We start from the raw sequence: 288,358 nt of genomic DNA, 5'->3' as shown, positions 1-288,358 counted from the left end.
AAAAATTAACATCACATTTAGGGGTCGAAATGAAGTCCAAACTGGTTTTCAAAGCATGGTTCATGATTTAAAGGGGTATGATGATGATTTCATGATTTTTATTTTAGCATGTCTTTTCTGCCAACCTGGGCATTTCCTTTTATTAGTGGTCTGTTTTCTCATCACAGTATGTCATTCACTCAATAGATGTTTTATGAATGTCTGTTCTGTGCAAGGGGCTCATCTAGGGCTTATTACAGTTTGCAGTTTAATCTGAGGCAAGACCAAAATGAGAGGGCAACAGAATGGGCACCAAATCTCAGCTTTACACTTGGTTCTGCCGGTCACTTAACTCACTTCCTACCCATGTGGTCAATGAGCAGAGTGGAGCTAAGTGGTATCTGAGGTCCTCCTGGCCATGAGTATTTTACAGGTCCTGACTTATTCCTATTGCTTCACTTTACATTTTTCAGAGGTTTATAAATAAAAGCTAAATGCACATAAAAGAATAGTGGCAGTAATTTTAAAACCTTTTTCCAAAAATTGCTGGGCATCTGCATGTATAGGACACATGCTGAACACTGGAATGCACAGATGAATAGAACAAGGACCCTTCCCTCAAGGAGCTCAAAGTTTGGGAAAAGTGGTCTTCCAGTGTACAAAAGGAAATAAATAAAGCAGCTAGAAACTCGGGAAAAAATGGAAATGAATTAAAGTCAATTTTGGACTTGAATCAAAGGAGACGTGTTTGTGTTTGGGGCCAAAAAAAAAAAAAAAAACAGGTTCAGGTTTCTATTTAGAAAGAATACCCTATCTGCATGACCCTGAGCAAGAAAATAGAAGATTATCCAAACATGAGTCCCTGACTTCAAGTCATGGATTCAAGACACTGTAAAAAGCAAAAGTCCAACATACAATGTTTGTCAAACCAGTTGATGTGATCATCTAAAAACCTGGTAAATTATGGAAGTCTATGAGGATTTCACATCCTTCAGCACTGTTGCTACGTAACATTAAAAATCTACAACGTAGATTGGGGTTCAACTTCTAAAGGAATCAAAATGTGTATAAGATAATGATAGGCATACCCTGAAATTCATCATAGGATGGTCCCTGGGAATCTAGTCTCAGAAATGGGGTACTGAAATTCATCTTCTTATGCCTGCTATATTCATGCTCCAGAGCCTAATTCCTTTGTCAGATACAGCAGGACACAAAAATCATTAATTGTGCATCTATTTTTCACAAGGTATTGGGGATACAAAGGTGAAGTAAGTCTCCTTTCCAGAAGCTCAGAATCTATAAGGATGACATGTAAGCATTACAATTCCATGGTTAAGTGCAGGCCCATAATCTATCTGAAACCTTCACATCAGATTTGTTTTGGAATCCAGAACTTTTCAATTTTAAGAAAAGGTCATACAGTGTTTATATGACATAATGTATCATACTCTTTGTCTAGAGCGGCACTCAATAAGCAAACATGCTGACAATTCTTCAGGGAATCTATGAATATTCACACAAAATATGCTAAAGACTAAAAATAGACTCACATCTGTTCAGATCATATTGGCTCCCAAATGAGTTCAGGTCAGCTTGAGTTTCACCACCCAGTCAAGAGCTTCGGGAGACTTTAGACATGAAGATAAAAGAATGAAGATTTGAACTGGAAAGTCCAGTGGGAGGGACTGACTAACCCTGCTTGGGAATGTTAAAGGTTTTTCCTTCTGGAAGCTCTCCTGGAATTTGGACGCTCATCTGTTCATCTGTATTGTATATTCAGGACTCTAAATTTCTTGACTTCCATTTTTCTTATATCTTTCTCAGCATATAGATTGACTTGGAACATACTGGGTGCTTAATAATTTCTTAATTAACAAATCTAAGCACATACATGACACAGGCCCAAACGTAAATGTTTGTGAGAAACGGTTATTATATTAAGTGAATAAAGCAGAAATAATTCTACCTTTTATAGTATATTTAAGACAACTTTAAAATGCAGAGAAAGAAGTGTAGAGCCATGAAAATATTTCTACTTTTTTGGATGGTTTTCCCTAATTTCTTTAATAAACATGCATTTTTAAATACACTTGGAAAACTTCTGGAGTCCTACTGAACTTGAAATGACTTTATTTTTGTATATCTCCACCGTGATTTTCTTTAGATTTATTTGGTGCCAGAAATTTGTTTTTAGGAATCTCATATTTTCAAAAAGGTGATTAACAGCCTCCAGAGCCTTATGCAAAATTCTGAGCTTCAAAATTCACAAGGTTTCTCATGCTGTACTCTGGCAAAGGGGAACACGTTTCCCATGTATTTTGTACAAGACAGAGTGATGAATGCTGTTTCTGGTAAGACTGAAATGTGTGGCAACATCCAAATCTTCTCACTCTACATATTTTTTACAGTGAAATGGGAGTGAAGTCCATACTGCAGAGAAGACCATACTGCTTCCTTATTGTGGTTACTACTAGCCTTGAATTTGGTGTAAAGCAAACGTCTATCGTAACATGATTGTTGGAGTTATGCCAGACACATGTTTTAAACCCTGGTCTTATCACATAAAAGTTTTTTTATGACGACTTTTTCTGCTTTCTTATTGTGGTAAAATACACACAAATTTACTATCCTAACCATTTTAAAGTGTACAGTTCTCTGCTATTAAGTACGTTCCCACTGTTGTGAAACCATCACCACCATCCATCACCAGAACTATTTTTCATCTTGCAAAACTGAAACACTGTACCCATGAAACCATAACTCATCATATTTATATTAATTTTTAAAATTTTATATGTGGTAACATACACATAACACAAAATTTGGCATCTCAACCATTTTTAAGTGTACAATTCTTTGTTACTAAGTACATCCATGTTACTGTGTTCTGTATATGTCTTTTACATCTAGTCGGTTTATTGTGTTGTTCAAGTCCTTATTTCCTTACTTATCTTATGTCTGGTTGTTCTGTCCATTATTGAAAGTGGGATGTTGAAATCTCCAACTATTATTGAAGAAATGTCTATTTTTCCCTTCAGTTCAGTCAGTTTTTGCTTCATATATATTTTTTTAATTAATTAATTAATTAAATTTAATTTTTTTTGGCTGTGTTGGGTCTTCATTTCTGTGTGAGTGCTTTCTCTAGTTGCAGCAAGCGGGGGCCACTCTTCATTGTGGTGCGCGGGCCTCTCACTGTCGCGGCCTCTCTTGTTGCGGAGCACAGGCTCCAGACATGCAGGCTCAGTAGTTGTGGCTCACGGGCCCAGTTGCTCCGTGGCATGTGGGATCTTCCCAGACCAGGGCTCGAACCCGTGTCCCCTGCATTGGCAGGCAGATCCTCAACCACTGTACCACCAGGGAAGTTCTGCTTCATATATTTTGATGATCTGTTACAAGGTGAGTAAATGTTTGCAATTGTTGTATCTTCTTGCTATATTGAATCTTTTATTAAGATATATTGTCCTATTTTGTCTCTTATGAATTTTTTATTTAAAGTCTATTTTGTCTGATATCAGTATAGCTACCTCTGCTGTCTTTTGGTTACTATTTTCATGGAATATCTTTTCCAGCATTTCACTTTCAACCTATTTTTATGTGCCAATCTAAATTGAGTCCCTTATAGACAGTATGTAGCTGGATCATGTGTATTTTTTATCCATTCTGAAAATCTCTGTCTTTGATTGGAGAGTTTACACTCAAAATAATTACTGTTAAGGGAGGACCTACTTCTGCTTGATATAATATTCTAAGTGTGTGTACACATATGTGAATGAGAAAAAAAGAAGGAAAAATCACAAAAACTTTGATAAAATGTTTGCATTTAAAAAAGTACTGAAAGTCTTTGTACTATTAATTTCACTAATGCTACTTGCATCTTCAACGTAATGTAGAACTTAAACACACAGACCTTGATTTGCTAAAACAAAGTCATTGAATTCATTTCTAAATCACATTTATTTTAATATTTTACTTGAAGAACTGACTTTAAATATCAGCAATGAAGAGAATAAATTTTTCAAAGCAAACCAACAATGAGAATAGAAAATAGCAACACATTTTATGATTAGTATAACATTTTCTGGTATCATATGACTAACATATTAACTCTTTTCACTGTAAATTTCAGTTCACCCTTATGACAAAAGCTTTTTGATGATCTCTGCTCTTGTCAGATGTTCTTCAAGGTTTATAAGAATATGTATCTTACTAATTTTATTTATTTATTTTTTACATGTCCAGTATAGAGAACAAGGGCAATTCTTACCTTGTATGTTATTATATGTTATAGAAAGATGATCTTACAAGTAAGTGAGTTAGGAATTCTTCTCTATTGTGAGACTTAAGAGCCACATTTACCCCATAATAAAAAAAAAAACATATATCTGACTTGTTTTTGTACCTGAAATTCCCCACCATTATATAAATATTTTTTTCTTCTCTCTGAGTGAAAAGTCTCTTTAAAAGTACCACCTCCCATGGAGTGATAAGGAATCAAACTCTTGTCATCCATCTTGTCAATTAGAGGAAAATGTGTAAATGATAGGAGAGATTCCATTTTATCACAGAGGAATAAAGAAAGGCTTCCAGCTTAGATCTAGATGATAAATTATGCTCCAGCTTTCTGCATAGTCCCTCACACCAAGCCTGGAGGCACTGGAGAAAACACAGGGTGTCAGAATAGATGCCTGTAGGAACAAAACTTAAAGGAAAACTTGGAAGACTAAAGATGGTTGGATCTCACTGTAAGGAAGAATGGTGGCTGCAAGAGGGACAGAGATAGGGGCCTGAGCCCAGCTGAGTAGGGCACCTGTTAAAATTTGGAGCAACAAATTTTGTCTATAACAGAGCACTCTGGGCAAGAGCTGATTAGAACCCCTTTGGTGGCATGTAAGGACACAGGCTGGTATTGCTGACCAGGGAAACACTCAGAATAGGGGGACCTACAAACAGGTACATAAGTGTGCCAACACTTGAAGGTCCACCTTGCCCTGGTCCCTGGTGAGAGAGAAGTAGCAGGAAGACAATGGCAAGAAGGAGGAAGGAAGACAAGGCCAAAATCATGCTGAAAACAGGTGCACATAGACCAGCTAGTGTGCATCTACACCCCTTCCCCTTGGACCAGGCTCTTGAAACTAAGGTTGAGTTCATCAGACAAGAGTGGTACCTCCAGACATGGGAGGAAGCTGACCTGGGTGCAAAAAAGGTCGTGAAAAAAGGAGATGTTTGAGTCCACATGACAGTACTGAGTTCAGATATCTGTTTTGCTTTCTAGCTGTAAATTTTACCAAAAGGAAGACAAGCCTAGACAGCTGACAGTCTAGAGAGAACAAACCTGAGCTTGGGGCAAAACAGTTAAAGTATTGATGAAGGTCAAACATTGGGAAAAAAGGCAAAAAGAGACCTATCTGTAACAGAAGCGACAAGTGCAATATGGCAGTTTGAGGAGGGATTTTAAACAACTATTATTATTATTTCAGAAAATTTTAAAAAGGCATTTGCAAGCATGAAATAAGAACAAGATGTGTGCATGAGAAATGATTGGTGATATTGCCTTAAAAATAACATTTTCAAAAGAATTATAGCACTAATTGGTGGCTTCCCTAGATCACCACTCCCATTTCCCAATGGCCCATAATTTCCACTGGGACATGTGTGGTTCTCAAAGAGCCTGTGGCCTTGAAAAACTGAACAATGTGTGTTGCTTCCCTGTCCACAGTGACTGATCTGTGTGTTGGCGTGTAACCTAAGGTGGTCAAATTCAAGTGACTGTCAGGATTCAGTGGGGAAGTTGTGGGACACAGATGCTTCTAGATTGCTCTGGATGATGTCGCTTGAAGCCTAAAACTGTCTTCCTATCATAATGGAAGTGAGTCTGAGCATCAAGTCTACATATAAAGATCAGAGCTAGGAGCCCTGTTCATACTATAGCTGAAGACATATTTGTTTGCATATGCCATTAAATTCCTTTCCATCTTTAAGATGAAACTGGATTTTTTTCTACCTGCAAATAAAGTTCTCAAAATGATAACAATGAGTTAAATGATAGAATAAATGGATTCAGAGAGCAAATTAAAAAACCAAACATTAAGATGGAGGAGGTCTTTTCAAAAGTAATATCAAGAGATAGAGAATGAAAATTTTAAGTGATAAGCTAAGAAAAATGTGAAAGCAAAAGAGCCAATCTGTCTAAACAGGAGAGGAAATAGGGACAAAGGAAAAACAAAACATTTTAAAATTAATATATGTGCTTTTAAATGACACTAGATTTCTGTTGAAAGAGTTTATAGAGTGCCAAGCTTTTCCCCTACAAAGTCATCAAACTCACCAAGAATATCTGCAACTATCTGAAAATCAACATGACAGTTTGGGAAGGTTAAAGATAGGTGAGTGACAAAGCATGATAAAAACAATTGCTGGTTCCCATAAAAGAGTATACAGGTATTGATAATATTAAATAATTAGGGAAAATGTGGGTACATAAAGGCCTTAAAAATTGTGTTACTATTTAAAAAACTACATAGAGCTTACAAATCAGCAGTAGAAAAAGAAAAAAATCATCTGTGCAATAATAATTAGAAAAAGAAATCAAAACCAAAAAAAGCATGATAATTACAAAATATGAAGGGAGATGGCAAAATAAGTTCATTTTTATCTATTATTATGTTATACACAAATGTATTTATTTATTAAAAGGATGCAGTCATAGGTTTTAATAAAATAGAACTAATGATATGTATTTAAAAGATGAAGAAAAAATATCACAAGAAATTTGATTTAAAAGGATTAGAAAACAAAGGAATAGCTAACAAATGTTAAAATAATGCAAGCTGGTCATTTTAATATGAAAAAATAGCATTCAAATAAAAATGAAAGTGTGACAGAAAGGAACGCTGCATACTGAATAAAGGAAAAATCTATACTAAATGGAGACAATAATTAAAATCATACATCACATAAATATATAGCCTTGAACTATGTAATATATCATATGATGAAGTATTAGGAAAAATATGTAATTTACAAGTGTAATTGGAAGTTACACACACACCCCTCAAAACACAGTATCCTCAAAATTATCCTAGGTTATGGAGGACTTGACTAGCATGCTTAACAAGTACAATTTAATTGATGTGTTTCCATTTTTTTGTACTATTCATTAGGACTCTAGATTCCTCTCAAAAGCATGGGGAACAGTAAAATAAGCCACATGGGACATCTCAATACATTTCAACATCCAAATATTTTCTCTGACCACATCCAATAAATTTGAAAATTAGTAGCAAATGGATAATTAAAACAGTTTATAAAACTTGAAAGCATACTCCCTTTAAACAATGGATTAAAGATGAAATGACAAAAAACCCTAAGGTACTTAGTGCTAAATAGCAGTTAAATTTCAAAATATCAAAATATTTACTTAGAGGGAAAAATAATAATTTTAAATGTGTCAGAAAAAAATGTCAAAAATGAATGAGCTTATGTATTGGCCTCGAGAAATTAAATAAATTAAAAACATAAACTAAAAGAAATAAGGAAAGAAATCAAGAAAGATATCACAAATCCACAAAACAGAGAACAACAAAACAATAAGAATGATTACAAACGTACAATATGATAAACTTCTGAAAAGACAGATCAGTAAAACTCACGTAAACATTCACAACAGAGAAAGGGAGAAGTTACAAAAACAAGAGAGAGGGGATGGAGAACTAACCACAAATATAGAAGAGATTCAAAAATATTAGAAAAATAATAGATAAAATATATATATATATTAGAAGAACATTTTGGAAAAGAATAAGCCACAAACCAAAGCTCTATTTAACATAGATAAATATATAAGATCAAAGACACAGTAACTGCCAAAATTGGCACAATGATAGAAAAATTAAACAGAAAAGTAACTATTAAAACAGAAATTGTCAACAATTTCCCAACTCCCCACATTCCCAAGCCTAAATGGCTTACTAGTGGATTTTCCCACACATCAGAGGACAAAGGCACACTCACAAACAATTCATTATCAAAATTAGAGAAAGGGGAAAACTTCCCAGATTTTTAAATAAAAATAGTATATCATTTTTTTTTATTGGAATAAAATTGCTTTACAATGCTGTATTCGTTTCTGCTGTAAAATGAAGTGAACCAGCTATATGTATACTTATATCCCCTCCCTCTTGGACTTCCATCCCAGCCCTCCCCCCAATCCCACCCATCTAGGTTATCACAAAGCATGGAGCTGAGCTCCCTGTGCTATACAGCAAGTTCCCACTAGCTACCTATTTTACACATGGTAGTGTATTTATGTCAAGCCTAATCTCCAAATTGGTTCCACCTTCCCCTTCCCCCAAAGGCGAAGGTGTCCACATGTCCATTCTCTATGTCTACATCTCTGTTCCTGCCCTACAAAGAGGTTCACCTGTACCATTTTTATAGATTCCACATATGCATTAATATACGATATTTGATTTTCCCTTTCTGGCTTATGTCACTCTATATGACAGACTCTCATCTACATCTCTACAAATGACCCAGATTCATTCCTTTTTATGGCTGAGTAATATTCCACTGTATATATGTACCGCATTGTCTTTATCCATTCATCTATCATTGGACAGTTAAGTGTTTCCATGACCTGGCTACTGTAAATAGTGCTGCAATGAAAAATGGGGTACACGTGTCCTTTTGAATTATGGTTTTCTCAGGGTATATGACAAGTAGTGGGATTTCTGGGTCATATGGTAGTTCTATTTTTAGTTTTTTAAGGAACCTCCATACTGTTCTCCATAGTGACTATATCAATTTACCTTCCCACCAACAGTGCAAGAGGGTTCCCTTTTCTCCACACCCTCTCCAGCATTTATTGTTTGTAGATTTTTTGATGATGGCCATTCTGACCAGTGTAAAGTGATACCTCATTGTAGTTTTGATTTGTATTTCTCTGATAATTAGTGATGTTGAGAATCTTTTTATGTGCCTCTTGGCCATCTGTATGTCTTCTTTGGTGAAATGTTTATTTAGTTCTTCTACCCATTTTTTAATTGGGATTTTTGTTTTTTTGATATTGAGCTCCATGAGCTGTTTGTATATTTTGGAGATTAACCCTTGTCCCTTGCTTCATTTGCAAATATTTTCTCCCATTCTGAGGGCTGTCTTTTTGTCTTATTTATGGTTTCCTTTGCTGTGCAAAGGCTTTTAAGTTTAATTAAGTCTCATTTGTATTTTTGGAAGAGTTTGAGAAGGATTGGTATTAGCTCTTCTCTAAATGTTTGATAGAATTCACCTGTGAAGCCATCTGGTCCTGGACTTTTGTTTGTTGGAAATTTTTAATTACGGTTTCAATTTCATTACTTGTGATAGCTCTGTTTATATTTTCTAATTCTTCCTGGTTCAGTCTTGGAAAATTGTACCTTTCCAAGAATTTGTCCATTTCTTCGTGGTTGTCCATTTTATTGGCATAAAGTTACTTGTAGTAGTCTCTTATGATGATTTGTATTTCTGTGGTGTCTGTTGTAACTTCTCTGTTTTCATTTCTAATTTTATTGATTTGCGTCCTCTCCCTTTTTTTCTTGATGAACCTGGCTAAAAGTTTATCCATTTTGTTTATCTTCTCAAAGAACCAACTTCTGGTTTTATTGATCTTTGCTATTGTTCTCTTTGTTTCTCTTTCACTTATTTCTGCTCTGATCTTTATGATTTCTTTCCTTCTACTGACCTTGGATTTTCTTTGTTCTTCTTTCTCTAGTGGCTTTAGGTGTAAGGTTAGATTGTTTATTTGAGATTTTTCTTGTTTCTTGAGATGAGATTAAATTGCTATTAATTTCCATCTTAAAACTGCTTTTGCTGTGTCCCATAGGTTTTGGGTCATCATGTTTTCATTGTCATTTGTTTCTATGTATTTTTTTATTTCTTCTTTGATTTCTTCAGTGATCTCTTGGTTATTTAGTAGTGCACTGTTTTGCCTCTATGTATTTGTGTTTTTTACAGGTTTTTTTTTTTTTTTCCTGTAATTGATTTCCAATCTCATAGCATTGTGGTCAGAAAGGATGCTTGATATGATTTCAATTTTCTTAAGTTTTCTGAGGCTTATTTTGTGACACAAGATGTGATCTATTCTGCAGAATGTTCCATGTGCACTTGAGAAGAAAGTGTATTCTGCCAGTTTTGGGTGGAATGTCCTATAAATATCAATTAAATCTATCTGATGTATTGTGTCATTTAAAGCTTGTGTTTCCTTATTTACTTTCTGTTTGGATGATATGTCCATTGGTGTAACTGGGGTGTTAAAGTCCCCTACTATTATTGTGTTACTGTCAATTTCCTCTTTTATGGTTGTTAGCAATTGCCTTATGTATTGAGGTGCTCCTATGTTGGGTGTATAAATATTTACAATAGCTATATCTTCTTCTTGGATTGATCCCTTGATCATTATGTAGTGTCCTTCCTTGTCTCTTGTAACATTCTTCATTTTAAAGTCTATTTTATCTGATATGAGTATTGCCACTCCAGCTTTCTTTTGATTTCCATTTGTATGGAATATCTTTTTTCATCCCTTCACTTTCAGTCTGTATGTGTCCCTAGGTCTGAAGTGAGTCTCTTGTAGACAGCATATATATATATGGGTCTTGTTTTTTGTATCCATTCAGCCAATCTGTGCCTTTTGGTTGGAGCATTTAATCCATCTACATTCAAGGTTATTATCAATATGTATGTTCCTATTACCGTTCCCTTATTTGATTTGGCTTTCTTATTGTGGGTCTTTTTCTCCTCTTGTGTTTCCCGCCTAGAGAAGTTTCTTTAGCATTTGTTGTAAAGCTGGTTTGGTGCTGCTGAATTCTCTTAACTTTTGCTTTTCTGTAAAGTTTTGATTTCTCTGTCGAATCTGAATGAGATCCTGGCTGGGTAGAGTCATCTTGGTTGTAGGTTTTTCTCTTTCATCACTTTAAGTATATCATGCCACTCCCTTCTGGCCTGCAGAGTTTCTGCTGAAAAATCAACTGATATCCTTACAGGGATTCCCTTGTATGTTAATTTTTGCTTTTCTCTTGCTGCTTTTAATATTTTTCTTTGAATTTAATTTTTGTTAGTGTGATTAATATGTGTCTTGGTGTGTTTCTCCTAGGGTTTATCCTGTATGGGACTCTGTGCTTCCTGGACTTGATTAACTATTTTCTTTCCCATATTAGGGAAGTTTCCAACTATAATCTCTTCAAATATTTTCTCAGATTCTTTCTTTTTCTCTTCTTCTTCTGGGACCCCTATAATTTGAATGTTGGTGCATTTGATGCTGTCCCAGAGGTCTCTGAGATTGTCTTAAGTTCCTTTCATTCTTTTTTCTTTATTCTGCTCCTTGGCATTTATTTCCACCAATCTTCTTCCAGCTCACTTATTCGTTCTTCTGCCTCAGTTATTCTGTTATTGCTTCCTTCTAGTGTATTTTTCATTTCAGTTATTGTGTTGTTCATCTCTGTATTTTTTTTTTGTAGTTGTTCATTAGTTCTTCTAAATCTTTTTAAAACATGTCTTGTATTTTAACTGTCTGTGCCTCCATTCTATTTCTGAGATTCTGGATCATCTTTACTATCATTACTCTGCATTCTTTTTCAGGTAGGTTGGTTATTTCCTCTTCATTTATTTGAGCTTGTAGGTTTTTACCTTGCTCCTTCATCTGTGACATAATTTTTTGTCATCTCATTTTTTTTTTTTTTTTTGATGGGTGAGATTGTGTTCCTGTCTTATTCGTTGTTTGGACTGAGGCTTTCAGCACTGGAGTTTGTAGGCTGTTAGATAGAGCTGGGCCTTAGTGCCAAGAAGAGGACCTCCAGGAGAACCCACTCCAGTGAATATTCCCTGGGGTCTGAGGTTCTCTGTTAGTCCAGTGGTTCAGACTTGGAGCCCCCACCACAGGAGTTCTGGCCCAACCCCCAGCTTGTGAACCAAGATCCCACAAGCTGCATTGGGCAGCAAATAAATAAATAAATAAATAAAGGAAAAAATGAGCAGAACAATAACAAGAGTAAAAAATAAAATAAGATTAGAAAACTAACAGAAATGTTAGGAAGAATAAAAACATAAACATATAGATGAAACATCAAAAGTTAAAACAGAACCACAATAGTAAAAAAGAGGAGGAAAAAAAAATCCAGAAAAGGCCTTGGCTGAAGGAGGCGGGGCTTAGGCACAGGTGGGATTTAGGTGGTGGGTGTGGCCTATGCCTGGGACCCACAGGGCCGGAAAAGGCCCTGGGGTGTCTGGGGCATGGGGCTTAGGCTCAACGTAGCAGGAGGGGCCCAGGAATGCCTCTGGCCTTGGAGGGTGGAGGACCAGGTCCAGGACCCCAGCAGGCTCACTGGGCCCGAGTGGGCGGGGGAAATGCTAGGCCCATTCCCCCCAATCCTCCGATCCCAGAGGACCCCTCTCTGTTGGCCCCTCTTTTTCTTCCCCTCCTCCCTTCTTCTTATGCCCCTAAGACCCACGTGGCCAGAGGGGACCCCAGAATGCAGAGGACCAGACACAGAAGCCCAACAGTCTTCTCAGGGCCATGAGTGGGGGAAAAGCCCACATCACTTCCCCTAATCCCCGTCCCCAGAGGGTCCCCTCCATCTGCCTCTCCTCCTCTTCCCCCTCCTCCCTTCATCCTATGTCCCTAGGACCCCTGCAGCCAGAGGGGGCCTCAGAGGACAAAGGATCAGGCCTGGGAGCCCAGCAGGCTTCTTGGGCTGAGTGGGTGGGGGAAACGCTAGGAGCACTCTGCCTTGATCCTCTGAGCCCCCAGGGCCCCTCCAGGCATGGGAACCCCTCCCCCCTCCCAGCCACCCCTCAGGGCACTGTCCAGCCTCCACTTCTCCCCCCTCCTCTCTCCCCCCTTGCTCCCCCCACATCCAATCCGGTCACTCAGGGGTTCCTCCCATCTCCATGGGAGTCAAGGTTACCCACCAGCCTCTGGCAGGCATCCTAGTTGTGGGGAGACATGAACTCTGTGTCCTTCCCCACCGCCATCTTGACTCCACCCGAGAAATTATTATATCATTGACACAGGTCAGATAATGAAATTCAAAGAGATCAAAAAATGTGGACTCATTTTCCTTTTGAGCATAGATGCAAAAATCTTAAGTAATATATTATAGTTGATGCAATGCAAGAGTATTTTAAGCAAAATGTAATTTCAAATTCATATAGATTTACCTTAGGAATACAAACTAAAGAAATAATTACATGCCTATCATTTATCTCACCAAATTAACAGATTTAAGGAGAAAAACAACATCCCAACATAGAGGGCAAAAAGCATTTGACAAGGTATATATATATATATATATTTGTTAATGTATGTTAACGAATTTAAAATACCTATAGGTAAGTAGGAATATAATAAAATTTCCTTAATCTGACAACTGTATTTACAAAAACTTTACAGCAAACATCAAGCTTAATATAGAAACTGAAGAAGCATTTTATTTAAAGTAAGAAAACAAGAATTCCTGCAGTAAGAGAAAATAATTATTAAGATTGAAACAAAAGAAGTAAATTTCTGTAGGAGCAGATGATATGATCACTTACAGGAAAGCAAAACTGACAACATATTAAAACTAGTAAAATAAGTTCAGCCAAATTGCTATGTAATGGAACAACATATCAAATTCAGCAGTATTTCTCAACACCAATAATTTTTTAAAAAGGAAAAGTGTAATATCATGTACAATATCAGCAACAAAATAAAAAATATGGTATTGAGGAATTAACCTAAAAACAAGAAAAAAAAGTGGATAGAAACTCTATAAAGAAAAAAATTTTAATCTATTAACATAAATGAAAATCTGGATAACTAGAGAGATTACACTGTGTTTGTATATGAGAAGGCTTAATGTTGTAAAGATGTCAACCTTATTCCAAGTTAATCTATAAACTTAACGTTCTTCCAATAAAAATCACAATGTGATACATTGTGGCTTTGAAACACTTAACTTTGAAATAAATATGAAATAATTGAACATAAAAAATAAAAAAGTAATTCTTTCACACTGTCTCTATCAAATAATCAGGCTCGTTTTTAGGCCATGATAATTTAAACAATACATTTTTGGCACAGAAATTTTTTTAAAAAAAGACAAAATATCAGACATGTGTGTAGGCAAACTTGCTTTTTCCCTCCAGTTTTATTGAGATATAATATGCATACAGCACTGTATAAGTTTAAGGTGCACAGCATAATGATTTGACTTATATACATCATGAAATGATCACAATATATTTACTGAACATCCATCCTCTTATATAGTTACAAAATTAAAGAAATAGAACACAAAAATTTTCTTTGTGATGAGAATTCTTAGGATTTACTCTCTCGATAACTTTCATATATAATATACACCAATGTTAATTATGTTTACATCACATCCCTAGGACCTATTCGTCTTATAACTGGAAGTTTGTACCTTTTGACCACCTTCACCCAACTCCCCCTTTTCCCAACCACCATCTCTGGTAACCACAAGTCTGATCTCTTTTTCTGTGAGTTTCTTGGTTAGTTGGTTGGTTGGTGTCTGAATTACAACTGACCTACAACTCTGTGTAGTTTATATTATACAACATAGTGATTTGATATTTCTATACATTTCAAAGTGATATATATACCACATCTTCTTTATCCATTCATCTATTGATGGGCAGTTAGGTGGCTTCCATATCTTGGCTATTATAAATAATGCTGCAATGAACATAGGGGTGCATATATCTTTTCAAATTAGTGTTTTCATTTTATTCAGCTATATACCCAAGAGTGAAATTGCTGAGTCATATGGTAGTTCTATTTTTAATGTTTTGAGGAATTTCCATACTGTTTTCTATAGTCTCTGGCTGCAGGGCCCAGGGGTCCCAGAGCTGGTGTTGGCCTACTGGTGAGTGGGGCTGCAGCCCAGGGTGTCCTGGGGCTAGTGCCAACTCACCAGTGGATGGATCTGGATCCCAGGGTCTCTGGGGCTGCTGGAGCTGCTGCGGCTAGTGCCAGAAAACTGGTGTGTGGGGCCAGATCCTGCGCCCTCTTGTGGATGTGGCCAGGTCCCAGGACAGCTGTGGGCTCAGGGGGGCTTAAGACAGACTGCTTGCTAGTGGGTGGGGCTGTATTCGGTTTTATGTCTATGAATTGGAGAATGTAGATGAAATTGACAAATTCCAAAGAGACGAACTACTGAAACTGATTCAAGAAGAAATAGTCATTCTGAATAGAAAAGTTAAAAAATTTAATTAATAATCAAAATGGTACCCATAAAGAAATGCCTAGGTATAGGTAGCTTTACTGGTGATTTCTACCAAACACTTAAACGATCATTAACATCAATTCTTCACAAACTCTTCCAAAAAAATTGAAGAGAAGATAAAACTTCTCAACTCATTCTATGAGGCCAGCATTTTCCTGATTCCAAAAACTCACAAAGACATAATGAGAAAAGAAAACGACAAACCAATACCTCTTATAAAATATGGATCACAGAAATCTACAACAAGATACCAGAAAATCAATTTGGCATTGTATAAAAAAGAATTACATACTATCACCAAGTAAAATTTATCCCAAGGATGCAAGCACAGTTTATCATCCAGAATCATCTTAACAGAATAAAAATCAAAAAGCATATGATTACCTTAGTAAGCTCTGACACAACACAACAGACTTTCATGATAAAAACACTAAACAAATTATGAATAGAAGGGAACTTTCTCAATCTGATAAAGGTCATCTATGAAAAGCCCACAATTAATATCCTACTTTATAGTGAAATTCTTGATGATTTCCCCAAAAGATCAGAAACAAGATAAGGAAGTCTATTCTTGATGCTTCTGTTCAACATTGTACTGTAGGTTCCAGCCAGAGCAGTTAGGCAAGAAAAATAATTAAAAAGCATCCAGACTGAGAAAGATGTAAAACTATCTCCATTCACAGATCACATGATAATATATGCAGAAAATCCTAAGGAATCCAGTAAAAAAACAAAACTATTAGAACTAATAAATAAGTTCATCAGCGTTGCAAGATACAAGATCAATATACACAAATTGACAGTATTTCTATAACTTGCAGGGAACAACCTAAAAACAATGTTAAGAAATTAATTCCATTTTAAATAGCATCAAAAAGAATAAAATACTTAGGAATAAATTTAACAAAAAAAAAAATGCAAGATCTGTACACCGAAAAGTACAAATGTTTTTGATAGTAATTTTTAAAAGATCTAAATAAATGGGAAAGTATCTTATACTCATGAATTGGAAAACATATTATGGTAATACTCCCCACATTTACCTACATATTTAATGTAATTCCTCTCAGAATCCTAGTTATCTTCTTCGTAGAAATTGACAAGCTGATTCTAAAATTCATATAGAAATGCAAACGACCCATAATTGCCAAAACAACTTTGAAAAATAAGTAAAGCATTTCATAACGATAAATTAGTAATGGAAGAGAAAATACAAATAACTCTCAAATATTCTTTGATTGTTTAGCAAGTGGAAAAGGCACTAACTGAAGAAAGACTTCAGTCAAGGATATGTACTGCAATCTTTACAGTGAATACTAAATATATATATTGATATGTTAGAATTACATTAGCTAAAATTATGGAATTAGCTAGATTTATAAAGCCAATTGGAAGATGATATGAAGTAATAAAACATTATTTGATTCATCTGAAAAAGAAGGTAGGAACAAAGAAATAAAGGCAGAAAATACAGATAGGACAAATAAAAGACAATTAGTAAGATGAAAGATTTAACCTCAAATATATAAGTAATTACACCAATGTAAATGTACTAAACATTGCAAATGAAAGAACAAGATGGCTGGCCTGGAATAACTAAAAGATACCCAACTCTATATTGTTTACAAGAGATCCACTTATATAAAGACAGAAGTATGTTAAAAGCAAAAGGATTGAAAACCATATACTGTGAAAACAGTAAGTTTATACTTCTGGTAAGAATGTAAAATGGTACACCCACTTTGGAAAATAGTTTAGCACTTTCTTGAAAGCTTAAACATTCATCAGCCATATTAACAAGCCATGTCACTTATCTATTTACTAAAAAAAAAAAAAGCTTATATCAATACATATTTTACATATATATTTATAGAAGTTTTTTGGGTGATAAGCAAAAACTGGAAACACCATAAATATACATAATAATCAGATGAATGAATATGTAAGTTGTGGTATATCGCTACAATGGAATACTACTTCTCAATAAACAGGAATGAACTATTGATACACGCAATGACATAAATAAATTGCAAACTAATTCAGCCAAATGAAAAAAGACAAAAAATTCATACATACTGCATACACATACTGTGTGATTTATACATGCTATATGATTTCATTTATATAATATTCTAAAAATGTTTTTAAAATATCTATAAAGACAGAAAGCAGATCAGTGGTTGTGTGGGAATAGGGTGGGTGAAGGGAGGTGAGCAGGGAGACCCTGGAGGGCGGGATTTCAAAGGGGCTTGGGGACTTTTGAGTGTGATGGCTATGTCAATTATCTTGATTGTGGTGTTAGTTTCATGGGTATGCATAGCACCCACTTCAGTAAGTCAACATTTATCAAATCACATAATTTAATTATGTGCAGTTTATTGATGTCAATTACACTTCAGTACTGCTGTTAAAGATTTCTGATTAAGAAACATAAACATAGTTAAAGGAGTAATAACTTATAAAAAGAATATATTTGTCATGCTTCCTGCTGACAAATCATAAAGAATATGTGTCAGGTGGGGCCACGTATGTATATGCGTCTATGTAGATCTTAAATTATTTAGGGAGAAAAGAGAAGGTAACCAATTTTTAAAAATTTGAGCAAAAAAGATGAATAGATATTTCAATAATGGTGAAACCCAACTGGCTACAAGGAATATGAATTAAAAAGTTCCACCTCACTAGCTAAGAGAAAAAATCTACTTAAAAGGAATAACAAGCAACCACTGTACAAGAAATCAGAAAGGTAAACATTTACAAGTAAAATAATTTCAAATGTTGACAATGTGGGAAACCATCACCTATTGCTTATGGGAGTGAAGATTGGTGCAGCCATTTTGCAGATAAATTTGGAAGTATTTGCTCAAAATAAGATAAACTTTATCTTACAGAAATTTCACTCCTGATATATACTCTAGTAAAACCTCTCATTTGGTACAAAGAGAGTTATTTATGTGGATATTTATCAGAGCCTGATTTGTAATGACTGTAAGTGGAAAGCAAGTCAAATGGGAATGAGGGAATAATATTTTTAAACTATCATATGCAAATGGTGGAATATAATGCAACAGTCTAAGGAAAGAACTAGGTCTAAGTAAGTAACAGGGATGAATCGCAAAAAATTATAAGTAAAAAAATCAGAATTACAGTACTCCTTAAACAGATTAGTAAAACATGCCCCCCCAAACAAACCAATACTGTAAATAGCTCATAGATGCCTAAATGCAAATAATTTTATGAAAAGTGGAATGGAAGGAAGAACACACATTAAATACTAACTGCGGATGCCAGTGGAGAGGAGTAAAATGTGGAGGGTTTAGAATTGGAAATAAGAGGTACAGAGAACCAAATTTTTTAAATAAATTAAAAGTAAATAAATAGAAGAGAGTATCAGCTTAGATCAGTGATGATGATGAATCATAATATGAGATGTTTAAACTACTGTGAACCTGATATCCAAAATTAATACGTTAATTTGCTGAAAATATGATGATATATGTTTTCTTTCTTTTTTCTTTAATGTGAAGTATTAGTTTTGTTACAGTATTACTATGTCAAGGGCACAGTGGGCATGAAGATGGTGGGTAAATCAACATGAGATGTAACAAGGCAATCAAAAGACTCCAATTTACTTAAAAGAGAGCACTTTAAGTTTTTTTATTGAAGTATAGTTGATTTACAATGTTGTGCAGGTTTCAGGTGTACAGCAAAGTGATTCAGTTCTATATTTAGAATTCCCGAAAAAAAGAAAAAGGTGATAGAACCCAAAGTAAAGAGAAAGAGGAGATTAGCCTTAGATAGGAGGATTATGCATTGTTTATGTTGCATGGTGACTTTTAACCATTTCTCCCAGGTTAATGAATACACTTTGAGACTATTCCCAATTATCACCATAAATCCACCAAGATATATTATTAGTTTTGCAGATGATGAAACCAAAGCCAAGAAAGTCTAACTAACCAACCCAGGTGACACACAGAGGAAAAGTAGAACAAAAATGTGTTTCTGGCCAAAAGCTCAGTATAAGTTCTCTAGACAAGGATTGGAAATACTTTTCTATAAAAGGTCAGACAGTAAATATTTTAGGCTTTGCAGGTCATGTGACCCTGTCACATCTATGCAATTCTGTTGCTGTAGCTATACACAAATATGGCTGTGTTCTAGTTAGATTTCAGTTATGGACACTGAAATTTGAAAATCACATAGTTATTATCACTGTGAAATATTCTTTTTTTGATTCTTTTCTGTCACCTAAAATTATTTCACTTATGCTTGACTTTTTTAAAATAATAAAAATAGTAACATACAGTTTAAACCTTAAAAAAATTAAAATATTAAAACCATTCATAGCTCCTGGGCCACACAAAAGCAGGCAGTGGGGCAGAGTGATCCATGGTCATAGTTTGCTGACCCCTGCCCTGGACCATATTGTCATCATGGTGACTTCAAATTGTTTGCTTCATCCTTTAGCAAATCCCTTTGGTCTTTCTAGATTCTAATCACCTATGCATTTTTGCAGTCATGTTTGTATTCATCCCTTGCACATATCTGTACTAATATTTTTGGCATTCTAAATCAACTCTTGTTTCTCTCTCCCTTCCGCTCTCTCTTTCCCTGTATTTTCCCTTATTCTCTGTCCCTCCCTTCTCAGGTCTTTCTTACATCTTTGCCTTTCTGAGCACATTCCACGATCCTCGGGGTCCCATTGCACCCCATGCCAAAATGACTTCCGACTGCGCAAGAGTGTTGTGTGCTCATATGCTGTTTGAATGTCTTCCTCCTGCTCATAAGCTTCTTTTTTCACGTATTAAGATAACTTTCCTTTGCGCATACCTAGTTCCAAAGTTCAAAGCAGGGGGAAATACGTAATTATAGCATGGCTCATGTCCCATCTCAGCAATATTTCTGATCTCAGGAGTTCATTTGTCATGTTGCTGGCCAGGAGGGAAGGTGTGCCCCCTGGTACCAAGGCTTTGATAGATCTCAACAGACAATTATATTCCTGGGGCCCGTTTCATCTCAAGTGTATGACTGAATTAGTATCCAAACTCTCCCTTTGACACTTGGGTATAAATATTACAAGATACACATTAAAAAGAACTTTCCTTTAAGCTATGATATTTCTGAAAACTGACTTGATTCTGGATTTTCTTTCATCCAGAAGCATTTTAGGGAAACCTTTTGTTCAGGACTTAAGGGCTGAATGGATGCTCCTGTTTTTTGGGCTCTTACCCTGAACTGGGTCTCTCTCTTAACTCTCTCTTAATTATCTTTCCACTGAGCTGCAGGCTCATTCAAAATTAACTAGTTTATGCAACCACTTAATTCCCTAAGGCTTTGATTCCTTGAAAACATACATTTAATACCATAATGTCTGTAAAAGTAAATCGTGCTGGGATGTGAAAAAGAGCCATGAAATCAACTTTGATCCATCTGCATAAAGAACTTGTATCACATTTCAGATGAACAAGTCCACTGCAGTATTCTAAGAACTCAGATCTTTTTAAAAAATCATTTTATTTCTATCTCATATGCACGTTTTGAGAAACTGCTACTCTCCATACATTGAGACAGATAGAGGAAATACAGAAAGAGAAAGACGGATGTTGAATGGGCACAGGAGACTGAACAGTGAGAACAGTTTTGTTCCCACATGACAGGTTGGAAACCCGTGGACTCCTGACATATTTTTAAGTTGACGTCTGAAAATTTTTATTATAATTCTCATAATTACCAAAGATGTGTTTTCCAACCTATTACATGTTTTGTAATGCTTTAAATATATTTTGATTAAACTCTGCAGATGTAGTCCATTCATTCCCATCCTCACTGTCAAACCAATCAGCCTAAGAGGCTTAAATTCTGAGAGAAAAAGCCTGAGTTCATTTTTAAAATTTAAATAAACTTGTGAATACACATCCCCTCCATGAAATTTTCACTGCTGAGTTTTAATTCTAAGAGGCTAACTAGCTAGCTGTGGGATGTAGCGTTGCCTGGGTGCTTCCTGGCTGAAACAAAGCTCTCTTCCTTGAGAGGGGAACAGTTTTGAGGTGTCCTTTTGTTGAGTGCTCAGGAGGTTTTTACGCTCTGGATCACAGCACTTTAGTAAATTCCAGATAGCTGAGGGAGATGTTTCCTTATTTTCCCCGGAAACTGGAAAAAGCATTTGGTAAAGGGGAATGAAGAAAAGAACGGGCAGATGGGTTCCCAGGCAGAATAATCTTAGAGGAGGGTGCAAATGGAAGTTGAGTATCCAGAAATTGATTTTCTTTCATCTATACATGCTCCTTAGAAAATATTTCTATGTCCGTAGGGATATGTGTGCCCAGTTTAAAGACTAGTGATTATAAATCTCTAAAGAAGACAGCAAGAGATAATAAAAAGGCAAGATAAGAGATAAAATGCCAATCACCAGAGAAGCCACCAAGTTCCTCAGCTCTCCAAGTACCATCAGAGAGCACCTACGTGATATGCAGGTCGCCCTATTCCACAGCAGATGGAATTTATAGTGGGGAGTGAAGCTTCTCCTAAGAACCAAGCAACTGGGGGAATGAGGCTGGAGCCAGCAGAGGGAGGAGTGAGAGAATGCTCCTGAAGGATTCTTGGAGATAACAAGAATAATAATGCATACCTAGTGAAGAATTGGTGCTAAGGTAGCAGTGGCTTCAATTATCCACATGCCCTCCTCAAGTTGCCTGCAAGAACCTCCCATACACCAGTCAGGATGGTAGTTTTACTTTGGTCTGCTTACCAGAGAAAATCTTGGTTTGCTCTCGGTCCTGGCTCTGGATCCCTGCCTTGGGTGCCAGTAGAAGATAATGAGTGGAAGGGATCTTGCAAACACAGAAAAAAGAATAAATAAACCTGTCAGGAGAAAAGAGTACACTCTATTAAAGGTGTTGATCATCCTCTTTGTCACAGAGAAATAACAGATGCATTAGTGCACACAGCACTTATAATTCAGAGATCATCGTTACATCAAGTGACAAATGATGGTACTATAATTTATCATTTGGCTTTTTTCACATAGCTAAAAAACCAAAATTACAAGAAATCATGACAACTTGCCAGTTAAACAGACTCATTCACCCACAAATGAAGCATGTATCTTTGCATTTTACAAATTAAGGTGGGGTGTGGGGAAAGGATGAGGACCAAAGTATGCAGTACAGTGATTTATTAGCCTCAACAGGTGTGTGTTCAAAGTAGAACAACTTCCTCCTCTTTTCTAGAGCATCTAAGCCACTTGGAAAATATTCCCAGTTATAAAAAACAATGATCTTTCAGTTTTCTTCTTAAAGATTTTCAGACTTCACTACAATCCCACTTGTAAGGTTAATTCAATCTCATATTTCTTTCACTTTTATTGTGCTAGTGGACAAGCCAATCTCATATAAGTTAAAGGAATGGATTAGTCTTATACTACGTGAAGAAAACATTGAATTGTAAATATGTATAAAACTGCTAGGCACACCATTTTGGAAACAGGGAATGAGATAGAGCATCTCCTTATGGAAAAAATGGGATAAATAGGGAGAAAACTTTCCAGGATATGGCAACAGACAGCCAGTTTGGAGCATGAAAGGAATGAGGAGAAAGACTAGTCAGGGCCAGTTGACATCTAGTCTTGATAAGAACAAAGGTAATAGCAAGCTTGAAGGTGTCTCTGGTCTGGGAAATTTGGGGACCCAAGAGGATGAGGGAAGCCCTCTTAGCAGGTGGGGCTCAACTTTGTTCACATTTTCACAAGCTCTTATGGAGCCTGGAATATATGTCAATCACCAGAAGTAGGAGCTTCCATGTATCTGTAGACAGACGACTCCTTTATTTGGAAGAAGCCACCCTTTGGGTACGCAATGTAAAATGAGGAGCCATTTCTTTTCCCATCTCTTAAGAAAAAAAATGGTGAAGTAATCCTAATGCAAATATTTTATGTTTGTTTAGTAAGATAAATTCTGGTGTGCGTTAATTCTGGGCCCTAGTAGGGAGTGTGGTTAAGTGCACAAGTTGTGGAAAGAGCAGGTAGAGATCCCATTCCAGTTCCCACATTCTAGCTGCCGTTGTTGGACAACTTAAACTCTCTCTACTTACACGTTCTCATCTTAAACTGAGGCTAATAACAGTACTAATTCATAGGGCTATTGTGAGGTTTCTTGAGTTAAGACATGTAAGTGCATAGCACAGTCTCCACTCCACCCAGGGTTGATGTTTAGTGAGTGTTAGATGTTTTGTTGCTGGGTTGGAAGGGATAGTTCTTCTCTTTGTGTTTAGACAGCAAAATGCTAAAGCTGGTGCCCGGTTCCTTGGAGATGGATCTGATGTGCAAAAATAATTGCAAGATGGGTAGTTAGCGGAAATGCAGCCTTGCTATCTGCTGGAGTGTGAGATATGCCAGCTACAAGTATGAAAAGGCTAATTAATTTTAGAATGGATGAAAACCAAAAAGCAGTCTTCCTTTGCAAACAAAATTGTGTTACAGCTAAAGCACTGACACAGAAAAGTCCAAATACGACAAACCTATATTAGTATTTTGCTAGGACAGGATCATCATTGACAGCAAAATTATCTACTTCTTTGATGGTGATGAAACTGTAAATGATCATTTAAGTGGAGAGCACCAGCATATAAGGCGGTAGAAGTTTCATTTGTACTAGCTATACTTCTCTTTACAGAGTTGTTTGAATTTCCTTTGGGGAGAGATGAAATACAGACCCACTTTGAAATTTGGGCTCCTTGGCCAAAATATGCATGTTTGTTTCTTTTTAGTTTGTCCAAATATATCATCCCTGTGCAGTTGGTACTGGGCTAGTTAATTAGCAAGCATAAATAAATACATGATGGAAAATAAATTTGCTGTTTAGAATGTGTTTTGCCATTTTTGACGACATATATTCCAATATTCCATTTCTAAACAAGGGGAAGTCAATGTATGACATGGATGGACATATGATCCTAATCTACCATATTTCACCAAATCTTACTCAGTGCTGTAAGAGGAAATGCTACCTTGGCAGAACCTTAGTACTCTCCCAAAAGGAGAAGGTTGGGAGGATATTTATAGAGTTTTGGAGTTTCTGCTCAAGTGGTATTAGGCAGATCTTTCTAGGCAAGGAGTCGATCGTTATTGGATTTTGTTCCAGGTAGCACCATGAGGTGGGGTCTTGAAGTGAGTCTGAGGAATAAATTATGTAGGATCGGTGAACTAATGAGCAAACCATTTGTCCAGACATATTGGTTTGTAGAAATTTCCTGAAGCAACAGCAAAGTTATTTATTGGTTTACATCCTTATCGTTCCCAGTGATAATTTCCTGGAAGGTATAGTTAAATTGTGCGGACACAGGAGTCCCCAGTCCTTCCTGATGGTGAAGCCCTATGGACACAGGCTGTCTCCCTTCTCCCTTAATACCAAGTCAAGTATCCGTTCCCTTGACCACCCTCTGCTTTCTTCAATATTATAATTCCCAGGGGAGCTTTTGTTTCCTCCTAGAACCCTCCATTTTAACATACTTTTCTAGGAGACAGGCACAGTCAGGGTTGTGAATCCCTAAACCAAGGAGCAGAACTGAGTAATAATTCAATGTTTCTGAACCTGGTTAAGGTCACAGAAGACCTAAACACCTCTGTGTTCTTTCCATGACACCATGAGAAATGTCAGAATGCAAATATTTGTATTTGAAATTACTCTATATGGAATCTGGGACTACATTTTTACAAGCAATAAGCAGTAGCATGTAAAAGAGATTTAAATGCAATTCATGATGTAATTTTTTTTAATTAAGAAAAATTATTCCCATTAACTTTTTCACATTGAAAGTTGAGAAGGAAAAAAAAAAAAAAAGCTGTTTAAATCTGACTGTAGCTTTGGACCACCAGGCTTATGCAAAAACAGAGGATGAAAGCCACTGGGCTAGAAGGAAACACAGCTGGCAAACTCGATCTGTGTGGCTGCCTAATTAGCCGCTGTAGGGGATCACATTTGCATTCTAACAGGAAGCATTTGGCCATAACTTAAAGGAGACAGAAGAAGCGGGGATTACTGGGTTTTTGTGACCCCATGGTAGGGGAAATCATTTTTTAATTAAGGGGATTCTGAGACTCCCCTCGTCCTTGTGGATAGGTAGATATCCTCTTTGCCCTTCATTAGGCTGGTCCCTATTATAATTGGCATTTGTCTTATGCTTCCAGTTCTGGCAGAATGGTCCAGGTTATGCCTCAGGAACAAACAGCCCCCAAATCTCACACAAAATCTTAATGTATCAAAAATGCCTCTCGGGACTTCCCTGGTGGCGCAGTGGTTGAGAATCCGCCTGCCAATGCAGGGGACACGGGTTCGAGCCCTGGTCTGGGAAGATCCCACATGCCGCCGAGCAACGGGGCCCGCGAGCCACAACTACTGAGCCTGCGCGTCTGGAGCCTGTGCTCTGCAACAAGAGAGGCCCCGACAGTGAGAGTCCTGTGCACCGCAATGAAGAGTGGCCCCCGCTTGCCGCAACTAGAGAGAAACCCTCGCACAGAAACGAAGACCCAACACAGCCAAAAATAAATAAATTAATTTTTAAAAAAATGCATCTCTCCCTCCCACAATGCCCAATACAGATTGGCCAGTAGTTTTGGTCACTAGAGACAGAGATTGAGGGCAGTTCCATTTTGGCACATGCTTGTATGTTTGTGATGGGAGAAGCGTCATGGAGAATCACACTCTGACTCTCAGCTTCCATCTGGAAGTAACACAGTCCACTCGCATTCAAATTTCATTCGCCAGAGTTAGTCATGTGGGCACACACAACACCAAAAGAAGAAAACTCAGTTCTACCATGTGCCCAGAAAGAAGGAAACAAGAGCACAGGATTTACCATTAGCCCTAATGCTTACTGCAACCCCCGAACACTAACTTAGGTTTGGGAAATAGACATTCATACACTCAAGTCTCAGCTCTAACAACTGGTAAGCAGCATGAAAAGTACTGAGACCCAGGGAACAGTTTGCATTACCCCTCTGATGGTTTTTACCCGTGGGCTGGGTTTACGTAAAGGCGCCAAACCAGGAAAGACATCAGCATACCAATCTGTCCCCTCCTTTAGTCAATGCTCAATCTCTCTCTCCTCTGTGAAATGTCCTGTGGCTATTTCAGGCTACATTGTTCGCTCTGCTTTCTTCACTTATAGTCAAGTGCACAGCCATACCATCAATTGTCACTCTTTGATAACTATGTGATACATGAATGGATGTCTGTTAAATCAATATGCCAGAGCTCACTATTTTAATTCCCTGTTTAGTTAATAAATATAGTTCATTTCTTCCCAGTTAGATGGTAAGTTTCTCAGAGGCTTAAAACAGCTCTCTACGGAGCTCCACAAAGTGCCTAGGCTAAGGATGAGCATACAATAGAAGAACCAAAAGTCTCTGGCAGTTTACTGAATGATGAAAAGCAAACAAACTTTGTCTGTCAAAGAAAAGCTGCTATTGCCATCAAAAGCACATAGCTTCACCTTCCCATTCAGCCTTGCCACACAGAGTGAGTTGGAAGACTACTGAATAGAAATAACATTTGGCTGGGCCCGTTTGAGGACAGTCATTAATATTGCTAACAGCCCATGTGTTAGACTTGGCCCAATATGGGCATCAGATGCATCCTCCCAGGCAACCTGTGGGCCCTTCTGATGGCTCCTCCAGGCCAGGCACTCTGCATCTGCTTCCATTCAGGCAGCCTGGCTGCTTGGCACAGGACAGAGCATCCATGGCAAGAATGAACACTCTCTCAGCGTGACTCCACTTCATGATAAATGAACGTAACTGGGGGTTGAGTCCTGCTGTCGGATCTGGACAACAGATGGTACACTGCTGATGACAGGCGACAGCCAATAGAAAGATAACTTAGACCTATCTGCAGTCCCAGCTGAGTTACCTAAATTCAACAAGGATTTATATGTAGTTGTGTGCCTACCTTGTGTCTAGCCCTGGGGTCAGGAAAATGGGAGAAGAAGTAAGGTAACTTTGGCAGACATCATATTAGAGTTGGGCAGTATGTAATCAGATCAGGAAATAAATTCCCCTCCGGGGTCAAGAGTTAAGAATTTTTTTTAAACTTTCTGCTAAGGGATTCACAGACATCATTTATTTTAATACTTGCAACCATCCTATAAGTAGATACTAATAACTACATTTTCCGGATGATGAAACCAAAGCTGAGAGGTTACATGACCCAAGGTCAGACAATTGATAAGATCAAGATTTAAGCCTTTGATTCTGAAGAACATGTTGTATTTGACATTAGATGTTGAGGGTTATTGAGTTCAGAAAATGCAGGCTTATTACTTGCAGGCTTATAGAGCTCACGGGTAATCTGACACCTTTCTAATAATAACTCATCTAACCTTCATAGCAACTCCATAAATTATTAGGTACTAATATATTTTCACTTTACAAATAAGGTAACTAGTGTGCAGAGAGTTTAAGTAATTAGTCCAAAGTCCCACAACTACACTGGAGTGGAGATTTGAACCCAGATGAGGATAGTTCTTCTTGCCCACTATACTGTATTAAATAGTACTGGTAATATTCACTCCTCCTTTCCCCAAAATGTGGTTAGACCTTTGTTTGGGTGGATAATTAATTACTTTTATCTGTCTTGGTTCAAAGCAGAAGTTCCCAAACTTCTGATAATCCTCTCTGGCCTTTGTTTTCAAAATCTAGAAAGCTATATTTACACCTGATCCCCTAGATTTGAGGACAGGAGTGTGCACTGTGCTGTGCTAGGACATACCAGAGTCCCCAGGGAAAGGTGGGGAGACCAACTTTCCCCTGCTGGGAGCCAGGTCTTACTTAGGTATGGTCAAAGTAGAGAGATGATAGATAGGTAGGTAGGTGGGTAGATAGATAGATACATAGATAGATAGATAGATTGTAGATAGATTGTAGATACACAGGTTGAGGACAGATAGGTAGATAGATAGATAGTAAATAGATGGATTGTAGATAGATAGATGATAGATAGATGGATTGTAGATAGATAGATAGATAGATAGATAGTAGATGGCTAGACTGTAGATAGATAGATAGATAGTAGGTGGTTAGACTGTAGATAGATAGATAAATAGTTAGATAGATAGATAGACAGATGATAGATGATAGATAGATAGATGATAATAGATAGATTTTTTTTTTAACTTCTGCACAAACTAGAAAGACTCTGTAGAAGTGGGGGGAAATCTCATAGGTGAAAGAATCAATTACTCTGCTCCTAATTCAGCACGCAGGAAAGATGGTAGGACTTCGGAGAACAAGACTTCACAGTAGAAGGACAGGGCATGAGTAAATGCTCCTAGCCTCATGAATAGCCTCTTTGTGCAAGTATGACACAAAAGTGTGCAGTGCTGTCAACTTCAAGGAATCACATAGATTTGGACACAATACATTCCTGCTGACCATTGTGGACAGACCAGAAAACCTGAACCAAATGTTCTGGAATGTGGCAGGCCCTAAGAGCTCTGAAATGCTTCCCAAGTGGGTAAGAGTTCTTCAAAACAAAAAGACATTACATTTCTTAACTACTTTGACAAATGAAGAGTTGGAGTCAGATTTAAGTTGATTTGGAAGAAATAAAGCAATGAAATATTCTTGGATGTAAGTAAATTAAAACCCTGTCAGTGAATATATATAATCTTGAAAATATGCAACTTAAATATTTGGTACAGTATTAGCTTGAGTATCTGGAAAATATTGTCCTTCTCTTTTCTCTAATTCACACACACACACATAATGAAAATAAAAAATACAGAGGAGGAAAAATAGCAAAGATAAAAGATTTTCGGTGGCAGATGTAAAAATGAATACCAGCTAGTAACAGAATCAGATGTTTAGTTTAGCAGGAGTCTGTTGACCATCTAATTTTTCCATTAAGATTTTCATGAACGGAGACATGATAATCACTTTTGCAGAGAATACTGACCAAGTGTACTTGCTTGGTTGAAGGGGAGGAAAATGAATATGTACATTTAAATTTTTTATGATTAAATTTTTACTGGAAGGATGAGGATGACTGTAGTTTCCTAACAACTTTAATGAAATCGGTTCCACTTAGAGGAGATGACATGTTCAAATGTGATGTGTAAAGATATGTAGAATGCTTCCCCAGTAATTGGATTCCAGCAACAATACTACTGGGCATTGTCAAATCCTTTACGGCTTTTTTCAAAAGGTCTCCTTCCTTCCTCTAGGAAAAAAATACACATATTATAGAGCATCATGAACTTACCCAACAGTTAAAAGGGAAATTAAAAATTATTTCACCTAAGTGCATCTGCATTTGAATCAAGCATATGCTAAAATGTATGCAACTTCTAACTGCACAGTGATTACTCCTCACTTCCTCCTGTTATAAAAGCACAGGATTTTAGAGCTGAATGGTGTATTTTAGGAGTAATTTTAGTGTAACATCCTCATTTTGGAGATGAGGAAATAAAGGCCTAGGAAAAGTAACTTACCTATGGGTGTACCATAAATTAATGGCAAAAACAGGACCAAGCTTCTTCTGTAGTCATAGGGAAGTGTGTATTTTGGTGGTGGGCGGTGTGGGGGGAAGGAATAACAGAGGTCAAGTGAAGAGAGAGTGCTATGGTCTAAATGTTTGCATTCCCCTAAACTTCACATATTGAAATGCTAGCCCCCTGAAGGCAAGGTCTTTGGGAGATGATTAGGTCATGAGGGTGGAGGCCTCCTGATTGAGGTTAGTGCTCTTACAAAAAGAGATCCCACAGAGCTCACAAGCTCTTTCCACCCTGGTAGGATAAATTAAATGTCTGTGACCTGACCGTGTTGTCTCCCTGATCTTGAACTTCCATCCCCCAGGACTGTAAGCGGTACACTTCTATTGTTTACTAGCTACCCAGTCTGTTGAATTTTATTCTAGCAGCCCAACCAGACTAAGACAGAGGGCTTCAGGGAACCAGGGACCAATCATCCTTGGGAAATACCAAGAAGAGCTGAAGGAGAGTGATAGCTGATGAAAGGTCATTGGTTGTTGTAAGCAGATTGTTGATAATCTATTTAGTCAGGACTCTTTTGGTCACAAGGGGCAGAAAACTATCTAAAACGATCTCACGCTAAAGGAAAAATTATATCCTTATGTAACCAAGATGCCTGAAATTAGAGGTGATTTCAAGTACACCTGGACTCCGGTCACCAAATGACAATCTGTGCTTTCTCTCGAGTTCTGGATCTTAGCTCTCTGTGTTGGTCTCATTCTCTTCTATATGTAGTGTCTTCCCCTGTGATGAGGAAATGGCCCACCTGTAATCCTGTATTCATATCCTCTCAGTTTAGCAACCTCAGTTGAAAAAGAAGCCTCTCTTCCAATGTTCAGATGTTAATCAGGGGGCAAAACTTTAATTTGCCCTGCCTGGGTCATACGTGAACCCTAGATTCAAGAAATTGATTAGTAGGATTGGCTGTATTTAGGTCACGTTTCAATCCTATAGTGGATGTGATACAGAGGGATTTTATGATTCATTGACTGATAGGAGCACAGAAAAAGATAATAGTATCTTAAAAGGAAGGGAACATGTAAATGGAAGAAACAGGGAAGAAACATGCTAAAACATAAAAACAATAGCTTGAGTTTTCCTTTACTGACCAGAAAGCACACACACACCCTTCTCAAACATTCATTTCCATTTCCACCTAACATATTACAAGTATCCACAGGAAGTTAAATCCTGCTCAACACTTCCCAAAGAGTTATAGCCTCAAGTCACTTCCAGACGTTACACAGTCTTGTCATGTCATGAGTCCATTGGGTTTACAATCCAAGGAATGTTCATTCTGCTTCTATGCCTGTTGAAATCCGATTTCAATATTCTGTGGTCTATGCATAGAACACATAATCAATTTAATCATTCCAAACATACCAATTTAAAAGTGAAAGGAAAATAAGTTAATAATCAAAAATGTTCTCATTCAGAATTCAGAGAAAAGGGAGTAATATAGAGAGGTTCTTGATCTATAGCACACATGAAATACTAGACAAGAAGAGTAGTATCTCTCTGCGCTAGTGGGGGAATGAGATCCTTGATAGTCAATCTGGCTGCGACAGTTCTATTCTCTGGCATGTTTTCCTCTATGCTCATGCCTGACAGAGACACAGAAATAACTTACACTCTAGAAGTTCTATCACTTTAGAAGCCCACTTTCTATAGGTACAATTGTAGGGATCTAGAAGTTCTATCACTTTAGAAGCCCACTTTCTATAGGTACAATTTTAGGGATCTGGGGGTGCCTTAGAAATTAATAAAATACATTTAACAAGATTGTATTTCTCTGCCAATACAACTACTTTAAAACCCCAGTCAACTGAAAGGCTATTACATTCCTATGAAGTCTTGTTAGTAACCTACACCAGAATATTTAAACAGACATGATCCGTGAATGTTGATTTCAGCTGGTAGATTGTTTCTGATAGCAGTAGACCTTGATGCTAGATTGTAATGGATGCCATGGGGCACCTCCTAGAAGCCCTGTCCAAAACTGAAACCCTCATTTTCCTACTGCTGAGAGATTTAGCAGCTAATGACTTTCCACTGTCTTTGTCTAGAACTTTCCTTCAGGTAAAGAACGTTGCCTTGCTCTCAAGTTTTGCCACTTTTTTAGGTTTAGCCTATATCCAATGACTGGTCAGTGCAGAGATATAAATGCCCAGCTTCCTTTTCTAGCCTCAGACAACTCTGAAGAGGCAACCAGCTCCATAACTACAGATAGGATTGACTAAAGACTTATTGTTACTGTATCACTCTCTCCCATGTTTGCTCTGCCCACTTCTGGTTCCTTTATTCCCCCAGAGGTGTTGATTCAGAAAGCACCCCCCCCAACACACCCCCTGCTTGCAAATCCCCATCTCAGAGTCTGCTTACCAGGAAACCCAAGATATGATAGATGGCACCAGGAGTGGCCCAAGAGAAAAGACTCTAAACTGAAATTCTGTAGCTAAGCTAGATCACCTACAGGCTGTCAGGCAATGAGGACCCCAAAATGGTAGTTGGTGGAGCATGGATAGTCCTTGGCATGTAAGAGCAGTGTAATTGTTAACACATTCTCCAGTGATAAACTAGGATGGCATACCAGGAAAAGGGCACTCAAAGGATGTTGCTGTGGTCAATGAATGCTTTGAAGATAAAAATGAAATGAAAGAATGAGGTGATTAATCTCCAGCCATAGATTAAGGCTAGAGGGTCTCTTTAGCAGTATATAAAGAGAATCTCATCTCCTACAATGGGAGAGAAGAAAAAGCTGAGAGTGGGGCTCAAGGTTTAATTATAATAGCAACAGAGGTAGAGAGAATGTTGAATTTTCAAACTTAACAGGTCTGCTATGACAAGATAAGGACTTTTATTAGAAAGAAATGGACTCTGGGACAACCAAAAGCTGCCAAATTTTAGTAGGACCGTCTATCAGTCAGGGTTCCACCTGCAAAGCAGATCAGTAAGATATACATACATACATACATGATTGTGTGTGTGTGTGTGTGTGTGTGTGTGTGTGTGTATGCATATATAGACACATTCATACATGCAAGTACATTCATATATATGAAATTTATTGCAAGGAATTGGCTTATGAAATTAAGGAAGCTGGCTAATCAAGTCTGACATCCATCTGGTAGGCAAGCCATCAGGAGGGACAGGCTGGAAACTCTCTCACATTTACAAAACACCTTCATAACAATACCTTGATTCATGTTTTATTAAACAATTAGGGACTAATAACCTGGCAGAGTTGATACATATAACTGATCCTCACAGGCCTAGAACAGGAAAGGACTCTACAGCAGCATCAGGTTGTTTTCATTACAATTTATTACCTCATAGTTTCTGTGGAGGAATCAGGACACAGTTTATATGGAACCTCTGCTTAGGGTCACTTGAGGTTACAATCAAGAACTTATCTATGGTGGGAAAATATGCCATGTGGAGTTTATGGTGTTGACCCAATAGAAGAGACACATCATAAATTTTGCCCTTAGGCCATCATACACTTTTCAAGAACAGCTCCTGATGTGCTGTTGGACTCTATCAGAGATGAAGTCCCTAACTATGGGACAAGTGACTATAGTCCCTAACTATGTGGTCAGAACCCATCATAAGGTAGGATCTGTTAGACATCCAAATCAGAAGGCCCGAGAGTTTCAGGTAAGTGGAATCCAAAAACAACCACACCAAGACACATTATAATTAAATTGTCAAAAGTTAAAGACAAGGATAGAATCTTAAAAGAAGCAAGAGAAAAACCACTTGTTACATAAAAGGTAACCTCCATAAGACTATCAGCAGCTTTTTTAGCAGAAATTTTGTAGTCGAGAAGGGAGTGGCATGATACATTCAGAGTGCTGAAAGAAAAACAACAATAACAAAAGCTACCAATCAAGAATACTCTACCTGGCAAAGTTGTCCTTCAGAATTGAAGGAGTGATAAAGAGATTTCCAGACAAGCAAAAGCTGAAGGAGTTCATCCCCACTAATCTGGCCATACAAGAAATGTTAAATGGACTTCTTCAAACTGAAATGAAAAGATACTAATTACAAGAAAACATATGGAAGTACAAATCTCACTGGCAAAGATAAATACATAATTAAGTTCAGAATACCCTAAAAATAACTACTTTAAATATAAATGGATTAAATTCTCTAATCAAAAGACATAGAATGGCTGAATAACTTTAAAAAAATAAGACCCAACTATATGTTGCCTACAAGAGACGCAACTCAGCTTTAAGGAAACACACACAGAAAGTAAAAAAGATAGAAAAAGAGATTCCATGCATATGGAAAACAAAAATAAACAGTGATAGCTACACTTACACTAGACAAAATAGATTTTAAGCCAATGACTATAAATAGAGAAAAAGGAGGGCATTATATAACAATAAAAGAGTCAATCAAACAAGAGGATATAACATTTGTAAAATTTATGCACCCAACATAGAAGCACCTAAATATATAACGCAAAATTTAACAGACCTGAAGGGAGAAATAGAGAGCAATAGAATAATATTATGGGACTTCACTACCCCACTTGCAGCAATGGTAGATCATGCAGACAAAAAATCAATAAGGAAACGCTGGAGTTAAATGGAACATTGGACCAGATGGACTTAACAAACATTTACAGAATATTACATCTAACAAGCAGAATAATATATATCCTTCTCAAATGTACATGGGACATTCCTCAGGATAGATCATATTTTAGACCACAAAATAAGTTTTAAAATTTAAGAAGGTTCTCCACCAGAAGACTACTAGAGCTCATCAATGAATTCAGTAAAATTGTAGGATACAAAATCAGTATACAGAAATATGTTGCATTTCTACATACTAAAAACAAACTATCAGAAAGAGAAATTAAGGAAACAATCCAATTTACCATCACATTAAAAAGAATAAAATACCTAGGAATAAATCTACCTAAGGATGTAAAAGATGTGTACTCAGAAAACTATAAGACACTGATGAAAGAAATTGAAGATGACACAAACAGATGAGGAGATATACCATGTATTTGGATTGAAAGAATTGATTTTGTTAGAATTGATATTCTTAAAATGATCATATTACCCAATCTACAGATTCAATGCAACCCCTATCAAAATACTAATAATGTTTTTCACAGAACTAGAACAAATAATTTTAAAATTTGTATGGAAACCAAAAGACCCTGAATAGCCAAAAGCATCCTGAGAAAGAAGAACAGAGTTGGAGGAATCATGCTCCCTGACTTCAGACTATACTACAAAGCTACAGTAATCAAAACAGTATGATATTGGCACAAAACAGACACATAGATCAATGGAAGAGAATAGAGAGCCCAGAAATAAACCCACACACTTATGGTCTACAACAAAGGAGGCAAGAATATACAATGGAGAAAAGACAGTCTCTTCAATACAAGTGGTGTTGGGAAAACTGGACAGCTACATGTAAAAGAAAGAAATTAGAACATTTTTTAACACCATATACAAAAAAAACCTCAAAATGGATTAAAGAGCTAAATGTAAGACCAGATACCGTAAAACTCCTAGAAGAAAACGTAGGCAGAGCACTCTTTGACATAAAACATAGCAATATTTTTTTTGGATCTGTCTCCTAAAACAAAGGGAAAAAAAGCAACACTAAGCAAAGGGGACCTAATGAAACTTAAAAGCCTTTGCACAGCAAAGGAAACCATTGACAAAATGAAAAGACAACCTACTGAATGGGAGAAAATATTTGCAAATGATATGACCAATAAGGGATTACTATCCAACATATATAAATAGCTCATACAACTCAACATCAAAAAAACAAAACACCTGATTAGAAAATAGGCAGAAGAACTAAATAGAAATTTATCCAAAGAGGATGTGCAGATGGCTAATAGGCACATGAAAAATAAAAATCAGTTACAAGAAGAAAACTAGAAAACTCACAAATATTTGAAGATTAAACAGCATGATCATGGATAAAAAATGAGTCAAGAAGAAATCAAAAGGAAAATCAGAAAATATCTTGAGACAAATGATAATGGAAATACAATATACCAAAACTTATGGGATGCAACAAAAGCAGTTCTAGGAGGGATGTTCATAGTGATAGCTGCAAACATTAAAAAAAGAAAGTCTCAAAAACCAACTTAATTTTACACATCAAGGAACTGGAAAAAGAACAAACTAAGCCCAAAATTAGTAGAAGGAAGGAAATAACAATAATCAGAAGGGAAATAAACAAACTAGAGACTAAACAAAATAGACAAAACGCTGCCTAGAATTACCAAAGAGAGAGAGAGAGAACTTAAATAAATAACATTAGAAATAAAAGAGGAGATACTACAACTGATAATACAGGAATACAGAGGATCATAAGACTACTATGAACAATTAAATGCCAACAAGTTGGGCAACCTACAAGAAATGGATAAATTTGTTGACATATACAACCACCAAGACTGAATCATGAAGAAATAGAAAATCTGAATAGACCAATTATCAGGAAGGAGATTGAATCAGTAATTAAAAACACCCTACCATAGAAAAGTCAAGGACCAGATGGCTTCACAGTTGAATTCTACTAACCATTTAAAGAAGAATTAATTTCTCAAAAATTTGAAGAGGAGGAAACAATTCCAAACTCATTTTACAAGGCCAACAGTAAAAAAGCCAGACAAGGACACTACAAGAAAAGAAAATTACAAGTCAACATCCAAGATGAACATAGATGCAAAAATCCTGAACAAAATGTTAGTAAACTGAATGCAACTATACTGTCAAAGGATTATACACCATGATCAAGTGACATTTATTCCAGGGATGTCAGGATGGTTTTGACATATGTGAATCAATCAATGTAATATACCACATTAACAAAATGAAGGACAAAAATCATATGATCATCTCAATAGATTCAAAAAAAATATTTGACAAAATCCAGCATCCTTTCATAGTAAAAACTTTCAACAAACTGCATATAGAGGGAATGTACCTCAACATAATAAAGACTGACAAGCCCACAACTAACATCAAATTTAACAGTGAAAAGCTGAAATTTTTTCCTCTAAGATCAGGAACAAGACAAGGATACTCACTCACCATATTCAACAGAGTACTGGAAGTCCTAGCCAGATCAATTAGGCAAGAGAAAGAAATGAAAGATATCCAAAATTGAAAGGAAGAAGTAAAGATAGAGTATTATGTAGTATTATAGAGTATTATGTCTCTATTTCTACATGACATAGTATTATATATAGAAAACCTGAAAGACTTCACCAAAAACTATTAGAACTAATAAATGAATTCAGTAAAGTTGTAGGATACAAAATCAATATACCAAAATCGATTTAGTTTCTATACACTAACAATGAACTATCAGAAAGAGAAATTAAGTAAACAATCCCACTTACAATTGCATCAAAAAATTAATGCTTAGAAATAAATTTAACCAAGGGGGTGGAGATTTGTACATTGAAAACTGAGACACTGATGAAAGAAATTGAAGATGACACAAATGAATGGAAAGATATTCCATGTTCATGGATTGGACGAATTAAGATTGTTAAAGTGTCCATGCTACCCAAAGCAATCTACAGAGTCAATTCAATTCCTATCAAAATTCCAACAGTATTTTTCACAGAAATAGAACAAACTATCCTAAAATTGTATGGAACCACAAAAGACCCTGAATAGTCAAATCAATCTTGAGAAAGAAGAATAAATCTGGAGTCATAACACTTCCTGATTTCAAACTACATTACAAGCTATAGTATTCAAAATAGGGCTTCCCTGGTGGCGCAGTGGTTGAGAATCTGCCTGCCAATGCAGGGGACACGGGTTCGAGCCCTGGTCTGGGAAGATCCCACATGCCGCGGAGCAACTGGGCCCGTGAGCCACAATTACTGAGCCTGTGCGTCTGGAGCCTGTGCTCCACAACAAGAGAGGCCGCGATAGTGAGAGGCCCGCGCACCGTGATGAAGAGTGGCCCCTGCTTGCCACAACTAGAGAGAAAGCCCTCGCACAGCAACGAAGACCCAACACAGCCATAAATAAATAAAAATAAATAAATTTTCAAAATAGTGTGGAATTGACATAAAAACAGACACAGAGGTCAATATAACACAATAGAGAGCCCAGAAATAAACCCATGCATATATGGTCAATTAATGTGGGACAAAGCAATCAGGAATATAAGTGGAGAAAAGGCACTCAATAAAGGGTGTTGGGAAATTGGACAGCACATGCAAAATAATGAAATTGGACTGCAATTTTACACCATCACAAGTGTCAAGTCAAAATGGATTAAAGACTTAAATGTAGGGCTTCCCTGGTGCCACAGTGGTTGAGAATCTGCCTGCCAATGCAGGGGACGTGGGTTCGAACCCTGGTCTGGGAAGATCCCACATGCCGCGGAGCAACTAGGCCCGTGAGCCACAACTACTGAGCCTGCGCATCTGCAGCCTGTGCTCCGCAACAAGAGAGGCCGCAATAGTGAGAGGCCTGTGCACCGCGATGAAGAGTGGCCCCCACTTGCCACAACTAGAGAAAAGCCCTCGCACAGAAATGAAGACCCAACACAGCCAAAAATAAATATTAAAAAAAAAAAAAAAGACTTAAATGTAAGACCTGGATTCATAAAACTCCTGGAAGAAAATATACAGGGTAAGCTCCTTCACATCAGTATTGGCAACGACTATTTTGGATTTGACAACAAAAGCAAAAGCAACAAAAACAAAAATCAATCAGTGGAACTACATCAAATTTAAATGCTTCTGCACAGCAAAGGAAACAATCAATAAAATAAAAAGGCAACCCACTGAATGGGAGAAAATATTTGCAAATAATATATCTGATAAGGGGTTAATATCCAAAATATTAAAAAACAAAAACAAAACTCATACAACTCAATAGCAAAAACCCCTAAACAATCCAATTAAAAAATGGGAAGAGGAACTGAATAGACATTTTTTCCAAAGAAGATATCAAATTGCCTGCAGGTACATGAAAAGGTACTCAGCACCACTAACCATTAGGGAAGTCAAACCACAGTGAGCTATCACCTCACACCTTTTAGAATGCCTATCATCCAAAAGACAAGAGATAACAAATGCTGCAAGCATGTGGGGAAAATGGAACCCTTGTGCACTGTTGGTGGGCATGTAAATTGGTGTAGCCACTAAGGAGAACAGTATGGAGGTTCCTTAAAAAATTAAAAAAGAATTACCATATGATCCAGCAATCCCACTTCTGGGTATATACCCAAAGGAAATTAAAACAGGATCTTGAAAGGATATTTGCATTCCATGTTCAATGCAGCATTATTCACAATTCACAATAGCCAAGACATGGAAACAACCTAAGCATTCATCAATGGTTGAATGAATAAAGAAGATGTGGTATATATATATACAATGGAATATTATTCAACCATGAGAATAAAGGAAATCCTGCCATTTGTGACAACACAGATGGGACTTGGGTGCCCGACCCTTAGGAAATGTTATATAAGTGTCTGTTATTCTTAACCTTTATCAAATGCCTATTAGGTCCAGACTCTGTGCTAAGAGCTTTAATACATCACCCCACACAAAGTTTCTAACCCCGCTCACAGAATGTGGGCACTTCTCCTAGCACATCAGAGGGGGAATCTGCAGCTCCGCAGGATTAAACAACAGCCCTAGCTGCTCAAGTGTAAATGGCAGAGCAAGATTTTGAACTCAAGCCCACCTAACTTTCTAATTCATGTTTTCTTCCTATGATATGAGTGTTACACTTCCTATTCCATGTCAAGTACTTTGAAAAATAAAGAGAAATATCATATGCAGCTCCTGCCCTCATGGGTCTGGAAACCCCAGGAGTGAGTCAGGGCTGCCAGCAAATGTTCAGTTTGCTGGACCACTGGAGAGGCGGCCAGAGGAACAACAAGACACCTGGATCAGTCCAAAGTGCTGAATTTCGAACGTTAAGGAAAGCAGCAGCCTTGGATTTCCCTGAAGAGCAGTGAGCTGTCAGGCGCTGAGATTTCATCTGACAAAGGGCCCAGGTTATCTCCCTGCAGGGATCTGATATTTGACCTTGGTTTGCTTTTATTCCAAAGTCGTAATGAAAGGCTGCGAGAAGGATAGCCAAAGAAATGGCTGGGGTGGAAGGTTGGTGCCTCTGAATAAATTGCAGTGATTAAGGAGTGAGTATGTTTGGCAATCTCTAAAATAGCTTCCATTTTAATGATACTTTATTTCAAACAGGCTCTCTCTTCAACCCTGACCTTCTTTATGACATTCAATTCCACATTTTCAACTGTTTCTTTGATGGCCCCACAGGTAAGAACAATACTATCTTCTGAAACTGAAATCCAAGTAAAAAGGAAGTCATTATCCAAGTTTACCTTCCTACATAGACCTTATTGTCCTTGATATTGTCATTCACCTGGTGCAGGCTTAACACTTTGAAATCATCCTTGACCCTCTCCTTCAAGATAATCACTGGGTTCTACTGAATTTTCCTCATTCAAATTTTCCTCTTATTTTTAAACTACAGCTATCTCTCTAGTTCACACCCACATAAGCACACACTCAAGATTATGACTATTTTTTATTTTTATTATTAAAAAAATTTTTTTTTGATGTGGACCATTTTTAAAGTCTTTATTGAATTTGTTACAATATTGCTTCTGTTTTATGTTTTGGATTTTTGGCTGCGAAGCATGTGGGATCTTAGCTCCCCGACCAGGGATCAAATCCGCACCCCCTGCGCTGGAAGGCGAAGGCTTAACCACTGGACCACCAGGGAAGTCCCTCTATTATTTTTTGTTTAACTGTAATTTTTTTATTGGAAAACACATATACAACTTGGAATGGATTTGAGGCAAACTGTGCCATAAGCAGATTTTCTTTAAGTGGCTAAAACAAAGTTTAAAAAGCAAGAAACAATAAAAGAAAGTGTTTCTGGCACAGGACCAGCCATACAAAAAAACAGTGTATGAGTACTGGATAAAACACCCATTTCTCAATAGTGCAACTTTTAAGTGTATATTGCTGACTGTCGATAGTTCACGCAGAGTTACAACTCCACACTTCACCAAGAGCTTGCTGACAGTTCCTAAAGAAAACTACTTAAAAAAAAGAAAAAGCATAGCCCAGATGTTCCCTCATTTGACCTACTCCATCTCAGTGTAGATATGCAGAAGGGCTTAGATATATCCAGAGTATTTTTTAACGAAACTCCCTCCTTTCACTTCAAATTCTTCCTACCCAGTATGCAAAAATGTCATTTAAAATACTCTTTAGTACTTAGTATTTTAGTGTCTCCTTTAGTAAGAAAAGGAAAAAACAGTAGCATCATCAGATACATCATATGGATACCATGACCCCATCATATAATGTGACCAGAGAGACCTTCACCCGAGTCTAATCATGAGAAAAAAATATCAGACACACCCAGGCTGAGAGGAATTCTGCAGGATACTTGGCCAGCATACCTTAATACTGCCAAGGCCATGAAAAGCAAGTAAAAGCTGAGAAACTGCCATAGACCAGAAGAAACTCAGGAGGTATGACAGTTAAACACATTATGGTACCCTGGTCTTCATCCTGAGATAGCAAGAGGACATTAATGGAAAAACAGGTGAATTCCAAATAAAGTCTGGAATTTAGTTAGTAGTAATGTACCAATGTTGATTACTTGGTTTTGACAAATGTACCATGCAATCAAAGATGATCACAGGGAAAAACAGCAATCACACATGAACAATAGCATTTATTCTACACTTATGTGGATGTCTCTGCCATGTCTAGATATCTTATCTGTCAATGTCAGAAATTAAAATATTTTCTTGAGAAATAAATTAGCATAAGATATCTTTTCCTAAATCAGCTAACCCTGAAGATGAGATTACGTCCACAGATGCTAAGGGAAAATGAGTTCTCAGCACAGACATTATCTAATTAACAGCCAAAGCTGGCACCTACTTAGCACTCCTCTGCACTATCTCCATCCTTAAAGGCCAGCCCTCATTTACAGAAATGTTCACATTCAGTTCTGATAATATTTATCTTGTCAAGCCATGAAAAATTGCTGAAACATTATTTTGCATATCTTTGGGCATTTGAGCCTGAGAGAAAATATTCAAGCCCAGTGTAGGGTCCATTTGCCAAACACCACTTTACCAGAGGGAAAGTAAAGTTTGCCAAGTTCTGTGTTTCTCTCAACATTTTTTAAGTAAATAATTTCTCCTGAATCTTCTGAGACTCTGAAGCACCACTTTTCAGGCTGCTCGAAAGCTAAGACACTTAAACAAGAGAAATTTAGTTAGAGAAAAAAAAAAATGTTGTTTTCAAGATCGGAAGCTGGTAAGCTACTTTCACATCAGAAGTTCAATTTAATCTGAAAGGAAAACAAATCCATCAATGTCCATTCAACTAGCTCACAGACCTGTGGGACATTCCGTTTCCTCCTAGTTGAATCTGTGTGTTAGATGTTATTTGGGTCTTTCTATTCCTGAAACACTTACTTTAAGGTGTACTGCATAATTGAATTTTGCATTCTTTTTCTTAGTCTGCATATGTCTACATTTTTTTCAAATTCTCCTTAGATTTTTTTTTACATCTTTATTGGAGTATAATTGCTTTACAACGGTGTGTTAGTTTCTGCTGTATAACAAAGTGAATCAGCTGTACATATACATACATCCCCATATCTCCTCCCTCTTGAGTCTCCCTCCCACCCTCCCTCTCCTTAGATTTTTAACTGCAGATAAAATTTACTTAAAATGGTAGAGTGATTTTTTGTTTAATTCAATGACATTTAGTAATATCGGGGAATCAGGCCATTTTGAGTGGGCTATAACAAGATTATCTGCTTCTGATTCAGTGGCCATTCCCTTTCATTATGGGCTGCTGGCACCTTGGCCATGGTGGCATCCCTCATCAATGCACCGCCATGTTTAGGGGATGATAGTTTGATGGAAACACATTCCAAGGAGAAGTTATTTTAGTGATGCTTCACACAAAGACCAACCTTAATAGCCAAGCTTGAATGTAACTATTTCCATTAAAATTATAAGACTACTTATGAACACAGCTTGGAAACTTCCATTTGATGACGGAATCTAGGCAAACCCTCAGAGGAGCACCAAAATGTTTAAACGTCCCTTACTCCAGAGGAAGAAAGCAACTTCCATGTGTCAAACACCTGCTCTTCCTAGGAACAACACACTGATGGGTGCTTTTAACTCCACTTTACAGATGGAGAAATTGAGGTTCAGAGAGTTTTAGTAACTTCATCAAGGTCACACAGATAGTAGAAAAAGGAGTTAGGCTTTGAACTCAGGTGTACCATGCTCCAGAGCCCTTGATTTACTGAATTTCCCTTGGCATACTGAATGAGCATCATTCAGTGCCAGCCCCAACATTTATAGCAGCAACAGCACTTATACTAGTAACAAGAAAGGTGAAGAAGCACGAGCCTGACTTCTAAGTACAAGCCATCCAAGGGTATGCAGTGTTTTGTTTTTGTTTGCTTGCTTGTTGCTTTTGATACTGTAAGCTCAGCTTCTCTGTACACCGGTGCCAAATCAAATCTTGGAGATAGAGTTTTGGGCGAAGTAGAAAAGGAGAGCTTTATTACTTTGCCAGGCAAAGGGGGAACACAGTAGGCTAGTGCCTCAAGAACTGTGCCCCCCTCCCTGGGGAATAGGGAGAGGTCTTATCCTCAGGGCTCGAGGTCAGGGGTATGCGATAACGATCAAGGCAGGAACAGGCTTGCATTCTTCTGATGGGTTGGTGGGGAGGTCAGCATCACCAACCTTCAGGTCCAACTGGTCTGGGGTCTACATGTTTGTGGGCAGCATACCATTGTAAATGGTTAACTCCCCCCCCCCCCAGGGGGTTTCAGCATCTGCAAAATAGCTCAAAGATATGGTTGTGTGTATTGTTGATGGGGAAACAGGACCTTGCCCCAAGGCTTCTCTTGACTGTTTGTTTCTCCTTGGTCTCACATCTCCTCCCTTCCCTAATTAGCAACTGCTTGGATCTGCCCATTGGAACTCAGGGAAGGTCATGGAGACTGAATGAAGGCTGTTTCCTGTAATCAAAGAAACGGGGGACACAGAAAGACTTTGTGCCCAGGAGCCCCACAGGGCCCTGCTCGGTATCACTTTTGTGATTATGTTCCCCAGTGAAGAATACAGACGTGCCATGGAATAGGGTCTCTGCAGTCAGCCAAGCCTGCACCAAGCCTTGGCTCTTGCCCCGCCTGTGGCCAGAGCAGCCTTGATCAACTGACCTAACCTCCCCAAACCTCACTTTTGACATTTGCCAACTGATGATAATAACTCAGGTTATGCATAGTGTTTGAAGGTGTTAACTGAAATAGTGCCCTGAGCGCTCCTTGAACATTGCCGGGAGTATAGGAGGTGCTCTTAAATGACATCTCAGTTTTGCACTCTAAAGCATGTCCCTCCTTCTACATATAATAGGTTAAGACTGAAAGCTTGGGCAAAATCTTAGGAGTCCAGAAACCCAGAAAAATTGGTTACCGTGGCTGAAAAAGTCTTCTTAACCAGCCCCAGTAAACCCACCTAATTCTCAATAGAGAATCTGATTTGAACTCTGCGTCTCCTTTATCCTTTCAGGAATTAGTAGGAGCTGAAAAACACAAATGCAAAATTAAGACGAACAAATGCACTGTGACCTGAGATTATGTAGAATGTCAGCAAGGGAACCAGAGAGGGAGGAGACGCCCTTCTATGTTGCAGGAGAGCTGTGGCCCCCTTCCCTCTATTAAAAGCCAGGCCCTGGGGCTTTCCTGCAGGGTTAACAGAATGGCAGTGCATCCCTGATGGCGCTGGAACGCTTCATCAGGCACCACGCCTCACACACACTGTGCATGTCTCCCGTGCCTGCTGGCATGTTTATTTCCCACGACAGACAAGTGCTGGAGGGCCTGGCTCAGAGGATCCAGGACCCCACCTCTTCAACTCTCCTCCCATAAATTTTCTCAGAGATCCAGAACATTTGTCAAGACAGCTTCTTAGTTTTGGGCCAGTAAATTGTACCAAGTCTTCTGAATAAAGTAAGAGTCCACACTGTGGTTAAGTAGCCTTTATATGGTCCCCGGAATCCTCACCTCCTGGAATTTATGCCTTCATCTACTCCCCTCACTTTGATTGTGCACTCGACTTATTGACTTGCTTTCAATTAATAAAATAGAGCAGAACCATACTGTCTTGATTACAGTAGCTTTGTAGTATAGTCTGAAGTCAGGGAGCCTGATTCCTCCAGCTCTATTTTTCGTTCTCAAGATTGCTTTGGCTATTCGGGGTCTTTTGTGTTTCCATACAAATTGTGAAATTTTTTGTTCTAGTTCTGTGAAAAATGCCAGTGGTAGTTTGATAGGGATCGCATTGAATCTGTAGATTGCTTTGGGTAGTATAGTCATTTTCACAATGTTGATTCTTCCAATCCAAGAACATGGTATATCTCTCCATCTATTTGTATCATCTTTAATTTCTTTCATCAGTGTCATAATTTTCTGCATACAGGTCTTTTGTCTCCTTAGGTAGGTTTATTCAGGGATATTTTATTCTTTTTGTTACAATGGTAAATGGGAGTGTTTTCTTAATTTCACTTTCAGATTTTTCATCATTAGTATATAGGAATGCAAGAGATTTCTGTGCGTTAATTTTGTATCCTGCTACTTTACCAAATTCATTGATTAGCTCTAGTAGTTTTCTGGTAGCATCTTTAGGATTCTCTATGTATAGTATGTCATCTGCAAACAGTGACAGCTTTACTTCTTCTTTTCCGATTTGGATTCCTTTTATTTCTTTTTCTTTTCTGATTGCTGTGGCTAAAACTTCCAAAACCATGTTGAATAATAGTGGTGAGAGTGGGCAACCTTGTCTTGTTCCTGATCTTAGTGGAAATGGTTTCAGTTTTTCACCATTGAGGATGATGTTGGCTGTGGGTTTGTCATATATGGCTTTTATTATGCTGAGGTAAGTTCCCTCTATGCCTACTTTCTGCAGGGCTTTTATCATAAATGGGTGTTGAACTTTGTTGAAAGCTTTCTCTGCATCTATTGAGATGATCATATGGTTTTTCTCCTTCAATTTGTTAATATGGTGTATCACGTTGATTGATTTGCGCATATTGAAGAATCTTTGCATTCCTGGAATAAACCCCATTTGATCATGGTGTATGATCCTTTTAATGTGCTGTTGGATTCTGTTTGCTAATATTTTGTTGAGGATTTTTGCATCTATGTTCATCAGTGATATTGGCCTGTAGTTTTCTTTTTTTGTGACATCTTTGTCTGGTTTTGGTATCAGGGTGATGGTGGCCTCGTAGAATGAGTTTGGGAGTGTTCCTCCCTCTGCAATATTTTGGAAGAGTTTAAGAAGGATAGGTGTTAGCTCTTCCTAAATGTTTGATAGAAATTGCCTGTGAAGCCATCTGGTCCTGGGCTTTTGTTTGTTGGAAGATTTTTAATCACAGTTTCAATTTCAGTGCTTGGGATTGGTCTGTTCATATTTTCTATTTCTTCCTGGTTCAGTCTCAGAAGGTTGTGCATTGCTAAGAATTTGTCCATTTCTTCCAGGTTGTCCATTTTATTGGCATAGAGTTGCTTGTAGTAATCTCTCATGATCATTTGTATTTCTGCAGTGTCAGTTGTTACTTCTCCTTTTTCATTTCTAATTCTATTGATTTGAGTCTTCTCCCTTTTTTTCTTGATGAGTCTGGCTAATGGTTTATCAATTTTGTTTATCTTCTCGAAGAACCAGCTTTTAGTTTTATTGATCCTTGCTATCGTTTCCTTCATTTCTTTTTCATTTATTTCTGATCTGATCTTTATGATTTCTTTCCTTCTGCTAACTTTGGGGGTTTTTTGTTCTTCTTTCTCTAATTGCTTTAGGTGCAAGGTTAGGTTGTTTATTTGAGATGTTTCCTGTTTCTTAAGGTAGGATCAATGGAACAGGATAGAAAGCCCAGAGATAAACCCACACACATATGGTCACCTTATCTTTGATAAAGGAGGCAAGCATATACAGTGGAGAAAAGACAGCCTCTTCAATAAATGGTGCTGGGAAAACTGGACTGGTACATATAAAAGTATGAAATTAGAACACTCCCTAACACCATACACAGAAATAAACTCAAAATGGATTAAAGACCTAAATGTAAGGCCAGACACTCTCAAACTCTTAGAGGAAAACATAGGCAGAACACTCTATAACATAAATTACAGCAAGATCCTTTTTGACCCAGCTCCTAGAGAAATGGAAATAAAAACAAAAATAAACAAATGGGACCTAATGAAACTTAAAAGCTTTTGCACAGCAAAGGAAACCATATACAAGACCAAAAGACAACCCTCAGAATGGGAGAAAATATTTGCAAATGAAGCAACTGACAAAGGATTAATCTCCAAGATTTACAAGCAGCTCATACAGCTCAATATGAAAAAAACAAACAACCCAATCCAAAAATGGGCAGAAGACCTAAATAGACATTTCTCCAAAGAAGATATACACATTGCCAACAAACACATGAAAGAATGCTCAACATCATTAATCATTAGAGAAATGCAAATCAAAACTACAATGAGATATCATCTCACACCAGTTAGAATAGCCATCACCAAAAAATCTAGAAACAATAAATGCTGGAGAGGGTGTGGAGAAAAGGGAACACTCTTGCACTGTTGGTGGCAATGTAAATTGATACAGCCACTATGGGGAACAGTATAGAGGTTCCTTAAAAAACTAAAAATAGAACTACCATACGACCCAGCAATCCCACTACTGGGCATATACCCTGAGAAAACCATAATTCAAAAAGAGTCATGTACCAAAATGTTCATTGCAGCTGTATTTACAATAGCCAGGACCTGGAAGCAACCTAAGTGTCCATCATCGGATGAATGGATAAAGAAGATGTGGCACATATATACAATGGAATATTACTCAGCCATAAAAAGAAATGAAATTGAGTTATTTGTAGTGAGGTGGATGGAGTTAGAGTCTGTCATACAGAGTGAAGTAAGTCAGAAAGAGAAAAACAAATACAGTATGCTAACACATATATATGGAATCTAAGGGGAAAAAAAAAAAAGGTCATGAAGAACCTAGTGGCAAGACGGGAATAAAGACACAGACCTATTAGAGAATGGACTTGAGGATATGGGGAGGGGGAAGGGTAAGCTGTGACAAAGTGAGAGAGTGGCATGGACATATATACACTACCAAACGTAAAATAGATAGCTAGTGGGAAGCAACCGCATAGCACAGGGAGATCAGCTCGGTGCTTTGTGACCACCTAGAGGGGTGGGATATGGAGGGTGGGAGAGAGGGAGATGCAAGAAGGAAGAGATATGGGAACATATGTATATGTATAACTGATTCACTTTGTTATAAAGCAGAAACTAACACACCATTGTAAAACAATTATACTCCAATAAAGATGTTAAAAAAAAATACAGCAGAAGTTATAGGATGTCAAGCTAAGATTAGGTTATGAAAACACTGTAGCATAAGCTAGGGACAACCTCTCTCTCTCTCGTTGGCACTGATAGACGCCAACTACCACGTGTGAGCTGCCCCTTGGAAAGGCCCACATGGCAAGGAACGGGGCGAGGCCTCTGGCCAGCAGTAATCAGGGAACTGAGGCCCTCAGTCCAGAAGCACACAAGGAACTGAATCCTTCCAACAACCATGTGAGTAAGCTTGGAAGCAGATCCTCCCAGAGTCCAGTCCTCCGATGAGACCATACTCCCCATGGGCACACGCAACCTTGTGAAGGACCTCGGGTCAGAGGCACAGACATAGGCCATGCCCGATTCCCAACCCAAAGAAACTGTGAGATAATAAATATTTGTCATTTCAAGCCAGGAAGTTTTGGGTCAATTTTTTACACAGCCATAGAGGACACTCTCAGCAAATATTCCCAAGAGTCTGATGAGACAAAACAAGAGAACTTCCTTCAAATAAGGAAGCACTTAGGGGAAGCACTTTCCTCATCACCAAAACAACAACTCTGAATATGGATGGGTGTATCTCCACATCCAATTCCTGGATGTATGTTTTCTGAGGTAGGTATAGTATTAATACAATAGCTAATTGCTCATATTTTCTGGTTTTAAATACTGACTCCACTACACACTAACTCTGTGGATTTGAGGAAGTTGATTAGCTCATCTGTGCCTCAGTTTCCTCCTATGTATAATGGGAATGATAACAGTTTCTACTGCATAAAGTTGTTAAGAGGATTAAATGAGTTGATTCCTGTAAAGATTTTAGAATAGTATGTTGTTCATAGTAAGAGATTAATAAATGCTACCTATTATTATTTACCAAGTTCAATGAATTGTTCTCAAGATCCTTGAATAATTGACTACGTCTATAGGTCTCTAGGATGATCCCCTGGCTGGATCCCTCAACTTCCTCCGTTAGTTATTTATACTTTTTAAAAAAACTTTATTGGAATATAGTTGATTTACAATGTTGTGTTTCAGGCATACGGCAAAATGATTCAGTTATACATATGCATATATCCATTCTTTTTCAGATTCTTTTCCCTCATAGGTCATTACAGAATATTGAGCAGAGTTCCCTGAGCTATAATTTCCATCTCCTCACACCCCCCATTAGCTGAGTCGCTCTGCTTACTCCAAAAGGAATGGGCCTCCTCAAACAGCCAGGAAGGCCTTCCTGCCCCTCTGGCTCCAGGGTGGCGCCCACCCAATCTAAGAGTTATTTTTGAGCGTTTCACTTTAATTTGACAGGCATTAATTGGCGTATTTTTTTTCTTCAAACTCTAAGTTAAAGGTCACCCTCCTCCACCACCTGGCAAAACACGCATAAAGTGGCCATCCTTCACGATCAACAAAACCACCTACGACGGGAGGTTTCAGTAATTACAATCCAAATAGAGCATCGTCCGTGTAGAGCATGACTCAGCGTAAAGCCCACATTCTTTAACGCAGCATTTAACAAAACCGTATTATACACGTGAAACTTCCTGAGAGACTAGATTTCAGTGGTTCCCAACATTAGAAAATATATAATTATGTGGCGCAATAGAGGTTTTAGCTAGCACTGCTATGGCAATCATATCACGACACGAACGTATCGAATCAATACATTGTACACCTTGAACTTACACAGTGTTGTATGGCTAATATAACTCAATTTAAAAAATTAAAACATTAAACACACAGCATTCAGGGCCCTTGTTCATCTGTCCCTTGCCTGCTTCTCTAGCCTCAGGCTTCAGTCATACTGAACGACTCATAGCTCCCCACTGCCCCATGCCGTGTCATATCTCTCTGTAGGAGCGAACGGTTCCTTCTGCCCTGAAAGTCTCCCTGCCCACCAAATTCATCCACCTGGTGACCTTCCTTTAGGATCCAATGAAGGCATTATTTCTTCCTCAGATTTTTGCTAATCTTCATCACTGTTACCACTTCATCTTTGCACAATCATTGTACTTCAACTTATATTTATTTTCTCATAAATCACTGCCCCCTTCACTGAAATACAAAATCTTTTAGGGTGGGGATCCTGTGTTGTTTAAGTTTGTGTTCCCAGAATATAACACAGCTTCAGGTTTACAATAGACGCAAAATGAATGCATGAATGAATAGATGTCACCCGATCCTTTTATCTAACTATATACTGCAATCTATTTGAGGCCATGGGCCACCTCTCACGTTGTTATTATTTTCATCATATCACACCATGCTACATACAGAGAGGTAGCTGAAGAAATATTTTTGACTACTTTGAAACTCACAGAACAATATTGATTCATTAAATGTTAACTGGTTGCAAATTCTTATTCAAACTCTTTTCGCTGTAGAGGGATAAATCAGTCATTCTTCCCAATTCTACTATCCACTTGAATTCTAGATAATCTGTAGATTTTATAAAGTGTATTATATTCTATTTTAATTGCCTTCAATCATCGTGAATTAAATGTGTTTCTAGTTTTTTCTTTCACTAAAATAATTCAAAATTCAAATGTACTTAGTTTATAGCATAGACTAAGTTTTGACACTGAACATGAATACTCTTTGGATAAGAGAATTTATGGGGTCGTGGTTTTGATACTTCTATGTAAGGTACATCATGAGGAAGCCTGTAGTTCATCAGTAGGGAATCCCCAGGGGAGTAAAGATGGCTTGGTATAGTGTGATTTTTACTTCCACATCCCAGATGGTGCTGTCTCAATTCTTTCCTGCTCCTTCACGTACTCATCCCACTGATTGGTAATCCCTGATCTGCTTAGCTGTCCCTTTCTCCTAGAGATCTGCAGTTTTCAAAGTGGTCTTCAGACTAGTAGCAGCTCATTACGCAGGAATTTGCTTTAAATGCAACTTACTGAGCCCTACCCCAGACCTAGTGAATCGACAGCTCGGGCCTAAGGCCAGCAAACTCGTGTTTTACCAAGCTCTCCAGGTGATTCTGAGGTGCCTTAAAGTTTGGGAATCATGGCTATAGAGCATAAGTCTTTTGAGGGCAGTGTCCATGGATTATTTAAGCTGCTATTTCTAGTGTACGGTATTTGACCTAAGTAAGCACTCAGTGAATGTTTGTTAAAGAATGACTGGACACATGTGTTACTTTTGAACCTTCTGAATTGTTCTATGTTGCTCTTCTGGGTCATCATGGGAAGATGGAATTATGAGCTGTCAGAATCCATATAACAAAAAAATGTCCAGGAAGGGGTGATTGACAAACTCATGCTACTCACTTTTCAAGTCTCACCTCAAGCCATACCAGTTTTGCAGACCTTTCTAACGGTACCAAGCAAGCTTATCTCTTGCCCTGCTATCTCCCTGTATGTGTCCATTTCTTATTATTTAAGTGACCTATCCTAACTGAACACTGACTATCGTTATTCATATTTGTACCCTCAACCCGTAGCATGGCACACATAGCACACTGCTTAGGACAGAGCTAATGCAGAACAAATATTTATCCATTAACAAGCATTTATGGCATGTCTAGGTTTCCGTTGAATTAAATCCCTGTTGAAAATATTAGCAAAGCTATAACTGTCAGATTTGGTCCCTAGGATGAGCCAGATCTTAGAAATGTGATACCTTCCATTATTCCCAAACAGATCAGAGCAGAATCCAGAAGCCAGGTTTTCTCTGGTACCTGCCTTCTCCCTTAACACTATTTTTTCTTTTCTCTACTAAGTCCTGATCAGGGCATGTCTTTGTTTCCATTTCTTTCAAGATCGTTCTCAAACCTGTCATCAAAGATGACTATCAACTAATGTGATAGCTAGTAAGTTTTAGCTTTTCCTGACACTATAACCTTTAAAAGTCAAAATTTTAAAGATTAAACGATCGTCAACAGAGAAATTAATAAAATCCCCATTTCTTTCTTTCATTAAGGAATATTTCTTTCATTAACAAAAAATGTATTCAGTACCTAGCATCAGGCACCATTTTAGGTGCTGGGAATACATTCCTGAACAGGCATACAGTGACCCCTGCCCTTAAGGAGCTTGGGTCCAGTGGAGGAGGGGGCAGAAAACGGAAAGAGAGAGACTATGAACAACAAACACAGACCAATATGTAAAATAGTAAAGTAGGAGGGGATAGGTGCTATGAAAAAAGAAGGAGCAGCATGAATGAGATAACGCTAGTGAACTGACAGCCAGTTAATTGATTTACAGGTCAGGGCTGAAGATTTTGCCCAGAGGGTCCTCAAAACCTATTATTTTACCTTTTCTATGTTCACCTCCTTTATTATTTCAAGTCACAGGGCTTCAAATATAATTTATATGCAAATGACTCCAAAATTTATACTTCCAGTCTAGAGCTCCTCCGTGGACTCCTGATATATACATCCGTCTGTCTCTCGGCATCTCCGTTCGGATATCTAATAGGCATTTCCAATTCAGTTTTTCCAAAGCCCTGTCTTCTCCCCTGTCCTCTCCCCACACACAAATCTGTCCTCTCACAGTGGCTCCTGTCTCAGTTGACCTCTGTCCTCTACTTGCTCAGGCCAAAACACTTGGGGTCTTCATTAACCCCTCCCTGCCCCTAATGCCCCCTCATCTGATCTCACAGCAAATCCTGTCATCTGTACTTTCAAGAGTTCATCCAGAGTCCAAGCCTTATCACCACCCTGTGATTCAAGCCTCCATCCATTCTTGCTTGGATTATCAGAACTTCTCCTGAGAGTCATTTGCTTTTACTCTTAACTTCATCTGCTCGTTACACAGCAACAACAGTGATGCAGTTATTGGTAAGTCAGGCCACGTCTCTCCTCTGATCCAATCTCTCTACTGTCGGCTCCCCATCTCACTCCTAAAATCCAAGCCCTGTGCCCTGGTCTGCAATGCCCTTCAGACCCTGACTCCACTGTCTCTCTGACTTCATAGCTTCCCCTTTTCCCCTTCTCATCCTTCTCCAAACACTAGATTCTCTTGTAATCCTGAAACACTCCAGGCACGCTCTCACCTCAAGGACTTTGCACCTGCTGCCACCTCTGTCAGGTATATTTTCCCCCAGGTATCCAAGCATCTCTATCCCCCGACTTTCATGTTACACAGTGAGGCCTCTCCTGACTACCCCGTATACACTGTAATTTCCACCTCCCAACACTCTCTGCCCGAATGTTCCCAATGGCATTTATTGTCAGCTGACGCACTACATATTTTACTTATTAACTTACTGCCTATCACACCATCTCCAGAATGTAAGCTACACGAGAGGGGGGCTTTTGTCCGAATGTTTCATTGCTGTACCCTTAGTACCTAGAAGAGTACCTGGAACATAACAGGCACTGCTTTCTCATCCACTGCTCCAGTCATTTGTCCTGGAATCGGTACTGCTTTAGGAAATGTACATCCTTCATATCATTTAATCCTCAAGACAGTCCTAGGTAGTAAGTCTGTTTTGCCCTTGAGAAAACCGAGGTTCAGAGCAACTGCGTAACTTGTCCGTGGTCATGTATCTCCTACCAGTTAGGTCTAGAATTTGGATTTATAGTCTAAATCCCTAGGATATGACCTTGTAATTACCATGTTTTCTAGTTTCTGTCCTTGATGTTTTAACATCTGGAACCTTGCTGACCCTGGAGGGACTGCCCCTCCGAGGGCTAGCTGATGCCTAGAGACAGCAAACAACTCACCTGGAGTTGTACCCTTCATATGCAAACCAACCAGCCCAGAGCCTTCACCCCCACCACTTCCTTTATTGAGTTCGTGTAAGAACTCAATAAAGAACTCAGACAGCTATCCACCTACCCCTAATCATCCCAGGGCCGAGAACCAGACAACCAGGTGTAGCTTCCATGCCCCAGAGCCCACTGAAATTACCCAAACTCACCAGTCTAAGCCTGCTTATCCTGCGTTGCCAGGTCCTTCCTGTGGAAAACATAATGAAGGTCCTTGCCCACACTTTCCTTCCACCCCCTGACCCACGCTGATGTTTGCCTTGTGGCCTTGCATGGGGTGGCATGGTGTGCCCCTCTTCTTGGTGCGCCCCTCTTCTTCCCAATAGTTGACCTCACCATAGCTGAATAATAATAAAATGGTTACAAACACCTCCTGAAAAATGCTTGAATGGCAAAGTGTCTGGGAATGCTGTCCTAGCAGGAAGGTTAAAATAACTGAAAAGAAAGAATATCTCAAGTACACACTTAACCCTATTCTGGAAGTAAATTTTATGTGGGGAAACCTAGGAAGCTCATCATTACAGACATCGGGGAGCCAAAAAGTGGAAAAAGGTGGGATAGTAGTGACATAGGCATAAACAAGAAGTGCATACTTTACAAAGTCATGACATATGGGCGAAGAGGAAAGCAAATCTCACTTACCAAACACCTAGGGCACATTGCTGTATAGTGCACAAGAAGTTTTCCATTATGTTAATTAAGCTCCATAAAAACCCTGATAAGCAAGTGTTATTATTGCCATGTTACGGAAACTGAAACTAGGAATCAAAGAATTTAGGTAACTTGCTCAAGTTCATAAAGATAGGCAGAGGCCACTAGGCATCTATCAGGTTTCAACATGTATGTTCTTCCTTTCACTTCACTGAGGTCTAGGGATATGGCTGAACAGGAGGTTAGCTGGGCCCATCTAAGTTTTGCTATCTACTGATTTTCTTTGTTTCTTCAAATGACTTCTTATCCATTCTTTCCCTCTGCGTTTACTGGGGTTCTTCTATCCTCAAATAATGAAAAACTTGTCTCTCTGCATCTCCGTCATTCTGATTAAATACCTTGTCATTTCCTTTCTTTTCATTTACAGACCTAAGATTGTACACCACACTGTTTAATTGACAGACCCAGTTAGGTTGGGAACTGTCTTAAAAGAAAGTTTCTTTTGACAAATTACATTTGAGTGATTGATTGGCTCCTGCGCTAGAGATGCTGCCACCTCTCCTTCCTGACTTAGATAAAACTAAGTGGTTTAATACAAATCTACTTCCTGTTGTCAACCTCCTTATCAGCAGCCTGCAAAACTACTTTCATTTGTAGGCATCGCCCTGCCCTATTTGATAATGTAAATTTATTTAGCAGGAGAATGGACCTTTGAGAGTCAGGCAGATTGATAGGGACATAAATACAACAAGGCTTGAAGTACAAGAAAACAGGAAGGATTTGGACTTTCAGAGTATAAAAACAATCTAACAATCTCCATATATTAGTCATTTGATCTGGTTTTATTGCCTAGGTATAGCTGCATCTTAGTTGGGTATAACCATAGACAAGATTACCACTATTCAGCCTAACTTTTCTCATCTCATAAGCAAGTATAGTTGTATCATGAGGTTCTTGCTAGGAGTGAATAGGATACCATAAAGTACTCAACACTGTGGCTTTCTAGAGTGGGCTTCCATAATTGTCAATAGAATGGACCATGAAATTGGACCACTGGTCTTCAAGTCCTGACTTCACTATTCATAAACTGTATGACCTTGGGCAAATTTCTTTTTTTTTTTTTAAATAAATTCATTCATTCATTCATTCATTCATTTATTTTTGGCTGCGTTGGGTCTTCATTGCGGTGTGCCATCTTTCTCTAGTTGTGGCAAGTGGGGGTTACTCTTTGTTGTGGTGCGCAGGCTTCTCATTGTCGTGGCTTTTCTTGCTGTGGAGCATGGGCTCTAGGCACGCAGGCTTCAGTAGTTGTGGCGCACGGGCTTAGTTGCTCTGTGGCAAGGGGGAACCTTCCGGACCAGGACTTGAACCCATGTCCCCTGCATTGGCAGGCAGATTCTTAACCACTGCACCACCAGAGAAGTCCCTGGGCAAGTCTCTTAACTTCTCTGTGCTTTTTCTACTTCAATTTCTCCATAAGGAAGATGGGGGGAAATATAGTAATAATCTTTAGGATTATTATGATAAAAAGAGTTAATGCATGTAAAGGGCTTGCACTGGAGATCTATATGAATATATATATATGCATATATTTGCATTTTTTAAGCTGAGATATAATTCACATAAAATTCATTACTATAAAGTGTACAATGCAGAGATTTTTAGTATATTCACAATGTTGTGCAACCATCACAATGATCTATTTCCAAAATACTTCCATTACCCCAAGAAGAAACCCTGTAATGTTACCAGTCACTCAACACACTCTTCATCCCCTGGCAACCAATAACCTACTTCTGTTCCTATGGATTTACCTATGTGGTCATTTCATATAAATGGAATCATACAATATGTGGCCCTTTGTCTGACTTCATTTACTTAGCATAAAGTTTTTAAGGACCACCTATGTTGTAGCATGAATCAATATTTCACTCCTTTTTATGACGATAATATTCTGTCGTATGGATATACCACATTGTTAACCTATTCATCAGTTGATGGACATTTGAGCTGTTTCCACTTTTGGCTATTCTTTCCTGCTTAAATAATCTTGCCACCATTGTTGAAAAATGAAATGACCATAGATATATGGGTTGATTTCTGGACTCTCAATTCTATTACACTGATCTATGCATCTATTCTTCTGCCACTACCACATTTTCTTAATCACTGTATCCTTGTAGTAACTTTTGAAGTCAGAAAGTGTCAGTCCTCAAACTTTGTTCTTCTTTTTCAAAATTATATCAATTCGGAGTCCTTTGTATTTCTCTATTTAGGATTATCTTGTCCACTTCAAGGCAGCAAGAATTATGATAGGAATTATATCTATAGATCAGCTGGGGGAATGTCACCATGTTAACAATATTAAGTCTTCCATGAATACAAGATACCTTTCCATTTACTTAAGTATTTAATTTCTTTCACAGTGCTTTATAGTTTTCAGTGTACAAGTTTTGTACTTTGGTTAAATTTATTCCTAAGTATTGTATGCCTTTTGATGCTATTGCAAATGAAATTATTTTCTTACTTCATTTGCAGGTTATTCATTGCTAGTGTAGAGGGCTGCAACTGATTTTTTTGTATATTGATCTTGCATCCTGAAACTTTGTTAAACTCATTCCTTAGCTCTGGTGGTTGTGTGTGTGTGTGTGTGTGTGTGTGTGTGTGTGTGTATCCTTCAGGGTTTTCTATATATAAGACCATGTCATCTGAAATAGAGTGTTTTATTCTCCCTTTCCAATATGGATGCATTTTTCATGTCAAATTTCCATGGGTATAACCTTCAGCACAATGTTAAATAAACCAGGCGAGAGTGGAAATCCTTATTCCTGATCTCGTGAAGAAAGCTTTCAGTCTTTGACCATCAGGTATGATATAGCTGTGAGTTTTTCATAGATGCCCTTTATCAGATTGAAGAAATACCCCTCTCCTAGTTGACTGAATGTTTAAATTATTAAATGGTATCAGGTTTTGCCATTTTTTTCTCTGCTTAAATTGAGATGATCATGTAGTTTTTGTCCCTTATTAGTACGTTGTATTATGTTGATTGATTTGTATATAATGAACAAACTTTGCATTCCTAGGAAAAATCCAAGTTGAACATAGTGTAGAATCCTTTACATATGCTGTCAGATATAGTTTCTACTGTTTGTTGAGGATTCTTGCATCTGTATTTATAAAGGGTACTAGTCAGCAGTTTACATGTTTTGTAATATCTTGGTCTGACTTTAGTATAAAGATAATGCTGGTCTCTAGAATGAATAAGGAAGTATTTCCTCCTCTTCTATATTTTGGAAGAGTTTGAAAAGTACTGTTGTTAACTCTCCTCTAAACATTTGGTGGAATTTACCAGTAAAGCTGAGGTAGGAGGTAGATGAGCCCCTGGGCTGGACAACTGGTGTTTGTCAAGTGGAGTAAAATTGGAGCTTTGTTTTCCCCCAGACACTCCAAGGACAAAGCAGAAGCTGAGCTCTGCTGGAATAAAGAGATAAGATGACCACTCCTGAGGTCAAGGAAACTTCCCCGACTACACAGACACAGAAAGGCTCCTTGGGGGTCAAAAAGGAGGGGGAACCACACCATGATAGGTGGAATCCATCTTAGCAAAAAGTTGCACGTGCGTGCTGGGAAGGGCCCTAGGGCCGGTTAGCTGTGAAAAAAGAAACAAGATCATTGGCCAAGGACTTCTCTGGTGGCACAGTGGTTAAGAATCTGCCTGCCAATGCAGGGGACACGGGTTGGAGCCCTGGTCCGAGAAGATCCCACGTGCCGCGGAGCAACTAAGCACGTGCACCACAACTACTGAGCCTGCGCTCTAGAGCCGCAAGCCACAACTACTGAGCCCGTGTGCCACAACTACTGAAGCCCGTGCACCTAGAGCCCGTGCTCCACAACAAGAGAAGCCACCACAATGAGAAGCCTTTGCACCGCAACGAAGAGTAGTCCCCATTGCTGCAACTAGAGAAAGTGCACACACAGCAAGGGAGACCAAACACAGCTAAAAAAAAAAAAATTAATTAATTGATTTTTAAAAAAGGTAATTGGCCAAATGTAAACAAAGACCTGGAAGGAATGTCCTGTATAAGTGATTTAAATCACCTCTTTAGTGTGCTGCTCATTCAGGACGCCCACACTCCTCCCCAGCTGTGTATTCTTGCCTTGCTTCTGACTTAAATAAATAAACTGTTTCTCTGTGTGCTCTCCCATACATTGTGCTGTGTCTCTAATAATAAACTCTGTACCTGTTTTTGCAGTTTTTACCTCCATGAAATATTCTTGCCCTCAAATGGGGCAAGAGCCAGGGAACTTTGCTTCTAGCCTCTAGCCTCGGGTGGACTAACATCTAGGTTCAATCCCTGGACAGGAAAATAAGATCCTGCTTCAAGACAGCTGTCCCTCCAAGAACAAAGCCATTTGTGTCATGGCTTTCTTTGTTGGAAGTTTTCTGATTAAAAGCTCAATCTCTTTATTTGTTATAGATGTATTTATATTCTTGATTTTTCTTGTCACTTTTGATCATTTCTGTGGTTCTAGAAGTTTATTTCACCTATGCTGTCCAATTTGTTGTTTGGATACATACATACACTTGTTTATAGCACTTCCCTTGAATCCCTTTCATTTCTGTAAGGTTGTTGTTAATGCCCTCTATTTCATCCCAGATTTTATTAATCTGAGTTTTTTCCTCTTTTTTTCTTGATCAGACTAGCTAAAAGTTTGTCAATTTTGTTGCTCTTCTTAAAGAATCAACTTTTGGTTTTGTTCATTTTCTCTACTGTTTTCTGATCATTTCTTTCCACTGTAATCTTTAATAATTCCTTTCTTCTGCTTCTTTTGGGTTAAACTGGTTCTTCTTTTTTCCTTGAGAGGAAAGGTTAGAATTTTATCTGAGATCTTCCTTTTTTTTTTCATTTTGAGGCATTTGCAGCTGTATATTTCTCTCTGAGCAGAGCTTTCACTGCATTCTATATGTCTTGATATGTTGTGTTTTGCTATATTCATCAAAAAACACTTTCTAATTTCCATTGTAATCTCTTCTTTAACTCATTGCTTATTTAAGAATGTGCTGTTTAATTTCCATATTTTGTGAATTTTTCAAATTTATTTGTTATTGATTTCAAATTTCATTTTGTTGTACTCAGAGAACATACTTTGTATGATTTCAGTCATTTTAAATTTATTAAGATGTAAGCTTAAAATATGGTCTATCCTGTTTAGTGTTCCATATTCACTTGAGAAGATTGTGTATCAGCTGCTGTTGGGTAGAGCATTGCATAGATTTCTGTTCGGTCTACTTGGTTTATAGTGTGGCTCAAATCTTCTTTTTCTTTGCTGACTTTCTTTCTAGTTTCATTATTGGAAGTAGGTTATTGAAATCTTCAACTATTATTATTGAATTGTCTATTCCTCTTTTCAATTCTGTCAGTTTTTCTTCATATATTTTGGAGCTTTATTGTGAGGTGTATATGTGTTATAACTCTTATATCTTGATGTGTTGGTGTATAAAACACAATACACTTCTTTGTCTCTAGTGACAATTTTTGTTTTAAAGTCTATTTTGTTTGATATCATCATAGACACTTCAGTTCCATTTTAGTTTCTATTTGCATAGTATATCTTTTTTCTTCCTTTACTCTCAACTATTTGTGTCTCTTCAAGATAGCATATTGTTGGATCCTGTTTTTTAATCCATTCTTTCATCTTTACCTTTTAATTGGAAAGTTTACTTCATTTACATTGATGTAAGAAAGGATTTATTTCTTCCCTTTTGCTATTTGTTTTCTACATGCCATGTATCTTTTGTTCCTCAAATATACTGCCTTATTTTGTGTTAATTTTCAACTTAAATTTGCTACTATACCATTTTAATTCTCTTGCCATTTCATTTACTATATACTTTTTTTTTTAAATATAAATTTATTTACTTTATTTATTTTTGGCTGCATTGGGTCTTTGTTGCTGCACATGGGCTTTCTCTAGTTGCATTGAGCGGGGCTACTCTTTGTTGCGGTGCATGGGCCTCTCATTGTGGTGGCCTCTCTTGGTGCCGAGCACGGGCTCTAGGCATGCAGGCTTCAGCAGTTGTGGCTTGCGGGCTCTAGAGCGCAGGCTCGGTAGTTGTGGTTCCTGGGCTTAGTTGTGGCTCATGGGCCTAGTTGCTCTGCGGCATGTGGGATCTTCCCGGACCAGGGCTCGAACACGTGTCTCCTGCATTGGCAGGCAGACTCCCAACCACTGCGCCACCAGGGAAGCCCTACTATATACTTTTTAGTTATCTTCTTGGTTGTTGCCCTGGGGGTTACAACTATGATCTTATTCAGATTAATACTAACTTAACTTCAATAGTACACAAATTTTTTTTCTACATAGCTCTATTTCCCTCACATTTTAATGGTGGTGTTAATATTTTAAATTACATCATTTACATTGTGTGCCCATCAACATGGATTTGTAACTATTTTTTGAATCATATAGGGAAAAGGAGCTACAATAAAAAACAATGAGTTCACACTGTTTTTGATATTTATCCATATAGCTACCCTCACTAGGGTTCTTATGTATTCATGTGGATGTGAGTTACTCTCTACTGTCCATTCACCTTACCTTGAAGAACTTTCTATAGAATTTCTTCTATGGACTTTCTACTACCTTAACATTCTCTCAATGTTTGTTTATCTGGTATGTCAGAACTTATCCTTCATTTTTGAAGGATAGCTTAGCCAGATACAGAATTCTTTGTCAATATATATTTTTTTCTTTCAGTTATTTGAATATGTCTTCACAATGCCTTCTAGCCCTATCCTTCCTGATGAGAAATGAGCTGTTAATCTTATTAAGGATCCCCTGTATGTGATTAATCACTTTTCTCTTGCTGAGTTGAAGATTCTGGTTTGGCTTTTAGTAGTTGGATCATGTTGTGTCTGGGTGTGGATCTCTTGGAGTTTACCCCAACTTGGAGTTTATTGAACTTCTTGTATGTATAGATTAATGTTTGGGAAGTTTGGGCCATTATTTCTTCAAACATTCTTTCTACTTCTTTTTCTCCCCCCTCTCCTTCTGGGACTTTCATTACATAGTTGGTACATATGATGATGTTCCATAGGCTTCTGAGGCTTTGTTCATTTTTATTCATTTTTGACTTTTTATTCCTGAGACTTGATAATCTCAACTGATGTATCTTCAAGTTCACCAACTCTTTCTTCTGCTTGCTTGCAAGTGCTGTTGAACCACTAAATTTACTAAAATAAATGTTTCATTTTCATTTCAGTTATTGTATTTTCAACTCTGTAATTTCTATTTTAAAAATAATTTCTATCTTTTTGTTAAGATACTCTATTTGGTTGACATTGTTCTTGTCTATTTCTTTAGTTCTTTAAAGATAGTTTGCTTTTATAATTTGAATATATTTAAAATAGCTGATTTAAAGTCTTGTCTAGAAATTTCCATGTCTAGGCTTTCCTCAGGGGCAGTTTCTATTCACTGCTTTGTTTTGTTTTGTTTTGTTTTTGTGGGTGTGTGTTTATGATTCATACTTTTTTTTTTTGCATTTCTGTAATATTTGTTGAAAACTGTAGGTATTTTGAATATTATAATGTACAACTCTGGAAATCAGAGCACACCCCCCCAGTTTTTTGGCTGGTACTGTTTACTATACTTGTAGTTGTTTGTTTAGTGTCTTTTCTAAATTAATTCTATGAATTCTGTACTCCTTTTCAAGTGAGTCATTGAATTCTCTGTCTATTACATTAGTGGTCAATGAATGATTGAACAGAGAATTCCTCTGAAACCAAAAAACACTCAGTCTTTCTCGGGACGGTTCTGTGTACATTTGGGGCACTCCTTTGACACATAGCCAGGGAGTTACAGCTATGCCTTAGCCTTGACTTTCCATTTGCACAAAGACTCAAGGTCAGCAAGAGGTGAGAGTCTCAGGACTTTCCTGAGCATGTGCACAGCCCTACACATACACATGGCCTTCCAGGTTCCCAGGAATATGTCAGAGCTTTTCAAATTCCTTATGGCCATCTCATTCCCTAGCTTTTCCCCATGAGCTTTTTGATTAGTCTAATGTTTGTCCCAACTCTTTTCTATTACCAGCAGCAGCAGCAGCTAAAACATTTGTCTATAAATATTTTCAGCAAAGGCTCCCTAGGTGGTGGCTTTAGCACTGGGCAAGTTCTGAATCAGACAAGCCTTTCACGCCAGTTTTCCAGGGAACTACCAGACAGTTCAGATTGCTGCAAGCCTTTGGTTGATTTCCAGAGACTAAAAAAAGAAAATGATTCTAAGTGTTTTTGCCAGCTTTTTTATTGCTTATGGAAGTATGGATTTTCAAAGTTCCTTACTCTACCATTTTCACTGACATTACCCCACTATATAAATTTATATAATTGCTGTTATTATCATAGTTATTCATTTTCCCTTTCCCCTATAGTACTGAGTCCCTCAGGTGAGATTTGTGGTGAGATTTATTATCTAATACATAACAATTTCACATTGTAAAACTAAAGACTATGTATACATATTATAGTCTCCAAACTGGCCCATACCTAGCCCTTCAGTTCTTAGGTCCTGTGACATAAGCCTCACATCACACAGTTTCCCAATTAAGTGAAGAAACGGTCTCAATTGGGACTCTGATTTTTTTTCTATGAATTGGTTGATAAGCTTTCTCCTCAACTTGGAGAAATTGTAGCGATCCTGTGGCCCTTGATTCATTCTTCACTCAGAAGAGTTGGACTGGATAGTTTATCCAGATAGAAGCACAGCACAGGGTTCAATAAAGAGCAGTCTCTAACTTGACCCACCTGCTTGGAATACTAGAACTATTTTTAATAAATATATTTTTTTAAATTTTATTTATTTATTTACTTATGGCTGTGTTGGGTCTTCGTTTCTGTGCAAGGGCTTTCTATAGTTGCGGCAAGTGGGGGCCAGTCTTCATCGCGGTGCATGGGCCTCTCACTATTGCGGCCTCTCTTATTGCAGAACACAGGCTCCAAATGCGCAGGCTCAGTAGTTGTGGCTCACAGGCCTAGTTGCTCCGCGGCATGTGGGATCTTCCCAGACCAGGGCTCGAACCCATGTCCCCTGCATTGGCAGGCAGATTCTCAACCACTGTGTCACCAGGGAAGCCCCTAATAAATATTTTTGAAGTACAATATGAATATAGAGAAGTACACAAATCAGGAGTGAACAATCTGAACAATTTATGCAAAGTGAATGCATCTGTGTAACTAGCCCTCAGATCAAGAAAATAACAATAACAAGCATCTCAGAAGAGTATTTGGTGCCCCAGTAGCTACCCCTGCTCTCCATGCAAAGGTAGCCATTTGACTGACTTCTAGCAGTACATATTAGTTTTGCCTGTTTGGGGACTTTTGATATAAGAGGACTAATACAGTACTTGTTCTTTTCTGTCTGGCTTATTTATTTATTTATTTATTTAACCAAAAGTTGGTGTTTGGGGGTTTTTTTTTTTTTAATTAATTAATTAATTTATTTTTGGCTGCATTGGGTCTTCGTTGCTGCATGCAGGCTTTCTCTAGTTTTGGCCAGCAAGGGCTACTCTTCATTGCGGTGCATGGGCCTCTCATTGAGGTTGCTTCTCTTGTTGTGGAGCATGGGCTCTAGGCATGTGGGCTTCAGTAGTTGTAGCAGGTGGGCTCAGTAGTTGTGGCTCACCAGCTCTAGAGTACAGGCTCAGTAGTTGTGGCACACAGGCTTAGCTGCTCCGCAGCTTGTGGGATCTTCCTGGACCAGGGATCAAACCCATGTCCCCTGCATTGGCAGGCAGATTCTCAACCACTGTGCCACCAGGGAAGTCACTGTATGGCTTATTTTGTGCAAAACAATGTTTGGGAGATTTATCCATGCTTTTGCAAGGAGTTGTGGTTTGTTGGTGAATGGCTATACAGTATTCTTTTGTTTAAAGATGCCATAATGTATTTTTCCCACTTTACTGGTGATAAGCATTTGATTTTTTTCCTGGTTTGATCCCATTGTGTCTTAGACTACTATACTCATTCCTGGATATGTCTTTTGGTAAGCATATATATGACTTCGTTTTGGATATATATATCCAGGAGTGGAATTGCTTGGTCCTAGGGAAAGTGTGTATTTCATCAGCCTTTCAAGAGATTTGTTTTACTTTTACTCTCCCACCAGCAGCATTTGAACATTCAGGTTGTCCTAACACAAAGTATCATCAGTCTTTTTCTTTTAGCCATTCTGGTGGACATATAGTTGTGTTCCATTGTTATTTTATTTTGCATTTTCCTGATTCCCAATGAAGTTGAGCATATTTTCATATGTGTATTTTCGATTTGAATATCTTATTTTTAAAAGAAACTTTTCAAGACTCTTGCCCAGTTTTCCATTCGATTTTCTTGTTGATTTGTAAGAGTTTTTTTTTTTTTTCATTTATTTATTTATTTTTGGCTGTACTGGGTCTTCGTTGCTGCTCATGGGCTTTCTCTAGTTGCAGCAAGCAGGGGCTACTCTTTGTTGTGGTCCATGGGCTTCTCATTGTGGTGGCTTCTCTTGTTGTGGAGCACGGGCTCTAGGCACGTGGGCTTCCATAGTTGTGGCACATGGGCTCAGTAGTTGTGGCTTGCAGGCTCCAGAGTACAGGTTCAGCAGCTGTGGCACACAGGCCCAGCTGCTCCGTGGCATGTGGGATCTTCCCGGACCAGGGCTCGAACCCACGTCCCCTGCATTGGCATGCAGATTCTCAACCACTGCGCCACCAGGGAAGCCCTGTAAGAGATTTTTATATATTCTGAATGAAGTTTTGTGTTAGTTATATGTATTGCTAATACTTTTCCCACTGAAAAGTTTGCTTTTCTCACTCTCTGAAAGATAACTTCGATGCAAAGAAGTTGTTAACCTTAAAACAGTGAATTTCTAAATATATGTCTCTATCGTTAGCCTATTAACACCATATTTAAGAAAGCTTTATCTATCTTATCATAAAGATAATGTCTTTTAGAAGTTTTATTATTTTTCTTTTTAAATGTAGATCTATAATCAATCTATTGCTTTTGTGTAGGAAGTGGGGTAGTAGTGAATGTTCACTCTATAAACATATGGGTATCCAATGAATCCAACACTACTTACTGAGAATTCTATTATTTCTCCACTATCCTGTATTGCAAAATTTATCATAAAAACCAGTGTTTTAAGTATATGTGGGTTTGTTTCTGTGTGCTCTACTCCATTCAACTGATCTGCTGTCTAACCTTTCACTAATACCACACAGTTTTAATTATTGTAAATTTATAATAAGATTTTTTAGGTTAACTTTGTTCTTCTTCAAGACTGCTTTGGATATATTTGATTAGGTATACTTTCCTATGAATTTTAGAATTAGCTTGTCAATTTTCACCAATAATAATAGTTGGGATTTTAATTAAGATTACTTTAAATGTATAGATTAATGGAGGGAGAATTGATATCTTTATTTAATCTTGCAATCCATGAACATGGTATATCCCACCATTTATTTAGATATTTTTAATTTCTCTCAATAACATCTTGTAGCTTGGTGGTATATAGATTTTATGCATCTTTGGTTAAATTTATTCCTAGCAAGTAGTCACTGTTTAAGGAAATTGTGAATGTCATTCCTTTATATAAAAAAAAATTTCTGTCTCTGTTTATTGGTAATATAAAACATATAAAGGAATATGGGAAGTGTTTCCAGTTTTCAATTCTATAGTGAAGTTTGTGTTTGACTGCTGTTATTTTTATTTAAAAATTTAGAAAAAAATTCACTGGTGAAATCATCTAGACTGAAAATTATGGATTAAATTACTTAAGGATTTTAGACATTTCAGGTTTTCCATTTTTTCTTGTTTCAGTTTTTGCATGTGATTTCAAGGAATTTGTCAATTTCAACTACATTTTTAAATCTATTGTCATTCATTAATATATTTTTAGTATTAATTATGTATGCAGGATATTAGTAATTTGTGCCTTCTTGATTTTCTTCTTGAATAATCTTTACCAGCATTGTACTAGTTGTATTAATCTTTTTGCAATACCATTGTCAGTTTCTGTGCATTCTCTCTATTGCATGTTTCTTTTTAAAAATCAATTTCTTATCTTTAATATTTTCTTCTTTCTACTTTCTTTGGTTTTAATCTTTTGTTATTTTTAAAAATATCTTGACATGTATATTTAGATCATAAATTTTCAAACTTTTAGTTTCTCTGATGTGACTTAAGGGTATAAATTTCTCTTAAGCACAATTTTTGCTACATTCCACATATTTTAGAAATTATTTTAATTTCTATTGTGATTTCTTTTTCGAATCCATGACTTATTTAAAAGATTTTTTTCTTAATATGCATACTTTGAGAATATTTTAGTTTCTTTTGTTTTATTTTGTTTTGTTTTTAGTTTCTGGTTAGTTCCACTGTTGTCAGAGAACATACTCTAAGATTTCAATCCTTTGAAATTTGTTAAAATTGTTTTGTGATCCAACATATGTTTAACTTTGGATAGTGTTTAGTGGATGTATGAAGACAGTGTATATTCTACAGTTGTTCAAATTGTCTGTATATTCAAATTGTCTACCTGTTCTATCATCTAATGAGAGGGGTTGTGTTAAAATCTTCCACTATGATTGTAGATTTGTCCATTTCTCTTGTTTTACCTCTATTTCTGATTTATATATTCTGAGACTTTGTTAACCAGGTGCATTCAAATTTAAAATTTTTATATATTCCTGGTTAATATATAAATGTCCTTTTTAATCTCTAGTGGTGCTTTATTTCATAAAGTCTATTTTTTCTGACATTGATATAGTTACTCTTTCTTTTGGTAAGTGTTTGCTGGATTTATCTCTTTTTCATTCTTTTACTTTCAACATTTTAATATTCTTATATTTAAGATGGATCTCTTCCTAGTAGAAAAGAGTAAAATTTAAAAAATTCACCCTAACAATCTGTGTCTTTAAGTCAGATGAAGTTATAATTCCTCATAGAGAATATATTTAGGTCTCTAGGAGGCTGTTAGGGAAAGATCTCCTTAATCCAATTAAGGATTGAGATGATTTAAGACTGGATTTCAGAGTTTGTGGAAGTTGGTCTATTTTGTTGTTGTTTTACTTTTACTCTTGATTATATCCCTTCAAAGAAACCAGCCTAAAGCCTGGAGATTTTTGCCTGACCCTCTTCACATTAGAATGTTCTTAATTCCAATTTTCAACATCCCAGACCTATGATTTGCTGAAGGTTCTGCTCATATTCTTACTTTATTAGCCTTTGCTGGCTGTGTCATGGCATTCAAAGTAAAGGGAAGAGTGTGATCAAAATAACAATGGCAATAAAAACATAGAGTATTGTGCATGGCAGGAATACAAGGGAAGAAGCAGAAGATAAAGAAAGAAATTTAGGCAGACCGATTTTCAAAGGGACTTGTATGCCACAATTAGCAGTTGGGTTTTATACCATAGGATGAAAGCCAGGGCTGTTAGTGAAGTGAATCATTCAGTCCACTGTTTACAACTCTTCTGATGGACTGGCCCCTTACCAGTTTGGACCAACTTCTCTTCCCCTTCCTTATGAAGGACTTAGTTCGTTCAATGTGGGGGAACATAGTGCTTTCAGGGCAAGCTCCTTGGGGTTTTTTCAAGATAGGAGGCAAGTCTCCATGTCAGAAGGAGTTTTTCAACACACACTCCCAGAGAGTATGTGACTGATACCTGAGAGGAAAGACAAAGAAGAATTAGAACTTGCTTTTTAAAGGCTGAGATGTGAAATTCATGAGCCCTTTCATAATTCCACACTTGCCTCTGACAGATTGGGTTTTCAAACACATCAACTTATAAAAGGCAATCATTATTAGTAACATTGAAATGAAGAGAAGCTACATCATGTTCTGAATAGCAGGATTTTTTTTTAAATCTTAACAGCTTAATTATTTCACATTCATTATTCCTCCAGAGCTGGAGATTGTCATTTTATCCTGCAGACATTTACAGTTTGTTTTTTATATTGATTGGGCTAATATCCCCAAAAGTTATTTCAGCCTACTGCCAGTTCTTTTAATTAGACAGCTATAAATTAATTTCAATTGTTTTTGGAACCATTCATTTGAGTAAATAAGATATTTTAAAATTCTTCAAATACATATGTGACCTGAGATGTTTCTTTCGTTGACAATAAATTACTTTGTTTCTCACCAAATTACCAACATACTTTTCTACTCATGCTCTGTTTTAAAAGGGTTTTTAAAAAGACTTTTCTGGGTGATACAGAAGGAATTGGGACACTAAAGTGGTAAGTTATTTTTCCTGGACAAAGTTAGTGTAATTGTGTTCTTTATGCTTGGTTGTATACCTTCTGGTAACAAGGATTCCAAAATCTAGCAAAATTTCTCTACCTCAAGATTGAGGCAAAGAGTTTCTAAAAATGATAATCATTTCTATGCCTACCTTTTTTAATCATAGAGTCAGCAAATTATCTCTAAGAATGATTAATACAGGAGCTATAAGCAGAGTGAAATGGACAGGGAGACGAGACAAAGGATGAGTCTATTGTGATAGAGATTTGATATAGACCTGACCCAGATTGGGGGATGTGAATTAGAGCCAATGGAATGAATCAAAAACATTCTGAAGAAAAGGAGACAGTACTCACTACATTTTTCTTTCCCAACAACCGGAGCAGTGTAGTTAGATGTAAATTGTATAGGCTTCTGTATTAGACATAGTATGACCTCTGATTGCTCATGTCTGTTTGCTCAATGAGTCCTACAACCCTAGCGCAGGGTAGGAGTCTCAAAAAATACTTGAAAAATTAATTTATAAGTCATTTAAAGGGAGTTCACATCATCACAGTTCTTTTGTGTGTGTATGTGCTGTTTTAACATTCATTTTAGTTTTTAATAGATTATATTACATTTAAAGTTATTACAAAACAATGGCTATATTTCCCTGTGCTGTACAATATATTCCTGTGGCTTATTTATTTTACACATAGTAATTTGTGTCTCTTAATCCCATACCCCTATTTTGCCCCTCCCCACTTTCCTCTCCTCACTGATAAATAAGTTTGTTGTCTATGTCTGTGAGTCTGTTTCTGTTTTATTATATACGTTCATATGTATTATTCTTTAGATTTCACATATAAGTGATAGCATAGAGTATTTGTCTTTCTCTGTCTGACATTTCACTAAGCATAATACTCACCATGTCCATCCATGTTGTTGCAAACGGCAGAATTTAGTTCTTTTGATGGCTGAGTAATATTACATTGTATATTTATATCACATGTTCTTTATCCATTCATCTGTTGATGGACACTTGGGTTGCTTCCATATTTTGGCAATTGTAAATAAAGCTGCTACGAACATTGGAATGCATGTACTTGCGTTTTCATTTTCTTTGACTATATAATGAGCAGTGGAATTACTGGATAATATCGTAGTTCTATTTTCATTTCTTTGAGGAACCTCCATAACTGTTTTCCAGAGCGGCTTCACCGATTTATAATCCCACCAACAGTGTACTAGGGTTCATTTTTTTTTACATCTTCACCAACATTTGCTATTTGTAAACTTTTTGAGGCTATCTATTCTGACAGGTGTGAAGTGATACCTCATTGTGATTTTGATTTTCATTTCTCTGATTGTTAGCAATTTTGAGCATCTTTTAGTGGGCTTCTTGGCCATCTGTATATCTTCTTTGGAAAAATATCTAGTCGGGTCCATTTTATTTATTTATTTATTTATTTTAAATGTCTCTATTGGAGTATAATTGCTTTATGATGTTGTGTTAGTTTCTGTTGTATAACAAAGTGAATCAGCTATATGTATACATATATCCCCATATCCCCTCCCTTTTGCATCCCCCTCCCACTCTCCTTATCCCGTCTCCCTCCCACTCCCCCAACCCACCCCTCTAGATGGTCACAAAGCACTGAGCTGATCTCCCTGTGCTGTGCAGCTGCTTCCCATTAGCTATCTATTTTACATTTAGTAGTGTATATATGTCAGTGCTACTCTCTCACTTCATCCCAGCTTACCCTTCCCCCTCCCTGAATGGAATGAAAGTCCATTCTCTACATCTGCGTCTTTATTCCTGTCCTGCCCCAAGGTTCTTCATAACTTTTTTTTTTTTTTTTTTAGATTCCATATACATGTGTTAGCATATGGTATTTGTTTTTCTCTTTCTGACTTACTTCAATCTGTATGACAGACTCTAGGTCCATCCACCTCACTACAAATAGCTCAATTTCATTTCTTTTTATGACTGAGTAATATTCCATTGTATATATGTGCCACATCTTCTTTATCCATTCATCTGTCAATGGACACTTAGGTTGCTTCCATGTCCTGACTATTGTAAATAGCACTGCAAATTGGGTTCTCTTTTTATGTTTTGGCTATTGTGTTTCATAAGCTATTTATATATTTTGGATATTAATGCGTTATTGGTCATATCATTTACAAATATTTTCTCCCATTCAGTAGGTTGTCTTTTCATTTTGTCAATGATTTTCTTTGCTTTGCAAAAGCTTTTAAATTTAACTAGGTCTCATTTGTTTATTTTTGCTTTTCTTTCTTTTGCCTTAGGAAACAGATCTGAAATATTGCCATCAGTTATGTCAAAGAGTGTTCTACTTATGTTCTCTTCTAGAAGTTTTATGGTTTCAGGTCTTACATTTAGATATATAATCCATTTTGAGTTTACTTTTGTAATTAGTATGAGGAAATGTTCTAATCTCATTCTTTTATATGTAGCTCTCCAGTTTTTCCAGCACCAGTTATTGAAGCGATTGTCTTTTCTCTGTCATATATTCTTGCCTCCTTTGTTGTAGATTAATTAACCATAAGTGTGTGGGTTTATTTCTGGGCTTACTACTCTGTTCTATCGATTTATGTGTCTGTTTTTGTGCCAGTAACATGCTGTATTGATTATGTAGCTTTGTAGTATAGTCTGAAGTCAGAGAATGTGATAACTCCAGCTCTGTTCTTTTTTCTCAAGATTTCTTTGGCAATTTGAGGTTTTTGTTTGGTTCCATATAAATTTTAGGATTATTTGTTCTAGTTCTGTGAAAAATGTCATGAATATTTTGATAAGGATTTTATTAAATCTGTTGCTTGCTTGGGGTAGAATGGACATTTTAACAATATTAATTCTTCTAAGCCATGAACATGGGATATCCCATTTTTTTGTATCCTTTTCAAAATCCGTCTTCAGTTTTTTTAGTTTTCAGATTATAGGTCTTTCACCTCCTTGGTTAAGTTTAAGGTATTTTATTCTTTTTAATGTGATTATAAATGGGACTGTCTCCTTAATTTCTCTTTCTGATAGTTCATTATTAGCGTATAGAGCAACAGATTTCTATATAATCTTGTATCCTGAAACTTTGCTGATTCATTTATTAGTTCTAATAACTTTAAGTGGAGACATCAGAGTTTTCTATATAAATTATCATGTCATCTGCAATAGTGTTTTACTTCTTCAATTCCAATTTGGATGTCTTTTATTTATTTTTCTTCTCTGATTGCTGTGGTTAGGAGTTCAAAATTTTGTTAAGTAGAAGTGGAAAGAGAGGCCATCTTTGACTTGTCCCTGATTTTAGAGTTTTTCATCATTAAGCCAATTAGTCTCAGGGATGGCATAATACATTTTAAAATTTTAGTTTTCAGTTTTCTCCCATTTGTCCTTTCACAAATGTAAAATATACAACTGATGTCTCTTTCTCCTAAAATTAAAGTGTGTTCTAAAAATATCTACTCTGGGAATGAAAAGAAGGTAATAGAATATGAAAGAAGAGCAATATAACATCCCTTTCATAGTAGTTTTACCTGAGTTTTTTCATACCAGCCTAAGAGTCTTACTTTTCCGCTCACTGTGGGTTTGTCAAAAATGATCTTTATATGTTGAGACATGTTTCCTCTATACCAATTTTGATAAGAGTTTTCATCATGAATGGATGTTGAATTTTGTTAAATGCTTTTTCTGCATCTATTGAAATAATTATGTGAGTTTTATACTTCCTTCTGTTAATGTGGTGATCACATTGATTGACTTGCAAATATTGAACCATTCCTGCATCCCTGGAATAAATCCCACTTGATCATGGTGTATGATCCTATTTATATATTATTAAATTCAAATTGCTCATATTTTGTGAGCAAAGTTTGAGCAACCTCTAATAGCTTTTTTTGCTTGGATTGGCTACGAGGAAGTGTTCCACAGACACCCAATAGTATTTCTCCTCACAGCTCTCCCACTAACCATAGGACTCGAAGGCTCCACTCCACCCAGAATTCCTTCTTCTAGAGCACTCTAGAATATGGAGGCATACGCATCCTCTCTTAGTCTCATAATAATAGTAACTAACATGTTTATTAAATGTTGTGTTAAATGCTTTACATGTGCAGCCTCATTTAGTCTCCATAATCACAAGCACTCAATCTGTAGGTGGGAAAAATTAAGGATTCACCTATCATTATCAATGTTAACATTAAAGGATACAATGGCAACAATATACTTTCTCTTTCCAAGGCTAAGTTATAAAGCATGTACCTTAACGGCTGTCATCCAAGCAGAAATTACTCCTTTTTACATGAGGACTTGAGGTCCAGCAATATTAAATTCTTCATCCAGAATCACAGCCAGTCCACACATCTTCGGACTCCCATATGGAGTTCTTTATCCTACAGTATTCGGCAATCAATCCTCTTCACTATGTAACTTCTAAAACATTTCTTTTAAGTATGGTCTTCTTGCTATTGGCACCCTCCAGTAGTAGCAAAAAGAGTTAATGCTTTAGAATTACAAAAATCAATAAAGGTAGAGCACCCCGTGATTTCTGCCTAGTCTTTGGGAGTATGGTGTAACTTAGTCCACGCATAGCTCTGAATTAAATCAGTGTTTCATCCCATTACCTTCACTGGGGTTCTCACTGCCCTTCCTGGAATAATTTAATTTCTCTCACTTCTCAAATTAAATAATACCTGAAAGGTTTAGCTGACGAACAGCTCCTGTTCTGTGGTAGGAGGTCTTCCTTCAGGAACACGGGACATGTATCTTTTACTCTTAGTGAAGACCATCAGCTCAATAGAATGCCCTCTCTCTGACGTCTGCTACAGTAGTAATACTCTCAGCCCCATAATGCAGCTCATTTCCATGGCTCTGCATAAATAAGAATAGGACATCTGCAATATTTTTTTGACCAGGCTTTTAAAGAAAGTGCGTTGATGAATGAGCATTAGAGATTATAGAATTGGCTCATTTACAGAAATGGTTTTTATTATTGTTGCCTACATTAGTAGTACAATATTATATTAATGGTGACAATGAAACAATCCAAATATTATACATGACAAAAATCAGAAAATTATAGCTAGTTAGAAATTCAAGTTAAAAAAATGACATTAACATTCTCGGTAATATTAGCTAACACTTATTGAGTACTAAGCATTATTCTAAGTACTTTGTCAGTCTTACCTAATTAATCTTAATGAGGTGAGCAACTTGCCCAGTGTCTCATGACTAGTAAGTGGTAAAGCTGGATTCGAGCCTGGAGAACACAGAGCCTGTGCCCTGAATGTGGGACATATTGCCCTGTGGAGCCCAACTCAAGACTGAACCCTGTGCCACACATTCTATCACATTTCCTCAGCTAGGGGAGAGGAGCAAGCCTCACCTGTGCATGCACATTAATACAAACAGTTTAAAATGTATGTAATGCAGTCATGGTTTCTCTCAGACTACAGAAACACACACACGTTACCAAACCAAACTTGGGTCTGCTCACCCATGCACAGTAAAGCCAGTCTACTGATATACTGGGTCATGGTGAAGGAAAGTACAGCGTTTATAGCAGGGCACCCAGCAAGGAATCCAAGCAGCTAGTGCTTAAAAGGCACAAACTCCCCAAAGGCTTTCAGGAAAAGGTTTTTAAAGACAGGGTAAGGGACGGAGGTTTGGGGGGATGTGATCAGCTCATGGACATTCTTCTGATTGGCTGGTGGTAAGGTAATACAGAGTCAACATCATCAACCTTCTGGTCCCAGCCAGTCTGGGGTCTATGTGTTTGTGGGCAGCATACAGTTAATTTCTTCCACCTGGTGGGGGTTTCAGTATCTGCAAAACAGCTCAAAGGACATGGCTCAGAATATTATCTATAGCCCTTGAGGAGGAACTAAGGTCCTTGACTTTGTTTAATAGCTAAGGAAATGACCGCAGCTTTAATGACCTAGGAAACTGTAAACAGGATCAGTGATTTCTTCTTGTTTCAGATAGTCAATCAGTGATCAGTCAAAAAGTATTTGCTGAGTACCTGCGATGTACTATGATAAGTTGCTAGCTGTCTCCAGAGATCATACTTCTTGCCTTTCAACTTGAATTGATAAGTGCATCACATCACTTTTCGGCTATGGGATAAAGATATAAGTATGCAAAAGGTTATAGTTGCCACTGTAGTAGGTTATAGGTGTTAACCACTCACTTGCACTCTCTGCCCGAAAACAGGCAAAAGGACCAAGGGGGATTTAATTTCAGCATAAGTTGTCTTAAAGGGTTGACTGATGCCCCACTTTATAGGGTTCTCTTGTAAAGTCGAGTTGGAAAATGGGATTTGGATCTGAAGGCAAAGTGAGGTTTTTTGTTACCTTGGCCCCAAGTCCACTTTGGGCACTATTTACTGAAAAAGTTTTATTCACCAATCCAAGTAGTGAATGCACTGATTCATGCAAGGGGTCACAGTCACTCAGCACACACCAGGGGCCAGCAGAATGGGGAACCAAGAGGAGGAAGCTGGGCCTCCCAGTCTGCTCTAAGAGATGGAGGCTGGCCCCGGTCCCTGGGCTTTTCTGCCCTTTGAGCTGGATTTCCTCACCAAACCCAGATGCAGGCAGCAAAAGAGAGGACAGTGGGCTTGTTTCCTGCTTTTTAGACAATTTCTGGTGGAATATGGACCATCTTCAGTCTCTCACCACCTTCTTTAGCCAGAAAAGCAAATCCCTAGTCCTCCCTGATGGGGAGACAGATTGGAGAAAGCCCTCTAATCTAGAGAAACAGAGCACTTGGAAGGGAAGTTGGCCCCATGAGCCTGTCACTGCCAAGCACAGCAGACAAGGAGGGGCACTGCAGACAGGCCAGCTCTCGCAGGGTGGAGGCAGCTGCCTAGTGGAGGATCTGGTAAGAAAAGACGACCTTCACTGACCGGGCAGATGAAGCAGGAAAGATTATTCTAGAATGATTGCAGGATGAGAAGAAGCTCATGAGTCAAGGGGTGTCTAGGTTACAGCCAAGGTTCACACAGTTCTTACTCAGGAGGGTGATGGGGAGAAGAACAGAATGACAGGTGGCAGAGGCTGACAGGAACCTGGAGCATCCTCTGGGGCAGCAGGCTTTGTGCTGAACCCCAGAAACCCAGGGTTTCTTGGGAAGTCCCTCCAGGGTTCCAGGACCTGCAAGTAGACAATGATCAGAGCCCTGCCTGCTTTCATCCAGGGCAGCTCCTTTTTATTGGAATTAAAAATAAATTTTCATAGGTACAAAGTGTTCTGAAGCCTGGAAAAAAAAAAAAAAAAGGCAACCAGAAACTACTACTGCATAGACCAAGGATCCCAAGCTCTGTGTATAGCTACTGATTTTACAGGCACGTTTTGTGGTCATGACTAGAACGTCTGCTCCTTGCAGGCAGGTGAACTCTCTGTTCACAGTATAGAAAGCTTGTTAAAGCAGTCACTTTCCAATATCATGGTGCCCTATATAGGATCACTCGGTGACAATTCTCTGTTTCAACAACCCCTCCCAGTTCTTCCTTCTTTTCTCCTCTCATTTAGACTCTGGCTTCCCCTCATTTTCCTCACTCAAAAACTCCGTCTCGGGCTTCTCCCTCTTGGGGAAATAAGCGAGCATTACAATGCCGGCGCACCAGTGCCCGCTCACGCCCTGCCCTCAGCCTCTAAGCCAATGTTTGTGCTGCTCGGAGAAGACTAATGTCAAGGAGCAACAGGCATCTTCTGTACTCTGGAATCAGGAGGAAGAAGAACCAGCCGCGAATGGAGTGAGAAAGCACATAAAATAAAACCAGAATACTGCTGCAAGTGAGGTAAAGGTCAATGGATTTCAAAATGTCAATTGAGAAAAGGATAATTTCCTGTCCAATTTTCAGTTAGTACAGTTTAGTTGCTGCCAAGTTTTAAATGTTTCTGACTTCATGAACATTTTTAGTCTCATGTTAGCAGTTTATTATCAATTTATTCAAGTTTATATTAGTAAACTCATAAATGTCAATCAACACCTTAAGTGATGTGAAAAATTTTGGTAGAGAGATTATGTCTTGGGCATAATGATTGTACTCATTGTACTGTATTGTATTGTATTGTACTTCAGATATACAGATGCTCAAAGCTCTATTGAGGGGGCAGTGTGGAGGTGGGGTTACTGGGAGGTGAAGGTGGCAGATGGAGACTAAATTTTTCAACATCCCTGCTCCCTGATTCTTTCTAGATAATGAAAATGTCCGAATCACAAATGATGGTGATACTCTGGATATTTAACAAACTTTTATTGAGTTTTTGCATATGGCAGGAATATATATGTGTGTGTGTATATATATATATGGGGTGGGAGGGAGGGAGAGACAGAGAGAAAGGCTGGCTCCTTAGAGACTTTGGAAAAACACACTACAAAAGCTAAGTACACTTATGAGTGCTCAATAAATTGTGTATTAACTTTATATTGTTGTAATCACTAATAATAATAAAAAATGGCAGGGTTCATGTGCCAGATACTTGCCATGCATTATTTTAATCTTGGAGCAGTTACCACTATGTTTTTTCTTAGAAATAGAAAACTGAGGGTCAAATTGCTTCTGAAGCTACACAGCGAATTAGGGGAGAAACTAACAGTTTAACCGGATACTATATGACTCCAGAACTCAAGCTCTGTGCACTACATAGTGATACCTGTTGAATACCAATAAAATAATTCTCAATTATCACATTTTCAAAATGAACTAGACCCATAAAGCAGCCTATATAAACAAGTGAGCAAATAAGACCATAACATATATTCTCTCAAATTTTGCCTAATTTTCTCTTCATTGTCCAAGCAATGCATCATTCTTGAGTTCTTTAAGGAATGAAGTCTATGTTATAGACTTGACTGATTTATTAAGTGTCTTCTTTCCCTTTGTTCTCATTTTCTTCTTCTTTATTTAGCCCCTAGTATAGCACCAGTTGCACTAGTGGCTCCAAGGACCTGAGGATTCTTAAAGCATTTCCTGCGTTGAATGTAATCCCGCCTTCTCTCTTTTCTTTCCATGCAAGTCCACATGCTAGGCTTGCAAGGCATGGAGTTGTAGAGTAAATAAGGCACAGTCCTTGCCCTACAGATGCTTAAAACCAGAGAGGGTGAAAGGAGAGAAAATGACATGCAAACAGCCTGTTTCATCATGTCAGTAATGTGGTAAAAGTGCCAGCAATGAGAACAGGAGACTGAGAGATTGGAATATCTATAGGAGAGTTGGAAAACCTTCAGGGAAGGTAGGCACTAGACGGCCCTACAAGGAAAGCAGAGAGCATGGTCACGATTATTGTGAGCTGAAAGTATACTACACACAGACACTAAGTGTGAAACTGTGTAATGTGTTTGGCCAAGTAGGTAGTTCCCTTTCACCAGAATGAAAAGAATGTGAAGAGGCATGGTGGAAACTGGGGTCAGAGGGACTGAATTCTATGCTGCCAAGTTTAAATTTATATTCTGGAAGAAATGGAACACAGGGAAGGTTTTTGATAAGAAATGCAACATGGTCAGATTTGTGTTTTAGGAAAATAACGACTAAGGAAGAAATAAGGGAGGTAAGATAGTAGAAGGGTTGGGACTACATTTTGGCAATAGCACATGGTTAGAGATGATTCCATTGGAAGGAGGAGTTGGGTGCTTTGAGGTTTTCCTGCTCTCTCCTTCTGTCTGCAAAGAATGTAACAGAAACCTGCTTCCTTATGATGGTGGAAGATGAAGGGGTTGATCTATGTCATGCTCTTCTCCAGTACAGAAATTCTCCCTTCGTCCTTTTTCCTGTTTTCCCTTGAGCAGGACTTAGTGTTTTCTGAGAAGGGTCAATGGGCTCGAATGAATACAGCCCTTGGTAATTCCCCCCAAATCTTGAATGAATCCCTCTCTGAGACAAAATGGACGAGGCTTCAGGATGATTTGAGAAACTTCAGTTATGGCCTCGTAAACAATAGGGAGATATTCGGGAACTGAAGATAAACAAAACATCTTCTAATATAGCACTCATGTTATAAGCATATAGCACTATCAGTGGAGACTAAATTCTTCAACATTCCCTACTCATTGATTCTTTCTGGATAATGAAAATGTCCAAATCACAAACGATGGTGATAATCTGGATATTTAACAAGCTTTGACTGGGTTTCTGTTTATGGCAGGCATTGTGCTATGCATAAAATAGATAGATAGATGTTGAGAGAGAGAGTACATAACATTTGCTGGGGTTTTTAAAAATAATAAGGGATATACAGCTTTATTTAATAATCTGTACAAAGTTGTACTCTGGCAAAATTACTCATTCCCTATCTTAGCAGATAGATATAGAGTACATTCATATGTGTGTATATAATAGTTTACAATATTGTTGAAATTTGAACTTACAATAATTTGAATTGTATGCATTAACATTATTTATTATCTGTAATTCCATGTGAGCTCACAAAGCCTCATGTATAAAGGTTTGCACATATTAATGGAAGTATGCGATTATATTAAAACAATTTTGCAGCAAGTCCTTCAGATAGCAATATTTTAAATAATCAAAATCTGTGAATTTCAGTCCTTTTGTTCCCTAGAAATGCAGTTTAGCAATTCAGCTACTCATACAATGCTTCTAACAATTTGAATGTGGAAAACTCTATGGCAGATTGTTAGAATTATAACGGACTTCAACCTAGGCTTCAGAGGAGAAAAAAAATTTCCTTGCTTAGACGGAACTTCCCTCAGGAGAATAAAACCAGAAACTACAAAAAGGTTTCAACTCAGATTAATGGGATTAATAATAACAAAAACATCAACAACAATTATAATATAAACTATTAGCCAATTTGGAACAAAGGAGTATAAAACATGCAGTTTCTAAGTGTCCTGGGCCCTGTAGGATGCAGGAAAGGGATAAAGTATAAACAATTTTTACTGTGGATCAGAGCTGAATTAAGTCTTTTCATCATATATTATCCCATCCAATGTTCACAGAAGCCCTATGAGATATTGTGGCATCTATCTGCAAAGTTCCCTGAGAACTATCTCTGAATTGCCCGGAAATGCATTAGAGGGAACCAGAAACAACTACCCTCGCCCAAGAAGGAGAAGCTGCATTTTCCTACAGGTGTACCCTAGGTCTCCAGGTACTAAGCAGGTGACATTTCCCATCACTCCCCTAAACAGTGGCATCTAAGCTGTTATTACATTATAATTACGTACAATACCAGGTGAACTCACAAAGCATCGTGTCACCCACTGTCAAGGTCTTTCTGGTGCTCATCCCATTAAAGGGAGAGCAACAGACTGCAAGGTCCCATCCCTGGAACACAGCCACGGTAGGTCCAGCAAGCACCATCCCCGGCATACATCTCTGCAGAAAGCCAGGCAATCTGAGTAACTACGTACCTTTTCTTGTTGACCTTCACTTATAAGTTTCCCTAGAATGACCTGATCCTTGTATCTATACTATGTGTCATCATGGGCTTGGTGAAATTAAATAACATTAAAAACCAATGAGAAGTATGAGAGCTAGATTATAAATTTTGGTTAGTAAATTAACATATCCAAAGTCATGCTCTTACTAAGTTGTAGGGCTAGAAATTCAACCAGGTTTGTCAATTCACAAGCCAGTGTTTGTCATCACGGTGCAATCTTCCTCAAAGCGTGAACTCAACACCACTTGCACTGTAATGGCCATTATTACTAGATCAGTTTTAGGGGGCATACCACAGATTTACAGAATCATTATCTCTCCTGGCAATGATCCCAAGCCTGCAATTCTTAATAGGCACCCCAGGTGATCCCAAAACACTCAAAAGTTTAAGATGTGTTGTCTTTATAAAAATTACCCTGAAGTTGCCACAGGAACCTATGTGAATATGAGGCTTCTGGGGCTGTTCAATGCAAAGGCCAGACCACCCATCTTGTCTCTGAGCTGAGGAGGTCATGAAGAAGATAGTTATGTGCCAGGAAGGATAGAACTACCATATGATCCAGCAATCCCACTCCTGGGCATATATCTGGGGAAAACCATAATTCGAAAAGATACATGCACTGCAAAGTTCATTGCTGCACTATTTACAATAGCCAAGACCTAAATGAAACCTAAATGTCCATTAACAGATGAATGGATAAAGAAGATGTGGAACATAGACACAATGGAAAATTACTCAACCATACAAAGATAAATATCATATGATATCACATATATGTGGAATCTAATAAAAATGATACAAATGAACATTTTTACAAAATAGAAACAGACTCACAGATCTCAAAATCAAACTTATGGTTACCAAAGGGGAAATGTGGAGGGAAGTGATAAATTAGGAGATTGGGATTAACAGATACACACTACTATACATAAAATAGATAACTAACAAGGATTTACTGTATAGCACAGGGAACTCTACTCAGTATTCTGTAATACCTTATAAAGGAAAAGAATCTGAAAAAGAATGGATATATATATATATATGTGTGTGTGTGTGTGTGTGTGTATATATATGAAGTGAATCTGTTATATATATATATATATATAACAGCTGAAACTGTACACCTGAAACTAATACAACATTGTAAATCAACTATACTCCAGTAAAAAATTTAAAACAAAAAAGGCTAACCTTCTGGCATCAGTAGTGGAAAATAAGAAAAGGGGAAGTTTTTATATCACAGGGCTTTTTAGACCTCATGCAGGAGGGTCCACCTGCAGCTCTTAAAATAAGTGATTTCTGATGCATGAATTCAAGGAACATCCTTGACTTTGGTCAAGAGAATACAGGAAGTATGTATCCCCTCCGAGAAGATTGACAAAATTACCATGGGCTATTCTGAGCCACAATGAGGCAGGGAGGGAGGAGAACCAGTAAAAGCTTTAAGGGAAAGAGCCATAGTTTTCTTCCTTCCCTGGAAAAGTAAGCAAAGTTGTTAACCTGCTCCAACAATCCAGGGAGAGTCAGGGATTAACTGACAAAAATGTGGACCAGATGTGCATTAAGGCAAAATAAGGTATAGATGCTACAGCCAAGATGTGGGTAGAAGCTTTTCTAGTCTGAGGACGGCGCTATTTAATTCACCTGCTCCTTCCTCTCTAGTCTCCCCAGAGAGAACTTGGGCTTCACTTCAGAAGAAGCTTGGCCAGAAACCTGTGATTGAGAAATATTTCACCTAATTCATCAGTGTTAAGCATGTCAAAAATCAAACCTTCCCATGCACTGTTATAAATCACTCTGCCTAAAACAATAGGAAATATGCTATTCAATTGCAACAACAATTTCTATGAATTCCAAACGACCAAGCAAAAGTCAAATAGAACCCTTGGAGGGAGATATAATTTCACTGTACTTTTTGAGGACCTATAAATTTTGAAAAAGTAAGTGTGGCATATCTAATATGGTGGAAAAACCAAATGAAAGATGATTAGACACCAGAAAAGTGTCAAGAACATATTTCACTCATTCTGTACAGTGCATGGAACATAGAAGATGTTCAGTAGTTTTTCTAATGAATCCATCAATAAATTCCCAGGCTCCGACAGTTATTTCTGCCAATCCTCAATATAATTAGCCCCACATTCAGCATCAGAAGAAAGTACAAAACCAGTGACAGCTCCTGGAGTTATCTGTCCTTATCATCGGGCTGGCCTAAAGCTCCCAACATTGACTGTACATATTCAAGCGTTGGTGATTAGCCAATTTACTTCCATATTAATTAGCGTTTTTTTTTTAATTCCATTGCTTAAAAAGAAGAATATGACATTTTCTCCCTGAGGTGAGTCACTAACTCAGAGTGAGAATGAGAGTGGGAGTGGCTGTGTCTATGACAGTTTGTGGTAATAAAATTTCAGTAAATAGTTTAGTGAGACTTCTCCTAGGATAGCTCTCATAGCCTTGCAGAATTTGGATCAAGAACAAGGTTCATTCTAAATAGGGAGCCTGTAGATGCTTAAATGAGGTCTCAGCATCAATAAGGAAGTTTTGTTCCATTATAATTTTGTTATCAAATTGAAAGATGGCTTAGTGAGAAATGGCGATAACAATGAATTGCTAGAATTATGTATTTATGAAAGAAGATATATATTGATTTATTTGTTTACTGACAGTAGAAAAAACATTGAATTTCTATTTTGCAACCTTTAAAATCCTTCAATTGTAAAGGATCTTTCCCTTAATACCATCTTTGGCAGAGTTTATCAGAAGATCTCATAAATGTTTCCTTGACCAGGTCATTTTGGTCAAGCTTCCAATTTATTAACTCGTCCAAAACAAGATTGCGTGACTACATTCTTTGTGGCTCCTTTTTCCTCCTTTGATCTCTTTTTAGAGATGGCAATTAATATTCATATGCTAGAAGCCGATGGATGTTTGTTAACATGTACTTGCATATATACAGACAATTATTTTCTAAGCAATGCTAATATCGTCATCTCTGGCGATAAAGAAACAAATAAATAGGTCAAATTTTTTTAAATTTTTTTTAAAAAAGTTTTTTTTAACTTTTTATTTTATATTAAAGTATAGTTGATTAACAACGTTGTGTTAGTTTCAGATGTATAGCAAACTGATTCAGTTATACGTATACATGTATCTATTCTTATTCAAATTCTTTTCCCATTTAGTTTGTTACATAATATTGAGCAGAGTTCCATACCGTAGGTCCTTGTTGGTTATCCATTTTCAACATAGTAGGGTATACATGTCAATCCCAAACTCCCTAACTATCCCTCCCCCTTCTCCCTCCCCATAACCTTCAATTCATTCTCTGAGCCTGTGAGTCTGTTTCTGTTTGGTAAATAAGTTCACTTTTATCTTTTTAAATTTAGATTCTGCATGTAAGAGATATCATACGATATTTCACTTTCTGTGTCTGAAAGTAAGCTCAAAATTTTTAAGAGATTTTAATAATATCTCTGAGAGGAAAATTCAATCTTGTTCTTGTATATAACCTGGCTCCTGAAATTCTGGCCTTTCCCATCTTTTCCTAGTAACATTCAGAATGTGCTTCCTTATATTTTTTATAAAAAATTAAGTAGCAAAGTTCTCCCAATTCTCCCCCCAAAACCATAAGCTGTCACTTCTACATAAAATATAGACATGTATGTTTGTAAGTATGTATGCATATATGCATGTATATGTGTACGTGTGTACACATATATGGGTGTATATGTGCATATATACATACACATATATAGACAGAAAGAGAGACTATCTTAAAGTCTGTGTTCCACACAGCAGTCAGGATGATTATCTAAACAAGAAAACCAGATCCTATCACTGCCCTAACATGGTTTTTGCCTCCTTCCAAATACATTATCATGACCCTCAACATCACCATCCTCCCTCATGATCGGTATCATCTGGTCATCGTGGGTTCCTTTCTCATCCTCAAAGATAAGAAACCTTTTCCTTCTCTGAGTCTCTGACTCAAATGTTCCCCCAATCCCTGCTTGGTTAGCTTATTCCCAAACCTGTGGTATCATCTCAAATGTTACCTCCCCAGACCCCTCTCTGAAACTATAGATTTCCACTTCCACCTCATCTAAAGCAGCCTCCCTGGCTTTCTATTATTTGAATATCGTTTCACAGCCATGTAATTGCCTTATTTTTTGTTTTTATTATTGTTTAGTCTCTGGTTTCCCCACAATGTGAAAGTAGGGGTGCTGTTAATGTTGCCTATGATTATATTATCATGTATCCTGACACATAGTAGGTGCTCAATAAATGTTTGGTAAGTGAATAGATGGATAGAAAATGAGTTCATAATTCACATTATCATGGAATAACTTGCTTTTTCCCATGAAAAAAATGAATCATGGAAAAAGTCCTCTGTCAGCACATAAAGAGCTCCCTGTTTTCTAGTTGCTGAATTGTTGTCAGAATATGGAACCCTAGGGACTTCCCTGGTGGTCCAGTGGTTAAGACCTTGCCTTCCAATGCAGGGGGTGTGGGTTTGATCCCTGGTTGGAGAGCTAAGATCCCACATGCCTCGTGGCCAAAAAACCAAAACATAAAAGAGAAGCAATATTGTAACAAATTCAATAAAGACTTATAAATGGTCCATATCAAAAACAAAAAAACCTAAAAAAAAAGAAAAGAAAAGAATATGGATGCCTATCATGAAAGTAAGTATGTTCCTACTGATAAATGTTCAGGTTCTTTTAAATTTCTCACTATCAGACTCTTCCTTGAAATAGACAGCTTTGTATTTGTATTTGAATACACTCACACAACTTTTTCTGCAGGATGGATTTCTAAGGATGAAACTGTAATATCAAAGGATTTTAAATTCATAGATACATTCAAATTACTCTTAACAAATGCTGTCAAGAACTGTGAAGAGTCTGAGATTTTACCCTAATAACAGGTCATCCTGCCACAGTTTCATAGATGCTGGAAGAAGACATGAGACTCTTGAGTCAGAGACAAAGGACCTATTGATCATACCACAACAGGCAGCATGGGCTTCATGTTCAAGTTGGTTCCCCTGACCCCCCTCTCCAACAAAGCTCACAGGGGCAATGTAGAGTGGCCCAGGTAAATTCTATGCATGCAGTGGAACCTTGAGCTTAGGAAACCCCCAAATTTTAAAAGGATCACAACAAACCTGCTCAGTCTTTGAGCTGAAAGGAGATAATATCTTTATTATCTCAGACAGTAAACTAATCTGGCATCTTCCCATTTTCCAAGTTTGCTCTATAAGCATCCTTGAAGAAATTGTCTGAAACAGAAGCCATCAATGCCTCTGCTCATAAAAGTTACAGAAATGCAAGAAGCCCATAAAGAATTGTCCCACGATATTGCATCAGTTTATACTTCTACTAACAGCAGAATCCAGGGTTGGGAGTAAGGATGATTAAAACCAGGTGTAAGAGGAGGTGACCAGCACTTCCAACTGTCTATACAGGCAAATTGAGAGGAAATTGGGATTTTGAGTTGTGGATTTGGTCAAGGTATGCAATCAATTTTATTACGTCACCAGCAAATGGAATACAAAAAATTGCATGCAAGATTTTATAGTATAGAAATAACATACCTAATATCTCCCCATATCCCATTGGTCAGAATTCAGTCACAGGGCTTCCCCTCACTGTAAAGGAAAGTGGGAAATGTAGCTTAAACAGGTTCTGAGGAAGAACAGGAAACAGAATTTGCTGGACATGAGACTTCTCAGAGAGTCCATGTGATTAAAGCCCCATATGATCCCCTTACTTTCTCCTTCCTCTCTAGGTTTTGTCCATCAGGGCAAATCTTTCTTCTCATTTCCAGCACCAGAAGTTCTCCTCTTCAGCAAAAACTAACACAACATTGTAAAGCAATTATACTCCAATAAAGATGTAAAAAATAATAATAATAATAACATAAATGAATAAACAAAATTAAAGGATAAAAAAAAGTTTTCCTCTTCAAGGGTCCATTAGTAAGGGGTTAGGATATGTATGCCACAAACAGAAGAATGATAAAAAGAATAAAGAGATCCCCCAGGTAATAAGGGACACATAGTGACATCACTCAAAACTGTGAATTTTCCAGCCAACCAGTCTTAAGGCTTTCCAGAACTTGAAAATATTGATTGGAAATTATTTTTAATACCAAAGAGAAACTGAAGATATTGCAAGACAGAGTCCTTGTCAAGTTCACTTTTAGCACTTCCTGCTAAAGACTTCTAAAGGAAATACAAATGGGGCCGCATAGCTCAGCCCATTTATTAACAGGTACCTATCTACAGAGATATTTTTAATTGTCAGGTCACATCTGTGTCTTCTTTGTAAAATAAGAGTTTCTCCACCTGCTTATTTAACTCTTAGGGATGTTTTCTTCACTCTAAACTCTCTACTGTCTTCCCTGGGAGATCACAGCAATTTCTTAACTATGTTTAACATTTTAATTATTTTTAAAATGCTTCTGTAAATATACTATCTAAGTCACCTCAAGCTGCTATAACAAAATACCATAGACTGGGTGGTGTAACAACAGACATTTATTTCCTTCAATTCTGGAGGCTGGAAGTCCAAGGTCAGGGTACCAGCATGGTTGGTTTCTAGAGAGGGCCCACTTTCTGGCTTGCAGACGGCTGCCTTCTTGCTGTATCCTCATCTGGTGGAGAGAGAGAGTTCTGGTGTCTCTTCTTCTTCTTATAAGGACACTAATTCCATCCTGGGGGCAGGGGTGTCCACTCTCTTGACCTCATTTAAAACTTATTGCCTCCCGAAATCTCCACCTTCTAACACCATCACATCAGGGGTTTGGTTTCAACCTATGAATTTGAGCAGTGCACAAGCATTCATTCATAACGCATATTATATGTAACAGGCTGGTGGCATGAATATGGTATATGAGTTGGTTTGAAAATAACTGATCATGTCTCAAATTGCTTCCTGTGTGCTGTCTGAGATAATTCTTTCACTTCTTTCTATGTGTATGGATCCAGGGTTGAGTGAGTAGCAGAGGAGGTGCAGGATACTGACCCAAGTGGGCAGCAACTTCTGTGATAACCAAGTTAGAGTTAGGTTCTCCTGTACAACACTCACAACCCACCCCCACCTTGTGGTCATGGGGGTGTATATAGAGTTCTATTATGAGCAAGACCTCAGGTGAAAAAATCCAAGATAACTGATCTGAACTCAGTTCCACAGGACCTCTGGGTAGGAGCTGTGTGACTCTGGATAATTTTTGTAATTTCTCTTGACATCGTTTTCCCTCTTATATTAAAAAAAAAATTGATTCGTTTGCATAAACCCTAAGGTCCCTTCAAACTATGATCCAGTGATGCAATAAATATGACCCATGTTTTTATTGCTAATGAATATTTTTATAGAAACAAAATCACGGCATTAAAAAGAGGAAAAATAAATCTTAAAATATATCAAGTAATCCAAGATAATCCTCCTTCAATTTGTAGTTGCTCCAGATACCCTTTTCAAAAAGATTTGCTTTTCCCTGCTGCTCTGTCCCCAGCCATCACCCAAATCTGCCAGCCAAGTATGATCCTATAAGAAAGAAAAGAGTGGAGAGGCCCACCACAAGCATCCCATAAGCTCTTCCCTTCATAGGTGTCAGAGTTAGGTGGAACTGAGGTTCAGATACACACTCAGTTATCACGCATCAAATTTTTAATCTCTCTAAAACATGTTTTCCTCCTATAAAGGAGGAAATATAATTTTGGGGCTGACAGAATCTAATGGGGGAATTCACATTCATGAAACAATCATGCTAAATGATTGTAGAATGATAGCTCTGATAAACGCTAAGAACCCTTTGAACAACGAGCCCTGATTTAGGTTGGTAAGGTCAGGAAAGCTTTGGAAGTAATTTCAGAGCTGAGATAGGGAGGTGAAGAAGACAGTGTGCAAGGCTAAAGGAACATACACCAAAAGGCCCCAGAAAACATGAAATGATCCAAGGGAACAAGAGAAAGTGCAGCAAGCAAAAAGAAGTTAAGTGAAATATGAGCTTGGAGAGGTGGGTATGGTTCAAATCACGCTGGGTGACTATACAATTATCATCCAAACCAAGACACCTCTGAGCAAAAATGGGGACAATTTTAATAATTATGCCGGGGTAACAGGCATAAATCAGCACTGTCTCTAGCAAACAAGAGAATTGGAAAGAGGAAAGCCTGTTAAGAGATTATTGCGGAAACTAGATGAGATACAACGTTAGAAGAGATTGATGTTTCACAACTAAATGCCAGAAGGCTTTGGTGGAAGGGGGTAGTAGGTAAAAGTAAACTTCTCCTGCCTCTTTGGCAGGAAACATGCTTTGCCTTCTAACAGGGAAGAGGTGAATCATCTCTGCGATCCAGCCTAATTAACACGTGAGCTCTCTCATTAGAGAAGGAAAATAGACATTAAGCATCAACATTGGAAGACTTAAAATTAGTATTTCTATATGTGTCGATTTTACTGTAAGAAATATTTGTCCAGGATATGTAATTAGTGGGGCTCCCTGCAGGTTTCAGATGCTCATAATATCCCTCCAATTTTCAAGAAATTGCAGCTTCCTTTAAAATAGGGATCAACAGTCATTCATACCCAGAGTTGATGCTAATTTCAGAGTCAAAGACACCCTCCAGGTTAATGTCTCCAATCTGTTTTGCTCATCTGCTTCGACCTAAATCTTAGCTCCAACCTGAGAGTTGAAAAGGAAAAGAAGAGAGAATAAGGCAACCTGAGAGAAGGAAGGAGGGAGAAAGGAAAGGAAGGAGGGAGAGAGAAGGGGAGGGATTCATCCAAATTCATCAATGTGTTTGCCCTTGTGTTTCCATAAGAAAAGGCAAGCTAGGAACCAGAACAATGTGACCTCAAAGTGAGCCCTTTGTGCTTGGCTTCTATAAGGAAATCAGAATGCTCCCATGGGATTGAGTTGCATAAAGTTGGATTGACATCTTTTCTGGAGTCAGACTCCAAATTATGGGAAAGAAATTTTAAATAAGCTTGAGAAAAATAAATGAGCATGTTAGTGAGACTGGATATTTTTGGTAACTGGAAATAACAACTGGGAATACACTTATTTCAGAACAATTTTTAGGATGAAATTGAGCTCTGCTACAATCTCTATCTCTTTATCTCTCTGTCCCTTTCTATCTCTCTCCCCACTCACCACCAACATGTGCCCTTCTTTTCCTCTTTCACAAACATCTGCAGACAGGGTTAGCTCCCAACCAAAGTTGAGAAAATAAATATCTGCTTTGACCCCTTCCATCTTCCCTTTCTGGCCACACCTCTTGGGGCTGTTTGGCTGCCCTTGGCAGGGCCCAGTTGTGTCTGAGGCCACTGGGGCAAACTTGAAGTCCAGTAAGACCCCTTCCTTGTATCATCAGAGTGGTCATTTCTTTAATAGCCTATTACCAGGAAAGAAACTTATTGAGAAAATATTTCCTGCTAAGGTATAAGTAACTATGTCATGTATTACCCTACCCATCCACTGTTTATCAGAGGAATGTACTTTTTTAAAAAAGCTGTAAAGAAAAGTAAAGTAATGAAGTAAATCTCAAATTTCAAATGTAAAATATCAGACACTGTGGAATTGAGTGGAAAATTATATATACATGTGTGTATTTATATACATACAAATACATATGAAATACATAGAGAGTACAGACTCTATCAGCTAATGTAATATAGAAAATACTAATTTACTGAGTGTCTACTGCTCCAGGACCAACCTGGACCAGCCCCCAAATAAATGGTAGTAAGTAAAGCAGAAGTGCTCTTCACCCTAAGAAGCACAGTTTTCCAAAAGTGAGACCTATTATATAAGCAAATAAACAGGTACTTCTCTTTTTATAAATGAAAAGAACAGTGTTCTGAAGAGTAAAATTGTTGTCAGAGCTGCTGCACCAGGTCCTTGCTCAAAACCCCCAACCCACACCTTTAGCAGGAATGAACATAAATCTTTAAGTCACAGGGCCCAGAGAAAAGAAAGGAAGCTATAGGGAGAGACAAACAAACAAGCAAACAAAAAACAGGTGGAACCAGCTGGGACCAAGATGGTGATGAATCTGACCTCCAACAGAACCTGAGTCTCATTATATGCTGATTTCACTATATTAGCAAATTAAATGACACACATACGGGCAGCCAGGACTGGAAATTATGACCAAAAAAGGATAAAAAGAGGGTGGCGCACATTCCCTCACAAAGCCCTGCCCTTTCCCCAGTAAACTAATGCATATGCCTCCCCATCATTAGCTTCACTCCTCCTCCATTTGTCTTTATTTTTTTTTCTTTTCCTTTTTTTTTTTTCTGTTGAAGCGTAGTTGATTTACAATGTTGTGTCAATCTCTGCTGTACAGGAAAGTGACTCAGTTTCACACATTTATACATTCTTTTTTTTTTTTTTAAATTTTTATTTATTATTTATTTATTATGTTTATTTTTTTTTGACTGTGTTGGGTCTTCGTTTCTGTGTGAGGGCTTTCTCCAGTTGCGGCGAGTGGGGGCCACTCTTCATCGCGGTGCGCGGGCCTGTCACTATCGCGGCCTCTCTTGTTGCGGAGCAGAGGCTCCAGACGCTCAGGCTCAGTAGTTGTGGCTCACGGGCCCAGTTGCTCCGCGGCATGTGGGATCTTCCCAGACCAGGGCTCGAACCCGTGTCCCCTGCATTGGCAGGCAGATTCTCAACCACTGTGCCACCAGGGAAGCCCTATACATTCTTTTTTTAATATTCTTTTCCATTATGGTATATCTCAGGAGATTGGATATAGCCTTTGTCTTTACTCTTTAAAATCAAATCCCTCTCACCACGTGGTCCAGAAGTTGATCTGTGAACTTAGTTCCCAATTCTCCACTTCTCCATTCTTTGGCCATTGAGCAAAGATTGCAAACTATCTCAAATTTGGTTTCATTATTTGGCTACACAAACCTGAACAGAAAAAGCAGAGTCCATACAACTTAATTCAGTAACAAAATCATGGTAATGCTGGGAACTTACTACAGACAGAGGGGTAAGTGTTGTCTTCTCTGAGGCTATATCAAGGTGAGATTGATGGGTGAGAAAATGTCACCATGTCAAATTTGAAGAAAGTCATCCCTTGGCATTTGTTGGCATATTTCTTCCAATCATTTATCTGTGTGAGTGTGTGTGTGTCCGTGTGTGTATGTGTGTGTGTCCATGTGTGTGTGTGTCTGTGTGTGTATCTGTGTGCATGTCTGTGTGTGTCCATGTGTGTATGTGTCCATGTGTGTCTGTCCGTGTGTGTGTAGTGTGTGTGTCATATGTGTATGTGTGTGTATGTTTGTGTGTCCGTGTATGTATGTGTTTGTGTGTCCGTGTGTGTATGTGTGTGTGTCCGTGTGTGTATGTGTGTGTCTCTGTGTGTATGTGTGTGTCCATGTGTGCATGGGTACATGTGTGTCCATGTGTGCATCTCTGTGTGTCCGTGTGTGCATCTCTGTGTGTCCATGTGTTTATGTGTGTGTGCCCGTGTTTCCGTGTGCATGTCTGTGTATGCATGTGTATGTGTGTGTGTGTGCGTGTGTCTGTGTATGTGTCCGTGTGTGTATGTGTGTGTCTGTGCCCATGTGTTTATGTGTGTTTGTGTGTGTCTGTGTGTGTCTGTGTGTCTGTGTGTGTGTCCGTGTGTGTCCATGTGTGTCTGTGTGTGTGTCCGTGTGTGTCCATGTGTTTATGTGTGTGTGTGTGTGTGTGTGTGTCCGTGTGTGTGTGTGTGTGTGTGTGTGTGTGTTACAGTTTAGAGCGCTTTCTCATCCTCTGCTTTTTTCTTCCTTTGCTCAGCATGTCAAGATCAATTTCTCATATCCTATATTTTAATAAATATTTTTAGTGGTTGTTTGGTATTTTCTCACAGAGCACTCCTCAATTTACCAAACAATTTAGGACATCTGTTTCCATTATTCCAGTGTTATGAATAACATTTTGGAGAATATCTTAGTACATAAATATTTGTATTTCAGATTATTTCCTATGGTAGATTCTAGAGTTGGATTTACTGGATAGAGAATACAAACATTCAGTATCTGGTACATAATGATGTGAGTATATGTGAGTTATCTTATTGCTATGATTTTTAAATGCTTTTAGTTAAAGAAGTTAACATGAAAGTTTGCATTTTGATTTGCATTTGTTTGATGTCTTTGACTATTGACTAACCCTTGCTTCCAACTGAAATATCTTGGTAGCAGATATTTGCAAAGGGACTGGCCTAAGAAAATGGAAAGCAGCTCTACGTAGTGGACACAGCTCACCCCCACAGGCCACACCCTTAGAAATTCAACCCTCCCACACCTGTTCCATTGGCTCTAAGAACCAAACAAAGGCTCTCCTCTAGGGTGAGATACTGGACTCCCCAAATCTCTCCTGCCACATCTGGGGAACTGCAGAAAGCATGATTCTCTACTGGCCTTTGAGAGACACTTCTAGGACTCTGACATGTTTCAGAGGGAGTAGGGCCTGAAGGCAACACAGAGGGGTCATGAGTGGGGACGTGTACATACACCTCTCACAAGTTCATGAGCCCTTACTGTCCCCTCCCTCCAGGAAACTACCTTCCGCATTTAGTCCTTACCTGAGAGGCACACTTATAGTCAATAGCAACTAGAACTCCATAGAAGACTTGCTCGTGGCATCCTCTTAGAAGAGTATCACTTCCCCGACCTCCAGACCTACAGAATCAGAATGTTTTAGGATCTGGATTCCTGAAATCTGTACTTTAAAATGCTCCCCATTTGAGGCTGATGTGTATACCTGCTTCAGAATCATTGATTTAAGAGTGCCCAGTTTACTCCTTAGGGCTTGGGGATGTTCGTGCCAAGACTCAGCTGTGTATCCAGCCTCTAAGCAGCAAGTTAGTTGTTCTTCTTTGCAGCTCTTGAAACCCTATGTAAACAGACCCACCAGCAGACCCAAACACCATCATTCTACACAACCCCACACTGGCAATGGTACTCAGTTTAGGATCTCAGGAAATCCCCTTTTCCAAGTACAAAGGAAAGTGAGGGGTTAGCTATCACCCAGGGGAAGTAGAGTCCAAAAATCTTTTTATCCCAATTATCTGAATAACTAATACAAGGCAAACTAGGATATGATTTTATTGTCCTCAATTGAAAATATGTGTTATCAAAGTTAATCCAACCCTGGTGTTATAAGAACACAATCAAACCAACATAACCCCAAAAGACATGATGGATGCCACTAAAATAACTTTATGTGCTCTGTCAATAATTTTTTCTTTAACTCAATTTCTCCATCCAAAAAGAAGAGGGTTTATTAGACAGCACATAACTTTTATAAAGTGGTTACCGTATTTGTGATTGTGTGCCCAGTTGTAGAAAGTTCACAAAAACATTTAGGCATTACCTTTTATCGGTACTGGGTCCCATCAGAGAATTTCACATTGACACTAGGGGGTGTCTCTGTTGCCTTATTAACATGCCAAAGAACCATTTTTAAATCTTACTGAAAAACACATCAAATGTGGAAGGGCATTACTTGAGACACCAAGTAAGTAGCAACTCAACACTTGAACCCTAAGCTAAAGAGAGGTTGTGTTAACAATTAATACATGTGATCTTAAAGAAAAACTATTTTGTTTCCAACTTTCCGATTAATACCCATTACCAAATCAGACATATCTCTTTGCTCTATTTTGAGCATTGTTAACTCGTTCAAAAGGCTAACCCGTGGGTGATAGGTAACTCAGTGTTCCTGCTGTGACCTCTTGTGGTTGGACATTCAGGACAAAGTCCCGAGGCCTCACAACACACTTCTTAGCCTTCCCTGTCTGGCCCAACATTCCACAAGTATCTTTATTTTACACCTTCTCTATACAAACAGTATCTCTCATATGAAACAATCTGAATTTTATTTAGAACCTGTGTGTTTTCATTTCCTTCCTTTGCGTCTTTTTCTACAAAGGATTTGAAGCAAGTCAGGGTATATACTAAATGTACCAGGTCTTCTCTAACCCCTCAGCTATAAGCTGTCTTGTTCTCCATCAAAACTGTCACTTATTACACATGCCCTGATCTACCTTGTATCAAACGCTATGTCCCATCATTAAAGAAACCTTCAAAATCTAAGCCTTAAATCCCGCATCTTGATTACAGATTCTTTGTTTTTGTACTGCATCTTTTTTTTTTTTTTTTCAGGAGAAGGGAGAATTTATTATTATTATTTTTTTAAACATCTTTATTGAAGTATAATTGCTCTACAATGGTGTGTTAGTTTCTGCTTTATAACAAAGTGAATCAGCTATAGATATACATATGTTCCCATATCTCTTCCCTCTTGCATCTCCCTCACTCCCACCCTCCCTATCCCACCCCTCTAGGTGATCACAAAGCACTGAGCTGATCTCCCTGTGCTATGCGGCTGCTTCCCACTAGCTATCTATTTTACATTTGGTAGTGTATATATGTCCATGACACTCTCTCACCCTGTCACATCTCACCCCTCCCCCTCCCCATATCCTCAAGTCCATTCTCTAGTAGGTCTGTGTCTTTATTCCCGTCTTGCCACTAGGTTCTTCATGACCTTTTTTTTTTCCCTTAGATTCCATATATATGTGTTACCATACTGTATTTGTTTTTCTCTTTCTGACTTACTTCACTCTGTATGACAGACTCTAACTCCATCCACCTCATTACAAATACCTCCATTTCCTTTCTTTTTACGGCTGAGTAATATTCCATTGTATATATGTGCCACATCTTCTTTATCCATTCATCCGATGATGGACACTTAGGTTGCTTCCATGTCCTGGCTATTGTAAATAGAGCTGCAATGAACATTTTGGTACATGACTCTTTTTGAATTATGGTTTTCTCAGGGTATCTTTACAGTGCCTCTTCATCTCCTCCAGAAAATGAGCAAATCGACTTCTGTGTACGTGGTAGGTGTCCATATATGAAAAGATAGTAAGGACAATGTTGATAATAATGAAATAATAGCAATTACCATTTTATCATGCAGCTATTAAGTGCCAGACACTTTCCTAAGTATGTTGCATATGTCATTTTATTTGTAACCAGAAAATGCTCTTTAAATATTATCCACTCCCCCATTGTCTTGGTGAGGAGCTTCCATATTAATAACAGAGAGCTTTTGCATAGCAGACACTCTCAGCTTGATGAGATGTTATGCTGTGGAAGGGTTCTGGAGCCAAAGCAAAGTTAGGAAGAACCAATGTCTACATTCCCACTTCCTTTCCCTGACCCTCCATCCCCCAATGGCCCATCTTCCTTCTCTCTCTCCGTCTTCATAGATGGGAGTATTTATGGCCAATTGAAATTGACTATGTGACAAGTCTGAGATTTAATAGATGAAGAAAACGACAAAGTTCATTAGCTCCATCAAGGAGCCCACACTTAGCTGTATATGCGTCTTCTTAAACATGGAATTATAATGAAATACAGTACAGAAGTATACACATATGAGATGTGCCCCTCCCGATTCACAAGTTGCTTGTAAGAGGCACACAAGAAAATAAGCATGAAGCATAAAGAAAGCACTAGATGAATACACACAGTTGCTGGAATACCCTGACATGCACCTTCTCATGACACCTTGCAAATCAACCAGACCTGGGTAAGAAAAAGGGCTGCCTCTCATGTGAAGGGCCTTCCCTAATGGTCTCTACTCCCAGCACCTGCCCCAGTGAAGACATTCACTTGGTCCTTAAGGAAACCTTAAGACATTAAGGCATGCTTGCTTTTGGATGACTTCTGACTCTGCCGCCTTCTACCCCACCCTGCTTTGCAAAACCTTACTTGTAACATTCAGCTCAGTTCCTCTAGGAAGCTTCACTGCTCTTAACCCCTAGTTCACTTTGGGTGACCCTATTCTGTTCTTTGTCACAGCTCAATCATTCTGTATGGTGGCTATCTCCCCAGCTGTTCTCCTCGCTTGACTATGAACTCCTCAAGGGGAGGGCCTATGACTTACTCAACATTGAGCCCCCAACACAATGGCCTGGTGGTAGCAGTCATTCAGGAAATGCTTGTTGAACAAATGGATGAATGTATTCGGCTGTCTTTTGATTCTGATGTTTTGGCATCTGGAGCCTTACCCTGAGGAGACTGTCCCTACTAGAGACAGCAAATGACTAACCTGTGGGTGTGACTTCCATACACAAACCAACAGGTCCAGAGGCCACACCACTAATACCTCATTTATTGAGCTCTCACTCTGGGTTGCCATCCACCTGCCCACCTTATCACCCTGGGGCCAGATACCAAGGTACCAGCACCCCAGAGGCTGTTGAAATTGTTCAAACCATCTAATACTAAACCTACTTACCCTGCCCCACCCATCCTTTCCTGCAGGAACCATGATAAAGGCTCCTACCCATGTTTCCCCCTCCCTCCCTCTCCCTCCTGGCTGACCCTGGTGCTTCACTGTGTGGCCCTGCTGGTGCAGCACACACTCTCCTCCTGGGAACTGTGAGTAGGAAATTATCTTTTCAATGACTATCATCTCTTCATCTGTAGGCCTTGCCATAACTGAGTAATAATTTTTAAAAACTTACATAGTCATAAAGTCTATATAAGAAAACCATGAATGAGTAAATGAGGAGAACTTACTGGGCCTATCAAACATACCTGAACTCAGGTAGCTGTCTCTGCTGTGTTCAAATCAGTTTTGCAGCATTTTCTTGAAGCAGACACTGTGCAAGTCCAGAGGTGAATTACACCCAATCCCTGCCCTCAAGTGGCTGATAATCCAGGGGAGGAGTTTATACACTAGCGTATGCATGCTGATACAGGTCAGTCATCTGGACTCAAAACTCTCCATTGAATCAAAATGTCTTTGAGCCCCTCAAAGAGGAACAATGTGACAGCCAAGACACATTAGTCTAGGGCTGCAGGGCAAGACAGAGGAACAGAAACAAGAAAGAAGGCAGACTCTTCAGTTGAGAGTTAATATTTGTGCTCATTCTATAAATCTTTCTACCTTTGCCATGCTCCTTGTTTGTGCGCTGGGGAAGTCTTCACCAACTGTTGAGTTCAGTTAAGTTTTCTCTCCCATGTGTACTAGAGTTGCATTTCATTTGTTCCTTCATTTATTTCTTCATTCAGTAAATTTCAACCTAGCACCTACTATGCACAAGGTTTAATGTTAAGCCATAAGGCATGATTCTGCTCTTCCTGGGGAGACAAACATGAAAGAAAGTGAAATTTGATCAAAGTCTTTTGTTCAAGGACTGGAGGAGGGGAAAGGAAAGGGTAAGTCAACACTGATAAAAACAAGGAAGTCTTCCAAGAGGAGGTCATGCCTAAGACAGTACTTGAAGGATAGTAAAAGTTTGCCAGGTAAAATTTGCAGGGAAAGGCTTTCTGGAGAGAAATTTGCAAGCCCAGATGCTGCAGGTATGCTGGCCACCAGTGGGATTCAGTCGAATACTCATATCCAGGCATTTCCATCACTTCTACTCATAAGACAGGGTGCTTTCTCTGGCTTTGTGTGGCTAAGTACTATTAAAAGTATTGTAGGACAAACATTTATATTTATGCTGTATTTAACTTTTCATTAATAATCAATTCAGGTGAAGTAGAATTTTTATTAATATTGATCAACGCTCCAAATGAAAGCACAGATGTCAGGGATTTTTTTTAAAATGAGTTCAGTTATATTTAAAGTGCTGTTGATGAGAGAAAACCTAATGAAAACCAACAGATGGTCTATTTAATATCGCTCTCAGCATTGAAACATGTGCCAAATGTGATACACACAAGGACTTGACAGGGCTGTTACTGGAAGCCTTTAATTACAACTATTTGCACTCCTGGGTCTGCTGAAATTGCTAAAATAACACTGCAACTGTAACACTGGCCAAGCCGGAATTTAAATAATATCCATGTTATGATATTGTTTGTGGCATTGTATTTCCAGATGACCTCTATAGAGAATTTTCCTGACAGGTTTTTTTTTTTTTTGTGGGGGTGGGGCATTGCTTCGTTTGATTTTTGTCAAGGAACTGGAGCCAGCAGCCAGGATAAGGTCAGATGGTTCCCTTTCCACATATGAACACATTTAGTCTGGAATGTTGGACTGCATTTCCAAGGGCAAGAGGAGGTATGGATCCGTTATTATTAGGGTTAGCTCAATTACAGAGACAGCTCAACCGAGGCAGACTGCCAAAGCAATGACTAAGCAATTAATAATAATAATGACAACAGCAACTGCCCGTTATGAACCTTGCTAAGCATGTGGCAAATATCACCACTACTTCTCACAACTGGAAAAGTGGAGATGGGGACACTGAAACCTAGGAGGGTTCAACATCTGACTCAATGTGACACAGCATATAAGTGTAACCCAGGCAGGCTGCTTAGCCAGAAAAAGAGCAAAATTGACCAGTCAATTCAAGCAGGATAGCATGTCAGAAAAAGAAGAAAAAGAGGAAGGAAGAGGAGGAAGGTTAGGAGAAGAAGAAGGAGTAAGAGGAGGAGGAGGAAGAGGAGGGGGAAGAGGAAGGGGAGGAGTTGGAGGAGGAGGGGAAAGAGAGAGAAGGGAGGAGGGGGAGGAGGGGGAAGAGGGAGAAGAGGAGGGGGAGGAAGGGGAAGAGGAGGGGGAGGAGGGGAAGAGGAGGGGGTGGAGGGGAAGAGGAGGAGAGGAAGGAGGGGGAAGAGGAGGAGGAGGAGGAGAAGGGGGAGGAGGGAGAAGAGGGGAAGGAAGAGGAGGAGAAGCTGTTCAACCAGGATGTACACCAAAGGAGAAAATCCCCCATTTAAATTGCTTTAGAATGAAGATAGCAGGAGATGCTCAGGTATCCCTTCATCCACCTCCTTATTGGGCCGTCTCCACCCTATGGCTGCCTGCTGGAGTCTAGGCAAGAGCCTGCTGGTTCATGTCATCTAAGTGGGGAGACATTTGCCTCTCAGGTGAAGATGCCTCAGCTGCCCAGAAGGTCAGATGGGCTCATGGGGAGCCCTCAGAGTAGAGATACCTGCAGGTGACACCAACGGTACTGAGAGGATTACATTATTGGGCTTAGAGCACATGACCAAAGAGGTGTCTCTCTATAAGCCACATGAGAAATAATGCGGGTTGCAAATCTGACCCTCTATGAGCACTCTAGAAAATAGTCCTCCCTCCCTTGCCCTGCTCTGATTGGCTTCTTATCTGAAAAGAGTAACAAAACAAGGATTAAGTCTATAGGGTATTTTAAAAGAAAGAAATTATAAAGCCTGTCTTTTTTGCACATAATAAACCAAGAAATCCTCAACAACAACAAAAAATGATCAAAGCAAATCTACCAGTTGGAAACAAAGAAATATTCTTCTTAAAAAACCCAGTCTCAAAGAGGAAATTTAAGGTGAAATTATAGATTTTTTTCATTCACTTATTCATGTCCCCCAAAAGTATACCAGAATTTGGGTAAGTCAAGAAGGAAAATTTATAAAGAAGAGATTGTTTTATATCCCAACATGTGGGATAAATAGTACTCAGACAATCTGTAGTCCTAAAAGTATTTATTATTTTCATAGGCATGCAATTAATAAAGAGGAGGAGAAGGAAAAGCTGGAAAAAATAATCAAATAAACTAATATAATCTAGGAAAAGGAATTAATAGTGATAAATTTGAAATTAATAAAAGAAACAAAATATTAAAAAGAAAGATTTTATAAAACCTAACCTTTTTTTCATCAAACTAGCAAATATTTTATTTTAATAATTTTTATTGGAGTATGGTTGCTTTACAATGTTGTGTTAACCACCACTGCACAACAAAATGAATCAGCCATACACATACAGATATCCCCTCCCTTTCTGACTTCCCTCCCATTTAGGTTACCACAGTGCACTAGGGGAGTTCCCTGTGCTATACACATGTTCCCATCAGTTGTCCATTTTATACATAGTATCAATAGTGTATATGTGTAAATCCCAGTCTCCCAATTCCTCGAACCCCACCCATTTCCCCCTTGGTATCCATACATTTGTTCTCTATGTCTGTGTCTCTATTTCTGCTTTGCAACTAAGATCAGCTATACCATTTTTCTAGATTCCACATATATGCGTTATTATACAATATTTGCTTTTCTCTTTCTGACTTACTTCACTGTATGACAGACTCTAGGTCCATCCATGTCTCTACAAATGACACAATTTCATTCTTTTTTATGGCTGAGTAATATTCCATTATATATATATGTACCACATCTTCTTTATCCATTCCTCTGTTGATGGACATTTAGCTTGCTTCCATGACCTGGCTATTGTAAATAGTGCTGCTATGAACATTGGGGTACATGTGTTTTTTTGAATTATGGTTTTCTCAGGGTATATGCCCAGTAGTGGGATTGCTGGGTCATATGGTAGTTCTATTTTTAGTTTTTTAAGGAACCTCCATACTGTTCTCCATAGTGACTGCATCAATTTACATTCCCACCAATAGTGTAAGAGGGTTCCCTTTTCTCCACAACCTCTCCACCATTTATTGTTTGTAGACTTTTTGATGATGGCCATTCTGACTGGTGTGATGTGATACCTCATTGTAGTTTTGATTTGTATTTCTCTAATGATTAGTGATGTTGAGCATCTTTTCATGTGTTTTTTGGCCATCTGTATATCTTCTTTAGAGAAATGTCTATTTAGGTGGCCCATTTTTGGATTGGGTTGTTTGTTTTTTTGATATTGAGCTGTATGAGCTGTTTGTATATTTTGGAGATTAATTCTTTGCCAGTTGCTTCGTTTGCAAATATTTTCTCCCATTCTGAGGGCTGTCTTTTTGTCTTGTTTATGGTCTCCTTTCCTGTGCCCAGTTGTGGCACCCCTTGCTCCTGTCCCTTCAGGCTGTCTTTTCCCAGCCAAGAGCTGTCCTCTCCCTGGATCTGCATTCTAAACCCCTCTTTCCAGCACCCAGCTCCCCTTTGCAACAGGTGGCTCACAATTCAGGCTGGAATGCGCAGAGCTGTGTTATAGATCATGCGTGTGGTTCTTACTTTGTCTTACCTTCCACAGACCGTCCATCTGCTGCATTCTCCTTTGATCCCCCGAAGTTCCTTTTCTGTCCCAGCTGATTTCCCCTCCATGAGGGAGTCTTTCTTAATGTGGAGAGCTCTCCTCGCCTTCAGCTTCCCACCAGGGTTTTTGGTCTCTTTTTGATTTCTCTTTTCTTTTTTCTTCTTTCTTTCATTCTTTTGGGAGTCCAAAGTCTACCACTACCGTTCGGCAGGAGCTCTGTGGGAATTATTCCATTTGTAAATGCATTTTTGATGAACTTGTGAGGAGCAACAAATTCTGCATCCTCTTATTCTGCCATCTTGACTCCTCCCAAACCTAGCCCTTTTTAAAAGAGGGGGGAAAAAAAACCCTTTAACCTCCTAGCAATTCTGATCGAAACAAAAAGAAATTTAATATGTTCAACACCAAGAATGAGAAAGTCCCACAAGTGTATCAAAGTCATAGTCATAGAAGGGTATACATTCAACTCTATAAATAGAAAATTGTTATTTTTATGCAAATATAAATTTCTAAAATTAATCCATTTTAAGAAAACATTAACAGATTATAAAGATCTACTACTTAAAAAGGTACAAAATACACAAGGTTTTATAGCTGAATTCCATCCAACTTTCTAAACATCATTATCATTATCATTGCCATCACCAGCATTTTCTTTTAATTATCTTAACTGTTCCAGGATATAGATTAAGATATCAAAACTTGCCATAGCACAGAAAACTGCAGCAAATTTCTCTTATAAATAGTAAAAAATCCTGATACATTATAGTCACACTAAACACAGCACCATATTTTTAAATGTCACATTTTAACTAAGAAAAGTTTATTCCATGACTGCTGATTCAATATTCAGCAAATTTATCAATATAACTTTATATCAACTAATTAAAGAGAAAAGAAGCAGAATACATGATTTTGTTACCATGTGATAAAATAACATTTAACATGATTTAGAAGCCATTTGTCATGAAAACTATTAGCAAAATAGGAATAAAATGAAATTCTCCAAACACCACAAAGTCTAATTAACAATATCCAACAAGAAACATAGCAATAATAGTGAAATAAGTTGTCATGGTTAACAGCAGCTATTCCAGCAGTCACTAAACAAAAATATCTTTATATGATGGTTTGCCAGAAAATACAAAAGGCTACTAAAAACATATTTGAAATAATAAAATAATTTTTTAAGTTGGCTGAATACAAGTTCAATAGATAGATTTTAATGCTAACAATTCCATGCTAGAAAGAGGTATGTAAAGAGGAAAATCCTGTTATCAAAAGTTATAAAAACCACAAAATGTAGATTAAATTTAACTTAAAATTACTGGGCCTATATGAAAAGAGCTATAAAATTTTATAAAAGGATATAAAGTGGAACATAAGTAAAAAGAAAGGCATAGTACTTTCCTGGGTTGGAAGATGTTTAATATCATAAAAAGGACAATTCTACCCAAACCAATAAGTCATCTTACTAGAATGGCAATAAGGATTCCAGTTTTTTTAACTGGAAAGTTTTTTAAGGTTTATGTGGAAAAATAAGTGTATGAGAAATTTCTTCCTAGAAAAATTTGAAAGTTAACAATGACAGATAATTTGCCTTTCATGGTTTTAAATCTACACAGAGGTAGTATAGTAGTGGTATTGATGCAGGAATAGACAGACCAGTGAATGAAAAAAATAGTGCTGGCAAAACAAAATATGTAATTGGAAATTAATATATGGTAAATGTGACATTTTAATTAATAAGACAATTATGACATTGAAATAATCTCCTGTCCATCAGCTAAAACAAGCTATTTTTGGTAAATAGCCAGATAGTAAATACTTTCAGCTTTGCAACCCATCTAGTACCTTTCACAAGAACTCTGCCATTGTAGGAAGAAAAGAACCATAGACAATATGTAAATAAATGGACTTGACTGTACTAACCCCTGACCAGAAAAATTTAAGTGAATTTCCAATCTCACAAAAATAAATTAAAGATGACTTAAAGATCTAATGCCAAAAAATGAAAACAAAGAATATGAATCCCAATGATATTAAAAGAAGAAAAGTTTCTTCATCTCAGAGTGAAGAGGTCTTCTTGAACAAGATGGGAAACCCAGATAATAGAAAGGAAATGACTTACATATTTACTGCATAATTATATAAAAGCAGAGTATAAGAAACTATAAACAAATTCAAAAGACAAGCCACAGACATAATTATATAAAAGACATAATTATATAAAAGACTTATAATTACATAAAAGCAGAGCATAAGAAACTATAAACAAAGTCAAAAGACAAGCCACAGAGAAAATATTTGCAAGAGTATATGGCAGGAAAGGGATAAATATATCTAATATATAAAGAGTTCTTGCAAATTGATAAGTAGAATAAAAATGACCCAATTGATATATCTGTGAAGGACATAAGCAGACAGTTTTCAAAAGAAGAAACTCTAAATACCAATAAACTTAAGAAAGTGCGCTCTTCAAACGTAAGGTCACTTAGATTCCACATATGATTATCGCTTATATGTGGAATCTTAAAAAATGGTACAAATGAACTCATTTACAAAACAAAAGTGGAGCCACAAATGTAGAAAACAAACTCATGGTTACCAGGAGGTAAGAGGGGGGGATAAATTGGGAGATTGGGATTGACATATACACACTGCTATATATAAAATAGATAACTAACAAGGACCTACTGTATAGCACAGGGAACCTCTATGGGAAAAGAATCTAAAAAAGAGTGAATATATGTATATGTATAAATGATTCACTTTGCTGTACAGCAGAAACTAACACAACATTGTAAATCAACTATACTCCAATAAAAATTAATTTTAAAAAAGTAAGGTCAGGTCACTCCTCAGCTCCCCTGGTGAAGGTTCCCACTTCACTTAGAGCGGAACAGAGCTTACACTACCCACCAGGCCCCCTTATCTCTGGGACTTCTCCCCTGTTAACCTCTGTCTTGCTCATTCCACTTCAAGCACAGCACCTGCTTTACTGATCCTTAGAAACCCAGACACACTCCTAAATAGGGCTTTTGCAGGGAGGTATCCTCTACCTTGACTGCTTCCCTTCACACTTGCTGTATCCCCTCATGTCCTCCACCCAAGCTCCAATGTCTTCTTGAACCTCTGACCACTTTATGTAAAGTTGCATGCCTTCCCAACACACACACTCCTGTTCCCCCTTCCCTCATTCTACTGTTTCTTTTTTCTGTAATATTATTATCTTTTAACCTACTCTACAATTTGTTTATTTTCTGAATCATCTGTCTCCTCTCCAAGAATGTAAGCTCTGTAACAGCAGGGATGTTTGTTTGTTTGACCACTGATGTCTTCAAATCACCTGGAACAGCATTTGGAATGTACAATGTTATACTAGTAAACGTTTAAGAAATCGGGGGTTGGGGGGAGTAGAAATCATTTGATGATGGTAAGGTTCAAACTCTCTCAGCTTGGCAGATTTCAAGCAACCAAATTAACAAGGTCACTTCATGGAGTTGGAAAGAGTTATGTCCAATCAGCTGTCAGAAGCCACTAGGAGCCCCCTCCAGCACACCACTGAGCATATAATAGGTGCTCAGTACATATTATTTGAATGAAAAAGTACTAAACCTCACGTGCAAGTGAAGACGTTCAAATTAAAATAAGTATAATTTTCACAAATCAGATTGGCAAAAAGTGTTAGAGACTGATAACTTCAGAATCAATGACTCAGCAATTTCAGTTTAGGAACTAATTCTATAGAAATAAAAATATCAGTACCCAAAGGAGGTATGTATCCAAATATGTTCATTGCAGCACTATTTATAATGGCAAGAAAACTGAAAATAATCTAAACACCCCATAAATAGAAAAATTATGACTAAACTATGAAACATCACTTAAATCATTTGAAGCCATTAACATAACGAATTATATCTTTAAATACTAATCTGGAAAGCTGTTTATGATATATTTTAAGTGAAAAATGTAAATTGCAGAGCAATGAGTATAATAAAATCAGTTTTGTTGAAAAATATTAAGAAAATAATTTTAAATGTTTATTTGCAACATCACAAAAAGTACTTAGAACAGTTAATTTAGAATTAAATTTGAGGCAGATTTGTATGAATCTTTATTTTCTTTTCCTTCTATGCCTTAAAGAAGTTAGAAAACCTTTAATAATAGTTTCCTATGATATGCATAGCAGAACAGTTTCATATCTATTGAGAATTTTATCTGTAAGTTCTCTTCTCTAGCAAAAGATCTTGTTGAATTACCTCCAAATTATGCTTTAAACATCCTATTTCATAGTGGTGTTATCTTAGCTCCCTTTTCACTACATCAACTGCCCAGCCCAAACCTTCCAGGCTTAAGCTTATAATACCAAAGAGCTGAGAACAAAATGGATCTTGACTTGAAACAAACTCTGGCCAATTACCCAACATCACCTAAAAATATGACTCAAAACAATGTTTCCAAATGAAATAAGAAAGTGGATATATACATGTAAATTAATAATAATATAGTGACCATTTTTGAGATCCCAAATATCTATAGCTAAATAAGTTGATGCAAAGGCCAAAACTTAATCAGCTTGGTGAGTTTGAGAATCAGAAGATCAGTATGGCTGTAACTTGGTGGGTGAGGACTGAGTGATATAAAGAAAAGGGAGAACTGAAGTTATCTCAGCCATGTTAGGGAGAATGGGTTCTATTCCAAAGGCAATAGAAAGTCACAGGCAGCATTTGTGTAAAGGAGTAAAATTCTATAACTTATGATTTTTAAAGATCATTTTGGCTGGTGGGTGAAGAATCAGTTTCAGAAGAGCAAAATTGAGACAGAGATCCCCAACAGGAATTGGTTGCAGTAGTGAACCAGGAGATGATGATGGTTTGGATTAGGGTGGAGGTGGACCTGGATAGTAGATAGATGTCTGATATACCACAGAGCACTTAGAATATTTAGTGATAGATTCAACATGGTGGTAAGAAAAGGAGCAGAATCAAGGATGATGCCTATGTTTTACCATGTCATTCTCAACTCCTTTGACAGCTGGCAGAGAAAGAGAATCCAGCAGCAGAGACAAAGAAGGTAGTGCTACCTTCAAGAAACAATGAATGGAGAAAGTCCAAAATGACATAAAGAAAACTAGAAGAGTTTAAGGACACAAAAGACAAGAGAATAGAGTGCTTCCACCATAAGCAGAATGAAAAGACAGCCCACAGCATGAGGCAAAGTATTTGCAAGTGATGCTACAGACAAGGGATTAATTTCCAAAATATATAATCAGCTCATACAGCTTCACATCAAAAAACAAACAAACAACCTCAACAAAAAAAATGGGCAGAAGAGCTAAATAGACATTTCTCCAAGGAAGACATACAGATGGCCCATAGGCACATGAAAAGATGCTCAACATCGCTAATTATTGGAGAAAGGCAAATCAAAACTATAATGAGGTATCACCTCACGCCAATCAGAATGATCATCATCAAAAAGCCTACAAATAACAAATGCTGGAGAGGGTGTGGAGAAAAAGGAACCCTCCTACACTGGTGGTAGGATAACATGAATTGTTGCATCCACCATGGAGAGTGGTGGGGAGGTTCCTTAAAAAACTAAAAATAGAGTTACCATATGATCCAACAATCCCACTTCTGGGCATATATCAGGAGAAAACTATAATTCAAAAAGATACATACACCCTAATGTTCACAGCAGCACTATGTATAATAGCCAAGACATGGAAGCCACCTAAATGTCCACTGACAGTTGGATAAAGAAGATGGATATATAAAATAAAAAAAGAATGAAATAGTGCCATTTGCAGCAACATGGATGGACCTAGAGATTATCATATTAAGTGAAATAAGTCAGAGAAGGACAAATATCATATGATGTCACTTATATGTGGAATCTTAAAAAATGATACAAATGAACTTATTTACAAAACAGAAATAGACTCACAGACATAGAAAACGAACTTATGGTTACCAAGGGATAACAGGGAGCCGGGATGGAGGGATAAATTAAGATTTGGGGTTTAACATATACACACTACTATATATAAACTAGGTAAGCAACAAGGGCCTACTGTATAGCACAGGGAACTTGTAATAACCTAAAATGGAAAATAATCTGAAAAAGAATATATATACAATTGTGTGTGTGTGTGTGTGTGTGTGTATAACTGAATCACTTTGCTGTACAATAGAAACTAACACAACATTGTAAATTAACTATACTTCAATTTAAAAAATTGTAATAAATAAATAAAAAGATGCTGTAATTTTCAAGGAAAAAAAAAAGAGAGAGAGAGAGAATAGAGTGTTTCCAAAGGGGATGGTTAATTATATTAAAAGCTGCTGACAAGTCATGGAAGATAATGGCAAAAAATGTCCATTGGAACTGGCCAGAGGGAAGTTAAGGATACCTTTGACCCAGGAGTTAGAGTAGTCAGGCTATATAAGTCATACAGAATAGAGAAGAGAGAATATAAGAGAAGAAAGAGGGCAGTGAGTGTATCAACTCCTTTGGAAAGATTAGTTGAAAAGGACAACAGAAAAATGAAGCAATATATACAGGGGGACATTGGATCACTGAAGGGTTTATTCACAGTTAGATTATTATTATTATCACAGTTAGTTACTTATTTTTACACCAATGATAATGACACTTGGAGAAGAAATGGAAGATGCAGGAAGGAGAGGGAATCTGAAGGAGCAGAGACCTTGAGTGTGGAGGAAGAACTGAGCCAGGAGGTGGTGCGGGTTTCAGCCCTCTTGGTCCAGGTCACAGCAGGAGAGACCACAGAGGGGGAGGTGTGAATATGGATGCAAGCGTGTTGGGAGACTGAGCAGGGGAGAGGCTGGGGCTTTCCAATCGGAATATTTCTTTTCCCATTGAAGTGTGAGGCAAGGTCCCAGGTTGAAAATAGAGGTGGGACAGCAAAGGGGAGGGTTGAGGAATCATCCTGGAAAGAAGGGCAAATTCTTCTAACAGGAAACTGCCGATCTGAGATAGAAGCAACTGGACAGTTGTGATCATGAATGGAAGTCCGATTAGCCAGCACTCTTGTTTTTCTGCAGGTGCATTTGGCCCTCTAGGCACTGGATGAAGAGGTGTTACTATCTCCATTTTACAGGCGAGGGATACAAGTCACACAGATGCTGAGTAACTTAACAAGTCCATCCGGGTCTTAGGTGATGAAGTCAAGATTAAATACAAGTATGTTGACTTCAAAGCTCTTTTCATAAAAATAACGATAATAACTGCTACCTGTCTTCCACCAAACTACTTAGAAACATATAGGGACGGTAGATGTTTTTAAGGATAATTCCAAGGTCATAACAAACATGCTTTGTCAGAAAGATCTGAAAGCAATCCATTGATACTTTTGGAAAGCAATTATCCTATTACGTATTGATGACTGAAATCTTTGTTCAAAGTTTAATTTTTAATAGACTTTCTTATCTTAATTGCTTAGGAGAAACCAGATAAGATGATAACCTACAAAACGACCTAGAAGAAAGACACATGTTCTAATAAGCCTGGCAGTATTTATTCAAAATAAATTCTTATGCATCAATCAGTTAATAAAATCAGCAATGATCATGGTCTTGGGTAACAAAAACACTCAGAGTCTAGCAGCAAAACTATGTCAAAGAAAACAAATGTCCTGTGGGAAATGTCTTTAAAAGCTCATCACCTTAGAAATCAACCCAAGGAAATCAAATATAGCAATTAACACACAAAAAGTCTAGGTGTGGTTCTTGTGGGAAAAAATGCAAGAAAATAACAGCTTTTTTTCTACTTGAACAATACAGAGGAAAACAGAAATAGTGGATTGTGTTGGTCATTTGATGCCAAACAAATCTAGTTGCTTTCTGGATAAGATGGCAGGATTGGTAGATGGGGCAAAGGCAAAGGATGTGCACATTTGTTTGTGATTGTGGGTATGTGTGTATATATATATTATACACAACTCCATATAATCTTATATGCATACATATTTGAAATGTGATTTAGAGCTATGAAAACTCACAGAAGACTTTATTAAAATCAGTTTGGTAGGCACACAAGTTAAACATGTTTAAAAGACCACTATCTTGGGACACCGTCACTCGGGGAAAACCATAGAGATACTTAATTTGGTCAGTATGATGTGAGGTTTTTACTAATAACCTAGAAACTTGGGATAAACAGTATATTTTTAATTTTCAATATGAAATAGGGATTTTCTTAGGAGTTAGAAACTTTACACTGAAATAATTCAAGTAAATTGAAAAATGCTGACAAGCAATAACCGATAAAGACACACAAAGGAAAATAGTAGATGTATAAATGCATAAATTTATAAATGTTCTCGGTCAGCTGTCTTGATGATTCCAGGCTGCTTGTTAAATAAAAAATCTTAGATATAATGTGTCTATAGCATTTAAACTTATAGCAATAATAATAATAATAACAGCTACCATTTATCAAGATCTTACACTGATAGATGCTATTAGGCTCTTTATAATACCCTAACTCTTGTAATAAAAACAACTGTATTATTCCCATTTAACAGATAAGGAAACAGGCTCAGAGAATTTGAACTTAAGTTGCTGAAGTCAAAGATCTAGAAAGTGGTGAGATGAGATTAAACTTTCCCCAAACTCTTCTTTTTTAAATGAGGTATAGATGTACAATATTATATAAGTTTCAGATTTACAACATAGTGATTCACAATTTTTAAAGGTTATATTCCATTTATACTTATAAAATGTTGACTATATTCCCTGTGTTGTACAATATATCTTTGTAACTTATTTATTTTAAACATAGTAATTTGGACCTCTTAATGCCCTACGCCTATTTTGCCCCTCCTCCCTTCCCTCTCCCTACTGGGTAACCACTAGTTTGTTCTCTATATCTGTGAGTCTGCTTCTTTTTTGTTATATTCACTAGTTTGTCATATTTTTTAGATTACACATATAAGTGATATCATACAATGTATGTTTTTCTCTGTCTGACTTATTTCACATAGCATAATGCCCTCCAAGTCCATCCATGTTTTTCCAAATGGCAACATTTCTTTTTTATGGCTGAGTAATATTTCATTATATATATATAATATATATGTGATATCTATATATCTATATATCTATATAACATCTTTTTTATCCATTCATCTCTTGATGGACACAGGTAACTTCTATACCTTGGCAATTGTAAATAGTACTGCTATGAACATTGGAGTGCAAGTATCTTTTCAAATTAGTGTTTTAGTTTTGTTCAGATATATACCCAGGAGTGGATCATATGATAGTTCTATTTTTAGTTTTTTGAGAAACCTCCATACTGTTATCCATAGTGGCTGTATCAATTTCCATTCCCACCAACAGTGTGCAAAGATTCCCTTTTCTTCACATCCTCACCAACACTTGTTATTTGTGTTCTTTTTTAATGATGGCCATTCTGACAGGTGTAAGGTGGTTTTAATCTGCATTTCTCTGATGATTAGCCATGTTGAGAAGCATCTTTTCATGTGCCTGTTGGCCTTCTGTATGTCTTCTTTGGAAAAATGTCTATTCAGTTCCTCTGCCCATTTTTTAGTTGAGTCGTTGGTTTTTTTGCGTGTTAAGTTGTATGAGCTGATAATGAATTTTGCATGTTAACCCCTTCTAGGTCATATCATTTGCAAATATTTTCCCCCATTCAGTAGGTTGTCTTTTCCTTTGCTGTGCAAAAGCTTTTAAGTTTATTTAGGTCCCATTTGTTTATTTTTGCTTTTGTTTCCCTTGTTTTAGGAGACAGATCCAAAAAAATATTGCTATGATTTATGTCAAAGAGTGTCCCTCCTATGTTTTCTTCTAATAGTTTTATAGTATTCAGTCTTACATTTTGGTCTTTAATCAATTTTGAAACTCTCTCTAAACTCTTGATTATTTCTACCATTCTCTCTGCAAAGGGATCACCTGCCAAAGGGCAGATGTCAAGGAAGCAGATTTGGTCATCCCCAGTCACCCCTGACATTGCCCCAGAGTTCCGGGCTGGGCTACTGCTTCCCCATCACCACAGACACAGAGCTGCCGTCTTCTCCAGGGTTTGGGACTGGTTAAGAAACGAGTGAAAGCTCCAAAACAGAGCCCCAGCTGGCCTTGCACCTCCACCTCCCCTGCCCTGCCCTCGACACACAGCTCACTTACCAAAGGCCTGACCCCCACACTCACTCCCACCCAGCTTCTTAGTGTCCTATAGGTTCCATTTTAATCTAGGTTATATCTATGTGTGTGTGCACATGGGTGTTCTTGCATGCAAGTTTGTACTGGTGTGTGCATATGCACATGTGTGCATTATGCGTGTGTGTGTGTTCATAGGTATGTGTGTTTGTGTGCATTTATGTGTATACATGTGCAAGAGTGCTGGCAGTGAGTGTTGGGGTGGGAGAGACAGTGTTGACCTTTGGAAAGGCCCTGGCCTCTTACATTTAGAAGGGTCCAGGTTTGAATCTTAGCTCCACTATTCACTCCTGACCTCTTGGACTGCTTCTGGATCCATTACTCTGGTGGTTCTCAACTGGGGGCAATTTTGGCCTAAGGGGGCATTTGGCAATGTCTGGAGACCACTTTGGTTGTCACAGCTGGGAAGGGTACTACTCACATTCAGTGGGTAGAGTCCAGCAATGCTGTTAAACATTCTGCAACACACAGAGCAACAATAGAAAAGTATCCCCCAAAGATGTCAGTAGTGCCAAGGTTGGGAAACCCTGCTTTAACTCTGACTCTGAAAAATGAAGGCATTCTGCAAGGGTCTTTACTTATCTCCACTCTCTGGTGGCCACCCCTTCCCATGCTCTTTAGTTCTTCTAGGTCCTTGCTAAACGTTTCTTGTATTTTCTCCATTCTATTTCCAAGATTTTGGATCATCTTTACTATCATTACTCTGAATTCTTTTGCCTACTTCCTTTCACTTTTTGGTCTGGTGAGTTTTTACCTTGATCCTTCATCTGCTCTGTGTTTCTCTGTCTCCTCATTTTGCTTAACTTACTGTATTTGGAGTCTCCTTTTCACAGGCTGTAAGTTCGTAGTTCCTGTTGTTTTTGGTGTCTGCCCCCAGTGGATAAGGTTGGTTCAGTGGGTTGTGTAGGCTTCCTGGTGGAAGGGACTGGTGCTTGTGTTCTGGTGGATGAGGCTGGATCTTGTCTTTCTGGTGGGCAGGACCACACCCCGTGGTATGTTTTGGGCTGTCTGTTACCTTATTATGATTTTAGGCAGCCTCTCTGCTAATGAGTGTGCTTGTGTTCCTATCTTCCTAGTTGTTTGGCATAGGGTGTCCAGCACTGGAGTTTGCTGGTCATTGAGTGGAGCTGGGTCTTAGCGTTGAGATGGAGATCTCTGGGAGAGCTTTTGCTGTTTGATATTATGTGGATCTGGGAGGTCTCTGGTGGACCAATGTCCTGAACTCGGCTCTCTTACCTCAGAGGGACAGGCCTGACACCAATCTATCAGTTAATAAACAAGGGATTTTAAAATGAGTGAAACAGCTAAACTGATATTAGACCCAATTTGACCCAATTTCTAAAATCAGAAACTTAGGGAGAAAAAAAAAAAAGCAAATAACATACCATAGAGCTAAATAAAACAACTAAAGTAAGCCAGAACTATGTATGGTCAACTTCCTGGTTTGTATATAAATAAAACACGTTTCCTATATGCTGTAGTTAATGCCCAGTGATTTTGAAATACCTGGGTTTAAGTCTCAACTCTGAATTTATGTAAGTTGCTTAAGACAACGAAGTACATACTTTACCTATTTTTAAGAATTTTGGACGTGTTACTCAGGGTGAGTTTGGGGTGTAAGATATGTGGGTGGTGGGAGAGAGGAAGGGGTTTAAGGAAGTAGAGACAGAAAAGCAAAGTCCAGAGAAAAACAACTCTACAGAATGAACATGTCAAGATTATATGAAACTCCTGAATGCCCTTGTAAAATCATTAAATTCTAACTGGTATTGGATCAGGCTTGCCATAGTATGGGACATACCAACCTGTTTCTTCTCAGATGAGAAATGCCCAGTGCCCTCCTGCTGGTCTCACAGATGCTTGTCAACGATGCCTTGGTTTATGTTTGAGATATGAAATCACAAAGCTTCCAAGTCATAGATAACAAGCATTAAAAACTCATCACCTGAATGTTGCTTCAGAAATCAACAAAGTGGTTAGATTCTTTGATGGTCTGGCATTCGGGGGTGAGCTAATGCTTCTCCACTCTCTTAAGGAAAAGAAATGCTGAGATGAAGAGTTTTGTTGACAGCTGGATGCAGGCATCCTGCTTGTGAATGCTCTCTAGGAAGCATCTTTAGACGAAATAAGAACTGTTTTGCAAGTTAGTTTACCAAGTACTTTTTTGTTAAATTACCCTATTTGGTCCTTACAACAACTTGGAAACTTAAATACAACAGTAATCATAAAGATGAGGACTTTGAGGTTCAGGAAAGTTGATGCAGAGCCGTGGTTCAAGCCTGGGTATGATTCCAAGATCTAGGTTCTTTCTGTTTCAATACAAGCCAGCCTCTTGGGGAGCCAGGGAGGAGACACAGGACTGGCTCTTCATTTGCCCCAGTCCCCATTTGCCAAAAGCAACCAGAAGGCCAATTGTTTTTCTTTACCTCTCTCTTTTATACAATATCTGCCCACACAGCAATCTCCTTTTCTTATTGCCTTTCCAGCTTGTCCCAGTGCTTCTCTCTTGTAGGGACAAAGCACCCTCTGTAGCCCATTTTCTCATTCTCTATCCCACTTCTGCCACCAAGCCCAGTCAATATTCTCCAGTTCCCTTCTAGACCCTTTAACTGGACTTTATGGGACCCTGGCTCTGTTGTGCATGATCTGTTCATCATTCTCAGGCTTCACCTTACACCATGCAGTCTTTCTTTCATCATCCCTACCCTTCCAGATGGGATCAGGTGCCTTGTGTTCCCACAACTCCTTATCACACCTACTTGTCATTTCTTGTTTTTTAATCTCTAGGCTATGAAGGCCTGAGATTCAAGACTGTTTTCTGGGTTCTGTTGAACACCCAGAACTTGGAAAAATGCCTTACACAAAGTAATATTCAATAATATTTGTTGAATGAATGAATGAGTTGGTGCAAATTCTACACCAACTGAGTAATCCTCGCTACCCATTTCACATGCTTGTTTCCCATGTGACAAAAAAGATCACAAATCGTGTCTACCTGAGTTTTGTTTTAGTTGTACTACCTGGTATTTTGGGTTTTGTTTTGATTGCTGTCACCTATCTCACTGAGACTTCTGAAACCCGCCCCACAGTCCCTGGGCATCCACACTTCACCATCCTATTCAATCTCAGGAAATGACTGAATCTTCTACTTTACTGTTGCTGAGGACACCCATGTAAGTTTTCTCCTCTCTATCTGAATCTGTTTGGAATCTTGACCCTTGTTTTCTTGGAAAGTGCAAACTGCATTGATAAAATTGCTGTCATTGCACCCCTAATCCTCATCCCTGAGCTGCTCACCCAGCCCTCTGTACTGTGGGCATCCCTCCTCTTGACCTCTTGTGGTGTCTGTATTTTCTAGCCTTCCCTGTCCCCACCCATGTTTTAGCCAGAGAGGCACCTCTGTTCTGCCCTGTGGTTAATCCTTCTGCTTCCAACCTTCCCCATTGTCTCTGCCAACTTCCCCATCATTGCTCCACTTTTTTGTGTCCCAGTGGATTCCTTACCATCCATCACAAATAAGCTTCTTTAGCCTTGATTTCCTCTAATTCCACTTTCCCTAGCTCTGTCTCATTACTGATTCCTGTCTCTGAGGATCTAACGTCTTGAGAACGGTGTCGAATTCCCATCACTTCCCACTTCATTAGGTATCCCTCGGTCAGGTTCTTTCCTCTCTGTTCTAAATCCCAAACTTTTCCAAACCACCTTCAAGAGTATCTTATATCACTTTACACCTTCAAACCCCACCTTTTCATATCCTATTCTCCCCATTCACAACTCCACTGAAACTTCTTCCCAAAATGTGTCATAAAAAGGAGATGTGCAAGTCTAGGCTCACTGGGACTTCTCACAGGCTCTATCTGGGCTTACCGTCCCTGGTCAGTCTCACCCGCAACCCATCTTAAACTCTACTGCCAGTCTAATCTTTCTCATCTACATCTTTTGTTGAATTGTTTTCTGCTGAAAACCTACGATCATGCCCCAGAACCCACTTAACCAGATTTAATGTTTCCTAACTTGAATCTCAGGATCCCCCAAACTACACTTCCTGACTTATCACTTTTGTACCAGGAAAAAATGTATTAGTTTTATGAGATGAACAAACCTCATTTTTACATAAGTGTTTATTTTTGTAAAGTATAGTCAACATGGATTTTGAACTTCACATCAAGGGTCTCTCATAATATGCTCAACACAAATTCCTACAAAGACTGCAGCTAAGACGTGCTGCCAGAGCATCTCGGGTGCCTGTGCAGATGTGGGATATATTTAGACCTGCACAAACTGGCTCCCAGCAGAAATGCCCACCTTTATTAGAACATCTTTCCCACCTCTAAGTGGTACAAGTGTTTCTCGGTGGGAGATGCCATCTTACTGCCATTCCTTATTGCAGGCTCCCCCTCCTGTGGAGAAAGAAACTTGGAGAACAAAGGTCAACACCTGCATGCAAAAAAAAAAAAAAAAAAAGAAGCTAATTATTTTAAGCATCTCTTCTGTACTTTGTCTTTCCTTCATTAATACTGGAGGTTCGTCATTACTGGTTTGCTAACCTCTGGCTTCACCGTAAATGAAAATCTAAATGTCTAATTTCATATGAACTAGGTCTACTCAAAATTCCAACTATGTTGACACTTTATTCAATTACAAAAAGAAAGAAAACAATATTTTTGTACAGTATAGTGACATAGTTTGAAAAAAATGCTGCTTTTAAGTAAGAAGATACCTAAAAAATTGTTTTGAAGAATATGTCTGTTATTCGCCAAAGAAACAGTGCATATGCTATATAATGACATTCAACATGGATGAAGAACAACGTGAATGTCAAAAATTATGGTGTGCTTTTCAACCATCACTGTAAAAGTATTGTGCATAATTTCCAGTCATTTTTTTAAAGGGAGGGTTGTCATTCTTTGCCTCATTCTTTGCTGACAGGAATGCAGACGGAATGACTGGAGCTCTAGTACTCAAAGCACTTTAAGGAAGCTTTTAGCACAACAAAGATTATTTCAAATAAACCTCAAAGTATTAAATACCTAAAAACATCAGGTATAATAAAACTATTAAATAATTTAACATCGAGCAAATGCTCAGTATTGTAGTAAACAAACTAAAGACACATGCGGATGAGAGCTTTCAAAAGGAGCCCTTGCTAAAACTGGGATGACCCCAAATTGCTGGCAGGACCAAGCATGTGATCAAAATTCTCCTTCCCCATACAAAACCACTGACCACAATCTGTCTTATGTTGTGCCCATTTTATACAAGTGTATATTTTGTCCACTCAAATAGACAAATACATGACATCTACTTGTCTCATTTTCTTTAGAGAATATTTAAAATGATTTCCAGGTCTCTAAATATCAAAACAATTTTATACAAGAAAATAAAATTCCATGGGGGAGAAAAAATAGTCACTTGAAATTTTAGTAAATAAATAACATACTAAGTGGTGGTTTTGCTCCCACGTTAACCCACTAAAGCAATGAAAATGTTCTGCATTCATATGGAAAAGTACATAATGTGTCTGTTGCTTGCAACTACTCTACATGTTAAAGTCCTGCCAAATTTGTTAGGTTGGGTTGGTCTGTGTGTATCAGAAAACCTAAAGTAACAGTAAGTGAGAAGTTGATTTTTTTCCCCTCTCTCCCCAGAGATAGAGCAGGTAGATGGAGCAGGTTTATAGAAGTATGAAGGGCAGGCACTCCTTCTACTTGGTGACTCTGTCATCCTCAGAATGTGCCTTTTATCTCATAGTCCAAGATAATTGCTTGAGTTCCAAACATTAGTTCTGCATTCCGGCCACTGGAAAGGAGGATAGGGAAAAGAACTGTTTTTTATCTCTTTGCCAGAATATAGTCGCATTTCCACACTTAGCTACAAGAGAGGGTGGGTCCCTGGGTCACAGGGGTAAGGGTGGTAGGCAGGATAGCTTGGCTGTGAAAGGAGCACCATCTGTCAGTGAAGGAGGACAAGGACAGGCAGGGGGTGACCAGCAATTTGCACGTGCGTTCACCTCATCCCAAACCGAATGTCCATGCCTACGTTGAGCCAAAGGTTAAAGAGTCTTGTTAACTAGAGATATGTGTATGAAGGTATATGTCTACTCTTTAGATTATTGTGTTTAATTGTATGAACATACTCCATTCTTATTTCTGTCTTCCTTTTGTCCTTCTATCCTCCTTTTTCATATTTTGAGAAAAGGCTAACAAAACATGTGGAAAAAGGCTAACAAAACATGTAGGCATGTCCAAATCTGATACTTTTATCAAATAAACACACACACACACATACACACACACACTACACCTTGGAAGTCAAGAAAAAGAAAAAAAAAAGAATATCATTAACACACTAGTATTACACACAGAATTTTATATTTGCTAGTATAATTTTGATGATGCTTAAGTTATTTCTCTACAAACATATTCTTGAGGATCTGAGGATGAAAATAAATGCATTGAAGTGTCCTGTTTTGCTTGTGTACTAACTGGATGGAAGTTAGAGAAACGAAAACATGAGAAAGAAAGGCAGAAGATGGTGTGATTGGAGCCGGGGCCACCAGCTCTGCCCCAGCTCTGACCTTGATTTGCTGGGCACTTTCCATTTCCAGACATCAGTTTCTCCATTTATAAAATGTAGGTACTGTTTTAAACCATAAAATCACTGTTATGGACCGAAATGTGTCCCCTTAAAATTCATATTTTGAAGCCTTAACTCCCAATGTGACTATATTTGGACATAGGGTCTTAAAAGAGGTAACTAAGGATAAATGAGGTCATACGGGTGGGGCTCTGATACAGTAGAACCGGTGCTTTTATAACAAAAGGAAAAGACACCAGGGATTAACACACACAGGGAAAAGCCCAAATAAGTACACAGCAAGAGGGTGTTCATCTGCCAGTCAATGAGTGAGGTCTCAGAGGAATCCAGCTCTGCCAGCACCTTGATTTTGGACTTCCAGCCTCCAAACTGTGAGAAAATAATTTCCGTTGTTTAAGCCTCCAGTCTGTGGTGTTTTATTATGGCAGCTCTAGCAAACTACTATAGTTGCTTCCAATTCTAACATTGTTTTGACAGGAACCTAGAATGTCCTTACGTATAAAGAACAAAATATATTCATCTGAATTTAAAAACAATATCGTGCAAATAATAATGGTATTGAAAAGAATTCTACAAAGCAACCATCAGCTCCCAGAATTTTAATCAAATAAAAATGACTGCTTCTAAAGGGCCTTAATGGTTTACAAAGTCTTTACACATAAGTTATTTTATCTCATAAACTAAAGAAGTAGACAGTTTTGTAGGTCACAGGATTAACCCCAGGTCCCATAATTTCTATCTATGCACATGGATCTCTTCCCTTTCCTTCATAAAAGAACAACAAAAACAAAATTGTCTGAATAAGTTATATTGAAAATGGGTGTGTAATGATGACAACCTACAAAAAAAGTCATTTAAAGGTAGCTGTTGATTCTCACCCAATTGACAACCATCCCTATGGCAATGACTGTCTGCAGGGCACTATATCAACATTGGTGGAGAAATGTAAAACTCCAAGTCTTGATTTCTGTTCGAAGGAAGACTATAATCAGGGAAATAAGATATAAACAGGAGAGTCTAAAATAAGAGAGATGTATATAATGACAGAAAATATGTCACAAAGTATGTTCTCTAAATAGATGAACAACTGTGGAGGAAACAAGAGCATTTCAAAGACTTTGTGCTGTGATATCTAGCAGATAAAATGAAATCAGAGTTTAAAACACATTGCCTCTGGTTGGGTGGAGGAAGGCTGGCAGGAATGGTGTTAGGCCAAGTGGGTGGGAAATTATTAACCTGACCGAAGGCTGCTTCAAGTTATTTGAGATCACTTCCTGGACCCACAAGTGATTGTGGCTTGATTTTTGGTATGTTCCTATCACATGTATTATTTAAAATATTTGTCACTCACCTGTCTTTAGGTAGCTTATCAACCTGGGTATCCAGGCCTTATCCAATTACCTAAATTTATCTCATTGGTTGGAGATGGTTCCATATGCCAACAGTGAAACTCCCTTACGATGGCCCCAGAGGGGTGAGAGTCACCCTCTTGGAACAAAAAACGATATCTAAGATAAGAAGAAGACATTTGTCAAAGTTGCATCCATCTCCTGCCAGTTCTGGTTTGTGTTCAGTGGCCCATATTTGGTTCTTGAGCCCACTTTACCCTCAATGTATGAATTTGGATGTCTCCTCCAACAACTGGCCAACAATTGGGTCCCCTACTTGGCTTCACCTATCAACTGTGATTTCTGCCTTCTCAGTTGGGCGTGCATTACTGACAACACTGCCGACACACAAGCCTGCATTTCTGGCTTTGGACAAAGCAATCCACATGACCACTTACTCTGGTTATCAGTCCTACATAGTTCAAATCACACTTCTGATCATTCTTGGCAGGTACAATATAGATCGATTCTTTGTGTTGACTTATTCTGTTGCTGAACCATCACAAGATTCTATATCCAGCTAAAACAAGAAATGCGCACCAGGAAAATATCATCTCTGTAAAGGCAGTCAGATGGCAGAAAGGCTGTTAGAACTTCTCATGGTTCCTCAAGCCCTAACGCCTCCCTGGGTTGGATTCCAGAGTGCATGGCTGAAATAAGGTGCTCCATTTATTGACGAAATGAAGCTGATGACTTGATTATAATAATTAACTGTTTGAAAATAATTATTTAACTCTAGTTCAGATTTACCAGGGGGTCGTTGGCTCCTGATTGCCATCTCAAAAGCTTAGAAGGAATTCCTAAATCTCATGGAATAAAATCAAAATTTTCCCCTAGTTTTATCATAGTTCCATTATTGAATGAGTTTAACAAGATCTCGTTATTAATTAAATTCTCACAAATAGTCTCCACAACTTCACTCTTAAATGACCACTTTTTTATCTAGAGAAAGGGATCCAAAAGTTATAATAACCTAGTTATTTTTATATTTGACTGGTATGGGAATAAGGGAACTTACTGGGATGTTTGAGGTTTGGCTGTAGAGTGGTACAGGTGTCTTGTATGAGTATTGGCAGTGACAGGAGGCTATTTTTTTAAGGCTGCAAAAATGTTTCAAAATAAATTATAATGATTGACACTTCTTAATTCTTAATATCTCTTTCCACCTCATATTTCCTCCTATTTTCAAGCTCTTTTATATCATTTAAATCCTTTTTTCTCTCTCCCCCCAAAAAAGATTTAAAATCTTTCCAAGTGATACAAAGTAATCTATGCAGTATATTCATAGCCACGCAAAGATAGAAGAAACTGGTGAGGGGAAAAAATAACTAGAAAAAAAAAACTGAAATGTTTAGGATGGGTTATGGATGAGGTTTCTTTCTTCGTATTTTTTCAAATTGCCTACACTTAGTAAGTGACAGTTTTGTGATGATAATAATAGTATAATTATGATGATAATAATAGACCCAATAACATAGTGGAAAGAACATGAGCCCAGGAATCAAATAAATATGATTTAAATTAGTGCCATTTGACGGTGGACAAGTCTCATCACCTTTATAAGGCCCTGTTGTTACCTTTTTCATCAAATTCCTTATAGAATACCTTCCTCCCAGAGCTGTTGTAAGAATTAAATAAAACAACCTCTGTAAATTACCTCACATGATACACGTTGCTTTCTTATATAGTAAAATTTTTATCGAAATGGGAGAAGGAGCTTCACTGAAAACTAAGCTGATCACTGAAAACTAAGCTGAGACACCTTTCTGAGTCAAAAACGCCATGTCTTTGTCTACCTAGAGAGTCGGATACCAAACCAGAAATGTCCCCTACACGGGTACATCAGCTCCATGTAAAACAAAGTTTGTGACCGTAAAACCAGTGGCAGACAGGTGTGCTTTGAGTCCAGGTTCTTTACCTGGATACAGGGTAATCAGTTAGACTTTCAATGGCCTGTCTGGTCTCTCGAACACCTGGTAAAATTAAAATGGCTAAAGACTAGCAAAGGATATGTTTATAGTAGATGGCTGCCATAAAGCTAATGAACTGAAAAGTCTAAAATTCTCTTGCTGTCAGAAGTGGTGTGATCTAGCTTAGGAAATCATCTCCCTGATTCTGTAAGGGGAGGATGGGGAGCTTTCTTTGATGCTATGCATGTGTGATAATGGTTCCTCTCAGGAAACCTGGGATAATTAGACCAAATTGTTTTTATTCTCTTGAGAGACGTTAGTAACAATGATTATAAGAGATTTAGCCATTTCAGGAAATATGCAAGCTCTATTATGAACCTCAGGGATATGATTTCTGGTGAATAAAGTAGTTTGTATAAAACTCTGCAAAAAAAAAAAAAACCTTTTGACCAGAAATTAGTGTATTTAACAAATGACTTCTGAGTCCCTGCTACATGCCAAGATCTGGAGATACAATACAAAATGAATGCCATCTTGACAGTCAATCCCTAACAAATCCTGTCTATTTTACATCCACGGTCCATCCTTGTTTACATCCCGCTGCCATATTGTTCTTCATATTGTCTACAATTAGTAAACAATAATAGGATTATAATAATAATAAACCCAATAACATAGTGGAAAGAACATGAGTTCAGGAGTCAAATAAATCAGATTTAAATTCTTGCTTTCGACCTTCAATTCCAACCTTCATCTTCTCTCATTTGGATAGATGACAACAGCCTTCTGTCTGTTTTACTTTTCATGCAATTTTTCCCCATGCCTGATTGATCATCCTCTCTCCAGAATCCATGTCCTCCAGGAGAAAGCCCAGGCTCCTCCTGAATTTTCCTCTGGCTTTTCTCTTTTGTCTCAACTCTTGTCATCCATATTCTACTGCAATTCTAGTGAACTTTAAATACAGGCATTCAGGGGACACATCATGATGTGCTGTCCGCACCCTATCTGCTCAAGCTTTTTGTCTCCTTGGTGTGCCCTTGGCCATCTCTTTGCTTGGATAATTCTTTCCCATTACCCTAAAACTCACTGTATTCATCATGCCTTTTAATTTTCCATATTTCTAAAGCTTTTACATTCAGGACCTTGCCGACCCTGGAGAGACTGCTCTTCTGAGGGCTGGCTGATTCCCAGAGGTGGTAAACAACTCACCTGGGAGAGCATCTTCTGTAGGCAAACCAACCAATGCACACACCCAGGCCACCACTTTATCAAGCTCTCATACTTCAAACCACTATTTCACAGCCCTAAACATCTCTGGACCAGACAACAAACAACTAGGGACAGCCCTTATGCCCCAGAGCCTGTTGAAATTATTCACACTAGACAATCCTAAACCTATTTACCCTGCTTCACTAGCTCCTTCCTGTGGAAACCATGTTTTTTGCCATGTTTTCCTCTTGTTCCCTCTGCCTCCTGACTGACCCTGGTGCTTCCCTTTGTGGCCCCTGTGTGGCACATGTGCCCCCTCCTCTTGGGAACTGTAAGTAACAAAGTATCTTCAATGGTAATTGTCTTCTTGTCTGTTGGCCTCACCTAAGATGAATAACGATGAAACATTGTAAAACACCTCCATTATTACCCCCACTGTGGAAAACCTGCCCAAATCTTTTCTCTCCCCCAGGCTGAAAATGATACAGTGTATCTCATCTATGTTTCCATTGGCCCCAGACATACCATCATCAGAGTTCTTACTGCATTGATAATGTGGCAAGTTTCCCCACTTAACACTCTGGCCAGAACTACATCTTGTACATATACTTATTGCCAAAGCTTCAAGTAACAGCTTGAACAGGAGTGTCTGGCAAACTCTACAGCTGGACTGAACTCAACTAGAAAATGATCTCTGCCCTTAAAACATCAATCTGAAGAACGAAACAGAGCAGCAACCAGATCATTCCAATTCACCATGATAAACACAAAAAGCAATAAACACAGGGCGCTGCGGGAACTCAGAGGATGCACATGACACCCTTGATCTGACATGTAACAGTTTCAAAGGCTTCATTTTGGTTTTCTTTTTGGCTTTAAAAGCCAAGGGTACTCCTGCTTTCAACAGAGCTTGTGCATTATTCCACAGTAAATTTAAAAGCACTAATAGAATGAAAAACCATGGCCTCAAAATCAGTTAATTTGGAGCTCCTGACTACTGGGATGGATGACCCGGTATATTTATAAAGGAGGAAGAAATTATTATATCAATTAAATTAGCTGTCTTGGATTTCACCTTCTAAATGTGCTTTCGCCATGTCCTGTCTCCATTCCCTATGCTAGTATCTTTGTCATGGTTAATGTTGGTCGCATACCTTCCTCAGGAACGAAGGACCAAGCAGTGATTCAGTGCCCTGGTTTGCATTTTCAGGCCCTATTTGCCTTCTTGATTAAATATTCAGCATACATTACGGGGATACAGCTTGTCTATTGCCCCTTTCACCTTACTTCAAGACTTTCCATCACAACTTCTTATCAAAGTTTGACAAACTGACTCACTGACATATCAATTTTAGGCATATATTCAAAGCCTGTGATTTAATAATTCACTCTACTCTCCAAATGCATAGTCATTATGTCTTGAAAGCATGTTATATTGCATTGTAATTTTCCATAAAATTGCAAATGATGGTAAGCCATAAACCATGACACCGATTCTGGTCAGAGCCAACACAAAAGTCCGGATGGAACCATAGAGTCCTTCAAACAAGTAACTCTAAACCAGGGAGGAAATATTTGGCTTAATTGGATTGTCATCAGTTATATTTTAATGCTGAGCTGCTTCTAAAAGCATGTGTACAGTGGAATTTTTCATTCTCATTATGCTATTATTATTATTTATTTTACACAAGGCTGTAACTGATATTGCTGGTACACAAATTTACTTTCTCAATGCCCTTTCAGCCCCTTAGATAATGTCCTTACTGAGATGATCTTTCCAATAAAACCCTTCACGAAAAGTAACTCTTAATGTAATCTCATTAACATCGATTTTTCTGGGGCGGTGGCGGGGGGGGGGGCGGAGAATCTTGAAAGAAATACAAAAAGTCACAAGTCCATTTTCTGAATGAATTATTAAGTTGATTACACAGATTGTCATCCAAATTTCTTATGCAACAACAAGCTAACTCGGAATATTGAAAACAATACAGGAACTTTGATGGAGGCTTATGGAGTTTCATGATTCTGATGGCTTGATTGAGATTAGAGCAATGCTAAGAAACCGATTTGCCTTACTAAACTGTTGATGCTCTTCAGCACTGCTAAATAATTCTAGACATGAGGCTGTTCATCAGTTTGTTTGTTTGTTTGTTTTGGCCCTATAATATAATCCACATGATAATAACGTGACTGAGCAAGCCCTATTCCCCATTGCAATATTTTACCTTCAGTTTTGGCCAGTAAACTCAGGCTCAGACTCTGAGAAGGATTCTGCCCCTTCTTCAGGAAGAATTTAATGTACCTGGATTCCTTAATTCAGGTCACTCAGAAACAAGGTAGCCTGATGATTAGTTGGGCTCTGAGTTTGTATACCATTTTCCCTCCACCTTTATTGAGATATAGCTGACATATAGTGTATGTTTAAAGGTGTACATTGTGTTGATTTGATCACTTATATATTGCAAAATGATTATAACCACAGAACTAGCTAACACCTCTATCCCATCCCATATTTACTGTTTCCTTTTTGTGGTGAGAACATTAAAGATGTACTCTCTCAGCAACTTTCAAGTACAGGCAGTCCCCGACTCTGATGGTCCTGCTTACAATTTTTACTTACGATGGTGCAAAAGGGATACACATGCAGTAGAAACTGTACTTTGAATTTTCAGTTTTTTTCCAGGGCTAGAATTAGGCGGTACATACTCACTCCTGATACCAGGCAGTGGCAGCAAACTGCATGTCCCAGTGAGACACACAATCACAAGGGTAAACAACCAATACACTTACAGCCATTCTGTACCCAAATAATCATTCTGCTTTTCATTTTCAGTATAGTATTCAATAAATTACATGAGATATTCAACACTTTATTATAAAATAGGCTTTCTATTAGATGATTTTGCCCAACTGTAGGCTAATAGAAGTGTTCTGAGCATGTTTAAAGTAGGCAAGGCTAAGCCATGATGTTCGGTAGGTTAGGTGTATTAAATGCATTTTTGACTTGCAATATAAACTCATCGAAAACAGAGGAAGGTCTGTATATAATAGAATATTATACCTAAAAGCGTGTACCCATCGGTCTTGGCCACTTGACTAAACATCTCTCAGCATCTCCCCATTTCCCCCACCCCCAGCCCCTGGTAACCACCACTCTACTCTCTATTTCTGAGTCTGGCTCCTAATTATAGTCTACATATAAGTGACAACATGCAGTATTTGTCTTTCTCTCTCTGACTTATTTCACTAAGCTTAATGCCCTCAAGTCCATCCATATTGCTGCAAGTGGCAGGATATTTTTCCTTTTTCATGGCTGAATATTATTCCATTATACATATACACACATCTTCTTTATTCAGTCACAGTTGATGGACATGTAGGTTGTTTCCATATCTTGACTATTGTAAATAAGGTTGCAATGAACATAGGGTGCAGATATCTCTTTAAAATACTGTTTTCATTTCCTTAAGATATACACCCAGAAAGGGAATTGTTGGATCATATGGTAGTTCTATTTTTACCTTTTTGAGGAACTCCATACTGTTTTCCATAGTGGCTTCACCAATTTACATTCCCCTGAACAGTACATGAGGGTTCCCTCTTCTCTACATTGTCACCAACACTAACAAGAGTTGCCTTTTTAATCTCCTGTCTTTTTGATGATAGCCATTCTAACAGCTTTGAGGTGATATATCATTGTGGTTCTGATCTGCATTTTCCTCATGATCAGTGATGCTGAGCACAGAACTTTTCTCTATGTCTTTTTTGGAAAACTGTCTCTTCAGATCCTTTGCCCATTTTTCAATTAGGTTGTTTGGGTTTTGTTTTGTTTTTTGCTACTGAGTTGTATGAGTTCTTTGCATTTTTTGGATATTACCCCCTCATCAAACATGCAATCTGCAAATATTATCTCCCATTCAGTAGGCTGCCTTTTCATTTTGTTGATTGTTTCTTTTGCTGTTTGGAAGATTTTTAGTTTTATGTAGTCCCACTTATTAATTTTTGCTTTTGTTGCTTGTGCTTTTGGTATCATATCCAAAAAATCATTGCCAAGACCAATGTTAAGGAGATTTTTCGTTAGGTTTTCTTCTAGGGGTTTTACAGTTTCAGTTTTTATATCTAAGTCTTTAATCAATTTTGAGTTAATTTTTGTGGGTGGTATTAGAGTCTAATTTTATTCTTTTGCATGCGGTTACCCAGTTTATCCAATACCATTTATCGAAGAGACTTTTCTTTCCCCATTGAGTATTCTTAGCTCCCTTGTCAAATATTAGTTGACTGTAAATGCAATGGTTTATTTCTGGGCTCTCAATTCTGTTCAATTGGTCTATGTGTCTACTTTTATGCCAGTGCCATAGAGTTTTGATTACTAGAACTTTGGAGTATAGTTTAAAATCAGGATGTGTGATTCCTCCAGTTTTGTTCTTCTTTCTCAGAACTGCTTTGCATATATATGTGTGTGTGTGTGTGTGTGTGTGTGTGTGTGTGTGTATAGTGAGTCCATACAAATTTTTTGATAACTTTTTCTATTTCTGTGGAAAATGCCATTGGAATTTTGATAAGAATTGCACTGACCCTACAGATGGCTTAGCATAGTACGGATTTTTTTAAACAATATTAATTCTTCTGATCCACGAACATGAGATAGCTTTCCAGATATTTTTGTCTTCTTCAATTTCTTTCATTGAAGACTTGCAGTTTTCAGTGTATAGATCTTTCAACTTGATTAAATTTATTCCTAAGTACTTTATTGTTTTTAATGTTAGACAATAAAATACTTATGATACTTTTATTGTTTTCTTTATTTCTTTTTCAGATGTTTCATTTTTAATATATAGAAAAGCAACTGATTTTTGTATGTTGACTTTGTGTCCAGAAAATTTACTGAATTTGTTGATCAGTTCTGAAGGGTTTTTTGGAGGAGTCTTTTGGATTTTCTATATATAAGATCATATCATCTGCAAACAAAGAAAATTTTCCTTCTTCCTTTCTTATTTCTTTTTCTCACCTGATTGAACAGGATAGGACTTCCAGTACTATGTTGAATAAGAGTGTTGATAGTGGACACCTTTGTCTTGTTACTGATCTTAGAGGAAACGTTTTTAACCTTTCACCATTGAGTATAATGTTAGTTATGGGCTTATCATATATGGCCTTTATGTGTTGAGATACATTCCTTTTACACCCAATTTGTTAAGTTTTTTTATCATGAAAAGATGTATTTTGTCAAATGCTTATTCTGCATCTATTGAGATCATTGTATGATTTTAGCCTTTCATTCTATTAATGTGTTTTATCACATTTATTGATTCATGAATGTTGAAACATCCTTGCATCCCAGGAATAATTCCCATGTTATCACGGTATACGATTCCTTTAATATATTGTTGAATTTGGTGTGCTAGTATTTTGTTGAGAACTTCTTCATCTATGTTCATCAGGGATATTGGTCTATAGCTTTCTTTTTCTTGTAGCATCCTTTTCTAGCTTTGGTATTATGAGAATGCTGACCTTGTGAAATGAACTTGGAAATATTCCTTTCTCTTCAATTTTTTGGAAGAGTTTGAGAAGAATTGGCTCTAATTCTTCTTTAAATGTTTGACAGAACCTGTCAGTTAGGCCATATAGTCCCAGGCTGTTCTTTGTTGGGAGGTTTTGATTACTGATTTAATCCCCTTACTCATTATTGAGCTGTTCAGATTTTATATTTCTTCATCATTCAGTCTTGGTAGGTTGTATGTTTCTAGGAATTTATCCATATATTCCAAATTATCCAGATTATTTGCAAATAATTGCTACCAGTAGTCTCATGATGCTTTGTATTTCTGTGTTATCAGTTGTAATGTCTCCTCTTTCATTTCTGACTTTATTTGGTCTCTTCTCTCTTTTTTTTTTTTCTTAATCTAACTACTTTTTCAATTTTATGTCAATCTTTAAAAAAAACAGCTCTGGGCTTCCCTGGTGGCGCAGTGGTTGAGAATCTGCCTGCTAATGCAGGGGACATGGGTTCGAGCCCCGGTCTGGGAAGATCCCACATGCCGCAGAGCAACTAGGCCTGTGAGCCACAACTACTGAGCCTGCGTGTCCGGAGCCTGTGCTCCGCAACAAGAGAGGCCACGATAGTGAGAGGCCTGTGCACCACGATGAAGAGTGGCCCCCACTTGCCGCAACTAGAGAAAGCCCTCGCAAAGAAACGAAGACCCAACACAGCCAAAAATAAATAATAAATAAATAATAAATTAATTTTTAAAAAAACAGCTCTGAGTTTCATTGATCTTTTCTGTTGTTTTTCTGGTCTCTGTTTCATTTATTTCTGTTCTGATGTTTGTTATTTTCTTCTTTCTGCTAACTTTGAGCTTAGTTGTTCTAATTTTCTTGAGGTGTAAATGTAGGTTGTTTGTAATCTTTCTTTTTCCTTAATGTAGGCATTTATCACTCTAAACTTTCCTCTTAGAACTGCTTTTGCAAAATCCCTCTGGTTTTGATATGTTGTTTTTCCATTTTCATTTGTTTCAAGATTTTTATTTCCCTTTTGATTTCTTCATGACTCATTGGTTGTTTGTATATCATTTTTTAAAATCACATTTCTGCCACATGGCAGACAAGAGAATGCACCTCACAAACCTCTAACTAAATGGCACATAATGGACCAAAGACCCCCTTTGCTGTGCTCAGAAATCTATTACCACTTTTGAGCAGAGACTACTTTCCATAAGCTGCTACAAGATTAGCCTGCACATGGGGGTAGATATCATTATTCCCAGTCTATAGAAGAGGTAACTGAGGCTTAGAGAGCTTAAATAACCTACCAAAGGAAATGAAGAAATTGGAAGAGCTGTTGGTATGTTTTCAATATAATTTTTAAAAGCAGTGTTATTCCCATCAATTGTGGTGTTTGTAACTTCAAAGACCCTGTCTAATCAACAATCCTACATGGACAAGTTCTTCAGCACCTCAGTATTTCTAGGAAAGGTAGTTCACTTTATCTTGTCAGGCTCCACTCTAAGACTAGGTCTCTTTTTTTTTTTTTAACATCTTTATTGGAGAATAATTGCTTTACAATGGTGTGTTAGTTTCTGCTTTATAACAAAGTGAATCAGTTATACATCTTCATATATCTCCATATCTCCTCCTTCTTGTGTCTCCCTCCTACCCTCCCTATCCCCCCCCCCAAGGTGGTCTCCAATGGAAAAAAAATTGTTTTACTTAGAATACTGTGTGAAAAGTCAACACTGGAATTTTCCAATGCAGTAGCCCTACTACTATTTGCCATCAGCCCTTCCCTCTCTTACTTGGGTGTGTGTTGTCTGCTCCTTTCAATATGTTTCTCAAGCCTGCTGGGACTCCACCCAACCCAGTTGTTACCCATCATCTGGTTCCATGGTCTCCAAATGTTGGGCTCCCTATCCTTAGTTGTTTCTTAATCCAACAATGTCCCATCCTGCATTCAAGGACCCAACAAGAGACAGGATCCATTCAAGCATAGTAATATTTCACCTACCTAAATGATGAGAACAAAGTTAAAGGAAACCAACAAGGAGTGGTAAAGCACCTCAGGGCCAGCAAGAGCAGGGAGCCACTCTACCTCTTAGGCTGAAAGGGCAAGGAGAGGGGGAAAAAATTCTAGACCCTGTTGAAGGTAATAGTCATATTGTAACAGTAGCTGTAGCTGTAGGACAAGATAATGAGACAGAAGCTCTGACTTTCTGGAGAACACAATCACTGCCACCTGAGCACAGGAGGGAAGGACCAAAGGGAATAAACACCCCAATCTCTCTCTATTCCCATCTTTCCATCTTCTGATTGTGGAAGGTGTGGGGCAAGGGAGGTTGGCTAGTGTAGCCCGTGATAGTCATTTTCCTCCAACATAAAACAGGGTGGAGAGAAGGGTGCAGAATGGATCTGGAGGAAAGAAAGGAAATACCTGTCATGACTCCACATACCTGCTTTTTCCCTCAGGATGTGTCTAGTTTACCCTCAGGTTTCTCCCTTCTGAACTTGTCTGCTCCATGGCTCCCTAGACTTCGTTTCAGAAAGGCTGACCGCAAGTTGTAGGCATCTGCTAATTTTGTCCTTTTGATATCCTTTTCCTCTTCTTTTGGTAACAATCCTACCAAAACTCTTTTGAGGAGTCTTTGCATCCTGATTCTTATTTCATGTGGTAGGTGGCTGGTTTAAACATCCCCAGTGATAGAGGTTGAGTCCATTTTTAGGCAGCAGGATCAGACTAACCCAAAAGACAATATTTCAGTACCAGTCCAGTTGAGGAAGTCAAAAACAGATCAGTTAACACATGAAATTCAGGCCAGTTTTCAACTTGAGCTCTCAAGAGCTGTCATCTGCTGTTTCTTAATCCTAACTCTAAAATAATTATCCCACTGTGCTACAGGATGTTATGAGGCTATTTCCATTCTAAGACTATGAGGGCAGAGAATGCACTGTTCTTCTTTATATCCCTAATATCCAGCACAATCTCTGACAGTTAACACTTGTGGAATAAATGGAGGAATTGACATGAGAGGATAAACATCCTGGCATGGTTCTATCCAGATGATGGGTGATCCTCATAGAGATTTTGTTGCTACACATCAGCCTGTGTGTCTACCTGGTGTCAAGAGTCAGACTAAAAGTCACAGAGAAAAGAATAAAGGATAGATGATGATAAAGAGAGATTAGGAAATAAACTTGTAGCTTCATATGGCTATAGAAATGACTGAAAGCCAGATACCTTGGTAAAAATTGAAATGTTCCTACATTTTATTCACTGCATAGAAACTACAAAATTGGCAGTAGAGAACGCACAAGATTAAGCAACTAAAAACATTAAATAATGAAGAGTCATGTTTCTGATAAGAGAATAAGAAGACCCACCAAAACCTAGAACACTTCTACTGTTTTCCAACATATATCCCCGGGGGTCCACCCAGTTAGCCATTTCCATACCTTTTCCATTCTAATTTTTTTTTTTTTTCAAAGCCTTGAAGGCTTCCCACCCCCTTCCTTGTACCAAGGAAGGCCAAGTTCAAATTACAGTCCCTCCCAGAATCCACCTTACCTACTATGACTCATATTACTTTAGAGCCAGCAGAGAAATAGAGGGGGTCTCCAAGAACAATTGTCCAAGGGATCACCATGGTGGTTAAAGGAGATAAGTTGGTCAAGTTCAATTACTTCAAAGCAGATTCACTTTTATCTATGTGTTTGAGCCTCAATAGAAGATGACTCGACATCACTTAAAATTTTCCTGCTTTGTTACATTAATGTTTCACCTGCACAATATTTTTCATCCTCTCAAAACTGTAAAGGTTATGTAGGAGGAGGGAAAATAGCAGCTATGATTTAAAATTCTCTTGCCACCCTCCCTTCCCCACCATAACCCCTACCAAGCCCAGAGTTAGACGTTAAATAGGTATGTGATAATTTTGCTCAATCAAAATAACATGATATGAAGAGCAGTCACTTTGTATCGTGAAGTCTCCTTCAAATGATAGGAATGTGTTTCAAGCAGCTTCATTTCTCTAAGGAACCCAAATCCATAAATGTATCCACGTATATTCTGAGACTGCATTAAAATTGCTGGCTGAGCAAATATGTCTGCCCCCTTGCCCACCCCAAATTCCTAAAAATGACAAATCATATTTCAAAAATAATCAGTCCACAACATTACAGAATAAAAGATATAGAAAAGACAAGATCAGATTGACAGAGGAAAGTATAGCGGAAAGCACGTGCAAAAAGAAATTGCTGAAAATGTATAAGTGGTGGGTAGGAGTCAGGAGAGCCTTGGTTATGATGCCACAGCGAACAACTCCAAAAGTGTGGTTACTTAATGCACAAGCTTAATTCTCCCTTATGTTACACATCCCCAGGGGATTGGTGAGGTGTCTATTACAAAAATCACTCGAGGATCCAGGCTGAGGGAGGTCCCTCCTCTTTTAGAAAGAACATCATTTATAATATGCATCCCCCTCAGTTGCTGGAACAGGAAGAGGAAAAGGACGGCCAATTGCACATGGACTTCTTACTGCCTCAGCCTGCAATGGAGCCACATCACCTGCCAATCGCTCATCGACCTAAGTACCCACATGGCCCTCTCTAACAAACATGACTGATAAATGTAGAAGAGAAAGTTAAATATTTGCTGAATGTTATTCTCTGCCACTTAATGTAAAAATATTTCAAGTCTTCAGGCAATACTGTATGACTTGATTTTGGGAACATGGTAGATAGACCCTGACCTATAAAGGTTCCTAGAGAAAGAAGAACCAAAGAAACAAGAATTGCTAACAAGGAGTCATGCCTCCATCTTACATCTATTACCTAAGGTACTTCTTTCCCATCAGTCTCCTTTCCTGTTTATCTAGTACATTTCCTCCTTTTTAAAGACAAAGACAGGGCTTCCCTGGTGGCGCAGTGGTTGAGAATCTGCCTGCCAATGCAGGGGACACGGGTTCGAGCCCTGGTCTGGGAAGATCCCACATGCCACAGAGCAACTAGGCCCGTGAACCACAACTACTGAGCCTGCGCGTCTGGAGCCTGTGCTCCGCAACAAGAGAGGCCGCGATAGTGAGAGGCCCACGCACCGCGATGAAGAGTGGTCCCCACTTGCCACAACTAGAGAAAGCCCTCGCACAGAAACGAAGACCCAACACAGCCAAAAATAAATAAATAAATAAATAAAAGAACGTGAATAAAAAAAAATTATATAAAAAAAAAAAAGACAAAGACATTGGGGTTTAACTTTCTCCTTACAATCAAGGAGGAGCCAGTCCCACCTGAGAACAGGACTAAATCCTTGGACAGAGATACTTTAAAGGTCCGGTGGATAGAATATCAACTAAATATATTTCTTCTAAATGTGTTCACCCAGCCATTCAATCAGAAAGTATTTTGGGGTGCCTTCTATGTGCCAGATAATGTGCTAGGTTCTCTGTCTCTGGATGCACAAAATCAAATCAAACCTAGGTTCTGCACAAAGCTGAGGCAACAGAGACACACATGGAGTCAATTGTCCAGGGCATTATTGCAGAATCTTCAAGCTTAGCGATGAAAAAAGAGGATTCGCTCTGCAAGTGAACAGGCCAGGAAGGGTCTAGAAGGGTTTCATGGTGAAAGTGACATTGGAAGACTTAAAAGGTCCAGTTTAGGTATAATAATAAGCATTAGGAAAATGTTCTATTATTTTTTTCAATCTTTCCTCACCACAGTTACTTCTTTCTCCAATTCATCTTCCCATTTACTTGCTTGGCAGAAGTGGCAGGAACCCATAGGGGTGTCACCTTTCCCTCCTTCCAAATCGTTCTGCTTTGCCTTTTCCAGCTGTTGTGCTGAATTTAAGTCTGCAAAACCAACCTGGAGGCACAGGAAGCTGAGGCAACGAAAGCCTATTCACTTGACTGCTGCTTTCCCACTTGATGGTTGAGTCACCTTTTAAAATAATGCTTCCCTTATTTGTCATTCTCCTTCTTTAACACCACTGCCAGCTGTACTTTCCACTTCACATGAATTTTGCTCTATTCCAATTTTCTACTTCTCTGACTGTAATCCCACGGTTACAAATGGAATCCCAGGATACACTAATATCTCTTACTCACTGGCATTGAAGAGATCAATATTTCAAAATGCCATATGTTTTCTAGATCAGCCATGGCATGCATACAAATAAGTGAGATCTGAACCATTACAGTATCTGTAAGTTACGTAAACCACCAGCCAAAAAAGGCAAGTTATCCCTTGCGGCTAAATTTCCAAAGGTCATCTTGATGGCTGACCAGTGAGCCAACTGGTCATGTGTCTTTGCCATATCTGGGAGTTTGAAGAAGAAAAGGATCACCAAAAATGCCAACAGCATGCTGCGTAATTCAATGCTGAGTGTACCCATTGGCAATCAGACATCCCAGGGTCCAGCTGGAGACTCTACCCAGTGATAGCACTCCGTTCCTGACAGTCGTGTTTTGTACCCATTCATTCAACTCATCCATTCAACAAATACTCATGGAGCACCTATGTTTCATGGCCTGAACTATGCTTCAAGGATAAAGGGACAAATAAATCACTTTTCAAGAGGCTCCTGTTCCACCAGAGGAAGGAGATATGTGCATAGGTAATAAAGTGTAATAAGCACAATGACAGACATGCATCGTGCCTGAGGAGTGGAGGGAAACCCCAGCTTAAAAGGTTCCAGGAGTCTTCCAAGAGGAAGTGATGCCTGAGCTGAGTGGTGAAGGATAAAGGAGTCAGGTCAATAATTTCAAAACGCATCTGTTGGAAAGAATGGCACACGTCGGAAACTGCAAGTAGTTCAATATGACCAGAGCAGTTCATGACAATGGGCATGTGAGACATACAAAGAAAAAATAAGAAATCATCTGTGCTTCAAAAATATTAGAGTTCTTTGGGACAATTAGGGACAAGATCTAGCACGTGTAGATGATCCATTGTGTACATACACGCATTGGGGGTTTTCACACATTTTTAAATTTTATCCTTACAATAGTCCTCAAGGTGCATTTAACGAAGGTCCTCCCTCTTTTGCAGATACGGAAATGAGGACAGAGAGAGATTCAATATTTTGCTGTGGCTCTTCACATAGTAAATTATAAAATTAGACTCTAAGCCACGGACTCCAAAGTTTACAAAATAGACCAAAATTCTGGTTGAATGATGTATAGAGCCAGACCAAGGGACATACATTCTTAGATACAGAAATCTGATAGAAGGAAAAATCAGTGTTCATAGAGTGAATATATAAGACTGATGTGGTAGATAAAATACACACCTGAAATATGGGATAGAAATTCACCAGGGAGAGAAGAAGCAGCGCATCTTTACAGGCAGAAAATAAATAGTGCTTAAGAAGTTACAGTCTCCTGGGGTGCATTGCCCTAGTGAAATGGATTTGGAGGGCTGGACAAATAATTATGGAATGCCTATGAGATATGAAACCCTAGGCCTTGTACTTCAGAAAACTTCTCTCATTTAACCCTCATAACAAATCAATAAGCTTCCCTACCTTTTCATCCATGAAATGGGAGTGAATCCAGGTTAAAAATAAAACTGATGTCACACATACATAGCACAGTGTGCAGCATAGAGTAGACCAGTGGCTCACATCACCTTCATTTTACATGTAAAGAAACTTGAGCTTGAGGGAGATTGAATCCCTTGCCTTCAATCACACAGCTAGAGGAGACAGAGAGCATATTTTAACCCAGGTATATCTGCTCTATTTCTTCACAGCCTTTCAAGTCATACAAACTCCTTTGGTTAGGGTTAAACTGAGGCAGAACTGTCTAATAGACAACATAAGTACTAGTACTCAATGAAGCAAGAATACTAAAACTCTATTGCTTACTTCCCTCACCATAATATATCTTTGTTTCAGGAACCTGGGGCTTCCTGAAATCCCCACTAGTTCTAATTGTTTAAAATTATAGATTGATAGATTAGATAGATAGACAGATAGATGATAGATAGATAATTAGACATTTCTACTTTAATATGATTTACTGCCATGCCTGACCTCTTCCAGGTTCTTTGTATCTTAAAGTTTTTCTGTAATTTGTATAATTAACAAGTATACACTTTTAGATAATTTCAGCAACCACTGAGCAGGTAAGGTGTCAGAAGGCCCCTGAAGTCATCACTATCTTACTATATCCTTTGATTTAGTGAAAACCAAACCATATGAAAATATCAAAAGAATGTAAAATCATCAGGCTCCACAGAGGTTCCAAAGTAATAAAATGAGCCAGTTTGCAAGGCAAGAAGAATGACCCCTATTAAAAAGAGTTTTAAAAATTAGGTATGGTAATATGGCTTCAGTCTGTCGGAGCAGTAGTCAAATGAAAATATATTTAAAAGAGTGGTTCTAGCCCCTGTGGTAGGTGTACCCTGGGACAGCCATCATATCTTTAATAACTTTGCTATATTTCTTCACCACATTATTGAGAATTGTTTAATGAGCAGTTTCCCTCAGAGAATATATCAGATTCTCAGAAGCAGTTGCCATGAGAGATATTCTTTAAAGCCTGATGAAATTATGTTTATTCTTTTACATTTCTTCCTGGAACGGCCAAAATGATGGTGCTTTCTTTTTTTTTTTTTCCTTTTAGAAATATATTTTCTGCTTACAAAGATAGTAAATGTTCATGGTAGAAAATGTAAAAATGAAACAGAATAAAGAACAATCGAGATCAATGTGATTCTATTGTCCAAACACAGACGGTAACTAACTATTCGGGTTTTATTTCTTTCTCAACTTGAATTCCTACATTATTTTTGTATGAGCAAGATCAAATAAATGTATGTTAGTCACATTTGGATACTGCCTCAATTTTGTATCCCACTTTGTTCTATAATTGTATCATTCTCTCATGTTAATCATAATCTTCTTGTAAACCAGACAGCAGCTACCTGGAAATTTCAACATTCTCCAGCGTGCAGTGATCTTGTTTTCCACTCACACCTAACACTTGCTCCCATTCATAGCGCTTGGGTCCTTAGGCAGCTACTCTCCTGTTTTAGCCTATTTTGTGCCGTGGTGGTGTCACCTGTCTTCCTTCAGCGTAACCCCATGATTACATGTATTGACACTAACGTCAGAGAACCAAGGGTCAACTCACCCACCCAATTTCTGGCTCTGTGATTTGGGATAAGTCACTTAAGCTCCCTAGGCCTCCATAAAATGGGAGTAAATCCAGATTTAAAAATAAACCACCTGAAGGTCATAGCACAGTGATAGGCATGGAGTAGACCACTGGTTCGCATTGGTTTAAACAGTAGTCACTATCGAAGAGAAGTAGTGGGAAATATTACATTGTTAGAGGTAAACTTCTCCAGACATAACTAACACAAGATTCTTGAGTACGCTGGCCTTTGTTGAGGGTTTGAAGGTAGAAGAGGGTCACTTTAGCATAAGCCAAGAAAAAATTTAAATTCAATGTCAGACATCGCTCGTCCTAGAAATTTTGAAAAATATCTTCCAAAGAGACTTTTTACTGGCTGTCTTTTCAAATAACAGAACAGCTTTGCTTTTAATAATTTCAAAACTTTCTTCTGAAATTTTCCTTCATAAATTGCCTCTATCCCATTTCTACTGATAGCTTTATTTTCTTTTTTGGTAGATTCTTTCTTTATACTTCTTGCTTCTTTCATTTACTGGGTTTTTAATGCATTTCTTATCGATTTGCAGGTGTTATTTTTATGTCAATTACATATGTAATGTTATAGTCCTTTTGGTTAGTCAAATATTTTTAATGTTCTATTTTGATTCCTCTGTTGATGTTTTAGCTATAATCTCTTTGCATTATTTTTTACTGGTTTCACTAGAAATTACAATGGGTATCTTAACCACCTATGTGGGCTTAATTTTTACTACTTCATGTAAAAAAATGTAGAAATCTTCTAATATCATAGTTCAATTTACCACCACCATCCTTTGTGCTATAATTATTATACATATTATACCTATAAACATTACAAACCCCATACTACAGTGTTATAATTATTACTTTAAGTAGTAGTTTTTTTTTTTTTTTTTTTTTCATTCCAACTCCGTTTATTAAGAATTTAAGCTTATAAAGACATTACTGTAGGGGTAAAATTCTTCATGGATCTCTCAAATCCCTGCACACCTTGAGCAGAGAAACTGACTGCCTTTTGTTCTGGACTATATTTTGAAGGATGTTTATGTAATGACCAGCCTTGATGAAGAGAGACAGTGTCTCCCTCCGGAGCAAAATGCAGGTTTGCTTACATCCTTGTAAGATAGCTCCTAGTCCCCAAAGATTTGGGTGGTTTTTATGTGCCGATCAGGGAATTCACACTCTCTGTGGGGCTCCCCCTCTTCCAAGAACTCCCCCATAATTTTATCATCGTTCTGCCAGCCTGAACTTTGTCCTTTGACAACTTGTGCCAATAAGGAGCAGCTTTCTGCAGCTGGAGACTCATGCAAACTAAGTATGGGGCAGCAGAGGGTACCTTCCAGCCTGATGCTGCCAACTTGTTCATCTCACTCCTGTTTCTGCATGTTTGCTCTCTAGGGCTTTTACATAGTTGTATTTTTCACATTATTTGTCTACATTTTATAGTTATCATCTACAGTTATAGGGTGAGTCTAATTAAGCTCTTCTATCACTACCAGAAATCAGATTTCTTATGTGACTTCTGAGTTTTTTCTTCCTCCATCCTCTCTTTGCCTGAGTTCCACCAAGGAGTCACTTTCCCCCATCTGGAAGAACTATTCTTCACTCAAGAGCGTATGAGGCTTTCTTGCCTACAGGAGTCTTCAAACAAATTACTAGAACGTGGCTCTAATAATAATGGCTGCAGTTTACTAAGTCTAATCCACTCTAACTCTCCCGAAATGGAAGAAAGTAACCAGAGCTTATTCTTCACGTGAAAAAGAATGTTTCTCATTTTTCTATCCAAGCTGCCCTCTTCACAGCCATTACTTCAACACTCTCTTCTGTTTTACTTCCCCAAATGGGCACTTCTTCCTTTACTGAGAAGAGCCTATAGTCCAGGACCTGTTCTTTCTATTGAACCTAGAGGCTATTCATAAATATCTAGAGTTTTCATGGTCTTCATTAATGTTCAGTCACCATTTCTTTTTTTAAAAATTATTATTTCTGGATTGGAAAATTCTTGAGAATGTGAACAACTCACCAGTGTACCTGCTCCTAAAGTCATCTCTTTTAAAATTCTGATCCATTCTCATTTCTCCAAATATGACATACAGATGGTCAACAGGCACATGAAAAGGTTCTCAGCATCACTAATTATTAGAGAAATGAAAATCAAAACTACAATGAGGTGCCATTTCACACCAGTCAGAATGTCCATCATTAAAAAGTCTACAACAAATGCTGGAGAGGATGTGGAGAAAAGGGAACCCTCCTACACTGTTGATGGGAATGTAAATTGGTACAGCCACTATGGAGAACAGTATGGAGGTTCCTTAAAAAACTAAAAATAGAGTTACCTTATAATCCTGCAACACAACTCCTGGGCATATATCCAGAGAAAACTCTAATTTGAAAAGATACATGCACCCCAATGTTCATAGCAGCACTATTTACCACAGCCAAGACAGAGGAACAACCTAAATGTCCATTGACAGATGATGGATAAAGAAGATGTGATATATATATATATACACACATACACAATGGACTATTACTCAGCCACAAAAAATGGAATAGTGCCATTTGCAGCAACATTGATGGAGCCAGAGATTATCATACTAAGTGAGGTAAGTCAGACAAAGACAAATATCATATGATATCACTTACATGTGGAATTTTAAAAAATGATAAAAATGAACTTATTTACAAAACAGAAACAGGTTCTTAGACATAGAAAACAAACTTACAGTTACCAAAGGGGAAAGGCAGGGAAGGGATAAATTAGGAGTTTGGGATGAACATATACACACTATTATATATAAACTAGGTAAACAACAAGAACCTACTGTATAGCACAGGGAACTATATTCAATATCTTGTAATAACCTATAATAGAAAAGAAACTGAAAAAGAATATATATATGTATAACGAATCACTTAACTATACACTCGAAACTAACACAATATTTTAAATTAATTATACTTCAATTAAATAAATGAAAAGAAAAGAAAAAGAAAAAAATTCTGGTCAGTTCTACTCCAATCCAAAGTTGAAACTTATCATGCAAGAAATATTTTGGAAGGGAAGAGGCAAATAAGAGTTGAAAACTAGAATTGATCAATGTAAGAGAGTTAGAACATAAGACACTAGAATACATAAACAGACAGTCAATACATTGAATTCAGGTAATTTTGAGTATTTGAGCTCTTTAACTTAAATACTGTATCTAGAGACATCTACTATAAATAGAGGTATCTGGGCCATAATAGGTGTTCAATAATTATTTATTGAATAATGATTGTTTATTTAAGCTGGTAAATGACGGTGTCTTTGTCCAAACTACTTGCTTGTGATTCATTGTAAAGATGTTTTTATTTAACTTGTCTGGCAAGAGAGACTAAAAGTTTGCATCATGACCTCTGAAACAGCCTCCAACTCTAGCAAAACAATGCTATGACTTTCTGTTTCTAGGTTGAAATGGGCTTGACAGGGTCCTTCTAGGCACACCGTAATGAGTCTTTGCACATGTCTATTGCAACACTTCAAACTGATTTGTAAAAATTTATCCAGTTGTCACCTCCATCAGACTGTGAGTCTTGGAGGATGAAAGCAGTGCTGTCCTCATTTCAGAAGACCCCAGCAGTAATTATCGCTTTCCACACACAGTGGAAACTCAGAAAATGATAAATGGGTACACGTGGAACTTTTTGTTCCTAAATGAATGGTTCGTTTAGTATACTAATTATGAGTAAGAGCTTTTTTTAAATGACATATCAATATGCCAAATTAGACTGCTATTGAGTTTATACAGTTTCAGCATTAATTTATTGGCTGCCTCCTACGGATGGGGCATAGAGAAGGGCCAGAAGATGCAAACATGCGAGCACTTACAGAGGAATAATGGGCTTCTGTTGCTTATCTGCACATCAAGCAAAGCATAGCACAGGAAACAAGGCTTTATTCAATAAACTGGAAACTAGTTCTGTGTTTTTTGGCCCCCTGCCAATGTAGGGGACACAGGTTTGAGCCCTGGTCTGGGAAGATCCCACGTGCCGCGGGGCAACTAAGCCTGTGCACCACAACTATTAAGCCTGCACACTAGAGCCTGCCAGCCACAACTACTGAGCCCACATGCCACAACTACTGAAGCCCGCACGCCTAGAGCCCGTGTTCCACAACAGGAGAAGCCCCCTTAATGAAAAGCCTGTGCACCTCAACAAAGACCCAATGCAGCCAAAAATAAATAAATAAATTTATAAAAAAGAAAAAAAAGATTAACATAACAGCTACAAAAATTCAATCCAAAAAAAATTTTCATTTCTACTTAAAACCATTATGGGTAAGATACATCACCATATACTACCCTCCGGCTTAGACTTTCTAAGCAGAACTATTTTCAATATCTACTTTCAAAACACAAACCAACAGTATATCAGGAATCTTTGTCTACCACATTCCACCCTAGTCAACTATGCCAGAGCAGTTTGCTTAATAAAAGTGGTAACATCTCAATTTTACCATAAGATGAGCCACATGGAGCGAGATACATATAATTACCACTTAGGAAGGAATTTGATGTCTCCTCTTATTTCTGGGATTTGGTAAAAGAAAAATGGATTTATACAGTGAGCAAAGATTGTCCAAGATAACTTTCAGATTACCGAATTGGGTAAAGGAATGGCTAGTTGCTACGGTTCATAAGCCCCTCTTCTTTAGAAATGGGAAGAAGCAGCACCAATTTCGTCAGCTCAAAGAAATAGAAAGAGCATTTAATATTGGAGCACCTAACCAAAACAAAGTAAGGAAACAGATGTTAGAATAGGATGTTAGAATAGGAAACCCTAGGAGAATTGGGCTGTACTTATATTTTCTAGACTCAACGACACAGCAAAATGCAAAGTAACGCAGTGAAATCCCCTCAATCGCCATTGCCGTTGTTTCTTTCCTCCTAGGTCTTGTGCATTGTTTGCATCTGGACAATTTCAATAACCTCTTAGTTCCTTGTCAGCAATCTCATCTTCCTCCTGTATGTGCTCCAAAGAACCACCAGAGTGAAGTGATCATGCTGTTTTCATGCTCAAATTCTTTCAACAACTCCCTCGGAGAATGAAGTCCAAAGTCAGCCTGGTATTTAACTCTGCTTAAACAGTCCTCCTTTGCAAGCGCTTTAAAAATAACCTAAATAACAAGAGTAACACCTATACTCTAGGCTTCCCGTTGGGACATTTTAATGGCCACGTTTAAAAGTCTGTATTTCCTGTTTCACTATGCATTCCAGACCTTGCTGCACAGATGTGTTTTTTCTATCAACCGTGTAAACAGTATCACACAAAATGTCTAGCCATGACTGGATTAATCAGGGGCCACCAAGTTCCAAGGCAATTTAAGTGAGGATCTTAGCACCGCCTTGAAATCCAAGGCACTTGTTCACATTTAACAAGCTGTGCAGTGAAGGAAATGTGATGAAATTTGGCACAGAATTTGGGACAGAATGTTTTTTTCACCCAAAGGATCGCTAGATGCAGTAAAACCAGAGAACTCTTTTTTTTTTTTTTTAAGGCAAAGTAATGGGAGATTTGTTGTCTTTCAGCCTAATGCTAGTTTTCTGACCCAAAATGACCAATTCACTTTTCAGGGCTAATGAAATTGGTCAGTGGAATTTCGTTATGCTAGGAAATGAAATTAATGTGCAGTCCAAAAATCAAATTGATTTTCTGTAAACATAGTGGATTGGTCAAATCTAGAAGGATAGTTTTTAAAAGATAAAATGACGGCAACCCAAGACATATTTAAAATGCCACAATATAATTAATCTGAGCATTTTTCTTTTTAAAAATGTTGTCTCGTGAAAATTTGGATTAGATAACCACAATTATATTTAATATGTTTTTCTTTACATTTACTTGTATACCCCAAATGGAAAGAGTCTGTGTTCATTTGTTGCTTAACCCCATAAGCCAGCCTCAAACACTCACATACCACGCATTCGTGTCCTGTAAAGTTCAGCCTAAAACACCAGTTTATGCTCAAAGTAATTTCTCAGAAATTTTTCCTTGTTTGTAAGCTTGTTTGAACTAAGATTCTGTTTCCACCTACTCCAAAATCTGAAGGCAGAGGCTTCAGTCTTGACTTAGACTCTCCAGATCGATGTTGACCCCTTCTCTCCTGATACTTAGGCATCCTCTTTTTCTTAAGCAGCTCTGTCCCACCTTCTTTGGCTTTTAACTTCTCCTGTTGCTTCATGAAGAAAGTATTCCAATCAAGGTCACCACTGAGACCTGTATTGCTCTAATAAATGCAACTGCTGATTCTCCAGCTTCCATTCACATTGACTAGGTGGATTGCTCCCTCCTCTTCAATAGTCTTTGCTTGTTTGACTCCAGGATATTTCCAAAATATTTTCCTCCTATCACACTGGCCATTGCTTCTGCATCTTCTCTGATGGATCCACCTCATTTCCTTGACTCAATCTTGGACATCTTCTCTCTTCTAAATAGACTCACTTCCTTCATGATCCCATCAGTCTTATGACATTGAAATCTATCTATACGCTGCTGTCTCCCCAGATGATGACCCTCCTCCATGGACCTGTCACCTGAACTTCCGTCTCCAGATCTCTGCTTAAACATCCACACTCTAATAAGCTCATTAAGCTGAGTGTGTCCCAGACAGAGCTCCATCTCCGTGTGGGTAACTTCAGTATTCCTATTGCTCCAGCCCAGCTGTCCACGACTTCTCTCTTACTCTCACATGGCACATCAAGTCTATCAGGTACCTGTGCTGCCATGGAAATACATCCACAGTCAAAGACATCTCATCACCTCCACTGCTACCAACCTGTAACAAGCCAGCATCATCCCTGACATGGATTACTGAAATGCCTCCTAATTTGTCGTCTTTTTTTTTTTTTTTGGCTGCGTTGGGGCTTCATTGCTGCACACAGGCTTTCTCTAGTTGCGGCGAGCGGGGGCTACTCTTTGTTGCGGTGCGCGGGCTTCTCACTGTGGTGGCTTCTCTCGTTACGGAGCATGGGCTCTAGGCACGTGGGCTTCAGTAGCTCTGGCATGTGGGCTCAGTAGTTATGGCTTACGGGATCTAGAGTGCAGACTCAGTAGTTGTGGCTCACGGGCTTAGTTGCTCCACGGCATGTGGGATCTTCCCGGACCAGGGATCAAACCCATGTCCCCTGCATTGGCAGTCAGATTCTTAACCACCGTGCCACCAGGGAAGTCTTCTAATTTGTCTCCTTGCTTTGGACTTTGTTGACTCTATCGTGCCTACTACCCAATGTTTTAGTCTATTCTTGACACTGCAATTGGAATATTCCTGTTACAATGTAAGTTATATCATCTCACTCTCCTTCTTACACCCCTTCTGTAGCTTTCTACATCATTTCAAGTGAAAGCCAAAATCACTGCAATGGCCTACAGGGTCTGACACAATCTTTAACCCTGCCCCACTTATCTCATATGCCTCCCTACCTCAAACCCTCCACTGGTCCACACTGGCTGGCTCACAGTTCTTTAAGACTCTGTGTCCCACTCCTTCCTGAAAGCACTTGCACTTGCTGTCTTTTCTTCTGGGCCATTCCTCCTTGCTATTTCCACCCCACGTTGCTCCCTCTCTTACCTCCTTCTTGTTTTTATCAAATATCACCTTCTCTATGATCCTTCATTTATCATGCTTTTAAAAGTAGAATCTTGGGACTTCCCTGGGGGTCCAGTGAGTAAGGCTCTGCGCTCCCAATGTAGGGATCCCAGGTTAAATCCGTGGTCAAGGAACTAGATCCCACTTGCATGCCGCAACTAAGAGTTCGCATGCCACAACTACAAAAAGATCCCACACGCCCCAATGAAGATCCCGTGTGCTTCAACTAAGACCTGGTGTGGCCTAAATAAATATTTTAAAAAATAAATAAATAAAATAAAATTAGAATCTTTCCAGCACTACTTACTTAATTATGCAATAAAATAGTAAAATATTAATTACAACATAAATATTAAACCTAGTAAACATAGAGTTAAACCTTGGAAACTAAAGCCTGGAGAAAAAAAGAGAGAGAGAGAGAGAAAAAGAGAGACAGAGGGAGAGAGAGAAAGGGAGAGAGAGAGAGAAGACAAATATGTGGTCCAGAAGGTCCTCCAGGACTTTACTTCTGAGCATCCTGACAACCAAAATAAAAATGGTAACAGAATCATTTGAGTGGTTTCTCAATGCCCATGAAGATAAATCATGATAGTTCATAAGAGGAAGTAAAATTTTACCTACCACTTCACTCCGAAAGAAATTTCTTGTAGGGAAAAAAAAAATTTTTTTTTTTTTTTTTTTTTGGCCACACCAGGTGGCTTGTAGGTTCTTAGTTCCTCAACCAGGGATCAAACCCGGGCCAAGGCAGTGAAAGCGCCAAGCCCTAGCCACTGGACTGCCGCGGAATTCCCTGTATGAAACTTCTTAAAAGGAATTCAAGCAATGTTGGGGGTGGTGATAGTAACCATATCTCGTTATGAAATGTAAGTGTGAGCCTCAGAAAGCACTTTTTCTTTTCTTTTTTTTTTTTTTTCACACACACACACTGTATTTTATTTTTACAAGAGATAAATAGACTGACACCAAGCATTGTACATGGATGACCACAACAAAAGCAACAATGATTGCAATTACGAAACATGAAACACACTCATACTATGTCATAATATTGACATTCAGTCCAGTAATCCTCCACTGTAACAGCTCCTTTACTTTGCAGTGAAAATTGATTTGTATATTCTTTGCCTCTGAGTCCTTGTGGGATTTGTTTTTTTTTTAAATTCAGACAGAAAGTCACAAAAATTATACTCATCCTCATCAGTTCACTCAGTCCCATGTAATTCATTTTTTTTTTCATCTTGATCTTTTGTTAGCACTTTTATGAGTTCATCAGTTTTTCATTAGAGTTCTGAAAATGCTTATTCATTCAGTTCAGCAGTACAGTCAGTTACCAGAAACCTGTACTTGTCAGAGTCTTTTCCATGAATTTCTTGAAGATGAAACCCTTTTATAGGAACATATTTGCAAAATCATCAGAGTACACCCAGAACTGTCTGTAAATGACAAAAGACTTAAAAATGACCACGGTTAAAGATTTGATGAAAGTTCATAATAATGCAGTTGACAAGAAAATTAGTTATTTCTGAGATATACATTTTAAAGTAATAACTAGGATTATTACTTATAACATTATACCAGAACATATAAGATTTTTAGAAATTTCATGTAATGTCTGAAACATTTATATTAACATATTTCCATACATATTTCCATACAAATACAAATATAAGATTTTTAGAAATTTCATGTAATGTCTGAAACATTTATATTAACATATTTCCATACAAATAACCCAATGAAAGTTTAGTATTAGTTGTTTTGTTTGTTTTTTTATACTGCAGGTTCTTATTAGGCATCAATTTTATACACATCAGTGTATACATGTCAATCCCAATCGCCCAATTCAGCACACCACCATCCCCACCTCACCGCAGTTTTCCCCCCTTGGTGTCCATATGTCCATTCTCTACATCTGTGTCTCAACTTCTGCCCTGCAAACTGGCTCATCTGTACCATTTTTCTAGGTTCCACATACATGCATTAATATACGATATTTGTTTCTCTCTTTCTGACTTACTTCACTCTGTATGACAGTCTCTAGATCCATCCACGTCTCAACAAATGACTGAATTTCGTTCCTTTTTATGGCTGAGTAATATTCCATTGTATATATGTACCACAACTTCTTTATCCATTCGTCTGTTGATGGGCATTTAGGTGGCTTCCATGACCTGGCTATTGTAAATAGTGCTGCAATGAACATTCGGGTGCATGTGTCTTTTTGAATTACGGTTTTCTCTGGGTATATGACCAGTAGTGGGATTGCTGGGTCATATGGTAATTCTATTTTTAGTTTTTTAAGGAACCTCCATATTGTTCTCCATAGTGGCTGTATCAATTTACATTCCCACCAGCAGTGCAAGAGGGTTCCCTTTTCTCCACACCCTCTCCAGCATTTGTTGTTTGTAGATTTTCTGATGATGCCCATTCTAACAGGAGTGAGGTGATACCTCATTGTAGTTTTGATTTGCATTTCTCTAATAATTAGTGATGTTGAGCATCTTTTCATGTGCTTTGTGGCCGTCTGTATGTCTTCTTTGGAGAAATGTCTATTTAGGTCTTCTGCCCATTTTTGGATTGGGGTGTTTGTTTCTTTGATATTGAGCTGAATGAGCTGTTTATATATTTTGGAGATTAATCCTTTGTCCGTTGATTCATTTGCAAATATTTTCTCCCATTCTGAGGGTTGTCTTCTCGTCTTGTTTATGGTTTCCTTTGCTGTGCAAAAGCTTTGAAGTTTCATTAGGTCCCACTTGTTTATTTTTGTTTTTATTTCCATTACTCTAGGAGGTGGATCAAAAAAGATCTTGCTGTGATTTATGTCAAAGAGTGTTCTTCCTATGTTTTCCTCTAAGAGTTTTATAGTGTCCAGTCTTATATTTAGGTCTCTAATCCATTTTGAGTTTATTTTTGTGTATGGTGTTAGGGAGTATTCTAATTTCATTCTTTTACATCTAGCTGTCCAGTTTTCCCAGCACCACTTATTGAAGAGACTGTCTTTTCTCCATTGTATATCTTTGCCTCCTTTGTCATAGATTAGTTGACCATAGGTGCGTGGGTTAATCTCTGGGCTTTCTATCTTGTTCCATTGATCTATGTTTCTGTTTTTGTGCCAGTACCATATTGTCTTGATTACTGTAGCTTTGTAGTAGAGTTTGAAGTCAGGGAGTCTGATTCCTCCAGCTCCATTTTTTTGCCTCAAGATTGCTTTGGCTATTCGGGGTCTTTTGTGTCTCCATACAAATTTTAAGATGATTTGTTCTAGCTCCGTAAAAAATGCCATTGGTAATTTGATAGGGATTGCATTGAATCTGTAGATTGCTTTGGGTAGTATACTCATTTTCACAATGTTGATTCTTCCAATCCAAGAACATGGTATATCTCTCCATCTGTTGGTATCAGCTTTAATTTCTTTCATCAGTGTCTTATAGTTTTCTGCATACAGGTCTTTTGTCTCCCTAGGTAAGTTTATTCCTAGGTATTTTATTCTTTTTGTTGCAATGGTAAATGGGAGTGTTTCCAAAATTTCTCTTTCAGATTTTTCATCATTAGTGTATAGGAATGCAAGAGATTTCTGTGCATTAATTTTGTATCCTGCAACTTTACCATATTCATTAATGAGCTCTAGCAGTTTTCTGGTGGCAGTTTTAGGATTCTCTATGTATAGTATCATGTCATCCGCAAACAGTGACAGTTTTACTTCTTCTTTTCCAATTTGTATTCCTTTTATTTCTTTTTCTTCTCTGATTGCCGTGGCTAGGACTTCCAGAACTATGTTGAATAATAGTGGTGAGAGTGGACATCCTTGTCTCGTTCCTGATCTTAGAGGAAATGCTTTCAGTTTTTCACCATTGAGAATGATGTTTGCTGTGGGTTTGTCATATATGGCCTTTATTATGTTGAGGTAGGTTCCCTCTATGTCCACTTTCTGGAGAGTTTTTATCAGAAATGGGTGTTGAATTTTGTCAAAAGCTTTTTCTGCATCTATTGAGATGACCATATGGTTTTTATTCTTCAATTTGTTAATATGGTGTATCACATTGATTGATTTTCGTATATTGAAGAATCCTTGCATCCCTGGGATAAATCCCACTTGATCGTGGTGTATGATCCTTTTAATGTGTTGTTGGATTCTGTTTGCTAGTATTTTGTTGAGGATTTTTGCATCTATATTCATCAGTGATATTGGTCTGTAATTTTCTTTTTTTGTAGTGTCTTTGTCTGGTTTTGGTATCAGGGTGATGGTGGCCTCATAGAATGAGTTTGGGAGTGTTCCTTCCTCTGCAATTTTTTGGAAGAGTTTGAGAAGGATGGGTGTTAGCTCTTCTCTAAATGTTTGATAGAATTCACCTGTGAAGCCATCTGGTCCTGGACTTTTGTTTGTTGGAAGATTTTTAATCACAGTTTCAATTTCATTACTTGTGATTGGTCTGTTCATATTTTCTGTTTCTTCCTGATTCAGTCTTGGAAGGTTATACCTTTCTAAGAATTTGTCCATTTCTTCCAGGTTGTCCATTTTATTGGCCTAAAGTTGCTTGTAGTAGTCTCTTAGGATGCTTTGTATTTCTGCGGTGTCTGTTGTAACTTCTCTTTTTTCATTTCTGATTTTATTGATTTGAGTCCTCTCCCTCTTTTTCTTGATGAGTCTGGCTAATGGCTTATCAATTTTGTTTATCTTCTCAAAGAACCAACTTTTAGTTTTATTGATCTTTGCTATTGTTTTCTTTGTTTCTATTTCATTTATTTCTGCTCTGATCTTTATGATTTCTTTCCTTCTGCTAACTTTGGGTTTTGTTTGTTCTTCTTTCTCTAGTTTCTTTAGGTGTAAGGTTAGATTGTTTACTTGAGATCTTTCTTATTTCTTTAGGTAGGCTTGTATAGCTATAAACTTCCCTCTTAGAACTGCTTTTGCTGCATCCCATAGGTTTTGGGTCGTCGTGTTTTCATTGTCATTTGTCTCTAGGTATTTTTTGATTTCCTGTTTGATTTCTTCAGTGATCTCTTGGTTATTTAGTAACGTATTGTTTAGCCTCCATGTGTTTGTCTTTTTTACGTTTTTTTTCCCTGTAATTCATTTCTAATCTCATAGTGTTGTGGTCAGAAAAGATGCTTGATATGATTTCAATTTTCTTAAATTTACTGAGGCTTGATTTGTGACCCAAGATGTGATCTATCCTGGAGAATGTTCCGTGCACACTTGAGAAGAACGTGTAATCTGCTGTTTTTGGATGGAAAGTCCTATATATATCAATTAAATCTATCTGGTCTATTGTGTCATTTAAAGCTTCTGTTTCCTTATTTATTTTCATTTTGGATGATCTGTCCATTGGTGTAAGTGAAGTGTTAAAGTCCCCCACTATTATTGTGTTACTGTCGATTTCCTCTTTTATAGCTGTTAGCAGTTGCCTTATGTATTGAGGTGCTCCTATGTTGGGTGCATATATATTTATAATTGTTATATCTTCTTCTTGGATTGATCCCTTGATCATTATGTAGTGTCCTTCCTTGTCTCTTGTAACATTCTTTATTTTAAAGTCTATTTTATCTGATATGAGTACAGCTACTACAGCTTTCTTTTGATTTCCATTTGCATGGAATATCTTTTTCCATCCCCTCACTTTCAGTCTGTATGTGTCCCTAGGTCTAAAGTGGGTCTCTTGTAGACAGCATATATATGGGTCTTGTTGTTGTATCCATTCAGCCAGTCTATGTCTTTTGGTTGGGGCATTTAATCCATTCACGTTTAAGGTAATTATCGATATGTATGTTCCTATGACCATGTTCTTAATTGTTTTGGGTTTGTTTTTGTAGGTCCTTTTCTTCTCTTGTGTTTCCCACTTAGAGAAGTTCCTTTAGCATTTGTTGTAGAGCTGGTTTGGTGGTGCTGAATTCTCTTAGCTTTTGCTTGTCTGTAAAGCTTTTGATTTCTCCATCAAATCTAAATGAGATCCTTGCCGGGTAGAGTAATCTTGGTTGTAGGTTCTTCCCTTTCATCACTTTAAGTATATCATGCCACTCCCTTCTGGCTTGCAGAGTTTCTGCTGAGAAATCAGCTGTTAACCTTATGGGAGTTCCCTTGTATGTTATTTGTTGTTTTTCCCTTGCTGCTTTCAATAATTTTTCTTTGTCTTTAATTTTTGCCACTTTGATTACTATGTGTCTCGGTGTGTTTCTCCTTGGGTTTATTCTGTATGGGACTCTCTGCGCTTCCTGGACTTGGGTGGCTATTTCCTTTCCCATGTTAGGGAAGTTTTCGACTATAATCTCTTCAAATATTTTCTCAGGTCCTTTCTCTCTCTCTTCTCCTTCTGGGACCCCTATAATGCGAATGTTGTTGCGTTTAATGTTGTCCCAGAGGTGTCTTAGGCTGTCTTCATTTCTTTTCATTCTTTTTTCTTTAGTCTGTTCTGCAGCAGTGAATTCCACCATTCTGTCTTCCAGGTCACTTATCCGTTCTTCTGCCTCAGTTATTCTGCTATTGATTCCTTCTAGTGTAGTTTTCATTTCAGTTATTGTATTGGTCATCTCTGTTTGTTTGTTCTTTAATTCTTCTAGGTCTTTGTTAATCATTTCTTGCATCTTCTCAATCTTTGCCTCCATTCTTATTCCGAGGTCCTGGATCATCTTCACTATCATTATTCTGAATTCTTTTTCTGGAATGTTGCCTATCTCCACTTCATTTAGTTGTCTTTCTGGGGTTTTTTCTTGTTCCTTCATCTGGTACATAGCCCTCTGCCTTTTCATCTTCTCTATCTTTCTGTAACTGTGGTTTTTTTTCGAAAGCACTTTTTCTTGATGCCTCAGTGAAAATGTAGGGTATAAGCCAAAGCACAACTAAGTGAAAGTCATCCCGTTGAGGAGAAAATCGTGTTCTTTGCAAGGTTTGTTTCCCATCTCCTTAGACTCCCAGCCCAAAGCTCACCCAGGAGAATAACTAGCCCAGGGTGTCCCCTTAAGCCTTCCCTGCCCAAAGGATCTTTTCAATCCCTGCCCTGTTCCTGCAGGCCCATTCCTTGACCAGCTCATTAGTTTTGTTATTTAACCTCATTAAGCAATGGGCACTTGGAAAATATTATGTCAGTGTTTCTGAACTTATTTGCTATTAGAAAAAAACTTTTGATATTTTCTGTGTTTTGCTTATTAGGTGGAGAAAAAGAGAGACCTAATTTAAGTTACCAGAGGGAGTATGTGATTATCATGAAGATATATGGGCTGAACAAGAGCTGGAGCTCCAGGGCAGGCGGTGAGGCCCTGCCCCTCTCCGCTCATGCTCTCTCGCTTCTTGGCCTCTCTCTCTGGCTTCTCTGCATATCTGCTCCTTTTCCCCCATCTTTACCGATGTCCTCATCCTATATCCAATACCTTGTCTATTTCCTCAACCTGTACGTGGAGTTTGTGGCCAGGGTCCCAGCAGAGCTTCCTGGCAACCTGCTAACGGTCACAGTCTCAGTATTTCTTGACTCAAAGCCACAAGAAACTCTGATGCAACCAGTATGCCTATTTGAGCCAGGCCTCGTAGGTCATTTATTTCTGGTATCCTGCTTTTGCCCCCTTTTTGGTCCAACTGTGACCAATGAGGATCAGAAGTAGAGACTTATACTGCAAAGTCTGTCTGTCTGTCAGTCAACAAGGTGATATTCTTTAAATAAATGTAGCAGGAGTGGCATTGATCCACATCATAAAGCTTTCTCCCAAAAGAGGGGCCAGTGAACCTGTAAACAGACAGATCCTATAACCTGGAGGCTGGGGAAGGGTGACTCTGAGGACAAAAGGACCTTCCAGAGCCATTCAGATGTTACTGTGAATTAAGCGGCTATCAATTTTATCGACGCACAGAGAATATTCCTTAAGGGAAATAATCAAGCTTACCCTATTGATGCCCATTTATTAATGTTTTTAGTAATAAAATATTTTTTAATCCACTCTGTTATGTCTTGGAACTACTGTGCTGACATAGAGAAATAGATCGTATTTGAATAACTGGATCACATTTTCATTGGACTCTTTGTTCAAACTAATCTTCTTTTTGTTTTCAAATCATCATAAATCATAACAGAAACATTTCATTAAAAATGTGATTTGAGAAGAAACCAATTGTAATTTTTTTTTAAAAAAAGAATATATTAAGTATATTTATCTCAATTATATCTATTATCAGAGGGTGGCCGTCACTGCAAATCTTTCTGTGCTCAACTTACTTTGGAAAAATGAAAAAAAAATAAATAAATAAATTAGTGGCTTAGGAAAGCTTCCCAGCCCAAAACTATAAAGGAAAACTAATTTTGGTTTTGGTCACAAAAGAGGTCAAAGAATTCCCACCTCATAAGTTCAGTCCCACTTAGGCAACTAATTCACTCTGTCTCTCAAAGTCATTCTTCCAGAGGTTTAACCAAAAGGTATCCTATTAAATCCACTGTTGAATGCAGCCATAGCAGTGTTTCTGCTCAAGGATAGACATCTGAAGCTGCCATTCTGGAGAATGACAGACTCCATTGCTTCACCACCGAATAAATACAATCAACTGCAAGGGTATTACTGGCTCCACACAACCTCTTCAAACCCCCTGCAAGAGTGCAAGACCCTACTTTGAAACTTAGGAAACTTAGGAAAAAATGGAGCCAGGGGATCATTCAGTAATAACACATCCCTGTTCAAAAATTGCATTCAGGGAATTTCATTTTGATACAAAGTGCTGTTTGATAGGGGAATAAAATCTGAAAATGGATGAGTTGATAAAGAGAAAAGACTAGCATGTTAGCTTGAGCCAAGCTACAGATGGATCTAATTAGCAAGACCAGCGTTTTTGGTAAAGTGTTTGTCTTTTGTTCTCTCAACACGTCCACCACCAACCAGCCTCTTGTTTCTGCAGTTTGTTCATGGCCCCATTTTTCTCTCATCGGAGAGTTACTCTCCTTGGTTTCAGGGTGAGACGTCATGCCAACCATCTACATCTTGATCAGGGTTAATTTTAATCAACGAGCTCTCTTCATGAGAGATTTTCACTCTAAGTTTTATGCTAAATTGCACAAAGAGGTCGGTAGCTTTGAAGAAATTTCTGGCATTAGCATATGAATGGAAAAATGTGATGGACACCTAACAGTTATGAGATATGATAATGCTATTCATTTACTCTGGCAGGTGCTAAATGGGGTACTCTACACAAATGATCTCTTAAATCCTACAACAAACCGCTTTTCTTCCTACATTCCTCCATACAGTGGAGGAATCTGAGGCTTAGAAAAGATTGAAGTGACTTTCCAAGAGTCAAGCCCAGGAGTTGGTAGATCCAGGATTTGAACCTTGGTTTATCTGACTCCATGGCCCATGCTCTTCCATCAGCTAACGATTACAATAGGCTTCCAGCTGCTATCCTCCTGTCTTTAATCCCTTAATCCACCCTTCACACTGTCACGTGAAAATACTGAGTTTCATATCTGACCATTTTAGACTCTATTCCTTAAAATCCACCAATGATTCCCAACATTTGTGTGCTCCTTAACATGGTATGCAAGGCCACGCATAAATGAGCTCTCTTTTGCTCGATTGCATCATTGCTTAACAGCTATAACAAACCAGACCCTTACTCTCTTATAGGTACTAAGATCATTAAATTAAAATAGATGCCACCCCTTAGCAGGATTTTAACAGATGTTATTGACCACATGGCCTCCCATATGCTCTAAGACTAAAGTAATAGTCCCAGCCAAGCTTGATTATAGCTTCAGTATTAACACATCTTCACAAGAACCATCTTAATAATTTCAAAATGCTTCGCAATCCAGCAGGGTAAACACCCCCAGTGATGCACCATAGGAGGAGGTGGTGCTGCAACAGGAGAGACTCCAGGCCTTTGTGCTGATGCCCCTGAACCCGTCTTTCCCAGTGACATTGTCTCATCCTTTAATATTCCAAATAGGAAACAATTGTACCCCAAGAAATTCCATGCCCAACTGTAAAAATCCTAAGTATAAATACCCCAACTAGAAGGAAGTATATATTCTTCACCTTCCCCATATCTAGGCATGTTTAGGTCTAAGGTTAAGTTTGTTAAAAGCTTGATTTAATTAATTCAGGAGAAAAGAAACAAAGAAAAGGTATGATGTAGATGTCTGGTCATCTAAAGCCATCCTCCTGCTTCCAGATATTCGCCTGCAGGAAACAGTGGAGGGAACAAAGCTTTAGACCACTCAAATTCCACTATAATAGTAGACTTCCATACATATTAATGTTATTCTTTAAAAACCTCTTTCAAGTCCTTTATACTTGTTACTCTTGAATTACATGGAACTCCACCTAAGCTGCATAGTTTCTACATGGCTTTCATCTATCCATGCCTTCGCTAGTGCTGTTTTCTCTCTCAGGCGTGCCCTTCTTATCTTCTTCATCCTTTAAGACTATACTCAAGCATCATCTCTTTAAAGAAGCTCTTTCTGAACCTCAGAATAGGCCAATGGTTAATTCTCTGTATTCCTAAGTAACTTATGCTCGTCTAGGACTTAATAATATGTTATTTTGTTGAAACACTCCATTTATGTGTCCATAATCCTCACAAATGACAAGATCTGCAGATAAAGAGATGATAGTTGAGCTGGTTATGGAGTGAGAAAAACTGGGATAGGATCCTAGCTCCACTGCTTATTAACTTGTGACATTAAACCTCTGTGTGCCGTGGACACCTAGTCTGTAAATAAGAATAATACTTTTATTTGCTATTCTCTAAAGAGAATACTGTGGAGCTTTGGTAAAATAATATAAATAAAACCCGAAAACAGCATCTAGAACATAATAATATAAGCTGGAAATGTCTTAGGTATGTTCAAGAAGCAACTAAAATTATTGATGTGATCTTCTCTTCTACCCCAGTTCAGTGGTAGCTCTCTGCAGTCTGTCATAGATTGTGTGCATGATAGTTATTCACAAAGATGTGAAGATGAACAGAGCTATAAAAATTTTAGTGCAACCTTGCATATAAATAAAGGAGCAAGTTCGGAGTGTCTACAAGCAACATCAACTAGCTAGCTGACAAAAGAACTGTCAAATGATCTCTATCAACCTTTGCTAAATTCTGATCCACATATTGATGCCAAAAAAGATGACATTTTCACTGATCTGTATCAAACAGAAAAACCAAGTCAGATTAAGGGAATTTTTCAAAAAGCTAAATGTATTCAAAGAGCCATTATTTATTCCAAGATTATTTCCTTATTACATTTTGATGTTGAAATGTCCTTTCATTTATGAAATGATGGTAACATTTGGGTCTGTTTGTTCTGTTTGTAGCTTGCTTTGTTTGGCATGATTGAATTTCAACAATCTTACTTTTGTCTCCTCTATCAGGAATTGTTCTGTTTCATGAAATCCCAGGGGATTCAGACAGAATAGATTATCCCTGGGACAGTTTCACTGTAGTCCCAGGTCTTCTTTTCCATCATATAGGCTCAGGGACTTGATCTGTCATCTGAGAGAGTCATATTAACCAAGTCCCAGGGATCTGGGTAAAATCATAATAACAACAGCTAAACTATACCGAGTGCTTAATAGGTATAAGTTACTGTGTTATGTAAATGACATGAAATACTACATTTTGCCCTCACTATTATCCTACGAGGCAGTTTGCCTGTAGCTAGTTAGTGATGGAACGATAATTCCAGCTTAGTCTATCCTCCTCTGAAATCTATGCTTTAACCACTACATTCCATTACCTAACTGTACATTTCCCAGATTGTCATTTTAATGACTCCAATGAGAAATATAGGGGCTTCATGCCGTGTGGCACAGCCAAAAAGATAAAGAAAGAAAACAAGCAATATATTTATCCTGTAGACCAGTTCCCCTAGGCATATGTGCTCTCCACATTTTCTGTATGGAGCTAATCTACATGAAGATATTAAAATCATAGAATTGTGTGTGTGTGTGTGTGTGTGTGGCTGCACTGTGCAGCTTGCAAAACCTCAATTCCCAGACCAGGGACTGAACCCAGGCCACAGCAGTGAAAGCTCTGACTCCTAACCACTAGACCACCAGGGAACTCCCTAAAATCATAGATTCTGTGGTGAGCATGGAATTTGATATTTTATATCTAATATATGGATACTCTGAATTACAGAGTATCCATGAACTAAACTAACCTGAAATAGTTAGTATAAGTTTAGCAGGGCCAGAGAGTTTAAATATTCAGAATTCTTACACAAAATTTCTTCCATACTAGAATACTTACAGGAGGAACTGCTGACATCTGCCTTCTAGTCGATTTTTTTTTTTCCTTCTAGTATGTTAATGCCATAAACTATTTTAGGTTCCTGAAAATTATCCCTTTGGTCTGAGATTTAGTACTTTTAAGGTGACTTTCACTATGTCACCTTAATCCATTACAGAATGAGAAGGAAATGCAACATTGTGGTATCCACTCCAGGCTCTGAAAGCAGCCCGTTCCACCCCCACTCTGTGACCATGAGCAAGTTTCTTGGTCTCTCCAAACCATAATTTACATGTTTTAAAATGGGCACAAGACTACCTACTTCCTGGTATTGTTAGAATAATCGAATGAAACACATATAGAATGGTGTCTGGAACAGGAAGGACACTCAGTGAATGACACCTCTTGATGCTGCTGCTGTTGCCATCCTTGTTTTTATACATACTATATTGTAACTCTTAAAAGAAAATCTTAAGCTCTTTACCACCAATGCTTGAGAACTATTTTCTCTCTGGGCTCATGGCTCCACCCTCTGAGACATCGTTCCTTTTTCATGGAGGGTAGCAAATGTTTGCTGCTTAGTTGTTTATTAGCCTGTTTGGGGAGTCTGACAGCCTTCTTTCATTTCATCCTCTCTTTGTGCCTAAATTGACAGTGTTTCTGCCGGTATAACATTCTCAAGAACCCTGTAGGTCTCCTGTGTATGCCTGAGGATTCACTCATAAACTAGAGGCTCCTCCACAAAAATCCCACCTCATCTCTATCCCTGGCTTCTGGGGAGATGGCTGAGTCACACACCTAATCTCTTTAAAGGCTCCTCTGTATGATTTGAATGTTCTGATCTCTTGATTCTCCCCAGGTATTGGGAAAAGTTTGTCTTGTCATACTCTTGGCTAAATCTCCAAATTTTAGTGCCTTTTGCAATCTAGATAAGCTGAGAATTTCCCCAATCACCAAATCCTTGTTCCCTTTTTGCTTAATAGTTCTTTTCTTGATTTATTTCTCTGATTTTTATTTTACTATAAGCAACAAGAAGAAACAGTCCACACCTTCAGCACTTTGCTTGGAAACCTCCTTAGCTAAATATTCAGTTCATCACTTATAAGTTCTGCCTTTCACATAACTGTAAGATAAAATTCTACTGTTTTCTGCCACTATATAACAAGGATCCCCCTTCTTCATTTTTCAATAATGTGTTCCTCATTGCCTTCTGACACCTCACCAGTAGCACTCAGTATTCATATTTCTACCAACAGTCTGTCTATGATGCCTTAGGTATTCTGTAGGATTATACAGGTTTTCTCTACCATGCTCCTCATTTCCTTTTGAGCCCTCACCGGCAGAGCCTTTAATATCTAAATTCCTACTAACAATCTGTTCAAGGCAATCGAGGCTTTTTCTATCATGTTTCTCAAATTTTTCCAACCTCTGCCCACTGCTCACTTCCAAACCACTTCCACATTTTTAGTTATTTATAACAGGAGCCACTCCATTTCCAGGTACCAAAGTCCATATTAGTTTCCTATTGTGCTGTAACAAATTACTAAAAACACAGTGGCCTAAAACAACACTAATTTATTATCTTACAGTTCTGGAGATCAGAAGTTTGAAATGGGTCTTACCAGGCTAAATTCAAGGTGTTGACAGAGCAGCATTCCTTTTGGAGGCTCGAAGAAAGAATCTATTCTTAGCCTTTTTTCTGCTTCTTGAGGCTGCCCATATTCCTTAGCCTATGACTGCATCACTCTGATCTCTGCTTCCATTGTCACAGCATCTCTGGCTCTGACTTTCCTGTTTCCCTCTCATAAGGACCCTAGTGATTACACTGGGCCCACCTAGATAATCCAGGGTAATCTTCCCACTTCAAGGTTCTTAGCTTAGTCACATTGCAAAGTACCATTTGCCACATAAGGTAAAATACTCAAAGGTTCCAGGGGTTAGAACATGGGCATCTTTAGGTGACCATTATTCTGCCTACCACAAGTTGTAGGAGTTTTTCTGTTATTCTGGATACTAGAGTGTATCAAATGTACAATTTGTAAATATTTTCTCCCATTCTGTTAGTTGTATTTTGACTATGTTGCCCTTTGATGCACAAAAGTTTTAAATTTTGATGAAGTCCAATTTAATTTTTTTCCTTTGGTTTCTGAGCTTTTGGTCTCACTGCTTCCATGCTGGCCCCTTCCCAATCCAATTTCCACATAGAAATCATTCCTATCAAAAATCAGACAATGTTACTCCCTTGCTTATAATTTCCCAATAGAGTCTCATTGCTTTGCACTTAGAATAAAATTTAACCTTTTTATCAGGGCTTAAAGGCCCTCTCATGATTTAAGCATCATCTTCTTCAAGTTAATCTCCTACTACTCTCCACTTACCATACTTCTTTTCCCCAAATATGCCAATTTCTTTCTCATCTTAAGTGTGTTGTATTTGCTCTTCCCTCTGTCTTTTCTTATCTACCTCTGTCTCACCATCTAGTCTCAGAGTCAAGATGCCCTACCAGACAAAGGGCAGGCAACACCCACAGACATCCACTATAAACACAAAACAGGATTATAGTCACATCATGAGTAAAGTTTAGAAAGATTAAGTATGGATGTGCAGCTACCAGAATTTATAAAAATAAAAGTATGAGGTTTAGCCATATGGAATAAAGAACAATGAGTGTTATTTTTTTTAACTTAATGCAATTTTAGTAAAGATTTTACAATTTAAAATGACAAAAGAAGAACTAAACACTAATGGAGAAAATTAACAAAGGAAGCTGATAAAAATGGTAGATATTAATACACTGGAAAATTCACAGGGATGTTGTAACCATCTCTGATATGTTTTCAACTTTGAAGATGCTGCAGGTATTAAAAGACCCAGGGTCAGGGCTTCCCTGGTGGCGCAGTGGTTGAGAGTCTGCCTGCCAATGCAGGGGACACGGGTTCGAGCCCTGGTCTGGGAGAATCCCACATGCCACGGAGCAACTGGGCCCGTGAGCCACAATTACTGAGCCTGCGAGTCTGGAGCCTGTGCTCCGCAACAAGAGAGGCCGCGATGGTGAGAGGCCTGCGCACTGCGATGAAGAGTGGTCCCCACTTGCCGCAACTAGAGAAAGCCCTCACACAGAAACGAAGACTCAACACAGTCATAAATAAATAAATAAAAGAACGTGAATTTCTTTAAAAAAAAAAAAAAAAAAAAAGACCCAGGGTCATGACCTATTATTACATTAGTACATGCATTTTATAAGCTCACAGATCCCAAGAAAACAAAGGCAAGGGCTAAAGGAATTTAACGTAAAAATCACAAGAATATTGCCAAATGCAATTAAGCAAAAAGTTCCTTGACTTCCAGCCTTCATGCATGTGGTTCAATTAGCACACGCTTGAGGGTCTGTAACATTAGGCACAAATGAAGGACACAACACCTACATTCAAATGGCTCACAGATAAACCAACAATAAAGATAGTATGATGGGTACTGTGACAAAGATAAAAATCTGGGAGCCGTGAGATTATAGACCAAAAGCCCCTTGCTTACTAAGGTATTGGTGGTATTCAGGGAAGGCTCTCTTGGAAAGGTAATAAATACCTGTGCTGAATCTTGAAGTGTGAGTAGGAATGGTTGAGACAATAAGATGTCTTAGGGTTTAAAGAAAAGCAATATCTCCATGCACTGAGAAGGAAGACTTCCCAAAAGAGACAAAGATTGAATTTGACTTGAAGAATGAGTAAGAGGTGCAGAAGCAAATGTATTCATTTCCTAGAGCTGCCATAAGAAATTACCGTAACTGGGTGACTTCAAACAGAAATGTATTCTCTCACAGTTCCGGAGGCTAAGTCCAAAATCAGATCATCAGCAGGGTCAAGCTCCCTCCAAAAGCTCTAGTGAAGACTCCTTCTTTGCCTCTTCTACCTTCTGATAGCTACCGTCAACCCTTGGCATTCCTTGGTTTGTGATGGCACACCTCCCGTTTCTTCCTCCATCTCCATATGACCTTCTCCCCTCTGTGTGTCTCTGAGTCTGAATGTCTCTTGTAAAGACACCAGTCATTGGATTTAAGGCCCCCTTAATCCAGTATGATATTGTCTTAACTCATTACATCTGCAAAGACCCTACTTCCTCACATTTTGAGGTTCCAAGTGACAAAAATCTTGGGAGGACACCATTTAACCCAGTACATCAGATGATATGGAACTATAACGAGTGGACCACCCAGAAGCACTTTCATAAGATTTGACACCCACAGGTATATAGTCAGAATATTGACTATACCATCAAAATGGTACAGTGATAACATTAATATGGAAATATATATATATATTTATATATAACTATTTTATCTATTTTTATTTCCTAATGTTGGAGGATGTAATCCAAAGGACATGACCACTGATTGACCCGTAAGCTGGACCTGGCCAATCCGATACTCCTCACCCTGCCCCACCCCCCACTGTCCTTGGAATATGCCCACTATTCCTACAGGAGTGGTTTCAAGGATACAGCCTCGAGAGAGTAAGGTGTTACTGAGACCATCTAGACCGTATACGTGGCTGAACCCAATCAAGGTCTCTGTATAAACTTGAAGATTCTGGCAGGTGGGTGTGAGCTCTCCTAGTCTCACAGCCGCCAAAGACAAGCCTCATGTGTAAGTTCCCTTGCTTATGAAACCTGCCAATCTGCAGTGATATGTCTGTTTCCTTGGTCTCCCCCTGCCCTCTGTGTACAGGGACTGGTTTCAGATTGCACACAGAAAGTTCCCACAGTTGCAAACTAACACCTAATTTAGTTAAAGTCAACAACTGATTATCAGTTTTCACAAGTTGTAGCATAAATCATTTATCAAATCATTTTTTAAATGTCCAAAATGATCACTGTTGCAATCCTTCTGACACAACGGATGCTGGCTGTCTGAGTCATATTTTGACATAGGAAACCACATCAAACTATTCCAATGACGTTTCCATTGAATCAATATTTATTAGGTCACTTATAAGAAGTCAAGATTTCCTTCTAAAATCGACCATATTCATTCCTCTGCAGCTGAATCCTCTCAGTTTCTGCTGAACCAATAGTAATTGGGCAACAGCAATAGACCAATTTAGCAAAAGGACTAAAATTTAAAATAAAAATGTCTTAGTTTTTGTATATTTTCAATATCTTTACTATTGACTAAGTCATAAAAATCACTTACTGGAAAGTCATAGATAATTAGTTCAAATCTTGTCTTCCTGACCAGAAAGTGGTGGAGTTGTCTGATAATTCAGATCACCATCTGTAATCTCAAACTCTGGCTCTACGATTAAATCACTTTTCCCTCCCTCAGTTTCTTCACTTGTAAAGGGGCTAATGATGATAATTATAATAGTCTACTGAATTGATTATTCATTTAGATAGGATATGCCTGGCGAAGAGCAAGTGGTGTATAAGTGTTAACTATCATTTTATTAATAAACTTAATGTTTTTAATATTTATGATAAGTCAGCATTTATGCGTTGTAGTGAATTCCTCCACTTAAATGGAGATGAGCTTCAACAGGATTGCTGAAAAGAGGAACCCAAAGCCTTGGCGTCCTCTCATCCCAAACCACCCGCGGGCACGGCCACTCTTTCTGTCCTGTCCCAGGAGTATCCCCCTCCCCATGCTGGTAGATTACATGATTTACAGCTGGGGTCTGCACTGACCTCTATGACTGCCCACTCATTTGCTTCTTTATCCAACCTTGGCTCTCTCAGAGCCAAAATCTTTGTCTTGGTACTAAAGTCTTTGTACCCAAAAAGGCCATGTGGAGGGAAAGTTGAGAAACACTAGGCAGTGGGGAGTATCCATGGAAACAGGTGGCCAGATGGACGGCACGCACTTAGCACTGGGGTGCCAGTGATGTCACGAAGAGTGCCTCTTCTCTCACCAGGGAAAAGGCCACTCTAGTTGGGGGTCCCATTTGATTGCCTGGCAAACAGCAGCCCAGCAGATGCCAGGATTATGCCCTGGTGGTGCCCACTTGTGGCTCCATTAATCCAACAGGAACATGGGCAAGGTTTGGAGCAGCACGTAATGATCCCTGGCCAGCCAACAGTGATGGCCAGGAAGTGGGTGCCTCTGAAAGCTAAATGACATCGTCAGTGAACAATCAGAACAGACACTAGCCTTAGTGCTGGAGCTGGATCCTGATGGCCAACAGCTGTGCTGTCAGTAACCTTTATGTAGCATCACATGGGAATAACTAAGGAGTCCAAAGGAGGAGCTGGGGTGGCTCTGGGCAGGTTTCCAGAGTCCTCACATCCTTTAATATATCAAAGTCCATTTTGAATATCCAAGGGGGGCCTATGGTGTGTGGTGTTTTCAATGTATTTGACCATAGAACTTTTCCTTTTTTAAAACATCACTTGGAAATTCACTTTAATTCCACACTAATGTACTGGGGGAAACATCACAGGTGTTGGAATGCTGGGGCCTTGAGCTCACTCCCAGTTCCATCTTTTTGACCTCAGACACATCACTTAACCTCTCTAACCCTCATTTTCATGCCATTTGTAAAAGGGGAATAAGATCTACCTTATTATAGCATAAGACTTGGAGAGAGAGGAAGTTTTCAGAGACCGTGGCAGAGGAAGGTTTGCCGTTCCCCAATTTGCTCACTTCCCATCCTGGGTCTATACTTCCCGGGATCTTTTGCACTTGTGTGAAACCCCATCACTAGTTCAGGGTAGTGGAAGGTGGTGACCAGTGACAAACTCCACTTCCAAGTCTTGCCCACAAAATCCTCCTATGAACAACACAATGGCCCTCATCTCTCCCTCTCTCTCTCTCTATCTCTCTCTCTCTGTCTCTCTCCCCACTGACTCAGTGAAGTCAATTCTGAGAGGACAGAAGGAAGAAGGAGATTGTTGTGTCCCTCATTCACTTGTTGAAAGGGAACCTCTAAGGAGAGCCTCCCAGCCAGGAGTACCCATTCCAGACAATGCATGAGCAAGATGCAAACATGTATAATGTTGAATCACAGATATTTTTAAAGGCTTTGTGATGTTCCTATGATATGAATCATATTCCTATAGTGTGGACGAAAAGTCCAGAGCACATTGCCTGGTAAATTTGTACTAGCTGAAAGACTCTGGAGTTGCTTTATAAAATTGTGATGCTGCTGCTGCTGCTGATGATGGTGGTGGTGGTGATGGTGGTGATGATTAATATTGCAGAAATATACTCAGAAAGGAACACTTCTTATGATTCAGCTAAAATATCAGGGAAGTAAAGCTCTAGGTGCACTGATGTCTCCCAGTGATTTTTTCAGCCCTGTGCTGTGTGACTATAAAGTGTTGCTTCACTATCTCAGTTTTCTAGGGCTGCCATAGCAAAATAGCACAGACTGGATGGCTTAAACAACAGAAATTTATTTCTCACAGTTCTGAAGGCTGGAAGTGCAAGACCAAAGTGTCGGCAGAGTTGGTTTCTCCAGAGGCCTCACTTCTTGTCTTGTAGATGGCTGTCTTCTCCCTGTGTCTTCACATGGTCATCCCTCTGTGTGTGTCTATGTCCAAATCTTCTCTTCTTATAAGGACACCAGACATACTTGATTAAGGCCCACCCTAATGACTTCATTTTAACTTAATTACCTCTTGAAAGACCCCATCTCCAAATACAGTCATAAACTGAGGCCCTGGGGGTGAGATCTTCAACACAGAAAGGTTGGGGGAGGAGGGGACACAATTCAGCCCATAACAATTACCAACCTATGCTCTCTCCTCCAAAGAGTTCAGGTAAAGAAAACTTGTCCAGATAATAGCCTTATACTCTTACTGGAATGTCGATCACAAATAAGTTAACATCTCTATTTAAACTTACTATATGTATGTCAATGTTACTCTCTCTACATGGAGATAATGCTTTATTATGGGACAATGGGAAAAGATAGCTATAGCAAATATAATTGGCTTTTCTCCCTGTTATTCAACTAAAATGCATGTGAGGTATTCATTTAAACACGAAAGAAAGTGAATTTCAGACAGAATTCCTACTGAGCAGAAAGTAAAGCTAACTCCCAATTATGACTAGGGTATCCTTTAATTATTGGTACATCACACGTGGATGTATGGTAGGCACTTGTTCAAAGGAAGACCAGTATCTCTGGGGTTCATACAGCCTTTTAGAAGCATATCTGGGAAGGAATTTTTTTAATATATTTTTCAGGTCCAAAAACATTGGAAAGTCAGAAAATGAAATTTAAAGAACAATGCCATTTTGCACTGCTTTTAGCAATTGTTGTATTCTAGAAAGATGATCAAGTAGATTTTTCTATTAATAGAATTTATTTCAAAGACATCAGGAGGAATCTTGATGGAACGTAAAGTCACTACACATATTGTTATAGCGAACACATCCTGACCCGGTTCAGGCAGAGATATCTTCACTTATGCAACTAAGAGTGGGGGGAACTCACAGCAAAGTAAAATCTTGGACCCACTGCTATCTGATCCCTTGAAAAATCTCTGTTGGAAGAAAGACACATTTAGGAAGTGTCACCTGAGGACCTTGTGGTCTTTTTGTTCCTCTCCTCTGCTCTTAAATAACACTTGGATTAAACCCAACAAGCAAAGCCCCTTCTCACCTGGCCTAGTCCTTTCTGTCTCACCCTGTAAAGCCAAAAACAAGTTCTGGCCTCACTGAAGCATCCAGGCAGGCCTAGAACACCCTGGGGAGAAGATCTACAATTTGTACAAACAACAATGCCACGTGACATTTATTGAGAGTGTATTGTTTGCTCAGAACAGTTCTGACTTCATAGAATACAGGATTATAAATTTTAGGAGGGCAGTTTCTACGTGTCTTATTCACTGCTTTTCCTCTAGTGCATTTCAGAAGAACTCAATAAATATCTCATTCACTCTTCAAAACAACCCTGTGAGGTTATGATCTTCATCTTAGAGAAGAAGAAAACAAGGCCCAGAGGTCGAGACTTGTCTGGGTTTCAGGTCTAGTAAGAGGCAGACTTGGGACCAATCTCAGGTCCAGCAACACCCTTAGTCTCGAGCAAGAAATCGGGACTCCTGTCCCAGACCTGGCTCCACAGGGGCCCCGCACTTTGTATTGCTACCTTCCTCAAGAGTTTCTAAGTCCCCTCTTGTTCTTGGGGCTGGCTGAGGTGAGCAGTGCCATCTGGGGGTACCCGTAACCTGGATTTGGACCTGCATGAACCCTGATCCCGTCTCTCTTTTGGGGGGATGTGCCTGACATTCTGCCCCCCTCATGGGGTTAACCAGATGTCACAGAGATCTCCAAAACACATGCCTTGTTCAAGTGAATCACAAACATCCAATGTGATAAAGCCATGCTCTCCTACATGAGTCATAAGTCGTGCAGGATGGGAGACAGAGGTTCCTTGCATAAATGGGAATGCTCAACATCATTAATCATTAGAGAAATGCAAATCAAAACTACAATGAGATATCATCTCACACCGGTCAGAATGGCCATCATCAAAAAATCTAGAAACAATAAATGCTGGAGAGGGTGTGGAGAAAAGGGAACCCTCTTGCACTGTTGGTGGGAATGTAAATTGATACAGCCACTATGGAGAACAGTATGGAGGTTCCTTAAAAAACTAAAAATAGAACTACCATACTACCCAGCAATCCCACTACTGGGCATATACCCTGAGAAAACCATAATTCAAAAAGAGTCATGTACCAAAATGTTCATTGCAGCTCTATTTACAATAGCCAGGACATACAATATTTACAATAGCCAGGAAGAAACCTAAGTGTCCATCAACAGATGAATGGGTAAAGAAGATGTGGCACATATATACAATGGAATATTACTCAGCCATAAAAAGAAACGAAATTGAGTTATTTGTAGTGAAGTGGATGGACCTAGAGTCTGTCATACAGAGTGAAGTAAGTCAGAAAGAGAAAAACAAATACTGTATGCTAACACATATATATGGAATCTAAGAAAAAAAAAAAAAAAGGTTGTGAAGAACCTAGGGGTAAGATGGGAATAAAGACACAGACCTACTAGAGAATGGACTTGAGGATATGGGGAGGGGGAAGGGTAAGCTGTGACAAAGTGAGAGAGTGGCATAGACATATATACACTACCAAACGTAAAATAGATAGCTAGTGGGAAGCAGCTGCATAGCACAGGGAGATCAGCTTGGTGGTTTGTGACCACCTAGAGGGGTGGGATAGGGAGGGTGGGAGGGAGACGCAAGAGGGAGGAGACATGGGAACATATGTATATTTATAACTGATTCACTTTGTTATAAAGCAGAAACTAACACACCATTGTAAAGCAATTATACTCCAATAAAGATGTTAAAAAAAAAAAAATGGGACTGCTCTTCTCACTCTTCCCACAGACCCCTCACCTACACTCCCTGCAACAGGCAGGTTTGTGGAAGGCACCAAGAAAGACATTGCATTCTAGCAATGCAGTCATTACAGCCTGAAGTCTTCAAAGATGTCGCTGGAAGATGTGCCGCTGTATATTTATGATAGGAAATTCTGAGCAGTAAATTTCACATAACCAGAAATAAATTGCCAACATTAGAGAGAGTTGCTGAGAGCTGGTATTCCCAGGTGGTCCAGTGGGTGACCAGCGTCAGGAGTGAGGATGTCACCAGCATTCAATGAATGACCTGAGATACCGCAAAGGTGAGACCTACATTAACTCATTATAGAACTGTTTCCCCCAAACCATAGTATTGTGAGTAATGGTGGAAGATATGGAATTATGCAGAAATAGTGTGTTTGGGCCCAAAGACAGTGAGGTGGTGCCTGGACACTCTGCAGAATCTCCATGTGCACCGACTTGGCAATAAACAAACAAGTAAGTACTTCTTTTCCATCTATAATTCAAAATCTTAATCAATAAATCACTATAGCTCACACGAACCCATGAATTTTGTAATGCATTTTTGATAGTCACATTTTTATTGAACTTTTTGATTTTGAAAACTCAAGAGTTCATGCAAAAGTGGGGAGGGGTGAAAACTTCCAGGGTAAGGAGCACACTATATATAACAGTTTTCATACAAATCTAGGATTCTTGTACATGTGGTACTACAATGTGTTTTTTTAAAGAAATATACTTTATTTTTAAATTTAATTTCTATTTTATATTGGAATATAGTTGATTTACAATGTTGTGTTAGTTTTCAGGTGTACAACTAAGTGGTTCAGTTATACATATACATATATCCATTCTCCAAAAAACATCCTTTTTTTAAAGCAGTTTTGGGTTCAGAGCAAAAGTGAACAGAAAATACAGAGTCCCCACATACCCTCTCCCCACACACACCGTCTCTCCCACCATCAACATCCTACACCAGCGTGATATGTTTATTGCAATCAATGAACCAACACTGATACATCATTATCAACCAAGGTCAGCAGGGTGCACTCTTCATGTTGTATATTCTATAGGCTTTGACAAATATATATAATGACATATATCCATCATTATAATATCATACAGAGTAGTTTCACTGCCCTGAGAATGTGTTTTTTAAAAATAAACTTCTACCTTTAAAGAAAAGTTACAAAAGATACTCTTCACCCACTCCCCAGTGTTAACATCTTACATGGCCATGGTACACTTGTCAAAACTTGGAAATTAGCACCAGTACAATATTATTAACTAAGCTACAGGTTTTATTTGGATTTCCCAAGATGTTCCAGGGTCCTACCCAGAGTCCCACATTACATCTTGTTACCATGTCTGCTCAGTTGCCTTCTGTCTTTGACAGTTTCTCAGTCTTTCCTTGTTTTTTATGATCCTGACACTTTTAAAGAGGACCAGTCAGGTATTTTGTAGAATATTCCTCCATTGTGGTTTGCCTGATGTTTTCTAATGATTAGACTGGGGTGCAATACATTTTTACATCAAATTGTATATATATCAAAGTGCACAAAAAACATTTGCCCGGAGCCCTGCACAAACTAGCCATGGCCCCTACGCAGGACTAACGTGTTCCAAAGCCCACGATCTTAACCACACACCTTTCCATTTAGCCTTCCAACCTCATTCCACCTGCCCCAGTTCCAGGGAGACCAGCTGTCCATTGCCTCTAATCATGATGAGATGTCCTCTTCCACCATCGATTTCATATACACTGCAGTGCCCATCTTCCTCCTCTCTACCGGGTCTGTGAACCACCCGTGCGTAAATACAGTTTGATGCTTCACCCTTCAGGAAGCTTCCCCCTGAAGCTTCTTCCAGCCCACCTTCGTTTTGCATCCGGCTTGTAGCAGAGCCCTTCTTGGGATGCTCTTTCAGTCTTAAGAATCCTTGATACCTTCACCTATTTTTACCTCTTGCTTTTTCCCAGCCAGATTCCAAACAACTTGTGGACAGGAAAGCTGTAGTATTTTCATTAGTTTTCCACATTGCTTAGCTCAATGCTGTCTATTTAACAAGTCTTCTGTGAATAGTTGGAAAACGACTACTGAAAGAAGAGATTTCATTTTTATCCTTCAGAAAACCACACAAATCATGTAAGATGTTTTTTTCTAAAAGACTAATGTTGGATCAATTTTGATTACACTACACTGACTTTCTCTAGGGATTTTTTTTTTATTTATTTTGCAGAAGCACAGGGTAAAATGTTATTTAAATGTTCATAAAGAAGAGTGATTTCATTCATTCATTTAATAATTACTTAATTAATAATTAATTCATTCAATTAATTCATGGGATGGAGTACTTCCCATGAATTAGATGCTGCAATGAACATAACTGGGATAAAGATAAAAGACGGGCCTCATTCTCGAAATGCTCATAGACTACTTGGAGGAAGAGGAATCAGAAAACTAAACAGAAGCACAGGGAAACCAAAGTAAGGGTAAGGCAGGGAGGGAGGGAGGAAATGACTGGCATTCATTCGATTCTTATTGTTTAGGGTTAACATTCAGCTATAGAATTTTGTTTTGTTTTCCACCCCCCTGCAGTGGCCATGAGCTCTAAAACCTATGAATGTACAAGACACATTTGCTTATCTTTTTCTTTTAAAATAACGGTTGATCCACACAGAGAATTAGAGAATTGGATGGAACTCAAACATAAGTTAATTGTACCTGGAAATTTTATACATATCTATTTCTCTTTTGTCTGGAACACTTTATAAGGTCATCACTTTCATAATAGAATATTCACAAAATTAACTATAAACAGCTTATCAAAATTAGATAATTAGTTACAATACACTTTGATTATAATTACTTTTAGCCAAGCCTGTGGGCATGAGACTTTGTGTTATCGGGTCCGCAGTGGGGACAGGAGGCTGGGGTCAGTTCCCACTGATGTACTCACTGTAAGTACAGCTTATTAGGCTTTTCTTGTTAAACCAGAGTCACAGGTGTGCTGTGGCTATGGGTAAGTCAGTCATATCCAGTCTAGAGGTAGAAATGAGGTTGTGCTTGAAGAACCAAGGCATTTTCTCCTGTTAAACTAATACAAAAACCCCTGGATGATGAGGCAGATGAAACTTAATCTCCATTAGCATCTTGGGAGACTCTTTTTTTTTTTTGCAAAGGAAAATTAATATTTATTAAATCTCCAGATTGGGAAGGGTCTCCACGTTTAACAGGAAAAGATGGGGGGAAAAGCATGGCATAGGAAAAGACCAATTTGTTTGGTTACTTAAAAAAGCAAAACCCATAACCAAAATTTAAAGGCACATTCACACAACCGGATATACAAGTGCCCAACAATCATACAGAAGGAACAATGATCAACGTCACTAATAAGCAAAGAATTCAAAGCTAAAATAGGATTCCACTTTCACCTATTATTGCGAGGGTTGGGGTTTTTTTTTGTTTGTCTCTATGGCTTGTCTTACTTAGCATCTTAGGAGACACTTTTTAACATATATTTTCTAATGTGGAAAATAAATTGAGTCGTGTCACAAAGAGAAAGGAAGTGTATAAAGGGAAGAAAACTGGGGAAAGTGGGCGAGTTCCAAGGACCAACCTCTTCTGCTTTGTACTTTGCATTGGGAATCTGACTCTAGATCAGAAGATAAGAGAAATTTGGCTCCAAAAATTCACTTTTCAAACACTTGGACTTCTGACCCCCAAATTGAAATTTAAAGTGATGTGATTGATGTATTTTATCTGTGCCTTTGGATAAGACCAAGACAACATAATTGCAGTTTCTTTTTTTTTTTAAGGATTCAACAAAATGCATTTGAGTGAAGTGATTAACTCTTTGCTAAATCTTGATCAAATGTCCTCCAAAGTAAAAAGAAGGTCAAATTAAAAGCTGTCCTTAATTAAAATGAATGAATAGAATTGATTTAATAAAACTGTAATGTTGTTTAATGACTGTGGGAGATTGTGTTCAGGGCAGAAAACTGACATTTTGCTGTAATCAATGCACATTTTATTAAAATCAATGTGGTCTATTATGTAAGGCCTATTGAAAGGAACTTCAATAAAGTTCAATCTATAGAAGGTAACCAACTCTAATTCAATTGAAATTTAACCTGATGGTGGCTGCAAGTGTTCATTCAACACGTATTTACTGAGTGTTTATTATGTACTAGGCACTTAGGAAGTATTTACCAAAAGTCACTTTCCTTCCCTTAAGGTATGTAGCATGGAGTAAGTAGCTTAACATTTTGCATTAAATTCAAGTGCACCTAAATGGATAGTATTTCACTAGCATATTAAAGAGCTATTTCTGTTACATTTTAAATAAACTTCACCTTGAAAAAAAAATTGTTGAATGCTAATGGCCTTCCCAATTCTAATAAGTGACTCTAGTTGTTAAAGGAAAGTGGAATGGTCTCAATTTCAAGTTCAAAGGGAATTTTGGGGACTGGGGGAAAAAAAGGCTACTTATACTTTACAGTGTGCATAGCCTTGTGTCTCCTGGGTTTTCCTCTCCTACAATAAAAATTAGGTTTCTAGCCATGCGTATTTTACACATTAGCTTCCAAGAGGCTAAGCTGCTCGAGTCCAGGAACCAGGTGGGGGATTACAGCCTGTTACTAGTCTCCTGCCTTCACCTTGATCTTGACTGCCCATTAAAACTTCTGTTTCCCTGATCCCGACTCTTGATTCTTATCGATATTGCATTTCATTCTACGACTTTTGCTTTTAATGTAATACCTCAGAACCATTAAGGAACAAAGTGATTGAATAAAGTAAAATATAACTTTTTAAAAGATTTCTTAACCATTTAAGGGATAAAACAATATCTTAGTCATCATTTCCCTGCAGTACTTCACTCAATTCTTGTCATATAGCAGATACTCATTAAATTCTTCTTATAAACAACAAGGTCCTACTGTATAGAACAGAAAACTACATTCAATATCCTGTGATAAACCATAATGAAAAGAATATGAAAAAGAATGTATATGTATACGTATAGCTGAATCACTTTGCTGTACAGCAGAAACTAACACAACCTTGTAAATCAACTATACTTCAATAAGATAAAATTTAAAAGTAAAATAAATAAGCTATAAAGATACATTGTACAGCATAGGGAATGTAGCCGATATTTTATAATAACCATAAAAAATTCTTAAATTTAGTATATAACTTTATCCATTAGTTCAACAAGTATATATACTGAGCATTTACTATGTTCTGGGAACCTTGCTAAATGCTGAGGCTACAGATAGAAGTTAGATAGGAGCTGTCAGAGTTGGCTAACTGCTATAACAAAAAAACTCCACATCTCAGAATCCTACAGCAAACACTGTAGCAAACACCGCACTCATGGTGCAGTCCTGAGCCAGGAAGGAAGGCTCCTTGTTTCATCACAGAAGCTTCACTATTCTCCATATGTAGTCCCCAAGGTGGCCTTGGGTACCAAATCCAGTTGGAAGATGGGGATGGGAGAAACTGTAGAGGCTCCTGTGAGAGGAGGTGGTAGGACTAGCCCCAAATGGCCAGCCACTTCCATTCACATTCCCACGGCCAAAATTCAATCCCAAAGTTCCATCTAACTTTAGAAAGTATGCATTTGTTGAAAGGGCCTGGGACCTGTCTTCCTGGGTGAGCAGGGGGGAAAGGACACCGGCTCGGTGAGCATCAAGCACTATACCCCTCGTGGTCCACCCTTCTGGTTGCCATGGAACCCATTCACCCCAGCCCCCGGAAGACAACATGAAGAGCCACATGACTGCTGGTGGTCCAGTGAGAGTCACCTGCCCACCACAGACACACACACACACACTTGATAAGCAACGGTGGGCCAGGGTCAGGAAATTGACAATAAAAATTCCCCATTGATCATGAAAGAATGGAAGACACACAGAAGTACTAGCCCAGTTATGAGATCCAGCTGATTCAGGGGATGAGGGATGCTCCTTGATTCGGCTTTGATTCTGTTTTCCGGGAGGAATGCCTCTGTCCACTTTCCATTCTCCTCTTTGCCGTATCTGAAGAGGGTTTGGGGAGGTATGTCTTCCTTGGGAATGTCACAACAACCCCACCCTCTTCTTGCCATAGGAAACTTAGTGTCCTAAACGTCAAACAGGCACAGGGTTTTTTAATTGAGGGATGGAGATTTTTTTTGTCTAGTTTTTTGTATTTTCCAGGATTGCAGTTTTGTTGGCAATAAAGCCTGTTCAAAAATGCATTTAGATTCTGATTTGATTCCAGTTGACCCATGTAGCTCTAACTACACCCAAAGTTCTTTCTGAGATAATCTCAACCCTGGTTTTTTTTGCATTTTTAATTCCTTTGATTTTATTTATTTTTTTGAGGTATAATGACATATAATGTTATATTAGTTTCAGGTGTACAACATAACGATTCGATATTTCTCTCTACTGCAAAATGATCACCACAATAAGTCTAATTAACATCCATCACCACACATAGTTACAGAATGTTTTTCTTGTGATACGAACTATTCTATTCTCTTAGCAACTTTCAAATATGCAATAGAGTATTATTAACCTTAGTCGCCATACTGTACATTACATCCCCATGACTTACCTATTTTATAACTGCAAGTTTATACCTTTTGACTCTCTTCCACAATTTCACCCACATCTCACCCCCTAGCAACCACCAATCTGTTCTCTGTGAGATCTCAAACCTGTCTGCCTTAGTCTGCCTTGGATGCTGTAACCAATATCATAGACTGGGTGGAAACATTTTTATTTCTCATAGTTCTGCTGGCTCGGAAATCTAAGATTGAGTTGCCAGGTGATTTGATTCCTGATGAGAGCCTTCTCCCTCGTTTGCAGATAGATGCCTTCCTTCTTGCTGTGGCCTCACATGATAGAGAAAGATCATCTGTCCCATGTCTCTTCTTATAAATGGCGTTAATGAAGACACCACCTTCATGACCTAATCACCTCTCTGTGGAGAGTATAGCTAAGCTACTCCATGGTATTGCTGCCTCGGCATCCGTCTTGCTTGGCATCCAATTTTTTCAGCCGTGTGGCCCGCAGGGACCTTAAACTGACACTGGCCCCTCATTCAAACATGTGCCCTAGATAGCAGTCCTCCGAGTCCCAAGCAAATGTAAGTTCCTGATATGACCTCCCAGGGGCCCTTGTGATCCCCAGTCTCCCCTGTCTCCCAGGGCCTGCCCCTTACACACCCCTCAGATAAAGCCCCCATGGAGTGTACTAGAAGCCAGCACTTTGCTTTCAATTGACCAAACCGGCCTTGCTTAAGAACCCCAAAGCACCCCACCCACAGACCCTCACAAGGTATGTGTACTAGGGCCTGTCTCTCTCTGTCTGTACTCTGCCTTGACCTCACCAGTGGCCTCTTGAGGCATTCCAGATACTTCTTCCAGGACCTGCGAGTAATAAACTTCCTTATTTCAATCTCTCTTGTGACCTGTTGTTGAAACACAGCTCGCCATCCAGCACCCTGAGCTCCATTTAACCGAGTGTTAATCTGACAAATTCATAACACTCCCAGAGGCTCCATCTCCAAACACCATCACACTGGGGGCTGGGGCTTCAACATATGAGTTTTAGGGGGACAAACATTCAGTCTATAGCAGTCCTATTTCTATACTTCCTGACCCCAAAGCTCATACAGTTGAGTGATATGGAAGGAGCTGAGACCAGGCTTGATCGGACTGCCCAGATGAAGTCAAATGTGGGTGCCATGGGAAGTGTCATTTTAAGCGTTTCAGAATCTCCAGTCAGACACGCACACAAAGAAGAAGGTTGGAATGGTGTTTAATGAGCCAATCCACAACATCACCACTGCTGCTAATCAACCACGGGCACCCCAGCAGAGCAGATATTGTTAAAGTATTATTTTATTCCAACTGAATACTCTTTAATGACCTTCTCATCTGTGTTTATTCTTTCGTAATTGAGTCATCCTTTAAAATAAAATACTTGGATGAATTTCACACACACAAAAAATGTGGATGCCAATACTTGGCTCATGGGCTTCACACTGCTTTGTCTTTGCTCAAATGATACCTTTTCCTGAAATGTCTTTCCTATCTTTTCTGACAAACACCTGCTAACTTTCCAAGTCACCTGAGCCTCATCTCGTCTTTGAAACCTTTTCTGATATGGACAACCCTTACCCACAAATGGAAATGACAACTATCTCCTCTTTGCCCCACAAGCTATGACTTCCGGAATGCCCCTGAATTTTGTAACATTTGCTTGTTTGTGAGTGAGTTTACCCAGCCTCCATCCCCTCCACCTGCCCCCAGAGCAAACACAGTATCTCATGCACTTCCCAGCCACCAGCGTTTACTTGGAACACGGTAGGTATTTAAGATATCATGTTGAACAAATTAATGATATTCTCCATACTAGTCTTTGCCTGTATGGAGAAACTAAGCATTCAAAGTGATGTAAAAGTGATTTGTAACCTAAACCTCCGAGTTAGAAGAGGGGTCCCTTGGTGGTATCAGTTTAAAGCAGGACACCTTCTAAAATGTATGTCACTATCAGATGGCTGAAGGCTTTCTCTTGTAAGTTTGCTGGCTGTGTGGTTTATCTGGATTTCCTTATTCACCTGCATTTCCCTCATATACCAGGCTTAAGTCCAATCTCTGCAGAGTTCCTCCCGTTCCTCCTGTATGAATCAAACTGGGGGTGCTCATCTTGTTGTCAAAGTCACCTGACAGATTTGCTACAACAAATGAAAACACTAAATAAGCAGCTCCCATCTATTTTTTATGGCTGATATTCATTCCCAGCAAACAGCTAATGTTATCCCAGGATGAAAGCAACTATAATTCCTGAAGTTTTCATTTTGATGTAAATCATAGTGAATATTTCCATTGTGAGACTTTTTTTAATGTCAAGCAATAGTTAAAATACATGTACCTGTATTTTTTAAGTTCCTTAGAAAGTGTCGCAACCAAGTTTGGATCCGGAAACAATTGCAGTGAAGATGGTCGTAGGAAGCATCATAGAAGAGTTAAAAATATCGCCAGAAACGTTTAACCTAATCACACTTTCTAAATAAATATATAAGCATAGATACATATATAGACAGATGCAATCAAGAGGTCAAAGACAAGGTGCTTAATTACAGATGCCTCAGCTCCTGTCAATAGCAAACTTGCATTTTTTACCAGTCTCCAAGGTTATCACTACAACTGACAGCATTCCTGAACCTAAGACCTTATAGCAGCAGCTATTAGAGGCTCACAAACTCACCAGCCATCCAAACCCTCCACATCTCCCTGGGGAAACTTGACCAGAAGAGCCAGGGTGAATGGAAAATAATTCTGGGAGGCTAACAATGAAAGTAAGAGCTAATGGTTATTAACAAACTCTTATGCATTATCTCCTTTAATCTTCATGACCAAATTTGAAACAGGTGCTCTGAGTAGTACCATTTTACAGATGGAAGAATTAAGGCTTAGAAAGATTAAGTAACTTGCCCCAAATCACACAGCTAGAAAGTGACAGAGGGCTTGAAAACAGTGGACTTTCAATTCGATTTGAAGAGCAATGTAAACGAAGATGCCGAAATGCTCTATATAATTTTCCGTCTTCATTTTTGAACTTGCATTTAAAAGACAGCAGAGTAATAACGGTCATTCATGTAAGCCGACTTTCTCCTCACTAGAGTCATTTTTCAGCTTTTTGGGAAATCCAACAAAATTCTACCTGCTCATAATGTGCCTAAAAATCTGACTGGGAACAGTTTTTACCCTTACACTACAATATCTATGTTCACCTGAGTTGGATGTGACTAGAAATTTGCCATACGTCAAACTTCTTTTGACCTCTCCCAACTCCAAAATTCCTAAAAAGGAAATAACGAGAAGATAGAAATTTCAAAATGTTGTGTTGATAAATATCACATCAATTACACATTACTTTTACTTGAGGACCTATTGGTTCAATTTCTTAAGCACTACCTGCTATATTCCAGTAATCTGTGCAAAGATATCTGTATGGACTATCTCATTTCATCTTTGCAATATCCATAGATGTGAAAAAGTTTTAAAAGCAGAGGTTAAATAAAGTGTCTAAGGTCATAGAGGGATTAAGAGGAAGAACCAAAATTTCAACATAGGTCAAACTGCCTGTACGATACATCTTCAAATCCTGCTCCTCAAATGAGACTAACGCAAAAAACTTAGGCAAAAGACTCAGCATTGGTGTTTTTAGCACTTCCTCTCTATTTGTTTTCTGCTTTCTTTTTTAACTTGAAAACATCTTGCACAAATGCATCCTCTGATTTTTTTCTGAGGTGCTGAATAAACAGTTTTGGTGATGTGTGGCCACAGTTGCATACTTGTCAGAATCCAATTATTAAACTGATGTTTAGGTATTTATTGCTGTCATAAGAACTCTGCACAATGGCTTTGAAAAATTGCCCTGACTCATGGTTCATATCTGAGACTTTATCAAATGCACATTTTTTAATATAATGTAGGTGCCAAGAGGTTACAGGCACATTGCATTCATATTCAATAACACTCTATAGCCTTGAAAATAAAATACTGGATTACTTTTAGGGAAATTTCTTCCTGATTATATTTCTCATTCTAAAACCATAGGTCATCTATGAGAGGAACGTGTCAGTTTCTAAATAAGAGAGACAGTTTAAGAACTTTGAGAAAATGGAAAATGGCCAGTCAAACATGGAGATAAGGATTCATACTGTACTACACATCACACAAATGCAAGGCATTATTTGTGTTCAGCAATTAATAATGGTGTATTTGATTCCAATGAAGCTTCCTCTGAACATACATCTAATTACTAGAACATCTACTAAGAAAAGTTTGGATAATACGTAATGCTCAAGATCATTTCTCTTTTCATTTGTCAACGTAAAAGAGGTGGAGCCTAGAACCCTCCTGCTTTAGGAAATGTTTATAGGGAGCCAAAACGATTGTCATAAAAATTCAGATAAATTATGTATCTCCAAACAATAAATTTACCGGTAGCTACAGAAGCTCTCCCAGGTAAGCCCCAAAGACAGTTTCTAAAATGATCCTCTGCATGTCCATTATTTCCTTCTTCTCATCCGTGACACCAATTACTCCCAATCACTAGGATCTTCATCAAGGAAAGAGGTGAGATAAATGAACACCCCTTTCTATCACTGACCAAGTGTTCTGTTCTTTTTAGAGATTCCACTCAACTCCCCCCCAACCCAGGATCTATTACGGGCAGAAAACATGCCCTGGTCCACTCAGAATTTTAGAAATGGAAACAATGACACTTCAATGACTGTAGATTCTAGCACTCTAAGCTCCAAGCCAGAACTGGCCCTCTATCATCCATCTTCTTCTGGTAGCTCTAAAAACAGCTCTAAAGTGGGAGCTCATTATTCCAATCTTCCCACAAAAGCCCAATATCTGGTGTATTCTTAAAGGAAGGAATAGAAAGATGGAGCATCAAGTAGAGTTGTTGACTGTAAATGTACACCTGTGAAGAAAGAAAGGTGATAGTCAATGGTATATCAATGGTATAGGTGAAGGAAGATGGGAAAAAGAAAGGTACCAATACACACTGCATACCTGTAAGGTACCTAGGGCTGAGCTACACGCATCCTGTAAGTCAGGGTACCCACCTCAGCACTATTGGCATTTGGACTAGATAATTCTTTGCCTTGGGGTCTGCAATGGGCATTGTAGGATGTTTAGCACCTTCCCCGACCTCTGGTGCTATGCCAGTAGCACCACCCCACCCCAGTTTTAAACAATCAAAAATGTTTACAGACATTGCCAAATATCCTCTGGAGAAAAACTGGCCCTGGTTGAAAGTCACAGCTATAAGGTATACAAATTTATCTCAACTCTGCTCATGAGGAAGGAATTAAAATGCTTCTTTTACCAGGGAAGAAATAGCTGAGACAGTGAACACTTGCTTAGAATTTATTATGGACCAGGCATCCTTGAAAGTAGTTTATTTAGAAACCCACCTATCCGTCATATAATCTCCATGGGTTTATATAAAACATAATAGATATTATCATCCCCATTTCACAGATGAGGAGACTGAGGCACAGAACAGGTAAGGAACCTGTCTGAGGTCATATTCCTAGTACAATGCTCCCTCGGTATCTGCAGGGAATTGGTTCCAGGACCCCTCGTGGATACCAAAATCCCTGGATGCTCAGTCCCTTATATAAAATGGCATGGTATTTGCATATAACCTACACACATCCTCCTGTTTACTTTAAGTCATCAATAGATTATTTATAATACTTCATCCAGTATAAATGCTATATAAATAGTTGTAAATACAACATATAAGCTGTTTAAACAGTTGCCAGTATGCAGCAAATTCAAGTTTTGCTTTTGAAACTTTCTGGAATTTTTTATTTTGATTACTTTTGATCTAAGGTTGGTTGCATCTATGGATGCAGAACTCATGGATCCAGAGGGCCAAGTGTAAGAAACAGTCAGTATTCATACCCAAGCGGTGTGTGTCCCTTTGCAGGGCAGCTGGTTTCCTTGGCTTGCCCAGGTTGGTCCCACTGCAAAAGGAGATTGGGAATTCCACTCCAAGGTCATTGTCCTTCCACTGCATAAAGCTGTCTCCTAAAACAGAAGGAGAGATGGTACACACGATGATGAAACAACTGTATTTCCAATGAGAAAGAATAGGATCTTCCACTTTGTCAGCCAAATCTGGCATGTGCTCACCACACCCACACGGAGAGTCCACGGAATTTAAGGAAGCAGTCAGATGTCCCAGGGAAGGATGATAGGCAGTGTCTTCCCCAGGAAACACCTGCTAACCATCTTTCCCATGTTCACATTATCCCTCTTTGGTCACCCATCTCAAAGAACACATTCCACCATAGATCATTTGTCTACAAGAATGATAAATGCTTGCAACTGTGTCTAGGATAGTTAATTTTATATGCCCACTTGTCTGGGCTAAGGGATACTCAGAGAGCTGGTAAACATTATTTCTGGGTGTGACTGTGAAGTTGTCTGTAGAAGAGATCAGCATTTGAATCGGGAGATTTAGTAAAGGAATCACCCTCACCAATGCAAACGGGCATCATACAATCCATTGAGGGCCTGAACAGAACAAAAAGGCAGAAGAAGGTCAAATTTGCTCTCCTTGCTTGAGCTGGGACATGTATCTTCTCCTGCCTTCTGACATCGAAGCTCGGGTTTCTTGGGCCTTTAGACACAGATCAGGACTTACACCACCAGCCCCCCGATTCTCAGGCCATCAGAGGTGCACTGAATTATACCACCAGCATTCCTGTTTCTCCAGCTTGCACATGACAGATGGTGAGACTTCTCAGCCTCCAAATCGCATGAGATAGATAGATAGATAGATAGATAGATAGATGATAGATAGACAGGCAGATAGACAGACAGTAGAGATAGATGGATAGATGATAGATAGATAGGTAAATAGATGATAGATAGATAGATAGATAGGCAGATAGACTGTAGAGATAGATAGATGATAGCTAGATAGGTAGGTAATAAATAGATAGATATAGATAGATAGATATGGAAATTTATTATAGAAATAATATACAATGTATTTTATATGTTAAAATAATAGTAAGATTACTTAATAATATAATTAATTATATAATACCCAATATTATATATTTTCTACTTATTTTATATATTTATTTCTATATTTATTATGTTATTTTATACATAATATATTATATAATGATCAATTTTATTATTAATTAATATTAATATTATATTAACATATATAAAATATGTTGTCTATTATTCCTATAATAAATCTCCAACTATATCTCCTCTTGGTTCCATTTCTCTGGAGGACCCTGACTAATCCAGTGTCCTAACTGGTTCTTTGTACAATAGAGAAGCAGAAATATTGGCTGAATTGTTCAATTATTAATTAATAATTAACAAACAAGCAAGAAAGCCTACTTCCTAAATGTACAGGCTCTTAAGGAAGAAAAGCCCAGGTTCAAGTTCTAGTTTCTCTATTCACGAGCTCTGAAGGTCCAGAGTTCCCCTGTCATCAGGTGAGGCGGGGATAACAGCACCATTTCATAGAGGTCACCTTAGAAAATAGATGAAAGCCCCTGCTGAGCGGCTGGGAGGTCAAGCCCTTTGCGGTTTGGATGAGGATGTGGATGGATGAGGGTTTAGGCAGTGAGAGTGGATGTCAGGCTTCCTTCTCACAACAGCCTTTCTTCACCAGGACAGAACGAGAAATACAGGTGACTCTACTGTGCTTTTGATTAGCAGGTTCCAGACCCATTGCAGCATCTTCTCTCTTCCCAGAAATGAGGCAGCCTATTGATTCTGCTTTGAAAAATCAAGATCTCATTTCAGGGAACATAACTCCCTTCCCTTTGCTCACAAAGAAGCAAGCTAAAAAATAGAAATACCTATGCATCCCTCTAAAGCAATGATGCAAATGGATTGAGGCAGTAAAAGTGACTATTCCAGGATTCCATTTTTACAATAACCCTTCTCCCTGGGGCATCAATATTAATCCAGTCATGCTTTCCAGGAGGGTGAATTGCTAAATCTGCAAAGGCCCCAGGGACAGCTTAACTGCCAGCCATCAACTCCAGGATGACACAGTGATGCATAGCCCTCCTGGGTAGAAATTCTAGCAGATGCAACTCCACACCTCCTGGTAGGCAGAGGACGCTGGGGGGGGGGGGGGGATAATCAGGAAGGAAAGACACTTGGGAATGCATATATAGGACTTCCTACTTTCACCAGCCATTTAGGCAACCGGAGCCACTCCACCAGACTCCCTAAACCATCATTTAAATTCTCATCATGTCCTCCCTACCCTCCACAAACACTTACTCCTTCTGACATTCTGAAAGAGAGAAAAGCCAAGAAGACAAGTGGCCAAGTTTCTGCAATTTATATGGCATCCACTTGCAAGAAGGTGCTTAGCTAATGCCTGCCCTCTTCTCCAAGAGCTCCCAAGTTCTAGTCTCTGCACTTTCTCCCCACTGGTGCCTTCCCCACCCCTCTCCAGACCCAAATGCCAAGTGAGGGCTTCTCCTGAGTCCCGTCCCTTTTCTTTTCTTCCAGAAAATACCACATTGCCACTGTGGAGCACAGGTATCTTAATTATCTAGTTTGAACTGAGAAGCGTATTCTTTTCTAAGAATCAGAATACTATGCTGATATTTCCCGAAATGTAAGTCTAAACAGATACCTCTAAACACTAAACAGAGTAATACTAATAAATAGCACATTCAAAGATAAAACCTATAGGGTCAATGTTTCTAGATTTTGTTATGCTTTTTCCTTTCTTTTACTGATCTCAATCACAGCTGACTATAATCTTGTTAGATTCTCTAGTCTTGGAATAGAATTATCTTTTGTAATTCCTTAAACCATCTCTTCTTAGAGTCAAAACTGTCCTAGGACATCAAGAGAGGATTCTACTTTGCCATCAAAAATCTCTACAGTGATACCTGCCATACGTCTTTCAGGAATTATTCCAGCGACACAGCCTGTGGTTGAAGCCATTTACTAAAGGTTTTACTGCCCTCTATTAAACCTTCCAGAATATACAGAGAAAGACAAGACAAAATCTACCCTTGTGATGAAGTACCTAACAACCCAGGAAGAGCAGAAATGACTTCCAATCAAGAAGACATTTTCTACTTAACTCCCTAAATTGGATTCAACAGTCTACAGCTGAACTTGTATTTTCCGTGGCTGCTGATGCCTGGATGGATGAAACCCCACCCACAATCTCACTTCCTACAGCAAGTGTTTGAGCTCAAAAGCAACCAGCTTCTGTTAACCTCCAGGTACCATTTAAGATTCTAACAAACCAGAACCTCTGAAAAGCAAATTTAAACAAGGGTTTAACTTGCTTCTGTTTGGTTAGGCCAAGATTTAAAATATCTCCATCACTTTTTCCCCAGAGATATTTGCCTTTTAACAAGGACCCCTGATTTGGCAAGCCGAAGCAATACATTTCTCATGTTATAATGTTAAACAGGATCCGTCATTGAGAGAGCTATAACTATTACCAAGGGGAATGCATCCTTTCATTTATAACATATTTATTAAGGGCCTACTACGTGTCAGGCACTGTTCTGGGGGATTGAAAATATAGTGAACAATGCAGACTAAAATCCCCCTCCTCAAAAAAAGAACCCTCCTACACTTTTGGCAGGAATGTAAATTGGTACAACCAGTATGGATGTTCCTTAAAAAACTAAAAATAGAGCTGCCATATGATCCTGCAGTTCCAACCTGAGCATATATCCAGAAAAGATGAAAACTCTAATTCGAAAAGATACATGCACCCCAATGTTCACAGAAGCACTATTCACAATAGCTAAGACATGGAAACAACCTGAATATCCATCAACAGATAAATGGATAAAGAAGATGTGGTACACATATACAATGGAATATTACTCAGCTATAAAAAAGAATGAAATAATGCCATTTGCAGCCACATGGATGGACCTAGAGATGATCATACTAAGTGAAGTAAGTCAGAAAGAGAAAGACAAATACAATATAATATCACTTATATGGGTAATCTTTAAAAAATGATACAAATGAACTTATTTACAAAACAGAAATAGACCCACAGACATAGGAAAGCAAACGTATGGTTACCAAAGGGGAAAGAGGGGGAGGGATAAATTAGGAGTTTAGGATTAACAGATGCATTCTACTATATATAAAATAGATAACAAATAAGGGCCTACTGCATAGCAGAGGGAACTATACTCAATATTTTTAATAACCTATAAGGGAAAAGAATCTGAAAAAGACATATCTATATACCTCTATCTATCTACCTATATAATTGAATCACTTTGCTATATACCTGAAACTAACACAACATAAATCAACTCTACCTTAATTTTGAAAAAATAAAATAAAATAAAATCCCCCTCTTCATGGAACTGGAAAGTTGTGGAGGCTTCTAATTTTGGAAGGTAGGGTTATATTTTTATTTCAACATCTTGTCTGGTATCTGACTTTGTGAATGCTCTTTTTCTAGCCAACATGCATTGAGTGCATATTATGTGACCAACGCTGTAAGAACCAAAATGACGGTCATGCTTCTTACTCATGGGAAACCACAGTCCCTGGCTCTAAGCAGTTATAGCTGCTGCAGTGCACATCCAAACAGAGCAGGGGAGCAACAGAAGATGAGGACAAGGCTAATTAGAGGAGGCAGGAGAGGCTGATTAGAGCAGATGCTGCTAAAGCGGAATCTTGGAACATGAGTAGCTGAGCCCCAGGTAGAGGGAGACAGGTGTAGGGGTAATGGAAGAGATGGAAACTCCAGGCAGAGCAAGCAGTGTGGATGAAGACAGAGAAAGAAAATGCAGCCTGGTGTGTCTGTAACGGCCAGAGGTATTAGTGGTTCTTTATCCCAAACCAGAGATGAGGTCCTGTGGAATAAATGCTCAACCCTTTCTCAGCCTCTTCTTGGGGCGGACAGGTACCAACCCACAGCCCATGCTGCTTCCAAGAAAGAAGTTTGAATTCTCTATAAAATCCAGGAAAACATCAAGCCCACATGCTTCTGTGAATAGAATATTTAACCTTGAGCCAGGGAAGAAGCGTTTTGGGTCTTGAGGGACAGAAGTGATGCAGGGCTCAATGCAGAGCCCAAAGGAAGATGGCAGGTACTTGAGTTTTAGGAAAGGCATATTTTTTAGGGCTTTAGGTAGGTCATTTTGATGGCCAGCCCTTAATCTGCCTTCAAATACATCCTTTGGTGATAGGACTGTTTGTCTCCTCTGTTTAGTTTACTGTAGGGAACTAAATATGCCTTTAATATTTATCTGTGCTGTGAAAACTGCTTCTACATGCAGCCCTTTGAGGGAAATAGCCAAGATCAATGGAAGACTGACGTATACTAAATGAAGAAACAAACAGAAATATTTATTTCTCTGTCCACAGACCACAGGGCCTCCTGAGGGTGAGAACAAATTGCCAGCAACACTATAGAACTCCAAGCAGGCATTGACTGTCTCTGTGAAGGCCAGGGCTGTACTGATTCATTTCTTCCTTTATATGAGAAAGATCTATGCAAAAACATAATCAAAGGAAAATTATTTATATTTTAAATGCAGTTTCTTCATGACTTCTGGGAGTCAATGTCTCAAACTTTATTTTGTTTGGGGTTATAATAACTAGGCCATTGAGTACTAGGTGATTTAAATACTTTATCCTATTAAATTCAGACTCCCATTTCAGTACCATTACTGACATTTCACACATTATGAAACAAGCAAGGTGAGAGCTGGTGGGGTGGGCTACCTTGCCCGACAGCCTCAGTAGCAGTGGTTCAGTTTGCAAGATTCATCTGGCTTCAAACACGATGCCATTTTTCCATAAACACCACTCTCTGTGAGTTTCGAACATGACTGAATATATAAATCTGTAACACACAAACATGAATACTGCATGTCTTAGGTGAGTTTCTCCAGAAGCAAATCCTGAAACAAGGATCAGGAGCAAATTATTGATTAAGGAGAATCTAGTAAAAGAAAGACAGACAGAAAAGGGGAAGAAGACAAGTAAAGGTGTGAGTTCAGACAACACCCTACAGAAGCCGCTACAGCTGATCTTACAGGGGAAATCAGGAATGTAATTTATGTTTAGGGACGTCCCACCCAGGTGAGGGAGCCAGCCCTCCATGACCTTGCAGCTGTAGGTGACCAGGAAGGGCTACCCTGGGATGATGTAGACTCTCTGCAGCAATCATTCCATTGGCCTGAAGACAGTACTTGAAATAAGGCAAGAACCCACGAAATTGAGGGGAGAATTGTATAGAAACATTAAAATGCATCTCAGAGGAGGCATGCAGCTCACCGACAAGGCTGTAATATTTCAAAGGAAATGCTCACCACCAAAAGTAGGAGCAGGGGTTCATTCTCCAACAGGTAGATCCACAAACAGCACCAGTACCAGCCCCTTCCTAACTGTCCTGCAAACAGAGGTTTGGATCTGCAGGCCCTCTTTTCTGCCCCCTCCCCACTGGCTACTGCATCAATTCTGACCAAGACAACATTGGGCCTTAGATTTGGTGTCAACAGGTGCTGGAGTGGGAATTAAGGGGGTCTTTCCTTAAGCTTCAGGTGCCTTTTTAGGATGCCTGGAGTATATCCCTTGGACCCCCAGGACCCTCCAAGCTTCAGCCTATTTCTCACTGTGCTTTCCCAGTCTTTGTAATATTTTGACAGGTCTGGAGTCTCTGCTTGGTTCTTGCCATTTCCCCCCCTCTGAGAAGCAGAGCTTAACTCCTGTATGCCATGATGGAGAGCTGCATAGTGTAAGGTTATCAAGGTTATAGAGACATTGGTTTGCAACTTGCTTCTGCCACTTATAAGCCCCGGATCTTGGGTGAGTGACCTAATTACTCTGAGTTTCCTCATCTGTTAAATGGAGAATAATAAGACTAGCTCAGGGGCTTCCCTGGTGGCGCAGTGGTTGAGAGTCTGCCTGCTAATGCAGGGGACACGGGTTCGAGCCCTGGTCTGGGAAAGATCCCACATGCCGTGGAGCGACTAGGCCCGTGAGCCACAGTTACTGAGCCTGCGCGTCTGGAGCCTGTGCTCTGCAACGGGCGGGGCCGCGATGGTGAAGAGGCCCGCACACCGCGATGAAGAGTGGCCCCCGCTTGCCGCAGCTAGAGAAGGCCCTCGCACAGAAACGAAGATCCAACACAGCCAAAAAATATATATATAAAAATAAATAAATAAAAGATTACTATAAAAAAAAAAGTTAGAGGCTCAATATGGTTTTAATGAAATAGATAGTTTGATTTAATTTAAAAAAAAAAAAAAAAAAAGACTAGCTCAGGACTTCTTTGCTGTTGTGAGACAGTAAATTTCCTTGCTACATAGCAAAGTGTTACAAACCCTAGTGTTATATAAACCCATCTCTGGAAACCAAATTAAAATAAATGCTTTTAACCTCCCCCATTTTTTCTTTTCCTCCTTCTCTTTCTTCCCTTCTCCCTCTCCCTCCCTCCCTATCTCTCTAGCAATAAACTGAGAGAGACAGAAAGATAGAGAGAGTCGGAGAGAATATCCTTGAATGAGACCTGATGGAGACCCATCACACACCAACACAAAAGAGTAGCACTGTTCAGTAAGATACTTGATATTCACTCAACTGCTAAGAACAAAGAAGCTTGGAAGTTATCCACACTGGAGTTCCTCGTTGAATGAGGTCATTGGTCCCGTTGTCGAACCCAAGTTCAAGTTCGTGTGCCTGATGCACACTGAAGCAAACAGAAACAAACAGAAATGTTGGAGTTTGGAGCAGAGGTTTATTGCAGGGCCAAGCAAGGAGAATCCACAGCTCTGCTCAGAAGACCCAAACTCCCTGAATGGTTTTCTGGGAAGACTTTTTAAAGGCAACAATTGTGGTGAAGGCTGCAGGGTGTGTGGCTTTCTTCTGATTGGCTGGTGGTGAGGTAATGGGGCAGTGCTCCAGGAATCTTGTGCTCAGCCTGAAGTTACCATCCTCCACCTGGGTTCCTGTATGCCAGTGGTCCCCAACCTTTTTTGGCATCAGGGACCAGTTTCACAGAAGACAATTTTTCCAAGGACTGGGGGAGGGGGTGTGGTTCAGGCGGTAATGTGAGTGATGGGGAGCAGCAGATGAAGATTCTCTAGCTTCACCTTCCACTCGCTTCCTGCTGTGTGGCCCTGTTCCTAACAGGCCGAGGGCCAGTACTGGTCCACGGCCTGGGGGTTGGGGACTCCTGCTGTAGAGCAACTCAAAGATGTGCATCAGATTGCTACCCCTTGAGGAGAAACTAGGACTCTGTTTTATCACTAAACTCTTGTTTCTTGCCTGCTCCTCCTATGAGTCTGCATCCCCTCACTTCCCTAATTAGTAACTGCTTGGGTCTGCTCTTTGGAGCTAAGGGAAGGTCTAGGAGGCTGAAGCCTTTTTCTATAGACAAGCAGTGGGGGACACAGAGGAGCTTTTGTACCCGGGAGGGCCCCACAGCTTCCTGCTTGCTTTCGGACCCTCTACTCTGTGGTCCCACAGCACATTGTGCTGACTCTCTCCTAGAATTTATCCCACTGGATCTTGATTGTCTGCTTCTGTATTTATCTTCCTAGTGAATCATAATGGTAGGGAAACAAGTTTACTCCTTTCTAATCTCAATCTCCCAGCAGTTCTGACATATAAAAGGCACCGACACAGAGTAAGCGAATGAACATGAATGAATTAACTAATGAAAGCCATTTCAGAGATTGTAGCATGGTGGGTTAAGATGTCTGGTCCAATATGGTGGATATGTATGGCCAAGTGAGTCAACTTATCAGATCTTTACAATACTCTGACATTGGAAAATATAGCAATATATATTTATGGACTTGCTCAGAACCATATGCATCTCGTTTTGACATATCAAAATAATTTTAAGTGAACTTTTACATGATGCAAATGAGCATCCAAAACAATGTAACACACAGAAGAAGTCAATTTTCTCATCTTGAAAATTGTTTATGGGAGAGCCACATGTGTTGTGTTGAAAGAAGACTCAAGTGATAATAAATTATGTGATAACTAAATCCCACAGGTCAATGATTGCAAACTCCATTCTCTCTAAGGCTCACTCAGGTAACTTAAATGGATAAATTAGGCCGAGTGTGGATTTTGGCAAGCTGAAGACTGAATGGCATGCCCTATCTAGAGCGCTAGCTGTGACCCAGCTCAGCGTATTATCGGGCCAGTTTTTCAAAAAAAAAAAAAACACCCAGAAACGTACAATGGGAAATCTTCCAGTTTTTATATGTAAGCCAACATTGTGTTCACCATACAAAACTTGCCTGTTGCCTGGATTTAGCCTGTGGGTTTAGAGTCTAAATGATCATATGGGTGAAAAACTAAAAATCTAAGTAGTATGTAGCATCTGTACATTGACCAAAGTAAGCCAACTAGAAGATTCCTGCCTCTATTTTCTTTTTAATTCTTTGTTACACCCCCAGGCACTTAATCTAAGTTCCTGCAAACAATGGGTGTTTTTAGACACAGATTTTACCTGCTGGAAGATTATAGTTAGGGACAAAGCAGGTTATAAATAAATAAGCCACATAGAAAGCAAAATTGACTATTTCTATTTTTTTGTGCCCAAATTGTACATGTTCTTCTATCACAGCCCCTGCAACTCTTTGTTGTCGGCTCTTGGCATTTATGACTTGAACTTTTGCAATTTCAATTATATGTGATCAGACCCAAAGGTCAATGATATACAGAAAATTGTCTTTTTGTTGAGGTCTAAATGGGAAACACAAATGTTGTGAGACAAACACAGCTAAGGAGACGGCCTCATCCACAGTCCAGCAGTTCATCTCAACACACACTCGTCTCTCTTTATTCTCTAATTATTACATGTAATACATTTTATGAAGAGTTGAAAATATTCTCTTAAAGAAAGCTACTACTGGAGACTTCCCTGGTGGTCCAGTGGTTAGGGCTCTGTGCTTCCACAGCAGGGGGGACATGTTTGATCCCTGGTCAGGGATCTAAGATCCCGCATGCCACGTGGCATGGCCAAAGAAAGAAAGAAAGAAAGAGAGTGAGAGGGAGGAAGGAAAGAAGGAAGGTAGGAAAGAAAGAAGGAAGAAAGCAAGTTGCTACTAGCTCTTAATATATGTAGACATAAAAGCCATTTATGACATTTTTTTAGGACTGGTTAAAAAAAAAATGAGAAAAGAAAGTGAGGTCTTCACCTTGAGTCAAAGTTGAACGTTAGCTCCTTGAACCGTCTTCTTCACTTGGCATTCAGAGTTCACTTTCTCCTGGATCTTGCTATTCACTCCTCTCCATCCCCTTCCCAGGTTCCTCCTCATCTTTCCAACATCTAAATTTTGGGACGATTTAGAGTTCAGTCCTCACCCCCTCCTCTCTCTCTCTATATTTACTCTCCAAGGAATCTCAGCCCCACCAAGGGCTGCAAATAACATCCGTACACCGGGGTCTCTCAAATTCTGATGGTCTCCAGCCCAGATTCCTCCCCTGCCCCACCCTAAACTCCAGACCCACACATCCAACTGCCCACTCATCAGTGCCACTTGTTTTCTATTCTGTTGATAAAATACAGAAAACCCAAACCCACTTTTCATTTATCTCCATTTGGGGTGACCCTCACCCCAAACATGCTCTTCCCTTAGTCTTTCCCATCTTGGGAATCACCCACTCCTGGCTGTCAGTCACCTAGGACAAAAACCTGGAGTTGTCCTTGTTATTTTTTATTTCTCAAACCATATCACAATCCACCATCAAGTCCTGTTGGCTCTACCTTTGACATATATCTGGAATCTGCCCTTCTCCCCATCACCATTCCAGCCCAGTCTCCCAATATCTTCCACCAAAGCCATTTCCATAGCCCATCACCTGCTTTTCCTGCTTCTTCCTTACAACCTTCCATGTTATTCCCAACATAGCAGGTGGAATGATTTGGTAAATGAAAGTGTAGGGGAGGAAAAACTTAACTCTTTTTCCCTCTACCCCCCTAGTTTCTCCGGCTAGGGCTCTGCAAATTAGACTGACAAAAGACAGATGAACAAGAGGAAAACAAACAGAAGTTTATTAATGAGTGCATTCACATGCACATGGGAGTCATCTGTGATGGTGATTCATAGGGGTGATTAGAAATGGGGCTTAAATAGCATCTTAACAAGAGAACAATAACTTTGTAGAGAAGTGACAAGATAAAGAGGAAAGGGAGCTTTTAACTTGAGAAGCAAATTGTGAGAAGGTAAATATAGGGAGGAAACTAATGTAAAGTAAGGGCAGTTTTCGCAAGATTTGCTATGTAGATTCTTCTGGGGTCATCTTTGGTCTGATAAGCACCTGGAGTTTTCTCCTGGGGGATTAAGGACTGTCTTGCTCTTCCTGGTAGAGAGGGGGAGGGTAGAGAGATTTTCTTGTGTCTGCTTTTTCTCAATTGTCTTGAACTTAAAATAATCCTTATGCCAGCATGGTACATTGAGGGGAGCATACTCTGAACCCCTTCAAAAGTCAGACCATGCCTCTCTTCTGCTCCAAACCCACCATGAGCTGCCCACATTTTTCATTATTCAGGGTGGCCATAAAATTTGGAAACAGAGATGGTATTATTTGATTATACTGTCATATTATGTTAAATAACATTTATTGTATATTCATCTGTTTCCTGTAGCCACGCTGTGAAATCCCAAATCCTTACCAGGACCCACACAACCATGCATCCACATATAAGATGCCTTCACCTCCTCTCTTCCTCATCACTTACTTCCTCTTCCTGTTCTGTGGCCCCACTGGCTTCCTGGCTCTCCCTTGAGCAAGTCTAGTTCATTCATGCCTCAGGCCCTCTGCCCTTGCAGATATCTGATACCTGTAAGGCTCACCCCTTCTCTGTTCAATTGTCACCGTATCAAAGAGGCCTTCCCTGACCACGATATCTCTCTCTATCTGCTTAACCGAGTTCATTCATCACTGCCTTTATCACTATCTGACATAAATGTAAGTTCCATGAGAGTTTCTGACAGTACATGCTTAATAAATATTTGTTGAATTAATGATTGGCTTAATTGATGACTCTTCAAGCATGACAAAGGACCTGAATGAGATTAATTTTTCAGTTTTAGTTTTTTGCATGTTGGGGGGGCATAATAGGCTATGGGATTAATCTCAAAGGCTTCAGTTTGGCTTCTCTTGTGAATGTCGGGGATCCTTCTACACTTGGAGCTCCTCGAGGACAGCAACTATTCCTTCATCATCTTTATATCCCAGGCTACCAAATGATTGATAATCACTACCTAATAAGACATTATTGAATGATTAAGTAGATGACCAACTAATATTTTGATCAACTGAAATCAGACAAAAGGAACTTAAGAAATTATGACACATCCCCAATTAACGCTGTTTGCAAAAAGAGAAAGAAAAAAAGTTTACATTAAAAAAAAATAATCTTTCTAAGATACACAGTTGTGTTAGTAGATGTTAAACTTGAAATTCAAAAGCAACATTTTTGTCTCCCTTAATAGGCAATTGGAATGCAGGCCCATTTTTCTCTCTTCGCAGGGTGAGGCAAAGAAAGTCGTAAGAGAGAGAAGCCAAAGGAGTTTCATGTTTGGGAACTGGTGGGATGTTCCCAGATGCTCACGGTCCCTGCAGACGTGTGATGAGGAGATGCTACATGATACAAGAGAGGAATGATTGGGCAGTACCCAGGTGGGCTCATCTTCTGCCAGGCACACATCTTTCTCCTTCAAGAACCAGGTAAACGTTTCATAATTTGACAAATGAAACTCCTAACTGCGCTTTCTCTGGCTTCAGCCTCCCAAATTGTGTGGCCAACACAAACTGAGCAGGGGGAGAGCCAACAGTGCTTAAATATGTGTTGTCACCTGGGTCCATCGCTGGGTTTCCTGCTGCTTCCGTTCAGTGGAATGGAGTAGACAGAAACCACTGCCTTTGGTGCAGCCCTTCACACAGCTGTAATTGTGTGTTTCCTCACCGATTCCGTTCTCCTATCAACTCATTTCCCACCCACACCCCCTTCCTTCCTTCTGTCAGGTGATTAATTGTGGAACTTAAAAAGGACATCCAGCTTGGAATTCAGCACGGCTGAGTAAAATGGAAAAATGTTTGTTTGGTATTAATGGGAAAGAAAATGCAATCAGCAGGCATTTTATTCCTTGAACATAGTGTTCACTTCTCTTTAAACTTAGTCCTTGATATCATGATGAATGCCCCCACTGTGGCGTGCACCTCCTCAGGGTGTAGTAAAGGCTCCTTGCTTCTCCTTCATGTCCTGCAATTTTCTACAGCAAAGAGGATGTGAGGGGGAAAACAATCATATGGAACTGGAGTGGGTTATATGGGGTACCAGGTAACAGGCAGAATCCACACTCTGGCTTTGTAATCTCCTTCTCCCTTGCATCCGGGTGAGAGCTCTGTACTTTTTCTTTCTCCCTGCCTTTCCCTGCCCAGGGCCATGGTGGTATCTGAACCTCCTGACTGTATTTTGGGGTTTATGTAACTCTATGCACTATAATTAGGGATGAGACCATCCACTTTTCCTACATTTTCTCACTGCTGTTTACAGAACTTCAGCATGCACTTTATGATATAAGGATATTGGGACAGACACTTGTGTAGATTTAAGTGGCACCAAGATATCCAAAGTGCAAAGGTCCATCTGGGAAATGTGAGCAGGTTCTCTAGAAGGGTCCACATACCTTAACTTGCCAAGAGTCTTCAAGAAAGAACGAGTGGGCAACAGGGCAGACAGCAGAAACAAGAAGAACTACAATCCTGCAACCTGTGGAACAAAAACCACATTCACAGAAAGATAGAAAAGATGAAAAGGCAGAGGGCTATGTACCAGATAAAGGAACAAGATAAAACCCCAGAAAAACAAATAAAGGAAGTGGAGGTAGGCAACCTTCCAGAAAAAGAATTCAGAATAATGATAGTGAAGATGATCCAGGACCTCAGAAAAACAATGGAGGCAAAGACCGAGAAGATGCAAGAAATGTTTAACAAAGACCTAGAAGAATTAAAGAACAAACAAACAGAGATGAACAATTCAATAACTGAAATGAAAACTACACTATAAGGAATCAATAGCAGAATAACTGAGGCAGAAGAACGGATAAGTGATCTGGAAGACAGAATGGTGGAATTCACTGCCGCGGAAAAGAATAAAGAAAAAAGAATGAAAAGAAATGAAGACAGGGCTTCCCTGTTGGCACAGTGGTTGAGAATCTGCCTGCCAGTGCAGGGGACACGGGTTCGAGCCCTGGTCTGGGAAGATCCCACAGGCCACGGGGCAACTGGGTCCATGAGCCACAACTACTGAGCCTGCGTGTCTGGAGCCTGTGCTCCGCAACAAGAGAGGCTGTGATAGTGAGAGGCCCATGCACCGCGATGAAGAATGGCCCCTGCTTGCCACAACTAGAGAAAGCCCTCGCACAGAAACAAAGAACCAACACAGCCAAAAATAAATATAAAAATAAATTAATTAATTTTTTTAAAAAAAAGAAATGAAGACAGCCTAAGAGACCTCTGGGACAACATTAAATGCAACAACATTCACATCATAGGTGTCCCAGAAGGAGAAGAGAGAGAGAAATGACCCGAGAAAATATTTTAAGACATTATAGTCGAAAATTTCCCTAACATGGGAAAGGAAATAGCAACCCAAGTCCAGGAAGCACAGAGAGTCCCATACAGGATAAACCCAAGAACAAACACAACGAGGCACATACTAATCAAACTGCAAAAAATTAAAGACAAAGAAAAAATATTGCAAGCAGCAAGGGAAAAATGACAAATAACATACAAGGGAACTCCCATAAGGTTAACAGCTGATTTCTCAGCAGAAACTCTACAAGCCAGAAGGGAGTGGCATGATATACTTAAAGTGATGAAAGGGAAGAACCTACAACCAAGATTACTCTACCCAGCAAGGATCTCATTCAGATTCGATGGAGAAATCAAAAGCTTTACAGACAAGCAAAAGCTAAGACAACTCAGCACCACCAAACCAGCTCTACAACAAATGCTAAAGGAACTTCTCTAAGTGGGAAAAAAAGGAGAAGAAAAGGAGCTACAAAAACAAACCCAAAACAATTAAGAAAATGGTCATAGGAACATACATATCGATAATTACCTTAAACGTGAATGGATTAAATGCTCCAACCAAAAGACACAGGCTTGCTGAATGGATACAAAAACAAGACCCATATATATGCTATCTACAAGAGACCCACTTCAGACCTAGGGACACATACGGACTGAAAGTGAGGGGATGGAAAAAGATATTCCATGCAAATGGAAATCAAAAGAAAGCCTGAGTAACAATACTCATATCAGATAAAATGGACTTTAAAATAAAGAATGTTACAAGACACAAAGAAGGACACTACATAATGATCAAGGGATCAATCCAAGAAGAAGATATAACAATTATAAATATATATGCACCCAACATAGGAGCATCTCAATACATAAGGTAACTGCTAACAGCTATAAAAGAGGAAACTGACAGTAACACAATAATAGTGGGGGACTTTAACACCTCACTTACACCAATGGACAGATCATCCATAATGAAAATAAATAAGGAAACAGAAGCTTTAAATGACACAATAGACCAGATAGATTTAATTCATATTTATAGGACATTCCACCCAAAAACAGCAGATTACACTTTCTTCTCAAGTGCACACGGAACATTCTCCAGGATAGATCACATCTTGGGTCACAAATCAAGCCTCAGTAAAATTCAGAAAATTGAAATCATATCAGGCATCTTTTCTGACCACAATGCTATGAGATTAGAAATCAACTGCAGGGAAAAAAATGTTAAAAACACAAATACATGGAGGTTAAACAATACGTTACTAAATAACCAAGAGATCACTGAAGAAATCAAAGAGGAAATCAAAAAATACCTAGAGACAAATGACAATGAAAACACGATGATCCAAAACCTATGGGATGCAGCAAAAGCAGTTCTAAGAGGGAAGGTTATAGCTATACAAGCCTATCTCAAGAAACAAGAAAAATCTCAAATAAACAATCTAACCTTACACCTAAAGGAACTAGAGAGAAGAACAAACAGAATCCAAGGTTAGTAGAAGGAAAGAAATCATAAAGATCAGAGCAGAAATAAATGAAATAGAAACAAAGAAAACAATAGCAAAGATCAATAAAACTAAAAGCTTGTTCTTCGAGAAGATAAACAAAATTGATAAACCATTAGCCATACTCATCAAGAAAAAGAGGGATAGGACTCAAATTAATAAAATTAGAAATGAAAAAGGAGAAATTACAACAGACACTGCAGAAATACAAAGCATCCTAAGAGACTACTACAAGCAACTCTATGCCAATAAAATGGACAACCTGGAAGAAATGGACAAATTCTTAGAAAGGTATAACCTTCCAAGACTGAACCAGGAAGAAATAGAAAATATGAACAGACCAATCACAAGTAATGAAATTGAAACTGTGATTAAAAATCTTCCAACAAACAAAAGTCCAGGACCAGGCTTCACAGGTGAATTCTATCAAACATTTAGAGAAGAGCTAACACCCATCTTTCTCAAACTCTTCCAAAAAATTGCAGAGGAAGGAACACTCCCGAACTTATTCTATGAGGCCACCATCACCCTGATACCAAAACCAGACAAAGATACTACAAAAAAAGAAAATACAGACCAATATCACTGATGAATAGAGATGCAAAAATCCTCAACAAAATACTAGCAAATAGAATCCAGCAACACACTAAAATGATCATGCACCATGATCAAGTGGGATTTATCCCAGGGATGCAAGGATTCTTCAATATATGTAAATCAATCAATGTGATAAAACATATTAACAAATTGAAGAATAAAAACCATATGATCATCTCAATAGATGCAGAAAAAGCTTTTGACAAAATTCAACACCCATTTATGATAAAAACTCTCCAGAAAGAGGGCATAGAGGGAACCTACCTCAACATAATAAAGGCTATATACGACAAACCCACAGCAAACATCATTCTCAATGGTGAAAAACTGAAAACTGCAATTTCATGTTTTACAGCCATCTAAAGATATACATTTTACAGTCATGGGCCCTCATTACAGTTGTTATTCTATTATTAATAATAGAATATATAGTCCACCATCTTTTTCTCTTTTGAGGAATGGTTTCCTCTACTCTGCCCTATAGTTTCCTTCCTCACCAGAAAACATCACTAAATATGTTCTTGCTATGACTTTTGCAAATGTTATCTCAATCAGTTGAATTCCATCCCATCCTGCCTATCTAATAACTTCTCTATCTTTAAGGTTCATGTAAACTACCATCTACTTACAACACCCTTGATTTAGTTCTTTTCTTTTATCTTACAAACACTTTTATAGGTTTTATGAAATGTCAGGACTATTCTAAGTGGCTACAAGGACCAACTCTGTGAAGTTATCTTAGATGACTTGCCTTCTGTTCTGAAGCCCACCATAGTGTAACCCAGTGCTTCTGAGACACTTGGAAAATCTCTTAAAGGCCTTTAAGAGAATGAAAGTTCAGGCCACAGATTCAGAGAAAATATTTGCAAAGAACACATCTCATAAAGAACTTGTATTGAAAACATGCCAAGAAGTCTTAAAACTCGACAATAAGAAAACAACCCAATTTAAATTGGCAAAATATCTGAGCAGGCACATCACCATAGAAACATACACAGATGACAAATAAGCATATGAAGAGATGCTTAATATCAAATATCAGCAGGGAGATGCAAGTTAAAACAACAATGAGATGTCACTACACGTCTATCAGAAAGTCCAAAACCCCAAATACTAACCATGCAAAGTGCTAGGAAGGATGCAGAGCAACATGAACTCTCATTCACTGCTGGTGGGAGTGCAAATGGCACAGTCACCTTAGAAGACAGTTTGATGGTTTCTTACAAAACTAAGCATAGTCCTATCATATGATCCAGTAATCGTGCTCCTAGGAATTTACTCAAGTGAGTTGAGACCTTAGGTCCACAGAAAAACCTGCACGTGAATGTTTATAGCAACTTTATTCATAATTTGCCAAAACTCGAAAGCAACAAGATGTCTTTTACTAAGGGAATGGATTAATAAACTTTGGGACATCCAGACAATCAACTATCATTCAGTGTTAAAAAGAAAGGAGCTGTGGTACATCTATACAGTGGAATATTGCTCAGCCACAAAAAAAGAATGAAATAATGCCATTTGCAGCAACGTGGATGGACCTAGAGATTATCATACTGAGTGAAGTAAGTCAGACAAAGACAAATATCAAATGATATCGCTTATATGTGGAATCTTAAAAAAAAAATGGTATGAATGAACTTATATACAAAACAGAAATAGACTCACAAACCTAGAGAACAAACTTATGGTTACCAGGGGGGAAAGGGGGAAGGGATAAATTGGGAGATTGTTATTGACACATACACACTACTATGTATAAGGTAGATAATCAACAAGGACCTACTGTAGAGCACAGGGAACTCTACTCAATACTCTGTACTGACCTTTATGGGAATATGAGCATGGAGACGAGCTGAGAGTATGCCCTGTTCTCACCCACCACAGCCATCTGCAGCCTCAGGCTCTCCCAAAGACTCAGTACTGGACCACCTGCCAAGAGCCATCCCAATCAGGACACTGGGGGAGAAAGAAGAGGAGGGGCAGAGAACTCGGGAGCAGTAAGGAAGGGAGCCCGGTCTCTCCCCTTGGAATCCACCTGACTCCTGGCCCCACTGCCCCCTCTGCTCTCCTCGGGCTCCCTTGCCCTTCCTGTATCCCCAACCTTCTGCCCTCTTCTCTGTATTCTTGGATACCCCCTACTCTGACCCTCCCTCCTCCCACTCCCCAAGACAGTTGTGTGCAGGAATCTTCTCTACCCTTTTGTGTTCCCAGTAGGGAGGGGGATGGAATTTGTATACATATTACAATTCTAAATATCTCTGTTATCCAACGCCATCCCTTTGATATGACTAAGGTTGGGCTCCATCCTCCCATGTAGGATTAGTAAGAACATTTCAAATTTGGGGGAGGGATGGCTAGAGAAAGTCCCAACCTTTCTCTAAGGCAGTGGTGCCTGGAGATAACCCCTCCCAGGCCACCTGCCCAGGAGAGCAACAGGTGGAAAAAGAGCAGTTTGCTGAACCTTCCACGATTTCCTTGGTGCCTCCAAGGAACACTCCAAGGGTTCTTGAAAAATCCTTCTCATTTTAAAAGCATGGGGATAAACACATTATTTTCAGGTTTTCACATGGGCACACAGAGACGTGTTTGGTTTCAGCTGCTGTGCTGGCCTAGCTCGGGAGCAACAGCGAGTCACTTCCAATCTACAATTTTCCGCTGATGCTGACAAAGGCAACCTCCTTGGGGATGGAGAGGAAATACTGTATTTACTCACATAATTCTCCTCTTCTCCAAAGGTGTCAGACTGCTGCACCTCAGGAAGTGAAATAGAAGGAAATGCCCCAGCAAGCACCCTCTCTGCTGTTCTTCCAGCCCGGAGCCAGGAGCACAGGAGAGGGGATGGGGCATAAATTAAACATAGCTGTTGACCATCGTAGTGTTGAGAGTCCATGGTGATTATGATAGATAATCAGCCTGCAAAGGGCCGTAACTGCTATGAAATGCAACTGGGTGACACTTGGTAACCTCTGACATTTCTCCTGAAACAGCAGAATGAGGGAGGGATCCTGGCTCTTTAACCTATTGCCTGCCAAAAAGCACTAGGACTTTTAGACTTCATTTATATTCTTATGCAACCTTTTAAACTCTCTAGTTAGGTGGAAATTAAAAAGGCTTAGAGTCACATAATCCTGGGTTCCAATACTGTGTTGTATTCTATAGTATTCTACCAACTCATCATTCTGAAACTTGGTAAAAACAGGGTCAGAATCAAGCGAATCAAGCATATATCCTGCCTTTTGGCTATGAACCATATTTTCTAAATAATTGATGTAGGAAAAATTCTTATTCTAGAAAACTGCTAACTAATGAATGTACCAGGAATGATAGAATTATAGTAATCACCATTTTACAACACCTAATGAAATGATCGACATGGAAAATGCACATGGTTTTGGCTTCAAAACCGTGAGTGAGAGGTTCATGAGGGTTTTTGCAAAGTGTGGCTCAGATCGACAACATCTGAACCTAGTTATCAACTGTAATATTGACAGAAAGGGGACACCAGACATCATGTGCTCTGTAATAAGACAGACACTGTACCACTTATGAAGAAAAAGTTTTGTCAATAGAAAATACATTAATTTGAATCTAATGATGCCACTAGATTGTCCTGCCTGTTTACTGAAAATATGTGGGATAAAGGAATGCGTTAAACAAAATCAAGTGAAATAATCAGCCCAATAGAGAATGTGAGAAATTCCGCAGAAGAAACAACCAAGTGTCTTCAACAAGTAATTGGCATGAAGAAAACGGGGAGGAAAAGGAATTGTAAAGGTAAAAAGAGCCTTAATGGGCATATTAACCAAATGCAACGTATGGACCTATTTGAGATATTAATTGTTAAAAAAAAAGCAACTCCAGAAAGACATTTTGAGACAATCAGAAGAAAGCAAGCATGAGTTGAGTATTGGATGATATTAAGCAATTATTAAGGAATATTGTTAATTGTGTTTGTTGTGCTAATAATATTGTTTGTGTATTTACAAGTTCATAACTATTACAGACCGAAAGTAAAATGTAAACAGGTGAAATAATATGACATCTTTGATTTGCTTAAAATACTCCTTTGCCCAAAAAAAATAAAAAATAAAAAAGATATGGGGGATGATGGTGATGGATGAAAGAAGAATGGCAAGATATTGATAAATTAATGATACTGATATTTGATATTGAATATTGATGCTAGGTGCTATTGGTGCGTATTTGAAAGTGTTCATAATAAAGATGTCAAATATCCAGAAAGAACAAAAATAAAACCACCGGATCAGTAAAATTTAATAAGCATTTATTGTGCATATAAGAACAGTTCACAAACTGTTCTGGAGCTTTAAAATCTAAACAGATGTGAAGTTCAGAGGCATGATGTTACAGGATGGCTTATAGAGTGAAAATGAGGAAAATTAAGAAAACAATTCCATTTACAATTGCAAAAAAAGAATAAAATACCTAGGAATAAATTTAACCAGGGAGGTAAAAGACCTGTACACTGAAAACAGTAAGACATTGTTGAAAGAAATTGAAAAGGATATAAATAAATGCAAGGTATTCCATGTTCATGGATTGGAATCATTAACATTGTTAAAATGCCCATATTACCTAAAGCAACCTAAAGTTTCAATGTCATCCCTATCAAAATCCCAAGGATATTTTCACAGAAATAGAACAAAAAATTCTAAAATTTATATAGAACCATAAAAGACCTCAAATAGCCAAAGCAATCTTAAGAAGAAAGAACAAAGCTGAAGGTATCACACTCCCTGATTTCAAACTATATTACAAAGCCATAGTAATCAAAACAGCATGGTATTGGCAGAAAAACTGATACATAGATCAATGGTACAGAAGACAGAGCCCAGAAATAAACCCACACAAGTATGGGCAATTAATTTATGACAAAGGAGTGAACAATATGCAAGGGAGAAAGGATAGTCTTTTCAGTAAATGGTGTTGGGAAAACCAGATAGTCACATGCAAAAAAAAAAAGAAAGAAACTAGATCCCTATCTCACACCATACACAAAAATTAACTCAAAATGGATTAGAGACTTGTAAGACCTAAAACCATAAAACTCCTAGAAGAAAACATAAGCAATACACTCTTTGACACAAATCTTAGCAATATGTTTCTAGATATGTCTTCTCAGGCAAGGGAAACAAAAGCAAAAATAAACAAATGTTACTACATCAAACTAAAAAGCTTCAAGACGAAAGACAACCTACTGAATGGGAGAAGATATTTGCAAATGATACATCCCATCAGGGGTTAATAACCAAAATATATAAAGAACCTATACAACTCAACAACAACAACAACAAAAACAACCCAATTAAAAATCAGGCAGAGGAGCTGAATAGACATTTTTCCAAAGAAGACATACAGATGGTCAACAGGTACATGAAAAGATGTTCAACATCACTAATTATTAGGGAAATGCAGATCAAAATCACAATGAGATATAACCTCATGCCTGTTAACTGGTTATTATCAAAAAGGCAAGAAATAGCAAGTGTTGGTAAAGATGTGGAGAAAAGGGAACCCTCAAACACTGTGGGTGGGAATGTAAATTGGGGCAGCCACTATGGAAGACAGTATGGAGATTCCTCAAAAAAGGAAGAATAGAACTACCATATATCTAGCTGTCCCACCTCTGGGTATTTAGCCAAGAATAAGAAAACACGAATTTAATAAGATATGTGCACCCCTATGTTTATCACTGCACTATTTACAGCAGCCATGATATGGAAACTACCTAAGTGCCCATCAACAGATGAAGGTATAAAGAAAATGTGATATATCAACAAGTCTTCTGAGAGTTTTCCTTTTGAATCCAGGCTTAGGTGTGTCCTTCTCTCATGGATGTTCCCTGAGGACATAGATTCTGTCTCATTCATGTCTACATTCCTAGTAAATAATGCATTTAGTGTGGACACTATGAGTGTTTGTTGGCTAACTGAACCAAGAAATGAATTAAAGAGTGATGCCTGATTACCTAGTACCTTTAAGGCATGGTCAGTGCGCAAGTGTGTAAAGCAATAAAGTACAGACGGTTAGAACTGTGGTGAAAAGAAAGAGAGTTGGTGAGAAGGAGGAATCTAGTTTCTGGATTAAAATGGAAGGTGGAGAAAAGAGGTACAACTTCCTTTTATCAGGAGTCAGAGGAACAGTGCAAGATGCAGGTGAGATGGGGCAGAGAGGCAGGTAGAGTCTTTAGAGAAGTACAGAGAGAGAGACAGAGGGAGACAGAGACAGAGAGAGAACCAGAGCACAAATACATCCTGCTCAAAGTCAAACACCTTTTCAATATTCTCAAGACCAACAGAGCATTCGTTCAAGTTGGAACTTTACAAATTGCACAGAAATGTAGTTAGATCTTTGTTCAGGACTGAAAAAGTCTGCTTAAAAGTTTAGTCTTTTTAAAAGTTTTGCAAAAGCTACTTTTAGGAAATCACATCTCCTCAAACAAGAACCACATCTTTAAGTACAGACAATGATAAACTACATCTAAGTGAGGCATTAAACTGTAAGAGAAGAGCTTAGTAGAAAAGCATAAAGGTTATATTTTTGGAGAGAATATTTAGGATCAGTGAGAAATGTAGAAAAATGGGTGAGATGTGAGAAGAGGACCCATTAAGTATACATCACTAATGGTTTTGAAGAACTAGAAACAACACAACAGGGATCGTTAACACAACAACTCAGCAAAAGAATTTCATTTTGTTCCAAGTGAAAAATTGATACTTTGAGTTCCATTAAAGGAAAATGGCAGTGTAATAGGAAATGTGCTATAGACACCATATCTCATTACAGAGAAGAGAAAATCTTTTTTTAAAAGCAATATCAAAATCATAAATGAAGTGATGAGAAATGAAAGGTGTTGGAACGTGATCTATGGTATGTTGCAATTTTTAAAACACTGTATTTTTAAGGCTTCTATTTATCAATAATGGATTAATCATAGAGTTGAGTTTAAGGCAGTCAGTTCATCTTGAAGAATGGGAAATAATTTGTAACCTAGGAAATGCCCCCCTATGCTGGTGCATAGACAGGAATGAATGAGGCTATTTTTCTTTGCATGTCATGTCAAAAACAGCGTGGATAAATGTGGATGCAATTTTGAACTGTCTGATGCTTTCAGAATTTGGAAGCCTTTTAAGAAATCTGATTAATTTAACATGTCAAACCTAATGGAGAATGAGTTCAATCTCTCCAAAGAACAATTAGTCAACAGAATAAATTAACATGAGATATTGTCAAATGCAAGATCACGCTCGTTTCCAAAGATAAAACACTTTTGCTGCTCCTGTTGAACTTGCTTCTTTGTTCTCTGAAGGGTTTCTGTGACATAATTCCTTCATGGACCCAAATGCTTAGAATAAGCTGCCCTCATTTCTCACCTGGACCACTGCAAAAGCCTCCTAATTTCTCTCTCTCTAGCCACACACACCCACATCATGTCTGCTCTCCATATACTATCCACACAGTATTTCAAAACTCTCTATTTGAAACCCTTTCAATAACGTTCCATTGCACTTGGGATAGACAAACAGGTGTTCTCACTGCCTCCTGGGCTCTGGTACAACACCTGTCCCAATCCCCACATCCTCATGATCATCATTCCAGCCCTTCCATTCTTGCTTCCAAAGCCACCACTCTACAAAAAATTACTCTTTCCAACACCACTCTAATTCTCCTTGTCAGACGCAATCACTCCTTCCTGCCATTTGTCTTTTCATCAGCATCTGACACAATTGAGGGCCTCCTTCTTTAGAAGACACTCATTCCTGCTGGTATTTTAAGAACAACCACCCAGGCTTCCCTCTACCACGTTCACCACCAGCTTCCAGTCTTAGTTTTTATCTTCCCTTCCTCAGCTACATGTTTTAATTATGGAGCCCATTTCATTAAGAACTAGACTCCCTGTTTTTCTCTATCTGCTTTCTCTTCTTGTCTGATGCCATACTATCCCACAGCTTTAAATACCAGCCGCATGCCAAAGGCACTCACATTCATGAATCTAGGTCCAGACATCCTCACTAATTCCTCATTAATTTATTCATCTATCTACTTGACATCTCCTCCTGGAAATCAATAGTCGTCTCAAATTCACCTCAATCAAAACAAAATTCTTTTTTTTTTTAACGTCTTGATTGGAGTATAATTGCTTTACAATGGTATGTTAATTTCTGCTTTATAACAAAGTGAATCAGCTATACATATAGATATATATCCCCATATCGCCTCCCTCTTGCATCTCCCTCCCATCCTCCCTATTCCACCCCTCTAGGTGGTCACAAAGATTCTTGATCACCACCCTTCACCTGCACAATAATACACACAAGCCCACCCCAATCTCAACAAGTGATTCTACCATACATACAGTTGCTCAAGCCAAAGCCTAGTACCCATCATTTTTCTTTAATTGAAGTATAGTTGTATAGTTGATTTACAATGTTATGTTAGTTTCAGGTATACGGCAGAGTGATTCAGTTAAATATATATATATATATATATATATATATATATATATATATATATATATATATATATGCTTTTTCAGATTATTCTCCATTATAGGTTATTGCAGAACATTGAGTAGACTTCCCTGTGCTATACAGTAGGTCCTTGTTGGTTACCTATTTTATATATAGTGGTGTGTATATGTTAATCCCAAACTCCCAATTTACCCCTCTCCCCTTTCTCTTTTGGTCTATTTCTGTTTTGTAAATAAATTCATTTGTATCATTTTTTTAGATTCCACATATAAGTGAAATCATATGATATTTGTTTTTCTCTGTCTGACTTCGCTTAGTATGATAATCTCTAGGTCCATCCATGTTGCTTCAAATGGCATTATTTCATTCTTTCATATGGCTGAGTAGTATTCCATTGTATATATATATATCACATTGTTGTTTTTTTTTTAATAAATCTTTATTGGAGTATAATTGCTTCACAATACTGTGTAGCTTCTATTGTACAACAAAGCGAATCAACCATATGCATACACATGTCCCCATATCACCTCCCTCTTGAGCCTCCCTCCCATCCTCCCTATCCCACTCCTCTAGGTCATCGCAAAGCACTGAGCCGATCTCCCTGTGCTATGCTGCTGCTTCCCACCAGCCAACTATCTTACATTCGGTAGTGTATGTATGTCGATGCTACTCTCACTTTGCCCCAGCTTCACCCTTCCACTCCATGTCCTCAGGTCCATTTTCTATGGGGTCAAGTCCATTTTCTATTCCTTTGGGGTCTTTCTTTATTCCTGCCCTGCAACTAGGTTCATAAGTACCTTTTTTTTTTTTTTTAGATTCCATATATATGCATTAGCATATGGTATTTATTTTTCTCTTTCTGACTTACTTCACTCTGTATGACAGACTCTAGGTCCATCCACCTCACTACAAATAACGCAATTTCATTTCTTTTTATGGCTGAGTAATATTCCATTGTATATATGTGCCACATCTTCTTTATCCATTCATCTATTGATGGACACTTAGGTTGCTTCCATGTCCTGGCTATTGTAAATAGTGCTGCATGAACATTGTACTACATGTCTTTTTTTGAATTATGGTTTTCTCAGGGTATATGCCCAGTAGTGGGATTGCTGGGTCATATGGTAGTTCTAGTTTTCGTTTTTTAAGGAACCTCCATACTGTTCTCCATAGTAGTTGTATCAATTTACATTCCCACCAACAGATACTTTTAGTTCCCCAAATATACAATACTGTTTCATATCTCCCGGCCTGAGCAGATGCATTTCCCTCCAATAGAATGTCTTTTTGCCACTGTGGTCCATATGGGGGTTTCTTCTTAATCACACACAGCCAAAGTTTAGTTACCTGTTCTGGGACTTCAAGCCCCCACCCAAACATCCCCTTTGTTCTCCCTGGACAAAAATAGTACTCTATACCTACTTTGGTCTTATTTAATTTAGAGTCCAGCAATTACATCATATTTTATATGCAATTAATTGAACACTGCTTATAAGCTTACTAATTTCTTGACCTCTTGAAGGCAGAGACTCTTTTTGCCTCTCATCTCTCTTTACCCCAAGGACACGTTCTGCTGCAGGTGTATTTGAGAGATGTGCTGAACCAACACATAAAAGAGAAACTGGAAAATATCAAAGCCATCTTTCCTACTGAAAAACACTTCCTAAGCTTCCATCCAGCTCTCAGAAGTGACATTTGTTTGGTTATCACACAAGATAGGACAAAAAGTACGCACCTAGACAAACATGAAAATCTACATTTACCTGCCACTGATGAAACTCTGGAGTTATTCATGAAAGATCATCTTCAGAATATAGACATCAAATTGATGTGAGAACACCTTCAAATCTCAAATAAATGTATGGATGCTTAAAAGAAAGATAGTCAACCAGGCCAATATCCTTGACTTGAAATCTCAGTGAAGGTTGTCCTTTCAAAGGGTAATAATATGTTTTCTGTGAGACATGGAACACTTCAAATCAATATACATTATATTAACGCCTTGCTTTTCGAGGGTTTTTTTTTTAATAAAACAACAAAAGAGAAAATAAAAGTTTTGTTTCAGTCCTCTGAATCCCTGGGGAGGCACAAGCCTTTACAGTCTGCTGACATGGCCACGGGAAAGAATCACAGACAGAGAAATGAAATCAAGCCACTCTTTCCACATCCGTGAGCATGTGAGCTGGTTTCTCTGGGGACAGTAATGGTTATACAGTCTCAGGCAGCACCAGGCTGGCACACCCATGAAATAAATGCAACAGGAAGCCCATCCCTCATTTCACCACAAGGAAGTTTTATCCAGCTGGCCCATATTTACCCCCAGAAGTCTCCCTACGAATAGCACAAAACTAGAATTAACTTCCTACAATTACTCCATCAGCACTCATCACCTGCTCTAACTCAGCTCTCCTCAAACTTCAGTGGCACTTGAATTTTCAGAGTCTCTTCCTAAAATGCACATTTCTCATTCAATAACTTTTGGGATTCTGCATTTCTCACCAGCTCCCAAGTGGCTGTGATGCTTCTGGTCCCTGGAGTCTGATGCCAAATCTTCATTGATTTATTCTTTCCTACACAGGGAAATAGCAAATAAGCAAGAAGTGAGGAACACGCATAATTTGATCCTTTGCTTATGCAAGGGACTGTCATCAATAGGCTTCTTCTAAAATGAAAATAACCTAAAAGCAGCCCTTTTTTGAAAAGAGGGAACAAAGTAGACCTAAAACTAGCCCTACTGTGTGACAGTGACTGTGTAAGTGCTGTCTCATCTAACAGAACACTTATGATTCTCATTTTATCAAACAACAAGCTAAGATTCAGATACTCATTTTTCCAAAGTCATCTGAGCAATAAATGGCCAAAGTAGCATTTGAGCCCAGTTCTCTCTGATCCCAAAGCTTTTAATCTTCTTTTATTTCTGCCTCTCTGGATATCAGTTAATGATACTTTCATTTCAATTCAGTTCAACAGAAATAGAAAGAGAGAAAGAATAAATATATACGTATATATGTATAACTGAATCACTTTGCTGTACACCTGAACACCTGAAACTAACAACATTGTAAATCAACTATACTTCAATTTTAAAAAAATAAAATAAAAGATTAAAAAAAGGAAGCTGACCTAGACCACCCTAGGAAACACCCAGCCTCCTTTTAAATAAAAAATAAAACACACATGGACACCAAAAAGAAAGAGATTCATTGTGTCCATGCATGTGTGTGTGTATGTGCATGTGTGTACAAAGAACAAAGAAGAGCAGATACAGATACGAAGAGGACAAATCCATGCTCTTCAAGAGCTCACAGTCGAGCAGAAAGGAGGACATATGAAGAGGCCACCCTCACCCATGTGCTGAGCACCATGATGGAGATACTGGCTGAGGGGCACTCTTAGCTTAGCTGGTTTTAAAGGGTGAAAAGGAGTCTATTTTCTAAAAGAAGGTGGACACATTGCCAGGTAGAGGAGACTGCTGGAGAAAAGTCACAGAACCATGATATAGATAAGATGTCATTCAAGGAGAAATTTTGGTGAATAATCAGGGCAGATTCCTTCTCTTACCAGGTCCAAAGATAATGAATAAATTATTATTTTTTTAAGGGTTCAGAGCTTCAAGAGATAGACCCATCAGGTAGATGGGTTTATTGACAAAATCCCTTCATTTCTCTATATGGGGTATAAAAGATAAAAATCATGCTTTACACATAATAATTAGGCTCCAGCTGATAAAGCAGACAAAAAGAAATTAATCCACACTTAAGCTCCATGGGCTCAACCTAGGCACTGCCTCTCCTCCTCTGCCTGAGCTGACTGGCAGTGATGACAGCCAATAACACCTTTATTTTTGCTATTTCAGGCCCTGAGAGGCGGGCTTCCTCTAATCTCCATCAGAGAGCTGTTACAAAGCAGCAGGTTCACAGCATTCTAATGAAAGCCCACATGATTAAAAAGCCTGCAGAATATCAAGTCTGTGGCTTTAACTTAAATAACATAGTACATAAGCTGCTCCCAGGTACAAGTTACTGAGTTAGATGACGAAAGCTTATCAAATGGCAAACAGTCGAAAGACTCACTGCCCACTGTCCTCTGGCACATTTGAATGAAGGACTAATTTCCTATGCTGCTTCCCAGCAGTGATGTCCTGAGTCTTCTAGCCTCATGCTCTGGGCTAAGACCACAAGAGCATCTCACAAGCTCAGATCGTCCCTCTATGACAAGAGTTAATTCTAAAAGGCCCAACTTTCCCAATGTCTGGAAGACGTCAGTCAAGTCTAAATTACTCACGATCATAATGAGTAATTAGCCATTAGCTATTTTCATCTTGCCTTGTTCTTATTTATATAATGTCTCAAATATTTTGGAATATTTGAGTACCTATGGAAATTAACTAGTCTGTGAGTAATAAACAATTGCAGACAGATCAAAGACTTAAATATGAATAAAATGAAAACCTGAAACCTGTATAAAACAGTAAAGAATATTTTATGACTTCACACAGGGAGTGATTTCTTAATAAGACATAAAAAGCGCAAATCGTAAAGAAAGTAATTAATAAATGTAATCACACACTAATTTTAAAACATCTCTTTATCCAAAGAAACCATTTGAGGAGTGCAAAAACAATCTATTAGAAAATGAGATGACCATATTTGGACCCTCAAAATATTACTCCCTAAGATAAGTAAGGTAATCTATAGTTCAGTAAGAAAAAGACGTGGACCAGGATGGTCATAGTAAGCCTGCTTCTAATAGCAAGTGTCTATTTGGAGAAAACCTGAATGCACACCAAGAGGAAAATGGATAAATAAACTGAGGTCTGCTCAGATATTTTAAACAACAATTTGAAGGAATGATCTAGAACTATACCTATAAACATGAGTGAATATTATAAACATAATACTGAGTTTTTTAAAAAAACAAGGCTACAAAAGATGTATACATTATAATATTGTTTGTACAATATTTTAAAAAGGGAAGCAATGCCATGTATATCGTAAATGTAGAGACATGAGTGGGAATGATAAAACACCAGATGCAAAAAATATGATTCCCTGCGGTTAGAGAGAAACGTTCTGACTGAGGAGGGAAACACCACAGACTTCAAATATTTTGGTGCTATTTTATTCCTTAAGCGAGATTTTATGCACATAAATACTTATTATTCTCTGTACCTTTTAATATGTTGAATATTTTTCATGATAAATATAATTTTTAAAGGGAGTAAAAAAGTGAGCTGGAAGTTTGAACTATTCAAGAAAAACACCACAAAAAGATAAGAAAGTAGAAAGTTAAAAGAGAGAGAGGAAAGATACATATATATTTTTTTAAGTATAATTGACCTACAACACTATGTTAGTTCCTGTTACACAGCACAGTGATTTTATATTTCTATACATTTCAAAATGATCACCATGATAAGTCTAGTTACCATCTGTCACCATACAAAGATATTACATAATTATTGACTCTATTCCACACAGTGTACATTTCATACCTGTAACTCATTTATTTTGCAACTGGAAAGTTGTACATATTAATCTCCCTCACTTACACAAATTCTAATAACTGTCTAATAGTAATTCCCAAAGCAGAAACCAGAGAGGAGAAATACACATAAATCAATAATAGGAGAAACTTCTTAGAATTTAAAAAAGACGTGAAACCTCAGATAGTGCCCTAATGATGCCAAATGAAGGCGCAAACATACATATCATGATGAATACCAGAGAAAAAGAGAAAACTCAAAGAACTTCTAGTGAGGAGGATAGATTACTTACATGCTAAGGGAAGCCTTAGCATACCTCTTAATTTAAGAGAAGCTATTGAAAAAACAGACATTTTTCAAATCTATTTTCCGATCTATTCTTCAAAGCCATTAGAAGTAATTTAACAAAAGGCAAGAAAGGGGAAAAAATAAAAACACATTAAATAGAAATTGCCAAAAGACAGAATAAATCCAAAAATAGTTTAAATTCACCATGAATATGAATTGTAATAAAATGAAACTCAGATTTAAAAATCAATTGTGTGGGACTTCCCTGGTGGTGCAGTGGTTAAGAATCTGCCTGCCAATGCAGGGGACATGGGTTCAAGCCCTGATCCAGGAAGATCCCACATGCCACAGAGCAACTAAACCCGTGTGCCACATCTACTGAGCCTGAGCTCTAGAGCCCGCAAGCCACAACTACTGAGCCCCCATGCCACAACTACTGAAGCCTGTGCACCTAGAGTCCATGCTCCGTAACAAGGAGAAGCCACCACAATGAGAAGCCCATGCACCGCAACAAAGAGTAGCCCCCACATGCGCAGCAATGAAGACCCAATGCAGCCAAAGACAAATAAATAAATAAATTTATAAAAATCAATTGTGTTTCTACACACCTGCAATGAACAATCTGAAATGTAAATTAAGAAAGCAATTCCATTTACAATAACATCTAAAAAATAAAAAACTAGAAATAAATTTGACCAAAGAGGTGAAAGACTTGACTCTGAAACCTGTAAAATACTGCTGAAAGAAATTAAAGAAAACCTAAATTAACATAAATGCATCCCATACTCATGGGTAAGAAGACTTAATATTGTTTAGAAGTTGGTTCTACCTAAAGCAATCTACAGATTCAATGCAATCCCTATAAAACTTTCAACATCCTTTTTTCAGAAATGGAAAAAGCAATGTTCAAATTCATATCGAATTGCAAAGGGCCTCAAACAGGCAAAACAATCTTGAAAAAGAACAAAGTTGGAGGATTCACACTTCCCACATTTGACCTTACAACAAAGCTACAAATCAAAATCAAAACAGTTAGACATATAAGCCAATGGAACAGAATTGAGAGCCTGGAAATAAATCTATAAATGTATGGCCAGTTAATTTTTGACAAGTGTACCAAGTCCATGGAATGAAGATAGAATCATCTCTTCTGTATGTCTTCTTTGGAGAAATTCTATTTAGGTCTTTCACCCATTTTTTCATTGGGTTTTTTGTTTTTCTGATATTGAGCTGCATGAGCTGTTTGTATATTTTGGAGATTAATCTTTTGTCCATTGCTTCTTTTACAAATATTTTCTCCCATTCTGAGGGTTGTCTTTTCATCTTGTTTATGGTTTCCTTTGCTGTGCAAAAGCTTTTAGGTCTCATTCGGTCCCATTTGTTTATTTTTATTTTTGTTTTTATTTTTATTACTCTAGGAGGTGGGTCAAAAAAGATCTTGCTGTGATTTACGTCAAAGTGTGTTCTGTCTGTTTTCCTCGAAGAGTGTTATAGCATCTGGCCTTACATTTAAGTCTTTAATCTATTTTGAGCTTATTTTTATGTATGGTGTTAGGAGTATTCTAATTTCATTCTTTTACATGTAGCTATCCAGTTTTCCCATGAAAAGATGTTCAACATCGCTAATTATTAGAGAAATGCAAATCAAAACTACAATGAGGTATCACCTCACACCAGTTAGAGTGACCATCAACAAAAATATCTATAAATAAAAAATGCTGGAGAGGATGTGGAGAAAAGGGGACCCTCATACACTGTTGGTGGGAATGTAAATTGATACAACCATTATGAAGAACAGTATGGAGGTTCCTTAAAAAACTAAAAATAGAACTACTATATGACCCAGCAATCCCACTACTGGGCATATACCCTGAGAAAACCATAATTCGAAAAGAGATATGTACCACAACGTTCATTGCAGCACTATTTACAAATAGACAGGAGATGGAAACACCCTAAATGTCCATCATCAGAGGAATGGAGAAAGAAGATCTGGTACATATATACAATGGAATATTACTCAGTCATAAAAAGGAATGAAATAGTGCCATTTGCAGAAACGTGGATAGACCTATACTGTCATACAGAGTGAAGTAAGTCAGAAAGAAAGAAACAAATATCCTATAATATTGCTTATATGTGGAATCTAGAATAATGGTACAGATAACTTATTTGCAAAGCAGAAATAGAGACACAGATATAGAGAACAAACTTACAGATACCAAGGGGGAGGGAGGGAGCTGGGATGACTTGGGAGATTGGGATTGACATATATACATTATTGCTACTATGTGTAAAATAGATAACTAATGAGAACCTACTGTATAGCACAGGGAACTCTACTCAGTGCTCTGTGGTAACCTAAATGGGAAGGAAATTGAAAAAAGATGGGATATGTGTATACATATAACTGATTCTCTTTGCTGTAAGGCAGAAACTAACACCACATTGTAAAGCAACTATACTCCAATCAAAATTTTTTTAAGTAAAAAAAAGAAAATCATTTCTTCAACAAATTGTGCTGAGACAACTAGATTACCACATTCAAAGGAAAAATATTGGACCATTACATCACAGCATATATAAAAATTAACTTAAAATTGAAAAACAACAAAAAAGCTAAAACCATAAAACTCTTAGAAGAAAATATAGTGCTCAGTTTTCATGACTGTAGGTTCAGGGTCTTAGTTATCACACTAAAAGCATGAACAAAAAGAGAAAATATAGATTAAATTGAACTTTATCAAAATTAAAAACTTTTGTACATCAAAAGGCATTATCAAGAAAGTGAAAAGACAACCTACAGAATGTGATAAAATATTTGCAAATCATATCTCTGATAATGATTTGATATACAAAATATATAAAGAACTCCTACAACTCAATAGAAAGAAAGACAAATGACCCAATTTTAAAACAGACCAAAGGCTTGGATAAACATTTCTCCAAAGAAGATAAACTAATGGTCAATAAGCACATGGAAAGATGCTCGCCCTCACTTATCATCAGGGTAAAATGCAACCTCACACTTGTTAGAATGGCTATTATTAAAAAGACAAGAGATAACAAATGCTGGTGAGGATGTGGAGAAAAGGAAACCCTTGTTGGTGGGAATGAAAACTGGTACAGCTACAATGGAAAACAGTATGGAGGTTCCTCAAAAAGCTAAACATAGAATTACCATATGACCCAGCAAATCTACTTTTAGGTAGAATTGAAAAGAGAATTTCAAAAGAATTGAAAACAGGGACTCAAACAGATATTTGTATGCTAGTGTTCATTGCAGTATTATTCACAGTAGCCAAAAGGTGGAAAACAATCCGAATGTCCATCGACTGATGAATGGATAAATAATGTGGTATATCCACACAATGGACTATTATTTAGCAACAAAAGAAGAGTGACATTCTGACACCTACTACAATATAGATGAACCTTGAAAACATTGTGATAAGTGAAATAAGTTGGACACAAAAGGACACATTGTATGATTCCACTCACATGAAATATCTAGAATAAGCAAATTCATAGAGGCAGAAAGTAGGTTAGAGGTTATCAGAGGCAGGATGAGGGAAAAATAAAGAATTATTGCTTAATGGTTACAGTTTCTATTCAGGATGATGAATAAGTTTTGGAAATTGATAGTAGTGATGATTGTACAACATTATAAATGTACTTAATTTTATAGAACTGTACAGTTAAAATGGTTAAAATTGCTTATTTTATGTTGTATATATTTTACCACAATAAAGAGAATAATTTTTTAAAAATGATAAGTAAACTCAAATTGAATAACTAATAAAAGCCAAGAATATGTTGCCTTAAAGAGACATACCTATAACTAAAACATCACAAGAAAATTGAATAAATGATGGAAAATATATGCAGTGCAAATGTTAATAAGAGGAATAAATGTAGTGGTATAACACTATCAATAAAAGTTAACAGAATTCAGTTTAGAAAATATTAAGAGAGATAGGAAGATATTTTATGTTGATAAGAGAAAGAGTCCAGTTCAAAAAGAAAATAATCACATTTATTTATGTACCTGACCATACAGATTAGAAATATGTAAGGCAAAATCTGTTGGAAATATAAGAGTAATTGACACCTAAAATCATGGAAGTAGATTTAAGTACACCTTTCTCAGAGATAAGTTAGTAAAAAAAAGGGGGGGAGGGGAGAAGTAGATGATGCTTGAATAACATAATTTTAAAAGCTTGATCTAGTACCTATCTGTACATAGAAATTTGTTGCTATGAAATCAATACTTTCTCTTCAAACATACATGGAACATTGACAACCCAAATCATGTGTTAGACCACAAAAGAAATCTCCCCAAATTCTGAAAAGTAAAAATCAAAGAGGCCACCTTTTCCGAACATGAATGCAATCAAAGTGGACAATAGCAATAAAGGCTATCCAAAAGAAAATCCATATGCCTGGATATTAAAACATACTCTTAATTAATTATTGGGTTAAAGAAATTATCAAAGTTAAAATTATAATTTCAACAGAAACTTTAGTGACTGTTTACATACAAACTGAGGGATCTAACCAAAGCAATAATGAGAGAAAATATATCAAAGATCTCTATTGGAAAACAAGAAAAATGAAAAATAAATAACCAGCTTTCTTTTCTAAAAGCTAGAAAAATATATTCATTAACAGAATAGGAAAGGATTGATAAAGATTAAAATAGAAATTAATGAAAAATAAAGTCTTCAACTACAGTTGATTAATAAAGTAAAAAAGATAATTTGGAAAATTGTTGAAATACATAAAAATTAAAGGACTAATCAGGTAAAAATAGATATTGGAATGAATGTTATTAGGAAGTTGTTTTTACATATAGATGAAGAAGAAAATGTTAAAGTGATAGGAGGATGGTATGTATAGCCTTTCAATAATATCTGGAAACCTAGAAGGAATAGAAATTTCTCCAGAAAAATTTAAATTATCAAAAATGACTCAATAAAATATGGAAAATGTAATAGTCCAATAATCAAAATTGTAATTGATAAGTTAAAAATAAGAACAGATTGATTTTTTGAGGCATTCTAATGAAACTTTGAGACGATTCTGTGATTTCTCCCAGAGCATAGGAAAGTCCAACTCATTTTATCCATCAAATATAATTTAATACTAAACTGGAAAACAAAATCAACGATAGAAAACTATTAGCAAATTGAATAAAGCAGAGGAAAAGAAAAAAAAAACAATAACTACAAAAACCACCTCATGGCCATAGGCTTTAATTCAGGAATTTGATCATGCTTCTACATCAAAGTATTTCTCAGGCTGATACACCATACTATCAATACATGAAATTACATTAGATTTGAGATGGAGTAAGGGATAAAAATCAATTCAATAGATTCCGGAAAATCATTTGATAAAGTTCAACCTTCATTCCTACCATCGTTTTTTTTAAAATAAGACAGCTATCTAGGTTTTAATGAAAACTTCTTAACTTGAAATTTCAATCTCTCAAAAACCTACAGTCAACCTTATACTTGATGTAAAAGTAAAAGAAATCATTATCAATCATATGATTCAATACTGAACCTTGGTTCTAGCCAATGCTATAGGAAAGGAAATAGTATTTTTGTCATTCTTGGTATACAATATGATCATCTAGCTAGGAAATATACGAGAATCACTTGATCTATTGTTAAAGTTAATGAGTTCAACCCAGGTAGAATTGACATCACCTTATAAAAACCAACAAACTTTCATATGTACCCTAACCTCCGGTTTTAGGTGACAGTAAATATGAAACATACAAAAAGTTGCCTGTATCCTATCCAATTATCCATTTGCTATTGACTTTCCCAAGTGATCATTTATGCAAATGTTTTATTTCCTTTGTTCAGTATATATTTGCTTCTAGATGACAGAGTGGTGCTTGTTTTTATCTCTGTGAACAGGAAAAAAGAAATCCAAGGAGCTGCAAGTACGTCAGACAATCTCAGATGCAGAGAAGAAAGGGCCAGTCAGCAGGGTCCTTCTCACAAAATAAGGCAGAATGCAGCTCAAATGGTTCATCAGTACAGTGGTTGCATACAACAACCAAATGGAGAAATGATTCGATAGTGGTTCCTGAAATGTTAAATTAGTCCATTTTCCTAATGAAGAGAATGAACCAGGCTGGCATAATCTCTCTTCATCTGGGAGATGAGAATTCTAGTTGGTTCTACCAAGTATAACAAAAGACTAACATGAAACATGCAAGTTTTAATAATGTTAATAGACCAGGTTAATCCAACAGCTCACTCGAATGACAGGTTATATAACAATGTCCAAGAGAGATTTGACAGTAGATAATTAGGGAGAAAAACATGTTGCAGGAAAGAAAGGAAAAGGAAGAGAAAAAAAAAAATCCATGTGTAAAGATTGCACTGAAAACATCTTTGTGCAAGAAGAAATGTTTATCTTTAAAAAGGAGGCTGTGGCAGTTGATGAGTGACTCAGGTTAGATTCTCCTCAGGGAAACACCCAAGTGCGGTGCTCTAACGAAAATCAGCTTGTTGATAATTCAGATCCTATACCTTCAGCCACTTGGAAGTTACTCTTTTGCTTTTAGGCTTGGAAAGAACACTGTAATTGGAGGGAGGATTGATTTTGCCCCAAAGGTTGTTAAGAATGATATTAAACAATAACATAAAAATAAATATAATTCAGTAGTACAGCTCTTGCTCAGGCCAACAAATCACTTACAAAATGTGTTCTTAGTACAAAAGTATGGACACCAAGGGGGGAAAGTGGGGGTGGTGGTGGTGGGATGAATTGGGAGATTGGGATTGACATATATACACTAATACGTATAAAATAGATAGCTAATAAGAAAGTAATGTATTAAAAATAAAATTCAAGAAAAATGTGTTCTTAGTGTCTTTCTGAGGTACACTTTTATTGAGCACATCCATCACTCTGGTATTTCTGGAACAAAGACAGGGTACAGGCTGTGCCCCACTGCAGAAGATGCCACACAGTGGAGAACCCATGCTTGTTTTGACTATCTAGTCTCCATGAGACAATTTCCAGAAGTAGACAGTGAATAAAATCAATCCAACTGACCTTAAAGTCAAGCAAGCGCTCACCCAGAAGCTCTGGCCAAAGATCACGCAGCCACTGGATCTTCCCAGATGTGACAATTTCTAGGTCTCATTTGTCCAATTATTTGGATTGGCCAAAAAGTTCGTTTGGTTAGCAAATACGTTGTTCAATAAAGTTCCTGATGAAAATGAAAAATGTGTCTTTTATTTTTACTTAAAACAGGTTGAACTTTTTGGCCAGCCAAATACCTTCCAAATAAAGAATGATTTACTATTTTGAGTATTATTATTAACACTATGATTATTCCTGATTCTTAACAACTAGAAAGAGTGCACAGATAGTTACGGACAAAGAGAACTGCGCATACATCCTCTGCCCACAGGAGGTGACAAGGGACCCCCAAGGGCAGCCCATCCCTCCACATCCTCCTCCCCCATTCAGTATCTTGTGTCCACAGTTTCAGCCACTCGTGTCCTGTTGTTTCATTCTTCTGGGCCATGGGTGCAGAACTGAGGATGCTTTCTCTGCCTGAAACCTCATTGCTCTTCCTCTGGTTGCCTCTCATTCTTTTGCCCACACTTGGCTCAGGCAGGTAGCAACCCCTCCTCTGGAAATCTCTGAGGACTCCTCAAGGCTCCCAGGATACCCACCCCCACTCTGTTCTCCCCTCTTCCACGTTGGACTGGCACTGCCTGAATAGTCTCACCCACTTTAGAAAGTGGTGGCCACGAGACCCTTGGAGGCAGAGGCTGGGTAGAAGCTGTCTTGAATCTGCATCATCCCTAGTTTGCCAGAAGCGCCCAGTGGTTATTCATTGAGCTGAATGAAGATGAAAAAATGAATAGAAGTCTAAAAAAAGAACATTCTAAGTTCACCAAAACTTAGTTCGCTGCTGGAGGCATCTCCCAACTCAAGCATGGATGAACTAAAAAGCCTTGACTTGAAACACCAACCACAGTACCAGACACAGATTAGATGCTTGATGACCTTGATTACTGGCTTGTCTTCCAGCACCTGTGGTGTGCACTGTCCTCCCATGCACCACACTATGTTCCAGGTCATTGTTGGGCTTGCTCCTCACTTCCCCGACCCAAAGATCTTTCCTCTCCACCTGAATTCTCTGGCTCAAATCATCCTGGATTAGCTACTTCCTAATCCTCATTTCTGACTATGCATTCTACACCTCGTCTCTGACTTATTCATTTTTTCCTCCAAGTTCAGTTCCTGGCTCTGTTGCCTCTTTTGATTTTGGCATAAGGTCCCAGCTGTAAGAGAGCGAGGAGTTTCTCTGCAGATCAAACCCTTACTTCCTCAAAAGAAGGGGATTCTACTGCACAATCAGAAGCAAAACTGGGGAGAAGAAGACTCAATGCAGTCGGCACTACTTTCCCTCGAACTGAGAAGTGAAATGTTGTGGTGGGATTGATTATTGAAGTGAGATGTGGGGCTACGTAGGAGACAGAAATACCAGTAAACACTGAATAATAAACACCAGATTTAGAGGCACCAGCTGATTTTGCACATTGCTATGGACACTAGAGTCTTTCCACCTCAAGAAATCCCATCACAGGTAAGAATACCAAACTGTACAACCTCTACAGAATTTGGCAATATCGAACAGATATTTACATGCTTTCAGCCTCAACTTCAACATCACACTTATTCTGAATACACATTTCAAACAATATCTTACCTATTGCTGCATTATTTGACTTTTCAAAATGTTAATTTGGAAATTACCGAAGAGTCAAAGTACAGGCAGACTTGTGAAATAAACTATGTTACCTACATATGATAGAATACTATGCAACTATGAAAAAGAATAAAGAAGATTTCTATGAACCAATATGGAGTGATTTCCAGAAGATACTATAAAGTTTTTTTCTAAAGAAGCAAAATGGAAAAGATGATATGTATATGTTATCTTTTGGTAAAATAAATAAATAAAGAGAAATAAGAAAGCATGCCTGTATCTCCTTATATTTACCAATGGGAACAGAGAAAGGATAAACTAGAAAACAGTAATGTTGGTTACCTACAAGCGGTTGGTAAAGGTGAGGTGTCAGGGGTATGGGACTGATCTTCTCTGAGTACACCTTCTTGTATCATTTCTAGGAGCTTTTTGGAGCTTGTTAATGGTCTGTGTATACAAAACATTAAACTAGATCAATAAGGATGTGATGAGGAAATCCAGAACTGGAACAAAGGAACTCTGTTATATGTATTTCAAATGAATGTATTTGTGTATGTATTTTCAAAACCACCTTAAAGAGGAAAAAAGAGGGAGAACTTATCCAAATAACTTATAAACATGATGTGTGACTGTAAGCCCTCAGTCTTGGATGAGGTGGAAAAGGAGAATTGCACACAAATCCTAAATTCTTTTTCAGTTGATTTGTTTTTTGTAAGGTATGGGAAAAGTTTGACAATATTTCCAAATAAGTTAAAAGAAAAACAGAGAGAGGAATCTGGAATCCGTGGGGAGGCTTTTTTGTTTGTTTGTTTGTTTTGTTTTGTTGGTCAAAGACCCTATTCTCTAATAAATACTCTAGAAATAATGATAGCTACCACTTGCTGTGATACTATGGTACTTGCTGATACTACGTGCCAGGCCCTGAACTAGGAATTTTAGACGTATTTTCTTTCATATTCATAGCAACCTATTTTCTGCACTATTTTTTATTACTTTTATATGATCTTTCAACGTCTAGAACAAGTACAGTTACTTGCAGCTTCACATTAAAAACTTGATTCTAATCACAGATGTGAAGGTGTGTCCCCAACCCATTTAATAAAGAGAAGTATTGAAACCCATCAGCTGATTCTCAATGACAAACCCCATAGATAACAGTAAGGCGAGGCTATTATTTTTTCCTTATGCTGTCCTCAACTTCTAAGCCTATATCAAGCCTAGTTTTTTTTTAATCTTTCATTTTAACTGTACACATTGAAAACTGAGAGATAACCATGTTTTCTATGCATGGCTTTCTCTCTAATCTCCAGAAAGTTCTTAGAAACTGTATCAGTAGTAGCTTGCATTCACTTACTCTATTACACACAAACTATTTCCATTCAAAAATCAGAAGTTGCATTTTACCTCCTTCTAGCAAATTGCAAATGAGGCTGGTCAGTTGAAAAGCTCAGTATGAAAGGTACATGGGTAAATGTGCTGTCAGGAAAAAAAGAGAAAGATAGATCTAGGAAAAATCAAACATATTGTATAGAACAGGACTGCACCTTAATACAGATCTTTAAAAACTTCTAAGACAGACCATTTTCTACTTCTGTAGATATCTTTTGGCCAGGCTCTAAGTGTTATCAGTTAAAAAAAAAAAAAGAAAGAAAAAAAGAAAGAATTTACTTAGCTCTAAGGGATACTTCCTTGGTTTAGGAGATTAAGTCAATTTCCTCCACTTTAAAATAGCTTTTAAATAACTGATTCTGTAATTCATTATTTATGCAGTTGGTAATGTAATTCATTATGTGACCACATAATTATCACTCAATGATCAGTGATGACTACAGAAGTGAAATCTCTGGCTTCAAAGGCATTTTATATTAGCAATAAGGATAATGAGTTTAATTCTCTGACCCCATGAGACAGAAAACTTCAGATAAAATATACTGTGAAATAGTAAACATCAGCATTCTGTCTACTGTGTGCTTTGCAGCCATCTTCCTAGATAAGAATAAGAGAAATCAGAGGATTTTAGAGCTGGGAAAAAAACAAAAAGATCACCCCAGCACTTTGCTTTGCAGATGAGGAGGCTGAAGTCCAGAGGGGAACCATGATTTCCTAAGTCCCTCAAAGAGGCAGTGCCAGAGTTAACTCTCTGTGGGAATTGTAATTGACCACTACTCTCTACTTCTCATACCAAGAGTTATGACTCTCCGTGGAGAACACTTACACTAGATGTTCATCATGCAAAATCTTCAGGAAATTATATTTTCCTTTACTGCGTTATATTTTTTATTCTAGTATGTTCTATACTTTTAAAAAATGCCAGTGCAGACCCACTACTTAAATTAAAATACACTAATGGTTTGCAATCCACAGTTTGTTCTAAGCCAGTGCCAAGACCCAGATCAGGTCTTACTTTCTCCAGGGGGATTTTCCTTTGGATGTAGAATGTTTGCCCTCTCTTTGTAACCAGGTGAAGACTTAGAGTTCACCCTCTCTGTGAAGCCTTCCCCAATTCCTCTGAGAAGTTAATTCTTCTATTTTCTCTCAATAGCGATTGGCACCTGCATGCTGCATTATGATCTGGCAACACTCTGTCGTTTGAGCAAACTTCTGAATCTTTACAAAGAGGATAGAGGTGGTATCTCATGTCCCCCTCCACCTTCTGAAAACAGCAGACATGCTTCCCCAAAATGCTCCCTGACAATGCTACACGCTGCTGAAGAGACTTGTCTCATGAAGGTTGATCAACTTTCTGCCCAGAGGGCACCATGTCAAAGCCCATGATGCAAATGTCCTCCTTTCACTCGGTCACCATAGAGCACCCACGGCTCAGCCCCTCAAAATTTGACCCATTTTCTACACCAACCCAAGCTCCTTCATTTCCTCCGCCCTCCAAACCCAATGACAGACCATGAGTTCCAGAGGGCAAAGTCTTCTCCATCTTCACTCTCTCTCTAAACATTCCTTCCATCTTCTAACTGGAAGCTATCTCTCCCTGATGACTGTTTCCCCTGAAATTCTTTTAAGTGGCAGCTGTGTTTCTCTCACACTCATGGGGCGAGTGCCTTCTTGCCCCACATAGCTGCTTCTGCACCATGTTCTCTCCATCCCCCTAAGACTCCTGGTCCCTCTGAAGTACTTTCCATCGGACTAGAAGACACCATCCCTCCTTCTTTTGCAGTCACCCATTCTCCTGGTCACTTCCCCCCATTCACTGAAGATTCTATCCCCTAGACCACTGTCTTTCTCTCCACCATTACCCCTACCACGATGCTTGGTGATTTCAAAACCCTTGAACAATCCATTCAATACTCTGGCCTCTTGGTTTCTTTACCTTCTCACTGCCAGTGGGTTTGTCTTCTACCCCTTGTTAACCACCAATTCCTGGTGATTTTCCAACTAGAGTGACAATTTATTAGTGAGTCATAAAATCTATATTTAGTTAGGTAAACAGAATGAAGTAGAACAGGAAATATCAGAAGGCATTTCCAGTAGGAAGAGTAAGAATTGTTTCATGGAACTTTGTTTCAATGATATACATGGGTACTAGGTAGAGATACAAAATCTTTCTCTCTTATGTTGAGTCATAGTCAGAAACATGTGAAAAACACTGCTGTAAACATTACCAATAATTGCACCTCATCCTATGTTTCTATTTCAAGCATCTCACTCCCTAACCACCACCTTCTGTACTCTTGTTAATTCTCTCTAGTATCCCAGCTCCCACAATTATTTAACTACATCAAGACTTCCAATCTGCCCCTTTTCCTTTCTCTTGTCCATCTCAGTACTCAATTCCCTCCTTGCCTGGCTGGGTGTCCATGCTCCCTACAAGCTGAGATCCTCAAGGACAGAAGCCATATCCTAGTTAACTTTGTGTCCCTGGCACCAACACTGTGCCTGGCACAAAATAGATGTTCAGAACATCTTTGTGAAATTAACAACACCGTTAAATTAACAAGACAGAATCTTGCTGAGCTGGCAGATAAAAGCCTCTACCATTTGTGTTTCATTTTGTTTATTACTGGACCCATACATCAGTTAATCTCCTCCATCATTATGCCTCTAATTTCTTCTTTGCAGAGTTTTATTTCCACATTTTAATTCAATAAAGTCAGGATGGTAGAGAGACATATCCTCAACATGGCACTCTGCCATGAAGAAAATTTCAGTGAGCAATTTCAGCCATAACTTTTCCATCGTACACCTCGATGGAGAGGAAGAAAAATCTCAATGTCTGTCCAAAGATTAATACGTTTTTATATACAGTTCAAAGCTGTCAAGTAGAGTTCATTAGAATAATAAATCTGTGAAATCTTGGAAGGATTAACATCTCATTATCTCATCCTTGTTATGAGAATGAAGGTTTTATTATCTCAATGACTTAAATAATTCTTATCATGCAATGCATTCTCTCCACCCCATCTCCCATAATTGAGGCTTTGATATTAATTTTTTTAACTTACACATTATCCTCTAAGGGGAGCATCAGAATGTCATTCCTGGCTATGAGAGACAGATGGAAGCCTGCATTTTAAATGGTTCTTCATATTTGATTCATTTGTGGTTTTATGTGCTCTTTCCTAAATACCCCAATTATCATATTTAGCATCTAATCCTTTAAAGCTCAAACCAAGATGGAGAATACGGCCATGAAAAAGAGCACTAGATTAGGAGTCCAGAAGCTCCTGGATCGGGGACTGGGCCTCTCTCTCCATCACACCCTCACTAGAGGAGGCTGGTCAGTTCCCCACTTGGAATATTCCTCTTCCTCATTCAAAGCTACGGGCCAGAAGCTCCTCTCTGTGAGCTTTCCCTGATCTCACCAGTCCTTCTATACTCTTCTATAAACCTGGAAATCATCTCTATCTATGTATTTATCACTTTCTCCTGTAATCTTTTTTCTTTTTTTGGCATTCATTTTAGCGGCCTGGCACATAACAGATTCTCACCAAATATTTGTGAATGAATAAAAGTAAATCTGTCTCTCCAACTTGACTCTGGTACATAGCAGATATTCAAAACATGTATGGATTTCATTGAAAATTTGGGGATAGAATTATTTCTATTCCCATAGAGAAATCTAGAACTCAGAGCAGTTCTAAAACTCATTCCAAGCCATAGCGGTAATAAGTCCTGGAGCACTTGATTTGAATATGGACCTGCCTGGCTCCAAGCTTTCACACACTCCACCACATCAGTCTCCTCCTGTGTGAGCCTTGGGTATCTCCTCCATATCATCAGAGATGGCATGGACGTTACAGACCCACTGGAAAGCCTCCAGGAGTATCAACTGTACACATGAGTCAAAACAGCCACTGAACTTGCTGCTGCTCCTCTTGGGCAGAACAACTGACTGCTGGGTGCCAATCCTTCCCTAGGGCATCTCAGAATGTCTTGAAAAAGGGGAGAGGACACTCTCTTAGGAAATTCTCACAGTGTAAATGAGGCCCTGTTGAAAGAAAGACGAAAGACATAGTAATGTTCACTCCCGGTGACATCATACCGCCACCATCCCCTCCCAAAGGCATGCAGAAGAGAGACCCATCCATGGCATTTCTAATGATTTCTCTGGATCGCAGACATGGGCTGCTCAGTCACTGTGGCTGAAACCAGCATGGCCATTACACGTTTATTAAAAAGATAACATCATTTCATTTTACCTTGTCAGGTAATTTTATATCTAACATAAGGAGGGTGTCTACACAATAACAAACAGCTGGAGAGGAGAAAAATGGTCATGTCACTCCACTGTGTAACATCCTAATGATGAGCCAATCTCCAAAACAGATTGCAGACTCAGCTCGAAAAACCGCTGGTTTGCCCAACTGAATGATTGCCTTTGTTTCATTTTGTTCAGACTTGATGATAAGGACCTCATCAATTTGCCTGCACCCGAACTGACTCTGTCCCTCCAGATCATGCAAGTTTGCCCAGCATGGACCCTAGATGGGCATCTTGTCTTCAAATATAGCACAGCTTCTTTGGGTTTGCTTCTTTGAAGTCAATGTATTCATTAACGTTTGGGTTTCTCTAGTGAAGCTTTCATAATCCCTGCATGTATCTTCTCTGAGTTTGCATGTTTAGTTTTCATTAAGAAATTTTGGAGAGCTCTTCTTCAAAACAGCATATACTTCAACTGATATAGTTCTTCAACCATGGGCTCAAGACAACCTAGGACAACTAGATACAAGGCAGTGAGGGAGGACATCTTTCCTGGTGTTGACTTCCTTCTTTTCCACTTGCAAACCACACATGATGAGTCATTACCTATGCAGCTAATTGTCTCTTCCCAAATAAACTTTGTCTGCTGGAAAAGTTTAGAAAAATCAAATCAGACCCTTTAGACAATCCAAGAACTTGACCTTAGCAATATTACTTTTTCTTTACTTTTACCAAAAAGCTGTTATATGGATTCATTTTATCATACTTTATTTTATTCTCTCTTTGTTAATTGAAGTATAGTTAATTTACAATGTTGTATTAGTTTCAGGTGTACAGCAAAGTGATTCAGTTTATCTATCTATCTATATACTTTTTAATCCAAATGTTTTTAAAATAGTTCATGTGGACCTTCCAATTAAATAAGCTGGAATAAAGCATATCTATTTCAACTTCCTCTCTGAAAGCAACAGAAAACAACAACAACAAAAACTGAAATTGGAAATTGAAGAAAGAAACCCTGTTGACACCTGTATAAAGAGGTTAAGTGTAATTACAAAAACCTAGGTATCAAAAAGAAATGATCCTTCTTTTTATTTTTCTCTAATAATTAAAACTCCACCCAATGAAATAGTGGAAAATTCATCTCAGCTGATTTTGGTTTCACTCAGACTTCCCCCAAGGCCATGTCCAAGTTCCAGAGATTTGTGTAATACCAAGGAGATGTGTTTGTATCTTGTTGTTTATCAAGGAAGCAGGGAAAGCAGTGGGGAGCCAGCTATAATAGAATAGATTTACATGTCCACAGAGAGATTGCTGTGTCCATGCCCCAAAGATGCTCAGCCATCTGTACACACAGGTTGCTACTACAAGCTGGCCCCAGGGCCCATTCGCTCACTCCCTCCTGGTTCTCTCTGATACTCTCAGGTGAGACCTAAGGGCATGGCCATCACATTGCTGTTTCTGGGTCACATTGGGGCCTAGGAGTTGTGGCCAGGCTGACCCTGGCTGAGATGCACCGGGCGCCGTGCAGCACTCCCTCTCTGCAGGCGGCCACTTTGCTCCATTCTCTGTGGGAAATGTACATCTCCTCTGTTCTTGCTTCCTCCAGAGCTCTCTGGGTCTTCTGTCTGCCCGGGACAAGGAACAAGGCAAGGGGGCAGACACAGAACCCCTTCCCTGGGTTGCACAAACTCTTGACTCTCATCCACTCCCCTCAGCCTCATCAACACCCAGCTCTTGAGGAAATGGTTTCTAGTCTGGAGAGAGGGTGTGAGAGTGAGGGGCACATTGCCTGCCTTTCTAAATCATTTTCCCTAATGCTTTAGGGTTTTGGAACACAGAAGCCAAAGTCTCCCAGATAGAGATATACAATTTCTATTAATATGCAAATAATTTGTAATAACATTATAAATAACCTATAATGGTTTTCAAGGTTCATCCGTTTTGCAACATGTATCTGTACTTCATTTCCTTTTATGGCTGAATAATATTCCATCATATGGATATATCACATTTTGTTTGTCCCTTTAGCAGTTGATGGAAATTTGGGTTGTTTTCACCCTTTGGCTATTGTGAATAATGCTGCTATGAACATTTGTGTACAGGTTTTGTTTGAACACCTGTGTATATAACTAGAAGTAGAATCACTAGGTCACGTGCTAAGTGAAAGGAGACAGACACAAAAGGCCACACTTTGTGTGATTCCATTTATGTGAAATGTCCAGAATAAGCAAATCACTAGAGACAAAAAGCAGATTAGTGGTTACCAGGGGTTGGAAGAAGAGGAGAATGAGGAGTGACTGCCTAATGGATGAGAGAGTTTATTTTGGGGAATCTTCTGGAACTAGATAGTGGTAAGGATTGCACAAAATTATGAATGTATTAATGCCACTAAATTGTACATTTTAAAATGGTTAAATGGTAAAGTTTATGTTATGCATATATTACCACAATCTAAAAAATAGAAAATGGCTTATATAATATATAATATTATATGATATAAAATATAATATGTAAAATGTAAAATATATTTATAGAATATAAAACAATGTAAAGCTTTATACTTACATAATTTTATGATTTTTATACTGACATAATACACATATACAAGTATACATGCCCCCAAAATAGCCCCCCTAAAACAGCTATAACCCCAACCTACAGTATATGAAAACTAAGAATAACAAGTCAGTGAAGTTACAAAACAACAGTAAAAGTACCCATACTGGTGCAACTTTTGGAAGAAAATTAGAGGACGGTTAGTTTTTGATTAGCTCTTTTTTCATACCAGAGACTCAATGGGTACTGTTTAATACTGAAAATCAAGAAGTGGAAGTTTGCACACACTATTTATTCTATGAAGATAATCCTGTATGGCATTATGGTCAGGTCATGGTACTAGGCGTACAGGCAGAGGTAGGAAGGTGAGAGGTGGGGATGGGTTTCCCCTTGAAAGTAGAAAAGAAAAAGTCAAAAGTCAGAGGTCAAAGAAGCAAAAGGCAGTGAAAGGAATTATATCTGCACTAATTATTTCATCTTTCACAGGGGGACAACAGTAGATGCTACCAGAGTCTCATAAATCAAGGAACTTAAGGTTAAGTGTATTATTAAAAGTTATGAAAAAACAATAACAACAGAACACAAACAATACAACAATATATATTAACAAAAACTGAAAACAGAGCATAAACTTTGCAGGTTCTCAGAAAGAAAACGTGCACAAAGCAACGTAAACACAAAATATGTACCAAAAGGTAGAAAACAAACTGAAAATCTAGGTTAAACAAAAATGAACACATCAAATACAACTGTCATATCAATAAATGTTAATGAGATGAACTCACCTTTTAAAATATTTCTTAGATTGTGTAAAACATGAAATCCATCCACATGCTGTAAACAAAAGACACAAACAAAAGACTCAGAAATTTTGAAAGAAAAGTGATGGGTAACAACATAAAAGCAGATGGAAACAAAAAGAAATCAGGACTCATTGATGAATATTAGTCCTCATTAAATGAAAAGCATAAAACAGTAAGTGAAGCCAAGAAGTGAACTTACTAGTAACAGAAGCCATCATCCACAGGAAGGTTTGTCATAAATCTTCACGTAGGACACATAAACATTTACAAAGCAACAACAATGAGGGAGAAAAATGGAAACACAGAACCATACGATGTTTTTACTCATTGTTCTCTGGCCATCAAGAAAAGGTAGAAAACAATAAAGTAGACTGTTATAGATCTGAATTACCTGGTTAACATGTTATGTCTTATAGCTGTATCAAACTCTACATCATGAAACTAGATGTCTAGGAAACACTATTTTTATTTGACCATATATTTTGCCACAAAGAAGACATCAATATACCCTATGATTAGCCTACATTCACTGAGCTCTCTGATAACACTATAAAAATTTAGAAACTAATCATGCAAATAGATAATAATTCAAAAATATACATGCACCCCAATGTTCATAGCCGAATTATTTACCACTGCCAAGATAAGAAAGCAACCCAAGTGTCCATCAACAGATTAATGGAGAAAGTATTTGTGGTATATATACATACAATGGAATGTTAGCCATAAAAAAGAATGAAGCAGCCGCATAGCACAGGGAGATCAGCTCAGTGGTTTGTGACCACCTAGAGGGGTGGGATAGGGAGGGTGGGAGGGAAGGAGACGCAAGAGGGAAGAGATATGGGAACATATGTATATGTATAACTGATTCACTTTGTTATACAGCAGAAACTAACACACCATTGTAAAGCAATTATACTCCAATAAAGATGTTAAAAAAAAATGAAATTCTGCCATTTGCAACAATGTGGATGGACCTAGAGAGTATTATGCTTAGCAAAATAAGTCAGACAGAGAAAGACAAATACTGTATGTTATCACTTATATGTGGAATCTAAAAAATAAAACAAACAAATGTATATAACAAAACAGAAACACACTCACAAATATAGAAAACAAACTAGTGGTTACTTGTGGGGAAAGAGAAGGGGAGAAGGCCAAGATAGAGATATGGAATTAAGAGATACAAACTACTCTGTATAAAAACAAACTTATGGTTACCAAAGGGGAAGCGGGAAGGGAGGATAAATTAAGAGGTTGGGATGAATATATACACACTACTATAAACAAAATCAGTAATCAACGAGGACCCACTCTACAGCACAGGGAACTCTACTCAATATTCTGTAATGACCTATAAGGGAAAAGAACCCGAAAAAGATTGGAAGCCAAGAAACTGGGCTCCAGCACTCCACCACTTCCCTGTCCTAACCAGGTGCCAGAGTGCTCAGAATTAAGAAATATTTTCAAATACCTGCAGATGGAATCTGGTTAAGCTTTGCCTTATGAAGTTACTTGCTGTGGGAAAAGGCTCTATTTATTGGTAAGTATTATTTAAATGATCAAGTCAATTGCACATAAATGGTCTCACATTAGCATCTTATGCAGTTTTGACTGCCCCTGCAATTTAGTTGGTACTATGCATTCACCAGACACTTTCTCAATTATAACACACGTATTGATTACCTATGTCCCATGCTTTCCTACATTATGTCTAACCACCAGGATTAGCATGTCCTTTGACAGATAGGGAAACTGCATCTCAGAAAGGCTAAATGATTTGCCTCCCCTCAGGAGGCAGAGAAGCTTGAAGTTGCCCTGGCCAACTTCAAAGCCTGTGCTCATTTGACTGCCATGCGACCCCCCGCTTTGAAAGCAAAATATCTCCCTTCCCTGACCAATTTATCATTCTTCATTACAGAAGTCTAATATCATGGGAGTGTAACATGCTCCTTTTAGGTTATAATATAGGCTTGTAGCCACTATCATCTAAAAAAATAATAATAATAAAAATAAATTTAAAATTTCCAGAAATGAACACAATATTGTAAATCAATTGTACTTCAATAAAAAATAAAATAAAATTTAATTAATTAATTAAAACATTTTTAAGAATAACTATATGGACATTACCACTAAGCTACACATTTTTATTTGTTTATTACTTTTTTTAGTTTTTAAAGCAATCATTTTCTTTTATTTTTAAATTTTTATTTTATATTGGAGCATAGTTGATTAACAATGTTGTGTTAGTTTCAGGTGTACAGCAAAGTGATTCAGTTATACATATACATGTATCTATTCTTTTTCAAATTCTTCTCCCATTTAGGTTACTACGAATATTGAGCGGAGGGTCAATGTTAATTTCCAGGCTGACTTTGCTGCTCTCCCATCTTTGGTGTCTGTGAGTCCTACCAAGGTAACTGGTACTGGTGGGTACTCAGGCCAAAGTAGTTGGGATCACTGGAAATTTCCCTGCAGCAACTTTAACAGAAACCACCTTTTGATATTTTTTCCTAGGTTGAAATAACCCTGATCCATCTTCAGTCCCAATATCCTTCTGTCCCGATAGAGTTGATCAATGCATTTACAAAAATAACAGAATGTTCTGCTATTGCATGGCAAAAGGAATTCCTGTTTCCAATGCTTAAAAACCCACTGTATATTCACAACTGTTGCACCATTCTCCTGATTTAAATGCTCCATTGCTACTCTGCCAGGTTCCACTTGGACTCATTTTAATGGAAAACTGCAAGAGTTCCACGGGCCGAAAGGAAACTTGCAGCTCTTTATTTTAAATTTTTACCCATAGCCTCAGCCAAGTTCTCTGAAAATTCTTGCTCATTATTCACAACAGAATGTTTCCTTTGACACGGGCATGGTTTAATGTATTAGGCATGGGATAGTATGTTTCATTTTTACATGGAAACTACTCAATTTGAATCATATTCTACATTGTGTTACTCTGAGTATGCTGAAATGGATAAAACATTCAACTTTCCCCAATGATCACTATTCTTGCAGTTGGGAAGAAATACCAACAGAGGTTTGTTTGGTTTATCATGGTTTATAATGAGATAAATCACTCCATGTGTTATACCCAAGGCTGTGGAACCATGAGACTATTATATATGCCGATTGCTTCATATATGCATGAACAGTTGGCATTGAATCTTCCTCTGTAATTCCAGGGATGGGCCTTACCATATAACCTAAAGCAAGGCTATTTTTGTAGGCGTTCTCCCCTATAGAAATTTACCTTCCCTCATTATTGCTTATGCTGAGAATGAGGTAGTTAGTTCTAACAACTAGAAAAACAATTATCTAAGGGTCTTTCAGGGACAACTGGATCTGAAACTATGGGCTCATATGTGGTGACATCCTGAAATTCCTTTCTGCTTAAGAGCTGCTGTATTTTATGATACAGCTATTCATTTGACAAGGAGAAAAGCATATCTCAAACTTGGGGAAAGGAAAAAGTGAAGACAAGAGAGAAGAGAGAAGGAGGAAGAATGAAACCAGGAGAGGGAGGGAGAGAGAAAAAGAGCGACAGTCCCTTCAATGTTATAAAACATTTTTCATTCCAGGTTCCTCGTTGAAAACACTTTAACATTTCTAATCTATTCATTTTCAATGGATTAATACTTGGTTTTTAGGAGTTAACTAAAAAATAAGTTTGATTAGAGATCCAGTTAAAGTAAAACAAAATAGAGCCTAACAAGGAAGTTCAGTTCGGATTTCAGCATTTTGCATACATTGACTTTGCATCTGACTTGTTAAATCGAAGTACCTGGTGTAATCATGCCTGCTCATATACACATACACATACAGGACCAGGACGAAGCCTTATAAATTGTACACAAGCAGCAAGTATTTGCTGATTGATGGTCATCTGTTCTGAAAAAGAAATTCCCAGAGGCCTTTGGTTGCACTTCTGTTATTCTCCTAGAGATTTAAGAACCAGACCACTTATGCAACTCCCAGAAGACTGCACTGTTTCAGATACAGCTAAACATTATTGTGCAAAGGTTTTATGGCCTATATACCATTAGCAAGCCTGTGGAGATTCCGTCTACCATATAAAAAGGTTGACAATACTACAAAATATATGGTGTACCATTATTACTCTCTTTGGTGTTTATTGTAATAGAATAAACCATGATGAATCCATTAAGTCCTCATGCACAAATCCACAGCATTTCCATCGTGATTTGCCAGGAAATAATGCACATTTTTACAGTTTTGCCGCCTTGCAGGGATGACCAGAGGAGAAGCATTGTTTTTCTGGTCTATCCAGAGAGCACACTCACTATCGTATTTCACCCTTAACGAGACGTCTCCCACCTTCTGTGTGTTTCCCATGACATTTACATTTTATTGGCTTGATCCCCCTTCTAGTTCCCCTGAACTAAAAAAAAAAAAAAAAATTCTTCAAAACTATGATCTTTCTAGGTATTGAGCAATCTTTCGCTCCAACCATCAGCCTGTCTGAAGCTCCTACTATAAAAATTGCTGATTATAGTGGTGTAGTGTTTACAAAAAGAAAGAGTTGCTTGACTCAGGAATTCTCCTTGAACACAGCAGAAGGGGAAGGGCTTGTGTTGACTGAGAACCTTTCACACACTGCAGTGCCAGGAACATAATGGGAACTCAGTCTGCTCTACATTATTGCATTTATTCCTTACAAAGACTACAATATGATGTCATCATACTGATCGATGATGTCATCACATTGATGATGTCATCTTCATTATCCTTCACTAGAGGAAGAAATGAGGATTAGAGCCAATAAATAAATTGTCCTGATAAATCAGCTAGTGAGCGCCAGAGCTGGGATTTTGACCTAGTTGTGTCTGACACACAAGCCCATACACTACACCATATCTCCCTAGTAGGTTAGAGAAAAGAATTCATAATACACATATAAAATACATCATACTTAAATAATCAAAGAACCAAGGCAGAGTACAATTAATTGACAATATATTTGTCAGGAGTAAGAAATAATTGTGATGAGCTAGCCTGGGATGACCAGTTAGATATAAAAATAGAGAGAGAATTTTATTACATTTAAGTTTTTTTGGCCATATTTTAAGTCAGTATTATTCTGCCTTGTAAATACTCCTTCAGGAATGCTCAACTTTTTCAGAATATGATTCAAAACTTGCAAGAATATATGGCTGAAATAAGCAAAATAAATGAAAATTCAAACTTAACATCCTGTCTTATTTTACAAGATACAGAATTTTAGGGTTAGAAATCTAGGAGACTTTCTGTCCCCAAAGCTTCATTTTAAGCTGAAAAATTGCAGCCCAGAGAGTAAAACAGTTTTGCCCATCATTAGCTAAAGACAAAATAGAAGAATCAAGGTCTCTGATTCTTAGACCAGTTTTTCCACTACATTACAATAAGAATTTCCTACTTCCTTAACTAACTTACTAATCCAATTATCAAACAGCCTAAGAAACCAAAAGGACAATAAATCCAGTGCCACTGAAGGTGAATTAACGTGTGATTTAATCACTTATCTTCTGCAAGAAATAGAGCAGACTGCTCTGATGCAACCACACGTACCCCTTGTAGTTTCTTACCTACTTCTCCTCAGTCAGGCACATTGGTAATTAGTTTGGTTCACGCTTCCCCCAGGGATGGCATAATGACACAGGACAGATACAACCAATTCATTTCAAAAAAAGCTTTCTATTAAGTGTCCAATATGTGTCAGTCTTAGCCCTGTGTTCTAAGAAATCAGCATTACCTAATGAGGAGAGAGATGTGAAAACAGGTTATTAGATGATTTCAATACTTTTATTCCATTAATTCAATTAAATATTTACTGAACCAAGCACTGTGCTAAACCGTGACAAAAATAGACATAGTTCTTCCAGTCTACTGATCAAATCATCATAAAATAAGTATAAAATTGCAACTGAGACAAATGATAGAAAAGAGAGGTAGGTGCACAGTGTCACAAAAGTAAGCCGTGAAGGGAATGGACCAAAGTAAGAGAAGTCAAGGAAGATGTTCTCCATTTAGAGAAAACTGTGTGTGTGTGTGTGTGTGTGTCTGTGTGTGTGTGTGCATGCACACACGTGCATGCATGCACCCACTGTAGTGTACTATAAGATAAACTAAAATTTTTTAATTGATTAGAAACTGTCACAAGAAAAAAAAAGGAGTGAAGAATGATTAGAGGAAAAAGTCAGGGGGAGAAAAAAATTAGAGAAAGTTCAGGGTGAGTTTGTGCACATCACACCTGCCTGGAGCCATGACTTGGTTGGTCAATCAGATGGACCATCTCCATGGATAAATTTCAATATAAAGTCATAACATTCACCAACATTTTACCTTCCCTAATTTACTAAAACTTAAGTCTTTATAATTCTTCGCTATAGGAATAAATCTGTATCCTGTAAGACCACAATGCTAGGACTTCAACAGTTTGAAAATATCTCTTGCATAATTTCCTTGGAATAAAATACTTTTCGGCCCTCAAAAAATATACAGGTTCTTTCTCTTGAATAAAAGGATCTAATAATAAGTAGCAACAATTTTGAACCAGAGGGTCCTAGAAAAAGAGAACATAGCCTTAGTGCCAAAAGGAAGGTTGAAAGGACAAGCATTAAACCAATTTCCACTAGTCACAGTTCTGGCCCCAGGGCCAACTGTCCAGCTCAATAATATCCTGCAAACAGTAGGAGCTGAGGATGTTGCTGTGGGGATGGAAGAGGGGAGAACAAGCTTCCACAGACTCATTCATTCAACAAACACTTAATAGTTGTCTACCATGTGTGAGACAATGACAAGAGAAAGGTTATTATTTGAAAGTTTTAAAAAATGCAACTCTGAAAACTCTATTTCACTCTTGTACTAAATCAGACTAACCTTGTCTTCTCTCTCCTACCCAGAATTTCTTCCTCCCTCTAAACAATATGCATATTATTCTTAATTAGCGAGATTGCCCTTTATTCTTTTTTTTTTTTTTTTTACATCTTTATTGGAGTATAATTGCTTTACAATGGTGTGTTAGTTTCTGCTTTATAACAAAGTGAATCAGTTATACATATACATATGTTCCCACCTCTCTTCCCTCTTGCATCTCCCTCCCTCCCACCCTCCCTATCCCACCCCTCTAGGTGGTCACAAAGCACCTAGCTGATCTCCCTGTGCTACGCGGCTGCTTCCCACTACATATTCTTTATTGCTAAGAAGTGTGGCAGTCACCACCATTGAGTTTGACAGAGACTCAGAAGCAGGCAGGGGAGTAGGAAAGGTTTACAGTGACAAAAAGGGAAGACTTCAGATATGCCCTGATTGGAGGTTGTTGCCACAGGGAAGTAGAGGTAGGATAACTAGAAGTGAGGCATCTTACGTAAGTGGTTTGGGGAGCATATTTGGCTTTCTCTAGTTGGCCCTGAACTGGAAAGAGGTAAGGGGTGGGAACAAAAATTGGGGAAGCTGTCAGTCATTGACCAAGCCCTAACCATTCAGGGACAATTGTTGCAGAAGTTGTAGCTGGGCTTCCTGGACTGGTTGCTGCTGATATGGGTTACAGTGTACTGTCGTATATGGTCTGGGCTTTGTCCACTTGTATATTCAGTCTTTCAGTTCCCCCTTTTGGTCAGTCTCTCACTTGTGAGAGGTTGACCAGTTCACAGAAGGCTAGAGATCCAGATTGTCTCCATTCATGAATTGTACAATTTTCTCCATAGTTCACTGTATTGTGAGATCTTCTTGAACTTTTTGTTTTTGTGTCATCATCATGACCTTCTGACAAAAGAACAGCTGCATAGATGCATTTAAGACTCTGGATAGAATGCAACAGACCATCATCAGGACAAAAACAAGAGCAATTAACAGGCCCTGTAAAATGCTTCAGAACTGGGAATCCCAACTGTCCAATCCAGACCAAGAACAAATCCCCTCTAGGCCATGAGCATCAACCATGAGCCATGTAGCTTTTTCCTTAAGGCATTGTATAGCCTGCTCCATCCTGTCTGTTTCATCCGCCCAAGTACAGAGCAAGGTATTAGCAATGGCAGAGACTCCACCACAACTAGCCAACAAAAGCATCTAGAACAACGTAACTGTCCACTTCTACTCATGCTAGTGAGTTGAGACCAATCTGTGTTCCATCTAGGGCAGAGGTGGTACAGTTAATGACCTCTGCAGAGTGCCAGTTGGGAACACTGCTCTGATGATTCACATAAACAAGTCAGTAATTCCTCCAGGTAGAGCGTGTGGAGGGTGGCTTTGTTTTGGAGCCCACATCTGAGTCAGAATTTTGAGCCCTGATGATTTATAGAAATCGGACCTTTGTGTACAGACAAGTATAATAATACTAGTTCTAAAGTGCATGAGGTACTAATCAGAAGCAAACAGGACCAGACATCCTGGCCATAAAAGAAATAGTATCCATTAGGGGTCCATGGAGATCAGGAAAAAAGGAGTTTTCATGACATGAGATTGGAACCAAACCCTTATATTAGCTGGGTTACGTTTGGACCTATATTAGTCTCTTTCAGGTGGGATTTGGCATATCCACCTACAAAGTTTGCTGAATTCAAATTTAGAGGTTCCTAGGGTCTGATCAATACATTGTGATAAATAGTTATTTTTCTGGGAGAGAGGAACACTAACAAAGTCATAAGTTGACTTGTTTAGGGTCAATTGTCCATGTGGTGCTAGTGGAAATGCCATTAGCTATGATTGCCTCATTTGATGAAACAAGAATTGCCCAGAATTTTTATCATGGGGGACTGATCATGGATGGCATATCCAGCAGTCAGCAAGATTGAGGTAGTGGCTACTATTTGGGGTAATCTAAGAATGGTGTTTAAATGAGTAGGTTCAAACTCAGCCATTATAATAAAGATGAAAGAAAAGAGAAAAGAGACCAATATGGGTCAGTGACAACCAGGGGTCTAGAGAAAATAAGATGATTATAAGCGAACAGATGAAAAACAAAACAGGAATTAGACATAGGTCTTGGCTCAAATTTTGGGGTGAAGCTTCCCACTATCTGAAGTCATGTACTAGTTCCAAAGATCTTGGGTCAGCTGTCTACTCCAGAAGATCAGCTCCTTCTAGAAGGTCTCTAAGAACCTGCAGTTGGAGTAGACTTCCAATTGTGTGGAATTCTGAATTGCTTCTTTAGTTGTGAAATGTGAACACAAAGCTTGACTCCCTGGGGTTGCACTGCTGTACTTGTTGTTAACAGAACATGATATGGTTCCTTCCAGCATGACTTCAGAACAGTTTTTCTCTGATGTCTCTTCCAACATTTGCAATCTCACAGTCGAATGTCATGAAGAGGCTGTTCAGGAAGATATTGGGGGAAGATGCACTAACCTATTGGTGATAGGCCAGGTATAGTACATGATGAGTTCCTTACAATATTTTGCTACGTCTGTGTGTAGCATGGCAGAGTTTAGTACTGGAAGTAAAATCTTAAGTGCATGGGACTTCCAGTTACCAATTAATAAGGAGATGACTAATGTGTCCTAGAGGGAGTGGATTTATGGCCAGAAGGTCTATTTCAGAAGAGCTTTGGCCAAAAGAACTCAAGAGTTCCTGAAAGTTTTGCTCATTTTAATTTAAGGAAACCAATGGTTCTTTCAATCATTCCAGATGATCACGTGTGGTAAGAGCAATATAGTTATTGAGTAACAGGTAATGCCTTACAGAGTTTTTCTATAATTGTTCCCAGAAACTATGTGCTTCAGTAATTTAATATAAAAATTGCTGTGCCCAGGTTAAAACACAAAATCAAGCAGGTGTTTCACTACTGTAAAATCTGTAGTTTTTGACAAGGAAATGCTTCAACCCATCCTGAGAATAAATATACAATAGCTAAAACATATTCAAATCCCATGGAGGCTGGAAATTGTACCAAATCCATCTTAAGGTGTTCAAAGGATCCTGAGGTTTTTGTTTCTGGCTATGTTCCTTTACAGTTTTTCCAGGATTATGTTCCTGACAGGTGACATGTGACCTCAAAATAACTTTAACTGTCTTTTGAAAGTTTCCACACAGATGTTGATTTAAGATAGTAACCCATTTTTCTGTACCATAATAAATTGGTTCATGGAGAAATTTAACTAGTATCTATTTGAAATAATCTGGTACCACCAAGTAGCCATCTTGGTATTGCCAGAGTTTATATGAGTTAAGGGTGAAACCCACTTTTTCTGTTCTTCCTTTCCAAAATCAGCGGCTAATCATTGACATTTTATAATGACCTGGTTAAATACTTGGAGGGTTTAGTTAAGATTGTTACCTGGGTTACTATGACTGTTTTTGTCATAGTGATCTGCCAGAGTATTTCCTTTAACATATATATTATCTCTCTTTTCATGGACCTCAACCTTTAAATTAGCCACCTCTATGGGAAGTAGAGTGCATCTAAATTTCCTTAACTTGTCCACTTTTGATAGGAGCTTCAGAAAAGGCAAAAAAGCCTTTTCCTCCAAAGCATCCCAGAGTCATGTACTACTCCAAAATCATACCTGACATCTGTATACAATTGGCCTTCCATATTCATGGGTTTCACATCCATGGATTCAACCAACTGTGGATGAAAAATATCCAGGAAAAAATTCCAGATCATTCCAAAAAGCAAAATTTGGATTTGCCGCATGCTGGCAACTATTTACATAGAGTTTGCATTGTATTTACAACTATATGCATAGCATTTACATTACATTAGGCATTATAAGTCATCTAGAGATGATTTAAAGCATACGGGAGGATGTGCGTGGGTTATGTGTAAAAACTACCCCATTTTAATATGAGACTTGAATATATGGGGGGGGGGGTCCTGAAACCAATTCCCTGCAGATACTGAAGGACAACTGTATACAGTTGTTCTCCATTGTTTGGCTAGCTGACAAGTAAGTGCAATGAGTTTTTCACTTACTTGTCAAAAGCTGGGTTGATTTTACCTCAAGTAGAGAACCATGTTCTAGAGTACAGCTTTCATTGGAAATACCATATTCTCCTAATAAGCTCCAGTTTCACCTTTGAGGAATTATCCACACATAAATAATGTCAGGTTTGCATTCTCAGTAGAAGTCTCTAGTATATCTGAGTGAGGTACAGAAAGTACCCCAAGGTAAGACAGTCATGAAATTTCCCTTCTTCTTGTAGGGGCAGGAGGTTGGCAGGATTCAGGGTGTTGTGGCAGTGAATAGTCATGTGTCTCACAAGGGAAATTTAGATCACTTAAGTATTAAGGACCTAGGGAAAACAGAAGGGGCTTCTGTGAACCTCTGGGGCATGACTGTCCAGGTGTATTGTTGCCCTCCCCAAGTGAAAGCAAAGAGGTACTGACTATACTGGTCTAGAGGGACACTAAAAACGAAAGACAGATACACTACAATGGAGCAAGAGGTAGCCTCACCGTCCTCTAAGTTGCCTTTGAGTCATTCTTCCTTTTTCTTGAAGGACAACAGTTGTATGCAGCTGAATAGCACTATCAGCTCAGTTCTTGCCTGTAGAATCCGAGAAGCCCAGCAACCTTCTTTCATTTCATCCCAACTCTGTCCCTTTCAGTCCAAGCTGGCAGCATTTCTGCTGAGACAGTTGATTGGACCCACAAGCCACAGACCTAATCTCTTTAGCAAAGGTTGTCCAGCTACACCTTTGGTCCTGCTTCCAGAGCACTGCTTAGTCGTCCCTCTTCAATTCGTCTCTGTCCACTCCCATTTTACCACGGGCAGCAAGAAGCAACCGGATCACACCTTCGACACTTCACCTGGAAATCTCCTCGTCTAAATACCCGAGTCCATTGCTCACAAGTTCTACTTTCCAAAAAACAAAACACAATCCAGCCAAGTCCTCTGCCACCTTTTCACAAGGACTGCCTTTCCTCCAGTCTCCAATAGCGTTCCTCATTTATATCTGAGACCTCACTAGAATTCCTTTAACAATCTTATTTCTACCAACAATCTCCTAAAGGCAATCTAGGCTTTTTCTATCAAGCACCTCAAGACTCTATTACCAAATTCCAAAGCCACTTTCTCATTGTAGGTATTCCCTGCAGAAGCACCCCACTTCCTGGTACTACAATCTGTATTAATTTGCTAGAGTTGCCTAACAAACTACCACAGAATGGGTGACTAAGATAACAGAAATGTATTGTCTCACAGTTCTGGAGGCTAGAAGTTGGAGATCAAAGTTTCGGCAAGGTTGGCTCCTTCTGAAAGCTCGGAGGGAGACTCTGTTCTGTGCTCCTCTCCCTGCTTTAGGTGTTTTTTCAGCAATATTTGACATTCTTTTTGGGTTTTAGAAGCAGCACCCGGATCTCTGCCTTCATCTTCACCTGGTGTTCTCCCGGTGCGTGTTTGTGTCCAAATTTCCCCTTTTTATAAGAACACCAGTCCTATCAGATTAGGAACCCACCCTACCCCAGGATGGCTTCATCTTAACTAATTGCATTTTCAATGACCCTGTTTCCAAGTAAGATCACATTCTGAGATACCAGGGGTTAGGACTTCTACATATGAATTTGGGCGACACGATTCAATCTATAACAAACTATTTTTTAACATACGTTTTGTACTTTTTAAATATCCCCTTCTTTCCTTAAAAATGAATAATTTCTTAAGTCTTTAAAAGAATCTAAGTGCATGAAAGAAAACTTCTAAATAAATATCATGTTTTCTAATTAAAACTTAGCATTCAATTAATATGCAAAGAAACCAGAGACCTGATAATCTCTGATATTTGAACCAAAATTTATTTCTGTGATTCCAAGGAACTGCTACAAAGAAATACAGCTAGTTAGAAAGGTTATGTTTATAGTTTTTATAGTTATAACTACAAAATGGTTATATTTGCGTCCGACGAGACTCAGAATATAAGTGGGTAGGTGTCTGGAAAATTCAGACATGCAATATGTTTTAGAGGAAATAAGCGAGAGGACAGAAGGGCAAGGTGGAAGGGAGATATTCGTTGATTTGCCAAGATTACACAGGAGAACCAAAGGCAAATGTATGTCTTCTAATTTCAAATCCACTGTGCCTTTGCTGATTTGAAATGGAATTCACCCAAAGTACGTCATCAGTACACGGTGAGAGAAGGTCTCTGATCTTGCTTTTCTCACCTGCTTACACAGGTGGTCTTTGAAAAATAAAGCCTTCTTTGAAAAGACAGCATTATATTATATAGAGATATGAAGAGGGGTTCTCTCTCATGTGAATGAAACCTACAACTGTAGACTTTTCCTCACTCACAAAGACCACCAATCCTAACTTTAACTGAAAATAGGCTTCCTAAAAATGTGAATTAAAATAATCTCTGGACCTTTCAAAGAAAATGCATAGTTTTAATAAGATATTTGCAGAGCATTTTATAGTTTATTTTATATATGCATCTATAGTTATATTTACATTTCAAAATACTTTATACCCCTGTGAAATTCAGCAGGGTTTCTCTTAATTTGATGAGAGAAAAATTGAGACAGAGAAGTAAACTTCAACTTGCTAAACTTCATAATGGTCTAACTGGGCCTAGTAAGTGATATAGCTAGCTATAGGGGTATTGGTTAATAGTAAATTTGCTGAAGACCAATTCGTTCAGAAACTCAGCTGGGTGAGTTTCAAAGCAATGCAGTCATTGTGATTCCACATAACTCTTTATGTGACTTTCTAAGTTCTTGGTTTGCATCTACTTATGAAGAAATAAAATTTCTTGTTGTCAAACAAACCATATGCCACAAAGCAATCTTCATGTAAATTTTCAAAAAGCAACACCTGCTTTCTTAGGGAACACTATTGTTACTTCTGTAATTAATGCAAGGGGGCCAGCTCACCGCCACACAAAGTCGCTTTATTTTACTCTACCTCGAAAGCCACTTAAATCAGGGAGTAGAGCATTTCCAAGGGATTCTCCATAAACTGTGAAGAATGAAAAGAATTAAGGGTATGCATTGCACAACCCAAGCAGACATTAGGCCAGCCTGGGGAACTAGGTGATTTCTAATGGAGACGTTTACAAAAAATAAGAATAAAAACAAGAAAAGAATAATAGGCAACATTTATTAAGGGCTTACTCTGTGCCAGGCACTGATCCAAAGGCTTTTCACATAATACACATTTGACCTTCACAACAGTCCTATGACGTGGCACTATTATTATCAGGCTTCTGTGATGAGAAGAGTGGGGTGAGGATAACTTACCCGAAGTCAGAGAACCACTGCAGAGCCAAGTTTACCATCAGACCCGGGCAGTCTTACCTGAAACCACGGGCTAAAAGCAGCTTTTTGAGCAAATGTGTTTGTAGATGTCAGAGGGGAAATAAAAGTTTTGATTGTTAAGATGCAGATAGAAAGATAGATTATGGGCATTAAGAATTACATTTATGAAGCCTCCGGAGAAACATTGAAATGTGTTCTAGTGTGAGTGAGTAAAAAAGAAGACAAAATGGTATGGACATCTTATGTTTAAAAATGCATTTATAGATAAATGGAGATAAAGGCAACAAAATACCATTAAACAAGAGTAGATTATGATTTTAAATTGTGTGGGGCATTACATTCTTTTACCGTAAAGCTATGGAGAGAATGTTTTGTTGGCCAGGAAAAGAACAGAAAGCTATTACAGGCGCTTTATTCTAGGGCTCATGAAAAGAGTTGAGAATGCAAATTTGATGATGATGATGATGATTGTTTCTACAAAGATATAGGTTAAATTTTAATTAAAAGACTTTTCAGCAGAAATTCCTATGAAGAACCAGGTCCAGGTTTCTGGAAAGAATCTCTGGTATGAACATTTTCTAGGAAGCAGAATGACTTCTAGAAAAATAAATTGGTATGAAATATATATATTCAGTGTTAATGTCAGGGTTGCATTAAGTGGTGATTAAAAATAGCTGGAAAGTTGAACAGAGCCATTACAACTAAGTACGTATTAGCTATTTAAGGCATATTATAAATGTTGTTTACAATATGAATACAGTGATACTTAACAATAAAAATGCAATTCTTTGAATAAAAAAGAATTTTGAGGAGTAGGAAAAAAAGCCAATGTGCTTTTCATGAAATCACATGAAAATAAGGGGTTTAATTTTCATTTCCCTTACTTACCCATGTTTAGGTAACATCTGTTAAGCCAAATACTGTTGAATAAGCATTGCAAACCCCCTTGTTTATAAACTCAAACCTACTCCATGCCAGAAATATTGCCTGTAATTGAGTATGGAATAATATTGGTGATCGCGGCCAAGTCCAACTTAAAAATACTTGTCTAAGGAAAGAGAGAAAACTGTATTCATCAAGACAGAGCTGACTGGCCTATAGCAGCTCTTCTCTACCAAAAACAAACAGAAAAGCAAAAAAAAAACACAGAAGTGGCAGAGTATCAGCTTGGCTTGAGTAACAATTTTGGAGGAAAGCTCTGAACAGGCAAAGATTTGCATCCAGGTCTTCAAAGAGGCCCATATGGGGACCCTGAGGACTCAAGTTTTTGAATTCACAGCAATTGTTCAGAGAGCTCTGAGCTCACACAATCCATGACATTGAAGATTAGAGTCACATTTACCTAAATATTCAGGAGGCGGAGCAGACCCAAGTGACAGCTGAGTAACACTGGGGCACAGGCCTAGGATCTTAAAGCTGAGAAACGGGACCCCAGTGCAATGCAGTGTGGATGAAATTACTACCCTAGAGCTAAGCCAAAGGGCACCCTCATCCTGATTGCCAAAAGGGGAGAAAGATGACTGTTCCTGCAGGGACCAGGCTGATGCTTGGGTCAGAGGAGAGTGGCGATGCTTGGGTCAGAGGACAGTGGTCACGTAGCCCCAAGACCAACATGAAAATGTGAGGGAGTGATGTTCCTATCCAGGCAGATAGAGAGAGCAATACACACAGAGCATTTGCTGGTACCCTGGCCAGGGCAACACAGGACAAGAAATGAACTTATCAACTAGCCAACCAGAGGAAACCCTACAGATTGGGGGTCAATACAGCTTCCAGTGACACTCAGTCCTAAAAGAGGAGAAGAGACCCGTGATCACCTAGCTCAAGATAACTGAGAAGAGTCTTCCTCCTGCTTTGTTTGCTGAGACAGACTGCTCCAGAGCCCGGCCTCCTGTTAAGGGGTAACTATCAAGCTAGCCTGGAATCGCTGGTCACAGGTACATGGATGCTAGCCCAGATAAGGCATCTGGGGGCAAACAGTGCCAGATTGAAGAGGAAGATTTTGAGCCACAGTTAGAACATGCCACTGAAATGCTCCTGCTGAGGCAGGTTTCAGACATGGAGAAGCAATGGTGATGAATAGAAAAATTGCGTGGTCCAGAATTAGAAATTGCACAAAGCCAAGTCACGAGTCTCTCTGTCTCCAGGGCCGAAGAGCACTCAGACAGGCCTGCAGGACTGTGGATGGTGCTGGCATCCAATGACAGGTTTCTGAACATGCACCAACAGGAAGGAGAAAAGACCTCAGGGTAAAACCTCCCCAGGCTTTGGCAGTAAGCTGGATACCAACCCCTCATGATTTTAATCTGGAAAATCAGATCCAGCTGGAGCAAAGAGGAAAGAAAATGATTGACAGTGAGATGCAGCTCAAGAAACTGAGCCTGCACAAAAAGGCTGAGATTTTCTGCCCTCCATTCTTGCGAATTTAGGAAAATAAAATCTGTTATCTCCAGGAAAACTGCTACCCCCAGAAAACAAACCTCACAGAGATCTTGGAGCATAAACTCAGATTCCCATATCCAAAGCTTATGCAGGAGGCTGAACCCCCAACCAGGCAGAGTCCTCGGGTGAGGTCATTATTGGGTTCCTCAGAAGGGATCTTCAGAACAACTTAGAGGCTCATTCCCTTCCAGGGTCATGCATGGTCTCCTAGGCAACCACCTCGTGGCACCCATCAGAGCCCAGGTACTTACGGGACAGATTGAAGAAAATACAGAATGGTACCTAAGACTTTGTGAAGTGGAATTGCATTCCATTTGTTTTACCTTCAACTCTTGATGGACATCTTGGGGCAAATTGCACCAAAAAGAAGAATTCTATGTGGGGCCTCCAGAAACTGAGGTCAGAGAATGAAGATCTGGTTAGTATGGGTGCCCCCTCACAAACCCTAACTCCCAAAGGATAGGGTCCAACATGGGGGTAGACCTTGGCTCTGAGGGTAGAAGAAGCTGGAGAAGACCTAGCCTGGGAATTCCGGCTACCCACCCCCTGACCCTTCAGATCCTCATGCAGCTCTGTCTGCACACGCGACATCCACACACACCCCAGGCTGCCTGACACCTTACCCAACCACGGGTGCCCCATAGTGGCTGAGAAGCCTCAAGTAGAAGGGACAAGATCGTCCCACATCCTGGCTGTGTCATGGAACAGATCCCCAAGCACAGTCCCAGAGAAGAGCACTGCCCATCACCTAAGGCAGAAGCTGTATTCGGTGAGGATGGCCAGAGGCCAAAATTACACAATTTATTGTCTTTTGCTCACCCATCCTCCAGAGAGGTCACTGGCATTGGTGCCACCACACGAGATTGAAATACTTTTCTATCAGATGTAATAAGATGGTAAAATATATTTTTATTAGAATTTCAGGAATTTGCATGAAAGGAAAAATGACCTGCTTTGATTGGTCCCTGAAAACCAATTCAAAAGAAATGGGAAAATGGACACTGTGGCAGGGGAAACGTGAATGAATAGATTCTACCTCCCTAGTGGCTGCTTGGGGTAGAGAATTCACCTACTGAGACCCTACTCAAGGATGTCAGTGGACCAAGGGCAGGCATACAGGGAGGATGCAGGAGGCCGGCCATCCTGGTGAGTCTCCATCCTGACACCAAACATCCCACACACAATGCTGGGCTGGAGTCGATTTTCTCTTTTTATGAAAATTACCTAAACAGCAGACCTCTGTGCCCAGGTTCCCACGGGGGTGTTATGAAGGTGACAACACCTGCTCATACAGCGGTTAACACGGGTGCAGTAGATGCCCCGTGAGGACAGCGGAGACAGTTCTGGGCTGGAAGAAAGGCTGCTACAGCCCTCGGTGCCACCAGGTTGGGGGCTCATGACTGAGGATGTATGGAATGTTGATGGGTAGTTGAGGAAAAGGAAGACGTTTTTATTCATTCCACAAACTTGTATTTAACATTTCATTACATATATTTCAGTATAATTACTTTTCCCTTGTAATTCTAGATACTTACATTTTATTGGGTATAACTTACGTATAATAAAATGTATGTATGAGTTCAACGACTTTTTTCCTTGAGTTATTCAAATGATAACCTTTCACTGCCTCTCAAGTGCAGGCTGAGTTATTCTAAAGAAGAGTTTTCTCATAATGTCTTTTTTTTTAAAGATATGAATAGGACTTCCCTGGTGCAGTGATTGAGTCCGCCTGCCAATGCAGGGGACACGGGTTCGAGCCCTGGTCTGGGAAGATCCCACATGCCGCGGAGCAGCTAAGCCCGTGCACCACAACTACTGAGCCTGCGCTCTAGAGCTTGTGAGCCACAACTACTGAGCCCACGTGCCACAACTACTGAGCCTGCGCACCTAGAGCCAGTGCTCCTCAACGAGAAGCCATCTCGGTGAGAAGCCCACGCACCACAACGAAGAGTAGCCCCTGGTCACCGCAGCTAGAGAAAGCCCACGCACAGCGATGAAGACCCAATGCAGCCAAAAATAAATAAATAAAATAAATTTATTTTTAAAAGATATGATTAGACATTTTATAAATTGAACACAAATTACCAATAAACCTACAGAAAAACATATGCCAGTATCTTAACACTGTAGCCAAATTTTTAAAAGTCTTCCCAAAGATGAATTTTGCGTCAAGAACAATTTTGGGGTTAGTTTGTTTGTTGGTTGGTTTCAGTTTTTTATATATATTTTCACTTTTATATATACATATATATACACATATATATATTCTTTTTTCAGATTCTTTTCCATTATAGGTTATTACAAGACAGTGAATATAGTTCCCTGTGCTATACTGTAGGTCTTTGCTGGTTATCTGTTTTATACATAGTAGTGTGTATATGTTAATCCCAAATTCCTAATCTATCTCTCCCCATCCACACCACTGTCTCCTTCAGTAACCATAAGTTTGTTTTCTATGTCTGTTTTGTAAATAAGTTCTTTTGTACCTGTTTTTTTAGATTCCACATATAAATGATATCATATGATATTTGTCTTTGTCTGGCTTACTTCACTCAATATGATAATCTCTGGGTCCATCCATGTTGCTGCAAATGGCATTATTTCATTTTTTACGACTAAGTAATATTCCATTGTATATATGTACCACATCTTCTTTATCCATTCATCTGTTGATGGACATTTAGGTTGCTTCTGTGTCTTGGCTATTGTAAATAGTGCTACAATGAACACTGGGGTGCATGTATCTTTTTGAATTAGCATTTTCTCTAGGTATATGCCCAGGAGTGGGATTGTAGGATCATATGTTAACTCTATTTATAGATTTTTAAGGAACATCCATACTGTTCTCCATAGTGGCTGCACCAATTTACATTCCCACCAACAGTATAGGAGGGTTCCCTTTTCTCCACACCCTCTCCAGCATTTATTATTTGTAGACTTTTTCATGATGGCCATTCTGACCATTGCAGCAAAAATAGAAATGAGACTTTTGTTTTCCAATAAACAAGGAAAATAAGGAAACAATGAACAGGCTGGGGAAACAACATAAACAGGCCTGAAAGAGTTAAGCAATCTTGGTTATTCTTTAGCTGTTACTACTAACAAACACTTGTAGCTAGACTTGTCCTTCACAAAGCTGATTATTCTCTGACTTCACATGAATTACCCTTTGCACCTGGCATTTCTTCTCCCCCTACACTCCCCTGTAGCACTCTTCATTTCAGAAAGAAGGTCACGGGCCCATAACTTCAGGGACATCAGACCCGGTTGCTGAGCCACCTGACAGCAGCTTTGGCCATGAATTTGCAGAAGAAAATAAATGCAAGACCTTCATTACTTTGAGCTTTATCACCTACCCCAGACCGCGAGCCCCAGGCTATATAACCTTTCCCAATTCCCCAGGGAGGGGGGCACAGTTCTTGAGCCACTAGCCTGCTGTGTTACCCCCCTTGCAGGCAAAGATTAAAGCCTTTTTTCTCATTCCTCCAAAACTCTGTCTCCATACTTTTTTTCATCATGGGTTCACAGAGAGCCAAGATTTTGACATCATGACTAGTGTGAGGTGACACTTCACTGTAGTTTTGATTTGCATCAATCACTTTTGACAATTGCAAATATTCACATAACCACCACCCAATCACAATACAGAACATTTCCAAAACCTCAGCGAGTTCCCTCCTGCCAAGTCCCAACCCAAAAACAAACAACCACAGCCCTGACTTCTATCACCACAGATGAGTTTTGTCTGTTCTTGAACTTCATACACATTCCTTCCTGTGGGGCTTTTGCTGGACACGATATTTCTGAGTTTGATCCGCAAGGCACTTACAGAGAACATTTGTCAGGAAGGAAGACGCCACTTGTAAGTTAAGGGAGTTTAATAACCTGTCTACAAACTTGGGGCAGAGATTTGGGAATGCACAAGCACCCTGGCATCAGTAATGACCAGAAGCACCCCCTGAAGGAGAGGGAGGGGGTGGCCGCCTGACCCAGAGGAGAGAAGAGGCTACATTTGGTCGGGCCACAGCCAGCCTGGGCAACCATGCAGGGGAGAAGCCCAAAGAAGTACCCCATCTCCCCCTCCTCCTGATGTGACACTGACCCAATGTAACTGTAAGTCAGAGGGTGGGAGGCCTTGTAGGTTTCCTCCTAGGAGGCCAGCCCAGCGAGGCGGAGATGTAGGGGAGGAACCTGGAGGGGAAAACAGCCCCCCTAAATCTTACCTAAATACTTAAGGTATTTAGACCATAGCGGTACTGAGGCAGGAAAGACAGGGTGGGACCCAAGGACAGCCAGAAGGCAAAGCCACCTCCTCGTTTTGCACTGAATGAGGCCATTAGATACATGGAGGAATGGCATCTAAAACAGAAACTTTGTAGCATCTGAGCAAGAAACTCTGGCCCTGAAAACCATGGAGCATGTGCAATAAAAACGCACAAGTGGCTGATGACCCGGTATGACCTTCCACGTGGGGGCACTCAACTAGTAAGGGAAAATTTAAGGGAAAACAGCTCTTGGAGTGCATGTGTGGCGGCTTCAGGAGACGAATCCACGGGACTGGGTGCAACCTGGTACAGTCCAGGGCACAGCTCTTTCAGGAGAAATGCAGAGAATGGGTAAAGGTGTAGAGATGGGACAGAGCTTACCACGTAGGAGGAGTAGCAAGACTATGGTCTGACTGCAAGGAGAAGCACAGTTAAGACAGTTCTAGCAAATGAGCTTTTTTACCCCGTTCCTTCCCTCCTCCCTTCCCTCCTTCCTCCCTTCCTGTGTTTCTTCTTCCCTCCCCACCACTTCCGCCCTTTGAAATGACCCACCTACTCTGGACTGTGCTTGTGTGTTTCCTACCCACCATGGGCCAGACACTCTGTCAGGAGCTCACTGTGCCCTTGGCATTTATCAATAATATTAACCCCATACACTTGCTTTGGAAGAATGATTATCCTCATTCTATGGATTAAAAACAAACCAAACAGTTTCAAAAAGCATAGCCGTGAGGCTACAAGGTAAATAAGTCACGGTGCAGCAGGTCTAACACCCCGTGGACACAAACAGCCGTAATACCCTGCAGCCTAGGAGAAAGGACACCCAGGGTGACCAGGGGGAGAAGTGGGAGGACATGGGGAAGAGGGAGACCCCCCCCCCCGTAAGAGTGCAGGGGCATCCCAGGTATTTGAGGGCCAAGCAAAGTCACAGAGAGGGGAGGTGAGCTTCCAGTTTAGACCAGAGACCATCCTCTTCCATGCGATAGGTTCTGTAATATTTAATGAGTTCTAGAGGTCTGCCTAACTCCAGTGCCTATAGCTCACAATACCGTACTGTGGGCTTACAAACTGGATAAGAGGGTAGATCTCTACAATGCTCTCACAATTAAAAAGGAGGAGGACACAAGATTGAAAATCAACTATACTTCAATAAAATAAATAAATAAAAACTTATAATTTAAAGAAGGCAAGGGGAGGGTAAGAGATTAAGCAAAGGTGATGAATACTGAAATTCTGAGTTTCATTCCAGAGACGATAAGGAAAGAGTGAGCCGTTGGATCGAGGGATTTACGGAATCACAGCAGATCTTCAGGAAAATCTGTCTCGTGTCAGCGGGCGGTGTGGATGACCCACAAGGAAGATGGTGGGAAGTGATTGGAATCACGTAGGAGAGAGGTTCGGATCAGACCACTGTGGTGCCCGCAGCGATGAAAAGAGACAGTCCTGAGACGGACCGTGAGGAAGAAATCAGTAGGACCTGGCAACTGGGAGGACGAGGCCCTAGATGAACAGTGCGGGGTGGGAAAATAACCAAGAACCGGAGAGTTCCGGCTGGGGGTGGGGCGAGCTCTGGGGGAGGGACGCGCTCGGCAGAAGGGAGGGGCTGGGGCAGAGCTAGCGCGGAGGGAAGGGGCGACAGTGATTTGATTTGGTCAAATTGCATTGAGGTTGCTGCAAAGCAGCCACGTGGAGGGGATCAAGAAGAAGCCGATGGGGCTTCCCTGGTGGCGCAGTGGTTGAGAGTCTGCCTGCCAATGCAGGGGACACGGGTTCGAGCCCTGGTCTGGGAGGATCCCACATGCCGCGGGGCGACTACGCCCGTGAGCCACAACTACTGAGCCTGCGCGTCTGGAGCCTGTGCTCCGCAACGAGAGGCCGCGACAGTGAGAGGCCTGCGCACCGCGATGAAGAGTGGCCCCCGCTCGCCGCAACCAGAGAAAGCCCTCACGCGGAAACGAAGACCCAACACAGCCATAAATAAAATAAATAAATAAATAAATTTAAAAAAGAAAAAAAAAAAGGAAGCTGATGGACAAGGCATCCTCAGAGGGGACCGGCCAGGCGCTGGGCCGGGCGAGACTGCTGAGCGAGAAAGCATACGGACAGGAGAAGAGGCTGAAATCTTGGGGTCCCTCCGCGCTCGGCTGTTCAGCCGCCTCACTGCAAAGATCCAAGCATTTAGCAGCGCTCAAATTCCTGGCTGGCTGGGGTTTGGGCCAGAGGACATTTCCGAAGCACAGTAATACTCCTTAAACCGCAGACGGCCCTGCACACTTTAAGTCAGAAGTCGCCACTGGCACTTGATTTCTAGACTAGTCTTGTTTAAATCAAATCGTCAGGAATGGTGCTTCTGGGAACCGCTGTACCAAACACTCATTAAAGATGCAGCCCTGCAGTTTGTTTTTGCAGTTTTCTTAAGGGTAACAATTAACCTTTTAAAAGTCTGACCTTTCCAAAAATGTAGCCCTTGGTTGGTGGGAGCTCTCAGAGGTGTTGGGTAAATGTTTCGGAGAAGCCTTTGGCTCCCAGGAAACACGGACATTGGGCTGCCGTGGTTTCCTTAACACTTTACCTCTTCGAGATGATTCGATTCGTTGATATTTTTCATTTGTGAAATGAAGCCCTCAAGCGGAGTCATGGTGGACAGCGTCCAGCCCAATGAGAATTCTGCTTCCCAGAGGCAGGAGGCGAGGCCTTGGGTAGAGGTTTTCTTCTTGCACACTCACCAGGGGGCACACGTGCAATGGCAGAGACCAGTCTCAGATTATCCTAAAGCTTCCTGGCAGCCATGGTTTCCAGGTTCAGCCTGTCCCAGCCCAGATCAGTGGGAAACCAGCCTGGCAGCCTGTGAGGGACCCTCCTGCCCAACCACCAGCCTCTCTCCCGTGTGCCATCCAGGCAGTTCCCCACTGAGGTGGTCTTTCTGCTTGGAAATCTCACTATGTCATTCCCTGATGAAAACCCCAATGTTCCCACATTTATCCTCAATGAGGACCCTGTGATCTGGCCTCTGCTCACTTCTCTAGCTGTACGGCTGCTCTCAGACCCTGCCCCCACCCCACGCACACACTATGGCCAGGTCTCCCCAGGTCCCTCCACACACCCTCTGCTCCCCAAGACCTCCAGTTCCTTGTGGGCTGCTGCATACTTTTCATTTGAACTCATCTCCTCCCCTGGAGAGCCTACTCTGAGCCACTTCCTTGGAGCTGGGCGGCCTTGACACACCCATAGCATCCTACAGATGCCCGTTTGGTAGCAGAGACTCTGCTCTGTCCTATTCATCCTCTGAACTGGTCCCAGCTCCCAGAGAGCCACACACAGAAGAGATTCTTTAGGAATGTTTATGCGATCAGCACAAGAATAGTTCAACGATGAAACATTCTCCTGCAGGGAGGAGTATTCCTTTAACGTACACAGACACAGAGTTCTCAGGCCCTTTCTGGAAAATGGAAACCCTTCAAGTATCAGGAAGATTCTGACCAAGATGGCGCACGCAATGGGTTTAACTGAAAAGGAAAGAATGATTTACCAAGATTTAGGCAGTGCTAAGGGAATCCCCGAAGGATTGGGAAGCATCCAGGCCTGAAGGAGCAAAGGGGGAGCATAGAGTCCCTGAGCCCAAAGGAACACTTGGCAGGTGCCATCTCCACTCTGATGGTTCTCAGACTGTGGTACCCAGACCAGCAGTATCAGCACCACCCGGAAACTTGTTAGATAGGCAAATCCTCGGTCCCCGTTGCAGACCTACAGAATCAGAAGCTCTGGGGACGGGGTCTGCTATCTGTCTTAGAACAGCCCTGCAGTGATGCTGATACATAGCAAAGTTTGACAGCCCCTGCCGTAGACTCCAGATCAGCGGTTGGCAAACTACAGCTGGGCCAGACCGGACCTGCTGCCTGCTCTGTTACAGCTCATGAGCTAGGGATGACTTTACATTTTCAAATGGTTACATTTAAAATGGTTATGGGGCTTCCCTGGTGGCGCAGTGGTTAGGAATCTGCCTGCCAATGCAGGGGACACGAGTTCGAACCCTGGTCTGGGAGGATCCCACATGCCGCGGAGCAACAAGGCCCGTGAGCCACAACTACTGAGCCTGCGCGTCTGGAGCCTGTGCTCCGCAACGAGAGAGGCTGCGATAGTGAGAGGCCCGCGCACCGCGATGAAGAGTGGTCCCCGCTCGCCGCAACTAGAGAAAGCCCTCGCACAGAAACGAAGACCCAACACAGCCAATAAATAAATAAATAAATAAATATTTAAAAAAAAAAAAAAAAGGTTATATAAGTACCTAAATTATAGCCTTACTTTTGTCTCTTGGGCCACAAAGCTTGAAATATTTACCATCTGGCACTTTACAGAGTTTGCAACCCCTGCTCTAGGGGAGCACAGTTAGGGAGCGGGAACCACCTTGCCTCTGTCCCCCATCCCAGTGCCTCCATGGGCCACATGGAAGCCAGAGAGCAAGTGAAGAGTCCCCAGAGCTGCGCTCCTGGGACACGGGGCAGAGAGAGCTGGAGCCTACACAGGGGAGGTGCTGGGAGGGGTGACAAACAGAGGGCAGCCCCACACAGCACACCTACGCTGTTTTTCAGCTTCACAAAGACCGCCATCTCCTCTTACAACAATCTGTATCCTCTGAGAGAGGCAGGAAAGCAGTGGGAGAGGACAAAGACCTGTCAAGATGCAGGGGCGGGAGAAACAGAGAGGAGGGGAAGGGCCATGTTTCAAAATGGTTAAGACCATAGGCTTGGAAGCACGAGAGGCCAGGGTTTTGTTCCTGTCACCTCCACGCATAAGCTGAGCCATCTTAGACAAGTCACTTAACCTCTCTGTGCCTCAAATGACTCATCTGTGACATGGAGGAAAGGAACAGCACCTACCTCACAGAGGTGTGTTGTAGATGAGTGAAGCACGTAGGCATGTGAAGCACTTTCCATGGGGGCTGTGTTACCAGACACACATGGAAAGATGCCGCTCAGCTAGCCTTCACCCAGCACATCTCTACCCCAGGCTGCGTGCAAGGTGGCAGCAGTAGAGAGAGGGGAAGACAGGAGCCCTGCCCTCAAGGAACTCAGGGTCTAGTGGAGAAGAGAGAAGGACAGACCACAAGGATGTGAAAGACAGAGAACAGCCAACTGCCTGCAAGGTCAAGGGGCTTCTCAGAAGAATGGCCCTTCAGGCTCAGCCTTGAGGGGTAGCTTGTGGGGAAAGACCTCCCAGGAAGATGGAACCACATGGAAAGGCCCCTTTGCAAGCTGTCTTCATGAACTTGCAAGCAGCTCTGCATAACTACAGCTCAGATTCCCGTCATGGAGGCTGGAGATGAGGTCAAAGAGATAAAGACGGACAGATTACAGGGGACCTTGCGTGCCATGCTAAGGAGTTCACATATAACAAATTGAGAGCCATTCCTAGAGGGAGTGATAAAATCACTGGGCAGCACTCACTGTAGAGCACGAGGAAAGGAATGAGAGTGCCTGTCGGCACAAGCGCCAATTATACACCCAGGTTAGAGAACACCAGCGCCCCAGACACGGTGGGGAACATCCCAGGGACCCAGGTGAGCACACACACCTTGGTTAGATGAAGAACTTGGCCCCCAGAGAGGGGGTGGGAGCACAGGTCTGCAGTCAGAGGTGAGGCTGCGTGGACAGCAGAGGGTCAGAAAAGCTCTCTCAAGATGTACGTTGGACAAAATTCCCATCCTCTCACCAGCCCCTTTCTTATTTGCAGGAAAACAAATGAAAAGGATCCATTACCTAGAAGGCCAGCAAAAATCATCTTCTCTTATCAGATAATGAGAGGGCTGTCCAGTAGCTGGGCATAAAAGCGAATCCATTACAGATGTTGATCCCAGATGTGATGGGAAATGCTGCAGCATCACAAACTATCTGTGTTCTTTAAAAAAAAAAAAAAAAAAAAGATACTCCATAAATTCCAAACACAATTAGAAATGCAAAGGTAGCAGAGTCATAGAAGGAGACATGAAGGGAAGAAAAATATTGGTTCTAGAAAAATGGTTAACAGGGAGAAAATATTAATATTGATTTCTACTTTAATAGCAGCAAAGATAATCCAGTTGGACTGGAGACTCAATTAACATATCAAATTTTAACCTGAGCTCCAAAAAGCAAAGCTGGCTCTGCTGAACATGCTAAAATTCTGTTCAAATCCATTTAAAATAATTTCCCATCTTCTTGCTTGGTGATGAATTCATGAACAGACTCAATGAATTAGCAGGTGGTTTAGGAGCCCCACACCCCAGATCTACTGATGGAAGACTTGGCCATGGAGGGGCCACAGCAAGGAAGTCAGAGCTGAGGAAACTTGCACCTAGATGCCCACTGCCTGTACACGCCCTGGGAGACAGCAGAGCCAGGGCATGAGTGGTACTGATGGGCAAGTACTCTTTGCTCTGCATCCTTGTGGGTCAGTGCATCTGTGGGAAGCAAGCATGCCCCCAGAAAACAAGAACCAAACTTCATTTTGTGACAGCCAGTGTGTCACCAGTCCACACTTGAAAGAAGTTAGGAAAGAAGGGGAATGGAGAAAAGGATATAAAAGGAAGAGGAAGTCTTAGGGGTCTCCTCCCCCAATCCCAACCGGGCCCAAAATGATTACCAAGTCCTGCAAACTCTACCCTGAAATAGCAACTTTGTCAGCTCAAGCTCCCACCAACACCACCACATTCCTAGTTCAGGCCTCCATGCTGTCTCCCCTGGACCGTCTGGAAAGCCTGCTTATCCATCAGCCTGGGACAAATCCCACGTCACCCTCATCCATCCTCCCCTGGAGAATTGCCACCAGAAGGACATGCCCAGGCAAACACAGCCCTTGAGCCTCTGCTCCTGCCCCCTCTCTGTCACCACCCCCTCCCTTCCCACTGGGTAATCTTGCTGTCCTGGCTGAGTTTAGTCCCCCCAGCACACACTTGGGGGCTCTTGGCTCCTCCACACCTGTGACCTGCAGTGCCCTCTTCCTGCCCGTCTACCTGGCAAAGTCCTGCCCATCTGTATTAGTCAGGGATGCTTAGCTGCTATAACAAATGACCCCAAACCTCCAGACCTCCACACCATTGTTACTGAGTCCAAACTCATTCTGCACCCCACATGAGAGGCCAATAAATTGGGAGACGAGTTGCTGGGGCAAGGAATAATGACTTTATTCAGAAAGCCACCAGACCAAGAAGATGGCAGACTAATCCTGGAGAACCATCTTACCCCAGTCAGAATTCAGGCTTCTTTTATACTAAAAAAGGGCTTCTTTTATCCTACCACTTCTTGCTGTCAGACTCCTCTGTGCTTGCAGCTGTCTAGGTAGGTTAGGTCACAATGTTCCTGTAAACCTCCAACAAGACAAGTGCTATTCTCTGTTCTGTGACTTTGTATCTCTATATGAGTGGGAAAGTGTTATACTCTTAAAGCTCAGAGCCTTCCGAACGGACTATCCTGTATATTTCAGGCTATAGGCAACATTCTTAACTCAAAGCAAAAGTAATAGAATACAAAGGTGAAAGAACAGATCTAACATGGAGTCAGATTTGTTTTTCCCTATTGCACCATGACATCTGTGTACTCACTTCACTATTCAGTGCAGGCTGACAGGTGCTCATTCAGGGACAGGGTCCTCCGTCTGCTGGTTTGACATCGCGGGGTCCCAGATGCACTACTGCATCTTTCAGGGTGGCCAGCAGACAAAGGAAGAGAGGCCTGGAGGGTTGGAAGGTAGGGTTTATGGGCCAGGCATGGGGAGAGATGAGAGAAAGCTGCACATCATCTCGGCCCACAGTCCATTCGCTGGGAAATGGCGTGGATGGACCTGTGAACCTAGTGGGAACAAGTAACCATTGAGAACAGTTAGCCTACGTCTGCAGCAACATCTCAGGGCCAAGCCCCACACCCCAGGTCTACTAATGGAAGGCTTGGCCATGGAGGGGCCACAACAAGGGAGTCTTCTTCTGAAACCTTTACTGCCACCCCCTCTTCTCCCAGGGCTACGCAGGGGTCGTCCTCCTTGATTACAGTCACCAGACATTAGAAGAGTCGAAGCACCCACTGAAGCTTCACCTCCCTCTGCACCCCACACCCCGACCATCACAATTAGCCAAGTGTGTGTGCAGAACATGTTTATGTGTCTTTAAAAATGGTGAAACAGGACACAGAGAACAGACTTGTGGTTGCCGAGAGGGAGGGGGTTAGGGGGGGAGGGATGGATTGGGAGATTTGGGTTAGCAGATACAAACTATTATATAGAGAATGGATAAACCACAAGATCCCACTGTAGAGCACAGGGAACTCTATTCAATATCCTGTGATAAACCATCATGGAAAAGAATATGAAAAAGAATGTATATATATATGTATAACTGAGTCACTTTGCTGTACAGCAGAAGTTAATACAACACCGTAAATCAACTATACTTCAATAAAAGAAAATAAAACAAAAACAAAAACTGGTGGAACAAAGTGAAAGCACACAGGACAGCCTTATTTATGCATATGAGGATGGGGAAGGAAAGAAGTGAACCTTTCAAAGGTACCCCCTCTGGCACTGCTTAGTGCTTGATAAGTAGTATCCAAATGAGGGAATGAAGAGAAGGAACAGATGGGCAAGGAGGAAGGAGGAAGAGCACGTTTGCATCATTTAAAGCGCTGTAATATTTGGTCCAGTTCATGGGGGTGCAGGCGCCGTGCTAAGCTCCTGCCATCTGTTATTTCTTTGAATGCTACACCTGCAATCCTCTGAGGTAGGTGCTATTCACATTGCTGCTTTGGGAGAGGAGGGAGCTGAGATTCAGAAGGATGCTTCGATCACTCCCTCAGAGAGTGATGCAATTACGATTTGAACACAAGCTTCCCGAAACCCTCTACAGGAGGACAGAAGAGATGAGTAGAAGGAGGGTATTTCTCAGAAATGGGGTGCGTGTCAGGGCAGGCAACCAGGGGCCACTCAGGATGCCCCAGAGGCTGGCCGCCAAATAGCCATGTTTCACTGAGCTCTCCAGGGAAACCCTCTCTTCCAGGCACCCGTGAACCCCATTCTCTCACTGGAACCAAACAGGACCGTGGTAAACAGGGCTGTGGTGGTACCATAATTTCTCCCTGTGGAGAGCAGACTTCCTCAGCCATTCTGCCCAAATCCTGCAGGCTGGGTCCCTGAAGACTGCTCCATTCATCCAGGGAAAGTGCACGAGAAATGTTAGTATTCAGAGCTGTGTGTTTCACTTTTAAATTAGAAACATATTTAGCCATATTCTCACCATTTTTGTTATTACTTTTGAGCACCCCAATTATTTGTGCCCTGCTTTTATGAGGCTCCTCATCTTGAGCTCTGAGGACCTAAAATTATCACTCAGCCTAAATTAATAGCAGTTTTATTGGCTCGTTATATTTGACATCTGGTTGGAAGAGCAGAGCAATAGCCATTAGGTAATAATCTCAGTGGGCCCTGATTAGGGACTAATAACATTAGCAATAAACTTTTAACTTGGGTGCCATGAAGCTTGATAAAAGGAAAGGACACAGGGCTGCTCCACACAGAGAAAAGTTGGGCCAGAGGACGGAACCCACCTTCCCATTCCTGCCTGATCAGACTATCAGCCCATTTGGAATATGTCAGCAAAACCAAACTCTGATTGCATCCCAGGAAAGAAGAGTGATGGGCGACAAAAACTGCATTGCTGGAATGGAAACATGGCAAAAGAGATACTCTATTTCTCACATTTCCAAATCTTTCATGAAGATTTCTAATATTTTTCTCTCAACGTTTCCCTTTCTTCAACAAAGTCACTTAAAGCCTGCTCTTGCCTTGGCAATTACGGATATTCGTGGAGCCCTAACTGTGGGCCAGGCCCTCTTCCAAGCCCTTCACACACATTATTCTGTGCAATCCTCACAAGAAGCGTGCAGGGTCAAGGCTGTTATTATGCCATTGACAGATCAGGGACCTGAAGCACAGAGAGGGAAAGTCACGTGTCCCAGGTCACACCGCAGGAACTCTGTAGCTGCAATCCAGCAGCAATGCCCACGTTCTGTAAGCACTAGATGATGCTGCATCCTCGCTTTCCATCTTTTAACAAGGGTTTAGTGGACACCTGCAATGCGCCACTCTTTTGTGGTGGAAGGAGAGTGGATACAAAATAACTCAGGCCGATGTGCTCCGAGGAGCTGACCCCCTCGCCTGCATTAATGCAATAGCTTCCTAAATTCTTTTCTTTTTTAATCTCATGCTGGTGGAAGCCAGGCTGATATAGCTCACCCTCGCTTCTTTTTTTTTTTTTTTTTCCTTCCAGTTTTATGGAGATATAATTGACACACAGCACTGGATACGTTTAAGGTGTGCAGCATAATGATTTGACTTACATACATAATGAAATGATTATCACAGTAAGTTTCAGTGCACATCCATCAACTCATAAAGATACAAAATTAAAGAAACGAAAACATTTTTTTCCTGGCAGCCTCCTAACTTCTGACCTCTCCTCCTTCTGGCTTTTCCCTAGGAAGCAGGCAGAGAGAGCCTGTGAAAGTATAACTCAGGTCATGTCCCTCCTCGGCTCAGAGCCTTCCTTTTAACTTCCAACCTCATTCCAAATAAAAGGCAAATCCAGCAGAATGACTCCTGTCCTCTGGGAGCTTCCCCTCACCTGCCCCAGAACTGCCCCCGTTCAGGCCACACCGGTCCGACGAGCCTTCCCTCTACCCTGTAAAAGACCTGCATTCCTCACCTCAGGGCCTTTGCTCTTGCCATTCCCTCCACCTGGAACGCACTTCCCAGAGCCCTCCTCCCACTACTTCTGCCTCCTATCCCTCATCTCCTTCAGATTTTGCTCAAAGGTCACCTGCAGTGAAGCTGTCTGTGAGCGTCCCTTTTTAAAATTGTAAACCCCTCCCTCAATGACCCTCTCCCAGTGACCCCTCCCCAATGACATTTCCATCCTCTTTCTTTTTTTTTTTAACCATTTTTATACGGAAGTAGAGTTCATTTACAATGTTGTGTTAGTTTCAGGTGTACAGCAAAGTGATTCAGTTATATACATATATATATTCTTTTTAAGATTCTTTTCCCTTATAGGTTATTACAAAATATTGAGTGTAGTTCCCTGTGCTCTACAGCAGGTCCTTGTTGGTTATCTACTTTATATATAGGAGTGTGTATATGTTAATTCCAAACTCCTAATTTATCCCCCTGCCACCGTTCCCCTTTGGTAACCACAAGTTTGTGTTCTATGTCTGTGAGTCTCTTTCTGTTTTGTAAATATGTTCATTTGTATCATTTTTTTAGACTCCACATAAGTGATACCATATGATATTTGTCTTTCTCTGTCTGGCTTACTTCACTTAGTATGACAATTTCTAAGTTCACCTATGTTGCTGCAAATGGCATTATTTCATTCTTTTTGATGGCTGAATAATATTCCAGTGTGTGTGTGTATACCACCTCTTCTTTATCCATTCATCTTTTGATGGCCACTTGGGTTGCTTCCATGTCTTGGCTATTGTAAATACTGCTGCTATGAACATAGGGGTTCATGTATCTTTTAAAATTATAGTTTTGTCCCGATATATGCCCAGGAGTGGGATTGCAGGATCATATGGTAGCTCCAGTTTTAGTTTTTTACGGAACCTCTGCACTATTCTCCATAGGGACCTCACCAATTTACATTCCCACCCTCAGTGAAGGAGGGTTCCCTTTTCTCCACACCCTCTCCAGCATTTATTGTTTGTAGACTTTTTAACAATGGCCATTCTGACTGGTGTGTACCCTCTTTCTTGTTTTATTTTTTTCCATGGCATCTTCCACTACCCAGCAAACTCTATGTGTTAGCTGGTTAATTAGTAGGGTTTGGTTCATTAACTTGTCTATCTTTTCCCCACTAAAATATGTTCTGTGAAAACAGAAGAGTGTGTTTATTTTGTCCGTTGCTATAGTCCAAGTGCCTAGAATGGTGTCTGGCACACAGTAGGTACACAACCCACATCTGCTGAATGAATAGACATATCCTACCCTCAGGTGCTCTCTGTTTAGAGAAACAAGCTGTACTCTCTCCCACTCCCACCTGGAACACAAAGAGCTCTACCTATGGCACACAGGAGTCAACCCCACAGGGCAGGGTAGTCCAGCGGTTAGTGCCTGGAGAGGGTACAAAGGAAGTCAATAGCACTGTAAGATCTTTCAAGGGGCAGGGATGGAGAAAGTCTTTCAGGAGGAAATTCAGCACTGAGCAGGGAGGCAAGAGCACATACTTGGTTTAAATCCCAGTTCACTTGCTTACTTGCTCTGCTTGTTCCCTTGAGCAGATTATTTAACCTCTCTGAGCCTGGGTTTCCTCATCTGCAAAACGACAATAATGTCCACCAGGTAAGTTGTTGCAAAGACGAAATGGAATCATAAATGCAAATAGCTTAAGCCCGCCCCTCACGCATGGTGCTCGACCATGCAAATTCTACTTTCCCGCCCCTTGAAACATTAGGAGGAGTTGGAAAAAGCAAACAGGAGTGGGCAGGCTGTTTGCAATGATCTTCACGTTCATAGAAATAGCCTCGAGGGACAGCGAAGACTTCAGGCAGACCCAGCTGGCCCTTAAAGACAACAGAAATTCAAATAATGGAAATTGAGTTTGTTTCCTGAAAGCAAAAATCTGCCCAAGAGTTTAGCTGATCTCCTCCATCGGCAGTGAGGACCCAACAAATCCAAATAAGCCTGATGCTGGCAGGAGGTGTTCAGCTATAATCCCAAGTGCCCTCTGTAGCATCTTTTTGGTCCTCGTGTGATACCAACGTTTTGCCCAAGAGTTTCATAGCTGAGTGTGTTATGTCACTTACCGCATCAGAAGTTCCTCTGGGGTGGGGACAGGGTCTGGTCCCTCTTTCGTGTAACTCTAACCCTTTCGTGCACACAGCTCTTGCACAGACATCTGTTCTTCAAAACCATCCTATGGGGCGAGCACAGGGGACAGGGATCAATTTAAGCTCCCATTTTACAGATGAAGAAACTGAGGCTCCGAGTGGTTCAGAGTTTCATCGATGTTCCCAGGGCTGGTGGACGGCTGACTCAGGATGAGAACCCAGCTGCTCTAACTCAGGTCCGATGCCTGTTCCACTGCGTCACACAGCATATGTCTATCTCAGCGCTGAAACTGAACTTGCTTGGCTGTCACTACTGTGGGTCACTGGTACGTACTAGATGCTGGAAACAGTCCCAATCACACCGCACACACTGTTTGCTCTACACCTCAACACAGCCCTGTGGGTATTACTGCCCACCCTTCCAATCTCCCTTAAAGATAAGGAAGAGATATCTTGAAAGATAGGTAGACCCAAAGAGGTTAAGTAACTTTTTCAGGGTCGTGCAGCTAAAATGATAGAAGTGGGACACCCAATGACCCCAAAACCAGACTCTTTCCCCTGCGCAGTGACATCTCTTTGATGCCACGCAGAGAAGGGCTGCCTGAGGAGATGAGGGACACCTCCGCCGTCCTCTGCAGATCTCTGAAGGAGGCCTCCCTGGGCTCAGGAAAGGGGGCCCAAGGACAGCCACTGGATCTCTTTCCCTGACCCAAGGAGGTGAGGTAAACACTGAACAGCATTTGAATGCCAGTCACAAAGTAAAAGATCTTGGTCAACTTACCCAAACTTCCCAAACTTTGGTTTCCCAGTCTATTCAATGGAGCAACTGGTGTTGACCACAGAGGATTATTGTGAGAACTTGGTGACGTCATCAACGCAGACCACTGAGCACTAGGGCGTGGAAGGAGAACGGCAAGGGGAGACATTGGTCCAGGTGGACAGAGAGGGAAACAGAAGCCTGGGGGCATCACTGTACTCATCATCCCCCAGTGCTGGACCAGAGATTCCCAAGCTCCAAACAACCTTATTTGTGGCTCATGCATAGGGCCCAGCCTGTCCTGACCCATCTCCTCCCACCCAGTCGGGCCTCCCTGCCCCATTGACTTCTGGGAGCCATGGCCTCGGACTCACCACCTCCACCAGAGTTCATTGAATTCCACGACTGCAAATTGCAAACTGACCTGATGATGGAGTAGCCAGCATTCTATCAGCTTTAGGTCAGTGGATGTCAAGAATCCTGTTATCACTGTGTCCAGCTCTCAGACAATGGTGGGAAGTTGGTTTCCAGGCAGTGGAGTCTTTGTTGTAATCAGTTTGGTAATTCACCAAACTGAATTGGGTGGGATGCAGGAACATGTGTCCCCTCGTGCAGAGTTGTGAGAAAAGATCCTTTATCATCACTGCAGCTCAAATTCGGTGGGCATAGAATCTCCTCCTGATTTCTAAAGCCTTCTCGGAGTCGCCCCCAGACCTTCTGATTCAGTTGAGTCTGAGAAGGGGCCCAGAAAATGCATTTTTCACCAGCAGAAGCCATCAGTAGTTCTGATGCAGGTGGTCTGTGAATTACACTTTTCAAATACAGCTTTAGGTGTTTGGAAAACTGTCCTACCCGTTCTTAAGCCACATGTAACTTGCTGTGATTTTCAGAGGCCTCCTCTGGACAAAAATACTCCCAAGATCAAATATATTGGCTGTTCTGTTCAGGACTGGTGGGGGCAATCACCTGTCCTGAGCTTGGAGAGCCCATTAGGAGAGCAGATGAGCTAAGTATTTAGAAGATCCAGATGCGTTTGGAATATCATTACGACTCTTCCCTGCAGGGAGGACTAAAGACACTTCTACACCAGAGATAGAGAGAGAGAGAGAGAGAGTCCCTGTGCACACACATGCACTCACACGCACACACACACAGCTCTGCCACGTGGACTCACTAAGTTCATCTCACCTTCTACAAACATAGATTTCCTTGTGTTACCCATTTCACCATTTCGGGTTCAATTTAACCCAACCCAGAGTAAAATAAAATCTAGACACTCTCTGGAGCTTAGGTTTTCTCCAAGTCCTACTGGGGTTTTTTGTTTGTTTCTTTGTCTGTCTGGTTGATTTGTTTGTTTTTGCTTATTAACAAATAATGATGATAGAGTGATCCCTGTATCCAGATATGGACTTGAGCCCCCAGCCTCGGTCCCAGCTCAAAATCCAGCACCCTCTTCCTTAGGAAACCCAAGACTGCTGAGGCTAGTACTTTTATTTTCAAGCAATCAAATTCCTTCAGTACCCCCAGTCCAAAATACGTGCATCCAAAAATTCAGATTAATAGTGTAAATTATTTGCAGCAATAACATGCACACTATATACTCACCACTGTGCTTAACTAAAGATTTCTGTCCATGTCAACCTGGTGGATACTGGTACTTACCCCTGAGGTCAAAAGGAATTAAAATGAGGGGGGGAGAATTTTAAGTCGGGAAAAAAGAACATAAAGCACATGTATTTTCTATTTTATCCTACAGTGAGAGGCGTCTTCATTCATTTCCTTTTTTAATCATGGCAAAATCATTCCTTTCTGGATTTTAGGCCCCCTTATCTACTATCAGCAGGAAAACATGTTTTCCTGTGGGGTTTTTTTTAGGACTTTTATTATTTCTACTAGCACAAAAAAAACAGCATACATAAAATTATTAAAGCATCATATAGCCAGAGATTTCCGAGAAAATCGCTTGTATTACCAATAATAATAATATTCAAAATCTTTATATTTACAGTTTTGACTCTAGCCTGTCGTCGTTCAGGCCTCTGAACGACCATTTCCCTAGCAAAGTGACGTGATGGCAATTGTCATAACTGAAGTCACCCACACCATGCTTGAGATTTTCCTACGCGCCAGGCTCCGCTTTCAGGGTTTCACTTATTCTGACCACACAGTTCTTGACACAGCTGTACGAATCTCATAGAAGCTGAATCTGAGGCAAGAGCGGCCTTTGAATTTGCCCCAGGTCACCAAGCTGGTAAGACACGGGAGCAGGGTCAGGATGGGAGGCCGACCTCTGGTGTCTCAAGGTCAGACCTATGCTGCAGGAGTCATGATATTATCAGCCCTAGACTCTCATAGACCTTCTCAGGCTTGGGCAAATTCAAGATATAGGTCCTAGGCCCAACTGTTTACCAAATCACACTGTGAGCTGAGTCTTAACAGAGGCATTTAAATACTTTCCCTATAATCTGGAGATACTAGTAGGGCCCCTACCTCCTCCAAAAGGTTGACATGGAGTCAAAAGACCTGAAAAGTGTCATCTACAAATTGAAGATTTAGTTCCTTTTTAAATTTGTTTTATTGAAGTATAATTGATTTACAATGTTGTGTTAGTTTCTGCTGTACAGCAAAGTGATTTAGTTATACATATACCTACATTCCTTTTCATATTCTTTTCCATTATGGTTTATCGCAGGATACTTAATAGAGTTCCCTGTGCTCTACAGTAGGACCTTGTTGTTTATCCATTCTCTATATAATAGTTTGCATCTGCTAATTCCAAGCCTCCAATCCATCCTTCCCCACCACCCCACCCCCTTGGCAACCACAGGTCTATTCTCTATGTCTGTGAGTCTGTTTCTGTTTCATAGATAAGTTCATTTGTGTCATATTTTAGATTCCACGTGTAAGTGATATCATATGGTATTTGTCTTGCTCGTTCTGACTTACTTCACTTAGTATGAGAATCTCTAGGTCCATCCAGAAGATTTAGTTCTGAATAAGTCATTATCTTTACCACTTCAAATCCTTCTTGAAAGTATACATTTTTTTCCCCCAACTATTCAGAAAAATACATACTAATTTAATGGAAATAAGGAAAGCAGAGAGGGAGGGAGGGATGAAAGAAGGAGAAACTAGGATAGAAACAAAAGATGAGAAATGGCAGATCTGAGATTAGAACCCAATGTGTCATATTGATACTCCAAAAGCCAGCCAATAGGAGAAGAAATTATTTTATATGCCTTTTAATTTAGTTTCGTGGTAGTTTTCGAAACCTGATTTCTTTTCCTTGTAACATTTCAGCGGAAACCTCACCCTCGGGAATGCATGACTCAAGTCAAGGCATGTTGGAGGAAACTGGGGATCTTTATAATCATCTCAGGAAAGAGACACTCAATATAGCAGAAAGACTGTGGTTCAGTAAAGTTGTTCTGTGAAGACTTACCTGATAAAAACCCACACCAAGTGAAAAGAAGGTGCATTCTCCATTTAGAACAAAGCCAAGTGCCATCCTGACTTCCCACCCCACCGCAGGTTTGCTTTTTCTGCAGAAACAATAACATGTCCACCCCAGAGCCAAAGGCTATTGGGAGACCACCCTGCCCCTCAGGACCCCACACAGTATTATTATTGGTGTTGTTCTTGTCCTTATCATTTTCATTATATATTAGTGGCCCTGCTCTTAGAGTGAGTAAAGTACTCTCTGAAAGTAATCTGTTCCCTCAGACTTCTGAGTGAATAAATGGATTAAAGACCTACATGTGGGGCTTCCCTTGCGGTGCAGTGGTTAAGAATCTGCCCGCCAATGCAGGAGACACAGGTTTGAGCCCTGGTCAGGGAAGATCCCACATGCCACAGAGCAACTAAGCCCGTGCGACACAACTACTGAGCCTGCAATCTAGAGCCCATGAGCCACAACTACTGAGCCCATGCACCACAACTACTGAAGCCCACGTGCCTAGAGCCCATGCTCCGCAACAAGAGAAGCCACCATAATGAGAAGCCCGTGCACCGCAACAAAGAGTAGCTCCCACTCAATGCAACTAGAGAAAGCCCGCACACAGCAACGAAGACCCAACGCAGCCAAAAATAAAAATAAATAAATTTTTAAAAAATAAATAAATAAGATAAAGACCTACATGTAAGACCAGATACTATAAAACTCTTAGAGGAAAGCACAGGCAGAACACTCTTTGACATAAATAGCAGCACTATTGGGGGGATGGGTGTCTGTATCCTAAAAAAAAGAAATAAAAGCAAAGATAAACAAATGGGACCTAATGAAACTGAAAAGTTTTTGCACAGCAAAGGAAACCATCAACAAAATGAAAAGACAACTTACTGAATGGGAGAAAATATTTTCAAATGATAAGACCAGTAAGGGTTAATATCCAATATATATAAACAGTTCATGCAACTCAACATCAAAAAAACAAACAGCCTGATTGAAAAACAGGCAGAAGAACTGAACAGACATTTTTCCAAACAGAACATGCCAATGGCCAACAGGCACATGAAAAGATCCTCAACATCACTAATAATCAGGGGAATGCACATCAAAAGCACAATGAGATATCTCCTCACACCTGTCAAAATGGCTATCATCAAAAAGAACACTAATAACAAATGTTGGCAAGGAAAAAAAGGGAACCCTTGTACACTGTTGGTGGGAATGTAAATTGGTGCAGTCACTATGGAAAACAGCATGGGAGTTTCTCAGAAAACTAAAATTAAGACTACCATATGCTTCAGCAATTTCACTCCTGGGTATACATCCCCCAAAAAGCCAAAAACACTAGTTTGAAAAAATACACCCCAATATTCACAGCAGCATTATTTACAATAGCCAAGACATGGAAGCAACCTAAATGTTCATCAACAGATGAATGGATAAAGAAGATGTGGTACATATATACAATGGAATACTACTCAGCTATAAAAAGAAATTTTGCCATTTGCGGCAACATGGATGGACTTGGAGGGCATTATGCTAAGTGAACTAAATCAGACAGATAAAGACAAATCCTGTATGCTATCCCTTGTATGTGGAATCTAAAAAATACAACAAACTAGTGAATAAAACAAAGAAGAAGCAGACTCACAGGATGGGAATCAAAGCAGAAAAGCCATCGAGTTTTATTGATATTTGAAACCCTCAACTTAATGAAATTATCTAAGAAGTTTTCAATGCCGGCAGCTACTTGAAAGAGAAGAATACTCTCCCTTCCTCTGCAGGGTGATGGGGGTAATGAGGGTGGGGGGTCGACAGTTATCTTCTGTGAGCCTCAGTTTCTCCAACTGTAGACCAGTAGTAGGAAGTACAGTAATATTTACAGGGATGTTGTAGGGATTAAAATGTGATAACAAAAAACTGGGGCAGAGGAGAAACCTCGTGGTAGATACTCTATCATTCTTAGTTCCCAGCACCAGCCAAACAGCTATGGGACCTTAGGCAGGTCCCTTCACTTTTGTGGACTTCAAACACAAAAGAAATAGATCCACAGACAAAGAAAACAAACTTATGATTACCAAAGGGGAAAAGGGGGGGAGGGAAAAATTAGAAGTTTGGGATTAAAAGACACTCATTACTGTATATAAAATAGATGAACAGTAAAGACCTACTGTATAGCACAGGGAACTATATTCAATATCTTGTAATAACCTATAATGGAAAAGAATCTGAAAAAGAATATATATATGTATATACACATATAACTGAATCACTTTGCTGTATACCTGAAACTAACACAACACCGTAAATCAACTATACCTCAATTTTAAACATGCACAAATGCTGGGTTTGGACCACATTATCTCAGTGGGTCCTCAGGATGTCACCAGTCTGGGAGGCCAGCCCTGCCCTGTTGATGTCTTGCTCTCTCTGTAATCACTAGGGGGTTTCACTAACTCAGTTATCTCAGAATTGAGATCCAGTAAAGGAGTCATTAACGATTTAACTGTGTTTAAAAAGAAAATATAAAAGATCTCCAGATCTCCCACAATGCTATCTAAAGGACAAAATGTCATCATTTAAGTTTTGACATAATTATTACATGTAAGGTTAAGTGCTCACCACTGGGTAATCCTTCCTGAATAACTGCAGTGCTCCTAGCAGATCCCTGAGTTGCCTGGAAGTTGCTAGGGAAGCCCTAACTGCACAGGATGAGTGAGGAGATTTAAACAATGGACATGGAGGAGAGGGTCCTGTCTCTTGGAGAATATCCCAGCAAACTACAGCAAGGGGAGGGGGGCAAACCCCACACCCCACCAGGGTAGGCCGTGCAATGCAGGCACCCACACAGCTGCAGCTGCGCTTGGGTAAAGACTCCAGCCATCATGCCTCCCCCATTATGCTATTATTACACTCATCATTATCATATCTCTCCAGGTACCAATTTTTGCTACAAAACAACACAAAATCTCATTGGAGTAACAGTCTGCATTATTTCTCACTCGTGTGTGCAGGTCTGCTGGTTTGGCCAGGCCACAGGTTCAGTTGAGATCTGCTCACGCGTCTCTCGTCCTCCAGGGACCAGTAGGCTTCCTGGGGCACAGCCCTTTCCCGGTGATGGCAGAGAGTGTGGGGACAGGCAGAAATGCACAGGGTCCCTCCAGGCCTGGGCTCAGAATTGGTGCACTGGACACTCCTACCCACATTCTACGTGCTGAAACAAGTCACAGAGCCAAGACCAACGTCAATGGGGAGACAGGTGAACTCCTCCCATGGCGGGTGGGAATGAAACTTGCTGAATCATGATGTCATCTTCCACACTCCTTAAGAAGACCATGAGCCTTTGAGGACAAGGACCATTCTTATTCCTCCCCAGCACTTTGCCCCACACGGTTCTAGAAAAGTTGGCTCTCATTCATTCACTGGGATCCAGTCCAGTGGTACCCAGCGGTGGGGAACTCAGGCCAAAAGCAGTGACCAAAGGGAAGTCAAGGTCGGCAAACTAGCATCAGGGAAATTTTCTGTTAAAAGTGAATAGACATGGAAAACAAATTTATGGTTGCCAAAGGGGAAAGGAGGGGGAGCAAGAGAGATAAACACTACAACATATAAAATAGATAACCAACAAGGACCTACTGTATACCACAGGGAACTCTGCTCAATACACTGTAATGACCTAGATGGGAAAAGAATCTGAAAAAGAATACATACATGTGTATGTATAACTGAATCACTTTGCTGTACACCTGAAACTAATGTAACATTGTTAATCAACTATACTCCAATATAAAATAAAAATTTCTTTAAATGGCAAAAAATTAAATTTAAAATTTTTAAATATATTTTCTTCCAATTGAATATTGTCCCACAATTTTCTTTTCTGCCAGATTCAAAAAAAAAAAAAAGAATAAGCATAGAAAACAAACTTATGGTTACCAAAAAGGATGGAGAGGAAGTGGGAGAGATAAATTAGGAGTTTGGGATTAACATGTACACACTGCTATATATAAAATAGATAAACAACAAGGACCTACTTATAACACAGAGAGCTATATTCAATATCTTGTAATAACCTATAAGGGAAAAGAATCTGAAAAAGAATATATATATACACACACACACACATATATATATACGTACATATACATATATAAAACTGAATAGCTTTGCTGAAACTAACACAACATTGTAAATTAACTATACTTCAATTTTTAAAAGTGGTTAAAAAATAATGAATTGAGCTCCAGTGACATGAGTCTCTCCAGGAGGTGGGCTGTAAAAGTAAGGCAGTGCCAAATCTAAAAGTTCTGAGCAACAGGTCAGTGATTAAACTGGGCAAAGAGAAACGTTGACAGTTGCCAGGGCCAAGGTGGTGACAGAGCTTGAGAACAGGCAGATGCTTGACCATCACAGCCACAACAGCAGCAGAAACAGAACCCCAAGAGGGGCCAGGATCCCACAGCAGTGTCATGCTCTCTCTTCGGCTCAGATGTGCTCCTCGAGCCCGGGGGATTAGCAGCTTGGTGGGTGCCAATCACTTTGCCAGTGGGCTTTGTCGCTGGAGACATCCGGATCCTTTCACCACATCTAATGAGAGTGTTGTCTTCATTGAGCTTTCTGATGTCAACTTTGATTTCTTCATCTATAAAATGGGAACAATAGTTTTTCAGTTTGACAGTGATCTGAATGAAATGCCCATTGTTCAATATCTCAAGGAAGGATCGTAATGGAACCAAATTTAAATAAGAAATTGTACAAAAATGTGGAACAGTATATCTCCCAGGAAACTGGGAATGAAAGAGGGGAAAAGGTGAAAATCATAGTGGACGTGACATTTCAGGAAAGAAACAGAAGAGGACAGTTATATTTATTTTGTTCACATCATGTTACTAACATCATGCTGAAATACATAAATTGGTGCAGCCACTATGGAGTACAGTATGGAGGTTCCTTAAAAAACTAAAAATAGAGTTACCACATGATCCAGCAATCCCACTCCTGGGCATATCGCTGGAGAAAACCATAATCTGAAAGGATACATGCACCCCGGTGTTCATAGCAGCACTGTTTACAATAGCCAAGACATGGAAGCAACCTAAGTGACCACCGACAGGGGAATGCATAACGATGTGGTACATATATACTGTACAATGGAATACTACTCAGCCATAAAAAAAGAATGAAATAATGCTGTTTGCAGCTACATGGATGGACCTAGAGTTTGTAGGAACTCGTGATGGTCTCATCCTCCTCTCTAACAGGATTCCTCCGGGTTGGGTGCCTCAGGGGAAGGTGGGTCCAGGTCAGCTCCACGGTGTGCCCATCATGGTGGTCTCCTTCCCCTTCCTGGCGGTGGCGGGTAGGTAGCAGTGGGTCAGCTGGCCAGTGAGACACAAGGGGCAGTCATTGGGGGGTTCCCAGGAAAGCAGTCCTTTCTGCTTGAAGAAAGAACTCTTGGAAGAGATAGCATCTTCTGCCCCTGGAAATCCCTATGTCTGAATGTAATACCTGGAAAACAGTGTGGCCATCATATGATCAAGAAGGAGCCATCCTGGGGGCAAAGGTGGCACAAGAGGATGACAGAATGGGGAGACTTCCCTTGATGTCATCATTGAGCTTCTAACTGTAGGAATCCTGGAGCTGCCCTACTACTGAGCTTCTAGTTATATGTAATAATAGATGCCCTTATCATAACAACAAATTTGGGTCTCTGTCTCCTCTTACTTACAGCTAAGGGCTCCTTAACTCTTGGGGTCAGTAGGTGCTGGAGCAGAGGAGATAAAGTCTTCCCCAAGTCCCGGGAGGGTACCTGACGATACGGGATCAGTAATGTGAGTCTATCATCATGGGACGGTCTGGTCTGGGAGATGGAATCAAGCCAGGCACCAGGGACAGAGAGTTCCCAAGGGTCAGCCCTGAGTCGTCCCAGTGCGGGAGCAGAGACAGAGGGGAGACAGCCATCCATACGGGACATTAGGGAAATTCAAAATGTACAGGTGTTACCGAAAGTGGGATCTGGCTGATTGCTGCTCAAAAGCCAGTAAAGAGTGGAAAGGAAAGTTTGCTTTATTTTGGAAAAATAACACACTGACAATCAGGGGGCAAGAGTTTTATAGGCGGAGGCAGGGAGCTACGTGCAGAAACAGCAGAGTCAGCTCTGACCGTCCTCTTGAAATTGGTCATCGGTGGTATGACTGACGTCATCTTGGTTGTTTTCAGTACAGGTAATCTTCACTTCCAGGGTCGGTTTGTTCCCATTTCCTTGAGGCCAATTCTCGGGATTGTGGCAGCTTATGTCATGGCTACAATCTGGTCATCGGCCAAGAAGTAGTTAACTTCTTCCACCTGCTGGCGGTTCCAGTATCTATAAGACATCTCACAGGATATGGCCCAGAATATTATCTACAGCCCTTGAGAAGGAACTAAAGGTCCTTGGCTATGCTTAATGACTAAACTATTATTATTTGGTCTCCTTTAACTCTTTTCCTTTGTTTCTGTATTTTCTCACTTCTCTGATTAAATGTATTCTTTGGCTAAAGTTTTTCCACAGACAAAATGCAGGCAGAGGACATGGGGTGGGGGAAGGACCATAGGGTCCTGCTCCATTTCACAGGCTGTAAAAAATTTTAACCAATGGGGAGCCCCTCAAACCACACCCAAGGAGATCAGTGCCAAATAGATCTACACTGAGGGCCAGCTCTGCATAAGGAAAAAAATATTTTTCCATACTTTAGAATGAGGTCCCAATCATATAATTGACTTCCACCTTGAGTGTCATAATGCATCATTTCATAGAATTGAAAGGCAGCTCCTGAAAGTAGAGATGCTTTTCTACAGGAACATTAGCCAGTATTGTCAGGAATAATGCCCCAGCCACAGGGTAATGTGTTGAGTGAGTTGTTTCTGACACTTACGTGTTTGATTTCCATGCTTCCTTTATTCTAAGATGTATGATCCATGTTACCAAACACAGAGTTGGACTCCTAACTCCTCTCCCTTTGAAGGCTATGTGAATTTGAGACCTTCTTACTGGCACTCCACACCAGCATGGGTTACTGAGAATGCTGATGATTTATTTCTCAGGAAAGCTCTGCAAAGGAGGACAGTCACCCATCTGTCTGAGACTTTTGCAGGGCAACAGTCCTGTCGGCAGCCTCAAGGATAAATGGACTGACCTGTATATGTCCCCATCCTCTGCAGCCATTGATTGATGAGAAAGAGGTGAGCTGGGAGAGGGGAGTTTGAAAAGCTTCATTGCAAATGTGACTCTGAGGCTGGGAGCTGCTCTATAACCACAAGTGGCTGGAGGTCCTCCCCCGCCACCCCACCCCCAGTCTTTCTTTCATACCTTGTTTTTTTTATGCATATCAATAGTCAGGCAGACAAGGTCAAGGAACTTCCTCAGACACTGTTTATCTGTCTGTTACACTTCAGTCAGTGAGGTATCTTTCCAGGGCAGCAATCAAATTAAATAAGCTAAGTATCCATGAGTCACTTCTATAATTTGCACCACTTATAACCATTTGCAAGTCTCCTTGGAATGGCCACAGCATAAATCCTTCTCTTTAAGACAGAAAAGCTGGCATCTCCACTTGACCACAGTGGTGCTTTACTCCTGGTGTTTACATTTTTTGGAAGGCTTCTTCCCTCCTTGGCTCCAGGCAGAATTGAGCGTTTGCTTGAGGGAGACTTTGTCACCTTGACCAAGGAAAGGAGTTCTGAAGAGACCAAGGAAAGGAGTTCTGTGTGCAAGGCTTGCAAATCTCAAGTGATGCCCTCTGCATAGGCTTCAACCTGGCTCTAAAATTCTTACCCGTAACAGAAAAAGGGAACTAGAAAGTATTGCATACCTACAAAGAACCAGGCCCATTTGGTCCATGCTTTTGTAGGAAGGGCTGGATCCAAATGTCAAAATCTAATGATAAAGCCAGAGATTCCTATTGGGTCCTGACACAACTATAGTTAAGGGAAGACCCCAGTTCCCGGCCACATAGGTCTGACCCTGCAGTCACATTCTTTTCACTGTATCCCACTGCATCTCAGAATGAGGACCATGCCATTACCTGGAAATGGAAATAGATCAAACTTTGCAAATTCCAGATACCAGATCTCAAGGGATTGAGTGAACAAGCAAAGCTCCTGGAGCCTTCCACGCTGTCCTATTACTTCTCTTCCCACACCACTGGCAGCCCTATTTCCCACTCAGAAAATGAGAGTCCTACTGTATAGCACAGAGAACTATACTCAATGGTTTGTAATAACCTATAAGGGAAAAGAACCTGAAAAAGAATACATATATATATATATAAAAAACTGAATCACCGTGCTGTACACCTGAAATTAACACAACATTGTAAATCAACTACACTTCAATAAAAAAAAATCAAGATATAAAACATTTTCTTAACTTCAAAAGTTCCCTCTAGCCTCTTTGCAGACAATCACCAACTCTTGTCCTTAACCTTAGGCAGCCACTAGTCTGCTTTCTGTCACTACAGTTTTGTCTTAAAAAATAACTTTTTACTGAAAATTGCAACCAAAAAAAAAAGAGGGAGAGAGAGAGAGAGAGTCCTCCAGTTAGAAGGGATCAGAGAGAGGCGCATGACCCATCTGGACTTACACAGCAGGCCAGTAGCCAAACCATGACTGCGATCCTTCATCTGAGTCTAGAGCAGGCCATGGTTTTTTAGCTCAAGCTGTGAATTAGAATCACCTGTACAGACTATTTAAAATATAGATCCTAAGACCTCATCCCAGGGCCCTCAATCAAGGTCTCCATCGTGGGCCACAGGTCTCTGTATTTTTTTAAAAATCTCCCCAGGGCTCTGGGTGATTTGTTTTTCTCTACACTTTTCCATTGTTTGAACCTTTCACAATGAAAATAAAATCAACGACTTTTCTATAAAATCAACAAATAACAGTGTCATCTGTGTGCGTGCGTGCGTGTTGGAGGGTGGGTCCCAAACTTCCCAGGTTCCTCTCAGAGAGTTTTGCTGCTCAAACCCCTTACCCACTGCTTGTAATGAAAATCAGAGAAATACTATCTACCCTGACAAGGGAGACCAAAGAAAGAGAAAAGACCTACAATCAAAGTGAAACTTAAAGGACACAGAGTTTGAAGTTGGAAAAGCCCTGGGTGTGAATTCTCACTTTGGCATTTATTTCTAGCTCAGTCCTACTGACAGGTAGTTTAATTGCTCCGAGCTCTGCTTTCCCTGTCTATACAATGGAGACCACTTCTCTCTAGCAGGACCAAGGTGATTACTAAACACAACAGTACTTGTAGTGCACCTAATGCATACTCGATAGCTACAAATAGTAGCTATTACTATCATCCATTTCATCGTTATCAAAACTAATATTTGATTAGCATCGATGAACTTTTGCTCCCAAGAAATGAGTGGGAAGAAAGAGAAGACGTTTCCGGAGGCTGTGACTCAAAAGGGGCAATTTACAAAGTGTGCAGGTGCAGAAAGCACCGCAAGCCAGGGCAGTCACTTCTCCAGCCTCCTCTGGAAACATTTCATCCGTCTTCTTTTATGCTGAGAATTCTCAAGGCAAGGTTCCCTGTTCTTTCTGCAGCTGGTAGAAAGCCAAGGACAAGGGAAGCACTCAACATCACTATTTTATCTCCTCTCTCTTTTTAGAGCTGCCCCAAGAGAAGAAAAATCAACCACTCTCTGGGTAATTTTTGTGGAAGAAAAGTGGCATCAAAAGTTGGAAGCCGCTTGTTTAACTTTCCAAAGAAAGAGGCATTGTGATCTTTTCACATTTTGTGGCATGTGTCGAATCAGATCGTATCAAAGGCACCGTGTAATGGCATCGGAGAAAGGAAAAGAGAATCAGTCGGAAAGTTCCATCTCCTCCACGTGATTTAACAGTGGGAATGTGGCTGTTAAAATCGTCTCGTTGTATCAGGACAAAAGGGGAACCTCCAGGGAGCCCCTGTGGGGGACAGATTCGGAGGAAATCACTCTGATGGATGATGGTGAGGTCCAGGGACACCTGTAGAAAGCCAGCACTAAATAGCAGGAGGAGGAAATAATAAGGAAAGAATCACAAGACAAATTGCAGCATGAAAAAGCATCCTTTAAAAAAAAGTAGAGCTTCTGTTAAAATGACATCAAACAAGTGGTTACAAAAGGGAAAACTACAGTCAGTTTAGTCTGCCCCAGAGGGTCCCATCAGCTCAAGAGATCCTGCAGCTCATCTTCCAGGACAGAAGGCCATCCTTAGCAACCTCACATTCTCCAGGGTTTTGCTGGAGGGCACGGAGACTCGGGGAAGTTAAGTGCCTCACTCAGGGTCCCTCAGCAGGAAGGAAAAAACCCAAGTATCTCTCCTGTCCTCTTTTCTATTTGTTCAGACTAGCTCATTCCCCAGAAGAGGGTTTATCTGAACACGGAAATGTTCAGCCTTTAGTTCAGGTCACCAGGCAGAGGTGGCCTCTTTGCCTAAGGGGTTGAGTAAAAAATGTTCAGCCAGGTGATAGCTAACAACCCTTAGAAGGAAAGCTTGGCTCTCAGGGACCAGGTCAGGGTGTGCGGAGAAAGAGCCCACCCAGAAGAGAGAGAAAGCCCAGACTCCACCTGTCGATTTTAAAGAGAGAGGAAATTCCCACATCATTCTTAATGACTCTCAGGCCACCTCTTATGGACCTGGTGCCCATGTCCAAGGTGGTCCAGGTCCAGAAAAAACAGTGAGAGACTCAACGCGCACGTGACAGAAACCAGGACCCAGTGGGAGAAAGGAGAGACATGTCGGGGGCTAAAAGCACAGCACTTCCATGGTTTTCAAAGAAGAGTATATTATGCTGAACCCCTTTCATTGTCTTTCTAGGTTTCCGAGACCCTGAAACTCTAAAGAAGCTCTTGATGTGCAGGTCAGTCAACAGTGAAGCCAAATCCAGCCTCTGTACAACGACACCAAATTAAATCTCAGAGACAAGAGTTTTCGGTGTAGTAGAAAAGAATAGCTTTATTGCTTTGCCAGGGAAAGGGGTCCACTGCAGGCTAATGCCCTCAAAACTGTGTGTCCCAACCTGGAGGGGCTAGTGATGGCTCAAAGAGGAGAGTGGGACATTCTTCTGATTGGTTGGTGGTGAGATAATTGGGAGTCCGCATCATCAAACTGGTTCCAACAAGTCTGGGGTCTACATGCTTGTGGGCAGCAAACAGTTAACTTCTGCCACCTGGGGGGGCGGATTTCAATACCTGCAAAACAGCTCAAAGATATTGTTATGTATATCCCTTAAGACAGACCCAGGACCCTGCCCCCAAGGCTACACTATTGTTTTTTGATGGCTTCTCTTTTGTCTCTATATCCCCTCCCTTCCCTGATTAGCAACTGTTTGAACCTGCCCTTTGGAACTCAGGAAAGGGGTCACAGAAAGGCTTTTGTGCCCTGGAGCCCCACAGGGTCCTGCTCAGTTTCAGAGACCTGTGAAGGACACAGTGACAGCAAGCAAATCTGAGCCCGTGTTCATCGTTGGTACTTAATAAATCACGCCTGACTTGAACTGGCTCTGACTCGGTTCCAGAGCTTAACAGAGGCCTGGGCTGTGAGAACAGAGGACATCATCACTCACTTAAATGCATGCAGAGGCCAGTTTAGCACAAATTACGTGCATGTTAAAAATATTAGGAAAACACATTCTTGAAAATCCAAATGGTTATTGGTCAGGGAAAGGCTAGTCCCAAAGCACAAATGACCTTTTGAAGAACTAAGTTGAATGTGGTCTTTACTTTCTGAGGATACATATTAGCTGCTTTATTTATGTTTCTCTCATAAGGGAAGAAACGGCAGGGTGAAGGGCAGCATTTATTGAGCAAGCCCAGGCCCCCTTGCAGCAACCTTACAAGGAAGTGTTACCGAGTCCAAGTTTGCTTTGCTCGCCGCACAACAGGCCAATAAATCGGGAGACGAGGTGTTGAGGCAAGGAATACGACCTTATTCAGAAAGCCGGCAGACCAAGAAGATGACAGACTAGTGTCTCTGAAAAAAAGATCTTATCGGGGTTTGACACCAGTTTCCTTTATAGCACAGAGAGGGGGAGGAGATGAGGAAGTAAAGTAAAAAGGCCATAAGTTTGGCAAATATCCCCTGGAATGGCCAGCCTCCGGGAGGGGATGTGTTAATTTCTTGTTTCTTGCAGCCTTCCACAGGTGGGCAGGGTCAGATTGTCTCTCTGTGAGCTGAACAAAGGCACTTTAGTTTAACATTCAGGCAGAGGGGCAGGGTTCCCTGAGGTAGGACATTATGTATGATTATAATAACAAAAGCAACGAAAAGCAAAGGTTAAAGTCAAAGAAACAGATCGGAACATCGAGTCCTATTTAGCTCTTCCCTGTTACAAAAGCAGTATTATTCCCAGGATAATAAGTAGCTTTTAAAAAATGACCTACGGACACACAACTAGTAAGTGTGAAAAATCAAAATTTGAACCCAGGAGTATAAAAAAGAATGCATACATATGTATAACTGAATCACTTTGCCGTACAGAAGAAATTAATACAACATTGTCAATCAACTATATTTCAATAAGAAAAAAAAAATTTTGAAGCCAGGTTTTTTCCTCTACACATTGCCCACGATTATGGGCCATTGAGATGAAGTGTCCGGTGGCCTCCCTCCCAAACCGTCTGGTTCTCATGTATTCACTCTCACACGTGGCCCTTCACAGTGGGGGACTCTGGAAATAAACAGCTCCTTCCTAAGGCAAGAGTGTGTGACAACACAGTGACACTTCAACCACAAGCCTGGAGTCTAGAAGATTGCAATTTTAGATCTAAAAGTGGATTTGCTATATATTAGTTGAAAACTATAGGATAAAATTAACCAACCCCTCCTCATCTTTTGTCACAGTCTCATGTGAGAGGCTGAATAATTTTTTTTAAAAAAAACCTAAGTGGATTCAGCATAACTGACCCTAAATATTCCCAGATAGTGTGTTCTTTCAGAGAAAGCAAGGGTCACTTAGGTTTGTGGGAAGGATTCTTTGCTTTCCCTGAGTCCTGAGGTCGATTTATTAGGCTCGGAATAACACAGGAGATGTAACCCCACTCCGACTCTATCCAGCCCTATGTTTCATTTTTCTGCCTCCCAAATCTTCCTCAAGCCCCCAAGGGGAGAAGAAGCGCATGAAAATGGCAAAGCACAGCGCCGGCCATGTGGTGGGTCCTCCTGCCTCAGCCAAGTCCAGGACAGCGCGGTCCCACCCTCCCTAGACTGGCGATCTGTCAGTCACAGGTCACAGGCTGCCACAGTGCTTTCTGTGGTCCAGCCTGATGGTCTGCTCGGCTCTGTGAGATGGGGGTTCCGTGCTGTTCTGGAAACTGGCAGAACTCACCCAAAAGGGTGCTAACAAGATTCCCCACTCTCTCCTGTCTCTAACGAGGACAGCTTAAAGTTGAAGGAACAAACTAAGAATGTTCTCTGTGTCAGCTTAACAATATCCTTATAAACACAGCTTTTCGGAAGGTGGTCAAAATGTGCCTGAACCAAATCATGGGTGTAACCATTGTAGTAGGTGATTTCAGAAAAATAACTTGAATATCATTTCTAATAGCCTTGCATGAGTTAGAAGCAGAGCAGAGGCACCTCCACTGTGTTCATTCCGGGGAAAGGGAGGTGGCAGGGGCCCAGGGCTTTCCCGGGTTCCCGGGTTCAGAGGTGTCCTGAGGAGCCCTTCACCCTGTCATTTCTTCCCTTATGAGAGAAGGGTGCTGATGGCACCACCGGGGTTCACGCAGCGCCTGCACTGCCCAAAGATTTCTGCCTCCAGGGCTTCTTTGTAAACATAATAGATGGCTTTGTAAACATAACTCTGAAGTCTGGTGTTTAGAGAACTTTCTTGAAGAATTCTTCCAGGATATGTCAATAACCATTTGAAAGGATAAAACTTTATAGGGAGTCAGCTTTCTTTGTTCACAAAAGATGGTCTCAGCCGTAGGATGGACCTGCATTCGTATAGCCAGGAGCCCATGTCCATCAGGACGAAGCTTCAGAGAACTGAGAGAAACATCCTGCAGCAAGACATCCGGGGTTATTTTGGGGAGCAGATCATTGTAGGAATGCCATACCTGAGATTACACTGCATGACATGTACCTGCTCAGCCTCCCAGATCCACTTACTGAGTGGTGACTCTTGAGGGGTAGGTGTGAGCCTCTCCATCAGGGCGGGGAGGGACAACCCACCTCTGTATCTCCAGCATAGGTGATGACACATAGTAGGTACTAGAAAAAGGTAAGTGAATGAATGAAAGGCTATGCAACCTAAACTTTGGTTTCCCCATCTATAAAATGGGGGAAATAAACACAGGACCTGCCAACTTCATAGTGTTACCTAATGCAAGTTTGTGTGCCCAGCGTACAGTGAGGCCAAACAATACCAAAACGTCAGAGTTTGGAGCAGAGAAAGGTTTATTGCAGGGCCATGCAAGGAGACCAGGGGCTCCTGTCTCCCAAAACCCCAAACTCCCCAAAAGGTTTCAGCAAAGCATTTTTAAAGGCCAGGTGAGGGAGGGGCGTGGCCGTTTGTGGCAAACTTCTTGGTGTAGGAATCCTTTGTTCTTGCAGCTGTTCATGCAGGTCAGGTCACAATGTTCCTGTAAACCTCCAACAAGACAAATGTTATTCCCTGTTCTGCAACTTTGTATCTCTCTAGGAATGGAAAAGTGTTATACTCTTAAAGGTCAGAGCCTTGAGAATGGGCTATCCTGTATATTTCAGGCTAGAGGCAACATTCTTGAAGCAAAAGCAATGGGTATTGATACAAAGGTGAAAGTAAAAGAAACAGCTCTAATATGGAGTCAGATTTGTTCTTTACAATAGGGTGAGTGAGAGCGTCAGGAAGTAGGATAGGCCACATTCATTACTGCATCTTCAGGCAGCCTCTTCAGATCCATTCCTTCCTTTTGAACTCAGTGTTCTGTATTATGACTTACACATCAAGGGGTCTGTCTTTGCTCACAGACTTGATGCTCTTGGAGGACAGGGACAGGTGATGTTTATTTCTGTATCCTCATGCCTGGTCCAGACACTCAAGGGTGTTGCTGAATGGGTCCCAGAGAGAATGCACCCCTGAAAACATCTCTCTGAGCCCCAACCCTGGTGGCCACATGCCGCTGGGGCCCTCGGACACTCGGGCATCCGAGGACACTGACTTGCACCTGAGCGACAGTCGTAAGAAGTGAAGTTCAATGTCTTCACGAGAGAATGTCAGGTGCATGAGGAGGAGCTGTGGGGCAGGGAACAGTGGGCCCGAGGATCATGTATAATAAGGCCAGAGTTGCAGGAGGGCAGCCGCTGTGCCACGGAAGATTAAGCTGATGGTACTGGGCAGAGGGCAGAGGGGCTCAGGCTGTTAGCGTCCCAACCTCCCTACGTTCACGCCTATTTCCTTCCATGGCTAAAAAGATCTGTGTTCCCCAGCTGCTCGTGGAGGAGTTTGTCAAGACGAGAAATCCACTCCGAAACATTTTACGTCTTCCACACAACTGGCTCATTCACAATGTAATTGTGCCTGAAGCAGAGGAACGCAAACACTCTCCAGGCATTGCTGCCGCAGCCTGTACCCAGATCTCAACCATACTTGCCAAGCTCTCTGCTTTACCTTGATTTTCAAACACACAAAAAAAGATGGGAGCAGGATATCCTGGGACCTTCATTAGAACAAGAGATGCTTGAATATATTGCTCATCTTCTGCAGGAAAAATTATATCCCGTCTCATGTTCTTTCTTAAAGGAGAAAATCTTTTTCTTTTTAACGGCATTAATGATCAGCACGGCCAAATAAAGTCATCTTCTCCATCAGGGTTGGCTAATCCATGGCACTTACCTCAGCCCTCCCTTCTGCATACGTGATTGACATTGCTTACCAGTTACTGCACACCGAGGCAGCCTCAGAATCCTTCTCAACACCATGTTTCAGGCAGTCATTCCAATCAAATGATATTCATAATTGAGACTTGCCTCTGCCATTCTAGATGCTTCATGAGCTAGCTTCGCTGGTCTAATCTCCTGCTGCTCCCCATATGCATTGGGTATTTTTTTCCTTCCCCTTCTTCTAGTAACAGAACCCTAATTTACTGCAAGAAATCCTCCAAGCTCTAAACCTCCCGGTTTAAGTGGCTCAAGTGCGATAATCCCCCCCTTGTCTCTGGATGTGGACACATGAGCTAGGTCTGGCCAATCAGAACACTGAACACAACCCCACCTCCTCAACCCCAGCCACAGAGATTAGACCAGGGATGCTTACGGGTTCTATCCTGGTCCAAAAAGGCTCACTCTCAGGACTTAGAAACAGGGAACTTATTTTACTCCTGGACCTGAGTTTATGAAACTAAGCCCGCAAACACAGAGAGAAAACCTGCCTGAGTGTGACACCAAGTCAGAGATGATCAGAGATGAATGAAAGAGGGCATTGGCGTCCCCGTGGGTCATGACATCATTTGATTCTCTGTCTTCTGATGTGTGATTTTTTGTTTCTTGCATTTTCTTTGCAACTGTCGAATATACCGTATGATATTATTAACTATAGTTACCATGCTGTACATGACATCCTCATGACTTATTTATAAGCGGAAGTTTGTACCTTTTGACCACCCCCAACCTGTTTCACCCACCTACCCCCAATTCCACGTTCAAAAAGCATCTTCTGATGTTATTGAACCTAGATTTACCTCTGTACTTTTTAGTTCTACAAGGCAATAAAATTCATTTTTAAAAAGCAACCCAAGCCAGCTTGAGTTGAGTTTCTGTCACTTGTAACTGAAGCCACCCCCGTTTACACAATCACACACTTCAACAGGATGCTCTTCTTGGGTGATGGGCTCCAGCCAGAGTAAGATCATATAAAACGGCAGGACTGCCCCAGGTGAGGTGAGCAAAGGCAAGTTTGTGGGAGGCCAAGACCACGGAGTCCCCACATCCACAAAGCTGAAGCCCAGCTCACACACGTCACCCTCAGAGGAGGTGGTCCTAGAAGGGCAGTTACAAAGAAGAGATGCTACAGAGGGGGGCTGTCGCTGGTGCCCCCCCCCACCCCCGCCGCCCAGTGGGTCAGTCCCGGGTCATAACCTGCTCTCCGGGGACTCCCAAGCCTGGGTCTGTGGCTTTGATGTGCCAACTCAGCCTCCACCCACACAAGCTGGAAAAGCCAGCCCAGCACCTTACTGCTGTCCACAGCGTAGATCTGAGCCGCTTGCCCCAGCCCACTGCTTGGACCTTTCCTTGCAGCTTTCACTTTCCACCCTCTTCAACCCCCAGTGCCATCTTCCTGCGCACCATTGTGGCTGCCTGATACCACCTCCCCCTATAATTCAGGCTCTCCTTCCAACTCTGCCACTCTAGGGTCACCTTCTTTGGTGATAAGCTCCCACTGAACTTATCTTAGTTCCTTAAAAAAAAGTCTTGACACGAGTCCACTATTTTTTTTCTACGTCATCTTGGGGTCTTTGATTTCTGCACATGAAGGTAGATTGGAGTTTCCCTGGGTATCAGTGCTCCTTGCCGGTAGAGTTGAGTTTGCTTCTGATGGCTGAAGCAGAATCTTTGCTCCCTGTTATTCTAGAAGCTGTTAACATGCCAACACTCTCCCAGTTGGTACAATATTGAGGGTTAAAATAATAATCAGGAATAATCATGTATGCATTATTCGTTCTTCAGACGTCCTGGGTACGGAAGCCAAGAAAGTACACATATTTCAAATGTGAAATCCTTCTTCTTTCCCAGAGAGCTCATATCTCTGCGATCATACCAAAGGGGAGGTGTGGGCGCATTTCTCTGCATGCACGAAGAGAAACAAAAGAGTGAAATTTAGCTCCCACTGTTAATAACAGATGCCCCTTCTGGATGCTTTGTCAAAACCTCTTAACAAACACATGTGTCCCACTCACTGCTTGGCTCTCTTGCTTTCCTGGCTTTCCCTGGAATACATTTCATGCCTAAGAGAGAACCCATCAAGGACAGAAAGACTTCAGCCTTTCTATAAACAAAACCAACTTGAGCAAATCCCATAAAGAATTGTTTCCCTTAACGGCTTTCAAGGAATCTTTGGAAATTTATTAATATTTAGGAACTGGTCTCCACCAAGATATAAGCTACTACTATGGGACCAAAACTATATCATTTTTCTGTCTTTGGAAACTGTCTTTTCAACCAAGAACAGTGATGAAACTGTTTGTTGTGATAAGAATTTTTCTCCATTCAAGGTATTTCATCGCCTTTCTAACCTTCCAAATAGCTCATTCGCAGGAATGTTCCTTCTTTCCTCTGTTACCACCTCACTTTCTCAGCAAGTGTGAGCCTTACCAGGTCCTTCGAGTGGGAGATTGTCACCACCTCTACTAGCCTGAGTTCTCTCGGGTGGCACAGGTGCAGAAGACCAGAAACCATATTTCCCAGACTCTTTTGCTAGGGTGGTTTCTTTTCTGAATCATCCAGTGAGAAGCCCTCCTGAAAGATTTGGAAAGTGGTAAGAAGCAGAAGCTATCATTGCAACAGCAGCAGGTAGGCATGAGGCCTTGGGCAGGCAGCAAGCAGGAGGCTCTGCAGTGAGCCACGAATCTCTCCCAGGAAACGTGCCTTTAGTGACGGCAGCTGAGAACATCAAGAGCTATTGCTTTTGCCCATCTCCCCAGAATCCGCAGAGTTCTGCCCATGGTCGTGAGTCTGGAGGCAATGTAAGGCTGTGGGAATGGAACTTGAGAATATCCGCATTCCCTCATGAGTGAAAGGCCAAGGTGGGGACATTGCAGGGTGCCCGTACAGCAGAAGACTGACATCCCCAGAGAAGAAAGGCTCAGTGCAGAATGAAGGCTTGAAATACCAGCTTCAGCAGAATTCATGCACTGTCCCCATTTCCATTCTGTTTCTACTTTCTTTTGTTTTTAATTTTTATTTTATATTGGAGTACAACTGATTAACAATCTTGTGTTAGTTTCAGGTGTATAGCAAAGTGCTTCAGTTATACATACACATTTCTTTTTCAAATTCTTTTCCCATTTAGGTTATTACAGAATATTGAGCAGAGTTCCCTGTGCTATACAGTAGGTCCTTGTTGGTTATCTATTTTAAATATAGCAGAGTGTACATGTCAATCCCAAACTCCCAATCTATCCCTCCCTGCTACCCTTCCCCTTTGGTAACCATAAATTCATTCTCTAAGTCTGTGAGTCTGTTTCTGTTTTGTAAATAAGTTCTTTTGTATCATATTTGAGATTCCACATATAAAAGATATTATGTGATATTTGTCTTTGTCTGACTTACTTCACTTAGTATGATAATCTCTAGGTCCTTCCATGTTACTGCAAATAGCATTATTTCATCCTTTTTTATGGCTGAGTAATATTCCATTGTATATATGTACCACATCTTCTTTATCCATTCATCTGTCAATGGACATTTAGGTTGTTTCCATGTCTTGGCTATTGTAAACAGCACTGCAATGAAACTTGGGGTACATGTGTCCTTTTGAACCATGTTTTTCTCCAGATATATGGCCAAGAGTGGGATTGCTGGATCATGGCAACTCTATTTTCAGTTTTTTAAGGAACCTCCATACTGTTCTCCATAGTGGCTGCACCAATTTACATTCCCACCAACAGTGTAGGAGAGTTCCCTTTTATCCACACCCTCTCCAGCATTTATTATTTGTAGTAAAGAAGTTGATCCATTCTAGACAAGGCAGCCTATTTCCCCAGCTACCCCAGGGCTTGCTCAATGGATTCCTGAGTCATGCAGCCAGGACATAGATTGAAGTTATGCATCAATTCAACAATATTGATCTCTGCTGGCTGCTACGATTGCCAAATGCCCCACCTGCCCAAATCAGAGATGGAAACCATGTTCACAATATGACCAGACACCTGGTGGCCGTCAGATTATACTGGGCCCCTTCTCATGAAGGGTCAGCAATTTGTCCTCACTAGAATAGACCTACTCTGGATCTGGATTTGCCTTCTCTGGCCCTGATGCTTCTGCTGAACTATCGTCTGTGAATGAACTGAATGCCTTTGTTATCACTATGCTATCACTTCTATATAACATTGCTTCTCACAAAGAAATTTATTTCAGCAGCATGAGTAAGGCAATAGACTTGTCCCCTTGGCATTCACCGTTCTTCCATTTTCCCCATTATGTAGAAACAGAGGACCTTCTAGAAAATTGTAGTGGCCTGTTAAAAACTCAGTTGTGGCACTAGCTGAGACACACCACTGTGCACACTTGGGAAGCAAATCCTATAAAATACAGCAGCCACTAAAGGACTCTGTCTCTGATAGCTAAAGTGTAAAGGTGGGAGATGCAAGCCATGAAGGCAGGAGTGGCCATCCCCACTGCTACTTCTATAACTAACTTGCAGAATTTTTCTTCACACCTCCATCACTTTGGAGTCTGCTGGTTTGGAGGTCTTTGTGCCCAAGGCAGTAATGTTTTTACTGGAGGGGCTCAACAATTGTTCCGCTGAACTTACTTGAGATGGCTGTTTGACCACTCTGAGCTCCTCCTTCTACTAAACCAACAGGCAAAGACCAGGGTTACTGTACCAACTTTACCGAAATAAGGAGAAATAGAGCAGCTGTTAAACAATGAGAACAGAGAACAATACAGATGATCCCCAACTTAAGACGGACGGACTCAGAATGTTTTGACTTTACAATGGGGCAAGAGCACTACGCACTTGGTAGAAACTGTACTTTGATCTTTTCCTGGACGAGTGACATGTGAGACGATACCCTCTTGTGATGCTGGGCCATGAGCCACAACTATTCTGGGATGCGGGGCCCACCCCACCACTCCACAATTCAGAGCACAGAAGTAGTTGCCTCTTCAGCACATGCAGGAGAGAGGATGATGTGAAGAGTGTCTGCTAAATAAAGCAGTCTAATTAATAAAGCAACCGTCAAGTGCCTGCAATGCTAATTTCATCTAGTTGCGTTCTCACCCACGACCCAGATAGGCAACCAGCTCACCAAGGTCAAGTAGTTTCTGAATTCTGTCTTCAGAGGAAGACAAGTGCACATACAGTAGTGAAATGCGGAGAATGCTGGTGGCTGAAACGATATCTGAAATTCAGAGTCTGTGCCTCTGATCTTTCTTTTTCAAAGATCATCTCAGTCCTGCAACACCCCCTGAGGCTGGAGAACAGCAGTGGAAGTGACAACTCCCTACCCCATGCTGGAAACCCTTCTACAAATTGCATTTGGATTTGAATTCAAAGGTGTCCTGCTGAACGAGCTCTCCAACAGAGCCAGAGTTTAAATGCCAAACAGCATTCTTACTTTCTTCGAGCTAACCGGGTCTCTGGATTTCCAGCCACTGATTCTAAGACCCAAAAATGGGAGAGATAATCCTGGCACAGGTTCTCGTTTCAGACCACCTCAGGGTTTCAATCCCAATTGTACTGTTCTCCAGCTGCGTAGCCTTAGACATATTGTTCAACTTGTCCGAGCTTTAATTCTTCATCCATAAAGTGGGGACAACGTTTCTGCAGAGTTTAAGCAAAGATGAGATGAGATAATACGTCTGATGCCCTAGATAAGGAGTCTGTCACATGGCAGACTCTCACAAAAATATTACTTTTCTCACCCACTAATCTTAAAGTCCTTGATAATTTGAAAAGCCAGGGGTCTCCTATTTTTTTCCCAAGTGCTAGCATTTCTTCATTAAGTGGCATTTCCCATCCATAAAGTGTTATGGTTAATA

This window comes from Balaenoptera ricei, chromosome 7, assembly GCF_028023285.1.
Source record: "Balaenoptera ricei isolate mBalRic1 chromosome 7, mBalRic1.hap2, whole genome shotgun sequence".
Classification (NCBI taxonomy): domain Eukaryota; kingdom Metazoa; phylum Chordata; class Mammalia; order Artiodactyla; family Balaenopteridae; genus Balaenoptera; species Balaenoptera ricei.
This window is presented reverse-complemented; position numbering follows the sequence as displayed.